This window comes from Falco punctatus, assembly GCF_963210335.1.
Source record: "Falco punctatus genome assembly, chromosome: 13".
NCBI lineage: Eukaryota > Metazoa > Chordata > Aves > Falconiformes > Falconidae > Falco > Falco punctatus.
Genome location: NC_137593.1, coordinates 40,083 through 283,875, shown reverse-complemented (window position 1 = coordinate 283,875; position 243,793 = coordinate 40,083). Strand labels below are relative to the sequence as shown.

Genomic DNA, 243,793 nt, shown 5'->3' with positions numbered 1-243,793 from the left:
CTTTTTAGTTCAAGTCCTAGAAATGGTCTAATTATAGTAGCATGGACTATCGTACTGGTTAATTTATTCTGCAGTATACATAAGTTTCTCCTCACTTTGGTATTCCCATCTGTAATTGGAAGTCATATTCTTTCTTACTTCAGAGTTGCAATATTTTAAGATCTTGTGTGCTTCTCAGGTGGAAAGTGTTATGAAGGCAGAGTATAATCTTTTAGGGGCTGATGCTGGGTAAGAGAGGAACTGTTGGCAGGACACTGAAAATTGCTAAGGTAAATCAAATCATCAGCTGAGCAGAGGTCCTGAGCAGGGGTCAAAATTGGCAAAGGACAGAAGGAATTCAGATGAATGACTGAAATCTGGAAGAGCTGGGTGAGTTGGCAACTGAGAAGGGCAGTTAGTTTCTGAACTGTTTGGGGTTTAGGATGTTTGGGGTTGGTGTTTGGTTTTGGTTTTTTTTTTTTTGCTTTGATTCAGCTTCTGGTTACACCAACCAGAAACTGGTTTAATCTGAAATAAAGACTCTTTAATTATTGTTCAGCAGTACCAGTGAATAGCCTAGCCTGAGTGAAGTAGAGGGTAGATTTAGATGCGATATTAGGAAGAAATTCTGTGCTGTGGGAGTGGGAGGCGCTGGCCTAGGCTGCCCAGAGCAGCTGTGGGTGCCCCGTCCCTGGCAGGGCTCAAGGCCAGGCTGGACGGGGCTCTGGGCAACCTGGGCTGGGGGGAGGTGGCCCTGCCCGGGGCAGGGGGCTGGAGCTAGGTGGGCTTTAAGGGCCCTGCCAACCCAAACTGTTCTGTGATTCTCTGAGTAATACTTTTCCAAGTTCAGGTAGAGGCACCAAGTGAAGAATACAAAAATCTATGTTGTAGCTTGGAAACAATATGACAAGGACTGTCTGCAGAATGCACAGGTTAGATATATAGAAGGACTTGACAAGGTTATTTGGATGAGCTCATGAGAAACTTTGCTGCTTTGGGGGTGAACATCTGCTGGAAGGTCATGCTTGAAATCAAAAAACTAGAAACAAAAATCTGCAATCCTAGTACACCACCAGAAGTTGTTTGAATTTGTGAGGATGACTAAGAAATTACATTCCCTTCACACTGATTCACAATCATTACCTCAGCTTTCTCCTTTATGATTTTAAGAAGTAATGTCAAGCTATCCACTAAAATCTTCAAAGAACACGTGCTGAAGTATTACATTTAATATGTCAGTCTCTGATACCTGTGCGTGTAATATTGGACTTGCTCCTGGAAAGCATTGGAGCTGAGTAAGGAAATGGTTGGGAATGAATCCATAGTATATTTTCAGATCTTTCCATAGCAGTAGGTCTTGGTCCTGAGATCTATTGAGCATCATTAAGTAGAGCACTCAGCAGCATGGGTGAATGTTTAAAGCAGGGTGGGGTGGAGGGGGAATGGAAATGCTGGACAAACTTAGCGAGACCAGACTATTTTAGGTTGTTAGCTTCTCATGAGAAACTCATGGTAAGAACCCTGGCCCCAGTGACCTTGCAGAAACTTGTACCATACCCATTTCCCAGCCATAAAATTGCAAAAATTTCCTGTAGATGCAACTGTGGTCATGTATGAGTTTAGAAATTGGACATATAATGGCACCGGAACGTGCCTATTGGCAGGTGCATTTCGTCTAGATACGTGGGATAGCTGGGAAGAACTCCTGACCGCCCTTCCCGTGGAAGAGCACAGCGTGACCTGAGGAAAGGCCGGTGCTGCCGTCTGGTAACCCAGTACGGTAAAACATTCTTCCATGCACGTTTTCCAAACGCTATTCTGTCCTAATACAAAGCCTTCAAAAAATGACCTGCCTTCTTTTTTAACAAAACGAACTATACCCTGAAAGAGAAAAAAGATTCACGAGAAGTTACTTATGTTTTCAGTAATTCAGAACCTTGTCCTTTTGTCTTGGCGGGGCTCTGTTTAGCGTGGTAGGGGTGCGGCCTTCAGCGGGGGGACAGCACCGCCGTGGCTAGAGGCGCTGTCGCCGCGGCGGTGTCCGTTTGCTGCAGGCGGGCCGGGCCGGGCGGAGCGGTCTGTAGCGGGGCAATGCCGTGGCCGGTGCCTTAGAGGCGCGTTGCCCGCTGCGGGCGCCCCCCGCGACGCGGCTTCCCGAGCCGGTAGCGTACCCGCTTCCGACAGAGCGGCGGCTCCTGCGCGGCAGCTGCCCGCCCCGCCCCCTGCGCCGCCCCGCCCCCTGCGCCGCCCCGCCCCCTGCGCCGCCCCGCCCCCTGCACCGCCCCGCCCCCTGCACCGCCCCGCCCCCTGCACCGCCTCCGAGCCGGCAGGGGGCGCGCCTCGCTCCGGCCCCCGGCGGGAGCGCGCAGGCGCGGCGCGGCGCTGTCGGTGCGGGGATGCTGCTGGTGCTGTCGGCGGAGCAGCGGGCGCACCTGGGCTGTTTGCCGCGGGCGGGCGCCGCAGGTTCGGCGGCCGCGAGTCTGGCCCGCCCGGGGCCCTCGGGGGCGGGGGGGCCGGGCCGGGCGGTGGTGCGGTGCGGGGCCGGGCCGGGCCTGGCCTGGCCTGGCCTGGCCTGGCCTGGCCTGCAGCGCTCTCCTCTCCTCTCGTTTCAGCCGTCGGCGAGCTGGGGCGCCTGGCGGTGGAGCTTCTGCGGCGGGGCGCGGCGCCGCGGGCCTGCGAGGCAGCCGCCAGTAAGAGCCGCGGGCGCCGTGCGGAGCGGGGGGCGTCGCCCCGCCGGGGGCCCGGGGCGCGGCCTCGGCCGTGCGGGGCTGCCGCGGGAGCAGGAGGGGTGGCCGCGGGGTTCGCCAGCGGCTGCCGCCCGCACCCGTGTCCCGGGGCGCCAACGCGCGGGTCGCTCTGTACCGGCGGCGAGGAGCGGGTTTGGGGCTTCGCGGGATCTGTTGTTTCGGTTGTTTGTTTCGGGTAGGGGAGCTAACTTGCTGTTTGATCCCCTGGCGCTATTTGAAGGGTGCACAACCCTCGACTTTTTTTTTGTTTGTTTTTTCCTTTTCGGTGCGTATTTTGCAAGTTAGCTTTTGTTCAATCTGCAGGTTTGAGTATTGTTGCCATGGTGGCTTCATAGGGAAATAAAAGGTATTTTGTGCTTTTTTTAAAGGAAAACTGAACGTTGGAGTTGACACTGTTCAGCGTGTGGTAGAGGGACTAACATATCTTCTTACTGAAAGCTGCAAGCTCATGGTGAGGATGCTTTTGTGTAATGAGAATTCCGCGATGCGCTCAAGAGATGTCTTTTAAACACTTAATAGCTCTGAAAATACTGATGAGTAGGGAAAACCTAGTTCAAAGGTGTGATGATGTGTACTCTTTTCATTTTAAAGAGAGGTGTCTCTTACACTGTTCTCTGATTGAAACACTGCATCTGTGTGAATGGTTCTGGAATTTGTATTCAGTGTCTGGAGCTAAAACTCGACATTTTAATGGCATGTTGCAAGAACATGTGTTAATTTAGTCTGTGTAGAGAAGCATACAGCAGGGTTAAGCTCCATCTAAATAACAAAACTTGAGTGAAGATCTTGTTGTTCAGCTGCTCTGCAGGGTGCATACTGTACTAACCCCCTGTTAAGTACTCCTTATGTTTGTCTGACACAGTAGGTTGGAGAGCTTTTTCAGCTCTGGACATCGGAAGTTTGGGCAGGTGTAAGCAGGTATTGAAAGGATAATAGATAATTACTGTTTCCATTGGGAAGACTTTTTACTGTTGCTATAGTGGAATATTTGCACAATGGAGAAGGGATACAGAGAGAAGTAATTCCAAGTTAAACACAAGCGGGTATTGTTTTGAAGAGCAGGTGGGGAAGGGACTGAAATACTGCAGAATCTTCCATTGAGGTAAGGTGGCTTGACTGACAGATAAATTACAGTGTATTGTGGTAGAGTATTGTTGATCAGAGAATGTGTTACAGTATGAATGCATTGTAAATTGTAATTGTATTATAAGGCCTTAATTGTTATGTCTAGATTTCGGAGATAGACTTCCAAGATTCCATTCACGTGCTGGGATTCTCCGATGAATTGAATAAATCACTGCTGCAGCTGTACCTTGACAACAGGAGAGAGATCAGAAGCATTCTTGGTGAGCTGGCCCCAAAGCTCCCCAGCTACCACAGTCTTGAATGGAGACTGGATGTGCAGGTAACTTCTGCTGTTTTCAGTGTTCTGTATTTTACTTTATATTTTTTTAGCATCATAAACAACTACTAAACAATGAATTTATGTTCTTTCAAAGTCATTGAGTCAGCAGTTTTTCACGTATTTCAAACTGACATAGTTCTGTTACCGCATCAAAGATAGCTAGCTATGAGATGAACAGAGTATGTGAAGATGCAAAGTATTTGTTGCTTTATAAAAATGGAATTCATAGCTCCACGTTGTTTTAAAAATGTTAGTGTATACTAAATATATCCAGTCTTAATTACCACCTAATTTTTCAGAAATATTAAGAAAACATCGATTAAAGTGGATTAGTGTTGCTTAATGATAAAGCTAATAGACTATGTATGTCTTTAATGTAGGTGAAGAGAATTTTTAAAACAGTCCTCCAAGCAGGTCCTGCAAACCTGTTGTGAATTGTAAATACGAAAGCTGATAACTATCTCTTTCTTTGTTTCCTGATTCCTGTTTCATCTGACCTGTTCTTGCAGCTTGCAAGCAGAAGTTTGAGACAACAGATTAAGCCTGCTGTGACTCTAAAGCTGCATCTTAATCAGAATGAAGATTACACTGCCCAGGTGTTGCAAACTGACCCTTCTACCCTCCTCCACCTAATTCAGCAGCTGGAACAAGCATTGGGGGAAATGAAGACAAACCATTGCAGGAGAATAGTGCGCAACATGAAATAGTATTGATTCGTGGCTGTTGTGAAGCAGCTAAAAACAATGTTCACAAACACGTTTTGAGGAAAAATAAACATCTGGATCAGATGAGATACTCTCCTGTGCCAGGATCTCAAGCTAGTAATTGATTACAGGCTGAATGTCCTGTGATGCTACTTATGCACCTGCCTGATATGGTAGTTGGTTTTGATTTGCTTGCAAATGCAGACATTCACCATGCTATGCTGAGAATTTCTTTAGCTCCAAGTTAGAATAGTTCTACTTGAAGAGCTTTCCTACATTAAGTAGAGCTGTCTCAATATTGTATGGTGCTGCATATTTATTTTTATGTTTATCAAGTAGTTTCTTCCCTTGGTTTTGCTTCTCTTTTGAAAATAAAAAAAAAAAAACCACTAAAACCAACCTATACTGGTGGGAATGATACTTTACAGGAATGTTTCTTCCATTCATACTTCTGTATGTGTAAGGGCACATGTCAGGCTGCTGCCCTCTTCCTCCAAAGGATTCGGTCAGTGCAGAGGCTGGGTGTTGTGGTGCTTTTCTACCGTTGTTATGCAGTGAAAGAAAGTATAATGAAGCTAACACTGCCATTTTAGTGCAGCTAGCTATAACCCCCACGAGGCAGTCTTCTGCTTTCTGCAGGGAGCAGTCGCTGTGGAAAACCCAGTGGCCTAAGCCTGAGTTAGCATACTGATTATATGTAAAGGTGATCTGAAAAATTGCAGAAGTAAAACCATGGGCTAGGAGGAAGATTAAGAACAGTGCTAACTTCTGCTAAATCTGATCTTGATGTTGTGATGCAACAATTTTTATTCCCATTCAGATGATGTGCTCATAAAGGAAAGACTAGCCAAGTGTTGCAACATAAATGATGCTTTTCTGTTGTCTTACAAAGGTTATGTCAAAAGTCTCTTCCCGATTGTATTCTAATGCAATATTTTGTAGCTTTCATGACTAAGGTTAAATAGTTTTACTAATGTTCTACCATCACTAGTGGAGGGGGTATGTTGTAAAGCCCTTGAAGTGTATTGGAGAGGCAAGAGAGAACCATAACACCTACAGATCTGGCAGTAACTGTATTAGCTGTTTTTCACGGCAGCACCATAAATTTTGGTATTAGTTGGGTCTCTACATTCACAAATGCATTATTTTCTTACTGTTATGAATCTTTGTATCTTTGAGAAGGTACCATTTTGAATGAAACCTGCATGGAAGAAGTGCTTTAATCAGTAACGCTTAATACCACTTTTAAAAAGTTAGTTTTCTGGAATGTGGAGTTGCTTATTCTGTAATTGGTCTATGTAGTGTGGTAATGGTGTGAATAAACTTGATTTCTTCTTCCATCTATGAATCGGCAGTGTGTTTCATGGACCACCAATATGTGGTGACTTTTTTTTCCCCCATAAAATCATAGCATTTTTTTTCACATACAGTATGTGGTAATTAAATGTGGTCAAATGTTACTACTTGGGATGTCTGATTAATATTTTTTTTATGTAATTGGCCAATGTTTTCAGGTGAAACACAAGAACAGCCTATATGTAGGCCAATTTTTTTCTCTTCATTCCATCTCCTGCCTGTAGCCATAGTCTAGAACTCATGGCAGCAAACTAGAAGTTTTTGCTACAAGTCCTAGAAGCTTTTTGTGTCTCATCTCACTGCTGCCCTGTGAATCTGAATTTAAGCTTTCTCTTAAACTTTTTCAAAAAAGAAAACCAGCTGCTGTAGAGGTAGTTGATATGGTGGTCAGTGCTAGCAACTTAAGTGTGTCACACCCTGAAGTGTGTGCTAGAAGAGAAGGAGGGGGCTTCCCTCAGTGATCATGAGTAAAATGGACAGTTCAAAGCAGATTTTGTGAATGCAGAATGTCATTAGAAAGCCTGCATATTCCTGCCCTGCTCCTCCCGCCCCTTTTCTTTTAAGCTTACTACAGTAGTGTAGAAGTAAAAATTGCAGCACTGAATGGTCTTGTTTCATCTAACAAAAATGACCTGAATGGGGCAGGGTTAAACTCTGAAGCTGGGTGAAATTTATAGAGAAATGCAAACTGCGGTAGTGATCCATGAACAGACTTGAGGAGAAAGGTAAGGAGAGAGGTCCTTTACACCAAGCATGTTGCTTTTGAATGGTACCTTTCGGTTTGTTCTGGGGAGGAGTACTGAGCCTGGAAGGGCAGCTTCTCAGCAGCTGGGGCTTTTAGCTTAATCATCAGAAAGGTGGATTTGCCTGTATGTGAGGTTGGAACAGGTCTTTCTACAGCTCTGCAAATACCCCTGGCCGCACAGCACATGCGACAGCTGCCACAACAGGAGTACTGATGTGCAGACAGAGCAGAACTACATCTAAACCGTGGTGATCAGCGTGAGTGCACAGCAAATGACGCTTGATGATGATGCAGCCATGCTGTGGTGAGTTACCAGTGTTGGAATTGCCTGTTTTGCAGGGCAGTTGAAGGTGCACAGTGAAAAAGCATCTACTTCCATAACCCATAGATAGCGGTGAAATAATTCAATTGTGGATCTGGATTTTTTCAGTTTTAATATAAATTCTGTCCAAAAAATAAAGGTGATACAAAGTTGTCTTTTCTTTTTTTACTTGTTTACTCTTGTGAACTTGCAATTGCTTTATAGAAACCCTTGAACAAGATACAGCAAGTACAAAGCATTATTCACAAGCTATTAAAAAAAAAAGAAATACGTAATATTGCTACTTGTAAACCATTTTCTTTTTAATAGGCTTTTTAAAATTTGTTCTGGTATCTAGCCTTTAAAAGCAAAGTTGAATTTGAGGCTATTTCTGTACTTTTTGGTTTGGTTTTGATTGATTTGTTTTTTTTTCTTGCAAGTCTAGAAGAACTGATGATTTTATAACACAAAAAAGTAACTCTCAATTTACCTCTTAAAAAGTTCAGTAACTTACTTTTCAAAGTGACCAATCAAATTCGATTTGTAGGCAGTGCAACATATTAATCTTTTACAGACCTCAATTCTGAATAATCTGTGAGGAACTTGAATGTGTTACTATTTCATCTTTAGAGATCTATTAAGTGTGGAACATGATCTGTTACCCTCTGTGCAGAACTTCCATATGTTTTGTGTTACTGCAAATTTAACTTTGTTTTGCAGAACTGCCCTTCCTGTATGTGTCAAGTAACTTCTGGTTTTATGGAGCAAGCAACTTGTGAATGGCTCCTTGGCACCTTTCTGATAGACCACTAAATCCAGGCACACTTCATGCCAGTGCAGAGTGCAAGTGCATAGAACAATCCAATTCATTTAAGCATAAACTAGATTATTTTCTTAAAAGCAGTTAGGCTCAGCCCTTCGCTATATGCTTCTCAACAGATAGGTATCCTGGTTTATTTTTTCCTGGTCTAAACAGCAGAGGGCAGAGAGTTTTATTTTTATAATCTACAAAGCCTAAGTTTTGCTATACCATTATTTTCACTGTTTGTCTTCCGATAAGAATTGTTCATAGTCTCATGATAGCCTGGAATGTGTTTCGCCTTGTATTTTCCAAATTTGTGATCAATTTTAAACTGAAAACAACAAAATTTCCAGTTTTCAACCACTGTAAACCATTGCTTATTGATTCTGCTAATGACTTTACTAAGCCACTTAGCAAAGAACGCAATATAACCCAATTCTTAAAACTTCTAAAACTCATAAAACAGGATAATGTCATTGGTTTGGTGGTGTAAAATGATAATATTTTAAGTACTGAGTAAACTCAAGAAGCAATGCTTTTCTTCCTCCTGTTTTGTTTTGGGTTTTAAATGAACTCCATATGATCACTGTCCATTTTGTAATATCGATTGTTAAAGTTTCTGATCCAAGTTTTAATCAATTTAATCAGTCCCTGAAGCATATTTACTCTCCTACAAGCTTTATTTTCTTGTACTTTTGCTTGTGCCTGCTATGCTTTCTTGCAAGCCTTGAATGTACTAGACTAAATACTTTCTCACCTTTTAACTGGCTAATTAATTCTGTTTCTTGAATTACATGGAGAAAAATGTGTTTAAACAGCTATGGAATTTACATATACACATATATAAATAAAATCAGTATCTGAACTTTGGATTAGGCCTACAATTCTCATGTAACAGAAAACCCACTGAACCAAGATTTTTGTCTTAACATTGCATTTTTAATTTCATGTTAAATGCATTAGACCTGTTTTAGTGCTGTTTACAAAATGTGTCCATGTATAGACTCAAAGGTATGAATGGTGATCTTGTTTCAGTTCCAGTTTTTATAAGAATGGCTGTTTCCTATACTGTGACTTTGTAATATTAACAATAGTGTGTAGGGAAGGAAGTCCAAGATGAGGAATAACCTGGCAAAGCTCCATGAGTAAAGCTCTGCTGTTTCTTCCTTACCTGAATGAAGGGAAGGAAGTCTCCTGTCACTCTATGCTTAGCTTTGTGGTCAGGGTTGGGTATATTAGAGCACAGTTTCTCCCCCCCCCTGCCCCCCCCCCCCAATATTCTTGCTGATTTTTTATTTTCAGGATAAATATAAATTGTGGCAGTCCGATTACTGCAGTTGTACCTTGAAATCTGAAATTTCACTCACCTATCAAATAATTTGTATCAATAGAAAACAGTATCATTCCATTTAGGAATAATACTGTAGGAATAATACTGACCAAGTATGCTGCAGAACATATGAGATACACTTATTACCCCCCCCCCAACGTTAAAAATGTGATGAGCTTCTACTGATCTTACTGTTTTCCTTTCCCTATCTATTCCTCTGTCAAAGTGTTGGTTTTTGGCAAAAGGAAAACTTATGTAAATAGATTAAAACTGAATTTCACTTTATGGAATCTGTCTTGCTCTGTAGCGTGCTTGTGTGTGTGTGTGAACATTCACAGTGCTACTCCTAGTGCTCCCAACAGATATTTAAAATACCAGAACTGCAGAAGTCGAGAAGCTTCTCTACCAGGCCTTTCAAGCATTCTGTGATCGTAGATCTACTTTAAGATAACAGAAAATTTTCTTTTTAGGTTAGGTTTGTCTTTAGCAGAAGCCCTAAGTAAGGCCTAATTTTAGAGAAATCCCTCAGTACTTACGTTATTACTGAAACAAAACCTGTTGTAAACGCTTTTGTTCTGCATTTCAGAAATTGGTTAGTAATTTCACATGGGTGGCCTTTAAAATCACCATTGTCTGTGCTTTTCTGCATCCTAATCTATCTTCCAATTTCCAATCTAAGAATTCCCCAGTTTCCCAAATACTTCCCTGTCCTCGCTGGGGATTGCAGGTTTGGATTTTGCTGACAGACCGGTACTGGTCTGAAGGGGAAAGCATGAGTGTGCCTTACCCATGTCAGTCACTGGGCAGCCACCTTGGCCCGTAGTGCAGGCAAAGTTGGCTAACTTTGCATGAACCCAGACCAAGCACAGTGTTCAGATGTTCCCTTCTGCCAGCTGAGCCCTCTGGTTACAGCAGCATCCAGGGAGCAGATGGCTGCAAAGCAGCGTGAGGGATGAGTGCAACTGGAACTGCTCCAAGCATATCTGAAGCAAAATAGTCGGTGCTTTGAGAACCGAGAATTCAAGCCCCAACAAAGCTAACGTGGAATCTTTTGAGCAACTTTGTTAGGTAAAAAAGGTGAGACTTCATTGTTTGTCTTGATTTATTAATTATTAGAGGTTGTGTCAGTTCTTAAAAAAGGTTTTCTTTGGCGATCTTTGCTGCTTCATATGATCTGAATGTTGAGGGAATTTCCTCCTAACTGTGGCTAATCTAGGGATGTGTTACAAAATCTCTTATTGCAAAGCAGTCTAGCATACAGTCTCATAGCAGATGAAGTGAAGAATTCACAAGAAAACAAGATGCATGCCTTTTATAAATCAGTCAACAAATATCCCTAACAAGGATGCATGCATTTTGAGTACTTTTCATGTAGGTTGTTTTTATCATACCAAGTTTTCTTACTCATCAAAAAGAGTAAGTTCTATAAGCACGCCTTTTAATTTTTTAATACCTTGCTGCACCAGGTCCAGTTTTTCAGGTCTTCCTCATAAAAATCATGAAACCAAGAGAAGAAAAGCAGTGCTGTGTCTTCCACTCTTCCCAGGTATTGCCATTAGAAAAAATGTGCCGTTTTACCTCTGTCAGACTACATCTTCACATCATGGTCTCTCAGCTAAAGGATGGAGATGTTTGCTTACTTCTGCCCACCCGAAGAACAAAGGTTCTCAGTGGTCTGCATGCCAGCACCTGCACCCTGGCTTGTCCCCATGCAGCTACACAAAAAGGGACGTGGATGAGGAAAGGTACTTTTTTTTTTCTGCTTCGCTAGGTTTTTCTTCTGTCATGTTCCATGGCAGCACCACATCTTAAGTGACTGGTTTTAGACTGGTCAGCTTTTAACATCTCCTAGAACAACTTGCCTCTTATCCCTGCTAGTTCTCCCACAAAGGTTAAAAGTTAGTATCAAGGATGATTTTCCAGGCAAAAAGAAAACACAGGATGAAAACAGGGAATACTGATCATGAATGTTCTTGTCACTTGGGGAAATAGAGGATCCTGCAATTCAAAAATACACAGAACAAATCACATGGGCCTTATCTTCTGCAGAGAAGGGAAAAGGTGAAATACATAGCACTGAGCAACAAGTACAACCAACAACGTGTGATCAAGCTGCATTAAGAAATACATGACGCTGGCTTCTCAGGTGTTTCAATATATATACACACACTTAATATATATACACAATATAAAACACACCAGTGACAACTGTTATGTTTTACACTAACAGCAGCAGCAGGATGTTGGAATAATTAGGCTGTGTTTCAAATTGCCCCGCTGAGCTCGAGCAAGTCCTATACCCTCTGTATGAGACACAGGAAATTCAAACTGGAAGACTCACCTAAAATACTAAATCTGATTGTAATTAGACTATTAGCTTTGTTTCCTAGCAAAATCTGTCAGAGAACCATCTCTGTGTACATGCAGCTTTTATTAACAAAAAAGAAAACTGTATCTTACTGTATCTTTCTGCAAGTTAAATTAGTTATGCTAGGAAAAGTACTTTTCATGCTGGTATGAGTCTCAGCACTGTTCTGAACTACCCTGTTGCTAAAGTTTGCAAAGATATTCCGGAATGCTTTTTCTTCTGCAGCTACTCCTTTAATTTAGTCTTGTTAGCTGGGTAATTATTCTGGTATTGTCAGCAGTGTTCACACAGGGAGCCTACCAACATAACTATTCCAGAACAACTCTTGCCAGTAAGATCACACTGTGTTAAGCAATTTCTTTTTTGCTTTTTGCAATTCTGGACTTTTATCCTGAAGCACCAGAGCAGATCAGATCCCAGTTTATTTTCATATCTATTTTAGGACTTATTTACCCCACCGAATTTGGCCAAAAATCAGATTTCAAATCTGTCTTGAGTAACTGAAAGTCTTAAAAGACTAGTTGTTTTTCTGTCCTGTAAGCATTACCACCACGTTCACGAAGGTGAATTTGTCTCCTAATTAATTTATGTGCATAATACATCAGCAAGCCTCATTTTCATCAGCATTAAGCTACCTGGAACAAACTGATTACGGTGTGCCTGGGTTTTTTGTTCCACTGTCTTCTTGGGAGGGGTAATCTCGGTAAAGAAGCTGAAACAAGTGGCTGTACTGTAGTGACTTCTGATGCGGCTTCAGCTGTTTGCAAACCAGACACTGCAGCTTTTCCCAAATCACTGTTGCAAACTGTTTAAGTGTAATCTGACTTATGTATTGACGTGGATGAGCAGTGTTTGTATATCCCATTCCGCTGGCTTTGCTGTAAGGGGAATAACCTCTGAGACACAAACATTGGTGCAATTTTTTTGGTTAGCACAGCTGTTTGTGAAATGAATGTCTGAGCAGTCATCTACTATAGATGTTCACATAGCCTTCTTGCCAGTAAAATTACATCAACTTATAAAACAACATGAACTCCGCTGACAGCAGTTGTGGGGTTTTTTTTGGTTTTGTTTTTTTTTTTTGCTAGCAGACTGTGTCCATGTTACAGGTTTTGCTGGCTTGGAGATGTTGGCTGCAGAGGTATGCTTACACAGCTATTTTGGTGAAACTTTGTAATACGCACCAGGTCTTTGTATTAAATAAAACGTATCACCATTGTCTCCAGGATATGCTTTGCGTGCATTCTGAGGTGCCAACCAGAGTGTAAAAGCTCTTAGCTACCTGAGTAACAAATAGCTGTAAAATGCACACAGGTAAAAACAGAATCTTAGGCATTGGCCCCTTTGTTAAAAACCAATACGTTTACTGAAGTATGCCTTCTCAGAAGTCTCTTGAAAATCAGATTAACACAGAACAATTAGCGAGATCATAACATACAAAAAAGTCTTATCAGACAATACCCAATTGCCACAAGTGCAAATAAAACTTATTAATTTGTGTTACAGACTCTATTTTTTTAAGTGTAAATGTGTATGATGCACATGTATACCTTTCAATAATGAAACTTCATGTAACATGTTTACCGTTGCATCATATTCTTTGTTCTCCATTATTTGTTTTAGAGGAATAGAAGCTTTCTTTTTATATATGGCTTTTCTTCACTGAAGTATATGCAAGCAACTAGATGTAGTTAATGAGTGCTTAAAGTCTCTTTGCATAGTGCATACCCAAACAGAAATTGTGCGTGCTTTTACTGGTCTACACTGTGTAATTGTTACTCAGTTACTCAGAAGGCATGAGATTTTTCCAGGGAATCTAAAACGTTTTATTTTATAACAGATATCACACATGCATCTTCATCTATGTAGCCTTTCTCAGAAAAAAATTAATGTATGCAGGGCTTTGATACAAAGCAATGGATGGATCTAGATTAAAAATCACAACCAGTGGTATTGTGTCTTTAAACCATTAGATGCTCATTATCTAAGGGTACATTTGAAAGTGCGCTTATTTCTTCCGATCTGTGCTCAGCTTCCACTGAAGTATAGACTGATTTTGCTGCTAGAAAATGTATGACAAAGATGCATACTCAAAGTACTGTACTTTTGTAAATCCTTCAGCTGAAAGAAAAAAAAAAGTCTGCGCTATTAGAAAACATTTGAACAGCAGGTGAAATTGAGATAATGTTATTGTCTTGTTTTTTATAACATATGATCTTGTAATTAGTAGAAAGAAGTAATGATAAGGAGGTTTTCTATGTCACATTTGTGGTTGTTTCCTTTATCACTTAATCCAATCCCATTGTGATGGAAGTGTCATTGTCTTCTGAGGACTTGAACACACCGAATAGTTTTCTGTAAAAGCTGGTGGTCATATCCTATTTTTGCATGCAAAGAAGGAAGTTTCTATTTTCTAAACAAAGAATAATAACAACAATACTATGAAAATTTATTCTCACAGTGTTAATCACTTTCAGATTGGTGGGGAAAGATGCTTAAGCTTACACCAAGTGGTACAACAGCAGCTAATTATATTACTCAGTAGAAAGTGCAGCTGAAATGCTAACATCTTGCTGAAGAAGACAATTCTAGCTGTAATAAATACTACTTAAGTTTAGAACCAATGTGCACTTACTTATGAAATGCCACACTGTCTCATGGAAGTGGTCAAATTAATGTATATGGCACCATGAGTGAAATTATCAGAACCTTCCCTTGAATAGGCACGTAATCGGGAAAGGAATGTAATAGGTAGATGGGTGTGTCTTTACCCAAGGATGCGGAGGCCTGGAGGAAGCAAAAAAGCCCTTGTAAAGGCTGTATCAAAAATCCCTCATACTCACATCATTATCTGTACAAGAACCACGTGTGTGTGCATGCACACACACAATCATCTAACACCCAGAGGTTTTAAGCAAGGAAATTTTAGAACAAAATGATATCCAATATCTGCATAACCCTGGAGCAGATGATGCAATTAGCACAGCTGTGTGAACTATTAAAAATGTTAGCAAGTGAGCCAGTAAGGAAGCAGTAGAAGAACAGTACAAAAGGATGTAATGGAAAATTCTTAGGGAAGGGAAGCATAAACAAGTCTCCGGAGCACTGGTTTCCTGACCAGAAATATAGCAGATGTAGCAAAAAAAAACCCACAAACCAACAAAAAAACTCAAGGAGATCTGCCTAGCCAATGGAAACATGAACAGGAAATGTAAGGAAAAATAAATGACAGGGAATGTTTGTTAAAACAAGGAAACGAGGAAATGCACAAGCAAGATTTGTTCCATAGAGCTAGCTGATCCTTGTCCAGTATTCATGTACAGGCTTGAACTGTCAATCTCAGAATCTGCATTACCATCATTAAATGTAACACCGATCAAGGGGAAAAGGTTGTTCAAGAGTCGGGTCCAAGTTCCAAGCTGAAGAAGCTAAATGAAGTTCAGAGTAGTCCATGCTTCTTAAGAAGGAAGTTCAGAAAAAGAGTACTTACCTAAGACTTTTCTAATGTAGATTCTGATTAGTGAGGAGGATGTGTTCTTATCAATCAGCATAGCCTGGAGTCTGTCCAAAATGCAGAAAATGAAGAAATGCATTACTAAGATAAAGTGGTGTGTTTGTATAGACCATGTGTGATGTCTGTATGTGTGCAGTCATAAAAACACCGTATGCTTCCTATCGCAAAACCAACACTAAAGCTGGAAAGTGAAGAATATTATTTTTTATAGGTGCAGCTACTGAAATTAAGCAAATTCTGGTCACATCACCGTTCAAAAGTTGTTCTAACTGCACCAAAAAAAGAGAGGCAAGATTTAAAAGAACTGTATATATTACGTTCGCTTTATGGAAAGCCTCAGGAATGCATTTTGATGACAGCTCTGTCTTCCAGGACAGACTAGCAAGAGGACAAGTGACTGGGAATGCGTGGTCAGGATAGATCCACGAAGCATCACAGCTGCATTTGAAATACCACCTCCGGCTAGTGAGTTGGGAAGCTTTCTGATACACCTCTGCGCGGAGTTCGCCCCTGTCAGCCAAGGGCTAACCCTGGCCCTGCCCCGCAGCGCGGCGCAGCCCCCCGCCTGCACCCCCGCTGTCACCGCTCCGCGGCGGAGCTCGGACGCCAGCTAACTCAGGAGTCGCGTTGCTTCCAGCAGCTGGTATCACCCGCGAGCTTCCTGCACAGTGGTCTTCCAGCAGAGCCAGTCAGGCTGGCAGAAATGAGGTTACATCAGGAGAGAAAACGCTCCCGGTTCCCCTGGGCACTGAAATCAGCGCTGCGCGGCGGGAGGGTGCAGCCGCTCCGCCTGCTGCCGGCCGGGCCGGTGCAGCGGCGGCCGCCGCAAAACCACGGGGGCGCGCGGCGGCCAGCGGGGCCGTCGCATTCATCCGGAACGCCCCGCCCGGCCCCCACTAACTTCGTGCGGGACGCGGAGAGCGGCGGCCTGGGCGGCGGGGTGGGAGGACAGGCCCCGGCGGGCTCTGAAGGACGCCCCGGCCCGCGGCGGCTGCAAGCACGCGAAGCTTCCGCGGCAGTTGCATAACGGCCGGCGGGCGGGCGGGCCGGGGGCCGGGCGGGAGGGGCCGGCGCGTCCCCTCGTCCCGCCGCGGCCCGGCCTGGGGGAGGGCGCCGCGCTGCCCGAGGGGCTGACCCGCCCGCCCCTCTGCCGGCCGCCTGGGACACCGACGCTGCCGGCGGGGGCGCAGAGGCACTCCCCGCGCCGCCGCGCCGCCCGCCCGCTCCGGCAGAGCGGCGCCGCGCCCGGAGAGCCGCCTGGCCGGCTCCGAAGGGCACGTCCTCGGCGGCGGCCTGCGCCGGGGCCGGCCTCGACGACTGCCTGCCCCCGGGGCCGCCCGCGCCCGCTGCCGAGTGGAAAATGAACCCCGCTCCCGCGCCTCCGCCGCCGGGGCAGCAGGTGATCCACGTCACGCAGGACCTGGACACGGAGCTGGAGGCGCTTTTCAACGCGGTGATGAACCCCAAGCCCAGCTCCTGGAGGAAGAAGATCCTGCCCGAGTCCTTCTTCAAGGAGCCGGACTCGGGCTCGCACTCGCGGCAGTCGAGCACGGACTCGGGCGGCCCCCCGCCGCGGCCCCCCGCCGCGCAGCACGTCCGCTCCCACTCCTCGCCCGCCTCGCTCGTGGGCTCGGTCGCGGCGCAGCAGCACGCGCACCTCCGCCAGCGCTCCTACGACGTGACGGACGAGCTGCCGCTGCCGCTCGGCTGGGAGATGGCGCTCACGCACACGGGACAGCGGTACTTCCTCAAGTGAGTGCGGCGGCGCTGGGGAGCGCGGCTGGAGCGGCTGCGCTCGGCGGTGGCCGCGGCCCCGGGGCGAGCGGGCGCGGGGTCTTGGGCCGGAGGGCGGTTGCCGCGGCCTGGGCCGCGCCGGGGAGGGCTGTCGGCCAAGCGTCGCGCCGGGCGGCCACGGCTGGCGTAGAGGAGCGCGGGGTTGGTGGCCGGGCCGGCCGCGAGCTGCGCCGTGAGGCGAGGGCGACGGGGAGCCCGGGGCGGGCGGCAGCGCCGTGAGGCGAGGGCGCCGACGCGCTCCAAGCTTGCGGTGGCTGTCAGAGCCCGGGGAGGGAACTCACGGGCGGGCAGGGGCAGACGAGCGGGGCGCGGCGGCCGGCCGGCGAGGGCCGCAGGGCTGCTTCCAGAATCGGGGGTAGAAGCCCTGCCTGTCGGCTGTCTGTTCCTTGTTTCCCTGTTGGCCACACGTCCGAGAAACTAACTTTTAAAAAGTAAGTTTAGTAGCAGTCGTTCCAGGGCGTTTTCTACACTGAGGGAAAATAGGACGCTGTGTGTCTCGCAACCCGTTGGAAGCAAAATAGGCCGTGGATGGGGGGAAATGTGTAACCCGGGCCGCCGGCTCTCCGATGTTCCTGTCGTAGGCGCCTTTTCCCAGCCGGGCCGCGCTGCTGCAGTACAAGTGGTGTGGGTTATATTTATAGCATCCATATCTTCAGGGACTTGGGAGTAGGCTTCCTTATTTTGGTGACAGGTTTTTGAGAAGTGTGGTAACATAACTGCCTATCCTTTCTAGTCAATTATTTTGGTCAGGGTGTTTTATTTATGACATTCAGAATTTAATTCAAAGCAGTTTAATAAGCCTGAAAATAGGTGATAATTGTAACATGTGGTAAGGCCACAGTGCCTTATTTTGGTAGGTTCTGTATCTCTGCTCCAGGTTCATTGCAAATCAAGTGGCACTATTAGCCCGGTAGATACACGGTGGCAGAATGTTTATGAATGAAAGAAAACATTTATTGATGAAGCATCTGCCTAAGGATATTGAGGAAGTTAAACTGCTAGGGCTACAGGAGATCATTTACTTGTGTACCCCACAGCCCTCTCAGTCAGAAGAGCAGTGTCTCGAGTTCATACTCTGTGTGCGTGTGTGTGTACTCAGCTATGATAAATGGCATATAGACAATGCATGAAGGGAAAGATAGAGGATGTTAGCTGTTTAGAAAAACTAATAAATGCATAATTTCCACGATTCTACAATGACTTCTTTGCATTGTGTCTTTGGAATCTACAAAGGAGTAATCAAGAGCCCAGCTTTTGAATTACTCAGCACACGGGTGTTCTGCCTGTTGTCACACTCTGAGCTACTAGGAAAGCACAAAAACATGTTTTGGGGGTTTTTTGCCATTCTGTATGTTACTGTATCAGTTTATAATGCTGAGTGGACATGTACCAGAGTCCAAACTGAGGAGTTTTTCATTAATTTGATTTATCACTTGAATAAGAAGATCTTGTTGCTCTGCACTTCGCATGTGTGTTTCTCAGTAGAACAGGGCAGAGAAGAAGCAGCCGACTAGTAGGAGCACAGTAAGAGATAATTTTAAAATAAATACTTTACACAAATTCTTGCTAGGGCTCGGCCAGCAGGTGCTTTCAGATAGCTCTGGCTAAAAATTGCGTAATGTAATCTTTTTCTGCTGTTTGGGTTTTGAGTAATACCAAAATGAGCTCATGTGGTTTCACCTTCCTGTCACACATATCTGACACAGAGGCAGAGTTTTCCAAGTTGATGGAATCTTGTTACTTAGGCAAAAAAATGCCACTCCTTTATTGAAAAGAAGCATGGATAAACCCCCAAAGTGACATCAGTGTTTTTCCAAATCCTGTCAACAGTAGTAGTCTGATTATCAACATCCTTTTTTAATATAAAATGAATTTTTCACTATGTAATTTGTTACCTATGTTAGTCTTTATTTTATTTCCCCAGTTCTATTTATCCAACAGAACTTTTCTCAATTCTGTGAAAAATAATTGGAATAATGTATTTTTCTATATCTATAGCGTATTTCTTTACACCTCGATGCTTTGGGGAGTAACAGCTATAAAATGATCACATGTAAAATATTGCAATTCATAAGTGTTGTAATGCTTTTCAGATGAAAATAGAATTGTCTGCAGAAATTTTAAGAGCACTTACGGAAGCAGCATTTAAAACTATGTGCAATAATAAATAATAGGGTTCAAGTCAGATGATACACTTGAAAATCACTATTTGGCTAAACCAGGCTTACAAGCTTACATTTTCCTGTATTTGAGGCAAAAAAAAAACCACCCCACCCCCCTCCCTTCCCCTTCCAGCTTAATGAGAAATACTTGTTTATAGTTATTAGCAAAAAAAAACCCCAAGAAATTGAGAAGCAAATTAAGAGTAAATAGCCAAATGGGGTCTTGTTAAAGCCTTTATTATCTCTTGAAGTTTGCAATACAATTTGTTGTATTTAAACATATTGTCAAGAATTATTAAGCAAAAGTAGTGGTGCAGTTTCAGTGAACAGTGAGCTAACCTTGTTGACAGGGAACCAGCTATAACTTGAAGCAGTCGCACTCCCTGCATGTCAGTTCCTGCAGAAATTTTCTGGCTGTGACTGGAAGAAACACAAGTACCCTTGGGGACCACTCCACCCTGTAATTAAATACCAAACTGCAGAAGTGGGGGATGGAAAACAGACTAACTAATGAACACAACAGCAGTGTTATCTGAAGCATTTTTCTGTGTGTGCGTGTGTGGAAAAAAATTTAAGTGTGATTTATTTCTGATAAAAAGGGTTTCTGGAGAGACAGGCAATCTGCTTTGCGTAGCTCTTATGTAGGTGAGTGGGAATATCAGTTGTGTATTGATCCACATGCTGAGCTGTGTACACATGTTCTGTAAGAAGAATTTTTCAAGTACTACTTTCCACTGATTTGTTTTTAGGTGGTACAGCCTCATATTTCAAATGAAGACTAAGGTTTTAATGTTTTCTCAGTGTGTGTACGGTGCTGCTTGGTCAGACTCTTTGATTTAATTCCAGAAGGTAAACTGAATATAGAGAGTTTGGGGTTTGCATGGAACAGATTTGTGAGAGTGTTGCCTCTGTTATCTTTATCACACTGGTTTTTAAAGCGTTACAGTGAACATTTGCCATACCAGCACATATTTGCCAGTAAATCCTGCTCAAGGGGAAAGGCGGCAAATTGCTTTCGATATTTGATTTACTCAACATGTTCAAATTTTTTCCTACTGGTTCCTGTTGGTGGAGAAGCTTGCTTGATCTAGGACATGATCAGTTTTATATTGCTAAGCATGTTCAGCAGGACAACAGGAGAAGAAAAGCAATGTAAATACTATGAATAAACTTTTTCTGAGAATGGCAAAACAAATAATACTAATACAGTTGAGGTACTCAAATGACTTCCAAATATAGCCTTTCCCTGAAAGCCATTTGTGTTAATTCTATAGTGATTGTTATTATATTGATGTTGTGCTTGGTGCTGTACAATGTTAATAACAGAGATACTTTTCTGCCTCAGGCATGTAGTTACACAACTAGGGATGGGGAGGAGGTGGACAATGCATGAGAAAGTTACTCTGTCCTGATAAAAATGTGGAAAACGCACCTTTTGCAGTATTCCTCAGTTATGACTGCAGTTACTCATGAACATGATGCATGTCCTCTAAGGTGGGGCTTACATTGATGTAGCTTTCTTTGGTCCTTGTGGAAAAACGGTGCAAAGCAAGAGGCTGTGCATCCTTGCTGTTTTTGGTGTCATGTGTTAGAAAGAGACATATAGCTTTTGGAAGCATTTAATCCACACCTGAAGGGATTTGTTTTGTTCCCTGTCTCTGGTGGTTGTTCATGTGGGACTTAAGTGCCTGAACTGCTCCCCTCACCAGTGTCCCTTTATGAAAAATAAGTTATAATGTGAGAAACAGTACTGAGATGTGTAATTATGATGATTTTTCTCTGGAATTAGTGAGTGTATTAAATAGTTCCAAACATAGGGAAACTGTGATATAATGCCAAAATTTCATCGATTGGAGTTCAACTATAACTCACCTTTGTAACTCTTCTTAGAGATGCTTGGGATGTTCTGAGGTTGGAATTTACACATCAGGGCTAAATTTGCAAGCTGTGATTGACAGCATTAGGGGTCTGTCTGGTTGCTGCTTTAATTGGAGTCTAGTTCAAATGCTGTTTTAATGATGATGTTATAAATCCAGAGAACTTCCTTAACTTTTGTGCAAATGAGAGTTGGTTTTTTTATCTTCCTAGTTTCTGGAATCAACATGATGTGAATGGTGTAATTTTATCTTCTTGATTCTGAGATTGTGCCAGATCTCTTTTGGGCAAAACTTGACTGATTGGGCTTTGTCTGAGGGACCTGTAGTGTAATCAAGTAGGTGAGGGGGTCTGCATGTGAACTTCTGAGACATATGCAGTTAGGTAATTTAATTCCTGCAAATAAAAATATTTTATTTGTAGGAAAAAAAATAGGAAGAATAATTTTAGGATTGGAAGTAAATTGTTATATTTCCTTGATTTCTGTAACCTCTAGTAATATGTACAAGTAAGAAAAAAAATGGAATTTCGAAGTTGTCTCTCCAAACAGAGTTAGTTCAGTTTGCTAGTTAGTTTATTGCCAGTATCCGGCCTTGATAGAATTTTTGTGTATTTGTGGACAGAATTAAGAATCTCAGAAACTGACCTTATATGTTGCTCAGTTATTTCAGTACAAAAACTTGTCTAAATTTGTGATAAGGGGGTTATCTATATAAACTTGATTATGGTCCCAAAATTCGGTGTGAGTTTTTGAAGTATAGTAGCAACAATAGAATTTATAATCACAAGAGTCTTTAATAAGTTTTATTAAAGAACTGTCGATACTGAAGGTTACTTTTGGGACATACTAATAAAAGGCACAGACACTAGGTTATCTATATTCTTGCGGTTATGTACTTTGTAAGCTGTTCTGCTTTGTTGCATGCCTATGACTGTGGTCGGAACTTGCATTTCAGTCACCACAGCTTTATAAGTTTCTCAGTTTATTATGTAGGTACAGAATGCCAACCGTATTTCAGATACATCTGTATAAGCTTAATTTAATTACTGTATTTGACAAATATATTCAATAAACAACAAACTTTGTAATGTAATGCTAATTCTTTCGTAATAATCTGCATACAAAGTTAAAAATATTTTTTTTTAATACTACATGCAGGAAATGCTGTTTCCTGGTAGTTTTGGGGTACCTTTGATTTATAATAATGTTTTCTTATCAATATGTCCTAATAAATAATGAGCAAGTTCTCATGATTGTATTTAGCTTGATATAAACATGTAACTTGATAGGAATGTTCAGACAGAGCAAACAATGAAGTTCATGTAATAACTGGAAAGCCTACACTGATTGTTTTTGAAGATGTTTGTTAATTTTGTATTTTAGATGGCTTTTCTGCAAGTGCAATTAAACAGAGTGTATGTACTGCCTAAGAAGATTACATATGGTTAGCTTTTAAGTACAGCTGTGCCATTTTCCCATTTATTTATTTTTATTTCTTTTGCTGATTGTAAAGGTTTAATAGATTAACTTCCCTATTTAGTATTACATTAGAAGTAGTGAATTGAACTACAACCAGATGTTAATGGTCTCCACTGTCGCGGGGGGAGGGAGGGGAATTTGACTATAGTAATGTTATTTCTTTGTGCTTCTGTCAATGCAAAGGAGTACATGGAAGTAAAATAATGAGAAATAAAAGGCAATTAAAATGGAATGCAAAATGAATGGACAATAAATGTGATCACACTTGGATAGGTTTCAGTACTGTAAGTTACATAGTTGATAGTGAAAGAGATGTAATTATTTTTTTCCCTTACAGTGGATTGTCTGGCTGAACTGTTTCGTGGGTTAAAATTTATGTCTTTGAAGTTCAGTTGCTTTTAATTGACGATACTTGCTAACCTATTTTTCAGGAGAAGTGGGACAGAACCATTTTTATTTTTTGGTGTTGCTGATTAAGCCAAAATTAATGTTTTGTATATGAAAAAGGTTTTACCTATATTCTATGTTGTGTGTCCTTAACTTAGTAAGGACTTATAATCATGTCTTTGGTAAAACTTACACAGCTTTGAATATAGACAACATCTTCATTCATAGCAGAATGGAGCTTATGAAGTGCTGTATGCTTTTAATTTTCACTGACTTTCTACTGAATTTGGTGAACTGAATGTCCTTCCATTTAACAGGAGGTTTCAAGCTCTGTCATACAACATCTGATCCCGTGATCAAATTTTTAATTGGAAAACTTGTCTCAGGACATTATATGTGCCATACGTGTTAGATTATCTGTTCTTTGTGTTTCTCTGTAGCTTACATTTTAATAGTTGTCAGACTATGATAATTATTTATCCACTTTGTATTTCTTAATATGGAAGTTAAGAGCAAGTTTATGCATTCATTTTCTGAACTATAGTTTACAAATAACATCTTCAGATTGATTTCCATAGAATCACGGAATGGTTTAGATCAGAAGAAGCCTTTAAAGCCCATCTAGTTGAACCCCCCAGCTGTGGGCAGGAACACCTTCCACTCAAGCAGATTGCCTGGAGCCCCATCCAGCCTGGCCTGGAACACTTCCAAGGATGGGACATCTACAACCTGGGCAACCTGTTCCAGTGTTCTAAAACTTCATGCTTTGAAACTAAATGCTGAAATACTAGGTGGCCTAGTAGTTTATGGAAAGAGCTTTGTCATTGAATACACTGATTTTTAAAAATCAGAATGTCAGAAATATTTTTAATTTAGCATTATAATGGACCACATTTTGGTTCATGGGTTTAAAATTTTGGTTTTGGATTAACACACCTATTTTTAGAAGTAACTGCATTTGTTGCCAAGGGCACTTGAATGTGTTAAGCATGCAGATTTACTTAAAACAGCAGCAGCCTTGTAGGAGAAGTCCAGTGATATGTTAAAACCTATTTCTAGGGTCTTTGGATGGTCCTGTTCAGGGCTGGGTCACATCTTACTGACTGAGTGGTGTCTATATTGGATCTTGACTGAAGAGAGCAGAATGTGGTGTTTTGTTATTGTATTGTAGACTGATGCTGCAGGCACAAGAGGGATTGTGCCTATTGACACTGGGTGTAAATGAGCTGTTTAACGAGGGCTGCTTTGAGTGCTAGCAGTAAGATCTGTCAGGCTTAAGCTTACAATTTACAGTGATTGAAACAAAGTTATTCATAAGTTTATTTAACTTTGTGGAAATTAAGGTTTTTCCTCCCATTGACAATTGTAAATATTTGGAATAGATTACTTCAAAATCAGACCGATTCACTGGAGGAGATTTTAGCCTGGATAGACAAGGAACTTTTAACATAAATTTGTAAAGCATAGCTGAAAGGAAAAATAAAGATAATTTCTGAGTTGATGGTAGAGTCCCTCTTAAAAATCCATCAAGGGTCTATGAGCTACTTTTTTTCTTCTGGATTTGTAGTAGGAATGGCTACAGAGTTTCTGTTGAAACATATTAATTAGTCATTTTCTGGTCCAAGACGAGATCAACAGACTGTTTTCTCAGAATCTAAAATCATGTCATCTGTGGTCCTTAATAAAATTTGGGGCTTAATATGGTGCTTAAAATGTGGTGCTTATTAAAATCTGAGGATGAAAGCTGATCTGGAACAAAATTGCTTTGAGGACACATTTGATTTACAGGATGTGATCCAGTTCCCTCTCTCATTGGATTTTCTGAGTTAGGATACAAGCTACGTTTTTTACTTACATGTGAAGTATCAGTGAAGAAAGCTTTTAAGCAAGACTACGCTTGACCCTAGAAGTGTTACCAGGAAGGATTTCCTTTGAGAAAATACATAAGAAACTTAATATAGAGGGCTGTCTGGACACAAAAATTGCACTACGTTTAGGTGTATGTGCTTATAAATGGTTTAAGGAAATCAATGACAATGCTGTTATAGGCACTACTGTGTGATATAAAATGTGATATATTGGACTGATGTACACTTCTAAGCTAGTAAATGATTAATGTGCATGCAGAATTGCATTGGTTTAATGAAATCTGTCTGCAGTTAATACTTTAGTCATAGTGTTAAACCTAAAGTTCAGGAGTATTTGTGCATTAATGGATGATAACCGTTGTGCATCCATCTCATGGTATGAACTGAAAATACAATTGCTTTATGCATTAATCATTACAAAGGAGTATCAGTTAGCATATTTTTAGAAAGTTTTGTATAGAATAGATACAGGCATTACGAATGCTACCATGAAAACCGGATAGTTTTTTCTGGAACCATCTGAAAGGGTATTTGCTTTACTAATGGTTTGGGTTGCTCAAAGAAAGAAAAATGAACGTAGCTTTATTTTTGTAATTTTTGTGAGCTGCTGTAGTCAACATCTAAAAGATGGTCTGCCTGGCCATCTTCACTCCACAATTGGTAAATGACATTATGCAGAGCTATCTGCTCCTTAAATTGGTGAATGTGTCCAACTTTGAACAGGTTTGACAATGTAGGATCTGTAAAATCTGACCTTTCCAGATTTTTACTATCTGCTCATTAATCACGTTGGAAGAGTCAGTGGCCAGGCTTTGATTTGTTTCCTGTTGGGGTGCTTGGGATGAAGTTGAAAATTGTTTTTACCCATAATTCCGTCTCTGTTATTAAGGAGGTTATTACAGGACAAGAGCTTCTTTGTAACAGCATGTTTAGTGCTCTCGGGTCTAGCGTGACTAGCAGATACAAATTGTATGGAAGCAATTAAATCCAAAGGAAATGTCATGTGGACTGAATTTCAACATACAAACTTGTGGCATTTCCCCCCTTCATTTTAGTGAGAGCAAGAGAGAAGTGGGTGGGGTGTGGGTGGTTTTTTTTTTTTAGTTTGGGATTTTTTTGACGTTGATTAAATCAAAGCCCATTAGAGTGAATGCTAATGCCTGTGACTGTTGCATGAACTCTTCAAGAATGTAGAACTTGGGAATGTTGCGCTGTACTGCAGTATTCCTTACTTATGAGTATTTTTAAGGCACATGTGACTGAAGCTACAGTGAAGAGAGATACATGCTTGCTTAGAGAACTGAACAGAATGTATTGTGTTGAAACTGAAATAATGAGTGTCACTACAGATCACTACAATATAAGGGGAGGTGTGAAGGAGGCGATAATCGACCTTGCACTTATGACCGTGGGGCTAATAGCATGCATGTAGGCAGTTACAGTGTAAGCACAGCAGTAGTAGAGCTTGTAGGTCCAGACACAGCTTTTCTTGCAGGAACTTGTTTCTCAGCCCATACTGTAACAACATCTGCTGGACCCTCACTATTTTCTTGGTCAGAATGCTCGTTTTTGTTCATTGGGTGTGTATCTGTCCCTAATCCTTTTTGGGTTCAATATTCTGACAGTCTTTCAGGCTTGTGAATGGAAGGACACTTCCATGGTACATTTGAGTTTTTCCCTGTACCACAAGTAATCGGTTTTTTTCTGCCTGTGATCGGTTTTCCTAATCTGTCTACTGTTGGTGGTTTTATTAAATGTTTTATGTTCTTATTTTTCAATGACTGATTGGTGAGAAATAACGTAAGCATCACAAAATGAAGTAAGTCTTCCGTCAAGAAATTCCTAAAGGTTGTATTGAAGTGTATTGTGTTTCTGAAAGCAAAAATTGTATTTGGACTGCGTCTGAAATTCAATGTGGGTTTTGGTTTTTGTGTTCGTTTTTTGTTTTGGTGTTCTTGTTTTTTTTAAAGAAGCTCTCAAAACTTCTTGATTGACATGTTTTTCTTAGGCTTCACCTTCACTGTGAAGCCCCTAAATACAGCAGCATCAGAGAAGGAAGTATGAGTCATTAGGAAGCAGACCTAGGTTGAAGGAAACAGTAGTGCGGTTCCTGTTGTGCTGCAGTGTGACTCTTAGGATATTGTGTAATCTCTGTGCCTTCATTTGTGGTATGTAGAACTGGAAGAATATGTTTTCCCACTTTCTAGTAGCTCACGTGAAATAGTGTGTTAAAGATTGAGATACTAGCACAAAACTCAGAAAGGGCATACACATTAAGAACTAATGTGTCTGTTCTTGTCCATGAAAAGCTTCTGTGTAATGAAGCACATAGCATACAGGAATAAACACTAAATATTTGCTAGGTGGAAGTTGCAATGTTAAGCTTACCTCCTTTTCACTGTTAGTATTCTATGTGGTTACAAAGATTGCGTTCCCATGGGGTGGCTCAGACTTTAACCACCAGAATATTGTAGTGAAGTCATTGGTGATTCTTGACTGTTCCACCAGCAGCAGTTCAAAACTGCTGGAGAGCAGCACTAAAGAGCAGGTTGCTCTTTAATACCCTTATCCTGCAGGCTTGTTTACAAAATGTATCTACAGCAACACCCCAAACACAATTTGAAAAACAACATTTTTCATAGGAGCAGACTTCACAGATGTAAGAGGACACCTTGCCCAGCTGGAGTTTGTTAGATTTACAGACCATATTTTCAGAGATCTCTTTGCCTCATAAATTGTTTGCTGGATGTGACTTTGGAGTCTCCTTTTTTAAAAAGCAAGAAAGAAAAAGAACAAACTTTTATGTCATTTGTTTGCCTAAGCAGCCTTTTGTACACATTAAGGTAGAAATGTGAATGTTGTTTTCAGAATTTTCTCAAAATACAGTGTTTTCAAAAGCTTCAGGAGTAAAAGTAATTACCACTTGAGAGAGGCTTTGGATTATTTGCTTAATTAGACAGTTTGGAGAAAAGTAGCTTTTCTAATGTTAACATCCATTCTGTGTGATTTCCACCCCCCCCAGCGACGTGGGAAATTACACTGTGTGGATGCACTTCTTTGCAGCCTGTTGCCAGTGCTGTTATTCACCGAGGTTAGATATCTGGGGACTCAGACAAAGCAGACTTTGCATCAGTAAATAACTACAGCCTGCACCGTGTGGTCATCACTGTACAGCTTTGTGGGGACTGTAGTAAAAGGTCAACATTTTTGGGCTTACAAGAGCACAGCTTAGTGTGGGAGTTCTTCACAAAAGGTGGTTTTTATTTCACATTTGCTTTTGACACTACATTTTCTTAGTCATGTTTGCAATTTTATTCATTCTACTGCATATATTTAAACAAATGTGAATGCTCTTGCTTTGAGAGGTTAGGAAATATATTATTTTTTTTTACAATGTGTATGGCTTAATTATGTAGGCGCATGTCAAAAAAGAGGATTTGATGTGATGTGAAAATTGTGGACCAGATTTTAATGTGGAATAAATGTGTGTATATGTAATCTATAACTCTTCTAACTGACATGGCAGCCTTGCTAGCAGGAGGGGTATAGTGGTGCTGCAAGTGATTCTCACCATCCCTTCATACTGCAGAGGATACACCTACTATAATTTTTTGATAGCTATTCCTTTAAATGAAGATTTTCCCAGTCATGGGATGATCATTTTACAGATGCTGCCACCACTTTCTCTCAGCCCTGACATCACCCAAATGGTAGATCATAATTTTAGATAAAAGTAATTTTTATTAGAGGTAGCAGAGGGTTCTGCTTCTTTATTCACATTCAATATTTGGCATTTTGATTTTTATGTATTACTGGAAGGCTTTATGGCAGTGGTGAATCAATGAAATTATGCCACTGCAAGTGAGTGGACAAGGTAAAATTGAATAGGGTGAAAGACTTCTAGTTAGACTATTTAAAATTACTGAAAGTGGGACATTAAATGGTTGGTATTTAGGAGAAATTTAGTGCTGAATCTTTAGCAAAAGCTTAGACAAGTCGGTAAAAGTATGTATATGGTAAAAGATACTTTGTCAAAGCTAAGAAAGATCCTGGCTTGAGATTTGTGACATTCTCAGGATTAAAAACCCATCCTTTCAAAATTCTGCCAGACTTGAAAGCAGAGAGGTGTTGAATTGGTCAGGCAGTAGCTGAAGATCACAGCACGCAATGGTGCTCAGCATGCAGTCATGTTGTAGAGATGCTTCTGACTGCAGTGTAAAAGTTCAGCTACCTGTTTCTGTCTCTTGGGTCCCACAATGGCAAAGGTCTGGTCGGTTGGGCAGCCTGGCTGCCTGTGCCCTGTATGCAGGGGTCCCAGAATGAGAGGGCACAGTGCTGTGCAGGTGCCTCAGCTGATGGTGGCAGTGGGGCCTGTGTCAGGACTCTTCTGGTGTGTTGCAGTTTGTGCTTGGACAGTAAGAGTCAGTGAGAATATGTCTTTCAATGGAAGTTCAATTGAAAGAATTCCATCTCTCATCTTCCCAAACAGAAAAGAGAGTCCCAGAACTTGAAATTTGGAATTGATGGGTTTGTTATTCTCTTGTGTCCTTACCCAAGAAGGTCTGTACGACTCATGCCTCAAACCAAGCAGTTCCTGAATGACAAGGAAAACACTAGTGACTCAGTTGTGGGATTGTGTTCAAACAGTTCCCTTCTGCACTCTGAACGGAATGGTTTGCCTCTTAGTAGTAGCCAGTGACTGTGATTTGCATTTTGGTCCCCTCTCCAAGTAGGGAGAAGACAGCATGAAAGTCAGAAATGCCCCTAGAGAATTTGCATTCCTCATTATAGTCTTTTGGTTCCCTAACAAAAGGCTGACATGATCTAGGATGGGAGACGCCACCCACAATGCATTTTATGCATTGCTTTGTCACTGGCTTGCAGGAAGTTTCTTTTGCAATCTGTGGCATCTTCTGTCTGTGTAAATGGTTTATCAGTTTTACAGATCATGTGGAAATTTTTCTCCATTAGCTACAGAGGATTTATAAATGTATTTCTTATCTTTCTTTTTAACAGTCCGAATATCGTTCCAAACTTTTATTTAAATTTCTTACTATCTGATATTGCCAGTATTCCTTACTTATCCAAATGAGGCTCCCAACATCCTAACATGGATGGTTTTCTAATTTAGATTGTTCTTAATGTTCTGAGAGGTGTCAAACTCTCCATACCTTCTGTAGGCAAATTTGTTTTAAATGCTTAACACTTACCAAGATAAGGCAGAAGTTTACTTTTCAGGGGTTTTCCCTTTGGAATTTCTGTTTTTAGTAGCGAAAGTAATGATTATTTTTTCCTGTAGACAGTTGAAGTAAGTGGATCTGTGTACTGACGTGTTCCGTAGCTGTCCCAGTGTGGAGACCTCTTAGCTAGGACTTTCACCAGATGTGCTTGGCTTTTGATGTTAATTAAAATAATCCTGTTGATGTGATGAGTAAGCTGATACTGTTCACTGATGTGTCCCTTTGTCCCACACAGCCACAGCATATTGGTAGGTAACTCCTTTTCAACAATGACTAGAATGCAGGGCTTTCTCCCCTGCCCCCCCACTGGATTCTATCTTGTTATGAGAAAAAATAATTCTCTTATGCATGCTGTAATAGTTCCTGCCTCAAAATTTGACTTTTATGGGGTTTCTTATTCCTCAGGTTTCCAGTGGAGGTTTGTTGTTTTGGTGGTTTTTTTTCCTCAGAAATGGAATGCAAACACAGAAAGTATGCACAAAAGCAACAAGTATACAAGTGACAAATGCATAGTTTAGTCTTTGGAGTATCTCTCTGTGAGAACAGCATTCTTATTTTAGGACGTGCAAAATACTTGATACGATGGAACTTTTAAAATTAATATAGTTATTTTAGGCTATTGAAAGGGGACTTTCAAAAATGCTTGGTAATTTTCCTAAATTTATTAAGTAAATAAAAATCTTGTTAAGTGGTACACTGTTGGAAAACATGCTCTTAATTCTACCAGTTTTTGCTTTAAATAGAGTTAATTATTTTGAACTTCTTAGAATGTAAGATAAAGCATAAAGAAAGAATAAAAACAGAAGGAGAAGGAGCTAAAATACGTGTAGAAGTTTTAAGTTTCAGGTTCCAGAGCAACTATCAATCTACTGCTGATAAGTAGTGTACGGAGTGTGGGCTCCTGCCAGCCATGTCTTGAAACAGTACAGGAATGTAGAGGGGTTTATAGCTGACGATAGACTTGGAGCATGCATCTCCTTGGAAGTGCATTGGCAGGTTTTATGGGGCCAATCATCATGCTGCTGTTGGGTGAAGAAAAAATTTAAATCCTCAAAATATAGGCTGCTGTATTACTTTAATGAAAAATAATAAGAAGCAAAATGTTTCAGTAGCTAGTTACTCTGAGTAACTTGAATTGCTGGCTCCAAGATAAAATAGTCCACACTGTGACCATGTACGTATCTTAATGCTTCAAATGCTGTGTTATAAAATTACTGAACTGTAAGGGCTTTTTAGTTTAAATTCCTTTGACTAGAAAGACAACTGCTTTTGAAACAGAAATAATGAAGATGAAAAAAGCATGTAAATAGTCCATCTTTCAAATTAGCACTGTATCGTCAGAAATGATGATGTACAGCTGCATGTTGTGTTTTGGGTTTTTTTTTGGGAGAGAGATTCCACCAGGCACTGAAGGCAGTGACAGGACAAGAAGAGATTTAAAGCTGACTTTACATTAATGAGATGGAAAATATCATGCAACTTTGAGTAGTTGGGGCCCTTATAGCTTCCCCCCAAAAAGAAAGTTTAGACCAAAAGTTTGCAAAAGTGTTGGGAGATAAGTTTTTTCATGTAAGAAAATTACAGGAGAGTTTTGTCAACATTGTTTGTTTGTGAGAATATTTAAAAAACCCTCGCATTCTTGAGAATGGGAAATCTGAGCTATTGAAACAGTAACAATTTTGGAAAAAATTTTTTGCCATGGGACAATGTAAATTTTGGTTTACAGTGACTATTTTGTAGAAATGTAATATGTAGTAGGAATCTAGTCCAGTCCCCTTCTATTAGAGACAGCTCTTTCATATAATCCACTTTAAATGTTTTAAAAATTTCTTAAGGTTTTTTGACCCTGCTCTTCTGTTAACACAGTTGCAGAAACTTCTCTAATAAGCAAGAATCGTGGTTTAATATCCTGCCTTTTTATGGTGTTTAATGAATGTTGTTATGTGTGTGTTAACGAGAACATTACAATAGGAATGTAATTTTTTAGGCTTCTATATCCATTTGTCTACTGTAATTCAGCGTACAACTTCACAAATAACTGTGCAATTCTAGTCCATAAATTGTGAAGAAGAGGATAGCTCTTGGTGTTAACCATACCAATGCTTACCCAAATCTATGGGGAAACATTATTTTAGGCAGTTGTCTGCAGTGACTGAATGATTAACATTATTATGTTTATGGTTTTTTCCATGGTAGGCTTGCTCTGAGGACAGAGACATGATCAAACTTTGATTCCTTAAATTCTGTTTAATTGTATCAACAGCTAGGTCTACCATCTCTTGCGAATTATTTAATGGAGACAGTCTTGCCAAGACATTCCATTGCCAAACATACGGATGAAGTTTCATGCTGCTGTGGCAGGTCTGTGTTTTGTGTTGCAGCATGGAAATGCAAGAACAGTCTATGGCACCAGAAGTGGTTTTAGGTGCTGTGTGTTCCAGAAGGCAACTTTTGCATGCTCTCCAATTGTACTAGATAAAAGGAGTAATCCTATTAATGTCTGATGATCTGCTTTTTAAAAAATGACTCAGATTTAAGAGACTTGCTAGATTATTACATGGAGACTCGTGTGTTGATTTTCTTGTCAAATAATTGCAAAAATTTAGGCATTGTAATTGATTGCAGTATTTGGTGCAGTACATTTATAGTCAAAATACTTCTCGATACATCTGTTAAATTTTGAGGCTTTGACATGCTGTTTTTTAGCAATAATCATAGATCTTGTAACAGGGTCATAAGTTAAAAGGTGAAAGAGAAGAATAAGCTTGCATATAAGACAAATGAGGATGCAATTAAGACACAGAAGCACTCTCAGTTTCCATTTTCTGGTAACTTTTCCTGTAGATACAAACATATGTTTGCATTTATTCGAGTAGCTTTGGGGTATGGTCTGGTTTGCTTTACTAAAAGTATGCATTTTGCTGAGGATATTGTCTCATGAACATTTCCTTTTTCTGTCAGGATGGCCTCTACTAGAACAATATTTTCAGTAGTCTTTTTTTTTTTTTTTTTTTTTTTTTTTTATCTTGGAGAAACAAATGTCTGATTCCTTCTTCCTTTACAGGAAACTGTAAAGAAGGCAGACTGAAAAAGAAATGCATACTATTACTTCATTTTGTAAGGGTATAAAGCAGGTCGGAAGTAACTCTTTGTTAGATACTGAGGGGATATTACTGTTTTACTGTTTATCTTGTATTACTTGAACCTCATGTGAAGAACAATTTAAGATGAACTTGTTAAATAACAAAAAAACCCACCTAACAACAACGACAAAAACACCTATGGAGCTGGAAACCTCAAATTAAAGCAGCTTCAGCACAACATAATGTATTTTGAAAACGTCCAGTCTGCACCTTGTGACAGGTAACACAGCTCACAAATGTTCAGTACTGTTGCTGCAGTGTGGATGGTACTGATTCTGTCTATAACAAAGTGCTTTTCAAAGCAAGAGAAAAGACCAAATGGGGACATTTAAGTTGAAAGTTTTCTGGCCTGTATGAGTTTGAGATTTTTTTTTTTTTTTTTTTTGGACAGGGAATTACATGATTAATGGATAAAATGTTGCAGTTTATTTTAGTAGACTAAAATACCCCTGGATATTAATAATGATATTACTAAGCATGGCTGTTTTTGCTGTAGAAATAATTACTCCTAAAGCAGATTTTTCTCAGATTTCTGTACAGATCTGTTATTCTGGCCTTTCTGTATGCTGGAAACACCCACAGACAGAATGACTGCATGCTGAAAGACAAGTGGAGTATTAAAAAACCACATACCACAGTAACCACTGCAGTAGGATGATGGTTTGAAGTATATGCAATCCCCAGCAATAACTACATGATGAGGTGTTGATGCTTTGGTGTACCACTGGTACTAGTCTTGTACTTGCTTACCTTGCTGCGCATAATCTGGTCCTACATTCTAGTACCTTTGCTACTATTCTTTTTCCATGGGGGAAGTGAGCTTTACTGATGCAGTGTAAGTTGGCGAAAAATTACCCACTTACTACAAGCATTGTTAAAGATAAGGCCTTCATGTTTTAATACCTATGACAGTGGAAGGAAGCTTAGAAATCTAACCAGAATGCATCCCAAGAAAAAGAAGAGGTGTTAAAAAAAATTTGTTATTCTCTTGCTTTCAGCCTCTGACAGATAAGAGCTGTACTCCCTAAGAACTAATGAAATAACTGTATTGAAAATACGTGAAGTTTGGTTTTCTCTTCTGCAGATAAATGAAATTGTGGGAGGATTATCTTGGCTGTATTTAAAGAGCACTTGCAAAGTGCAGAACCATCAGAAATTAATTTGACCCTGTGTAGCTGAAGTCTCTGCCTTGGAGGTAATGCTGGGAGAAACTGTAGATTTACATCCAAATGAGGAGCAGGGCCACTTGATTCACAGCCTTTGTAGATTTGTTGTACAAACCAATTTGAATATATTTGATAGTATGTAAGTGCCAACAATCTGCTTGATTGGTATCGGTTCAACTCTCAGGCATCTTGACCCCAAGATCCAAAATTGCTTTTAGGCTTTTGATTGCATAACGCAGATTTTCTCATAGTAAATAAATGTGGCTATTTCGAAGTGGTATTTTTTTCTTGATGACTGTACTAGGAACAGCAGGGAAGAAAAAAGGCTTAACTGAAGTCCTCTTGGGGCCATATAGAAAGAGCATATCGCTGCAAAAATTCCACCTGATACAAACATGACACTAGTCCTGACTTTGTGCATGTCAGTGTTGCAGCTTGCTTTTTTAGATAGCATTTGAGATATCAGCAGGAGGGAAATACTTGCTAGTTGGTCAGTGTCCAGCCTTTCAACAAAAAAGCGAAGTTGCAAAGACTGCTTTTGGTGTTTTACCTTAGGGTCTTTGAGACAGAGCTATGCCAGTCTTTAAAATTTTAATTGATACATGTAATTTGACATAAACCACAGCTTAAAAAAAAAAAAAAAGTTAACAATTGCGAGATTGCAGCTTACAAATGACTCGTTCCTTTGAGTCCTTTGAATGAGTATTCCTTTGAAAGTGTAATTCCACATGGGATATGGAAGAGTCTTGACCTGCCAGATCATATCTGCTAGACCTAAATAAATCCTGCAAACTCTTCCTTTATACTGAAATTTCATTTTAAAAAAATATTTTATTTCAAGTTAAGATCCTAGTGAGATCACCTCAGTGTAAAGCATTTAAATATAGGTATTTCAAAATAAAGATAAAAAACTTACTGATTTGGCTTAATTCTAAGACAACTTGGATTTTACAGGGCAAAGTTTTGCTTTGTGAATATTAAAGAAACACACAATGCAACTGTATGTGGATTTGTTGTATGGTGAGTTGCTTTGAAAGGAAGATCTACGCATGAGTTTTATTCCAAAAGAGGGCTTTTATGAAAAAAGTGCCTGTGTGTTTTAATGTAGGCAATAGAAGTACCATTTTTCAGTATCTGATAGATACAAAGACTTTTGTCTTTAATTCATGTGTTGCAATTAAAAAAAATGGTGAGTTGTAATGAAGCTTTAATAGCAAACATTTTAAATAAACTTAAGGAGTTGACGACAAGACTGTTTTAATATATTTTGTAATGGATTGTTAGTCCAATGTGGAAAAATTCCAAATACATTTTAGGATATTGGTTTCCAGTGGTTGAAATGGGACTGAGATCTAGCTGATCAGTGTTCCATCCCAGTTCATCCCTGCATGATGATTGAATACGTTTGGTCTCTATTTCCATACATTTTTTGCTCTTGGTAAGCCAGGAAATTTTTATACTAACTGGGGTCTGGAGATAGTTGAATGTGGCTGAGTCCCAGAGGTATTTAATTGGAAAGTGCTAGGTGAGTGGAATATTATTTATTGTTATAACAGACTTACAGGATCTTTGTAGAACTGTGACTGAAATGGGTGTATATTATCCATTCTTTTTCTTTTGTAATTTTGAGAACCACCTTTAACTGATTCCATTTTTTTTTGTATTGCATGTCATCGTGGTGAGATCAAAATAGCAGCTTTTTTTGTTGATGTGACAGTTGTAGTTGGTGTAATGACTAGACTGTATTGTAGTCCTTAATCTGTTAGCTTTATTAAGCTAATTCTACCTTCATTTAATGCTTATCTGCTTAAAATAGTCTAAAGCAAGATGATGATCATTTTAAACATAAGCAAGACATAGACGCTTGTTCTCCAGTTGACACACAGCTGGTTTGGCCTTTCTTTTCTGTATGAGGTCAAACCTCAGCTATCAGGGCTAATTATACCACAAAAAGGAATACAAATATAGATCCAGAGTTGATAAATTACATACCTTCTGACATGATCATATGCATGTGAAGCCCAGGTTCTTCTTGCTGTAGAATAATACCATTGTTCTAAAAATCTTCAGAATACTCTTCTTGAGGTTAGTAAAAGATGGAACTGCTAAAATACAAATAATTTCTTTTTCTGTGTCAGTGAGAAAGATTTATCCATGAAGAATATTTTAGTTTAAATGCCTTAAATGAGAGTGAGTGAAAGAAGATATCTTTTTAAAGACATCTATCCATCTATTATAAAAATTACTACTTGTGACCTGAATGCTTTACACTACAGAGTGTTTGAATAGTTTACTCATTTCTGGCTTATATTTGTAGGAGGGCTGATTCTCAGGCCTCATTAAATGCATCTCTACTGAAATACAACGTGGTGTTTTGTAATTCTTGCAGTGTTAGAGGCTGTGCTAGTGATGTAAATGAATACAAATCCTGTAAAGACTTTTCCTGAAGAGCGAGAATGTGAGATTTTTCTCATTTGAAACACTTCTTACATTTTTAGAATACCTTATGTATATCTTTACAAGAAAATTCTGAAGAGCTCACTAAACTTGAAACCTAGAAGATTTTTGTTGGATTGCTCATGAATGCAGTATTTAGCCATTAAACTTTTTGTTTAACTCATCTGTTGATCTTATTGTTAGGAGTCACATTACTGTTAACTAGTAGTTTTCTTTAGTGAAAGAACTGTTACTGAAGACTTAGGAAACATTTATTGAAAACTGAAAAATAATAGCCATCCTTTTAAGACTATGTAATCTAGCAGTGCACTCTCAGTGTTTTTTTAGCTATTGAGAATTGCAATACGTCTTCAGAGCTGCAGCTCCAAGTGCACTTTGAGAAGGTAGAAGCGTTAGTTCCCCAGAAGAAGAAAGTACCATCTTGGATATGCTCTGCTTTATCTTGCTGCAGATGACCACTTCTTATTGTCCTGAGGTCAGTGGATGTTTTGTCGTTCACTTAAGTAGAAATATGAAAGGCAAGTTCAGTAGAATAACCATGACTAGATTATGTCTTTAACAAAAATATTAGGCGTTTGTTTAGTGGGTTAATTAGAGTTGTTGGATTTGGCTCTCACTAAGCAAAATACTGGCAGAAGTCAGTTGTAGTGTTGGAATAAAGTCTACAATATCTGGCACCTGAGAGGAGACAGCTGAACCCTGTCTGGAGGGATTTCTGCTTTGTAGAAGGATGGAAGAGGGAGTGTTAAGTATTCATCAGAAGTTGTTCATATAGCTGCTTGCAGACAGACAAAAGTAAGCCAGTGTTATATAATATAGGGGGGTAACTGATTTCCATGACTGCTGGAGAATACTCTTCAGCTCTTGCTCTGGGGAAAGTTCTTTTTGTCGCAGGAGTTTGGCCTGGCTCCTCCTCTCCTTCCCCCTTTCTGCTGATGCCAGGTGGGTCTGTGGAAGTGAGTTTAGTCTTGATGAATTGAACAGGCATATGTTAGTATGTATGGCACAGTCTTGTTCTTAGGTACACCACAGTCACCAGAAAGAAAGGGACCTCTGTTGTACAAGATGCAGAGAGAACATCATGTGTTGTGACAGCTATGTCCCTTAGGAATATCTGTGAAAGTCACCTGTTCTGGTAATAACCATTATTTCTCTGACCACAGAGCTGTAAGTGCATGGTTGGACGGAAATTCAAAGTGTATTTCTTTCTGTGAAAGATGCCATTCTCTTGCTGGGGTTTTGTAGTTGGATGCCTCTTCCAGAATCAGCCCTTGAAGCTGATGAACCTCAGCAGGGCATATGGAGATTCCTGTCCACTTAGTGCTTCGTGCTCTGTGGATTTAGCAAGCTAACCACCTGCTGTGAAATACAGCAGTAAATGAGTTATGCAGTCATGGCCATGTAGAACTCATTGAAAGTTAATTTTCCTTGCTGCAAGGTGTAGTGAATAACTCTTCCTGATCTTTAGCTGATTACACTGTGAAGGTGCTTGCTGGCCTTTTTTACAGGCTGGATGGCTAGCAACTCACCACTTCAGGAACAGAAGCTAGACATGCATTCTACATGAAAAAAGATCGAGGGACTTGAAAGGTGTATAGCTTGCAAGCAGTTTAGTGCCTCAACAATTACGACTTCTCAACCCATCTTTCCCCCGTCCTCCTTTGTCATGCATGTTTATAGTAGCCATGCCCATAAACCTAATTTTCTTTTATATGAAATGTGCTGCTTTATTAGGTCCAGTTTTTATTTCCCTGTGCAATCTTCATTTTGACAGCTGAAGCTGGTTTTAGTCATGCTCTTGCATATGATTTCACTGGCTTGTTGACTCCTTCACTACACAGGTTGAAAAGTTCACAGTTAATAAACATGTAACTGCTTTACTAGTGCTTTACTTCATCTCCTTTTGTGTGTTCTCATACTGTACTTATAGCACACTACTGAACTTGTTCTGAAGACAGAAATATTATCTTCTCATTGGAGTTTCTGTGGTGCCCTTTGGTGAGCTGTGCCAGTCTTATGGATAGCCTTGTAAACTTTTTGGTCTGTTCAGCCTTTTTCCTACGTATGAGAAATTGCCTGTGAAACAATGATTGGATCTGTAGTTTTCCTCCAGCTTTGAGGTTCCAAATATGTCTCTAGTACAATAAAAAAGGAATTAATAATCTGGCTGTCCAATTTGTGGGTGCAGTCAGGCAACTGTGTACTTAAATGTTACCTTAAATTAGGAATTTTTAATTGTGAGTGACAAAACTGTCTTGGAAATTACAGGTACAAAATAGTGAGTCTTTCAAAGCCAAGCGCTGTAACTGTGTGACCTCCAGAATGTTCATTAAGTCTAGGGGTTCCCAGCAGAAACTGTTACATGTAATGTTCGTTTCACGTTGAATGTGAAAAAAAGTCTGTTTTGGGTTGTTTTTTCTTTATATGTTCAGCTTTGGTAGAAAAACATGCATTTGTCTAGTTTGAAGATGTCCCTCAGAAACAATTCGGAGTGGCGGTTTTGTCTGTGTCTAGTATGTTCATACGTTCGGAGTACTGTTGCAGTGTTTCCAGAGTATACAGAAAAGTTTTGGGGGGCAATAATCATGCAGAAATATTAAGCTGTTACTTGTAGCAGGTTATTATCGACCTTCATGTCTTATGAATCTGGAAGGTCCGGAGAAGACTGATAGCTTCACGCTTGCCCTGGATCAGGAGTTTGTGGCAGCAGAAAGCAATTAGTTGCCATGAGGAAAAAAACCAGCAATTATGGTTCCTCTCCTGTGCTTGCCTGTATTTATGTGCTTTATGTCAACAAGTAAGTACATAAGATTGTATTATATGATGCAGTCTGTCTAACAGGAGTTAGCCTAAGTACTGACTTCAATGGAAATATCAGCACAATAATATTCTCAGTAGTGGAAGATACTGTGACATTGGAAAATAAAAAAGAAGCATGTATGGCCAGTTGAACCCAGTAGATGAGTGGAACAAGAGTAGATTGTAAAAGTGAAGTGTTGAAAACATTTTTTCCCCTCCTTGTTGGTGGTGTAGTTGGCAGTCGCCTGCAGGCTGCCCCTCAAGTTACTTATATTCTGCCTGTTGTTCAGCAAGAGAGCTGCTCTTCTGTTAGGTTGTCATTCCTGCTGCTGGTTTCACTAATGGAGGTAGTGGCCAGACATTGAAGTGGCCTCCTGCTCCTCTTGGTCTGATATGACCCCTGATGCAGAGGCTGGTTGATGAGACAAAGAAATAGCTCCATTTGATTCCCTGCCCTACCTTCATTATATACAAGAACAAAGATGACTTAACAAAGCTGTCTATGTGAAGGACAGTAATGTCAGTGCCCTCCGACTTCAGTGTTGTAATTGTGACTTTAGGGGCACATAGCTGATGTGTACATCTGGTCACAATTCAGTTGTACCCACAGAAAAAAGACACTGTGATTTTGTTTTGGCTGATAGAAGCTGAACTGAAAACAAAAATGCAGGATTATTGCTCTTACCTCAGTCAGGTAATTGTAAATTATGGAAGTGTCAACATATGGTTAAATTTTACCAGATAAATTTTTAAATAGGACTGTTTTATTCCTGTCCTGTGAACTCAGTATGCCAATCAAACATCACAAATCTTCATTAAGATGACAGAGCTCCTTGCAGGTCATTCTTCTGTAAGATTTTTTTTTTATATAAGAATGTCCATTCTTACGAAGTTTCTTTTGCCTTCTAGTAGTTTATTCTTGGTCAAGGGTTTATTTTAATTTACTATTTAATTGAATTTGGATATTCCAAATTATTTGCCTTTCTTTTAAAGACCATAAAGGACTTTAAGGCTTTAAACTCAATAAAATATAGTCTATCAATATTTACAATGTGAAATTGTACGGGAGGGCAACAAAGGTGGTAGGAGTAGAAGGCATGACTTCTGGGGAGCATCTAAGGTACTAGGTTTGTGCAGCCTGAAGATGAGGAGACTGAGGGGTGATCCCATTGCTATCCTCAGCTTCCTCGTGTGTCGGGAGCAGAGAGGGAGGTGCGGATCCCTTCTCCCTTGTGTCTGGTGATAGGACACAAGGGGGTGGCTTAAAGCTGTGTCAGGGGAGGTTCAGACTGGGTACTAGGAAAAAGCTCTTCACTGAGATAGTGTTCATACACTGGAATAAGCTTCCCAGGGAAGCAGTCATGGCCCCAAGACCCTTGTTGTTCAAGAAGCGTTTGGGCGACTCTCAGATACCTGGTTTAACTTTTAGGTTGCCCTGTGTGGAGTCAAGAGTTGGACTTGATGATCCCCATAGGTTCATTCCAACTCAAGATATTCTATGTTTCTATGAAATAATTCTGCATTTATTTAATAAGAAGTCCAACTAAAATACAGGGAGACTGTTTTCCAGGTAAGAAGCTGATCTAAAATACTTAATTCCTGCTAGATTTGAAAGACCAGAATTTAGATACCAGATTTAAAATGGTTTATTAGAAAAGTTTACAGCATTCTGTGACACTGCCTTTTACATGTTTTTCCAATCAGCGTCAGCACTTCTCATAACTATGGTGCAGCATTCTGATATTTAAAAAAGTCACATCTTTTCTGAGGATAGCAAGCCTCTTCCCCTCACCCTAAAATCATATTTGTTAGCCAGGTTTAATGCATAGGGTAAACATTACCTAATCAGTTGCTCTCTTCTTCATTACTAAATAAGTTTAGGGTCTGCATCTAAACTGCTAATAATGTGGTTAATATGTGCTGCTTCAATGTAACTTGAATTATTCCTTTTAAATATATGTTTATTCCTTTTAAATACAGCATAGTATATTTCTTTGAAACGTACACAACTTCTCATACTTGTACCAGTAATCCTCAAAAAAGCATGCACTTTTACTTCTAATTGAACAGTGCACCCTGTTGCAAATATGTGACATGCACCTATGTTGTTACAAGTCTGATGTTTTTATACATTATTCTCAGCTTAAGGGAAGTGTTGCTTGTCCACATTTGTACTTAAATTTTAAAAAGGCATATTTCCTTTCAAATGGACTAAGTTTGACTGATGTATTACTACAGTGTCAGAATTAACAACAATTCCTTATGTTCAGCTAAGTATTTTTTGAAATTCTGGCCTCAATTTAAAGTTCTCAAATTACGTACAGTGAGCACCAATGTAAAACTGTCACACTTTCTCAACTGAGGTCAACTGTCAGCTACCAGACATTGTTTCTTTATTTTGGAAAGGTTTTGTTTGAGCAAAGGCTTGGTCTTTTAACCAGATCCTGCTTTTCATCTGTTTTTCATGGCAAATGATCACATTTCCCAACCATTTGCAAACAGTGACTGTCTGGCAGGATTTCCTGGGTACACAGTAGTTCAAGATTGTAGAAGGCCAACTTTCTGAACTCTAGCAATTAGAATGGTTATTTGTATTGCCTTTTCTTCCATGGGAACTAATCAGCTTATCATATGGAAGGTAGAAATAGGGTCCAAGAAAAATTCATATGCTAGCTAATCACCTCTACCATGAATAATGAAGAAAAAAAAATATGATTGAAATAGGACACCTCCTGACCTTTGTGTACTAAAACTTTCTGAAGGACCCTAACCAGAGTTTTGGGAGTGAAAGCTTTTTAAGAAGCTCCTTAAAAAGTTATTTATAACCTGATCCCATTTTTGTCTAGTGGAGTGAGATACTGGGGACCTCACAGCACAAAACCCATGAGTTGTGTGAGCAGAAGGCAGGGGATAACCAGTGATGACTGTGAAAAGAACTATATTTTATTAAACCTTTTTTTTAATATATTGTAAGGTGACCTTCAAAATCAAAAGCAAGGTGATAATAAAAACATGTAAACTCACGGATGCTATAAGAAATTTGACCAGTTTTAATTTGCTTCCTGTGAGTGAATTCACTGGAAGAAGTGCTGGGATTTTTCTTGTCTGTGCATATACCTCATAAGAGATTGAACCCTTTGAAATTTTCCAGTGTTCTGAGGGAGCCCTCTAAATGAGTTACATGGAATACTAGAGAAGATGTTACTGAGAGACAGGTTTTTGTAATGATTTTCATAGAGTCCATGAGATGCTTCTTCAGGTCCTGAGAGTGTTTTGAATATGAGGAATCCTAATGGATTTCTTCTTAATCTGAGGGAAAAGAGCTATGCTCCATTTTCTTTAGCATACATCACTTGATTTTGGTTGTTTGCTTTCGTTTTCCTCACCTTATGAGGACTTACAAAGAGGGCAATATTATGTTCTACCTTCTGTCTGTTAAAAATTATGTTTGTCCTGAATTGTCTTTTGTCCTTACTGTGTTCTCAGTAGTGATAAAAATGGTCCAAATAGAAGTAGTAAGATGAAGTCCTGATCCATTCCAAGTTTACGGGTGTCTCTGTATTAGTTTAAATGGAGCAGATTTTCTCCCATTGAATTTATTTTACAGAGGAAACGTCAAAGGCATCCTAATACCCTCTTTCTCTACCCATATCATCCAGACTCTTAACTTTTTTCCACTTTCTGATAGAGATCTAAAAGTTTTGGGGTTGTAGGGTTGGGGTTGGGGCAAGCTGGTTAGTTGGTTGTTTTTCAACTATGTATGGATCCTCCACCCATTTGGCTATGATTGTCTGCAAGAATGTCATCTGTATGTAGTTACTACTCACTAGCGGGCTAGGTGGTGCAGGCACGAGTGCGGGAGAGCAGTTTTCTCAAACTTTGCGAAAATGCTTGGGCAACTCTGTCCAGTAACCATGTGTCCATCTCCTTACATACATATTGCACATTATAAAAGAAATTTAGAAGTGTTTGTGTATCTTCAGACACATAAATCTGAAAGAATGCTTCTTACTCTGTGCCATATAACACTGAAAGGAGAGCAGGGACCAAAAACTGGAGTTTGGTGGTTAGATAAGCAGTGTGTAGCACAGATTCTTATCCCTTTAAGGGTTTCCGTACTCCTTGCAGAAGCATCGCTCCCAGTGAAATCAATATAAGATTTGCTTCCACTGGCAGCAAACGATCTTTTAATGCAACTGTGAGTTGCTCTTTTTTCAGTGTGTGCTTCTTTCATTAAATAAATCTGCAAAATAAGTGTGGTGCATTGCATCGCTGGCAAGTTAATAAAATTTCAGCATTTACAGTGAACAGTCACAAAGTTGTTCCTGACAATTTTCCAGTAACAAAACATACATTGTAAAACACTGAGAGATTTGAGGGACTTGAAATTTAAAATAATTCTGGCTACCTCAGAGCTGCTATTGTGGTGGATAAATATACATCCAAAGTAATTTTATTCACCTGAATAGTTAAATTTGTGATACAATGAATGAAGCTTTGTTTTTAAACATGATTTTTGCAGAAAATGCTTTTGCTGAAGTGACTTTGGCAAGCTAGTTAGTATTATTGACGAGATGTAAATTTTGACCTGAAGAATTAAGGATTTGGGGCTTTGAGGATAAACAAAAAATATATTTTAGTGTTTAGTTTGGCTATGCATGTTTGTTGTGCTGTAGCCATTGTCATTCATATTAAAATACAAAGATTTCTGCCTGTAAAGTTCAGAGAGCAGAAGCTATTTTTGGCTTTTTTTGGAGCTTAGTAAATGTACTGACCTGAAAGCTGAGGTTGTGAGAGTGATCTCTGAATTAGAGTTGCAGTACCAGGAACTGCTTTGCACAAATGTGCGTATTTTGAGCCAGAGTGCTTGGCTTGCAGTGAAGGAGAATCGGCTGTTTGGGAAATATATTGCTCAAGGCGATTCACGTTATTGTTTGGAAACTCTGACCAAGCAGAACTGGAAAAAGAGAGCTTGTCATAGGAAAAAGAACAACTGCTGTGCGTTTGTGGAAAGAAATTCTAGAGGCTGTGGTAACACCATTCTGTTTTCTTTTTACAAAATGCTGGTCCCTGTATCTTATCAAAACCAGAAGGTAGACAGGATTGCAGATATGTCTACTTTTGGAGTAGAAAATAATTTATTTCTGCAGCAAAAACCTTTTAAAAAAAAGTGTTTGCATATATTGCAGTGATCTGAAGCTCTTGACAGTTATTCTTCAAATTACAAAGAGAAACACAAACAGAGATTTAAATTGGTATTATGATAATGAGTTCAACCCTATTAATTCTCTGATCAAAAGGGCACTGGTACTAGAAAAATACCCCATTTTTTTATGCACATGTACAATGTACAATACTCTGGAGACATTAATGGTGATTTTTCTGTCAGACTCAGAAAGCAAAACATGAAATAAAAATATAGACTACAGAAGAGAATTCTGGGACCATATTCTTCAGCGTCATACATATCTCTGCCTCTGGCCAGTGCAGTGGGATGCAACTTTAAAAGAGAATTTTTCTATAACTTTATAGGGATTTTATGTCCTGTTTTGTTCTGGGTTGCTTGTCTGTCCTACTCTCTGTTCTTGCCTGGGGAAGATTTTTATTATTTCCCTGTAAGGGGATTCTGCTTAGTTGAAAGGTGTGTGTGTGTCTTGTTTATTCATTTATTTTTACTGGAATGCAGAATGTGTGACAATAATATCAGCTTGTCTAGAAATGACAGCTTGGTAGTAAAAGAATATGTATTAGATTTGTCTGCTGCTCCCTTTCTTGTTACAAGACAGCATAATTTTATATTTTATGTATGTAAACCCTGATTGTTCATAAATATGGGCACTGTTGACATGGCATTTATATTAGTAAATAGAGGCATTCACAACAAAACCTGATTACAGCCCCCTAGCTCAGTTGAGGGACAGTTAATTTTATTTTTCATTCTGTAACCTATTTAAGAATTTCTGTAACTTCATGAATCTGAAAATGTCTTGTGCCTCTCACAAAGGAATACTTTGTCTTCAGATTATTACATTTCCCCGCCCAAATAAAATAAAAGTGGTTTTAATAGAATCATTAATATGCCTCGTTAAATGAGTACTAGAGGCACTCATCCAGTAAACAAATGCATTAATGCAGTTATTTATTGTATACATTAAAAAATCCCCTAAGAATTCTCTATACACTAGTTTCATTTAGTACCTTTTTTTCCTTTCAAGAATTGGGATTTCATCCAAATTCTAAAGGTTAAGTTATCAATAGAACTCAAAGGGTGTTTTGTTTCCATTTGTATAACTAGTTTAATGTTTTTTGAGTCCTCAGTGTATACCAACAATGGAATCAGTCAGTTACAGGGAAGCTTAGCAGGACATTCTTAAAGTTCTCTTCACAGTAGCAAATAATGCTGAAACTAATTCAGCAAAAGGGCAACCGTTTTTACCAAGGAAGTTATTTTAATTAGTACTTAGGATAATAAATATTCAAATACTTCTGTAATGTTCCAGCTTCAAGATTAGAAATTTTGATGAACATGCAGTAGGAGAACAAAGTCTGTGGTTCAATCACTTTAATAATTACATTGTGTCTCCTTGTTACAGCTTCATGAAATTTTCATGAAACATCATCGGCATTTGAAAAAAGCAAGTGCCATGAATTTTATTAGCTAAACCTGCAGGTTGAAATACTGTAGATGGTCACTTGAACCTACTACAGTAATGAATAGTTGAGCTATTGAATGTTAGTTATTAATTTCTGGGCTTCCAAGGGAGAAGTGATGGAGAGATACTGGGTTTTATGTTTGTCCACTTCTAGTGATATAATGAGTGATAAAATCTTATTCCTTCCAGCTGCTGAACAGTGTAAATGACATCAATAGCATGCAGCTTTAAGCTCTTGCACCTCGTAAATATTTTCTCTTCATATGTATATACTGTGCACATGACCTTTTGCAAAATATTACTAACATTTTGCTTTTGAGTAAGGCAAACTTTTTTGCTTTCCTGACTAGCAGTGAATAATGTCAGCAGATAATTAAAATGCTGAAGCTAGAAAATAGTGTTAAGCAGCTGTTCTGGCTGCCTACCACCAGTTGTTTCAAGGATATCAATAGGGGCCACCCACAGTGCTTTGCAGCAGCTGTAAGCGTGGACTAGCTACACTCTTGACTGCCAGTGAGTGCTTTGAGAGTGCCCTAAGAATAGGCAAATATCTTCCATTTAAAAGAGGAAAGCTGTAAAAGTTCTTCATACTAAAAATGAAGTAAAGCATGTGTTTGTCTATTTTTGGTATAAAATGAAAATATCACTGTAGATTTCCATTCATCTTTCCCATTCTTCCCGCGTCTGTCAGGAATCACTAGACCACAACTGAGTATGAAATAGACTGAAGCTAACCCAGCCATCACACAATTTAAGCAGTTCTGGCTGCAGGGCACTGCTGCAAGGAGTGGCCTGGCCCTGCCTTTGTATTTCCAACCCTTTTTCTTGATTTTGTGTTGACTAGCAGTCATGGGGCTGGCAAGGTCAGTCAGATCATTCTGTTAATATAACTGAAATAGTCAGCAAGGTTTATTTCTATAGGTTCAACAAGTTGACCAGCATTCATTCATTTCACCTTGCCACCACATGGCTCTCGGAACTGACACAAAGGAGGTGATGCGAGTGCCATGCCTGGTAGACCACCCCCTTCTGCAGTGCTGTGGCCATGAAACCACAGGGATACTGTTAGCCAAGTGTAGGCTACCTGCTTATGTTTGTTTTTTTTAAATGCAATCTACCGAGAAGGGATTGTGACCTTAAAACTGCCTTATGTGTTATTTGTAATTTAGAACCACAGAAAAAATAGAACAGACTTTAAATCTATATGTTGTTTTAGTTGCAACAGCCCAAGTGTCCCAGAGGCTTGGAAACATCAAGGAGCATCAATATGTTAGTCAAGTCACCTGTGCTAAATAGCAGGAAACACACTGTAACTATCTGACTCTCCTACCTCAAAGTATTGTGCCATGAAAGGAGAATCTTAACCTATTTGTCAAGTTTACCAGCACTCTGTACCATATGCCTGCAGTGTGACCCTGGATGCAGGCCAGTGCCAGACAGATACTCTGTGTCTGTACTTAGCCAGTCATAATACACCAGTAGTCTTAACTCATCCTGTCTAGGTTCTTGTGTAGTACCATCACTGTGTTTTTTTTAAAAGAACTTGTTCTTTCTCACATATCTTCTTAGAGGAGATGATACTCATCTAAAAATAAATCCACATTCCACTTGTGTATATGGGAAAGAAGGTAAAAGCATTCTCCTTTGAGTACCTGAAAGAGAACCAGACCTATCTACTTTTCATCATATGATGTTGGAAAATGTCAGGCTAATGGAGAAATGCTTGTTCTGCACAAAGTATTCACTTTTCATGTGGTTGTTACAGGTGATAAAGCTGCAAGAGAAGGATGTGATAAATGTTGTCTGTGGGGAATGCCATTTTTACCCAGTATTTGCTGAAAATATTTTTGTAAATTACTGTATCTTTACAAGATAGCCTAAAGAAAGGCTCTACTTTATCTTGTGTTCATCTGTTTTAGTGCTCACTTTATGAAAATGGATTTTTGTCTCCATTTAACTGCATGAAAGGGTGTATGTGTTTGAAAGAAAGAACCCCCCCAACAACCTACACTAATTCTGCCCCCCCCACTCTGTGATTTCTGAATAAGCCAGGCACAGTGATAGCTGAAGTCACCGGAGGCTGTGCTTTGAACACAAGAGCGATACCCGTTTTGTGAGGTGAGGGCTTAGATGTTTCAATGTGCTACCTGAAATTACTGGATACTTCAAAGTATGTTGAACTCCTGATCTGTAAAATGGGGAGAGCCTTGCAAAACTGAATGGAAATCTCTGAAGTTGCACTGTGATGATTTACTTGTTATTTTTCAAAGATAGGTTATTACATCTGTCATAAACTGGAGTTTCAGAATTTTGCAGTAAATACAGGATGAAGCTGCGTGCTACATAAAGAAAATGCATAATAGCACATCAGTGACTTCACCTTTGAATAGTCAAATACACTTAGTAGGTAAAGCAGGCCCTCTCTGGAAAAATAGTATGTGAGTATATAATTAACAACAGTATCACAATATACAACCATGAGAGGACCAAAAGAAGCTAATACAGAGTGTGTTATTTTGGTTCACTGTATTAAACTTTTCACATTCCTTTTTGTGTGTGTGTAATGTAAACATAAGCTGAAAGAAAAGACTAAGACAACTGCAAACCTAATGAAATTGATGCTTTGTCTGCACAGTCTGGCATGTAAACTGTCTATGTCAATCAAGATTTTTCTCCAAACATGTTCTGTGTGGGCTCATGCCAGACTGAAGCTCATTGTCTTTAACAGGATGTGATTCAGATCATAATTTAACTCAGTCCCATTTCCACTTAAGTTTGCCTTTAGCAGAGCTGTAAAGTGACATGCCATAAAAATTGGGCTGTTGTACTGAATTTATTGTATGAACTCCAAGCTTTACGTTTTTAAGAGAAGAAACAAGACAGTCTCTTACATGTTGGGAAGATAGTTCCCATGTTGTGAGGACTGTTGCAGTCTACTTAATGAGTTATCAAATGCATGAGTGGGTGCATGATATTAGGACATGGTACTGTAGTTTCTATAAAGCCTAATCATGTTGTGATGAGGAGCAGAACTTGGTTCTTGAAATTTTCCAGTCCATGGTGAGAGAAGGGGTAAGGAAGCATGGCAAAGGAAGAGGAATCCAACTGTTTGCTACAGATGGAACAGTGTATTCTCATCCAGGTACTGAACTGTGTTCTGCCCTTCTTTTGTGTGTATAACGACCATGGAGAAGACAGAATAGACTTTTTCCAAAGAAATATAGATTATTTTTATAGTATCAATTACAATAAATTCAAGGTCAGGCTGAACAGACTGTGGGCAACATGATGTGCTTGAAGAGGTCCCCACTCACTGCAGAGTGGTTGAACTAGATTGTCTTTAAAAAGGTCCCTTTCAACCCAAACCATTTTGTGATTCTATATCCAATACTAAAGGTTCATCTTATAAAACTAAAGCTACTTGAGATTGAGAATTAATTACCCCATCAGTATTTTCTTAAAAATTAAGAGTGCTTAATGGAGGATTCTTACAAAGAAGCATTCACAAATTCCTTTTTAATTTCCAAGGAAGCACATAGTATATGTACAGTTTTATTACTGATACGATCCAAAATGTTTCTTACTTTTCAAAATGAGCAGTTAATTCTTCCTCCTTTCAGTATGAGAAAGATGACGGCAATAAGTGAAGTGTGTCCCCAGGTCTGTAGAACCAACAGTTGTTAGTATGAGGTGACCTGGGTAAGACGTGGGGCAGGGACAGTGCTGAGGGTGACAGGCGGCGTATGGTCTGGTGAGGAAGAATTTTGCTAGCTGTTGTGGCACCCCCCAGGCAGTCCTCCCACCAGTTCCAACAGCTGCCATAAGCTGCTGTAAAATATCGCTTACTTATAGAACTTCCTTAATCCTCTTCACCCCCTTCAGAGATTCCTGGCCCAACCCTTGATCAAACTAACCACCTTAAGGCAAGGCATTCATGGTGGTATTATAGCAGGCCTGCTGCTGCGATCCTTAGGGAGCTGTTGGTGTTTCTGTAGTGAACAGTGGGTTTGGAGGTTTCTAAACACACTGATAATGTAACTGCTGTTGGTAAGCATTTAAAAATACTGATTTGTGAGTTAATTTTTTACCCAAAACAATATTTTAATTTTTCCGTTAACAGTGCATCTCACCCTTTTCCTTTTGAAGCTTCCTAGGAACAGACTAGGCCTGGAAAGCATTTTGAAGTGTGTGAGGGAAATGAGATCAAAAGTTCATAAGGAAAAAAAATATACTTCCATATGCACAGTAATTTTTTTCATCCTAATTGTTACATGGGACTCAGTATTTGTGTACTTTTTTTTTCCATTTACCTTGGAGGGTTAAAATCGTACTTCTGAAAGTCACTTCATATGTGTTTTTGGGGGTGAATTGGAATCCTGTAACTTACTGTTTTTTTCATAAATCTACTTAGTACAGTCTTAATTTTATTTCTTCAAATTCTGGTGATGGTTTCTGAATTCTCTGTTTAATGACAAAGGATATTGGTTCTTTGATATTTGCTTCAGTGCTTATTATTCACTTGCATGATGTCAAAATCCAGTATAGTGAAAGCCCTTTATGCTATTATTTTTTTTAGCACAGTACGATAAGTATATTGTGTATATATACACATAAATTCCATTAATTTCTGTGGGAATTGGACATGTGCACATAGGGTAATTGTTTCTAAAGCTAAAAATAATTTCCATTTGATTCATGTCTTAAGTTTTTCTCACCTGTGACTGCAAGACATGAAGGCCACAAAGAACAGAGCTAAGATTTTTAAGTTGTTGATGATACTAGCCTTTTACAAATTAACAAGATTGTGAGGCTAGTGAAGCAGTTCTCGAGAAATACATTTTAAAAAATCATGACTTCATACTCCAGCTGAATTAATTTAACATTTGAAAATCTCAAAGTACTATGTAGTTTTAACTGGTAGAATGAGTAGATCGGCTTTTCAAAATGTTGATTCCTGATTCTGTCTACATTACCGTGAGAAATGAGTGAGTTAATTTGGGTACCTTTACACTTTCTTTTTTATTACTACATAACTCCACCTGGCAAGGAGTAACTGAAGTGAAAAAATGGCATGGCTAAAAACAAATTTCACTTGGACTGTAGGTTGAAAACAAACTTTTACAGTATGTTTAACAGCACCGTATTTAGAAAAAAAGGCTCTAAAATTTACGCTGCATGAAGCCTGGAAGAAGTATTTTTTGAAATACTCAACGTTTAGTAAAACCCAGGGAGCAGAAAGAAAATTTCTTGTAAATCGCTTTTATGTCAAAACAGTTTTGGAACTAGAAACGTACTTATGTATCTGATGTTCTCTAACAGTAAGTGAAAACCAAACGAGACTCTTCCAAACTCATTATCTGTGAACAACCTGGATCAGCTGTTCCCCAACTCGCTCAAATATAACAACGGTTGTGAAAAGCTACCCAGAGTTTATAGTCCAAGAAAAAGGATCTTCATTCTGACCACTGAGAATACAAGAGATGCTGCTTTTTTTTTTAACCTTTTTGAAGTAAATTATCAAGAAGCTGAGATTTTTGTTTGTTTGTTTATTTCTGCTTCTTGGTAAGGCTGTTTCCTTTCCCTCCAGTCTACCGCACAGCTCACCAAACTCCCTCATCTGTTTGACTGTTTCCCTTTTAGTAGGCAGGATCTTTAAAACAATCTGCACTAAATGCCATCTAAAGCTGATTTGGTGCAGTTGTGAAGTCAAACCCTAGTGAAAGGGACTAGAGTGTGAAATAAGTTTAAAAGTAGAGCAAAGGAGAAAACATTTAAGAACATTTAAGAATTCTGAGGGAACTCACAAGGCAGAGCCGTAGAGAATGTAAAACCAGTGACCTGTTTGCAGATGCAGCTGATGTGGTAAAAGATACTGTTGTATAAAAGGTACTGGGAAGGATAAAAGCAAGTTACTCTATTTGAATACTCTTCCATAGGAGAGGAAATGAGGGACTGTCTTCGTGGTGGGTTACTGTCTACCTTCCGGGAGTTGACAAGTTTTTTTAGAGCTACATGAACCATGGCTGATGAGTACAGTAAACAATTGGCATTTATTGTTTGGTGCAAGTGAAGGTGTGGCTAGTAGGTACCGCTGTAATTAATGAGTATGATAATGCACGTTACTTCTCAGTTGGTGTATGCAAGATGAAGTCTTGATTTGCTCTTGATACTATTTATTTTTTTTAATGTGAATGTACCGTATGAATCTTTTCCCAGACCATCAGTTGTTGAATATTTGAATTAGACTGAAGTTTTAAAATAAATTTAATTTATAAAATAATTGGAAATAGTTTACTCTTGATTCCTTTTTACACAGAAACAGGTTTATGTGAATTCAGGAGTAAATACAAATGCAGTTCTATTTAGCAATTGCCTGTTGTGTTGTGAGGTTAGTCCTCTAAGCTCCTTTTGGGCAACAAGCAAGTGCCTGAAGGTATGAGGGGTTGCAGTATACTGAACAGGCCATGGCTCGTCTTGTAAAGGAAACAACAGTAATGGTAATAGTACAGGTTTCTTTCATCTCTGCTCTAAGTCACCCTATTAGATTATAAAAGATGGTTGCTGAAAAGTAGGTGAGGGGACTTCGTGTGTGTAAAGGGTAGCAAATGCAACTGCTTGAGCTTACAGTTACCTCCTTATACAGGGTTCTTTCTAACCCACTTGACTTTGTGATCCTGGATTATAGTGCAGCTCCACAAAACTGTAGCACAGCTGAAGGGTGGAAGCAGCAAATGGCATTGGAAGTGTGGGGATGACTCTCCAGGGATAGCGAGCTCTGCAGTCAGAATAGCTGTTGGGGAGGAAGTGGCATGCAGGTCTCTGCTGAAGGTCTTTATCTCTGGAAAGCTGATATTTTATCTAGCCCAGCGTGACAGCCCACAGGGAAATGTGTGAAGAGTTCCTGCCTTGACCAGTTACTCACTGTAATTTTTGTAGCAGCCCTTAATTTGTGCTAAGTTGATCCATTTTATTAATAATTATTAGGTCTCTTTTCAGTCTGGATGGCTTTGCTGATTTGAGTTGCTGTCCATGGCCTAAACCAGTGGTACCAGCTGAACTGAGGAGGTAGCAGAAGGTGGGAATGAGCAAGGTGCGGAACTGACTGTGATGTTGTGTTTGGTCCCATGAAGTGTATCGCAAGGCAGGCAATAACTTTAAACTCTGTCGAACCTTTTATGTTTTGAAGGGCTGAATGCTTAGCACCCTTGTGGGTGGTGCTCCTACACAGAGGAAGGTGTTGATGAAAATGAATGTGAATTTTATTTCGTAATTTCCACTGTCTTCAGGCTGTGCTGGGGCCATGCTGAACTGGTGGTGACAGTGAAGGTTGGCTGCTCATGTGGGTTGTGGTGTCTCGGGAATCCTGGGTCACCTGACTTGTACCAATGGTGGTTTCCATCAGGATCAGAGAGGGGGGCCAAAATTACTAGCCCCTGCTCAGGGGAGAAAACCCGCTTTGCCCTGTGATAGGGAGCCCTGTCTGAGTGTGTGGCTGAAGCCAGCGGCAGGGCAGGAGGGGGAAGCTCTTCCTGTCGTTACTGGGAGCATCTCTGGTGTATGTGTCAATAGATTTTTTAGGTTTTATAGCAGCATGTTTTAAAGTAAGTTTCTAAGGCACTGAAAGCTTACACACAGTTTCTCTTTCGCTGCTAGATCCTGTGTAATGGTTACTGTAATACTGTGTGGCTTGGCTCTGGCTGTAGTTTTACCAGAAATTACGCTGCAGTACCATGACCAAGCTTACACAATAGACTGGGATGTTGTGGGCCCAAGGGAATTTTCTTAAATTTAAAAGATTTTCCATCTGTATAAAAGTGTATCTGCCACATCACACAGTGTCACAGCGCTGCGAGTGGACTCTTACTTGAGACAAGCTTCCTTTTTGTCCCTTTTTTGTTTACAAGGAACAGAGAGACAGAGAGAAGAGGTTGGGCAATGACTTTGCTCTGCTTGCAGAGAGGTAAACAGATTTCCCAATGTTGAGCAATGGTTGGGTAGCCGGAAGCGGATGGCTGGCCGTGCTCCAGCAGCCTGAGCCATGGGCCTGTTTGGAGCCGTTCATGAGTCAGAGCATGAGGGCTGGTGGTGCTGATGAGTCATCAGTTTCCCACTTCCCCTGAAGCAGCTTTACTTTGATGTGGCTCAGTTACAAAATCCAGTCTCTCAGTCAGTGTGACAAAGCCCTGACAAAGGGACCCGTATGAATACTACAGCATTAGCCAAACTCTTAAGTTTGTGTTATTTCAGGTGAGAGCTTGCTTACAGAATAATGTACTTCGAATCAGTCCTTTCTCCTCAATTCCCCTTCAACCTTTTTAGATTAGTAGGTCTGAATTTCCTAATACAAGAAAAAAAAAAGTCTGAAAATAGAACCCGCTGAGATATGTTTGTTGTTGGAGTTAATAAAGCAGAAAGAATTAGTACGCTTCATGTTGCTGCTTGCTAGTTTAAGCTAACTGAGCTGTGTTGGCAAGGGTGCAGTGGAAGTCGGGGATTAGAGCCTGGCAGTTAAAAAGTGCAGTATCCTGCAGTAGCACGAATTCTGAAGAATGTTGGTATTTCAGAGTGGGAAGCAGAGATCCAAACAGGAACCATTTCACATAAGCCTGAGGTAGAACAGTTGGAGCACAATGAAAAAGTCCTAGTAAAATACTGAGTTGTTTAGATCCGAGCTTTGCTTTAATCCCCCTCTGATGAGGGGCCACTGTTATGATACAGTTTACCACGTACTGATAGGACTTACTGGATGTGAATGCCATGATTGGGGTGGTGTTTGTAGTGGCATGTTCTGTGTCGTGTTTGACAGAAACTTGGGTGTATCTCATTTGAGTTGGAACTACTTAACTTTCCCTGATTTCAGTGGGAACACTGAAACTTCTTGTTTGTCTGTGAAGACCCCCCCCCCCCCCGTCAGTCTCATCTGTGATGCAGGAATAGGACTTAAAATTAATGTCTCTTTCCTACCCTGCTTATTTGCAAATGAAGACCTTGTTGAGAAAAGGCCTGCTTTGGTACTGGGATTTACAATAATAAAAAATGCAAAGATTGTTTCTGAAAAACTTGAAAGTAAGAATTTGAACATGTATTTTGGAGCTACTTTATCATGTGTTTGAATATTCCTGAAATAAGAATCTTATAAAAACCAGTCTTAACAGTTCGTTACATTCTGTCATAGCAGTTTCTACTTCATAGTGAATCTTCAATATTATAGATTAGGCAAGGTATCTTTTAAGTTTGAGGGTCCTCCTCTTTGGATTCATACACATGTAATGGAGGCAGTTATCTTCAAAATCTACAGCTAAGAACTGTTTCACTAATTCTCTCCCAAACTCTTCTTAGACTGTCTCTTTAGATAATGTGTGTAGATGATGAACAGAAAATGTCATGCAGTAAGAGGTAATAAAAATATATATAATAATAGTAAAATATTAATAATAAAAGAGCAAATAATTAGCGATTTAGAGCACTCACAAAGTTAGCATTTATCAGAATTGCTCGACATTGAGTTTCAGCTTCATTTTTGGTTGAGCAATCAGTATAGTAATACTTGTTACAGAAAGTATATTTAAATGTGATCAGCGCTTTTTATTTGTATACATTTATAAAGAAAAACCATGTTACTGTTCCATCTATTTTCTTCTCCCCCTTTTAGGGGAAAAAGAAAAGCAAAAATTATAAGTGAAATTAAATAACATTATTTGCATAACTTTTGAGCTATTTTATGAAAGACTTTTGAAAATGTTATCATTTGCAGGGAACTGCAAAAATTAAAAGCATAAACTGGTGGTAATAGAAAGATGCTTTTTTCTTAAGGGAAGTGGAAACTTCTTACCACTTAAAGAAACAGAATATAACTGTTAGGACTGAGTGAAGACATTTTTGTGGTATTTATTAAGTATTAATTTAGATAGATGTAGTGTAATGGGTTATCTTTCTGTATAGATGCTGCTACACCAGAATTACGTGTGTGAAGTGATTTATAACCATATAATTCCATTGATAAAGCAGGTAAAACTAGTGTACAAGTCAGTGCCTTAGGCAGCAGTTAGACCAGGGGTGTAACACAGTGATAACCTCGTTATCTCTGTGATCCTGGAAATTAAATGCTTAGTCTTTGTCCAGTACCAGTGTAAAGCTCAGATGTTGAGAGAAGTAAAAATTTTACTGTCTTCCAAGTGGGTCGCCCATGTAGTACAGTTTAACAATGCAGGCAAGATTTCTCACCCGTGTTACTTTTTGTCTGAAGCTTTGTTTTCTGTCTCGTTGTAGGCTGTGATGTATGCCAAGAAGAAAATCCTTCTGGGGGGGGGGGGGGGGGAAAGTAGTTCTGGAAATAATAAAACAAGGAACAGATGGATTGATACAATCCCAGACAAGGATATTTAAAAGTGGATTTCTCCATAGTGTTTTTCTTCCTTCTGTACAGATACACATTTCAGAGCTGAATAAATAGTCTGCATTACAATGAAACTTGACACATATGAGCAAAATTATTTTTTCCTGGGGTTGAAAGAAACAGTGGTAAAAGGGTGTGGTTTCACAATCAGAACTGCTGCTGTTCTACCACTAAGGCTCCAAATCGACTTTTCCTTCCTCATGCAACTGTACAGCTGGTTGGATGATAGTGCAGCAACAACAGAATCAGCAAAACAGAAAAAATAAGAAATTAGTATTAGCCACAAGGGCTTGCTTAGCCTGATCTGGTGGACAGCACAACTGCAGGATTACTGCTGTCAGTCCAAGAGAAGGGATGAGAACGTGTGGGCTAGGGATATGAGACTTCCCCTCTCAGCAGCAGCATGGACTTGGCTTGTCCTCAGCCAGTCATGAAAGCACAGCTTCAGTGCAACTTACTGTATCACTGGACTGTATTGTAATTTGCTTTTTAAAAATCCTAGTCCTATGGACAGTCCAGAGCTAAATCCTGCTCCTGGTGACTGACTCTGATCTGGCTGCTCAATACCCTATGCATTACCAAACGTAATGGGGTCAGGGATGGGAGCCCACCTGCCTGCCATTTGGTTGTAGACCGGTAAATGCCATTTAATTGGTTTTAATGATGAAGGTCATGAATTTTAGGACAGTATTCTGTATTTTAGTGTTTGAAATCCACCTGTAATGTTTAATGTTTTACCTGTTGGCCTTTAAGAAAAAAAGAGGCTGTTCTGAATTGAACTTTGTCAGTTCTGATGCCCAGGAGGCTGTAAGAATCTAAAAAAGGCTAATTTCTGACACTGCTACATTTTCTTTTATTCTCCTGTATAAATAAAAAGATACTGGGCCAAAATCTGTTATCCCAATATAAATCCAGTACATTCCAAGTGGAATGAACCAGTACTGCGTTCTGCAAAGGTTTAACGTAACCTTTTCAATACCTATGCAGAAATAAAGGTGTAAAGGGAGTGGGGGCGTAGGGTTTTACATAAACAGTGGAAACGGGTTGGGGAGAGGCTTCTCTGGCCTGAAACCAAGCCCTTTATTTTAGAGTCTGTCTGATTTTAGGGAATTGTTGGGGTTTCAATTCCACTATATTAAGTTGTTAAATAAGCTTTGTCTAATGTTTAACAGTCTTTTCTTTAATAACTGGATAAAACCAAATCAGTTTAGTGGTCATAGTAATAAATTCTAGTAACAACCAACTATCACTTGATCTTGAATCACAGTGTTAATGCCATGTTCGAGGGTTCTGTTTCAGACGCTCTGTCAGCACGTTTTTTAATGAAGAAGGTATGTTTGTATGCTGCCAGGATGACACCAAGAAGGGTAAGCAAGGCCACTCGTGAATCCTGGCTGTGGCTGCTGAGAAGTTACCAGGCTTACAAGGAAAATTCCAGTGTGTTGGTTTTTTTTTAATTTATTTTGGTGTGATTTGTTTTTTGTTTTGTTTTAACTGCAGTTGGATTCTTTAAGATCTGTGATCCTTAGGCTTTTTGGTCATTTTTTCAGTTCTGTAAGTTAAAAAGCATTGCTGAGTGGTTATCGTTGCCCTGCTTCTCACATGTATAATTGAAGTATGGATTGTTTTCTCAATAAAAAGGATAAAAGAGGTTTTGAACAAAAGCAGTATTAGTTTTCAGGTACGGTTTCTTGACTGGTTGCTTTGCATAGCAATTTGCAAAACATATTTATCTTTTCTTACAAGCAGTTTTATGTGAGAAGAAGCTTTATGAATTTATTAAAACTTGATTGAATATTTTAAATTTACAGGTCTTATTTCAAATGAAATAGGAGGAAATCTGCAAGGCAGTAAAGTTACATCCTAGAAAGATGCTAATTTACACAATACACCTTCATTTATTGATTCTGGATTATGTGTTTCTTCATGTTTTGTGCTGACTTAATGCTCACTGCCTTGGATTAGTGCTGACTGCCTCACTATGTCAGTAATGAAGAAAAGACATGTAACTCCAAGGAGAATAAATGGCACAGCTCTTCTTTGTAAACCTTTGTAGGCAGGACATTTTAAGCAGGCATATTTTAAAACAAGAAAGGGATGGAGAATTATCGCATGGTACAATGTGGAAAGAAGCTTCTTTACAGAACTACAGCTCATTTCATCCTAATTCAGTGATCAGGAATCAAGTGTTTCAACAGGAAGTGTTTATGCCAAATGTGTTTCTGAAAGAGTAATTACTGTTTGACTCTGGCTTTTAAAATATATTGAGGATAATTTTAACATAGTACTGTTCTTAAGAAGTTTTTTTCAAAGTCATTAATTGGACAAAAATTTTGCTGGGCTGATGATAATGTTAACTGTCAGCACTATATAAACTCTATTACTGAAGAATATTTTTAATGACTTCTCTTACCTAAGCCCGATATGATTTGAAATTTTTTACAGTTTCAGTAAACCCAATGATGCTGTATTAAAAGTGCAAGACAAAAAAAGTCATAGTTACTGTCATAGACTGCTACCAAGCATTCCTGCTATTGTGTTCTTTCCTAAATATCTACAATGCTGTGAATCTGTGCGCAAGACCCACATATAGCAAGTCATGTTATTTTTGCCAATACCAGAGACTTACTGTAAAGAGTTTGGACGTCGTAACATCACAAGAGATGGAAGCTTGCTTGTGAAATAGTACTGGTGATCAGCTGAGTCTGAAAGTGTGGAGTAGTCACAGCAGTAATGGCAATGCTAATAATGTAGGTGAAAGTTACAATGATGAGTTGATGAGTTCAGTAAATGAACTCAATGATGAGTTCAGTAAAAATGATGTTAGACTGTGCTTTTATGAAAGGTGTATTGGAATGATTTTCCAGACAGAATATTTAAATTTTTATCCTTCTTAAAATGTTCTTCTTAAAATCTTACCTCTTGTAAAGTTTTCTAACAAAAAACTAGTAGAGGAAAACCCATGCAAGTCCAGCCAGTAATCAAGAGCCTAGTTAGTCATTTGGGTGAAAGCTGGACACAGAACCAGGTAATCCTTAGATACATACCAGACAATAGATTGCTTTAAGATAGTTCCTTTTTCTTTTCTTGTTTCAAAATAGAATTACATGCTGATGCTTTTAAAATCCTTGTCCTGGTAAGTTTCTTTCAAAACTGATACATTCAGTGAAAACCTTCAGTTGCAACAAAATCACAGTTCCTTCACCACTGTATTCTATGGCAAAAATATTGTACAGAGGCCACACTTTATAGTTACCTCACTGCAAAATCTGACGCAGATTTGTGCACTACTCCATTGTTTTCAGGGTAATACAGGTACATGAGTGTTTACATACTAGAGCAGTAGATACGTCGTTAACCTACATTGCAATAAAAACTGGTAGTGCCTTTACAGAGAAATTGGTGATGACACGTAAGTCAGGAGGACATAATCTGTCCCTTTTTGTAATGAGAATATATTCTGATATCCTTGGAGGCATACAGACAGACTAGTTTCCATGGTGTGGTAAGGAACAAAGCAGCTGGATTTGGCAAGACAAACACTTGTCTTTTCAGAACTCAGCAGAATGACCTTACATTGCTGAGTGAAGAACAGTCATATATTTGAGTGTGTAGAAAAAGACTGGTAGGATAAGAGTAAATAACTTTTGTAAAATTAAATAATTTGGAAGATGTGTATGTATTACAGATTTTCAATATCGTAATAGAATTCACCAGTTGTTCAAGTAAAAGTAATTATTCAGCAGTGTTGCATAAAAGTTAGAATAGCAGGGGCAGAAGATCAAGAAAAAATAAATGACAAGATGATAGATAATTTCAAATGCGTTAGGGTGAGATGAGGAGGGTAGAAAAATGTGGGATGAGAAAAGCAAATGGAATTTTGATGACATTATTGCTAACCATGTGTATAATATACTCGGATATTTTGTGTTAATATTGTGTTTTATCTTTTCTTTCTCAGTCACATAGAAAAAATTACAACATGGCAAGATCCTCGAAAAACTATGAACCAACCACTGAATCACATGAGCCAACATCCTGCAGCTGCTTCCACACCAGTACCACAGAGATCTATGGCAATGTCTCAGCCAAATCTCGGTGAGTACTGGATGCCATCTCTCTGATGAAAATACAAAGGAGAGAGGAGAGTCACCTTTGACTAATCTGTTTGCCACAGTAATTTTTGCTTCAAGATGGGTACCTCTATTCTGCTATCAGGCCTAATGTTCTCCACTTCCTTTTCTTGTTTTTCCCTTTGTAGAGTTTGCAGCAAGTGAATTTGTACTGTTTGAGGTGAAGTTCTAACATCTCATGCGTTTTATTTTAGAGCTTCTGTGACAAAATTTTGATGTAGTATTGAACATAGAAAAATAAGGTCTTTCTGTGCTTTTTCATTCAGAGGTAGTGTAAATCTCTACAAGCCTACCATATAATTTCCAAAGCTTACTATGCAAAGTGCTGTTAAGTGATCAGTCTGCAGTCTTTGCTGTGTTTCCTCAGGTCAGAGATTGTACCTAGTTTGCTTATTTGTTTGTTTATGGTGTGGGGTGGTGGTTTGCATAGCTAGGTTCTGCACTGGAAATTACTTGCAAAATACTAAGAAGCCTGTTTTGCAGTATGAATTACCTAAAGACTTTCTATAAATGGTGTGGTTTCATTGCTGGTCCTCCTTAGCAGTTCAGGCTTAAGTTTAAGCATGATCTACATTCCTCTGATTTTGCCAGATAGGAGCCTTAGTGAAAATAAAGCAGTGAAAACTCTGAAAATTTTAAAGAGAAAATGTAAATGGAAGAAAACATTTTCATGTGTAATTGAGAATTACAAATAATCCCTAATATTTCCCTGCTGCAGCTTTAACTTTTCTACCACTCAAGAAACTGAGGAACAGATAGGTCAGCTTACAGGCTAAAGATCACAAAACTGTGTCAAACAGGTAATCTTAAAAACACAGACCAGATTCTTGTTCAGGTTAATTTTTGATAAGTTGATCTCATGATTTCATGATTATTCATTTGCAGTGTGGTTCATCAGGGCTGTGTCTTTACCATTTTCTTGGAACGTGAACATTTGACTGCCAGTAGTCACCAACAGCAGTAATGCAATATACAATATTTTTGTCTTCAATTGCTAATAAACACCTTAGGCTGTCCCCTGAGGTAACAAACTTCATTTCTTTCTGATACCTTTCTCTCAACAACTGTCCTGCTTGAATATATTCAGTAAAAGGTGTGGGCTATGCTGTGTGGTTTAGCAGACAGTAGCAAATTGTATCAGGAGAGCATATATGTGAAGAAGGAACCTGAGTAAAATCTGGAAGGTTAGGGTGTGCTGCAGTGTGTCATACTACATTGTAAAGCTAACAACTGCTTTGCACGTGTTGCTTCAAACCACAGCTGCGTTTAGGTCAATCTGTTTATAGCAATTCCAAAATGGCCAAGAGGTAAGAATAGGACAGTGGGGGTTTTTGTTCATACCAGCTCCTCAGCTTGTGTTGACATCTGTTACATTCTCTCCAATTAAAAAACAAAGGAGGTACCATAAATCAGGACAGTGTACAGCAAGCTTTTTCCCTCAGTGTGTCAGTGGAAGTGAATCAAAACCAAATCCTGTACTGAAATACGTGTATACTGAATTTTAGAGAATGGTCTTTCCTGGGATACAAAGGATTAAAATAAAAGCATACTCAATTAACAGTCTGTTCTTGAAGGGACTTCAGGTGCCCCACAGGGGCATTTCCACAAACTTCAAAATCTGTCATATCAAACACAGACTATTTCATTCAGTGCCCTTCACATTTATAGATGAGCTTCTACTTTTGGTAGGTATTTATACAATGCTTGGCTTAATGGTTCAGATCTGTGATTGAATTTCCTAAACTTTAGCCCACTAGAAGCAGTGTGTAAAAATTTCCACAATGTCCGTACTTATTTAATCAAGAAAATATTTTGTCAGCGTGTTTTGGTGTCCTTTTTCACATTCTGGTGGCTTTCAAAAGACATGCTGTGACACTTTGAGAGCAAGCAAATCTGTTCGCACAGCTGAGTAGCACTTTCAGCACTTACTACTAAATTCAGCATCACAGTCCCTGATTTCCCAATCCACCTGTTTGAACACATCATGTGACACTATTTTGTTTAAAAATGCATTTTAAAAGATTTAATGTAGAAACTCTGTGTATGTGTGTAGATATATATATCCACACACACAAACTGCGAGATAGCAATAATCTGAACAGAATACAGTAGCCTCTGAATATTCGTGTGACAGTTTAAAATACCTGTGAGTGCAGTTTCCAGTACTGAAGTAAACCATCTCTTGTTTTGAAATTACCTTGGCCAAAAGGGAGGTCTTCCTGCTCTTTTGTGATGCTAGCAGTGCTACTGCTAAAGCTGCTTTCTGGAGTCTTGCTCAGACATAGAAGCGTGCAATTTGTTGGTCTGTCAGTCAGACCTCTAAGCCAGAACTGATTGTGCCAACATCTTAACAGACATCAGAGGAGAAATGGAAATTGTATTCCAAGTTAAGATACTCTTCTGGCCATAATTTTGTAACTTTTTAGCAAATTAAGTCTATGCATCTGTCTTTTGCCTTAGCATTTTTTGGTACTGTAGGAATTAACAGAAAGTTTTCTTTTGAAGACGTGCCACTTGAAAGAAAAGGATCTAAGTGTTCCAGGTCTACGTACTGGTCTGCACTTCTGTTTACTAACACGTGTTTTCCTTGCTGTCCTGCTTATGAAGAAAAGGAAAATATGGTGGTCTCTTCTGTACAGCTTGTTACTTCGGTTTTATGAACTCCTTTCAGCAATATGTGCTTGGAAGCGTACAAAGGCAGTTGTAAACATTCTGTCAAAAGCATAGTGTGACTATGTGATACCAAATCATAGTATGCCTATGCCTGAGACACAGAGAAACGTATAGTGAAAACTGATTGAAATTAGTAGACATACTGCTGTATTTTTGAACCTTTTTTCTGGCTGTGGTTTTTATGTTGTCTGTTTATGAGCTACATTTACTGGTTTTCTTTAACTTTAGCAGTGTTAGTTTTCTCACTAATGTTTAAAGTATTGCTTTTAAAATGTTACATAACAAAGGCATTTGAAGATATTTCTTCCTTTGATACACCTTAAATTTATGGAAGACTTACACATGCTAGGCTCATTTCTAGGCTCATTTACACGCCACCACTAAATTCAGCGAAGCTTTATGAATGAAGAGAGGAACTTGCCCCAGAGACTAAAAGCTTGTTATTGCAGGTTAGTGTATATTCAAATTTGTTCAGTTTTCTTTTTCTAATTATTTTACCTTTGTTGTTCTTCTAAGACAGTCTGTGGATGGATGACATTGACAGGAATCTTGTAACTATGTATTAACTGTCTATTGCCAATCAACTCCGTTACTATGGTAGAATCAAAGACTGTATGTGGAAGGAGAGGTATCTGTACACCCTTATTTTAGGCATCTAACCTAGGTCCCTCAATTAGGAGATGGAGCTCCATGGTCTTACTGTGAATGAAAGGAAGGAGAGAGCAGTTGCAGTGCACCTAAGCTAATGGTCAAACTACTGCCTGACTTAACTAAATTGTTTTCTGGAAGTGCCTAAGTCCAAGCTAGGGAAGCTGTTCTGCCTTAATGGAAGTCACTGGTGTAAGAGGATTGGGGAGGATAGTTTTTCCCTATGTGTAGCAAGTTCTAGGGGGAAAAACCCAGATCCTTATAAAAGTTTCTTTTGCAACAATTTTTAATGAAATGCTACTTGTTTTGTAATCCTTCTCTATTTTACATTATGCAACACTCAAACCCATTGTTATTTTCATCCTGCTTGCTTTGAACTCTTTAAAAAGAGATTTCTTTTGTGGTTGTACTCTTCATCCAGTTGGTGAGCACAATCTGGTCTTCATTTAAATGTTTCTCAAGTTTAACAGTTTGCAACTTATTGTGACATAAAATAATAAACCCCTCTGATAGTGTTTATGTTTTCTCTATAAATTAGCTTGAATTTATATGTGCGAGTTCTTTTCCTACAAGCTTTTTAAGGAACAGACTCTATCTGCAGAAAAACCTCAGAAGATCTTCTGGCCAAAGTGGCATTATGGTACAGTTGGTTGTAGAATTTAGGCCTCACAACAAATAACAGCTGTAGACTGCAAGGCACAGTTATTCTAGGTCCTGTGTGAGTGATTAAGCTGTATGTTAAGTAGTGCCCAGAGTTTGGTGGTTTGAGAGTTTTGGGCACGCTGTCACTTCACAAAATGCCTTTGAGTTTATTTGGGCATGGTTAGGGGCTTTCAATTTCTCTAACTAGAAACTGTGGTTAAAAAGTGTGTTTGGTCTAACTAAACTCACCAAAGTCCTGGCTGGATGTCCCTGATGCTCCCTGGTGCCAGGCTACCACTGTCATCTCTCTGTCTCGCTTCACAGTGGACCATCCAGCATCAGCAATAACAGAAGTGCATGCCTGGTTTTACCACTTTGCATTTTCCACTTCTGGTATACAAGAGAACTTGTGTGACTCATCACACTTTTTACAGAGATAGGACTGATGGGTAGAAAGGCTTTTAAAAGCTGCAATCATGTATCAGCTGGCTCAGGGAAGAAGTGACAAGGACTGAAGCAAAGAGACGAGCAGAGCTATCTTATGTTTGTGTAGAACCCTTAGGCATTAGAGCTGAACCATCTTCCCTTACCCTGTCTGTTTTTTCCCCTTAATCTATTATTTTCCATGTAAGCGTGGACAAGATAATTTTTCAAGGTCCCTTCCAACCTGGGCTATTCTATGATGATGATTGATAATGTGATAATTTCATGACTTGTAAAGTATCATCTTGATGCATAGTGTCTATTGGCCCAGCTAACCCTGCCTTCACAAAATGTACCCAGATCACTCTTAATTCTGAACTCTTACATAATACCTCATAACTATATGTTCTCTCAGATTCTGTCAAGGTGAATTCATTAATGTGTAAATACGCAGGAGAAAAGATAATAAAGATGTGAGCATGTTAATGTTATGTCATTATGTTACGGTTCCTGAGGTTTCCAGTGTTACCATGCTGTGTATGTATCAGGAGCAGATTGTTTTAATTTATCTCTGTACTGCTGTTTTTTTATCAGTTGTCTGCTAGTGGCATCCTCAAAGGGGTATTATAAGAAACTGTACTCATTCAGATGTCCTGAATTGAGGGACAGCTGCTGGAAGATAATTAATGATGTTATGAACTTGCAACAGTAAGGATGCCTATTCTGAAGTAAGGAAAGAAGCTGGATAAGTTTCCACATGTGGCTGAGTGTCGGGGCTTTGCAAAATTTAAGGTTGTAGCCATCACAGAATAATTCAGGTGGGAAGGGGCCTTGGGAGGTCTCTAACCCAACCTCCTGCTCAAAGCAGTCTACTATGAGATCAAACCAGGTGCTGAGGGCTTTATGCAGTCAGCTTTCAAAAACCTTTGCGGCAAATCAGAGTCTCCCGGTGCAGTTCTCATGCTTTTGTGAGGTGAGAAGAGGCTGGCACCATAAACAGAACTGTTACTGTGTGGTCAGCACCAAGTGGTGGAGTTTCAGCACGTGTAGTAACACACTTAAGAGTAGCAAATAATTTCTGGCAGAGGGAGCAGGGTACTACATAGACTTTCATTTGCACTCAACACCTGCACTTTCACCTGATCAGATCATGTGTAGATATAGAGTACAAGAAAAAGAAAACAGCATATCACATCTGTGGTAGAAGCTGGTAATATTTATCTCCATTTTATACATGAAGCATTTCAGGCATAAAACAGTGGAAAGCCCAACGTTAATTTGTTTACGGTCAGTGTATGCACTGATCCTGTGAGTTCAACCATATGAACTTACTGTGTCAAACTCTAGATGAAGAACTATTTGATTATTCCCCACCACTGAAAAAGAGAAAGCTCCATACCTTAGAAACTTAATTTATCAAGATCCAACAGCAGACGTGACCCAACTGATGCAAGCAGGATGGTTTTAACTGTTAAATATACTGGTTGTCTAAGGTGAAAGACATTATGTATTATGCAGTAGAATTTAACATGAAGAGCCTCTTGCATTGACAACTGTTTGTTACAGAAATTCATCTGTGGATCTAAAAAGTTTAACTTTCAGCTGTATTGCTAAGGGTAATTTAATTGGGTCTGGATATAACTGGGAGTTATGGCACTTTGCCCTCTGCTTTCATTTTTTTTTTTTTTTAATCAGCCAGGAAATCCAACCAATAAAATAATGCAATAATCCTGTCAAAGAGTAATAAACACATGAACCAAAGTTTCCATATCCTGCCACGATAAAAGAGGTGTAGCTACTATTGTTTGAGGATGATAAAATGCTGTTTTGGTTACTGTGTCAAAGTGAGCCTCTGGAGATAATAAAACAGAAACTCCCAAAGTGTTTAAGAACAGGTGGTACGTGTTTTAGTGATAACTAACACGTTAAATGGTCTATATTTTGCAAGACTTGGTTTGCATTGGCTGGAAGTTTGGCTGCAAATATGTAACACTGAGAGGAACCTGTTTTTCCCTCTGTGTAGCCCATACCCTCACACCACCTGCACAGTGGAAAGGCTTCCTGTTCCAGGTCATTTTTAATTACTGGATATCCTGAAATAAGTGGACACAATTCATTTGTGGTCAGTGTGAATAATTTTGGCATCTGCTTTTGGTTAATGAAATAATACATACAGGAGAGCTGAAAGCATTGTAGAGGACCTGTATGTTCTGTGGAAATGAGAGTTTTATGACACAGCTCTGGAAAAGAATGTTTGGGTTTTTTTTTTGTTATTTGCAATTAAAAACTCTGAGAAGTAATTTATCAGGCATATTTCAAATGGAGTAATTTATTTATGTTTTAAGGACAATGGCTAATGGTTCCAGAGACTAATGAGAATCAACTTCAGTGTCAAATAGATTAAATCCAAGTATCTCAAAGGACACATGCCTTTAAAGCGGCAGCTGACTATCTAGTAAATCTGATATTTATGTTATGTTAAAGGTTGATGTGTTCAAATGAGATGTTGGTATTGTTTCAAAATCCAGTAATTTTTACTTTATTTTAACAAAGAAGTTCCTGTTGTTGTAAGCATTTCCCTTCGATGCAAGCAGTAATCCAAATGTGCCACTACAGGAGTGGAGTGTCATTTTCATACTTCCAAAGTGAATGAAATGCAAAAGCTGAAGATTGCATGAAACAAAAGTAAAAATAATTTAATAAATACTTTAAATAATAGTAGTCATCAGTAATTGATCATTAGCATTAAAGCTGTCTCTCCAGTCAAGCAGCGCCTGCCTTACTTGTTGTTATTGATGTATTGTTAGAAGTGCTTACAGAGTAAATCTCTAATCTTTTAAATAACTTCCTGCTAGATCATAGCTTTGATGCTGCACCTGCAGGTGGTTTGTTTGGTGTTTTTTTTAAGCTTGAATCATCGAAGACAGGAAAGATCAGTTAAACATGAATATCACAGAACTTAACAGTTGAAACTGTTGAGAAATTTCTGTATAGCTATTTTCAGCCCAGAAATCTGAATAAAGGAGTCTCTGTGCACTGGGATAGTACAACTTCTTGGTTTAATACTTTACAGATTTTTGGAACAAAATGCACCAGAACTGAAAAGCAGTATTTTTTGCTGACCTTGTTGGAAGGCTAATGCTGTTTCTGGGAAATAAGTGAAACAAGCAGTTCTTTGTTGGCAGAAGCAGAGAGAGAAAAGGAGGGGAGCCTAGTCTTTTTTTTCTTCACAGTGTCGTGACTAAAGTCAAAACTGTAATATGGCTGGGTTCATACTTTTTTTAAAAAACAAACAAACAAACAAACCTCTGTAGACATTTTTTTTTCATCAGAGTGTGTTGCGTGACACCTGATGTTGGCCAGTTCATATGAATTAGTCTCTGGGCTGCCTGTAAAGGGCGTAGAGAAAAAAGATCCACAGTTGCATCCAGACACTTCTGACAGTAAAATAATAAAAATTGGTACAATCAGTTCAACGCATATGTCAGAAGCAATTTATGCTTGCATGTTTTGGCTTCTGCAACTTGCAGAGTCTCTTGCCCACAAAGTATGTAAGCCCTTGCTTAGTATGTATCCAATAAAGTCACGAACAAAAAGGTCTCCTACGATGTCATAAGACCTAATTCACTAGAATATCATTATTAATTTAGAAGTAAAAAAAAGCAATAAAAGGGTATTTTTTTCTATTTTTCATTAACTGGAAAAAGAAAATTACATAGGTCTGACTTGAGATGTGAACTAAATAGCTGTAATTCCATGGACTGCAATTAAACTGTGGCCACATAGTCCAGGTTTGGAACTTAGCTCCATATTTTTTCTTGTTCTTATCTGAGCTGGTGAATTGTGTAATAGCTGTTTATTGAAGAGACTTACTTCATTTTGTGCAAAATAAGTTTGTTTTTCCCCAAGAGAACTGAATTCAAGGCCATCCTGAGTGCGTCTGCTAGAATGGTGAATACTTTTCACCTGCTGTATTATATGCAGTCTCCTTTATCATAGAGTGTAGATTTGAGCTTTTTATATTTTTCCTTTGTTTGCAGAACTGTAGAAATGTTAATGCTGTTAGTGCCAAACTCTGCCTAGTGAATTTAAGCTTACTGAAGACCAGTTGATTTTTCCATAGTTACCTTTTGACCTCTCAAAAGAGGTCCTAAAGCTCCCCAGACCACAGGCTGAAAAGAGTTGTTAAAGTGTCAATGATGTGTTAGATGAGTGTCATTGTACTGAAATCAGTATTCATATTGAGTAGTCTAGTTGGAGCATGAACTGCAATGTTTTCTTTTTTGAACCCAAACCCCATTATGTTCCTATAGCATTCAAATACAAATTCAGAACTCAAATGTAAATAATAGCAGGCATTTATAAAATTGCATAAATATCATAACAAATGTGCCATATAGTTATTTCATAAGGAACAAAGATTTGTAGATTGTCATATTCTTAAGTTGCTCACTGGAGTTGACACAAGACTTTCCTTTGGCTTTCACTGGGCTCATTCAGACCTTTAGTGACAAAGAGTTATCAGCTATATTCAAAAGGGATGTTACTGAACTATTCAGTACAGGAGTTCAGCTCTGGTTTGGTTGACTAGTTCCAGGAAAAGAAGTTAGGTAGAAGACTTCCCTCAAACTAAGCTTATGTAGATACTTGTCATGGTTTAACCCTGGCTGGTGACTAAGCCCTAGGCAGCTGCTGGCTCACTTCCCTCACAGAGGGATTAGAAGAGTAAAAGTGAGAAAACTCATGGGCTGGGCTGAAGACAGTTCAGTAGGTAAAGCAAAACCCACATGTGCAAGCAAAGCAAAGCAAGACATTCAATCACCATTCTATGGGCAGGCAAGTGCTCAGCCATCCCGAGGACAAGGACGGCAGGGCTCCATCCCACATAACAGTGACTTGGGAAGACAAAGGCCATAATGCGACCGTCCCCTTCTTCCTTCTTCTTCCTCCGGTTTATATACTCAGCATGATGTCATATGGTATGGGATATACCTCTAGCCTGTTCGGGTCAGCTGTCCCGGTTGTGTCGCCCCAGTTTCCCATGCCTCTCCAGCCCTCTCGCTGGCAGGGCCTGAGAAACCAAAAAATCCTTGACTTAGTACAAACATCACCCAGCAAAACCCAAAACCATCCCAGTGCCATCAGCATTGTTCTCCCACCAAATCCAAACACAGCACTGTACCAGCTGCTGAGAAGAAAATTGACTCGCTCCCAGCGGAAACTGGGAGTAGATACCATAGGGATCGTTTTTACATTGTTAGGATTCTTTTCATTCCAACTAGTATATTTAAGATTCACGATTAATTGAAATCTAGGCAATATCAGATGTGCTTAAAGGTGTTCCAAGTACTATATTTTTCTCTTTTCCCCATGCGTATCATTGTAGAAAAGCAAATTACTGTTTATTCCAGGTTTTTTTCTTGTTGTTTGAAGAACTCACACAGTGGACAATACAAAAGCAGTGAAAAGTCTTGGTCCTGTAATAACTATATCCTTCAGTATATCATAGTTTTCCACAGTTCTTTTGAAGAGACTGGAGTTCTGCCTGGATGCTGATTTTTGCCCAAGTGGATAGCATTGCAGGATAAAACCTACCTGACATTACGCATAGCATGCTGCATAGAAAATACACAGTGGGGAAGGAAATAGAGAAAAAAGAGGAAAATTGTTCGTTTGCTGTGTTTTGGACTTGTGATTAAACCAGTGTTGATAACACACCAGTGTTTTGACTATGCCTGAGCAGAGCTTGCAGAGTGTTGAGGCTTTCTGTTTTTCCCACTGGTTCCCCTCCAGACTGCCTGTAGGCTGAAGATTCACAAGAAATGGGGAGGTAACACTGCTGAGACAGCTGATCTGAATTGCCTAAGGGGATATTCCATACCATATGATGCTATGCTCAGCAATAAAAGGCTGAGGAAAGGAGGGGCAGGGGGACATGTTTGTGGATACAGCATTTGCTTTCCCAAGTAACCCTTACATGTGCTGAGTACCTGCTTTCTAGAAAGCGGCCAACATCTGCCTACTGATGGGAGTTCATGATTAAATTATTTTATTTTACTTGTGTGCATAGCTTTGCCTCACTTGCTAAACTGTCTTTACCTCAGTCCACAAGTTTTTCTCACTTTTGCTTTTCCAGTTCTCTCCCCGATCCTGCTAGTGGGGGGAGGAATTGAGTGACTGCTGCTGTGGGGGCCCAATCCACCATAGCAGGGCAACTGCAGTTTTCAAAAACTGTGGATGGACTTACTGCACATTTGCACTATATTGAACCACTTGTGGCCAGTAAGTCCCAAATTGTTGGATTTGCTTTGTGTACTTGCGCACACTGTACAGCACGTGCAGATTTCTGCTAAACATCTCAAAGTCTTGTAGCTAGCTGTTTTCCTAGTGGAATTGTTCTGTTCACCAAGTCCCTTTCCCCCGACCGTCAGAACTCCAATGGCAAATGCTTTTGGTTGCAGCTTGTGCAGCACTACTGCAGTAGGTTTTCTGAAGCATCATTCAGTAGCTTTAACTGCTCTGCCAAACTGCAGGATTTTTGGGCCGATAGTTTGTTTAGGAGGATTACGGATGCTGTGCATTTTGTGTTACTACCGCCAGTGCCTGTCTTTGTGCCTCTGGCTTTGTGTGTAGCATCAACACATTTCCTTCTTGTGTGTCATTTCTCTCAAGTTCCAGCTGCCACTAGGTTTGCAGGGAACATGGAAAGATCATTTATCATTGATAGACTTTATGTTCTTTGACCTGGAGAGTTCTGTAGGTCTTCTGATTTTCTTGGGTCAGAATTCCTCAGAATAGCTGTTGATGTAGGAAGCTGTAGTTTTCAGTATAAGCCTGTCTGCATTCTGGTAGTATAGTCATCTTTCTTTTGAGAGCATTATGCAGAGAATCCCAGATCTGAAATTGTACGAAGACCTAGCCCAGGTCTGACAGTGAGCCTCTCGAGGCTGGTGGATACACTTCCATAAAATGAAGTGGGTGCCTCTGCACTGCACTCTGTGGCTTCCAGGAGACTTGATTTGGGAATAGAATGACATCTGTGTGCCTCTGGAGAAGTCACATTGGATGACATGCTAGCATCTCTGTACTATGCTCTCCAGAACACCCGAGTCTGGAAGCATGTTGCAAAGATGGTTGTAGGTATGCCTGCACAGCTTTCCACGAGGTCCGGAATGATTTATCAGTGTGGGCTTTGCACCACCTACAGGTAGTAAAGCTGCCTTTAGACCCAGGCTCGCCCAGGATACAGTGCAGCACTAACCTGTTCCTGATCAGAGCATCTAGTACTGATCTGCATTAAGTCATAAAACTAATCTGCACTCTGACCAAACCATTTTGTTAATTCTTTGAAAATGTACTGTTTCACTCCTTTCACTGGAGGATATCAACGCTGGATGCTATTCCTGGCATCGTGATCAGGAAGAACTTTTGTCTTGGATAGATCAGGAGCCCATACAGTGTCTTTGAATTGCTGAATATCAGAAGAACTGGACTTGCTTTGTGCAATTGCAGACTTCTCCACGGAAAACGACTGACACCGACAATCACTGTGTTTACACAACAGTATGGGATGCCCAAGGGTATCTCTGGCACCAAAAATTTTAAAGTGGTTCTGTTCCTCACAGTCTTCTGACTGTTGTGTACAATCTGGGAATTTTCATCACTATCTTCTTGTGCTTAGCAGACTACTGTCTCAGCCTGTCTCTTAATGATAGCTCCTTTAGCTGGAACTGATATACTTGTTTACCACTCCTGGCTGTTATTGTTTTCTTTGTTTTCCTGGATATTTCAGCTGGGTTTTCCCTGGAACTTGAAGACATTTTGCCATCAGTTATATTCTTTTCCTGAGAGCCACAGTCATACTTTCTATGAACACTTCCTGTCTTGGATCAAGAACTTCTAATTTATGTAAGATTACCCATAAGTAACCATTTCTATATTACTTTTGGGGATTATTCCTGGTAATACTGTCCATTTTGTTCTTTTACACTTTCCCCAGTGAGATTATAAAATCTTTCCACCATTTTCTCATCTTTATCTTCCATGATCAGTTCTGTATAGAAAGTGAGATCTTTATATTGCTGATTCTGCATTTGCAGAGTATTGTCTAGCACAGCTGCAGCAGCAGTGCTCTTCTGCAGGTGTGCTAGACGGTACTCTGCAAACACAGAATCAGCAATATGAAGATAAAGCTTTTTGAACTTTTCTCTTGTACTCTGCCTACTCGGGAGTACATCCTGTACCCCTCTCTTGTCCTGGAAAATGTGTTGCTCAATGTGACACCCCAGTTGCAAGCGTGTGTGCATGTTCACACACAGCTTCAAGCTCAAGAATTTCTGTTAGTATGGAGCCAGTGAGTCAGATGGTTTCCTGCACAAGCATGAGGATGACAGGGAACTGAGCAAGCAGGGAAACATGACACATATGAAGGATTTATGTGCTGCCTATGGGTATTTGCTAGTGCACAAACTGTGGAGTTTTCTAGTGCCCAGATCACCTAATATAGGCCAAGAACTGCTGAGGAAAGTGGCAGTGGCAGCTGTTGTCTGAGGGGAAAATGAATAAGCACTTCATCTTCCATGCACAGCATGTCTTGGGCCTTGTGGTTTAGCCTGTGGGAGTGTTTCAAACTGGAGTTTATATGCTGCATTTCAGATGGCCCAGGCTATGGTAGCCCCCAGGAAGGTGACGGGCAGTGCTTGCCAAAAGTCTGGAGGACCATTTGGACAGGCTGTTTTGCAAAGGACACATTCCATGTGCCTTCACATGTGAATGGCTGGTATAGACCCTAAACGTTAATACATTAACTGAAGGCTTGCTCATGATGATTTCAGGGCCTTTCAGTGGAACCAATGCAAAAGAGTACTTGCAAATCTGCCGTGATTTAATTACTTTTCAGCCAGTTCCCGGAATCAGCTGTTTTATTACTGTACATGTAACATTTTGACCCTTAGGGTATATTTTTAGGGCAGCTGAATGATGCAGTTGTTGTGGGAAGTGCTACAGAATGTCCCCATTTTTGGTTTCATTTTGTTTTCTGTAATAGATGTAAAAAAGGAATTGCCTAACAGTCTTGTGTTTTATAGTGTTTTTATTTCCAGTTAGTATTTGTTTTAGATTAAGCTAATCTAAATTAACTTAATCTTAATTTCTAGTGACTATTTGGTTAGATTAACTTTATGTGCATTACATGTATGCATGCACATGCCCAAAATCTGGATTTGACGTCACAAAAGTAGACCACATATGTCCTAGATTTGCTTATGGGACATTATTGTGATTGCACTCAAGGATAATTCAAGTGGAACAATGCTGTTATGCAGTTGGTAGGATCAAAACCTGGGCCTTAGCATCTGTGTATTCATGAACAGGTTTTGAATGATATTAAAAAAACAAAATTGATTTTATCACCATATCAATTTAATGCTCCATTTTAAGTTAGACTTTATCATAAACATCCTCTATGCAGATACCTTGACAAAACTATCTGTACTTGTTTGAAAGCACAGGTTCATGACTCCTCTACACTTAATGTTTCTGAGTCAATCCAGTTTGGGCTGCTATGAAGATAGGTGTCTGGTGTTCAAGCAGAATGGAGAGTTACCTGAATCCCATTTTTTCTTGAAGCAGTTTATGCTGGAGAAAAATGTGGTGGTCAGCAGGTTCAAATGACCTTCATAAGTTTCTCACTATGACCCAAAGCAAGGGTTCTTTAAAAGCCATTCCAGTGAGTGGTAATTTTGAACAGATCTGTTTTTTTGTGGACCATTGTCCAGAGGTTTAGACCCAAGAACCTCTCAGGGGAAAGGCACTGGCTGAAAGAGAAGCAGAGCCAAATAATGCAGGTGGTGAAATTGGCTGAGGATGGCTCCTACCTACTCCTTTGCCTGTGCTGAAACTTGTAAAACCTTGCCATAGCTATAGCTTTATCAGACTTAGACGATGTAAATAAATTTTCGGAAGTAGAATGGATTTTTGTTGTTTCTTAGAAATATGATCACATACTTGTGGCATAATTGACTTGTGGAAGATTCATTGTGATGTAATTTCTGTACTCTTAATGTCAAGGTGTGGGAATGCTTACTTCATTTGTTGTACTGAGCTTCCTATAGTTTCTTGATAGTATGTAACAATGGATAGTATTACTTGAAAAAAATGTACTCCAAGAAACACTAGAATATTTTGTCTGTCCCCATGAGAAGAAATGACTTGGAGGGTTATTGGGGACCGTAGCTCAGGGAGAAGTATTCCTCAGCATTTTCATGCTGTCTTGTTCTTTGCCTTCTTGCATGTATAATTTCAGCTGTGATGCAACGTGGGTACAGATCAGCTGAGGGAGAAGGGAGTATTTTATATAGCAAAGGCAACAAATAGCCATTACAAATAGTACTACAACTCATGCCCTACCCCTGAGCATATCCCAGACACACCGTACAGGCTATTAATCTTTACTTAACTTTGCCTGGTTCTATCATTTGCATGTGCTGCTTAGATGAAAGCAATTTTCATATGGAGAACTTGGTATGTTGTGATAATCCTTCAGCCAGCCTGCATTCTTGGCCTGGTTGTTCTCTTCACTCTACCATCAACAAGCCAAAAATGTAAGCACATGCTTACGCATATGAGAAGAGTTAAATTCCTGCCTAAGTGCTTATGGTCCTGCAATTTAACAGCAGGTTTACACTGGTATAATTTGTATAATTGTACTTACAATATTTCTTACTTATTTTAATGTGAATAAGGTTAGATTCACTGCATCTTAAAATGTGGTTTCAGATATTGTTTTCCCATTAGGAAAGTGGTTTGATTTCAGCACCCAGCTCCCATCCTGCCTTTCCCCTCTCAGCACTGCAGCTTGCTAGCCTTTTTGTTTTTTTACCACTGAAACATTACTGTTCAGTGCTGGCTTTAGTCCACCTTTCCTGCAACTAGCTTGTTTTTCCCGCCTGGGCTCCTACATTGGTCGCACATAAGCAGTTTCATGGCTACCCAGTTACTTTTGCTGGGAACTGACCTAGACGGGAAATACCCTCTTTTTATCCTCAGGCAATTTTTAGTTTGTTGTGTGGCCACAAAAATGCTTTTGCCAGCTTAGTGAAGGGGTAGCATGTGGGCAGGAACAAGCAGCTGGGTATGGAAGAAGTGATAAACAGAAACACTCTGGTTTCATGTGGAAGCATGATGTCATTTGTGTGGATACAGCTGTTTGTCCGTGAAAAGGTTATATTGCTGCAGGACTGTTTTGAACCTGAATTATTGCTTGAGCTGGATTTGCCACTGAAGCTAAAATACCATGCAGCTGCACTCTTAAATGGTTCCACACTCTACATGCTGGACCTGTGTGATATGGGATCACCCAGAAGGAAAAATTTGATTCAGATTTGATGTGTAAATATTTCTGTCAAATGAAGCAGGGCAAAGTTTATGTTGCCTTAATGCCTGTGTACCTGCGTTATTCCAGTTGAAGAATGACAAGACAAGACCTGATTTGGCAGAGAGGTGGCTAGCGTAAAGTCAACTTTTCAAAATTTTTTTTAACTTGGAACTGGCAGAGTGAGTTAAATTCAGCATTTTGCATTGTATCTGTATCATACATTTGATTCAGGCCGTGAAATCATCAGCCCATTTCGTTCAATGCACACTTCTAACAGTGGCTGCTCTACTGTATCCTTCAAGGTCAGACACATGGCACAGCATAAATACGTTCAGGTCTGAGAAGTGTAGAACTGAGTTGAGATTTCTGTTCTTATGGTAAGAACAAGGAGTGAAAGATAAAAAGGAAGGTAAAAATCATAGTCCTTTGGACAGAAAAATGTTGTAGATCTGTCAATAAAGAAAATGTTAAGATTGAAAATAATTTTACTACCTTACTGCATGTTACAAGCACACATTTGTAGACAAATTTTCAGTTTAAAAAATTACATGTCATTTACTACATATTATTAGGTAAATAGTTGAACATACTAGAATGACAATAAATACTTGCTGTATTATAAGTATTCATGTTTTATACACGTATGAAATATTAAACATAATTTATCAAGCAGTTACTAGTACCAAATCTTGCCAGATCGAGTAGTTCTCAGTCATTTGAAATACAGTAATTCTAATAACTCTATACTGTAAGCAAGCAACAGTGTCCTAGGCCCTCTGTTATCTTAAAGTATGATTCTCTTTAACCAGCCATGATTTGTTTTCTTTCCCACAGTCATGAATCACCAGCACCAAATAACACCCAATACAGCCATGTCGCAGCAGAGTCGTCCTCCCCAGACTCCACAGCCAGGGCTGTTGAATTTGCCCAGTGCGCTGACCACACAGCAACAGCAGCAGCAGAAGCTGAGGCTCCAGAGAATCCAGATGGAGAGGGAGCGAATTAGGATGCGTCAGGAGGAGTTACTGAGACAGGTAACACCAAGGATACTCTTGCTTTGTTCAAGAGCCTTTAGTTCAATGCATCCAAATTTTTACCAGGTGCAGTTAAGTAGCTCTGTTACTTTATGTCAAGATTAACAATTGTTTTACGTGAGGGCAACCAAAATGCTAATATAAATAGAGTATTTAATTTTGTTCTCTAAACTAGCATTGAACAGAACACAAAATGGCCATCTGTCAGGAGTTACAGATTTGGTGTTTTCCTTACCAGCTATAATAGTAGCGTAAGGACCATATTTTGTTCTGTGTCTGTTTATGAATCTAGAATAACTGTCATTGATGTATTCTCAGTTTAATTTGGCTTGCATAGTTGACCATGTTCATGCTTCACTTAAGATAAAGACAGAACATATGGAGTTGTCCTTGACTCTAATTCTGACTCTGTAATTTGCACCCTTTTGCCTCTGAGTTAAAATAAAATCACATTCATGTCTTACATGAATAACTCTGATTTGAAGACTTCCCAGAGACGGTTCTTTGTGGATGTTCTGTTTACTGTTCTATTTCTTAAGTTTCAGCTCTTTATAATGACTTATATTGGATAAAATACTTACGTAACTTCCTTTACATACCTTAAGGAAATAAGTTTTAACAACTGTGTTTTTTCTATTATGGACCATGCCACTGGTGATACTGTGTTTTGCTTGGCATATTAATCAGCTTCCTTAGAGAAAACAAATAACCTGTTTCTCTCAGGAACAGAGTGAACAAAATACATTTTATCAAGAATAACACCATTATTGGTGGCCTTGTAAATGCTGCAGTTACAGTTCTAAGTACCTTTAAAAATGGTAACTTTCACAAAGCCACAGAATCACAGACTGGCTGAGGTTGGAAGGGAGCTCTGGAGGTCATCATCTCCAGCCCCCTGCTCACCCAGGACCACGTCCAGATGGCTTCTGAATGCCTCCAAGGAGGGAGACTCCATCCCCTCCCCGGGCAGCCCGTGCCAGGGCTCGGGCACCCGCACAGTGATGACGACAAAGTGTTCCCTGATGTTCGCAGGGAACCTCGTGTGTGTCAGTTTGTGCCCGTCGCCTCTGGTCCTGGCACTGGGTGCTGCTGGGAAGAGCCTGGCCCCGTCTTCTGTGCACCCTCCCTGCAGGTGGTTATATACAGGGATGAGATCCCCCCGAGCCTTTTCTTCCCCGGGCTGAACAGTCCCAGCTCTCTCAGCCTTTCCTTATAGGAAAAGCAGTGGGCCCACACTTTCCCTAGCCTTCCTGTGGTTGCCCAGGTACTTACAGAAGCCCTTCTTGTTGTCTTTGACTCCTCTGGCCAGATGCAATTCCAGCTGGCCTTTAGCTTTCCTAACCTCATCCCTGTGTGCTCGGACAATGTCTCTGCTGGGTTACCATCCTTGCTTCCATCTTCTGTGGAAATAATAATTTTGTGGAATTATTATTTCATGCCTTCGGTCCTTTTGCCTTTGAGATTGGACCATAATTTGCAGTTATTTTAGGGTGACATTTGTTTATACTGTATTTAGAAATACACTATGACATTTCTTTGCAGTGGGTAGAAGCGTGGTTGTTACTGGGCTAATGACACCAATTGGCTGGACTTTTCTGATGATTTATTAGAGAACCATAACTTGCTGTAAAGTTTCAAAATGTTAGTGACTTGGGTAATATGCAAAAATAAGCCTAAGAAAAATCCTCACACACCTCCCTGTGAGGAGGAGTAGCAGAGTACGTGTCATAGGTTGACTAGCCGAAAGTAAGTGAGGAGTGATGCACGTTTTCTTCCAAGTCTGGAGGAGAATGACTGAGAGAACACATTAGTGATGAAACCAGACTGGAGCACCCCAACGACCTCTGGAAGACTTTGTAGGTAGTAAAGAAAGGGACACATAAATCTTTAAAACCTTTAGGTCTGAAATAGAGATCTGGATGGTCACAGCAGATTTACCAGAAGGGAGATGTGCTCACAAAGGATTTTTCATCTTTAAGAGGCAGCAGTCATGCATGAAAACCTAAAATTGATGGCCAGCTTTTTGGTTTTCTCTCTGCAGCCTTTGAATGATGGTTTGGCTAAATATGTTGGGTTTTGGCTTTTTTTTTTTTTTAAACATACTACGTCAGTAAAATTAATGGAAGAAGAGGTCTTTAATGTCTGTAATGATTGAGAATGTGAGGTGTTCTTTTCCCATGCTTTTATTTCAGAACAAACAACTTTTAGTTGCATTTTACAGAAACATCACTTTTCAAAAAGTAGTAACAGACATTATTACAATCAGTCATCAAATTAAAGGTTATTAGAATTTTCTTCAGAGTGATTTTTTTTCTTCATATACAGAAAATGCAGTTTGATATGGGGCTTTGTACTAATACAGACTTCTAACAACAAGAATATGATTGTACTTTTCTTCCCATGTACAGACTATATGTAAGTCAAATTTCTCTTCAGTTACACGCTTGGAACCTTAGTAACATCATCTTGTGCAGACTGAAAGACAAAATGTAAGATGAATGTGCACAGTATCATATAGTAGGCTTTTGTAAAAGAGAGATTGATAACAAAATGAAGATGGATGTCTGGCAAGTAGAATCACAAAAACATTACTGAGAATATTTGTAAAAACACTCTACAATATATTTGCTTAATTTATATTTTTTACTCTTTTCCCTCCTTCCTCTAAATATATAAGAACTTTAAAAAAATTACTTAACAAAAGTAATGACAAAAAATTCATTAATACATTTTGAAACCGTACAGCACCGTCTAGCTGCATTTGGAGAAAAATAAAAGAGCATTAAAATTACGTGCTTTTATAGTTCCTGCAACAACACTTGGCTATCTTTGCATGTGATTATTCCTGTCATCTTTAGTGCATATATATACATGTTCAAAGTTAGGCAAATGCTCAGTGTTCTTGCTGAAGAAGGGTGAAAGGCAGGTACAATTTCACTGAGGTTTCTGAATTTTTTTACCTGCTTCTATCAGGATGGAATTGAACTTCCATAGTTCAGACCTGAGTCTGGAAACCGTACAGGCACCAACATCTTGTGCCCATGTTCAATTTCCATTACCCTTAGGTTTTGGGAGTTACATTATACATTACCTGTACGTGCAGAACTGTGTTCAGGGTGGTGCTCTTTGACATGAGCAGTGATCTCAAGTCTTTTGAATTCTCCTTTACCATCAAGATGTCAGAACATAATAGAGATGACTGTGGGAAAAGAGTGGGGATATCTGATATGAGCTTGGTTATAATTGTCATTGTGCTAATATAATGTGTTTAGCTATTTTTACTCTCTTTGGCTCTGTTCTTCCTTCAGGACAAGAGCAAATGAAGCTTCAAAACAGTTGTGCCATTAACACAAGGGCTGGTTTCACTACTCTGCTGACTGTGTTTTACTTTGAAACTAACACACACACTGCAGCTGTGTCATACTTAATCAAGACTCCAACTTACTATGCCCAGTACCACCCTGCATCTATCGTGTTTATTGTGTTTGTTTGAGCTCCACATTATATAAAGCAGGACAGTATCACTTTGCATTACTGAAGTTTTCAAAACTGGTGTAGCTCTTGGGGAACAACATATTCCCCACCGAAGGAAAGTGAGATGCAAAATGCATCCATCCTAACAGAACTTTGTGAACTTCCTGCCAGTCACCTGAGCGCCTCTCAACCCTGGCAGCTGAGAAGAGTGTGACAAATCCCTCTGGACTCCTCAGTGTTAACATAGATACTCCTGCCCTGACCCTTCACTGCTGCTTGTGCTTTTCTAGTGTAACGTATCTAAGGGAAGAATGCTGACTAAGTGTGCATGCTGCTGCTAGCAACTGTGAGGAGTTGAGTGAGAGGGGAGGAATTCTTGTGGAGGGTCACAAACCTCCCTTCAGCCTGGAAGCAGCTGCTGCCTCCCCACAGACATTCTGGGCTGCAGCTGCTCGGGTGGAGCAGCACACCCAGCTGGGAGGAATACACAGTTCTGGAAGCTCTGCTTGAGGAATTTGTTTCCTTCTTTGTCCTCCTCTTCATTTAGTTGGTAAAGCCTCTAGAACTGGAGACTTGAGTACATGCAAAAATGGCAGCATTTCAGAAAACCAGTATGACAGCTTCTATTTAAATGTTTCCTTACTCAGGTTTGTCATTCTGGAAAGAGTTAATTCCCTTTCTTACTGATTTGTTTTTGTCATCTTTCCAAAGGAAAAGGGAGAATCTGCTTGCTGCTCAAGAGCTTCTTGGAAATGGAAGTAGTTAGAGGCGATGTCAAAAAGAAATCTCTGCAAGGGTCTTGCAGGGAAGATGCGCCAGCACTTCTCTGTGTGCACAAGTGCCATCTTCCACCTTATTGTGAAGGTTACAGTCACAAAAAGGCAAGACTTCTCACAGGTTCCTTTCTTATCCCTGATCCCGTTCCTTAAATTTGTGCATAGAAAGATAGAGGACCTCAAAAGAGGCTGTAGAAGGAGCAGCGTATGGGAATGCAGAGGAACATTTATCATTGCTTTGTCCTTGCAGAGTAGAACCATACTGGCCTGCTGCAACCTGAACAGCGAAGTGCCCTGCTGTGCTCTTCCACCTGTGCAGACTGGCCCACAGTCATGTTTACTGATGGCATGGGCAATGTCTAGATGTCTTACTTGCCACGCTAAGTATGACTGGCAGAAAAGGAATTGCACTGACTAGCAATGTAAACTCACCATAAAAATGCCCTTGCTCATCTCCCCCAGCTGGAAATGACCGTTTGGCCACTAAGCATGGAACTCAGTTCAGTTCTGCCAAGGAGGGTTCCAGGAAATGTGACAACAAATTTCTGGATTTATCTGGCATACAGCTAAAAAGGACTCCACATCAGAATTGTGTTCGGAGGCAGTGAATAATTCAGCTCACTGCAATGCTTTGAAGCTTTTAAATATTTTTTATATTCAGCAAATAACCACTGCTGAAGCTTTTTGACATGCCTTTGTGATAATCAGAGTACTGTGGTTTTTTTTTTTAAATTTATTTTGTTTTGTTACTGATTTTGAGAATCCGTTTGAGTTTTTAAAATCACATATGCTGCAGTGCCAAGCGGATCATCACAGGCATTTTGTCCTTTTTGAACTAAATGCTAAGGGTTGTATCTACTGGCCAACAGAAGCCACGCCTGCATTTGAGAGCTGCCAGCTAAGAGCTAATTAGAATAGCTAAGGCTATTCTTGTAGCTTCCAACTATAATATTGCCATTCGCAGGGCTGCAAGAGGTCTCTGGCATTTTTTGCTGCACTTTTTAACCTAGGGTAGGAGATTCTTGAATATTCTTCTTAAGAACCTTGTAGTCACAGTTACAGTAGAGAACAGGACATTAAGAGGCTGCCACACAGCTTTTGTGATTGTGTAATTCCTCTGTTACTTTTGACCACTGCTGTAATAATATCAAAGAAGCAAAGAAGTCTAACATTTGTAGCAGTATGAAGATTGTAATGTGACTTCTGAACCAGTATCTGCATCAGGCAGCATCAGAGGAGAAGCATACTTCAATGTATGGTAGAGCCAGTACTCTGCTTCCCAGTATGCAGGAGTCTATTGTTCAGTATTATAAAGTACTATTGAGTTAATATTACAAGCAATGCGCAGTATGTTGAAATAAAGACAGGGGAGATGCCACACCATTCCCCAAACGAGAGCAGATGAAGTAACTGTATAATAAATGCAGTGTTTCTTGCAACAAAGAAGAGACGGGAACTTAGATTTTGTAGATGCCAGTGTGAGTCTTCCTGTAGAGTGCTGGAGGCTTTTCAGCTCACAAATTGTCCTGCTTTGTAAGGTCTGTCTAAATCATGTAGTAGATTAAACATTCCTGGAATTAATTGTTGGCCCTGCTGCACTTAGCAGTTAGGAGAGCCAATTACTCTATCTGGGGACATGATTAATAAATCTGGGTATGAATTTCTCCTTGTGGGACCAACCAGCAGTTGGCACTGGGTTTTCCAAAGAGACCACTATCTGAATTCCCTGATTGCATAGGTCAGCTGCAGGATGGAAAATAGCCAGCCAGCACTTTGTGCAGGACCAGTAAGTCCAGTGCCATGGAAAGAATGGACATTTTGCAATGCTTTCGTATTTGTGGAAGGCAGTTCAATGAAAAAGCTTCAAGTTTAACAAAAATCCTTCTCAAATGGCTGACTCTTCATCTTACCGGCCATAGGATAAGCAGCCTGATGTGTAGAAGTAATGTAGTCTCTGAGCCCTTGTTCTTACTTTGTTAGTAGTCTATTCTGAGCTTCTTTTGGAAATTAAATTACCATGGAAATGGGGTAAGTTACAGAAGCTAACCAGTGATTTAAGTTTTTCTCCTTTACAACATGATACAGAAAAATCTTTGTGTCTTTCTGGAGGAAGGCAGTGCCTGTGTCTATTCTGTAAAAAGCTGTGGCTGGAGGAAGTATAGGCTAACCTGAGTCTAGCAGCTTGGTAGCAGTGACATTTCAGCTGGGCCTATGCAGGCTTGCCTGTGGCACTTGCTTGGGCATCTAGCCCACAATAAAACCTGTTCTGTTGTCACTTTGCACCTGTTAGCTACAATTAGTCGTTTCAAGTACAGTTATAGCTCTTTATTGGAGTGGCACAGACATTGCATTATCAGAAAATTGTTCTTCTAGCATAACATGAAACAACCAGAGCTTCAAACCAGACTTGCTAAGTGTGCTCAGAGCAGTTATACTGTGTATGCAATTAAAAAGTTAACACATTGTGCCCAGGGCTTTCAGCATGCAAAAAACCATACTGACCTATGATAAACCTCATCTTGGAACTTGAGCTGTTTTGGTAGGAGTGTCCTTAAACACAGCCTGTGTATCTGTATTAACCTAAATTAAGGTAATACAGGTGCAGCTTTTGGTTGGTTGCTTTTGCCAGACAGAACAAGCCAGCAGTGGTAGATGTAAGAAATTATCTTCTCCTTTCAGCGTTGTTTATTTGGTGGACATTTTTTGTGTCAGTCTGTAAGGGAAATAAAAAAAACTGTAAGGGAATACTTGCCTATTTCTGTGCAGTTCAGTGTGAGAGGAATAATACGTATTTCATGGAGATTTAAACATATAAAACTCCCTTTGTGAACAACACTTCTTTTGCAATGTACTTTTTGTGTGCAACTGAGTTTTTTAAGTATTTGGAGATTCAGAGATCTCTACTAGTTCTTTGTGTTTTGCTGTTTTGGAAAGCTATGGGAGGAATCATAGATTTAACAGAGGAAAGAGGTGTGTTTGTGCTCAAAGGAGGAAGGCACGACATGAAGAATGAGAAAAGCCTTATGTTACCTTTTTCCAGCTACTGTTTTCAATAAAAGTCTTTTAAAGTGATGGAATTTACTAGTCTCAGAAATAATTATGCCATCTTTGCCTGTATATGAGAACAATTATGTAAAAGTAATTACTCAGATAGAACTTTAGGCTGTCGATACATCATTACCTGTTGTAGAAACACAAGGCACTAGAATATTATCCCTGCTAGGCATCTGGCATTTTTTATCAGAAGAGTTTCAAAACTCTTGCTGTGAATCCACCTACTAATTGTCAACAAATACACCCTTAAATAATGGCCTTTCTTCTCTATAGGTGCATGTCTTTACCTCCATAGTTTTTCTTCAGCAGTGCTTTCTGGTAGAAGTGGGTTGTTAGCCTTTGTCATCTCTGGTTAATTGCTGCTACCAACTTTTCAGCTTTAGTATTTTTTCTCTTTCATGAGCAGGAAGCTTGTCAAGCTGTCCCCTACCCACCCAACACGCACAGACACAGTCCCCAACAAGTTGAGACACTGGTTTGTACTATATGATCCATTGAGAAGTTGCAGGATACAGAAAACATTTTCCATCGCTTCCACATTTTCAGCCGTATGTTTGATACAGTGCAATTGTATTGAGCAATACAATTGAATTTCTGTCTGATAGTTGAAAAAAAAAAATGGCATGACAACTGGCAAGAAATTATTAAGAAGATTGTCCCAAACAGAAAAGCAAAATGTTGTACAGGAAATTGTATGTATGCATATGGTCATTCTTTGATTCATGGAGCCACAAGATAGTTGAGGTTGGAAGGGACCTCTAGAGGTTGTCCAGTCCAGCTGTCCAGCTCAAAGCAAGGTCAGCTACAGCAGGTTGCTCAGAGCTTCATCCGGTCAGGTTTCAAATATCTGCAAGGATGGAGACTCTGTAGCCTCTCTGGGAAACCTGTTACAATGTCTGTCACCCTTAAAGTAAAAAAGAGTGGTATTGGGGCAGTATTTTCTGTGCACTAACGTGTTAGCAAGGTAGCAAAGAGAAGTAATTTCCATCGAATTAGGACTTAGTCACAATATTCTGAAAGAGGCAAATACTTGGATCTTGAACAGGATATTTTCAGTTATTTTATTTTTAGTATTTGATTTTTAGAATGATGGCAACCAGAACATGATTTGAATGACATGAACATGAACCAGAATGACAGCAAAATGTATTTTACATGTTAGCAAACTAGGGGAAAGGCTTTTTTTTTTCTCTCCTTTTTTTTTTTCTTTCTCTTTTTTTCCCCTTCTTTAATTTTTCTGTTCTGATCTTACCTTTATTAGTGTGAAAAAATGTCCAGTGAGATTTGAAAATGCACAGCCTAAGTATCAAAGACGTGAACTTCATTACTGGATTGTACTTTAATTAAAAAAACATCCTAGCTAAGTATATCCAGCCTCATTTTATCTCTTCCTTTTCTTCTCTTTATCTTTCTGTTAGTTCTTTCTTGCTGTTTTTCTAGTACTAGCCTTTCTTGTGTTGCTGCACTTGCTATTATATTTTAAAAAAACACTTTCAGTACCTTCTTGTAGACAGTTAAAAAAGATGGTCTGCCTGTCTTCTGAAGTTCGCACATTTTCACAGACTCCAGCTGATTTATTCATAAACAGAAACATCACCATTAGAATTGTCACTTGACAAACGTACCGACATACATAAGCTGTTAAGGCTCTTCAGACTGTTTATTCTCAACACTTACGAACTAACCAAATATTACTAAATCTAATCAATCTAATCTTACTAAATCTAATGCAAATTATTACTTATCAGTGAATATATTGATAATTTGGGTATAAAGGAAATACTGCATTCATGGGCACCAGTATATGTTAATTCCCAATGAATAATTGTTACATTATTCGTGAAGAGCCCACACCGGTCCTTCTCAATGAAGAAATCGATTGAAAACATAGTAAAACATATTACAAGCTCAAAAACATGTTAATCTCTGTACTTGGGAGAATGAATGACTGATTAAGTGGAAAAAATTCTCTACTGTGATTTAAATGAAATGCTGCCTCTGCTTATTCCATATTTTAAAAAAAGGTGAGTAAACTAGGGAAAAAACAGGTACAGCTTTCTTATTTTAAGGTCTTAGGACATTTGTTTGGAACATCCCCGTGGAGCCAAACAACCTTTGTCTAAACCTTTGTACCACTAGATGTCATGGTGGTTTTGCAGAGATAATGCTAGAAGAATTTATTCTTTCTGAAGGAATTTTGAAACAAGTTTCCTGTGGCTCTAATTGCTAATTTTTCATCCTAAAGACAGTGTGCATGAGACAGGTCATTAGTCATATGCTTATCGTTAGGCAGAGGTTCATTCTAAAGATTATTGGGTCAAAGTCTTGGTTCTAGTGGTTTTCTTCTAACATGTTAAGTACTGTATGGTTGCAAGTGATATTCTTTGTAATTTGGTATATAGCAAATTATGTCATCTAGTAGCAACTCACATAGTTTCAGTGCCTCTCTTTTGCACCAGTTTAAACTGAGGGCAATTTCACTTAAGGTAAGCTGTTAGAAACAAATACGTGGGAGGTTAAATTTGAATCTGTAGGTTTTAAACTAGTCTATTATTTCTACTTCAGCTCTCAAAGAACTTGGTCTCACTGAACAGTAAAATGAAAATGTGATTTGAGTATAGCACAGTTCAAGTATGCATGTAAAAACTCTCAAGTGGAATTAGCTGGCCCATGAAGCATGGGTTAGGCTGTCAATAATCAGTTGTAATGTGCAGGTTTATGATGAGGCGATGCACAAGGTGTCTGAGGTTATAACATAGGTAATTTATTTTGTAGGGATTCTCTCTGCAGGCAGCAGGGCCATAGAAGTGCAGTCATTCTACAGGTAGTTGCGCTTGTTCAAGGTTTGACTCGACCTGGCTGTCTGCCACTACCCCTCATGAGAGGCTGTCAGTGTGACAGCTCTGCCAGTAAAGCCATTTATATGAGCATTTCATGATCTGCAACATGCAAAATGAGAGAGGGTAGTTTAAACAGGCAAACGGGCTCCCTGGTTTAGTGGGAAGCTGATTAGAAAGTCCTCAAACACACCTGTCTCGTGACTGAACTATGGGACTGGCATCCAGCCGAGCTAGGAACTGAAGGGTAGGTTCTGCTGTGTTTAAGCCAGCACAGGTGGGTATGGAAAACACTCTCTGTCTACCTTATGATTTTCTTCACATCAGTGTAAACCAACAGTCATCAGTTACATTGTCTAGAATTACTTTCCTGAATATATGTGTATATGAAAAAATAGCCATCTATATATAATGTGTATATATTACATTTTCACTTGTTACAAGACTGCAGTACTTCTGAGCTGTTGGAATAACCCTCCCCTTGTATTTATTTGCTTTTTCAGGAAGCTGCTCTGTGCAGACAACTTCCCATGGACTCAGAGAACATGGTCCCAGTTCAGACAGCTGTGAATACGCCTGCCATGACACAAGACATGAGGCCTATTACAAGTAATGGATCTGATCCTTTCTTGAACAGGCAAGTTCATGTCCTCTTCATTAGGCAATTGGTTCTGTTGCCTTCTCTACACTTTTAAAGCTGTATCTCTGAAGTAGTTTCCTTTATCATCTTCCGTACTTACTGTGAACAGGGAGTATGGCTGAGTGGCTGACCTGAAATCTTTCAGTTTGTACTTCAAGAAGTAATCTTAGCGAAATCAAACAAATGGTAACAGGTGGATTTAATTGCACTGTAGGTGTATGTAGAAGACTCTAGGTAGAATAGGTACATTACCTAAGCATAAATAAACTCAATTCTTTTAGGCTGTCAGAACTGTTTTTGTCTAGAGAGTCATATATGCATGTGTGTATTTTAGAATTTTAAGAGTGGCCTCACTTCAGTTGCTTTATATTTGGGCTGATGTAACATGACCACATTAATGGCCAACGGTTCAGAATGAGGCTTATTTAGTGTTTAACTTGAATATCTAACCTACTTCTTTCTAATATCTTTTTTTTTATATCTATCTTTTTTTCTAATATCTAATCTAACTTTTTTCAAACACTATGATCAGGGACTATGTCTACCTGAACATCTTTACTGAGGCTTTTTCACGTTTCAATTTATAGTGGGCCATACCATTCCAGGGAGCAGAGTACAGACAGTGGCTTGGGATTAGGATGCTACAGTATACCAACAACACCTGAAGATTTCCTCAGCAACGTAGATGAGATGGATACAGGTAGAATACTCTAATTTAGCTTACAGTATAATGATACTAATAACTTTGTGTTATACCCAGTAATGTTTTATAATTGTGTAACAACGATAACTTCTCACTTCCCTATGCAGGAGAACAGGCTGAGACTGGGGTGTGTGTGGAAATGCCTACAAGGTACTTAGCGCCTAGAAAAGCTACTTAGTGCGTAGAAGGCTCTCATCTTCAACTTAGGTCCAGATTCTACCCTTTTACCTTAGACTGATACTAAACAAGTCAAAGTTGGAAAATGTGAGCCTTGATTTGTGTTTTCATACATGGTAAAAATGTGGTCTTGGGTTACAATCTTGGGACAAATCACTGCATTTTCTAACTTTGGGAAATCAGTCTCATTAATAAGTCTCTTACAATGGCAAAGCTGGATTTCTCTTCAGACAGAATGTAGTTACCTAGTTTAGGTTTTGCTATGTATTTATTTTTATATGAGTGTCCTCATGCTGTTTAAAATACTGAAATAAGTTACTAGGAAATCCGTTTTTTTTCAGACAGTGAAATTCTCAGCCCTTCCTCACCTAAACTTCCTTCTGAAGTCATCAGAGGTTGTAGATGATGCAAAGAGTGAATGGTTTCTCTATTAAATATTATAATGCTTGTTATTACTAATTGATGAAAAAATAATATATTACTGCAGAGCTGCATTGCTGTAAAACACTTTCTTCAGTTGTGCCCTATGGACAGAATTCAGCCTTGTGCAGAGAGCATGATAGAGGGTTTATGTAAAACTCGATTGTATGGCTCGCTGTGCAGACAGTAAACTTTGAACTGTTGTGCTTCCCAAGTGGAAGGTCAGAGAATGATTACTTTGAACACTGCTGGAAGGGGCCTTTTGTGCTTTTGAGAACAAAGCAAGGGCATGACATTAACTCTTAGAAGAATATGCATTCTGCAAGCAAATACGGTTTTGAGGTAACTTTTGTAGAGGATAGGAATGCTGACAAGTGCTTACTGGAAAGGAGGAATATAATTTTTGTATCAATTGTGTTGTGTTAAATTACCCACAATAACAGTTTGGTATTTCAAAAGTTCTTCTTTACTTTTCCTAGGAGATACCATAGCACAGACAACAATGAACATAAATCCACAACAAACACGTTTCCCTGATTTCCTCGACTGCCTTCCAGGAACAAATGTTGATCTTGGGACTCTAGAGTCAGAAGACTTCATCCCCATTCTCAACGATGTGGAGTCAGTACTTAACAAAAATGAGCCCTTCCTTACTTGGCTGTAATCATTCAGTGCTGATTTGGCCTACGATGCAATTCAACATTTCTTTTTCCTCTCGAGGTAGAGGTAGAATATCTGAAAATCCTCAAGCGATACAACTTACTGCCTTAATGACTTTTATTACATCATCTTTATGATCAATTTATTCTCTGCCTGGGTTTGATTGACACTAATTTAAATACAGAATACATATATATATATATATATAAAAATACATATATGCATATATATTTTTTCCTCTTAAAAATGAAAGCACACTTCTTCACATATCTATATACTTCTTTACCTTTTCAGACCAGGCAGAAATGTTTGACTTTTAAGGACAGAAAGTGGGTGGTGTTTGTGCATGTCCTTGACTGATCTCCTAGGTATTGATTAACATCACAAACCCTTCATGAATCACAAAAGCTAACTACTAGGTCACTTGATTCAAAAAAATGTGCACAGCATCAGACCACGAGGGCAGTTTTATTACTATGTTTATGACAATAATACCAGACGCTTTTTTTATCAAGTTACTTAAGCTTTAAAAATCTTTTTTTTTCATTCTTTGTAACTAACTGTACTATATGGAATACAGATTAAATCTGATCCATATCAGCCATAATAATTCTCCTTATATATTTCTAAAGGCACAAACAGTACTGTTGCAGTTTCTTTTTTCAGTATATTACTGTATAGTTTTCAGAAAATAAATACTTCCAATCTGAAAGTACCAGAACTGTTTAGCAACAATTTTACACTACAATATTGTTGCAAAATAAACCAGACTGGTACTGACTGCGGCCTTAGAAAAACAAAACAATGTATTATAAACAAACATCTTTTTAAAAGGTCTTAGATTTTGATGTTTATTATATTAAGCACTACAATTTTGTAACTTAACATATGAACAAACAATTTTTTATATAGATAAAATCTGTGGCAAATAAATGCAAAACCATGCTTTTAAAATGAGGTCTGAAAAATGTGGCACAACTCATTAGTGTTGTATGTAGTGGGAAAAAAACCCTTGCTCATACAGTTTTTGGTAATATTTTTAACTGACAATGTCAAAATTACATGTAGTTGTATACATGAAAAAAGATGGTAACTTTATCAAGGCAGTGGTAAAGCAGTATTGCAACCTGTCTGGTAAAGTTGCTTAGTTCTTAGGTCTTTCACTTACTGTAATTGTTGTACAGGACACAAGGCATGTTCTGTGTATTTCTACTTATTGTATATCATACAAATACTTCTTTATCAGAGGTTTGGGACTGAGAAGGCATCAAGGACACTAAGCTTGCAGTTCCCCTGAAATGCAAATGAAGTCCTAAAATTCTTAAATATTTTGAAATTGTATTATTTATAATCTATGAATTTAAGCTTTTTATATTGAGAAATATGTCTTTTAATGAAAGGCATTAAAACTTTTCTCTCAGCTTGATCCAGGCTGTGTAGAGAGAGGAAGAGATGTAGCACTCAGTGTAAATGTGCATTTGCCAGGTCTGTTAACACTTAACACAAGGTCTTACTGATGCACCACAATATTGGTCACTAAAGATGTTTTTCCCTCAGGTTGGGTGAAGGTAGGTGAAAAGTTCAGAGATGAAGTGATGGGAACATGGAGTAGGTGTGGAAGACAAATGATTGTGTAACAAACCTAGATCCTTGCCAGGAAGGGTGGCCGCGGATAGGGATGCACAGAAAACAAATCACCAGTGTTAAGTAAAGAACATAAAGAAGAACTTGATATGATAAATTGTCATGTTGATGATGAACTTGTGGGTGTATGTGATATCAGAAGATGGAAAACAAAAAGCACACACACCAAAATTTTGAAAAAAAAGAGATGGAAGGCAAAGACTTTCAGTCATGAAGTTTTATTACATAGAGAAAAGTAGCTTTTTTTATGTTGTGGGGTCTTTTTAGTAGAAAATGAGATGTGACAGCAGAGTTGTGTCTGCACAGAATTTAATTGCTGTATGGGCATTGTGTTTCTTTTATTCTTTTAGAGGAGCTATTGGGTTTTTTGGTGTTTTTTTTTTTAATTATTATTTTTGCTAGTGCTAACTGTTGAGATAACAGAAATTTCTTTCAACAAACAGGGGACCGGGCAGGGCTGACCAATGTTACTGTAATTATGATCAGTCTCTCTCTTTTAAGGATTTCTTCAGGTTTTCAGCCTAAATGAAAACCAGATGGTCCTAAGGCTTTGTTCTTTAGTGAAGTGACTGACTTTGGTAAAAGACTTGGAGATTTTTGTGGTGTCTGGTTGTGATGCCAGTTTGTAAGGCCAACTCATCAGCACTGCATAATTGGCCTAACAAACTGAAACCCATTGGTGCTAGAACCATTTACAGTAGCTGCAGATCTGAGCTCTAGTATGATTCAGTTGATATTGCTCATCATTAGATGATGTTTAGAAAATGCAGTTTGTTCACTTGCTAGTAAGTCTGTACTATTGTAAATTTAAATTTTGTCATAATAAAAGATTTTCCAAGCAAATCAGGTTCTCAGCTGGTATGAATTAGCTAACCTGTGTTGACTTCAGTTTGGCTACACTGATTTTCATTGGCTGAAGGTTGTACTTCTTACAGTGGTTTCCTAGTAAAGGCACCCAAAATGTTTATCTGAATGGTGGAACTACAAAATTGATTTCTCTTTCATTGGTGTTTCAGGTGTTTAAAGTGTCTTGGTCCAAAGACCTTAAAAAGGTAACACACACCCCCCTCAACTATATTTCCATATTACTTCCATAACAAACCAACAGCATGTGAAACAGTACTTAAGTGTAAAAGAACTGCCAAGATCTTTGATCAGATTTTTACTGTCATGAACCAAATTGTGGTTAAAAGTGATGCTTTATGCTGTGAGCTTTTAATTTTTGTGATGGAGAGAATTATCAAATGAAGTACAGCAACAACAAAATCTTACTTTTTAAAGTTCTCTTTTTTTTAAAGTTTCTGGCTTTAAACAGGCTTATGGCAGAACTTTTAAAGTATGCAAAACGTATGTAATTCTTACAAAACTAGATTTATTGGTGACAGTGTTTCACTGTACTATATCAGGTTTTGAACATTTATTTTACTAAACGTACACTGCCTACTTGTAGTATAAATACAATAAATGTTCCAGCTGGACGGTTTTATTGTTGACCATCGGTGAGGGTGGCAGACCTAAGTCTTGGTGATACAGAAGTAACGGGATGCTGTTAATTACAGTTTGTATTCTGGTATTACTGTTAAAATGTAACCTGGGGAGGGATTGGGTTTGACTTTTTGACAACAAATGCTCTTTAGGGGAAGGGAAGGATTCAAATGTCTGTTTTAAATACAGAAAAATGTGGGTGTTCAGATAAACTTGTTTCCTAATACATCCATGTACATGCTAGTACTTTAGCTTTTCTATTTACTTTTTTTTTATTATATGGCATGTGTGAGCATTTGTTTTTAATTTTGAGTTCCTTGCAACAGATTCTATGTATCTAAAGCAATCAGATCAAACTGTTGTATCCAGGGTTTGATTCTGTTTTTTGGGGTTTTTTTTATTTCTTCCATCTTGTATGTGAAAAACAAATATAAATGAACTTAAAAGATTTTGGATGCATATTGGCTTATTATATTCTTTTTTTTTTTTCTCTGGAGGATTTTAGTACGTGCTTCCTAGGGAGCTGTGTAACACTGCTTGGAATAAAGGTACAGATGTACTATTCTGTGCAAAAGGCATACATTTTGAATTAATTAATTAGCACTTAGCAAGTGAAATGGGTTATTTTACCATTACGTTTCGGTTTCATTAGTAGTTGCCATGGCCGTTAGTGGCGGTTACAGCGTGCGCCCCGGTGCCATCGTTTTTTCTTTTAGTGGCACCCGGTAACTCATACCGCGCACACGCAGGCGGGGCGCCCCGCCTGACCGCCGCCGCCGGGGAGCTGGAGGCCGCGGGGGGCGAGCGGCTCTGTCCGCTCCCCGGGCTGCAACAGCCGGTGCAACTAGTACTGTGGATTTTAATAGTCTTCCTTGAGTCATGCCCTTACAGAATTATTCTAATTAATTGTTAGAATGCTGCTGCCAGGATCTCGCGTTTACCCGAAGAGGCGCGCCGGCGTGCGGCGGCGCGTGGGCTCGGTTCGCTCAGGTTTGGTTCGGCGGGGACGCCGAGCGCGTGCCGACGGGGGTCGCCCGGTATGCGGCTGATGCAGCCCCCCACGGCTTGCGGGCTCTCCGCGCCCCACGTTACCGGGGGGCCGACAGCGGGCCGTTTCAGTGGGGGAGAGGGAGAGGGGGACTTTCCCGGGGCCGCGGTGCGCCGAGACCCCCGCTCGTTTGGAGGAGGCATTTCGATGGCCTGGCTTTCCCACCCGACAAGGCAACGGAGCAGCCGCGCCGGCGGACCCCCCGCCCGCCCTACTGGGCCCGGGGCTCCGCTCAGGCCGCGCTAGCCGGGGCGCTCCGCGGGCGGGGATGGCGGGACGGCTCCAGGCAGCGCCGCTGCCGGCGAGCAACCGCCCTGGGGCGGCCCGCGGCGCCCACCGCTAGCACCTCGTCTTCCAGTGCGCCGGCCGGAGCCGCGTGCAGTGTTGCAGACAGGCTGCCGCTTGTGTTGGGGCGGGGGTTGTGCCGCGCTGCTCCGCTACCGCAGCTGTGCCGCCGCACTGCTCTCCTTTCCGAAACCACGACCCTTGCAAGCCGGCGCGCGGAGCGAGGGCGCGCGCATCACGCGCGAAGGCGGGAAGCGGCGGCGCTGAGGTGAGGAGCGGGCGCCCCGCCGCGCCCAGCCCGCTCCGCCCGCGCGTTCGGGGCCCCGCCGCCGCCTCAGGGGGCCGCTCCCGCGGCGCCTCTGGCCACGGCCCCCGGCGGAGGGTGAGACGAACTGGGGCCCGGGGGCCGTCGATCTCCGCCCGGAGCCGCGCAAGGGGCTGCGGCTCCCGCCGTCCCAGGAGCGAGTCGGCCCGGCGGAGGCGGCGGGAGCGAGGCCGGCAGCAGGTCGGAGGGGGCGGCAGGGGGCAGCCGGGACGCGGCCCCGGCCTGTGCGGCCGGCCCGAAGGCGCGGACCGCGGCTCGGCCGGCGGGAGCTGCTGCGCTACGGTCGTGCCGGGCGGCGCGGGGCCGGCGCTCAGCGCTCGCCTCGGCGAGCTGGGCCGAGGGGGGGGGGGTGCTCTCCCGCCAGCCGCGGCCGCGGGCGGGCCCCAGAGGCAACGCTGGAGGCCGGGACAGCGGGCGCTGGCGCCGGGCCTGCGCCTTGGGCCGGCCGAGAGCTGTGGCGGCAGGAAGCGCTTGCACGCTCAGGGGCCGTGGAGACCTTCCACTGGGCGGTTTTGTGTACGTACCGTTCTCGAAATAATGCCGAAAGCCACTCTTACCTAGCACGGTTCGGTAGCTCGATTGCGTATTTTTCAGTGCCCACCGGTGACTTTTTTTCGGTTTGGAGTCTTTGGATCCGCAGCTGGGAGCAGTTTCTATTTCAGCAAAGGGTCCCGCAGCGAATTAGCAGTGACAGGTGGAGGTTGTCAGTGATGCTTCTCAGGTGAAGATGTCTGTAAGAAAGCCCCTTTGTATTGGGAGAGCTTTTGTGCTTTCTGTTAAACAGTGTGCCCTGTCCTAGTGAAAAAGTAATTTGGCAAGAAAAAAAACTTTAGGTGTTCTATCTGGGTTTTTATTCACATCCATCACTGTGGTACCACGTCTGTTCTCTGGGGTAAAGACTCCCCATATACATGTCACAGAACAAGTTGTTCTCCCCATCTCCTCAGGTGGCAGACGTTCTGGAGTTTGCCGTCATTTACCTTGTCGCTGGTTACACCACCAGCAGTGTAGGAGCTGCAAAGGAGGAGCTGAAGTTGAACTGTGGACAGGCAATGAACACAGAACGATGTTAGCAGACATTTGCTTAGCCGAGAGCAAAAGATGTCTTTTAACTTTTTGTGTATGTTACTTCCTAATTTTAGAAACAATTTTTTTTGCAAAGAGTTGCCAGGTAAATAATGCATTGTTTCCTGACAGGTGACACTGTACGGTGTTTAATGTATCATCCTGTTGCAATCTGTTTATTGGAGACAGGTGAGAGCGCTCCCAACTTCGTGTAGTTTAGGTGTGCAGGGGCACCAGTTTTGTCAGGCTAAGTTGAAATGTGTAGGCTCAAATCACATGCACACACTCCACATGTTGTAAGCTGAGTTGTTAAATAACCTGTGTATTTCTTTTTATGTAAATGCTTAGCTGAAACAATGCAACGCAATGTCAAAATTGCCATGCTTTCAGCACCCGAGTCAATCAGTCACTGAGCAGCCAGTTTATGTGAGTGAATAATGAAGCTTCAGATAACATGTGCATCTCTGAGATTTTGCAAACCATACTAATGTTTTTTTCTTTAGGCTACTAGGATTTCCGCATCTGTGTAAGCGTATATATGTTAACATTTGTTAACACTAAAATTGAGTGTGGTGTTCCAAGTTGGTCAGGGCTACTGTGATCTGTTCTAACACTTTCAGATCTCCCAGTTTGTGGTTTCTCTCTTGCCATCATCTTTCTGTCCCTGTCCAGCATTGTACTTTCTTTACCTGTGATTTCTCTCCTGGGAGTACCACGGGCCCATTGTACCTTCTTCCTCTGTTACAACCATCTACGATCGGTCCTTCTCCTTGACGTTACTGAACGCCTTGTTCAGTAAAAACAGAGAGCAATCTTCAGTTACTCCAGAACAATGGAGGAAAGCATGATTCCCTTTAAATTAAATGCTAGTGGAGAGCCCCAGATATTAACCATAACTGAACAGATTTAGGAACGCTGTTGTTGGCGCTTTAAAATGCTAGGTCAGCTGAGCTGCTGGTTCCAGTTCATTGATACTTGTTCAATACACCTCAAGGCCGAGGTGCAAATGCAGTCCAGATCGCAAGATGAAACGTGTGTGCCTTGTCTTGGTGTCTGCAGTGTATTATTTCATGTTAGAAAACCAGCATGTATTTGGGCATCTCAGAAGCACTTACTCATAAAGCACCTATTGCTTTTGGTTTTAGGTATCATAGCTTCCTATCTGTGATTATCCCAAGTGTCCCAAAAAGATTTATGTATTCTGTTTATTAATACATCAAAATTGTACACTATGCAGCTTCCTGTCCTTTTGATGAATGCTGACGAGAAGCATTCCATGTTCCTAAAGGTGTCGCATAAATAAGACAAATGGGAGATGAGGTGCAGGACAGCTGCTAACCACAGATTAAAGAATAGATAGATGTAAGATGGTTGCATCAGTGGGTGGTGATATAAAGAGTACTCTCAAGTTCCCTAGCAATGCAGTGGAACAGGTGGGAGACACAGCTTTTTCTAAAGAGATTTTTTATAATTTCTGTTATTATCTTGCATGATGTATCACTGAGGCTGCTTTACTTTTATTAATGTAACTCATAGTACCTGAATCTAGCTATTTAACATTTTTGTATATTGCTCACCAGCTTTTGGTGCTTCTGAATACTTTTAAGTTCTTCACATATCTCTAGAGTAGGTGCAGAGTACATAAGTTTTCTGAAAGCACAGGCCATGGAATCGTTATTTCAGGAGGAAAATTCTAGGGAAGAGATGAGGCAAATACATTGATGAACTAGAAGACTTGAGACATCCAGTCTGGCAAGCTGGTTTGTGAAAGTTTGTTTTAGGAATTTCTTAAGAAGCGTATCTGTTGATCTGAATCCCTCAAACTTCTTGTTTCATCCTTGATTTCTTTGGGAAATAGTTTATTCTTTTTAACTTTTAAAAGACTAGTTGTTTCTAAAAAGTATTTTTGCGTTTCAGCTCTCTTTTGCCTTTCCTGTCTCTGGCAGGCACAGCTAAATTGAACTTCTACAAAAAGATGAATAAATAACATTTGCACTCATGTATAGATTGGAAGCTTTAAGAAGAGGAGTTATGAGCTACTCAACTCAGCTGAATGGAAATTGTGACTTCAACACAAGTCCAGCGTTCAGCTTCTAGAAAAGTTGCAAAATGAGCTTGCAGGAGCACAACATGAATACTGAATTGTGAAGGAACATCAGTTGTGATGAAAGAGTGACCATTTTTTGTTTTGTCACAGGTGAGGATCCAAAACATGGTAGGACTCTCCAAATATGTAAAGATTTTCTGTGAAGAGGAAGACTTTTCCATAAGCCCATCAGGAAGATAACAGCTTTGTACCAGCAGGTTGCATGTTCACGTATGAAGAAAGTCTTTCTAACTTCCAGAACAGTGTCACAAAATGCTGAAGGTGTGTGTAGAACAGGTTACACAGATGTCTTGGAAATTCTTTAAGTGTCGTTTGCACTGTCTTTGCATACAAGGTAGGCCCCAAAGATGCCTCCCAGACCTGTTTATCTGTGACTCTTAAGCCACTGCATAGCCTTTGTTAGACAAGGGATTGCGGTTAGTTAGTGCCACGAATAGGGGGTTAAAAGCCTTTCACAAATAGAAATAGGTTTGGTTACTTACTGTGAATATTTCTACATTATTAGATTACACAGGCTGTGCAGTTTCTGTACAGGAGAGATTCAAGACAAGGAATACATGTATTTTAGCATGTAAATAGATAGATGTGTTGAAGTTTTAACGGGGCTTTCTCATTACGTACCTGGGTTTAAATAGGGTATGTTCCTGTCCTTTCCATGGGTACTGATTTTATATTGTGTCAGAGATGTGGAAAGTTACTTGATTTTCTAGAAATGAGGCTTCATTTACCATTTGTTTGGAGCCAGTGTTTGAAGTTGATGTTCCGCATGAGAAATTGGCTTGTCTTCTAACAAGACAGGACCTGTGGGATTCGCAGCAGTAACCGATCAGGTTGTGGTTCACCCTTGTCTTTGTGGCTAATGAACTTTGCTGTTGGAGTAAGTCGCTAGGGCAGTGTTCCTGTACTGTGGAACACTGCTACTGTGTCCCTCTCATCTGAGAGTGTAGTGGGGAAGGTTGAAAACTTCAAATAAAGGTGAAACAACTACTGCATGAGGAATGGCTAAATATACTAATGCTCTTTGTGGCTAAAAAAAGAGACAACTGAGAGGAAATGTGAGAGAACCTATGAAATGAAGTATCGTGGGGAAGAGGGGAGAGGACTGTCTGTGTACACCTTCTTGGGGGCAAGAACTAAGAGACATCGAATGGAAGGAACAGGTGTCAGGGTCAGAACAAAGGAGGTCTTCCCACAGCATGAAGTTAGATTATGGAAGAGATATTGTGATCCAAGAAACAGCTGGACAGCTTTCTGGAGAAGGAATCTCTCAAGAAGAGTAAAACGCAGAGATGGAACCTTTGTCTTGGGAGGTCCCTGGCATAATTGTAGGCTGGGAAGGTCTCTCTACAAGCCTCCTGTATTCTTATACTTTCTGTTTTCAGTTTCACCTTCTTCAGCCATATTGTGTTGTCACGTTCCCTCTGGTAAGGCTGACTGGAGGAAAATCAATTACAGATTAGTGAAGATCCCCATCATGCTGAGAAATGGCTGTGAATTGGCCTTTCTCACAATGTTCCTGGGATGAAGCAGGGTATTGTGGTGTTGAAGATGACTTGTAACACCTCAGACTAGCACTCTTCTTTTGCCTGTTACTTTGACCCTACATTTACCTGCACAGCAGTGCTGCTGCTTGCAGCCATGTGTCAGTCACAGTCAAGAAAAGAGACCTCATCATGAGATTCACGAATCTCTTTTGTAACAACAGACCCTCTTTATAGAGAGCATTTTAACATAGCAGGTCTGGAAGAGAGAAGTACTTGCCCTTCTGTGTAACATAAACATACTCAAGAAAAGGTAAGACATAGGATATTTCCATCTGATAAACCTGAAAAGAAAATAAGAGACGACTGCATTACAACTGAGCTCTTGTACCAGCAGCATTTGGTTGCCCAGTTGGAAAGCTGACTCTGGAGAGGAAACATTTTGCCTGAGGATACCCTATTTTTTAAATGGAAGCTGTTTTATGAAAATAAATATGAATGCGAGAGCTGAATTTCACATATTTTATTCCATGGTGAGGGGTTTCAGGAAGGCTGGAAAGGGAGTCAGGGCTTCATAATTTTAGTGGGGGGAAGTGCCCTTCATTCTCATCTTCTTATTCATCTTCCATGCATCTGAGGGCTGCTTTATGGAATGGTTGCAAAAGGGAGTCTCCCAAGATAAGGAGGGTTGTCTGCAATATTCATATTCTTTAGACAGTTCCATCTCCCTGGAAGAATAAAAACGAGGAGGTGATTTAGCGGCCTCTATTCCTGTGACTTTCAAAGGTTTTTATTATTTCCTAGCGGTTATGGGAAACTGTCAGATGAACATGTAAGTGTGGACTGACATCATGTTTTCAGCACCTGGCAACACTGTAGGGTTTCAGCTGGACTTCAGGAAACACGATCATGGCCCTGAATGAAGGCTTGTTTAGTTTTTCAGATTGTCCGCTAGCCAGGCGTCTACATGTAACTATTATCAGTGCACAAAATAATGTTAGAAAACCGTCAGTTGCTTACCCCACAACATCCGCAACATTTGCAGTCCCCACAGATTGTCCCAAGCAGGCCATTCACCACCTGAATGCCACAGAGCACTGCCTGGATCCCGCTCATGACAAGCAACAAGGAGAAGAGGGTCAGGTTCCATGGAACGATGTTTTCGGGTGACTGACACGCATTCCACAATGTCTGGTTAGAGAGGTAATTCCTTGGAGGAGGGAACAAAACATTATGAAGAAGGTGATGTTAGCTCACAGAGGGGGCTCTGTCACAGCCAAGTTGCCACTGTTGGGATATGGCTGAAGTTCTGTGAGCTTCAGTACTGCCAGAAAGAATTTCCATTATCACACTGGTGCTGTGCTGGCTATCTAGAACACGATTTTGTTTTGGTTTCTAGATCAATTGCAGTAATTCATTTGAAAAGGCAAGGCATCAGATGGGAGCAATCAGAGACAAGTTATGTGTTTGCTACAATCAAATTGTTTCTGGTGTTTTGGGAAGCAGAGATCTTAGCCAGGCATGTGTCAAAGGGGTGTTTGTCTGCCAGTGTCTTCGCCAAAGGCGGTTTTGCTGCGGGTGTTGCAGTTCCAGGCAGGATGAGGCAGTGCCAACAGCTGGCACTACATAATACACCTGGGAAGCGTGCCCCCAGGGGTGTGGGACTTGCAGGGTCTCCTTGGGAGTATGGCACCTTTTGTAACTCCTCCTTGGCAGAAACCCCAGGCCTTTATTTGATTACAGTATTAGATATTTTGTTTGTGTGTGTCTAAGGTGTGATGCTGGGTCAGGGCATTCAATCCAGTACCCCAAAATACAGTTAGGAACAAGGAAGCAATGTTGCATTCTACACCTAAATGTTTGTCGTTATTTACTGTATTACATTGTAATAAAAACAAAAAAAGTGAATTATCAAAATGATATGATAAAAAATGAATAAACTCAGTTTTCCTATCAAAACATCAAATGCTACAAGACCAGTTGCCTCTTGCCCACTCAGCAGAAAACAACAACCTTTGCTGTTCTAGATGCCTTAAGAACTGCAGTATTAGGTGAAAGTATTTTCTGTATTTTTTACCTCATATTTTGATTTAATTGTGAACTGCTTAACCACTTCCTATATTCTAAATGCTGTGTTGTTTCCTGTGTTCTTGTCAAGTGATTCCTTGACTTGCAACCAAAGTTATGTTTGAAATAGAGCATATTTTTCCAGAGACTCCCAGAATTAGACCAAGACAGTTGGTTTCCAGCCCTCACTGACCCATGAACAAATAATGGGTAACATACAACTTCCTTTTTTCTTTTAAACTTGAACTGTAATTTTGTGGTGTATCATGCAGGAAAAGCTGCTAGGTCTTTCTTGACTTAGGAAGTTTGCATTACAAATTCTCAGGTGATGAGTGGTTTACTGCACCCCTCGTTGATCTGTTCTGATTGCACCTGCTCTCCTTGGTAACACACTGTACCCTTGGACCTTTGCTGACTTCAGCCCTGAGCAGCTGGATCTCTAGGGTTTCATGTTCTTCACTACACCTTTCTGAAAGTGGTAAATGTCCATGACAGCAAACATGCTTGAGTTGCAAAGTATGAGGAATGGACAGCTTCCAAATTCCGTAACCAAGGTAAAATGACATACAGATTCTAATTATTTGAGTGCCATTGGATTTCAATATAAGATGTCGCTGCTATTCATGTAGATGGAATTTAGCAATGTGTACTGCTTATCATCCCAAGGATAACCTAAAAGGCTGTGCATTTCTCTTTTATGGGCTCCTTTGAAACTCAGTGGTTTTGATTGTACTTGCTATTCTTTACATCTGTGCTCTTGAACCTTATGTAGTATTGCTGTGCATTGCTGGCTCTTCTATGAGCTTCTGTGTTTTAGACAAACAGTATAATTCCCATTTTCATACAAGGGATTTGGAAGTTAAATCATATCACAAACTTAAACACGTATAACTTCTGATTGTCTTGTCTTACCCATCCTGGAAAGGATAGGTCCACTCTGTTCCAGTGAAACATTTAGGGCCTCTGTTTAGGGCTACTGCTGACAAAACAAAGCAGTATCCAGCTCCCAGAACTCCAACTGTAGCAAATATTATAGAAGAAAACATCTGATGAAGAGAAAAATAATGTTATTCTTGTTCTTATTCAAACAATGAAATGTACCCTATTCATGGGAATGTACATTCCCTAAATTCATCTCTTAACGGTCAAAATAGTCAACTCCTGAACAGCTAAAATATACTGGTTTGCAGTTACATAGTGAATGTGTAATGTGTACCTGCAATTCTATTCAAAAGCTTTAAAAGAATTAGCAGCGTTTGCCTGAAGACAGCAGGGCGTGGGTACTGACACAATAGATGGCACTCCTCCCCTTTCCACAGCGCTTTTCCAGCGGGCCTACTTCTTCAAGGTCCTGTGTTCACCGAAGCAGGTGACTTTCTCAAGAGATTATAAGCAAAACTGAAGTCTTGGACCACTCAAGGCATTAAGAAAAAACAAATCTACAGTACCCTTTACAAGCTAGCTTTGGTATTTGTTCATATTTGGATGAAGTAATTCTGGTTTTCCTTCCTGAGTCTTCCCTTCGGGTTTCGTATTAGTATACTTTACCTCCTCGCAGGTACTTGTCATCGTTAGCCCTAACAGTGCAATTGGAATGGATTGGGAGGGATGTCTTTATTTTTCCTGGATTTCCATTACAGCATTTTCATATATACTAATATGTAAGTAAATTATGGAAAAACTAATGCCCTGCTTCATTTCTGAAGCACTTGCAACCATAAGAGTTTGTAGGTAGAAGTAGTGTCTTTTACTGGATCAAAGTGATATAGGTGGAGCAAAAAAAGAAATGTGCTTTCAGGTCTGTGAGCTTTTATTCAGACCTCATCAGGAGGCCCTCGCCTTGGGTGTTGGCATGCATTTTTATGTTGATGTATATGATGGGGCTAACTTAAACATTATGTTTATGTGGTAGACATGATAGTGGTGTTTGTGCTAACATACAGGAACAAACTAAGTTCTCAGTCATGCTGTGGTAAGACCACCAGGACTCTTTTAGCATGGGGTACTTAGTACTTGTGACTGTATTAATAGTCACAGTTTCTCGGTCAGCTGCACTCTAACATGTGTTGTCAACAAGGCGCTGCACTGCATAACATTGGTTGCTGTAAGGCAGCACCATGTGTGCAGGGTTCAGCTGACCCTGAGGCAGTGGGAGCACAGGCAGCAAGGGCTCCCAGCTCGTCACCCCTATGTACGACCGTACACCCTGCTCAGCTGCATGGCAGAGGTGCGACTGGCAGCCGGGCAGCACGGCCTTAGGAGTTTGGTAGTTGCCAAGTTGTATGTGGCCTTCAGAGCTGAACTAAGGTATGTTCACTGCTAGCAGAAAATTGGTAGTGCAGTGTGGTGAAGAGAGATACGTAGCTCCAATTCTCTCTCCCCCTACCCCAGAAGTTCCACCTGCTTTGTTGGGATTGCATGAAGACAGTGTCGAAGATGGGATTTATGGAAGGCTCCTTGTTAACCTTGCAGTCATGATTCTTTTCCTACTTGTTTTTTCCTCACCACCACCCCACCACTCCGTCCCCAACTGAAACCCTGGTGCATTATCAAAAAAAAAAAGTGTAATGATCTTCTTGAGCCAAACAATTTATTTCAAAAAAACAGATTTTCCTAGTAAAAATACATGCATTTGTTCTCTAATCTTACTTCTAAACTAAAATGCTTGAAATGTTTACTAGTGTCTGAAGGTGTCCATTTGAAAGTTTTCATTTCTAGTGCGAAAGGAAGCTATAAGTTCAAAGCAGAGCCTGGTCTACCCAGCTTTAAACAGGAGGTTGAATTAGATGACCTCCCGAGGTCTCTTCCAACCTTAAGTTTGCTATGAACCTAATGAGGTACTTGCAGCCTGTTGCTGGGTCTGCAGTGAGTTGGGAATGTAGTGCCCAGCTGTCAGAATAATTTTTAAAACCACCCACAAAAATTGACTAAAATGAGAACTGTTATGCTCTGCAAATCAGAGTGCATGTCTTTCAGAAATTAGTTTTAATTGTAACAGCAACTCTAAGTATCTTGTGATAGCAAAATACAACAAGTCTAGAGTTGTGGTACCTGTGGCACAACAACACACTAAACAACAACAACTAAAGGTATAATACAATTTTTGAGAGGCTGCTGTTTCTACTTTCAAGCATGCAAACAAATGACAGGGATTTGTGTCTCACACTGGACAGCATGTGTCTAGTCTCTCAATGACTGTGAGCAGCAGAAGATACATATATTGTATCAGTTACAATTTAGCTTTTACTTTTTTGCCATGTTTCCTCTCACTTACCGCAAACCTCTTTCCACAGCTCTCGTTACCACAGCACCCACAGCAATCATTATTCTTAAGGCCCAAAAATACCAAGGCAGGAAAGATCATCTACCAATAACAGAAATACAGTTTGAATTGGTATGAATTCAAGTGACATTTGCCTTTAAATATAATAATCCTATGTCTTTTTCTTCTTAACACTAAATTATTTATTGCAAAACTTGGTTGACTTGTAACTTGTTTATCACAGAAGAATTTGCAGTGTTGTAGTCTGCATTTGAGGTACTGAGGAAATCCAACGATGCAAAGTCATGGTGTGGGTGGGGGAAGAAAGATGGGAATGTCTAAATTTATATACTCACCAACACACCAGATCCCAAGATCCCTCCGAAGTACCAGACCTCGATTGTAATGTGTAGATTATTTTCAACCACTTTTCCTCCAGGGAAAAACAACAAAATGTTTGCGAGGGTACACAGCACAGCCAGGGGGATGAGAGTGGTCCCCAGACACTTAGCACAACTTCCCATGCACATGATTTTTTTAAAGAAATGGCAGACACAAAGGCAGAGGAAAAATCTCTCGGATGTTCTTACAACTGTTTTATAAATGGAGCTTCTTGGTGTACTTTACAAAATCCAGTTTCTGCTGTGCCTTTAGGGGAGCTGAGCCTGTAGAATGCTCCTTTCAGAGATGTTGCTGCAGTCGATCAGAAATGTAGCATGCTGGTTATTTATATGTTCTTGCAGCTGTGATGTCAATTTTCTGAACGTCTGTAGATGAAATTACGTTCAGTGTAGCCTCTCATTTTACTATGACAACCAATAACCTCTGTTAATATTTTACTTATATGGATGAAACACTTCATTATCTGGGCTCAGGTCATTGGTAGATTTCCTTCTTAGTTCTGGATCATAATTTTTACAACACACGGACCTTCTTCACACACAAAATACTTCTATGTAAACACTGACATGAAAACACATAATGCATCAGCTGATGTTAGTAACAGCTCTGCAATGGAAAAAGTTCTAGTGACGTTTCTTTGGGAAAGCTGAGCTAGTCATTTGTCATTTTGAAGCACTCGGATTTGCAATAGGTAATCCATTATTATGGAGGCAGTGCTTTGCAGCTGGTATCTCAGAATAAAGGCTAATGATCAAAAAGTGTTTCTGTGAAATTGCTCCTTACATTGTGTTGTGTTCTCTAAGGGTAATGTGTTCCCTCAAAGCCCAGCATTTCATCTGTGCTCAGGCAAAATTTCCACTTAAAATTACGTTGCATGTGGCAGGCAGTCTGCTGAGGTAAAGCAGAGCCTCATGGCTTAGCATGCAGTATTTGATTCAAACAAGCATCTCTCTTAAAGCAGGCTCTGCGGCTCTTTAACATATACGGGGTACCTTTTCTTTCATATTTAGACTTTGTATATTTTCCTGTAGAACTTGTGTTAGGATGATTTTCCCACCGATCTTCATTCCTAGCAAACAGTGTTAGATGCACTTCGATTGCTATTTCTATGTGGACACAGGAATTCCATGTATTTTGAGATGGACAACAGTTTCCACTTTGCTCAGAGGGTATAAAGCTCAGGAAATTTTCATTCAAATTTGAAAAGCCTTCTCTTAAAGGTATTTGAGGGTTTGTTTTGATCCATGTAGTGGATCTCCGCTGAATCTTCAAAGACAGGCAACCCAGAAACATCTAAGATTTTACCTTGTACGACCACAAAATCCCAAGAAGTACATGATAGTGAACTGTCCAAAGCTTGTCTTGAACACTCCAGAGCTATTGCTTCAGGTTAAGTAGCAGTGCTGAGTAAGCTGGTTTTCACAGCACCATCCTTATACAGATGACAGCTGAAAGAAACCCAAGTCACTGTTGATCTAGACTAATTCCCTCATCTGGTTCATCACAAGCCACACCGATAATTGTGCAGATACAAGGAAGCTGGGAGAGCCGGCACAAGGGATGTCTTGAGCCACCGCTGATGCTGAAGAAATGTATTTGCAATCAGAGCCTGCTGGGCCTGTCAGCTTTAGGCTTCTTTGCAGAAACAAAAGGGTATAAAGCAGTTTTATCAGCTGGGAGGGCCAGACCTGTAGTGTCGTCAATGCTTCACCTGATATGGTTAACAGACTGCCCTGATTTCAGCTGGGATGGAGTTTATCTTCTTAGTAGCTAGTACGGTGCTGTATTTTGGCTTTGATGTGAGACTTATGAGGTCCTCAGGCCTTGCTAGCAAAAAGGCTGGAGGAATTGGGCACAAGAGATTGGCAGGGGACACAGCCAGACCAACTGACCCAAACTAGCTAAAGAGGTATTCCATACCATGGGTTGTCATGCCTGGGGGGCTGGCTGGGGCGGGCAGGTCATTGCTCAGGGACTGACTGGGCATTGATCAGCAGGTGGTGAGCAGTTACATTGTGCGCCACATGCTCCTTTCTTCCCTCTGGATGTTATTCTTTCCCTTCCCCTTTTCATTGTAACTGTTATTGTCATCATTGTTATTATTGTTCTTTCATTTTTATTTTGTTTCAACTATTAAATTGGTCTTATCTCAACCCTTGCTTTACATTCCTTTCCAACTCTCCTCCCCATCCCTCTGAGTGAGTGGGGAGTGAGCAAGTGGCTGCGTGGTACTTAATTACCAGCCAGGGTTAAACCACAACATAGACTTTCATGATATACCCAGTGTGTAGAGAGCATCTGTAATTTGGCTCCCAGTTGTAGTATAGTGACTCCATAACAGGCATAGAGAAAATATTTGCTGTAGCTTAAACACAAATCTTACTTTGGTTTTTTTTCCTTCGTTCTCTCTCAGACTAGAATGTGACTTTCTTGCAGTTGCAAATTGGCTTGCAGTACGGGGGGAAAGGTTTAAATTGTAGTGCATTCAGCACCCTGCCATCCTGTTTTACTGCAGGTGGCTCAAATGCAGATGCTTCTTGCCCTTGCCGGGCTTTCAAGCTGAGTTTCACAACAGTCCTGCTCTTTCCTTCTTACTCCACTTACCAACATTGTCAGTACCACTGAAGGTTAGCCAGACTCCCCTGTTCAGCTGTATTTTTATTTATGCATGGTCTTTTTAAACTACTGCCAACCTTTATGTGAGGGTTTAAGTTACACTTACTTGTCAACAGGGATGGCTTAAGGGGCAGTGGCATCCAGCCTGAGCTGGAAAACAAAACTCAGATTGACTCAAGTCTTTTTCCAGGGAGAAACTGAGTGACCTGCATGCTCAGTTCCTCTCAAAGGGTTTCTTCCCTTACGTTCTAGCCCACATTTTCCAACTCCAGCCATCTATCTGGGAGGAGGACCAGTGAGCCCATTGTCAAGTATTAGCCAGAACTGCTGGTCCTGGAATAAATACTCCATTGTGGAGACTCTGAGGGCTGGTAACTGTGGTGGAGCTGGTCTTTGAATATTGTGTCATCCTGTCCACACTAGTGTTTTCCTAGCAATTGTGGAGTCAATGGAAGGCACTCCTTTCTGGTATGCTATGAGGGTGTTTCCTCCTCTCCCCACCTCCTGAGTCATGCAGAGTCCATGCTGTGCAAAGAAAGATGAAATGACATGTTTTCCTATGGAAAAATAGTCAGAATGGAAGGCCACTTGGGTAGTTTTGGTAGTTTCAGGAGGATGTAAGCAGTGATGATACCTTATCAGTTCTTCACCCGGTTTCTTAAAACGCAGACAGGCAATGATCTGCAAACTATGTGGAGACTGAGGAATGACAGGAACAGGTAATTTGATAGATATAAATAATAAATACAAATACAGCTACATGCCCTGTGGCTACATATAAACCTGTAGAGTGCATGGTAGCTGGTAGCTGCAAATGAGAAAATTCAATAATTGGAAACGGTGATCCTGAAACAGAACCAGATGTAGCATAGATGGTAACCTGAAAAGTAGAGCAAATTAGCCTGGATGAAGCACACACTATAGTTAACCATCCTTTTCTCAGTACCTGGGCTGGGCCCCTGAGATATCACTAGTACTATCATCACAAGAAATTCCATTTTTTTTGTTGGCCAGATTTCTAGGTAATCTGGGTAATCAGATTTTGATCTTGTTCAGATAGATGAATGCGGCTTAACATGTATTTTGATGTATCTATTAATTTTTAATTGTAGATAGGTGTCTCTTGATCAGTTCTTGTGTCAGTGACTGAACTCATTAGGCAGTTATGACCCAAGGTCATGAGTTCTTGCTCTTGTGATTGCAGCTGCTTCCATGCTCTAAATGTAGTTTGGATATCTGGAGCTTCATAAGCTTCTGTGAGAAGTACTGATCCTGCCTCCCATTAAGCCAGGGAGGATTTTACTATGAATTTATGGGTAGGATTGGATTTAGAGTAGCATAGCTGAAACCATGTCGGTTCAAGCCTCTGCTGCAGCAAGTAAATTTGCTGCATGTGTGTTTATATATATCTTTTGTATATGTGTATGGTGGCACACTGATCTCAAGCAAGAAATACAGAAGGAAGTTCCTACATAAAGTCACTCTGAACCCACAACATGGTGTTGTATATGCTTTTGTGTTGTGCCATTCCATTGATGGACTGGAAACAGGCTAGTCGTCTGTGGACCAAGCTGCTTTTCTTTAAAGAGAGAACAAAGAAGAGTGAATTGATAAATCTCTCCCTTCATGTTACCCCAGGCTTCACTGCAGTGAAGGATGGCATTAGTACAGGCTCTCCTTTCCAGAACACAGGAAAGCCACCCAGCTGTGACACCAGTGTAATGAACCCAGGTAGACATACAGAGGAGACAGACCCTACGCCCTTTTGCTAGCAGTTCAGACAAGCCACTCCTCTCTGAAATGCATGGATACAGCATGTGTATCAGTGAGATGCTGGAAGAGCAGGGCTGCGTGAATGGAGCTGTGTTATGTGCAAAGTAAAAGCCATCATCGCACCCTTTTTCACAGCTTTGACGCAGGAGACATTCATTCCCTTTTCTGTTCACAGACTCCTCTGTCAAACCTGGGGGATAGCTGCCTGATGAGGCATGCAAAAGCAGAAAAGGGAAAAATGTCTGAGAAAACTTGGTATTGTGGGCTTTCCTATGATGGTGTTTTCCTGTCCCAGCTGGACTTCCCCTGGGTTCTGAGGACAGACTGGTGAAATGCAGTTTCCTTTGTATCTTGTTTGACCTTTGTTCTCTTCCTGACGTTTTTGTTCAGATAAGAGCCTTTGACAAATGCAGCTTGACCTGGGTGGTACTTTAAGTTGCACGTAGTCATCATTGTGAATACAGAAAAGCAAAGTATGCTAATGAAGAGTATTTAAGAGAAGTGGGCTGGAAGGCGTGTTAGAACTAAAACAAACCTGGATTCATGTCCTGTGTTGGCAGGTCTGCTATCAATAGTCAGAATTTAGATACAATTTCAGCTTCCAAGGAAGATCAAATTAGTTAGGTCCTAGGCTATCTACTATAGGTGGATAATGGCCAGCTCAGAGTGGGAGATTCCTCTGCCTCTCTTGAGAATGGAAATAGGTCAGATGAGTTTTTATGTCCTATTCCAAGTAAAGTTTTTACTCCATGACATCACTCTTGATATCTGATAGTCTAGTCCTTTCTGTTAGCGAAAAATATTTGAAAATAATTTTTATTTCCATTGGTGTCAGTCATATGTTTAAGTTACTGACTTTTTCATTTAAAGTGAAATTACATACAAAATTATTTTACTGATTGGACTTTTCCAGCTTTATGGTTAACTCAGCTTTATACTTCCTTGCTCTTTTACTGTTCTGTAGTCATGTTCTGTCACTTCCCATTTTATCCACCTTTGCTGCCCGTTTAACTTAATCACAAATGCCCTTTTCTGTGTGGAACATCTTCTGTGAAGGTTTTAATAATCCCATTCCCTCATTCTCCTCAAGGCATACTCGTAACCATGGGGCCAAAAGTAACTGACAACCAGTAACAAATAAACATGTGGCCCCTTAAGCAACCTCTGACACATCTCTGATTTATATTACTTTCAAGTAAGCAAAAATTAGGTAACTTTGTGTATGTAATGCCTCTCTTTGCTGCTGTTGTGTTTGTTGAGTCTTCTGATATTTATTTTTTTTCCTTTTGCAGAGAAGGTGTTTTGTTACATATTAATCAACATTGCTTTTTTGTAAATAACAATGCCTGTAGCAGAAAACAAAGAAACAAAGGGCCATCTAAGCACCACTGAAAGACTTTTAATAGTTAGCATTGAAAACTGAAATTGCACCTGAGGGTGTTTTCCAAAATGGGAGAACAAAAGAACCATTTCTTTTAGAGTTATCTGTTAATTATTTCGTGGGGTGGTGGTGGTGTTTTTTATAGTTTTGCTATGATTTTTTGTCACGTCCCACAAATTATAAAGATCAGAATTATTTACAGAGGTTATGCAGAGTTTAGTTACATGTTCTTCCTATCACTATGAGTGCTGAAGAGCATAACTGTCTATCAGGCAGTCATTCTCTTGCTGAGTATAATTTAGGTTTTCTTCTTACTCTTGACCTTACAGAAGTAGGCAGACGGGCAAGAGATGCCTGGGGAACCATGCCAGTTTCTTCAAGTTTGAGAAAGAGATGAATCTGCCTCATGTTCTTAGCAGATGCTTTTGTTCTTCCAGTGGATGAACTAGTTCTCCTGCCTTGCAGGGGAGGCATCACTGGATGCTGTCACTGCTCATGGCTTTCCTTAATTTCTTTCTCAGAGTGACTATTCGTCACTCATCATATGTCTTCAGAGCCCAGCAGCATTCATCCTGACTTGGTAAGTTTCTGAAGAATGGAGTGATACACTGTGCCTCCATGTGTGTTACCCCCAAAAAGTTGTGTTTTTTAATGCTTTGATGTGCTTCTGGGTTTTTTTTTCTAGCAGTCAGTGCACCTGATGTTTTGCAAGAAAATTTCAGTTGTAAAGTAACATTTGTAGAAGTTCTGTAAAGCTTTGAAAACAGGAGAATTTGAAATTACTGTTGCTTGAGTGAAATCTTGGCTAAAACATGAAGTACATAGTTCCCACCAGTTTCAGTGAGGGCAGATTTTAATCCCTGTATTGTTGTTTCTGACAGGTTTAATGTCTGCCTCTTCAAATTATCATACTTCCGTGTGCTCTGCAACAGCAAATATCTTTTAAATAAGTTTTCACATCTTACGTCTCTGAACCTGTAATTTCCTTCTTTGCATCTGTAAGCGCTCAGATCCTTATTATCTGGTCAGGTAGTGGCTGGACAGTTTTGCTGGGTTTTTTTCTTTCCCACCCTCCTTTTAAGTGGACTTTCAGACTGCTGAGATTTTGATTGGCTTCTCTGGTGCCGATAACTGAAAGAATGGTAGCAATGCTATTACGGGTGCTGCAGTGGCTGCAGCTGCTGCCCCAGCCAGTGCTGCACCTGTCAGTGCTGATGCAGTGGGGATTGCTTCTGTCTTTACTGGGATGCAAACATCAAGTGCATGCATAGTCTTAAAGGAAGGTAGGTTCCAGAGATAAAGTCTGGGCTTTCTTATCCCTCACTAGATACCAGTGCAATTGAGAGGAAAATACGCCTGTGAATTCATTAATTCATCTTACCTAGGAACAAATTGTGGCCTAAGTGGCCCCAAGTGTAAAGCAGGAACAATCCAGCAAATTTATGTGGAGTTGCTTTGCTTTTACCCTGGAAGAGAATACCTGCCTCTCTTTCCCATCATTCTTTCTGGACTTGGAGGAAATAGGAGCAAAGGAGAACTAGCTCTTAATTTCTGCTGCTTGTTTGTGTTGCTAATAAACAACATTGCCCATATGCTCTTCAACACCATGTGGGCTCCTGTGGTAGAGAGGAGGTGTGTGAGCTGCACATTAGGTGAACTGATGTTATCTCTCCCCAATTGCATCCCTGCTGCTTGGCTTTGTATCCTCCATTTGTGTTGTCCAGGTGAATTGTTCCCATCCTCCACAGAAATGGCACAATTGTGGCCCATTGGCTCCTTTCATTCTCCCACCCATCTTTCTGTAAGAGATGTGTCTGCTTTAAAGACATCTTTGGTCTAAAATCCCTTATGTAGAAATGGTTCATATGTCACAGAGGAAAATAATGGACCCTGGTTTGCAGGAAAGAATTTCTATGATGTAAAAGATGTTAATCTTATGTTACGATATTGATACTTAGAATGTCTGATTGGTATAGGTAGGTTCAGTTTTACTTCCAGATCACCTGTCTGAAATGAGGGCACTTCTCATTACAGATCATAAATTGCTGATTGAGTAGGGAGGCAGACTGAAGAAAGGCAGGAAGGCTGTCTTTTCTGTGGAACTGGATAATTCCCATTTCCATTTTGGATCAAATTTGAAAGACTGTTATGGTTTTGCATTTGTTCATATTTAAGAATTGCCATGGATCCCATCTCCCAAGCTGTATCTCCCATGTACTTGGATGCAATTCTGTACAGCTTTTGATTGATGATAAGAATGCTATTATGCACTGCATTCTTTTTAATCCATTTGGTGTGAAACTGGCATGCTTTATGTCTCTCATTTATCTTACTCATAACTACAAACATGCTTCCAGCTGGCTAGTCCTTCTCCCCTGCTGATTTCACTGGGGACATTTGATAAGAATGGGGTCAGAGTCCATGTTTACACTTCATTTCCTCTTCAGTTGTTTGTTTTAACTATCCTCTGCTTGAATCCTGTTCAAAAGAGAGATTTTCATGACCAAATAGTATTTTCTTCCACACTGAGCTCCTCTGCTAGCAAGAATCAAGAAGTTTTTAAAGGAAGCAGCCGGCTGGGTTTTTAGCTTTGAGGTGCCTAGTACTCACAATTGTGACTTTTTTCTTTGTTTTTCCAGAACAAATAAAATGTTTGAATTTTGGTTATACATTAAGGGTCTAGTTACATACCCTGTATGTATCCATGGTTCCCACTGATGTCCATGGGAAGCCTTGTTGGAGAAGAAATGCAGAACTGGGTTGTCTTACCAAAATCTTTCTTCAAACAGCACAATTAAGACAGTGCATCATTTTACCCAACTTGTCTCAAATTGCTGGTGGCTTGACCTTGCAGTCTCTGTACTTCCTATTGTCAGCATTAGGCTCCACAGACTCTTGGAGCACTCATCCTTGTGGGCAACATATGACATGTTAGTGGCCTTACCTGCAGTGGATTTATCCCGTAGTTGCTGCTGTAGTGGAGAGCAGAACCTGAGCAGTTTGCCTTTGCACTGTTACAGTTGCTCATCAATTTCTCAGTTAACAAATAAATTTAAAAATGACAGAGATCATGCAATGGCAAGTCTTAATTTCTCACCCATTCTCTGAAAGTTTGTATTCTTCCTTTTATGAACCAGTTGAAAAAGTATAAAATCTTGAGTGTTTTGCAAATTGTATGCTGTTTGTTGACAGGCCCATGCCACCCAGAGAAGAGCCCATGGAGGCAAGGACATGACATGCTATCGCTGTTACTAGTCTATTACTACTTTTTTTTAGCTTGGATTTCTCGAATAGAGCTTTGGAGGGAGGGTGGGAGATCCTCTACACCTTCACCCGATGTCTTCACCCCTTCAGTTCTTCCTTTGCTGTTGCAGCTTTGAGAAGCTTACCCTGTTCCTCCTTTCAGAACATTCACATGAGGGGTAGTGTGTTTTTCATACTCCACTTTCACCCTCCACCAAATCACCTTGCAATCATGAAATTTGCATTAGGTACAGCAACAAATTGGTTGCTCTGTAAATAGACATCCAGATGGTCTAAGGTGCATGAACTGTTTTGTATTATGTACTGTTCGTGGTTAGTGATTATTGATTTGTTGTTACCAAATTTGCCAGGCTAGGGGTAGAATGATACTGCTGGTAAAAACATCCACATTAAACTTCAAATGATCCTTGGCACTAAAAATTTGGCCTCTGGATATGCTCTGTCCTTCCTTAGAGCATAGTTCTTGTCATTATCACTATGCAGTATCTGTTTAGACAGGGCTCTGTTGCTGAATTGTTGCTAACCAGAAGGATATTCGAGCTGTTCCTTCATTTAGTTCTACCTTCCTGTTTTTTGTAGGCAAAGTTTGTCCCAGCTTGAAACTGAATTAGCTGTTACCCCCTCATTGAAAGCCCATATGGTTTTCAGGTATAGTGTACTAGTATCCTGTCAAGAGTAGAGTTGGAATATGTTAACTATTTCAAAGATCTATCTTTTATTATACTTTAAACTTTGAAGTTTCTTTTTATTTCCTGAGATTTGACATGGACCATTTCATTTTGTCAACATAGTTATTGAAAACATTGAAACATGTATTGAATACATTTTTCTGAAAGAATTTGATAGTTTGGATTTCAGAAATAAAAACTATTTTTAAACTTATATTCTAAATCAAATTTTTTTGTTTCAAAACAAGCAAGACAAGTTTTTACTGCTTTTTTCAGGAGCAAATTATATGCAGTTTTATAGATGGACCTTCACACATGTGCTCAAAGTCAACACAAATCGTGAATTCCTTTTCACCACTTCAGTTTAAACACTATGATGAAGTATAAAAAAATGGTGCAAGACTGTGTGCTGATGCATTTCTCACTAAAGGATGGAATATACAAGAAGTGACGAGCTGCTGTGGTTTTGTTGTTGTGTCATTGAAATGATACCAACTACGTTTAATGAGAGGACAAATGGCTTTACCATAAATTGGTTAATTAATGGAGGTTTTGCAGCAATCTCTGTTAAATCGGTTTTATTTCCATGACAACTCTTTCTGCTTCCTGGGTAACTTTGTTTCAGTAAATGTAAGACTGAAGTGAGTGGAAGAAAGGTTTTTCTGTGTAGTAATAAGTGGGCAACTACAATAAATTTCCATATCATGAACAGATAAATATTGGCACTTAACCATGTTGTGTAGGGAATGTAATGTTACACGTTGCTGAGAACCAAATGTCAGCAAAAATAAATAGGTAATTGAGAGTAAGAGCCTATTGATAGTGCTAGTTCATCCATACTAAAAGCACGTACAGGATCTCAGCTGTAGGAAACATAATGCTTTTTTGTTTTCTTTCTTTCTGCCGTGAAATTTTATTGTGTTTACTAGTGTGACTAGAGCTAGGTAACTGTTAATCTATTCTATAAAAAACCCTCTTGCTCCTGTTTCTGCTTCAAGTTTGAAGTCAGCTACCATGCAATTAGAAGGCCTAGAGAGAAGTTTACCAGGACACTGTTTATTTCAGAGGTATATCACGTATGGGTTTAGGGTTTTGTTTTGTTTTTCTGAAAGCATGGAAGTAATCCGGTTTGAATGCAAAAGACTGGGTCTTTCCATAAAACTGTTAGGACTGCAAGCTCAGGGATGGTTGTAAAACACCTGTTGGTGGTTTTTTTTCCCAACAGCAAAATAACGTTCTGATCTTTTTCAGATGCATCTTTGCTCTCAAAACTATAATGTAGCATGGCCTTACAATAATTTATGTGCTTAGACTTGATTTGTTAAACTTCCTTTTTTGCAAATAGTTAAAACTGTGGTCAGAGTTGACTCACCTTGAGTAGATCAGTTATCACTTGTGTTAATATTTAATGATATGGTACCAGGCTGTACCCTGTTACCTTCAGAACACTCATATTGTTTTGAGAGATAATGCATCTCCTGTTTTAATACCAAGTATCTGGGACAGAGCATGCTGTGTGGCCTCAAAGGCTCAATGCTTCTGTTGCATTTGTCTTTATGTGAAGGCTGTGGTGGATCCTAACAGTGCAAACATGATGATGCTGGGAGCCTATTTCTGGTCTTGTTCATAGTGATTAGAAAAAAATGTTAGAAATAAATTAGAAATAATTCTAGTTAGTTATCTGTATGTCATGGTGAAAAATATGCTGACCCTTGTGAAGCTGGCCTGAGGTCAAGGGACTAGCAGCCCTTAGATTTAATATTTCAATTTTTTTCATGTCTGTCTCTCTTAAGCTGTCTTTTTCCTACATCTCATTCTGTCACAAGTGCCTGAGATCAGCTATGCCTCTGAGATGGGCTGCTTCCTGCTGCTGCTTGCCCACCTCTGGTCACTGCTCTGCCTCATGGGCCACTTCCCTGGCTGTCACCAATGTCTGTACTTGCTCAACACACCATCATCTTTTTATGAGTGAGAGACATTGATAAGAGAAACACTCAAGAGGGCACCTCTGCTGCAGAAACAGGTATCTGAAAAAATACCACAATAGTTTATAGACTCTTATCCTCTTTGACAGTTAGATAAGCTTCTTTGATTTTTTCTCCCTTCTCCCTTTGTTACGTTTTTAATACTTTAAGAAGAGGACAGAACATGCATTCCCTGTTGAGAGGAGTGCCACGGCTGCTGCAGCTGAATGCCAGCCTCCAGGGCTGGCATTGTGGTGGCCTGGGCAGCAGAGCTCAACCTCCTTGCTGTGCCTGGGACCACAGCATGGCAGCTGGCTCCTGTTCATCTGGGCTTCCACCACCACCAAGACCAAGATACATGGCACTGGCTGGCTTCTGGCAGCAATGCTCATTCATCTGTACAGATGAACTCATCTGAACAGATGAGGGACTGGTCTGGCTGAAAATAAGCTGTTTGTTCACTGTTTTTTAATTTCCACCACAGAGCTAGTTTTCATCCAGGTTAGTTCTCTGATCTGGTCCAAGCAAGGCTGCAGTGATGCCAGGACCAGTATTGGAGACTAAGCAGGAATATATAGCTGCAAGTAGAGAACGGGACTGAATCTCCAGTAACAATTTGCAGTTAGATCAGGTTAAGTCAGCTGTTAAATTGCGCCTTGAGACTGTAAAGCTAACTGTTGTGGTATTGGGCCTCTCCAGGCAGTAACATTAGTCAGTAGTCAGTAACACTGAACTTTTATGGATGGCTATTTTCATTAAGATAACTGTCTCCAATCATATTCACTTAGTCCCTGTGAGTTTAAGATAAAATGAGGCTGTGCTGGGTGCAGCTTGTTCTGCACAGGAGGTCTGAATTTGCCCTAATTAACAAGATACTTCCTCAGGAGGATGTGGCTGATCTTGGAGAAATTCAGCTCCTTTAAAATGAGTGTGAGTGAGAGCTGGCTGGATGTATGATGTTTACTGTTGGTCTGTGTGCTGAGGTGCTCCTCCTACCTGCATGCAGGACCTGGTACTTGGCCTTGGGCCTTGTTGAACTTCATGAGATTTGCATGAGCCCACCTCTTGAGCCTGCCCAGGCTCCTCTATACCAGGTAGAGGTGTTGGGGGCGGGGGCGGGGGGCGTGGTTTGTTTGTTTTTTTTTTTTTAAGTATGTTTCTGTTTTCCCTTTTGCACTGCTGGCAGTCTGGGGTGATTTTTAGGCACCAAGAATAGACTTAATGTATATGCTACTAAGGGTTTCTTTTAATAGTTTCAAGTTCGATGTGTGTGAATTGATTTCATTGTTGTATGTTTATAAACTTGTTTGCAGCTAATTTTTACATCATTTGGAGCATCTGGGAATAACTGTTTTCAGAATTTAACCAGTATCTTACTCCTTTTTTCTTTAGGGGGGAGGGAATTATTTTTTATTTTTTTTTAAACGGTGATTATATTTTAAAACCTCAGTAAATCTTATGGCTTGGTTGTAGCAAAGTAGGTTCTTCTAGATCATCACCAGTATGTGTCATAATACCATGCCAAGTTGTGTTTCATTGACCTGACAGGGGATTCTGCTCAGCTCCTCTGACTGTCATTACTGTATGACCTCATGCAAGTGCTTCAGCTGTTGTCACACCCTTGCCTGTTTGAGCAAAAGTTTTGTATACTTCTTGCAATATAATTATCTATAGTAACTCAAAGCTACATGACATGTCATCTTATTCCAGTGAGGTCTTTATACTCACCTGCACCTTTGTATTCTGATGTTTTTACTGTCTTACCAGTCTCTTTAATTTGAGTACAGAGCTCATCCTGTAAATTTGACAACAGCATTGAAATGTGCTAAGCCATTTTGTATGTACATGGAATGAAATTGCGCTTTCTCCAGAATTTGAGAGCAGGAGAAGCTCTCGTTGTATAGAAGTTTCATCTTTTGCTCACATGCTCAGAGCCACACTTACACTTGCAGGTAGAATGGGTGCTTCCAGGCACAGCAGATCTGCACTTTGTCAAAACTCTTGCTTTATAACAGCATGCTTTTCTTAGCTTTTTGTCTGTCTTTAAATGGAAGTAACTAATATGTATGATATTTTCCTTAAGTGTTTTAATAAACCATTCCACTTCATTTGTCAAAGCATCACAGACTAGTGTCAATGTGTCGTGGTTTAACCCCGGCCAGCAACCAAGCACCACGCAGCTGCTTGCTCACTCCCCCTCAGCCAGAGGGCTGGGGGGGAGGATCGGAAAGGAGTGTAAAACTTGAGGGTTGAGAGAAGAACAATTTAATAGGTAAAGCAAAAGCTGCGCATGCAAGCAAAGCAAGGAATTCATTCACTGCTTTACATAGGCAGGCAGGTGTTCGGCCATCCCCAGGAAAGGAGGTCTCCATCACATTTAGCGGTTACTCATGAAGACAAATGCCATAACGCCAAATCTTCCTCCTTCTTCCCCCAGTTCATACACTCAGCATGCGTATATATATGGTATGGAATACCTCTTTGGCTAGTTTAGGTCAGCGGTTCTGGCTGTGTCCCCTTCCAATTTCCTGTGCCACTCCAGCCTCTCACTGGCAGGGCCCAGGAACCGAAAAGTCCTTTATTTAGTATAAACATCAGTGTCATATCAACATTGTTCTCACACCAAATCCAAAACACAGTGCTGCACCAGCTACTAAGATGAAAATTAACTCTAATCCAGCTGAAACCAGGACAAAATGTTGAATCTCCTCAGCTTTCTGTGATATAGATTGCATTTCTTCTTTATGACCAGGTACAATTTAAGGACAATGCTGTCAAACTTGGATTTCTAAACTTAGTCACCTATAATTTCTATTTAGGCAACAGAGTAAGTGACCTAAATTTCAAGGTGCTTAATATCCCAGTACGCCAGTTGAAATCTTTGGGGTTTAGTATGTGAACTGCAACCAACTTTCAGTATGAACAGCAGCTGGATTAGTTGCACGTTTTTCAAGAAACACTTGTAGCCCTCATGCAGAAATCTTTGTTGTGTCTCAGCTATCTCTGCCATTAGGTATGTTGGTAACTTCTTGGTACTTAGTCTGGCTCCATATCCCTCCGCTATACTGTGCTGCTCACACAAGAGTGTTCTGTTTCCTTCTGAAAACACTGCTGTTTTCACCTGATTAAAACACTGTCATTTTCACCTGATGGTGAAGAGCCACCTTCCTCAAAGCTAAGTGAGAATTTATGTGCAGCTCATCTGAGGAAGCCTACTGCTCTTTAGAGCAAGCTCCCTTGATGACTTCCTGTCTGAACCTGTAGCATGCCAGATGATGTTGCATATCTGCCCTGACTTTTGCATTGTGGAGGCCAGAGAATTCACCAAAGGGGTTCACATGCTTGTTCCACCACGTTATGCTGAAAGCAGTCATTAAGAATGTAGTGGGGTTTGGTTTATAGATTCAAATGATGAGAAATCTGCTGCCAGTCTTGATGCTCTGTACTCAGTGGTTATTTTCCCCCTGTGCCACTTGAAAATGAGATCTTTTTAATACTGCTGATAGACCCTAGAAATGATACTTCCTTAGTGGTGGCACATTTTGGTGATATCTGTGATGATGTGGAGACAGATGTTTTCAGAACTGTTGTTAGTCTTTAAAAAGTAACAAATACGAAAGATTTAAGACAAAGACTTCTTTAAAAGTGATCTCTTTTTTCTTGACTGTCCCAGTTGTTATCCCTGACAACATGCATTGCTGTCACATGTACAGCAAGTGTTACAATGTAGTAACAATAATGGAAAATAGCCCCAAAATAAGACAATAATATGTTCAGTTCTACATAATTTTCTAGGGCATATGATACAAAGGGTTTGCTTCTAAGTTATTTTTCAGTTGAAGTGCCCCTTCACAAAAGTGTAGATACAATCATATGTATTGGTATACCTTGTAAGTATTATGCATAGAAAAACAAAGTAGCATTTTTAATTTCTTGCTGATTAGTTATTTGAGCTTTGCCTAGTTGTACTTCCTAATATTCCTCATAGTTCCGAAAACTTGCGTAGTTCTGTTTTATACTGTGGCTATGTAACTAAATGATAGCTGGCTTGAAAAATATGTGGAAAAAGGGAAGGTTTGTATTTTTGTCATAGAAGAAGTTACTGCTTTCATTGTCTTGGCAGGTAGGTCGGCACACTCTGCACACCCACCTGTTAGATGCAGTATCTTGTAATACCATAATGCTTCTTGTTTCCAAGAGCAAGCATTCCCTCTAATCCTTATTAGGGCTTATAGGAAAAAGTTATTAGTCATTCATTCAGTGGCACACCCACTGTCTATTGAGACATATTTTTAGAAAGAAGCAGAAGTCCACAGCATGGCTCACAGAGGCTATTTTGAAATACTCAGCTGCATGCACACCCATGCTTGTAGCCTTTAATCGAGGAAACTTTTGAATTACATCAGTGGGAGTAGTGTCCAAGTTGAGCAACAGAGGACAGACTCTTAGGACTAATGGGCTACCTGTTGGGCTGGTGGATTTCCTATTTTCAAAGCAGGAAAATCTGTGTGCTGAGTAATACTGAAACCAAAACATCCAGATACACAGCAGCTTTGAAAGCAGACATAAACCTGTACATTTTTGTAGGCTTAGAAAGATAATTTAGGTTAGTTCAGTGTTAAAGGTGTTTGCTTTAATGCTCAGCAGGTGTGTGTAGCATCTGAAACTTTGGATGTGTTTGTATGTGTGCTGTGTGGAGCCAGGGCATGGCTTGCTGGGATGACATACACTGAAAGAGGAACGGGGAGTGCTTGATCTGTCTTGACATGGTCTATGGCTAGACCTGCAAAGGCACCTCAGAACTGGCACTGACTTCCGATGGGTGTTAGGAAGCCTGGGCTGGAGCTGTGGCTGCCTAGCGGTAGGGGGAGAGGGAATTCCTTCCGTGGGGCTAGATTTTGCAGTAGCAGGTGGCTGCAAAGCTGGCTGCTGGAATACATTGTTGGTCAGGAGGAGGAGGAGTGGGTCATGCCTTGGTCCTGTCAAAGGGAAGAGGGAATTTTGGAGGTTGTGGCAAATCAGTGTGCAGAAGCACATTTTAAAATGAGCAAAAATTGCTGTGTTTGGAGCAGAGCTGTAGAAGTTGGGGTGCCCAGTTCTTAACAACAGATCATTAAAATGCTTCCCCAGCATGAGGGAAGTCACAGGCCTTCCTCAGCCTGAGGACACCGTATGTCCCCGTATGAGTAGGCTGGTCTTGCTTGGAGTGCCATCTTCTTCGGTGCAACCTCAAGTAACAGTAGTGTTGGCGAGATGCAAGGCAGCAGCGGAGCAGTAGCTAGCCCAGGGAGCAGTGTCTGGTGATCATGACTGTGGTAACAGTTGTCTGACAAAGAAGTTTAGCGACATGCGTATTTGGCAGGATTTACAGGGCATCTTACTTCTACTGATGTCCTCCTATGAGCACGCAGACTTACAGTCAAAGCTTTTATTCTTTGACAGGTAGTTTACAGAGCCTGCGCTGAAGGCAGAAGAAGGATTTTTGTAATTTTATGTGCTTCTCAGAAACAGTTTTGACTGATGGGTTTCTGCTGCAGACAGGTTCTGAGTTTTTTCAGCTCTAGGGAATATTAGGCAAAAAAAAAAAGGCCACAATATGACCCTTTATGAGTCATATTGTGTCAAATGAATATTTATGAGTCATGTTGTGTCAAATGAGTATTAGGTAACCTTCAAGTGCATTATGAAAAACGCTTATCTGTAACTAATCTGCAGTTGAAAATCTATTCTGTGTGAAGGCTCAAGATTTCCCCCCATGTAGCAATAATGATAGTGTTACCACTTTCTTATGCTGGATTGGACAGAAGATTGGGTTACTGCTATAGAACACTGTGCTAATTTATAACGCTTATATCTTGTTCTACAAAACTGAGTTGAAGAAGTGGGGAAAGCCACTTGCTCTTGTCAGTTTGTGTTATGAAGAAATAGCTTTACGCTGGTTTTAGTATAATTTTTAATAATGCTCTTTTTTTGTTTTTTAAAGTGGGGTGGTGGGGGTGGCGTTGGGGGAGGGAGAGCTTTTTTTCTCCTTGTAGTGTGTGAATGTTTGGGAAGTACTTCCAAGTGGAGAAGGAAAACAGCTTTGACCCTAAACATTTTGGAGAATTCTGATGTTAAAGGTATGGCTTTTATATCCAATAAGAGATTTGAGAGGCATGCGTTTGTTTTTCAAGTCTGGCCAACTCTGAAAGTGTGATTCAGCCACAGAAGAATGATTCTGCAAAAGTTTTTAGCCATTTACAGTTCAAGGAAAGTCTCCATTGAAGCCCAGTCAGAAGGCATGATTTCAAGTAAACTGTACGATGAATAGTCTTCTACTACTAAATAAAATGTAATTTTATGGGAGAGAGGTTCTTAGTATGAAAGTGTTTCATTTTTGTGTTGAAAATACTGTTTTGCAAGCTACAATATAAAGTTCAAAGAAAATCTCCAGTATGATTTAACTGATTTTTCTAAACAATTTTATACCATTTCAGAATTCCTCAATTGCGAACTACTGTGCAATGCTGTGAACAATATAATTAAATTAATAATACCTTAAATAAATTATGTGAATAATATCTGAATACACAGTGCTTTTTATTATGCAGTAACAATGGACATTTTAAAATGTGTGGTAAATCTAATGTGATTGTACTTTTTTTGTTGCCACTTTCAGTTATGGGTCACAATACAGTTGACTGTGCATGTGCTGACTGAGGTCATGAAACTCTGCTTCACTGATGCATTCTCAGTCTGTGCTGACCCCAACAAAGTTCTGGTACTTAGAAAAAAAAGCCTGTCCAGAGCCAATGCTGAGGAGCGTTCTCAACTAATTACCTTTAAAAAGTATTTTTTCTTCTCATGCGTTTGGATTAGGCAAGTACAAGAATACTCTGTAGTATGAGGAGAAACTCTCTTACTGGAGATTTTAATCTGCTTCTGGTCATAAGACTTCCCTCAGAATTACTTAGTTTGAAGTATGTCTGTCTCCGTTAAATAATTTGGCTCAGAAAATTCTTTGGTTTTAGAACATTGGTTCATGTATACCATTGTACTGCTTAAAACGTGAAAGGAGTAGGAAAAGAGTAAATAACAATTGATAAATTGCAGTAAAGACTTACTAGAAACAATTAGTCTGCAGATTTTAAATAAACTAAAAAGTATAGAAGAGGTGCACTGATCAGAGAACCAAATACTACAGCACGCCCCAGAGTTTTGAAGTCTTAGTGTATCTATAGGTGTCTGTCCCTCTTGACAACTGGTTTCTTCAGTACTGACTGTCGCACAAGGCAGTAAATGCAGTGTCAGCAGCATCCTTCCGTTAGGCAGAGGAGAGGGGAGAGCACCTACCTTCAGTCAGAGGTGACTGCAGCTCTCGTAAGAGCTTTGCTGCTTTCTGTGGCAAGTGTTCAGGCCCTGAATTTCTGCCCCCAACCAAGCATTCAGCATGGCAGGAACTGCACCCACATGCGCAGAGCAGAACGTGGAAGAACACTGCAGCAGAGCTCTCCAAACATGCTCCATGTGGCTCTGCTTCCCTACCAGCCAGCCTTCAGCACTATCCTTTCTATTTAATGATTTTGCTCCATTAGTGTTTTTGAAGGGCAGAAATAAAATACTGGAGGCTGATGGGGATTGCCGTCTGGTCAAATTCAGTAAGGTGTGTGCTTAGCAAGATCTTGTAGCTGAAAATCATAATCTTTTGTACAATGCCAGCCTTACTGAAGGAAAATGAAGAAAGTCCGATGAGCACAATGGTTACTCTTGTACAGGTGGAAATTCCCATGTGTTTAAGTACCAGGCTGTGTTAGTCTGTTTTTGTGTACTTTAGATAGGTCTGTTTACTTTAATTTATTGGCAGGATTGTGTTTGAACTTAACCAAATATTAGTTATAAAGTTGAAATGCCTTATTGATATAGGCATTGCATGGCTATGAGAGGACTTTGGCTCCGTCCAGTACTTTGTCTTTCATATGATAACATCTGTCTTTTCGAAGTGTCTGTCTGAAACTTGGTGTGTCACGTTTGTTTCAGATTATCTTTTATATTACCAGTTTGGAGTTATTCTCCTTAAACTTTCTCCAGTTCTGTACTAACGTGAGGAGTCTAGACTATCCAGCTAATCCAGCCCTTTGCTTTAATAAGGCAAGTATGGGTTAAGATTGTATTTTTGTCATTTACCTGTATTAATATGTCCTCTGGTTCCAGTAGGACAGTTCACAAGATGGGGCGAGTTATGTCTTGTAGCTATACAGTGGTTTATTTTTAGCTGAGCCAGAATTTTTATTTATGTTAAACTTCATTGTTTTCTGCATTTCAGAGTAGAAATATAGTTCTGAATATGTCTTGACATTAGAACTGAGTCAGTTTACTTCCCTGTGGTGGTTCAAGGCAATGCCTGCTCTTTCATCAAGTGCAACTGCATGGGCTTTGGCACAGGGGTTGTTCCAGGTGGCTGAGAACTTATGCTGCAAGTGAGAAGATCTTTCCCAATATAACAGGTTCTAGTGTGTGTGAAGACTCTCTGAGAGGATAATCTGAGTCCAAACTGTACTATTCTTACAGGACAGGACAGCTAATATTCAGATGTTTTAAATACGTATTTCCTGTTCTTGTTAAGTTCTGTCTGACTGATTTTTGGTTTATGCCAAGCCACCTTTGTGCAACTGGAGAACAGGGGCGGAGTTTCAGCCTTTTCTGCCTGTGTTCTCATTCTGCATTGCAGATGTGAAATTCCAGGAGAGGACTGACTGACGTGTGTTGGCCAAGTCCAGGAGGTGAAGTTGTCTCACTCCTTCACTAGCCTCAGCAGGTCAGCCTTGTTTCCATGCAGAGCTATGCAAATACAGTCTTGATGAAGTTACGTTTGGGGTGCTGTGGCCACAGTTAAACCTTTTTATATTTAAGGCAAAGAAAGATAGAAATGTTCTCCATGACTTATAAGATACTTGAAAGTGATTCCTTTAGTGCTGCAAGATTATACTGCCCCAACAACTTGTGTACCCTGTAACCCGTATGTATAGAACTCTTGTTTTTACCAGTGGCAATAATTTCTTTTTTTCTTTTTTCTTTTGTTTTCTTTTTGTAAACATAATTTAGAAGGTTAAGGAAGTTTTTATGAGTTCTTTGCAACATGTGCTTGTAAATTCTAGATCTTCATTTTATTTTGAGAGAAAAGTAGAAATGTCGTATGTTTCTTGGATTACTGTTTTATAGTCTTTGCACCAGTTAAGCACCCAGATGGGAGCGGGATTTGCTCCGTTACTTGTTTTTCACAATGGGGAAATTCTTGTACTTGCTCTGTTTCTGTGCATATTTCTTTGGATGGATTCTGTTGCTATATGTATTTCCACACTCCCCACACACCCCTTTTCTTTCCTTGTTTGCTCCCCTTTTACTCAGCTAAAGGGGTGGCCCAAAAACTTTAAGTGTAGCAGGTTGTATGATTCTCTCTTCATCAGATATAGTTAAGTAGTAGAGTTTATTTTTAAATATCAAATGCAGCAGAAATTTAATCATTGTTAAAGATCAATAACAATATAGGTTTGGCATAGACAGTAAGTTCTCAAACTTTGTACTTGAGGGGAAAAAGTAAGTAATCCAAATTCTGCCTTGGCAACATTTATTCATTCAGAATCCTGAAATGCCAAGACTGACGTACTAATGATAAACTTTAATAGCATCATATCGTGCATGTTACTTAGCAATATACTGTTTAGGCATTTGTCATAGTTTAACCCCAGCCAGTAACTAAGCACCACTCAGCTGCTTGTTCACATCCCAGTGCGGTAGGGGAGAGAATTGAAAGAGTAGAAGTGAGAAAACTCATGGAATGAGGTAAGAACAGTTTAATAATGGAAATAAAATAATAATAATAAATTGTAATGAAAAGGGAAATAACAAAAAGAGAACGAAATAAACCCCAAGAAAAACCAGTGATGCAAATGATAAACCATACCTCATCACCAACTGACCAATGCCCAGCTTGTTCCCAAGCAGCAGGCAGCCACCCCCTGGCCAAATACCACTGCCTCCCACCCCTCCTCCCCATTTATATGCTGAGCATGATGACTTATGGTGTGGAATATCCCCTGGTCAGCTGTCCCAGTGGTTTTCCCTCCCGGCTTCTTGTGCCCCCCAGGATGCTCACTGGCAGGGCATGAGAAGCTGAAAAGCCCTTGACTTAGCGTAAGCACTGCTCAGCAATGACTAAAACATCAGTGTGTTAGCAACATCGTTCTCATCCTAAATCCAAACCACAGCACTGTACCAGCTGTGAGGAAGGAAATTAACTCTGTGGCAGCTAAAACCAAAACAGCATTTTTGTTTGCATCAGTGTAATTTTTTTAAACTGAATTAATGGGTCTCATTCTGTGGCAAAATTGTGTCCTTTTGTAAAGAAAACTGCTTCCTGCCAAAAGGAAAATGGCAATATGTAGTTCTTTGGTTTTGTCTGTTAGCTAGCTAATTTCCATTGATATTTGTAAAAGCCATCATATCTTGTGGACCATACAATTGTTCTTATTTCCCAAAGAATTTCTGCACAGTTTATGTATTACACATACATTTTCATTTAAACTTTGACATTTACTAATCACAAATATGCACATCTGTATTTGGGAGACTTAACACTGACACAGGTCTGCATTTTTTTAACTCTACTTGTACAGTTAAATAGTATAAATAGTACTAAATGTTTGGGGTTTTTTAAATAGCTAAAATTGCTTTTACCACTCAATAAATATAATGTATCTGATGTTGTGTAGGAGAGAGCATATAGGACAGCAATCCACAAGGATTTACATGTATACCTACTGTCCAATGGCAGGATATTTCACTCCAGATTTATGTTGACTGTGACATTTCTGTTATGTAACTTTGAGAAGGAGCAGAAAGCATCAGCTTTTGATTCTCTATGAAAAATTTAACTTGTGTCTTAGCCAAAGAAATTACAGATGCTACACATCTGAAAGTCATGGTTTATTGTATGATGAAGAAATCTTGAGGCAGTTCATTTAGCAGCTTGCAAGTCAGTTTCTATGAATGTTTTTACACTGGTAGCCTATGGCAGGTAAAAAAGATAGGCATAGCTATTCAGATCAGAAGGCTGAAAGTAACCACTCTGAAGAATTCCTCTATGCTTATTGGAATGCTAGAATTGTAGCTTCCTCAGATCAAAAAAATGTTTAAGACTATTCCTGACTACTGCACTGTAGTTGAGGGACCTAGATTCTAGTGTGCACAGTGTTTCCTCGGCATAGGTCTGCCATGTTTTTGTGCATGCAGCAGTTGCCATACACACTGACAAGGTATTTTTCTGTATGTCTGAACTCAGGCAGCAGCTGAGAGAGAGAAACTCCTGAATGCACATTTCAGTAATGCCACAATAGGCTGTAAGTGGCAGGCTTAGAAACAGCATCATGCAGAGGCGTTCAGGGGCTGGTACATTCCTGATGCTCACTATGCTGAGCAGACAGGCTGGCTTCTCCACTCCCAAATATTTTGCAGATGTTAAAATGGCAATATATGTGTTACAGAAATCCCTCAGTGGGGCTGCTGTCTGCTTTTCATTGTTTTCCCCTTCCATCTTCAGCTGAATACATAAGTGACTATTACAAGGGCAAAACTGACAGCATATGAAGTTAAGACTTTTTAACATCAGTTACTTTATTTTGGCCACAGCTGTATTTTATATAGGTGTTTATTCTGTGTGTCACTTTGTAGAAAACATCAAACTGTATAAATACTGTGAGTGTGATGTCATTTTCTGGGATTTCTTTTTTTTCCTGCTGATGTTAACAGAGACATGCAGCTGAAAGTGGACTCCTGCAGAGATACAAGTGGCTACAGTTAGTCATTGGCATGTCTGCCTTGATAGTCTCCTTTTAACCATTGGTACCTACTGATGTGTATGCTGAGCATCCTCTGGTGAATGTTTCACAGGCTGCCACCAGTCCTGCCCACTTCTCTACAGTCAGGGTCACTACGTACCCTCTCAGATGTTATAATCACAGGCTTGCTGATCAGATCGGTTTTAGTGGCTGACATGCACAATTACTGTGACTTGGTTGTTCTTTCAATGATGTTGTCAGGTATAATCTATCTTTAGTTTGCTTATATAAGGTATATTATGTTTATGCTCTTTCAGACTAGAGGAGGTAACCTCTCCCTCTCTAGCAGCTGCTGAAAATGCCTCATGGCAGGGACACGTTCATGTCACATCATCAGTCCCACCCTAGCAACTGCTGCAGACAGTCATGAATGTCTGAGCTCTGTCAGAGTGATGGAAGAATTCATGCAGACACAAGGGCAGGTGCAGGTAACACTTGCTTTTTGGTGGTGTACTGACAGATGGAAGGCTTCACTGCTTTTTGCTCGGGAGAGGCAGGATGTAGAAACCCACAGTCACACGAAGCCCTCCTACCTTGATGTTTGTATGTTATCGCTTAGCCTGCTGACCTGTGTTTGTAGGTTTATTTACTTATTTTCTGTTGTTATAAAAGAGCTTCTGAATCTCCTAATTGGAAAATGCTACAAAGAAGATGCAAAATACTTGTGAAAGCAGCTTTCACATTCAGAGATCTAATAGTTGTGCTCTCCCAAAGAGAAATATGAGGACAAAAGTCCTTTCTAGTGATCTGTGCATGTTTTTATTCTGTTTGTTCACTGCTGTGGAATGTGCTAGAGATAAATGGAAAGTGTAAGTGAGAGGATGATGAGCCAGAGCTTCCTCAAAAACTGTATTCCTTCCTCAGATTGCAAGATGGAGTCTATAACCACTTCTGTCACTGGTTTTATGCTTTCCTTAGATGTTGCATGTCTCTATTTAGTTTAGTAAGCCTATTGGTTGTCCCTGGTGATGGAGGATGAGAGCTAACACAGGCTTGCAAACACATTTAAAAAAATGTGTAGCCAAAGCAGATATGGCGAAGAGCTGGATTAAACTTAGTCTGCTTTGTATACATCTGTTTTATTCACTACAGTTATCCTCTTCCTGTTTCCTCCCTTTGTGATGCTCCTAAGAGCTGCAGGTACACCCTTTTTCTTCTGTAGCTCTTGTGTCACACATGAGCCCATACCTTTCTTGTAGAGTCTAGAGCTATGTTTTCATTAGAACACAGAGGCCCAAGAATAGGGCAATATAGGACATGCGAGTGAATTTCTGCTTCTTCAGCCTCTGTTCCCAGTTATCAGTAAGCCCTTGACTTTGTTAGCATGAGGTGTCTGCATTAAACTTCCACAAGGACAAATATCAGACTTCTGAATTTAAAATATTTTTTGCAAAGGCAGCTTCTGGGCAAAAGAGCAGTCTTTCTGTGAAGTGTCAGAAGATGTTTTGTGAGATTTATTGCATTGTGTACGCTCTACCTCATTGTAGAACTTTGCTTAATCTTTTTAAAGGTGCTACTAAATATCCTAGAGTGTGGGATGAATCCTCAACAAGCCTTAGCTGCTGCCTGGCTTTGCTTGAACTCGTCCGAAAGAGGTATGATCTCAATTCAGTGCTTGAAAAGTGAACAGTTAGGCCAGGAACCTCCAATTGTACCACAGACACAGTAGCCGAAGCAACTGCAAGGACCATGTTGCCAGCAGTTCTCACCATTTTCTATACGTAGCAGAGAAGGGGTGATGTAGTACTGTCGCACTTGCTGTTCTCAGGCCTGTTGGTAAAGGAGTATTTTGCTTGCTTAGCGCATAATCAGAAATAAAATAAACTTCTTGCTATGAGGTGGCATGGAAACATCCTTGTTATGATAGTCTTTTTGAATTTCTTGTGGATTAATCAGCGACCCACTTACAAAGTCTGCATATGAAGAACTGTGTAATGGCTTTAAAACTGTAGTGGTTCCATAGGACACATCGTAATTTTCTTTCAGCGTTTTGTATGCCCCTGATTTGCACTCAGTTAGTAAGCCCTATGACTTCAACTTAGGGCAGAGTGTAATTGATCAAAATCTTGGAAGTTGATGGAGTATAACACAAAAATACCTCAAGGTGTTTTGCTGACAGGCAGGTGCTATTGTTGACAGGGCTGCAGTTTCCTCAAAGACAGTGCCTGCCTTTCTGGATGAAAGTGTTACTTGACGCAGCTCAGATACTAGGGAAGGACTGTGATATTTAATTTTTTTTTTTTTTGTCCTCAACTTTAGTGGAGACTTCCAGTATTTTTGTTTTGTTTCCCTTGTCTTTGTGCTTCTGGAGAGCTATAAGTGGGACTACTTGTCTGCTGTGTGAAGATCTGTAAAAGAAAAAATATGGTTTACTTCCTTTTTTAACTTAACATATAGTAGTAGTGCTCTTCCTGGAAGAGGTCTCATTTGGAACTGGCTGATGAACCACATCTGGTGCTACTGAAGCCTTCAGGATTTGACTTAGTGGGTATGATGCCTTAGTTCAGTTCCTGTTATTTCAGAGTGCATTGTGCCTGACTCCTGTGCCACCAGTAGCTGTTACTGAGCATTGTCATCTTACACAGAAGGCAGATGGTGTCTGTAACTTGAAGATGGTATTTCATGAGCTGTTGTAGAAGACTTGAGAGCCAGAGGTCACTGGAGCTGGTGGCCCATGAGTTGGTGCAAGAGAGCCTGTGTGGTCATGGCCTGATTATCACTAGAGGGAGCTGGTGGAAGTAGTGGGGCTTTCTGTCTTCCAAGCACTTGCAGAAAGTCCTGTGGGCAGGATCTGACCACTGAGGAGATGGCTATGGAATGGATGTGTGTGTAATTCTGCGGCATTAACTTCCGTGTTTAGGTGCACTGGTGGCATGAATACTTTTAGCTGTAATTATAGTTCAAAGGAATATAAAACTCCTAATTCAGGAACTTAGGTCTTGCCCCACCCTGCAAACCAAGCTTCAGTTCATGAGAATGGCAACCACATACATGATTTAGAAGGACCTTGCAAAAGCAGCAGCCACAGAAAAGCATTGTATGTCATACAGGCACCATCTGGCAGACAGTTATCTTGTATGTCTACACAGAATACGGTCTCAGTTGTATTGTTCCAGTGCGTTTCCTTAAAAAAAGGCTAACAATTAACTAGAACGTGATCAGTGTTAAATGATATTTTTCTCCTGCTTTTCTCTATTAAATGTTGCTCAGATTAAAAGGGATCTTCTGTAGTCTGATTTATTCTTTAACTGTAGTTTTTAATTTTTTTTTTTTGTAATTAACATTCTGCTATTAAAAACATGTGCCACATTTATATAACATTTTTGAGGTCTTGATGTGCCTGGTGGAGGAACATGACCATGAAATAGTTGGCTATATGATTGACAGCCATGTTAAGGACCAAATGGTAGCAAAATTTCAGTGCACTGAGTGTATATTGTTAAATGAATTTCAGAGTTCCAATTTAAATGATGATAACAGAGGTTGATGGAAGGGTGGGAGTGTGGTTTAGGAAATTGTCTTTCAAGACTTTTGTGGTCATGTCTGATTTTCTCTTCGGATTGTGATATATGTGAAACAGTTACTACTGATACTGAAAGATTTGCAAGCAAATACAGTGTGCTGCAATATCAGTCATGATGGCACAGAAGACACATTTTAATTTTAAACACTAAATTTCACATTTTACTGCTATGGAATCAATACATGGACTGTTCCTAGCCAAGTAGTAGTTGTGAAATCATTCAGCAAGAATGATTTAGAAAGTTTTTAACTGGCATGAACTTACTAATGGCTAATTCCAGAGACAAGACTGCATGAACAATGCATGAGGCATATGCTAGTGAAACAAAATGGGCAATGAAATTTGTTCCTTTCCTTTTCTTTTCTTTCCTTTTTCTTGACCCTACAGATCTAAAATATATATGGTATGATAGAGGTATTTTTTTTTCCCCCTCTAGATTAGAGGTAAGTAGAAAACTACTCACAGGATCACTATATGAGAAACACAAAGAGGTATGATGGTTGGCTTTTGCTGCACAAGAGCCGAAGACATAACCGTGATAATTTTTATTGCATGTTTTGTTCTCTGAAGTGTCAGAATTAGATGTCTTCTACTGAATGTCTGTTTTATGCATATTGCTACAGGGGAGAGGAGCCACAAGAGTGGCATTTCAAGCCTCAAGACAGTCTGTTCATCATACAGTGCTACACAGAGATAGATATGCTAAGCTAATCCTGATCCTCTGATTCATACAGCCATTACATATGCACAGTATAAAACAAGAGTATGCTTATAGTACAGTGATAGTAATACTTCATGCTTGTTTAACTTTTGCAAGGATGTCACGGTTTTGGAGTTAAACTAGAAATACAGAATGCAAAGCTGTGTGTAAATACTACAGTCCAAGAGAAACAAACTTTTGTTGGCCATTTTCCGTGACCCGGGTTTCACCCACAGGCTGTGGCAGGGGCAGAGGTAGAATTTGTTTGTCTTGTGTCCTACTTTTATTGTAATAACATTGTTGCAAGAAGTGATGAATGCAGCTACATCATGGTTTTTAGATGTCACCAGAAAACAGGTTTTTTTGAAGTGGTTAATTTGATTGTGGAATGATGTTACAGTAGCATTGCAAGTCTAGGGTCAGTAATAGTTGTTCTTAAGTTGGATTTATGGGTTCCCCTTTTAAAGAGGGGAATTTCTGTCTGCTTGTTTAGTGGTAGCTCTGCCCTGCTTGTAAGCTTTTGAATCTCCAAGCTGGTTGGTCAAGTGTCAAAACTACTTTAGTTGCATCATTGCTGACTCCTCCTTAGGTCAGCAATATTGCTAATACATTAAATCTTCTCTGTATGTGTCAGTGTGTGTTGTTGCATTAAAGTGTGAGTGCTCAGTTCAAGCTGACTTCTGCTACAGTTCAGATCAGTCTTCTGTCTCAAAGTGATGGCAGAGATAGCAAGTGAGCATATGCATGTGTGCTATAGCTGGGTAAGGAGTGATTGCTTTTATGTTCAGTGATAGGTCTCATGGCAACAGGTGGTTGCTGCTTCTCAGAAGAAGCTCATTAGTTCATCCAAGGAACTGTCATATAATTAATAAAGGTCACCCAGAAACTTCCTTCTGGCAGTGGCCAGGAGACCATAGACCCCAAGGACTTCAAGGGAGCAGTTTCCTTTCTTGACTGTCCATGTGGGGTTTGCCAATTGATGCGCACTTGTGAGGTGGCGTGCCTGAGAACAATTATAGCTATGGCATAGTGGTTTTGTGGACAGTGGCTAGAAAACATGAGTAATGCATCATTTGGACATTGAGAAATGGATGGTCGCATGGATGGCTGTTTCTCCATTTGATTAAAGGGAAGTCCTAGGTGTTCCTGAGGTCACTGGGAGCTCTGTCTGGACAGCTGGCCAAGGGGCTTCCCTTAGTTTATATACCAGGTGACTGCATATTCATCACACATTCCCAGCAGCTGTCTGAGCTAGTGTTTGCCTCTGTGAGCAGTAACCTACTAGGCAGTAAGAGAAGAACAAATGAGGATATCTTATAAGGGAATATGAGTGTGAATTCATAACCTGTGTCAATACAAATATGCTGGGTTGTCCAGTCTTTTCTTGCTATTGTTTCCTAGGCTGTGTCTCACCAAAGATGTCATGCAGTTACCACACCCTGCTAGTGCTTCCATAAGAGGTACTCCCTCCCATTAACCTTTTTTCAATGGTAGATAGACCAGCAGTTTTGCAGGAAAAGTTACAGTGAGAAACTCCCTGGTAAAAGTTGTAGTGTAGGGTGTCCAAATGGCAATGATGTTATAGTAAAGCTCCCTCAATTCACATCTGACCAGTTATAAAGTAAAAAATGTTTATTTGTTTCAAGGCCCTTTGTTATTTTTTTCTTTAGAAAAAATAAGTCAGGGTAATTGGAAGAGGTGTCGTTTCGGCTGTGTCTCTTGATCACTGTTGTGTCTTTTAGCAAGCCATGTCTAGGGGTGGCTATAAGGCAGCGTAAAGCAGTAAGACTGACCGTTTGGAGTATTACAAGAAACTATTGGGAAGAAGCACCTTATGTTTTTCAGTAGAGCAACATCTTTCTTTCCATTTTTCTGGCATCTTTAAATAAATATAATTGCTTCTATTTGCTCAGAAGTCACTGATGGCAGAAATGTTTATTGCAGGTGTTTCATTATTTGGTTATACGGCATGAGAAAGTCTTTAGTTGCTAAAATAGTTTGGGGAAAAAAAGAAAAAAAAAAGGCAACATTCAGTGGGAGGATTAGCAAGATTAACACTGGGGATTTGGGATAGCTGAGCTATGAAAATCTTATGTCCATGAAGGGAATAGCAGCCAGACTGCCCTGACCATGTGCCAGAGAGGTAAGGAAAAAGGGATTTGGTTTTGTATGGCAATTCTCTTTGCTGTTTCTTCTGTTGATCATGATGAATCACTTTGGGAATCCAGCTTAAGGCAGAGATGCTAGATGTGGTTGTAGTTGAAGTAATTTGCTTTTTTTAGGAGAAATGTGATACTTCATGGTTTTCTTTTTCTTGATAGAATCCTGTGGTTTGGGAGGTTTAGGGTTTGGGTTTTTTCCGCTCTCTGCAGGCATTTGTTAACTTCACAAATTGTGGTAACTTTGACAGTCTTTGATAAACTGCTCCTCTCTACAATAGATAAACTTAGGACTTGTCAAAAAATATAGTAAGGGTTTCCAATACACCACTGAGCCTGAGAAAGTAATTTCTGTTACTCATATTGTACTGGTTGAGGAGCAGGTACAGAAGGCTGGAGAATGCTCTGCTTTTCAGAGCTTGAATGTGGAGAGCTCTTCTACTGTTTATGAGATCACTCACTTTTTGGCATCAGGAAAAACTAGTCCCTTTCTAACATCTTTATTTTGTGAAAGAAGCAGGCTTTTGTCCTTCTGCCACAATAGAAGAACCAAACCAACAGTGACTATTAAGGTAGGGTTTTTTTGTTTTATAGAGGGGCTGCTGGATCCTTGGACTGCATGTGAAATTAGTCTTGGTATTAGATATCTCGGTAATTGGAGAAGGCATCTAATTTTAGCCACTTCTCTGGCATGTGTCCTGCCCCGTGTAAGCACTGTTCTGCTGACAAACTTTATTCTGCAGAACTGGTGATAAGGGGATACAAGCCAGTGCCAGTTGCAGTAGTTGTTTATAAACCAGCCCCCTTCTGCCAGGAGAGGATATAGAAGTCTTTCACAATGGTTGTACCTGCGGGACCTTAGAGTCTGTGATCAAAATTGCTTCACTGCCCCTTTGATTGCCTTATCCTTCCTATACCACACTGCAGTAGGTGCTCCTCAGCCAGAGCTCAGGACTAGACCTACAGTCTAAAGTTAGGCTTTAGCCTAGAATTAGACTTTTTTTGTCTCTAATAACACTGGGTGATTGAGCGCGTTCTAATATCTATTCTTTGTCCGTGACAGGCATCAGAGCTACAGGAACAGTCGTGTGAGAGAGAAATAGTGAAGTTTCCCATGGGTGATGGGAAAGCACCTGTGAGCGAGTAAGCAATTATCTTACAATTTTAAGTGCAAGCACTGTGGTTCTTGTATAAGAGACTCAAAACCTGATTCTGGTTTTGTTTACGCTAGTGTAAACTCTGCCATCTCATGGTGCTGGAGCATGTCACAAGCTGCAGGTTGGGCCCTGCTGTTCCTTGGGTTGTTGAGAAGCTCATGTTTGGCTACTGCTCGTGTGTGGGTCAGCTTCATCATTTAAAACTCAACCTGCCCACAATGCATTCCAAAAATCCACTGCTGCTCACTTTGTCAAGCAGTAAAATGAAGATTTATGAAACAAACAGACACAAGAAGTAAATAAGGTTTCTGTAACCTATATGATAATATAAAAGAATGGTCTGAACTACTATTGTATTGTTTGGGGGATGAGACAGGGGGTTAATAGTAACTGTAGACTGCAATGCTTGTGCGATGCCCACATGTTTGATAATGCACAGAATTTATTTTAAATATAGGAAGTTCTTGATTATGCAAATTTTTTTTTCAGATCAAGTGTTTAGAAAAAAAATTATACAGGTTACAAATAGAACAGATTTTAAATCTGCTTCCCGTTGGTCATGTGTATGGTGTGGTGTTTTTCTTGGGGGAGTTGTTTGGTTTTTTTAGCATAAACACAATAAAGGGAGTCTTCAGCTGAGCAGCTGTCTCCCTTCTGCAGAGGAAACTTGCAGGATGATGATAATGCTTGTTTTAGTCATCAGAGGTGAAGGGCACAATAATGGCAAGTCTATGTTTCCACAATTGGAGGATATTTCTCATAATGAAGGAAGTCTCTAAGGTCAACAGCCACAATACCCTGAGAAGTTACATCACAAAACCACATTTGCACAAGACAGCTGTCTGCCCCGCACCCCCTTTTTCTGTGTGCGCTCTCTCTCTCTCTCTCTCAGCTTCAGTGTTGCTCACATCTCTTGCAAGAATACCATGGATTTGGTTTGGACTTCTGTTCACAGTGTTATTTAGCTGTTAAAAAAAATAATACAACACCCACACCCCTTCCAAAAAAAAACACCACCAAATAACACGACCCACACTGAATATTTCTCCCCCTAAATAACTGAAAAAGTCTCACTATAGTCTTCTTATGTCCGGTACATTCCCAAACTCAGTTTGTCTAGCTGCTGGTTTTTGCAATGAGAATTACATAGTGTGATGATAATGGCAGCAGCAGCACCACCACCTCCCAGATCTAGTCTGGGCCTCTGCATTTCTTAGTTATCTTCTGTCATGTGATGGTAGTGGACATGGCAGCTTATGCCTCTGTGCTGTACTGTATGTATGTGAAGAAGAAAGCTTTTGGCTATTTCAGCAAAATTTGCATGAGGGAAAAGAGCGAAGGCTAGATCTTAATTTTTTGGGATCACTTTGTATCACCATTTACTATGCAAATTGATGTTACTGGTACATGTAACTCAGTTTGGAAACCCCTGATATAACACATTTCTCTTTGTTAGGGTTTTTTCTTTTTTTTGTGCTTCTATACATGAAATTTCAATACAAGGCCTATTTTATAATCTTCCTTTTGAAGCAGGTTTTCTCACCAGTGTTTGCTTGTTCTAGCTTTACAAATGGCTGTTAATCTAAATTCAGCTTGCCTTGTAATGGTGAGAATAAGGACACGCTTTAGAAGGCTACCTGTCCATTTTATTTGTTTTCCAGCCTCCTGATGAGGTTTGCTCTTATTCCGTCAGCAGGATAGAAAAGCAAGAGGTTGCTCTACATACTCCTCATTGCTGTAGACTTTATTCTATTTATACCCAAATCTCTGACTCAATACTGTTGAAGTCAGCTGAGTCTTTCCTTGGCTTCGGGTTGTTCTGAATCAGTCCATAAACCTAAAAGTCAAAGCTGCTTCTAACAAAGTAAGCAAAACCTTTTTCCTTTAGTTCCTAACAGAACTTGTGTTGTGGTTTAAGCCTGTTGTTCATGTCTAATCATGTTCACTGGTGATCATTCCAAGCACCATATATTAGAGTGAAATTACCCAGTATTCAGTATTTCCTTGATTGCATTTGGTTTGTCAACAATTATTGCATTTTAAAAGGGTGGTGTTTTTCTGCCATCCTTCACTCTGCAGCTGGGAATGGTAGTTATGAAGAGCAGTAAACGTCATCCAGGTCGCTAGGTAACCCTGAGTATTTAAGGAGGTGAGAATAAAGGCTGATCTTCTTTTAGGCGTGGACAGGTATGAGATAGGTTGGACTGGACTAGTTGAAGAAGGATTTGCAAAGCTGAGGACATGAGTTTTGTGAAGTGTGCTAGGTGTATTGGTTATAAGTTGCTCATCCTTGCATTGCTCAGCATTGTAGCCAACATCTTACTTTATTTTCCCAATGGCGAAACAAGATTTGCTTCAGAGCATCATCTCGGCAAATATGTGGAGTGCCTTCATGGCATTCTAGGTGGAGGCTTTTTGGTAAGTAATGAGCCAGTGTTTTTTTCAAGTTTATTTTGGAGCTACTTGGTATTACTGTTTCTTTACCAGTTACATTAATTTATTGATCAAATACCTCATCAACAGGTATGTCTGGAGTTGTATCAAAAGAAATTAAGTATATTACCCCATAGGTATTATTAGTTACTACTTGTTATCTTATCTGCAACATTATGTCACTGTAATGCTGAGAAAATCATAGGGTCTAGGTTGTGGAATCCAAATGCAAAACTGGAACCGAGCCTCTCAGTGGGTCATGGTTTGGATAAAGGGTTAAATCTCAGGTTTTTTTGTTATATTATTGAACTATTCTCCTTTTAAATGTCCCTAGATAACTAGCATTTAGTTACAGATCATTAATTTCTGTTGTCTGAGATGTTGACAGTTATTTCTCTGCCTTAGCTCTTTATTCAGAGGAATTGAGTGGCAGTTATCAAAGCTTTGCATCTGAGTAACAGCAAAGCATGAAGAACTGAGTATGTTTATTACAGGACATTGTTAATCTGAAGATGCTGTTTTCTGCCTTTTCAGTTTTGTGGGCTACATTGTAGCATATTTAAGTTCCCTGACTCCAGGCTTCCTTTTTTCATTTGCTTTTAAAAGTTCTCTTAGGAATGTGCTACAGATCTCAAGGTGTCTACAAAGCACAAGCTGAAAAAGAGGGCGTTATCGTGCAGTCGATCTTGTGAGAGGCTGTGTTACAGCCCCGTTGGAACCTAGACTGGGATTTGCAAAGAACTGGCCTTTACACACAGAATAATACAAGTGAAATCAATGGAACTGCTCCTGGAACACACTTGTACAACTTCTTTCAGACCTACAGCACTGGGGCTCAGCAATAGGTTTAAGTAAGGGCTGACAAGTATGTGACTGTTTAACTGGATAGTTTTTATGTTAGTGTCTTGTTAAATAAATCTGTGCAGTTTGCAGGTAATGCTTTGCTCCTTCTTTATGGTTTTTCAAGGTACTCCTGGGTGTAGAGTCTGTAAGTGCACACTATTATTCAGTCCTGTTAGTGCTGGTGAGGAGGATGCTCTGTCTAATCAGCTCTGCTCCTTGATTTTATGCTAAAAGCTCTGGAGTATGGATGATTTATGTTTCTTACAGATAGTTTCTGCTTTATTACTTTGCATTTCTGTCACTGGAAACTGGTTGTGAAAACCTAGAGAAAGCTATATTTCTGTAATGAGGTGTTTGCCTCAACTGGGCAAAATATTCCTAGGCTTTCTACTCTAGTCAGACTGATATGTCACACAGACAGTGACGACTACTCTTCAGTAACTCACATGTTGGTAGTAGTTGGATTTTTTTTTTTAACAAATAATTGTGAGAGGCTTATCTTGAAGTCCTCATTTGACAGGAAGTGAATGTATTTTTTTGCAAAGCTTGTATTTGCAGGATATAGCCTTTAATGTCAAACAAAAACTTTTAAAGTTGAAGTACTTTACAATGCAGCAATACCATGACCACGACAGGCTGTTCACACTCTTAAGTGCTGTGTATACACAGGGTGGAAACAGAAATATACCTTTCCTGGTATTGGTACTACTGATGTTAACAGGAGATGCCCAGTGTGTTAAATAGGAGTAAAACTGAATAATCTATACAGACTGCCCCTCCCAACCCCTGCCAAGAAGCAATACAAATGAATGCAGTGGGAGGACTGTGTTTTATCTGCCCTGTCTGTGCAACAAAATAGAACAGTGTGGTTGATTTGCTCTGTACCTAGGTGCTCATTCCAGCTGCAGTATTCATTGGGCTTCACAACGACAACTGCTGTGGGTGCTTTGGCCATGAGGACCGCGGGAAAAGCTGTGTGGTGAGTGAGCCTTTATGCTTCAGTCCCAGATAACGCCAAAGACAAAGTGGTGGATGTGTTAAAAGTTCATGTCTATGTTTGGTGTGCAGATGCTCTCCTCAGTTTTGGCAGCCTTTGTTGGGATCCTTGGTTCTGGATACTGCATAATCATTTCAGCACTGGGATTGTCTCATGGACCATATTGTTTTACTCACCTAGAAAGAAACTGGATCTATCCTTTCACTGAGTCTTCTGGAGGGTAAGTTGTCTGTTCATGAGGATGTTATATCTTCCCCCATGTACACATGGGCATTATTGCAGTACCTTTCAGCAATATCCGGTAACCATATACCAAGATCCATTCATAAATGTATGCTTCTTGCTCACTAAGAAGTGAACAGATATCATCAGTTACCCACACTGCTGTAGTTTAAAACCAAAGCAATATACCGTCCTACAAAAAGGCATCTGACCATATATGTATGTACTGTTCATGTCCATGAACATCTATCTCTAACATAAAGTTTTAGGGCTTTGAGGGATTTACAAACTATGAATAGCAGTTGTTATGAAATTTTTCTTATCATTTGTGAGGTTTGCTTCTGAAGTTGCTTCGCCTCAGTGTAAACTGGCATAATACCTTCATTAAAGACAATGGCATAGAAACTTTGTAAATGAAACTAGAAAAGGTTTATAAGAAACTTAGTACACCGCAGCGTGGAGAGGGTCAGAAGCACTTAATTATCCCTAATTAGGGTTCTCCAGGAAAACAAGCCTATGCAGCTGAGTTGTATGCTATTTGCCATTAATCCCCACAAATCCTGTAGGTTGGAAGAGGATTTGGTTTGCATCATGACATCCTGACATGCTTTTATAGTATCTGCGTGGTTAGCAACCTTGGGGCTGTTTCTAGTAAGTTTGTGGCTGATGGCACCCTAGAAACAGTACTAAGAAGCCACATAAAGCTCCTTTGCAGCAGAGTTTAAATTTTACGTTTCAGTTGCATCTCTCCCAAGAGAGGGCATTCTTCCTCCCCTACCCCCCACAACTATGGCTGAATATAGAACTGAGTTAAGTCTTTGCTGAAGGCTCATCAGTGCTGATGTTCTGAAGACATGGGTGAGCAGTAACACCTGGAATACTGCAGTACCCATCTGAATTTGCTGTTTGGCTCTTCCAGAGTGGGCATGAGCAGGCCCAAAGACAGCAGCAGCACAAGAGAGGAAGTGACACATTTGCTTCAGATCAGTAATTGCTGCTTTTAGAACAAAGGCCCAGTCCTGAAAAACTCTGTAGCTGTTTTGAGAAACAGCTTAACTCTTTCAGCTTTCTTGAGCATATGTCTTCCTTTAATCAGTAACAGAAGATTCTGCCTCTATAGCTTAGATTATTTTTTTAAAAAGAAATTAAGACTCAACAAAAATGTATTGTTATTATTTCAACATGTACTTAAACAGAGCAAACATTGCATGGAATAAACCATTGCATTTTCTGTTCCTACTTAGAGTGATTATCCTCGATGCAGTTACAAACTAGATGTAATTTGTTTCTGGTGTATGGTAAGCATCCTACTCTGTCACAATGTTAATATGCTTTTAATTGCTGTCTACAGGTACTTGTTTGAGTATAAGAAGTGGGCTGACTGTCTAGAACCTCAAAACATTGTGCAGTGGAACGTCACCCTCTTTTCCATTCTTCTTGTCTTGGGAGGAATAGAGTTCATTCTGTGCTTCATACAGATTATCAATGCCATTCTTGGAGGACTATGTGGGTTGTGCTGCAGTCATGAGGAGGTAAGCCATTAGTAATGATAACAATGCTTCTCAGATGAACATGAAACACTTCTTACTGATGCTGATGTGGACTCTTACTCAGCAGCTATTTTTTTAGGTGTTCTTAAGCAACAGTTCAGTGTAAAACTTTTTTTTTATTGCTCTGTTGTGTGTAGCATTTTCATGGAAGTATGTGACCACATGCTTTCAGCTGATTCCTCAGCTGTCACAGTGAAGTTAGTCTGTATAGGAGCTGGAAGGCTTTTTCCCCCTCCATGGCACATGTGGTCATGAACACTGTATAGGTGATATAGCTGAAATACCAATCTCCTAGTGGTCGTCGTCTTTGCCATAGCCTAAACCATTGTTGTGTGGTGCAGTTTTGTGCTTGTTGTGACTATATTGCTTTAGCTTTGTATTTTGCTTGCAGCAGCTGGTGGAGGATGTGCCATATGTAATGAAAACTGCAGCATCCTGGCCTTACTTAGTAGAAGTAAGATAGGAGAAGGAATTAAATTGAGCATAGCTAACAAAACCTGCAGATAGATCTGAAGGGTTTTTTGAAGGAAGGGTTTTTTTCAGTGAAGAAGGGGAATTTCCTCCAAATTTCTTTAGAAATTTGAGTTTGATTCAAAGAGTTTGAGCATGTTGTTAACATCAGTATCGTAGTCGTAGTGTTGGGATTGCAATGGTTTAAGATACAAACCAGATGTCATTTGTATCACACACACACATTATGGCTAAGAATGTGTTTTACATTTTTAATTGCCATAGTTGAATGTTGGGTCTCTTTCAAAGCTATTACTGTCTTCTCATTCCTGTCTTCTATGCTGTAACTGCAGTATAAGAGAGCCATGCAGGTTAATTTTAGCTGTTATAGTTGGATCCAATATTAGTGTTCTTCCCCTTAATATGCGTTTCTTTTTGTTCCCCCTACAGACATACGTTTGCTAGAAACCTGACAATTCATTGACATCGGTGCATGTGTGGTATATTGATTATTCTGTGGTTGGTTGGTTTCTGGTTGGTTTTCTATTATAATTATTATTATTCCATGCATACTAAAACGCACAGTTTGCTGTCAAACTGTGCTGTTGACATCAATTTAACTGACTTGGGGCCAGCCTTTGTTGTCTCAGTCATACACAGGTTTTCTACTAACCTGCCTGTATCTAAAGGTAAAATGTATCCTGAATTTCTTTGGTTCATCTTAGTATAGGCAACTGCCTAAACACATCACTAAAGATGCTTTTTTTTTTTTTTTTTTTTTTTTAACTTTCTACTGACACAACACATTACAGCTCGGTATTTTATGCTGCTTTCCCTATGAAGTTGCACTTTCATTCTGATGTTGGAATGAGCACAAACCCATTCTAATCTGGCCCTGATATAAATGAATACTCTGCTACAGCAAAAACAAAGCAGCAGTAAAATGTGGATGATCAAGGGCAGATACATGTACTTCACCTTTTCAGGATTTTTCTGAGCTTCTCCTGTATTTCACAAATAAAGATTTGTATTAAAAATACCCAGCAGATGTCGGTGATTCCTTCCCTGCCTCGTTGAGACACTGCTTTCCTGGTTTTAGAGTAAAGGACAGTGGTGGCATGAGAACATGAATATAAAGGAGTCGGGTTATAACCTGCTTTTCCTCTCCAGCAGGCTCTGCCAAAGTGGGAACTGCTTCACTGTTTGGTTTAGATCATTTAGCTGAACCAGGCAATGGTGCATCAACAAGGGTATGATAGTTCAATGACAGCTTTGTGACAGATACAACTGTGTACATGGAGCCTTAGTTCTGGGTATGGGCTGGCAGTTCATTGCTGATGGCCATTCCAAGGACTGGAGGGGAGGTTGCACACAGTTGAGCCACAGCTCTGTGTCCCTTCTGCTACTCTCCCAAGGAGGGCTTACCTCCCCTGGCTGCTTAGAGTCTAGAGACAAAACAAAATGTGGGTCTGGGTCCTGTTTTTTACATTATTCAGCAGCTCCCCAGGCACAGCAGTGTTTGGAAAATACAGTGCAAATTCAGGTCAGCACTGATAGATTATTCTGAAATACTTGACTTCACCAGTAAGCAGCCTGGAGGCAGCATTCTGAGATCCTGTGCAAGAACCTCTGAAGCGTAGTTTGTAGCATATTACAGTGAATGTTTTATCAGAAGGTAAGGTAAATCTGAATTATATGCTTCCAACAGCATTGCTGGCAAGGTCACTATGCTACTGGCAATGGCATTTTTTAAGTGAAAAACAAAATGTGACATGTCATTTATCTCAAAGAAATGAGGTGCATTACTGTTATTGCTCAGTTTTGGAATCTAGCAGTTAATGTCATCTTTGAAAATGAGCAAGTTAGTTTCTGCTTGTGGGAGAAAAAGAATTTCCCACAGGTGTCAGTGTGTACTTAGTACTCTTTGTAACTAGGAGGATGGTCTTTAAAGGTAGCCAGAAACTTGAGGCTATCCCCTCAGGCTGTCCTCGAAGCCAAGTACAAATACATATCTGAAAAAAAGAAATTAACTGTGAAAATGAAATGGTATGCGCACATCCACTGTAGCAAAAGAACTCACAGATGGGAAGAGTTTGTGTTTAGAATCTCAGGATATCTGCTTCTTGCAATACCATGTATCCATACATAAATACATAGGAGTAGTTGATAGCAGTCTTTAGTACTGTTTCTGCTTGCTTTGTTTATCCCTGTCATGCTGTGCTGTGGGAGGGAGGAGAATATGTGTGTGCATGTGTGTATACAGACAGCAAATTCCTTGCAGCTGGTGTCTTTGTATGTGAAGAAACAATCCGCAAGTTTAAATTGTGTGGAGTGAGAGGCAGAAAAGAGGGTCTCAATGGAATAAGGTATAATTCCCACTCAACTTACAGAGTTTTTGCCTTTATGCTTGCATACTTATTACTTGTCTTTCTGGTGCAAAACAACTAATTAAAGAACTGAAACAATTTTAGAAATTCTAATTGAAAGAATGATTAGGCTAGGGTTTAGAATTAAAACTTTAGCTCACATCTATGTAGCACTAATGCATAGCATTATTGCTCAGTGTTTACGTTGTCATTTTAAAAAGGCCAGTTCAATTCCTTTGTTGCCTGATGCATAAGACAATGTTTTGGCACTTTTATCAGTTACAGTGTGGAGAAGCGGTTCTTTTAGGTTATATTCATTTCAGTTAGCAGAGAAATCATTCATCCAGAGTAAATGTGGCTTTTTGCTAATGGGCTCGGCATCAACTCATGGATATTGACAGGAACGGGAAAGCAGTTCTTGCAACACTTGGTGAGATATCTGAGAAACTGGTTTCCAGGTTTGCTTAATACTTAGGTTGCTTCCTGTTCTAGTATAGCATGCCAGCAAAAAAACCCACACATTGATTTGGTATTTGCACGGCTCAGTTTAAATACAAACTAAGTCATGATGTAGACTGCTATATTGCAAAATGCTGTTTCGGGTGTCATTTTCCAAGTGAGTTTCTCCTAATCGGAACAGATTACGGTGGGAAGTAGCAGCAAATTTTATGATAAACTAAGCTGCTTTCAATAGTAATTTTGGCCTTTGCTTTTAGGAGAAAAATATTTCAGCCTATTACGTGATCTCTGAGTTTTGGAATAAAAAAATCAATCCTAGGGATGTGATGTGCCTGCTTTTATTTCAGCTGTTTACTCTCATCTGTAAAGTGCAGTGTTGATGATATGAGTTCTGTCCATGTCTGTGAGCCTGCAAAGGGAAATTTGTCACTAATTTTGATGAGATGGAGGCCTGAAAAAAGTGTACTGATTAGGGAGTAATACAGGTAATGCAGGAAGATTCTCAGAGTAAAGTCTGAGGACTTCAAAATGAAACCTCCTAGAATAAGAAGGGGAGAGGGAAAAGGGAGTGTCACAGCAGAGAATGGGTAGAAAAATGGTGTAATTGCATGAGTACCACCATGCCCATTTCCTTAGATGATCTCATTTGAAGCAATAGGAAGGAATTAGTTAGAACATGCAATGAAAAGAGGTTTTATGAGATCATGAGAGAAGCCTCATGTGTGCAGAGCCTAAAACAGCTCATGAGGAAACAGGAGGAAAATATGCCATAATGTCACTGCTTCTAAAATCAGCCTTCTTGCTTTTGATAGAGCCCTGATTTTTTTGTTCTCTGACTATGACTTTCCTATAGAGTAAACCCTAAGCTTGTTGTGGAGCTACTTTTCTGATGGCTGACAAGGGGCATAGAAAGAAGGCTTGGGCTGTGCTGTGAGCATTCAAACTGCTCTGACTCTGGGTTACTAGCATGGATGTTTAGTTGCTTGGGGCTTAGGGAATGATGACACATGAAAATGGGGAAGCTGTCCGGCTTTGGCTTTGCACAGTGCAAAACGGCAGGCATTTCAAAAAACAGCCAGACCTTTTATCCTGCACAAGGAGTCACATGTACCTGGGTCAGGTTGGTAGCTATGCATACTCAGCTGTAAGTACAGAATAGAACAACTGGAGAAACAGCAGGATTTAATTCGTAAAGAGCTGAGCCACATAATGCTGTGGAAGAGCATAATCAAAGTGTTGATCATAAATGCCTGGCAGTTTCTAGCCAGTGTTATATGGGTTCTGTTCTCTCTGCCAAGTGGCCAAGACTCAGCTTGGTGTTTTTGTGAGGCTGCCCCAAGTTAGCAGCAAGTGTTGGTTCACCCTTAGGGGGCTGTATCTGGCAAGCTCTGGCATTAATTCTCTGTAGCGTGAGGCAGTGCCCCTCTGTACAGAGACTGGATTTGTCATTTGGCAGCTCCGTTCCCCTTCTGAGGTAGAAAAGACTCTGAGTGGCAGTAAGGCTGAGCAACCTGCCTCATGTCACAGAATATCTGCATCATAATCCTTGTTCTCGGGAGGAGTGCATTTCTAAGCAGTCACCAGGAAATGAGATTTTTTTATTTTTTTTTTTAAGTTCCTTCCTGAGTCTGACTAGTTTTAGGCATACTTCATTTGGAAGATCACAAAGGAGGATCTTACAGAAGGGGAACTGCCCCTCAAAGACATGTGCTTAGAAAGGATAATGAGTTTGGACAGCAATATTAATCTATTATTCTGCTAACTGTTAAGCACTTCTCTATCTCTGGAATCATACCCCATCTACCCAGTTCCTGTGAATATGAAGTGACTGAATCAAGCTGAGGAGGTCAAAACGCTTTTGATATTTAAAACCTTGTCATCTTTTTTTTTAGCTTAGAAGAGCAAAACGTCTGAAGTTCATGAGAGATGGCTTTAGAGACATGTGGAAGCTGTCTGAGTTGTCTGCTGATACCTCTTGCACTTTGGAGTATTGTTGTTAACATACTATTATACTTCCCTAATGGGAAAGCTTCACATGCTGCCAGTTACCAGCTTCCCAACTATGTGTGGTATTTTGAAGGGATCTGTTTCTCAGGTGTGATGGTAAGTGTGGATTATATGGATTTTTAATGAATTACATTCTATTGCAAATAATACTGGGTTACTGTGCAGCAATGTAATTGTGCTTTTAAAGAGAATATGGATTACTTTGCCAAAAAACACTGCAGGCAGAAAAATGCGGTCAAGCTGAAAGAAATGTGAATATACTGAATTACATGCTATGTATACTATTTTAATTTCATGTAAGTGATTTTGCAGGGTTGACTGTTTTTTTTTCTGCTGGCTTTTTATTTATGTGTCATTTATGCTTGTTTTATGGAGGCAGGCACTATGCTGATTTTATCCTCTATGGAAATTGAATTGCAGCTCTTTTACCAAAACAAAACCAAACCTTGATCTAGTGATGGACTTAGCAGTCTGGGGATAACAGTTGGACCTGATGATCTCAATGGTCTTTTCCAACTTAAATGATTCTATGATTCTAAAAAAGCTTCTTATGACTGTTGAGATGTTTTTAAGAGCTGTATACAGCCCAGTATTTAGAAGGCAGTTTGCTGTGCATCAAGTGACACTGTCACTGGGCTAAATACAGAAGATTGTCTCACTGTGATTGGCATGTTAGGATTTTCTCCATTACATTTGTAATATGTTCATCTGTAGTAATGAACTTAACACAGAGTTCCCCACAGCTCATACTATTTGCTATGTTCATAAAGGACTGTAGCCTCAGGGACAGAAAAGAGTCATGTAGTAAAAGTACATGCACGCAATCAGTACTTTAAAAGGTCTCATCTGCGTAAGTAAGGGGGGTTTATGAAGGTGCTGAAGTGGGAGAGTTACTAAAACATGAGACATTCTTTTCAAAAGTGTTTTTAGCCTGAGGATTATTACCAATTTATTAAAAATGTATATATTATTACCCTGTTACAAACAGGGCAGCAGCATGTGAGAGAATAGTGTTGTGACTCAGAAACATTCCTTTTTCATGTTTCCCCTTTGAAACCAGTGCCTGTCTGAGTGGCACTTCGTGGTTCTGGTCATTTATTGAAATGATTCTAGTATCAGGTTTGCATCATCCAATAATCTAAGAAAAACAGTATGGATACTTGACAGGGAAATTAAATGAATGTCCAGGTGAATTTAATGAAAGGCTTGTAGGTACTGACTTTTTCTAGCTTAACTGTGTTAGTAAGGAAAGTGATATCCTGATATGTGTAGCTGTGTCAGCAAGAAGCGGTTGAACTAATGTGGTTGTACCAATCAAATATCCTTCCTTTCATTGTTACTGATTCTTTTACTTGTGAGCTTGATTTTTATTCTTTCAGCTTCACTGGTATAGCTTTGTCCATGCTAGTAACACTTTACTGTGGTAGGAGACATTGTACTCTTGTCTTTGAGGTATAAGAAACAAGCACAGTGACAGCCTAACAAAAACGGTCCAGTTCCATGGTGTGCCTTGAGAAATTGTGCTTTCCTACTGAGCAGCTTTAAAATCCCAGCAGAACATAACAGGTGCAGTCCCTGCCTTCCACAGGCAAAGGAGACTTTGGCTTAATATCTGCAGCCATTTCACTGACCTTATGGTGTCCCCTTATAGATCCTTCTACTGGCAGTAATTCTAATAACACTGGAGTGCAGCGTGTTCTATCGGTGCTGCCAGAGTGAGAGCTGTAACAAAACCTACAGGGTGAGTTTGTGTTTTATTTTTGTGTGTATCTCTAGCATTTGTTCTGAGTGCCTTCCTGCTCCTGTGATTCTAGCACAGGGGTCCTCAAACTACGGCCCGCGGGCTGGATACAGTCCCCCAGCCAGGGTCCTCAATCCGGCCCCTGGTATTTACAGACCCCCCCCCCATCCCCCCCACCCGGGGTTGGGGGGGGAAACCAAGCAGCCGCAGATGACTGCCTGCCACTTCATCCACGCCGGCCCCCTGGTTAAAAAGTTCGAGGACCCCTATATCTAGCACATCCTTCTGCCCTCTCCTCTGCTGTTTCCACTTCCTTTCACAGAGAAGGATTCTAAGTCAGGTTGAGAGGTCACAGAATTCATAGCTCCTTCCTTCTCATGCATAAACAGGATGAAAGAAAATTAAACAAACAACAACACACCCACCCCACCTCACCCCCCCAAAAAAATCCTTGTAAAATAGAATAAGAACCTAGAAGGCCTGGGAGTTTCAATGAAGTGCCCCAACTACATAGCTTCATCCCCTTGCTTGTATTATTTGGAAGTTATTTTTTCCAGTAATGACTCAATGTACACTACTTGGGATGCAAACATGTTTAATGGGTGGTTTTGTTCCTCTAGCATTTTGGGAAACAATTTCGCAAAAATGCAAGTTTAAAGAAAAATAATCCCCAAACAGTATTTAACTGAGAATTATGAAACAGTCTTAAACTCTGTCTTAATCTTTATTTGCATGTGTGTGCTTACTATTCTTTACCTGGTATTTTTCTTTCTAAATTTTGAAGATTGTCCCAATCAAATGTGAAATTCAACCCCAAGGAAGTAGCTAGGTAGGCTGAATGACTGTATTTGCTGTGAACAATGTCCCCACACAGTAATATTATTTTTCTCTCTTTACTTCAGAGTTTTATTTCAATTGTGCTAGCTCTTCTTGGAGTTGCTTTCTCTGGATACAGTTGCATCATTTTTACCTTGGGATTGATCCAAGGCCCCTTCTGCAATTCATCAGGTGGATGGGATTATATCTTCAAAGACACTGCTGGAGGGTAAGAAACATCAATGTGACTGTTCTGGAGGAAACTGTTCATTAAAACAACAGTCAGACAAATTCTCTCAGAGTTTTAACACAAAATGGCCCAGTCTTTTGAGCATCAGAATCCTCAAAGAAGGTATTTGCCTCCTTGTAAGGAAAGGCTAAGTGTAAGATTCTTTGTAATGATCAGACCTGGAGATCATCTAGCTAAGTATCCTTTTTCAGGTGGTGGTCACAGTCATGTGTAATAAAGAATAAAATTAGAGTGAGTGTAGATGGATACTTTCTCAGAATATTCTCTAAAATTATTCAAGTTTTTTGTTCAAAGGTTATAGATGGCATTTTTATATTTAGTGATGCAGTAGGTTTCTTTTTAACTCCTGTAGATCAATGGAGTCTGTGGTTTGATACAGCTGCTCTGTCTCATAAAACATTTAAGTGGGCTAGACAAAGTGTTGTCCATGTCCCAGCCTCCTAGAGGCGTGAAAGATTTGATTCAGATCTGTAACCTGAGGCTGCTTTTGCAATATTTTATATTCTCCCTTTAAAAGACCAAAGTTTTGTAAGATTTTAATATTCCAAGGTGTATAATGCCAAGCTGTTCCAGCTGCATTTGAATGCACTGAGGATTAAATTTGTCAGAGGATTACAAAAAAGTTCCTTCAGCATCCAACAGTGGTTCCTAAACTGTGGCCCTGTGGCCTTCTCCAACTTTAGTCAGCTTTACTTTAAAACACTGAAGTGCATCCTGCAATCTCTGCTGCGTATCACCAGTATTACCATCCCACTTGAAAATAAGAATGGGAGTTTTGAGTTCAGCGTAAAGGGCCAGATGCTGAACAATGCACTCCAGTTTTGCTTCAGAGCATTTCAGTTATGAATGTTGAAGGAAAAAAAGTGACCGACACTGAGCAAGTGAGTCTAACTGACGTGCCGGAATTAGACTCTATAACTCGAAAGTTATAAAGTAGGTATGTTTATTGCACGCAGATGCACGGGGGATCGCTCCTCCACAAGCGTGCATGCCCGAAGTGACGAACCATCTCACATTTATACAATAAAACAAATGAATATTCAATTAACGCCTATACATATTTGTTACCTAAACCCACTTCGTATGTTAACTAGCTTATCAGTCCTTTGCCTGGAATGTGGTGGTCTTGCAGGTTTGTAGGTGATTCATGTTCTTGTGACCATCCAATCTTCTCCAGCAAGGAGACTTAGCACTCCCTCCCTCTAGATGGCATTGGAATATCTCTCATCCTTTTCTCGTTCTTTTTTAAATAGCCCCTTTGTTAGAGGAAGAAGTCTCCTCAAAACTGTAGGCGTCTCCTCAAGGCTGTGTGCCTATGTGACCAGACACCGCACCCATGACTAGTCACCATACCCACATTCCTTGAGCAGACATATACAATCACAATCGATGTCCACTGTCCCCATTTCACACTATTTCTCCATATCATAACAAAGCTTCTTGCAATTGACTTCCAGGCTGTAGCATGTCTCGCAGTTAAAAGGGCACACATGAGCTGTGCACATCATGATCCTCAAGGATGCAAAGCATGGCTCTAGAATAACTGGAAATTGCACGTGGTGACTCTTAGCTCTGCCATTTAGGCTGTATGCACTGGTTAGAATGATGGTGTTGGGGTGTTCCTGCTCTCTGCAAGGTACTGATGTCAGCTGGACTTAACCTACAGCTGAAATTAAATCAATGAAAGGAAAATTCTTGTTTTAAACTTGTCTTCTGCCATTTAAAAAAATGGCAGTGTCTTTCTAACACTTGGGTGTCTAACAGGGAAACTAATGAAGCAGATGTGTTTGAGAAAAGTAATTTTTGACTCAGCTGCGTTTGACAAGCCCATGCAGGATTTATGCTGGTATAAAGAAAGACTAGAGTCTGGCTCCTAAACTTGAAGCATATAAAACCCAATATGCTTTTTCTATATATTACAGGTAAAATAATGTGTATTTTATTTTATTGTGCCCACTGCATTTAATTTACTTCACATTGCTGTTTCTCTAATAGGTACCTCACAGATTACCCTGCTTGGTCTCGGTGCACTGAACCCGCTAACATAGTAGAGTGGAACATCATTTTACTCTCTATTCTGATAGCTCTTAGTGGACTCCAGCTGGTCATCTGTTTCCTCAAAGTGGCTGCTGAGTTGAGACGGACACTCTGTGGAACATACTCTGTTTTTGTCCAGGTAACAAAATATCTGAGGTAATTTCTTCAGCATCTCCAAGTCAGTTTAGCTTCAGCAATTTCTCTCAGTTGAGGACCTACCCTTTTGGTTTATGCATTCTCTATGCTACTGCATTTTTATTATCAGAGGATATGTATCAATAATATATCTATTGTGTTTGATTCATCCACTAATTCCTTGTGGTACAGAGGTTGATGAGTGTTAACTCTGACCGTTAAGGTTAGGATTGAGAAGAAAAAAAAGTGTGGCTGAGAATTCAGCACCAGTGCTCGGTTCGTTACTTCTATGTCAGCAGAGGCTTCTGTGCGCCTTTCTTCTAGCATTAAATTTAGTTATTCTTATCAGCGTGTGGGTTTTGCAGCAAACAGAAGAAGGTGTAAGAGGTGATAAGTAGCAGTCATGATCTAGGCATCAATTTTACTATGTTTTCAGTAGGTTACTGAAACAATAACTGAGAGGGCTCTGCTTTGGACAGAAGAATTAGTTGGAACCTGAGCTCAAGTGAATCATGCTGCTAACCTGCACACTGATGTGAAGTGGTGCTGTTTAGGATGGCATTCAGTTTCCCCAGCTTTGGAGTTAGGGTGAAATTAGACATGCTTACCCCTCCCTGTCCATCTGCACTGGAATCGAGGAGCCCTCAGGGTTTTTATGTAGCCAACAATTTCAGTGACAGCAGATTCGAGAAAGACTCTAATTAGGAAAAGCAGCAACCCCCAAAAGCGTGTGTGCACAGGTATATATGTACATCTGTGCACACACACATGCATGGTGGGGAATGTTGGGAGGGCAGAGCAGGTAAGATGGCAGTGCCTCTGCAGCACTAAGTCTCCAGACCAGTGCTGGTCAGTCAGGGTAGGGGAACTGCAGGTGCCCGCAGAGGGCCTTGGGCAAGCAGGCAAGGAAGCATTTCTTGGAGGAATTTACTGTAAAAGCAACCTACAATAAGGTCAAGGCCTGAGGCAGTGTCTCTCAAAAACCATTTTGCCTGCCAGTGAAAGAGCCTTATCCAGCTGGGACCCAGCCCAGCTTTCAGTGAAGCCAAAAGCAGTACTGCCAGCTTGTCCCGGGGCGCAGAGCAGGGTCACCTCTGGAGCTCTGAGGGGGTGTCAGGTTTAGATTGGATGTAGATGTTGAACAATTTCCATATTAAATTCAGTTGGAAGAAAGAGGGCAATTACTTCCTTCCTCTTTTATTTGCAGCCTGGGATTCTCTGAAAACGGCAAGGAAATCTTCACTGCTTTTCCCCCACCCCCCAGAAGAAGAGAGAAATGGCTTCTCCAGTGTTTACAGTGGTAGATTTGCATGCTGCAAAGACAAATGAAACCCTTGTCTTAAATCTTTTTCTCTCAAGCCTCTCTATTTTGGATGAAGTTTTTTGAACTCTTTGACATCTACATTTTTCTAGTTGTTCTCTAACCTGTCTGGTTGTCCTTGGCCATGACTTCATTTTTTTACCCTCCAGCTTGTTCTGACAATAGGAAGGTTTGAATACCATGAAACTGCTTTTATATTGAAATCACCTTTTTTTGAATAAACTGCTATAGAACTGCTTTTACGGTCACCTCTCTTTGTTTAGAACATAGGAATGTTTGTTGTTCTGAAAGGGCCTGATTAAAAGCCCAGTATGTCAGGAGAGTTTGTTCCCTTGAGAATCAGTGCACTGGATGAAGCCATGATTTCTAAATGAATAAACGTTAGTTACAGACAGACCATGATAGTCACAAAGGGTGGCAGCCTATTCTGCTCGTTGGATCCCGGGAGTTCTTAACTGCACAAAGCAATTACTGGAAAAAAGCCATCCTGCAGTAAGGCTTTTAGAAAGGCATCTGGGCCTGATTGAAAGATTAGATACACAGCTCTGAAGTCAGCCATGCTAATTAGTGCACATTAATAGCTGCACTGGCTTTCTTTTTATGTTATACTCATAGGTAAACTTTGTTGTTGTTGTTGCCGAAGTATTAAGTGATTTGAGAGGATATAGGAGGGAACGTTGTGAGCAGCCAGTGCTAGCCTGTTATACTCTTCTAAATACCCTGGCCTTGCTGCAATGGAAAGCTAACATTCTTGACAATAATAATGAGAAGAAAAAGAATAATCTGTTTTACATTAGCAGTCTTTTTAATTTCTAAAAGAATTATTTTTTCATTCCCAGTGGAAATTCAGGGATCCACAGTAAAGTGGGCGTATGGCTCGTTTGCAGCTGTATGGGCAACATTTGGCTGTATTCAGCACTCTGGTTTTGAGAGAATGAACACCCAGAGAAAAGCAAACTATGTACTTCAGACTGGCAGTAATGCACATAACCCTGTTACATCAGAACCATTAGGATTCAGCTATATCAACATCTAACATTAGACACTGTTAGAAATGCAAACCATACAATAAGTGGCAGCTTTGGGTAAGATATTTAGAAACAATAGAGTATATCATTCATTAAATTCTGTTTCAAGACAACACTGAGATTTTACATTGATACTCCTTTATCAGATTGTTTTGAAAAGCTGATTTCTTCTTGTAGGATTTGAACAATCTATCTGAAATTTTAATTGCTTAGTTCCTATTAAGTTACAAGAAGTAACAAAGAAATTAATGATGTTTAAGAATGGGGCTAGTCTTTTGGGAAGCAGTTCAAGGTGGCATGGATGTTCAGAGATGCATGATAAAAAGGCATGATTATAAAATGGAGACACTGGCAACTGTGCATTTGTTCTTCCCTAGGCTTAAATATACATCATGTTGTGTATCTACTTAAATGATAATCCCGCATCCTTACAGATTTGTGGGTATTGTTTGCAGACAGAAGGAGAAGAAAGGAAACTTTAAAACTGACCCATACTCCTACCAGACATCTTGGGGAATCTTGCTGATTTCATTCCTGCAAACCATGGAGCTGTTGATTTTGAAAATGTTAGAAGTGTTTGAAAAAAGGTTTTGGTTATTTCGATGGAAAATGGTATGTGTGGGGTAGACATTCAAAGCAGGAAAACCCCTAGAACTGCTAAATATTCCTGAAGTGAATGGCTGCCATTTCACTGACAAAAGCAAACAGAGTATTCTATGTAGACTGCAGCTCAGCCATGGGGAAAATACAGGCTTATCTTTAGGCAAACACAGCCTATTGAGATAGATTTGGCTATGCTGGATGAGAGCAATGAAATACCTTAAAGTTACACCTGGAAACTCTTAACCCTTTATTTTGCTCCTCTATGTGTCCTTTCCAATTTTCAGTAACTTCTGCTTGTGGAAAGTCTTTGAGCTTGGTAGACAGGAGGCACAAAATATTATCTCGTTTGACAGCTTTTTCCATAGTAGTAGTATTAGTGACTGTAACTAACCACTGGCAAGAATTGGCCAACCTTAATTCATCATGGGTTGATTTGGGTTTTTTTTTATGATTGTGTCTTGTGAATTTACATTTCTCCCCTACCACAGGCTTGTATCTCCTATTTTAGTGTCTTAAATCAAAGAAAGAGATGCGTAATTTCCTTCTTGTTGGCCATACTAACTCTGCAGTCCTCTTTATCCATAATCCAAATATTGGCACCTCTGTTGGCATAGCCAGAATCAACTGTGTCTTGACATCTCAGCTTTTAAATGGGAAGTTTATTAATTTTAATATGGTGGTAAGAATACTACAGATGCATTTACAAATTTAACAGCTTGTTTCATATAGGGATTTTGGATGTAAGGTGAAGTTAAACTTGATGCAATCAATTTAAGTCCTGATTCAATCCTAAATGTGGTGTCTCTTGTTAAAGAGATGCTATGAACTGTACCTGGTAGCAAAACCAAGGTTCCTGTAAGGAATATTAACTGACTGGAAATCTTGACATAACCAGCAACTCTGATGGTGGTGTTTGCGGCAGAGTGACGGTCTGGCTCTCCAGCTGCAGAATACAGACCTCACCCCGACAGCAGCAGAGAGGAGTGGGCCACAGAGCCAGGACAAAGCTCACACCATGCCAGCAGATGAGAAACCATTTTTTGAAGAAGTGTTCCTGAACCTGAAGTGCATGTGCTGACTGCTGAAATCCATGGATAAAATACCTGGGACACACCTGGAAAGCAGCTGCAGATTTGAGTTAGTAAACTACTGTAAGTGAGCAGTTCATGCTGAAATCTGAAGCTAAGAGTTCCAGCATTATTTGTTCCTCACAGCCAATGCATTTTGCCAGAGTATTATGATGCTGTGTCTAGAACAGAAGTGTCATTTGTTTTAGTTTAAAATGCTGCAGCTGGAAGTAGCTGTAGAGACTCTGTTTTGACCACAAATAATTGTGGGCAGAGATTTGTAGTAAAGCACTCTGGAGCCCCATACACACCTTTGCATTTTGGGGCATATTATTCCTCCTGTATGTAAAAGTGAGTCTCACTGAAATACAATTTCCTGACTGCTAATTCTTCACAAGTTGGATGGAGGCTTTTTCCCACATTAAAGTAGAATATAGTGGCAGAGGCCAAATGAAGCTCCCCTGAACTTTAAAGCATATTTACCTGCAGAGTTTTGCAGGAGGTCAGAACAACAGCATAAGCAGCAGGCCATAGACACATCATTCAGATTAGGGTATTATGAAATGGTGGGGATTCAGTTCAGTCTCACTGGGAGCTTTTGTTGGGGCTTTTTTGTCAGAATATTCTGTTTTGGTTTTTTCTTTCCTCAGGGAAAATTTTTCAAGTAAAAGATCAGCTTTATATTTTCAATGACATTTTGAGGACTCTCAGAACAGTCAGCATTTCAGCATACTCAGTATGAGAAGTGTTGTGTTGCAAAACAGTAAGGGGATATTCATGACACCAAACTGCAGACTCATAATTTAACCAATTAAATTAGGTGCTCAGTCTTTGTAGGCCCTGTCTACCAGAGAAAGAGGTTCCTGCCCTTCAGACACCCTCTGAAAATAATAATACAGGCTTGGGAAGCTAAATCGCCTCTAGCTTTTTGAGTTCCTTAAGAGAAAGATAATAGGAGTGTGCTTAGCCATGCAAATATCTTCAAGTTTTGGTGAGGTGTGATTAAAAATAGTAATGGAAAAATCTTGACTGTCAGAAGTTTTTGTTTTGTCTTTAAATAAAAACATCATGCAGTTCTTTCACAAATCAAGAAGGAGTAATTTTAGAGGAGTCAAGGGACTAAGGCAAAGAAATACTCTTGTTTTTATCCTCACATAAATGTGGAAATTTTAAGGATACTGCTTGTGTGGGTTTTTTTCCTCTTCCTCAGTCTGATGGGAATTTGAACAAAAATAAACCAAATAACCCACCTATACATGAACATCTCTGTTAGCTGTGTACTAAGGAATGACTTTGAATTTAATGAATTTGAATTTAAGTAGTATAAGAGAAGGTAAACATTTTCTCATTTTTACCTTCGTAAATGTACAGATGGGGCATATGCAACTTGTACAAGCTGATCTTTCCACTGAACCACTCACTGGCCTTCATCCATGCAAAGGAAAAAAATACAAACCTACAAAAATAATTTTAAGCATGTGATGCCAACCTTGGAAACTCCAGAATTTCATCATAGATTTGGTCAGATTTCAAAAACTTGGCTTTGGCCACAGTCATTTGGACAGAAGCAGAATCCTCCATTTAATGCAGATGTGTAGAAGATTCCAAAAGGTGAGATTATGAACTTCAGTATTCTGACAGTGCCTGGAATTTTTTATATGACTAGTGATTAAAATTGGTAATTTATCCTTATACCACAGTCCTGGTAAATAAGTTTTTGATTTGTATGTCATTAAAGGAAACCTGTTGTACTTTAGTTATATTCTGAAGCTTAGTCTTCTATACAAAATAATCATGATTTTTCTAATCATTAAGAAAATAGCTTCAAAGAAGATTGTGGTTATTACAGATACTTTTAAGTTGCCATACAATGAAAAATGTCATTTAGAATGACTGTGACTGTGTCAGTGCTCATAGTGCAGAAGAGATCTTTTTTTAAGAATTCCCAAGTGACTGAAGGTACATATTTGTCAATAGCAGCCTTTATAATTTGCAAGTTTACAGGTGGCTTTGCATGTCTAAAGCTTCAGACACAACCATGGTGCAATGGATATATGCTTGGGAAAAAAAAGCAATTACAAACTTAGGTGGTTTTTAAATGTCCTATGTTTAAGGTGCAATTTTGTTCTTATTTTTCAATCAGACTAACATATAAATTGTTTACAGAACTTGAATAAAGCAAAATATAGCCTTCTGCACTGGGTGGTATATTTAGGTAATGATAACATTTAAGATTATCTGAAGCTTTATACATCTGTTGTGCTTTTAATCATTGCAGAATGTGACCTATCCTGTCTGGTGATAGACTAGGAGGAAGATAACATAAGTAGTTCGTTTTGTTGAATTTCTGAGCCTCATTTCCATTTGGGCAACACTGAAACTGCTTGAGAATGAGATGCTAACATCCCCTGCCTCCATGCATGGACAGCCAGGCCTTTTCATCTCTAGCTATATATGCCATACTTTGTGCTGAAAATATTTTTCCAAGGGAACTGTGGCGGGTTAGCAGAGCTTATCCACATATACATCAGTGTGTAAGCTCTGCTCCAATACTAGTGACCTGAGTCATCCCTTAACTGGCTGTCTTGCACCAGTTTAGTGATTGCCGTGCAGAGGGGAAGCAGCAGCTATCTGTAGATTCAGAAGGAGCAAGGGGAATAGGCGGCCGAAAGTCTGCAGCTGCGGGACCTGCCTTGCATTCAGTGATATCAGCCCAAAAGCAGATACTCCGAGGAAGATGGGTGGTGTTTAGAGCTTTTCGTAGTGAACTTAAAAAGCTGTGTTCTTGTGCCACACATCACAGAAATTATTTTCTCGGCAGTATACAAGCTAGAGAGAGAACAATACAGCAAGGAATGTAATTAAGCTTAAGTCTATAGATCCATTTAAACGATTCAGCGACAGGATTTACAATCCAGTAACAGTCTATATGGTAATTTGCGTGATAGTAGGTTGGCAGAAATGGGAAAACTTTGTGTGAAGATTATTTGAACTGACTAGGTTTACCAGAATCTCTTGTTTACTCCTGGCACAGGGAGACATTGTGCAACATTTCATTGTGTTCCCCAAAGCAAACAGGAGTGGGGAGGGGTGGGTGAGGAGCGTTGGAGGCAGGAGGGACAAGAACATATAAAGCTGTCCTGTGGCTTTATTTCACGATTTCCACAAGGTTCATGAATGCAAAATGAAGCTCTTCCTAAGTTGCTTCCTGGTTTCTTGCTGTTGCCTAGTCGGGGCAGTGAACAGGGAGTACTACATCGGTATTACAGAGACCAAGTGGAACTATGCACCTGGCAGCACCAATATTGTGTCTGGACAGCTTTTTGCAGAAGAAGAGTAAGTAAAACAGTTTGCACTGGTTGAGTTTGATTCTTACAACATTGTTCACTGTAGACACCAGGGCAGGACTGATAACACCTGGTGAAGGCAGTGGAATGAAATCATTTTGGTGTCAGTAGATTTTTCTGTCAGACATACAAGGGAATTTTGATTTTTTTTCCTGGCTTGCTTGAGAATTCCATTCCAATGCTCTGCTAATTAAAAGCATTGAAGTGTGTAGAGGTTTTCTGAATTTGTTGTAATTAAATGTTTACTAAGTAGTGACTAGAAAAAGACCTTGAATGTTTAATGATGTTTAATTTTGAATTAAACTGAATGGCCTGAATGGCTAAGATGCCAGTACTGAAGAGAAGACTTTGGCTGTTATGTTTTAAACTGCAGAAGTTTGACAAATTGAAAGCTTTCCTATTGGGCACAGGTTTCTTTTTTAGATCTTCATTGTTGGCAGCGGTCATTTTCCCTGGTGCAGCAGCACAGCCGGGTCCTTCCATCGACAGTGGAGGAGCTGGGTTGCTTGTTACAAGGCAATGAGGGTCCTGTACAGAATGAGAACAATAAGTAGGATGAGGATAAGCAGGGAGAGGAGGAAGAGAACACCCTAAAGATATGAATAAACAATAAAGAAAACTCAGATAGAAAAGGCATCGGAGATATACTTGAAGGAGAAAAAAGTATTCCTCCTTTGTGTTTTTTTCAGTACCTTTAAAATGAAATAGGACTATATTAAAATAAAAACAATTGTGTGAGAAACCAGATATTAGAAAAATCTTGAAAATACAGTTCTCATTTAGTCTGTACATGAGGGATTAGGAGATTTCCTGTGGTTTGTTTTCTTTACTGAGAGCCAACAATATCTCAGCCACAATCTGCCACTTCATCAACTTTCTTTTTTTTTTAAAAACTCATAAACTAAGTGACATGTAAGACACTGCCAGTGATCCAGCAGGCTAGTAATTCTGATAAATGGTGGAAGCAGGGCATGTTGTCTGAAAATTGCAGGGCAGTGTTGTAGTACAACAAGCCGCCACCATTCACTGCACTTTCATGGCTTTTCTCTGCTCTGTGACAATCTGAAGCATGCTAAATGAATTCCAGTTTTTCAGTGGTTGTATGCCTGCAGTGGAGCTGGTGTCTTTTATTGTACTTTTCACTTTCATCTTCTCCAGTTCTCCCCCTCCTCCTGAATCCTTCGACTATGAGTCTGCCCTTGCACAGAGATTGGTATTTGTAGAGGCAGGGAAGAGGAGGAGGGAAGAGTGCAGTATACCCATGAGAAGGAATACTCTACAATGAAATGGTAGCTGTTTAAACAATCCAGGAAGAGCCATAATGTATTTGTTTGATTTGATTTGGGGCTAAAAAGCTTCATGCACTCAGAGTTCCAGTAGCTGAGCCTTTGCAACTAAGTTTATACTCTTCAAGTTTCGTGGAGCTCTGAACTGGCATTTTAATGACACTTCAGATCTGTGCTTGCCAAGGTACAAGCAATTCCCCACATGTTCAAAAAGTGCTCAGCCTTGTGGGAAATACTTTACTGCATTTTTGGGCAGTATTAATCTGCATCACAATATGGCTTTCTGGGAATATGAAACCGAGTTGACTTGGTTTCTCATCATGTAAAAGACAACAAATCAGGAGGCTGCTGAACTTCAGGTAGTGTTACCCAGTCTCCCAGGATTGCTGCCTCCTGGAGTGGGCTTACTTTCAGTCCTTTCTTCCAGCTAGTCCTCCTGAAACATGCAGGGAAGTGCAGGAGGATTTGTTGTTAGAAGTTTGGACTAACAGCATCAGCTAATAGTAGCACTACTGGTTTGAACAGCCAGCATGGGCAGATTCTCTTTCCATTGTAGTTAGCAAATATAAGCACTTTTTCCACAAAGATAACTCTTCTTAGAGACTAAAACACTTAATGAAGGGTACCTGACCCTCAGCACAGGCAAAGGTTGACTCCAAAGCCATTCCCAGCTGAGAGTTGTCAGAGACACATGGTGACCCCTTGCCAGTGGCTGGTGGTGCTTGGGCAGCATAGTGGTTCAGAGGTACTGATGCCACCATGGGTAGGCAATACCATCTGCATCAGTCTCATTTCATCCTCGCTAACCAAGCTCTCATTTTTAATATGAGTGTTTCATTAATTGAGAAGAGCCATGGTCCAGTAGTTAAGGCACTTAGTGACTGAGGAGGTCATTGCTAATTCCCTGTTCTTATGTAACTTGTTCGTATATTCTTAGGCTGAATCTGTAAAAATGAGACTTTGTTAGGGTAAATCCGTATTAGGCTCTGAGGCTGCAGTTCTTCTTCATATGTGACTGATGAGCAAGCTGAGGGCTTGGTCTCACTCATTTCAGCACTCTGCATGCTCACACTCCCCCCGTGCATGCACTGGGCATTAGCAGCACCTTGTAGTTTTGCTTATATCCAGACATCTTAAATGTATATTACAGCTGGAAAGCCTGCTTCTCATTGCAATGGAGAAGGGCTATGCAGCTAACAAAACAGCATGATGAGGGAAATTCTTATTTCCCACAGCCTGTTAAAAATTATACAACAATTTAAGCATACAAGTAACAAACTTTGGAGCAATAACTGTTATTTGCCTTGTGCACATGGTTTGAAATTTGTCTGAAATTATATCAAATACTCCTATCTTCAGTCTAGAAAATAGGTGGAAAAAAATTTAGGTTGGTGCACAATATTTGATCTCTATATGGATGCCTAACTTTTTACAGTAAGAGATGTATTTGCTCCTAAACACAGATACAGTTGTGCACAGTGCAATGAGGGGCTGGTCTTTATTTGAGATACTACCAATTAACACCATTCAAGTATAAAATGAGTATCTGCCACTACAGATGTGTTTGTGTGTTTTCTTTGCAGGCAGGCTGGAGTCTTTCTCAAAAGAGGACCGCATAGGATAGGAAGCACTTACAAGAAGGCTGTCTACACCCAGTACACCAATCATTTATATGATGTGACAGTTGACAAACCTTCCTGGCTGGGTTTTTTAGGCCCTATCATTAAGGGAGAAGTTGGAGATTCCATTATTATTCACTTGAAAAACTTTGCTTCCAGAAGCTACACGCTGCATCCACACGGTGTAAGATACACAAAGGAAAATGAAGGTAAGCTTGAGTCCATTCTGTGCCAGAATTTATCAAAAGTTAATATTTCCCCTGAGTGTGAGAAATGTTCTCTCATCAAACAGAAGACTGGTCAAATAAATAAAGATTTAAAGCAGCACACAATCAAGTTAAAATAGGAACTAAGAAGTTTGATAAGTTTTTCAAGAGCGAAATACAAAGCCAAAAGTGGAATTCATAAAGGCAGCAGTTTTAGATCAACATTTTACCTGAAATAAAGAGTACTTATGTATCGCCTGGAATAACAGTATAAAGGTGTGTAAGAGATGCATGTGGCTATGGAGAATATTTAAAGGAAGAATCAATGCTGTTGTGAAGAAGATATTCTTAACAGTGATAAGTTATAGTTACAAATTTTGAACACTAAATTTTTATATATTTGTATAAGGTATGTAAGAATTCCTTAAAATGGAGAAAGAGCTCCTGATTAATTATAAAGTAACGAGGTAAAAGTCTGACCCACTTCAAGAGGTATTGTAGGGGTGCTATTGGGATTAGTGATGATTTGCCCTTGCAATAGCTGGTCTTGCCACACTCAGGTGATAGGGGATTTTCTGCACCAGACATCACCAGAATATGGCTCTTGAAAGTTTGATTAGTGGGCCTTAAAAGCAGTGTGTGGATTTTTGAGAATATGATGTCTTTAAAAATGTTTCATTAGGAGGATTTGTGAAATATCAGTCTCACCTGTAATATTCCATGAAGTTTTTCATGCAGCTAGTATGTGACTTGATACAGACCCATTCTGTGGGAGCAGAACAGTGTGTTATGTAGTAGTACATGTGCTTTTTGAAACAATGTTTAATTTTTTTTTAATGTTGCTCTCATTCCAGCTACACCTATATTCCTTGAGGACATACACAATATTTCAGAACAGTTTCCAAGATTAATATTGAACAGATGTTTTACAAATATTTGATTTTTTTATCTTTTTAGCAGAAGTACATAGTGCCCTCCTAACATATTAAGGACTGAATTTAATGTGCCATTAATTGAAGCACTCCAATGGACTTTGAAGGTAACTGAAGAGACTCATAAGGAGAAGAAAAAGATCTACTCACCTAATTATAAAGATTATTTTTCTTTAACATATATTCAGTCCATTTTACTGCAACCTTTAAAACATGATAGGTGCTATCCTGAGGCCAGACTGTGAATGTGTTGTGTTAATGGTGGCTGCCTGTTATTCTTTAGGTGCTTTTTATCCTGATAACACCAAAGATTTGCAAAAGAGAGATGACGCTGTGGAGCCTGGAGGCCAGTACACTTACACATGGCATGTGACAGAAGATCAAGGTCCAGCTAAGGGAGATGCAGACTGCATAACCAGGGTTTACCACTCCCACATAGATGCTCCAAGAGATGTTGCCTCAGGGCTTGTTGGGCCTTTGATAATTTGCAGGAAAGGTAAACCCATAAGTAAATAAGTGTGTACATAAATACATATGCAAGGTGATTGATAATGGTTATTGATAAATATCAGTAAAATAATTTACTGGAGGAGGAGAAGATTACAGTTAATTCTGAAATAGCAGCTTTTGGTCATCTCAATTAGCTGCCTTTGAGTGGTATGGGAAGTAGCCTGATTTTGTGTGTGGCAGCAAATATAATTTGCAGAATACTTTGTCCACAAATCCATGTGAGTGAGATGTGTTCATACTAGCAATGCAAAAGGATATGTAAATACTGATATGAGAAACAGATTTACTGTAATCTTAATCACACATAATATTTATTCTTAGTAAAGTTATTTTATAGTATCTATCAAAACTGATTTTTGTTTTCTAAACGTGTCTCTTAAGTTTATGTGTACACTCACACTCAAGAAATAGCAAAATATGAAGTAAACAGTGACCAGCCCTACCTATACTACACTTAAAACTGATAGGAAGATAATGACAGTTGCCAAAGACTTTGAATACACCACTTTCTTTTTCAGGTACAATGAATAATGGGAGTGATAAACAATTTGGTGCTGAATTTATCCTCATGTTTTCTGTAATGGATGAAAATCTCAGCTGGTATCTAGAGGATAACATCAGGACATACTGTTCTGAGCCTTCCAAAGTTGACAAAGATGATGAGGACTTCCAGGAGAGCAATAAAATGCACTGTGAGAGAACATATTAATGTCACATGTCATTGATATGGTGAAGTAATGTTTTTATGTGTTGTCGTTTAAAGATGAACTGTAGATAATTTCTTTGCTTATTTTTAAGCAGGGCTTTTTCTTGAAGGATTAAGAAAGATCCTTTTAAATTTAAAAAAAAATAATAAAATTAAAGGGAATGGCAAATATTGTGCAATCAAACCTTTAGAGCTGTGATATAAAAATCTTAAGGGCCAAGAACCTCTTTGCCAATATAACTTCCCAGGCACTCTAAACAGAGTTGTGTTACTTTGTTCTGTTTCTTAGTCATGAGCTCTGTACTATAATACCACAGTTTAGAAAAACAGTTTCTACTGGTAGTGTCAACAAAGAAGAGACCTTTGGCTCTGACATGGATTCCAGAATCATAGCAGGAACTGCTGGTCATGCAGGTGGTTGCACAGATAAGTGTGTGTCTGATACTGGCTCACTTTCAGAGCAGAGTTTTGTTTTGACCCTCTTTCTATTTTGAAGAATAGAGCAATCATTGTATGACACCTGTTTTTGAAAAAAGATCTGTGAAGGTAACTGTAATAAATAACATTTCTTTTAGCAATCAATGGGTACATGTATGGATACCTCCCAAACCTCACAATGTGTGTGGAAGACAAGGTAAAATGGCATCTTTTTGGCATGGGTAATGAAGCTGATATCCATTCAGCCTACTTTCATGGACAGACCTTAATAGAAAGGCATCATCGAGTTGACACCATCAACCTCTTTCCCGCCACATTTATTGATGCTGTCATGATACCGAGGAGCCCTGGGGAATGGCTGCTCAGCTGCCAAGTGAACGACCATATTGAAGGTACAGAATAAGTTCCAGTGATAAGAATATTTTTTTAGCTTGCACTAAGAGTTTATTGAGTCACTTTAGCAGTACTCCTGACCTGGTTCTATGCCATATATTCTCCTCTAGGTGACAAAACGTTTGCAGTAATTAAAATGCAATGTAAATGTAAATGTGAGTGTATTAGATGGGCTTGAGTATGTAGCCACAGAAATCAAGGAAATTCTTGTCTGTAATGGAAATTGTTATCAGTTGGCAGCAATTGGCACAGCTACACTTTTGCAAGCTTCAACTTTAGACAAAAAATAGCATGATGTTTGCCTCGTATTGAAGGTAATTAATCAAAATTTTCTGTTTGCCAACGGAAAAGTTGGGGCTCATTCCGTGTTTGGGCAAGGGGCACAGGATAGGCAGGCTAACTGTCCTGCTGACAAAGACATGTTCTGGGACGTGCATTGGCTAATAGGTGGAGATGATTGCATTTCTCTTCCCTGTGTCTTTCAGGATCAGGTGTTTGATAACCATATGAAATACTTAGAAGATAATTCCATACCTTTCCATGATCTATATCCCCATAAGTGAGTTAGAGAAATAATTTGTCACAAAAGTGGAAAGGAACACAGAATTCAAAATCATTCTCTAAGATTTGAAAATTCTGTTATAAAAAGGAGTATGTTTAACCCACAGATTCAACTACACAGAAGTTGTAAGTTTTGAAATAGCTATCACATCAAGCAGCATCCTGAGGTGGTTGAAGCATCCTGGCAGACTTAAATCCTGCAAATCGGCCTAATCCCTTGCTGTTAAAGGGCTCTATTATATTATTTGTATCTCCAGCAAGCAGTATTGGTAGCAGACCCTCCTCCTAGGGTGCAGAGACCCAGGAGTTTCACAAGCAAACTGTTGGTTACATTTAGAGGGAAGATGGTCTGTCTGGTAGCACCTGCCCTTGACTGAAGTGCTAACTGACACTATTGCTTCCACTCGACCCTAACCTTCCTTCTCTGCAACTGCTGTGTCCGTTGCACCTCTACAAGCAGAATGCACTTTACCCCACCTGTCTGCCTACTGTAAATACCACGGTTGTGTTTCTGCATCCTAGCTCAGCTGGTGTGCATTCTTTTTTATCATTCATCTTCCTTTTAATTTCTGATTTGCATATCCATCAACGGTATGGGAGTTCTCCAGGGAAGAGGAGAGCTCTGTTGGAAGCGAGGAAAGAGAAAACGAAGTGCAGATCCTTCTCCCTGTTTTTCTCTACCTCCTCATTATTTTTTTTCAGGTGGCATGCAGGCCCTTTTTGAGGTGAAAGATTGTAGGAAATCCACAAAAGATCACAATGAAAGTACGAGGATAAGACAGTATTTCATTGCTGCTGAAGAAATCATCTGGAATTATGGCCCATCTGCAGTGAACCATTTTACAGGCCAAGAGTTAATCACTGACAGGTAAATACTCCTAATTAAAGAAGTTTTACTTTCCAAGCAGAATTGATATAAACGTGCCAAATAAGGTAAGCCATATGGTAAAACTGACTTGTAAACAGAATTTCTCGTTGTCCTCACCTCTGCTTAAAGATTATCACTAGGATAAATATCAGACCAAATTAGGTCTATTGTTTTCCTTGTAATCTTGCTATAAATTTTGCTGTAATGTTAGTAATTTCACTGAGATGAATTGTAATGTCAGATGTAGGCAGTGACCTCTGATGATTCAAGATGGTTGGTTTTTCTGAGTTAGAGAACAAAGCTAGGAATTCATGACCATCTCCTTAGCTGATGAAAATCACATTAACAGCATCTCAGCTAGCAAACAACTTGCATGAGGTAGCTTTGCCCTTTGCTCTGCATTTACAATTTAAGACCTGGATCAATTCACTGAATACAGAGATTTCTCAGCTTTTTCATCTGTGAGTTAAAGAATACTTAACCTGCTCCACAAGGGATGAGGCATAGTTCACTGTTTGAACAGCGCTTGTAAAACACTGAAAGGTCATTTTTGAAGAGTACGAGTGTAGACTAAATCTATTTACTTTCTATTTAGATGTTACACTTGGTGTTTATATCTACTGCTGAATTATTTGTAACTTTCAAGAAAAGAAGAGTAAATTTCAGGTTACGAAATGTTGACTAGAAATCCTTGTTGATGAGTCTCTGAGCATGCTGGCTTTATAAGGGCAACGCAGCACAGCATCTTGTTCTTTAAGAGACATTAGTGAAGGATAATGAGACAGCCTTATATGAGGCTGCACAAAGTGTGGGGCCAGAACACTGAAAGCAGACCCAAAAGACAAACTCAGCACGTCATTAGCACCTCAGAAAATAGGGCTGTGGTCCTGACTGCCTTTGTAAAGTTTAGCATTGTCGCTTGACCTGTTTACATCTATTGTGATATCTTTTACACAGCGAATCTCGCATTTTTTTTGAACAAAGTGAGACAAGAATTGGCGGCTCTTATAAAAAAGCTGTTTACAAAGAATACACTGATGGTTCTTTCACTGAACATAAAAAAAGTCTCACAGAGGAAGCACATCTTGGACTCTTAGGTAAGATATCTAAAATTGTTTCATGTCAGAGATTTATGAGAGTAAACTATCACTTCCCCTGGCTGGCCAGCAGTGCCCCTCCACCTCCAAGGGGAGGGGTTGTCAGCTCTCCCTGCCTCCTGCAGATGCTGGTGCTGTGGCTTCCTCCAAGAGATGCCCCAGGAAGTACGGAAGCTCTTGAAGGCAGTGCTGTAGTGGTCCCCAGCTATCCTATGGGAATATGCCATGGTCTCCAAAGGTTAGGCTCTGAATTACAAGGACAGGCTAGGCAGGTCTGGCCCTATTTATGACCTGACTGCCTCTGTTGTGGCTCTGAACTGAGTTTGAGGTTCATGCTCATGTCTGTAGGTCCCTTTCCAAAGGGAAGAACACTCCTGCATGTCACTGGGCCTCCATGAGGAATTGGGAATGGAGTGATCCAGTTGCTGCTGGGCTGCCCTGTGATTCAGGCCATGCACCAGGGACCTGGTCCATGGCCCCATAGGCCCAAGGACAGTTCCCCATGCAACAGGAAAAGCAGCTAGCCACTGATAGCTATAAGCTTGTGGTGATATGTACATCGCTTGATAGGACCGTCTTGTAATTAGACCGTGGCCTCTTTTCTAGGACCTGTTATCAAGGCTGAAGTGGGTGAGAGCATCAGGGTGACATTCCGAAACAATGCCAGCCGCCCGTTTAGCATTCAGCCCCATGGTGTGAGTTACCGCAAGAGCGACGAGGGTGCATTGTACGGTGCTGCCTCCAGAGGTGCGCCCATGGACAGGGAACCTACAAGCGCTGGAGAAGAAGCTGTCTTATATGTTGATGTTTTAAAGGTGGTAAAATGAACAATGTTCATTAGACATAATTCCCAATGTTGATTTCTATAACAGGTACTGGATCTCCAGCCTCTCATGTGAGTCCTGGTGCTACATTTGTGTATGAGTGGAATGTGCCAGAAGATGTTGGCCCCACAGACCAAGATCCAGACTGTTTAACCTGGCTTTATTACTCAGCTGTGGATGCAGTCAGAGACACCAGTTCTGGCCTTGTGGGTCCTCTTCTGGTGTGCAGGAAAGGAGCTTTGCTTCCTTCTGGGAAACAGGTCAGTCAAAAAATCCAAATGGAAGCATTTACATCATTAGTACTTAGGGATGTGGTTCAGCGGTGGACTTGGCAGTGCTGGGTTAATGGTTGGACCTGATGATCTTAAAGGTCTTTTCCAACCTAAACGAGTCTATGATTTTATGATTGTAGTTGAATCTGCTTTCTCCTCCTGAACTGTGTCCTCAGGGCCTGCCATGTTAACAACCATTGAGCACTACCTCCTTTCCACATCACAGCCTCACCTCTGTGCTGAGGGGAATAAATAAAATGAAGAAAGTGGGTTTGTTTTTTGTTTTGGTTTTGTGTGTGTGTGGTTGTTTTTTTTTTTTTTAAAGGCAAAATCGGTCTGGCTCCAGATAGACAGACACTGTACTGTGAAACCACCATTGCAGTGAGTGACCACTGGCATTCAGGTCTCAGCTAGGATGAGAATGACTAGAAAAAATGTAGAGACTTTAAAGACCAAAACACACATTCATTTCCAGAGGTGGCTTCTGCTGGTAGAAAGAGTATTACCAGCAGATATCTAGTCACCAGATACAGCAATTAGAGAGCTTTGCCATTGTCAGAATGAAGTATGAATGTATGCATCTAGCCTACTTTATGTATTATACTCATAAATTATTATGCACACAGAATATTTCCTGACATTTTCTGTTCACTCATATGTGTTTTCCTCTCTGCTGTTCTTCTCAACAGAAAAATGTGAACCTGGAGTTTTTTCTACTTGCCACAGTATTTGATGAGAATCTGAGCTGGTACTTGGATGACAATATTTTGATGTTTACACTAAATCCCAATAAAATTGACAAAGACGATGAGGACTTCCAAGAGTCTAACAAAATGCACTGTAAGAAAATTATTAGTTAGCCAAATATTAATTTCTGCAATAAGGATTCTACTTTTGTGATCTCATGTTGGAGACTGGGAGACTGTATAGTGTCAGAGACATTTCATTCCTTTCCATTGGAAACAAAACCATGTTTGAATGCAATTCAATTTCAGCTAAATGTGGTAGTTAAAAATATAATGCCAATTGTTCAGTGTCTTGCATGACAGTTGAGCATTTAGCACTGTAATGTACCAATGTGCCACTCTGAGCAGACAGAAGGAGGAATTAGGCCTGTAGCCTATGTGCAACCCCTGTGAGTGCAACCAGGCACCAAGAGAAAAATCAGCCTCTGCCCTACAGATGATGTAGCTGAAAGGAAGGTTTTCACAGAATTGCTGACTGCTGAGCTTGGAAGGGAGCTCTGGAGGTCATCATCTCCAGCCCCCTGCTCACCCAGGACCACGTCCAGATGGCTTCTGAATGCCTCCAAGGAGGGAGACTCCATCCCCTCCCCGGGCAGCCCGTGCCAGGGCTCGGGCACCCGCACAGTGATGACGACAAAGTGTTCCCTGATGTTCGCAGGGAACCTCGTGTGTGTCAGTTTGTGCCTGTCGCCTCTGGTCCTGGCACTGGGTGCTGCTGGGAAGAGCCTGGCCCCGTCTTCTGTGCACCCTCCCTGCAGGTGGTTATATACAGGGATGAGATCCCCCCGAGCCTTTTCTTCCCCGGGCTGAACAGTCCCAGCTCTCTCAGCCTTTCCTTGCAGGAGCGAAGCCGCCTTGTCCCTTTGTCATCATCCTTGTGGCCCTTTGTTGGACTCTTTCCAGTATGCCCCCGTCTCTCTTGCGCTGGGGAGCGCAGCACTGGACACAGTCCTCCAGGTGTGTCCTCACGAGTGCTGGGCAGGCGGGAAGGATCCCTCCCTCGGCCTGCTGGCAATGCTTTGCTTAATGCAGCCCAGCGCGCCAGGATGCCATTCTCCTTCTTTGCGGCAAGGGCACGTTTGGCTCATGTTCAACTTGGTGTGCCCCAGGACCTATAGGTCCTGCTGCAATCTGACCTTCATCATCTGACCTGCTGGCAACACCCCTCCTCATGCAGCCCAAGATACCATTATCCTTTGCAGCAAGGGCATATTGTTGGCTCATTTTGTGTCTGCAACTGAGTCTGGATTCTTTGACCAGCACTGTGGCCCCATTAGGATGAAAATCTTTACTGCTTTAGTAGGGCAGATCTGAGTTTCATACTGATCTTATTTTGGTACTGTAGAAAAAGTGAAAGAACACTTTTAGTTTTGGAACCTAATCCTGCAAATAAGTCCTAATGTTTAAAGATATTTGCTTGTACTCTTTCTTAAATTTTACCCTCAGGGGTGTTCCTACTATTTACAGAGTCTTGATACTGAGCATTCAGTGAGGCCCAGGCTTTGAAAGTTTTGCACAGGAGCAGCTAGAAAGGAGTAGTAACTCAAACTAAAAAACACCTCAGATTGTCTGCACTGTGTGGCTGGAGGGTCTTGCAGGGCATACGGCACGATGCTTTATACATCCTGCATACTTGGTGGGTATAAAGCAGTGGAAGTTCCAGTTGGTCAAGTCAGCTACCTGTGCTCCAGACATAGAAAAGAACAGTTAGAAATTGTTTCGAAACACTGGGTTTTAAAAGTTGTTTTGTTTGAATTGACTCTCTAGTTTCACTGATGTGATAAAGCATTTTCTTACTGATATTTCTGTCAGTCTAAGGCATCATGTTACATCTAAAGTGGGTATTATTTAATTTGTATTGCAGAATTACGTAATGCTAATCAAGGTGGGTTTTGCTTCCTCAAATCTTCTACAGCCATTAATGGTTATATGTATGGAAATCAACCTGGTCTTGAGATGTGTAAAGGAAGTGTGGTTTCCTGGCATTTGATGGGCTTGGGGTCAGAAGTCGATGTCCATGGGATATACTTTTCAGAAAACACATTTATAACTAAAGGAACAAGAAGGGATACAGCAAATCTGTTTCCACATACATTTCTCACAGCTATTATGAAGCCTGATTCTGAAGGTAAATGTCTTGCTTAAAAATCCTATTACTAGCTTAGAAACTTTACCTACGAACATTTTATGCTTAGAGACAAGCTTCAAATAGCTGATATTTTAATCCTTTGGGTGCTCACACTGTACAGCTGTGTTTGGAGACAGCAAACTTGCATTCATAGGATATAAGCTCTTAATGCTAAAGCCTGTATTTTTATACCTTCTACGTTTGCTGAATTTGATTACTGCAGGTAGCCATAGGACACAATGAATTTGGATCTTACATGAGCAATAGGCTGTGTCTTAGTCTCTAAACAGTAAATCGACATAGGCAATGCAATCTGCAGATCTGCTAATGACAGGTTTTTGTCCTCAAGTCTTTGTTTCTTGTATGGCCTCTAGGAGTTTTTGAAGTGTCCTGTCTGACAACAGATCACTACACAGGGGGCATGAAACAGAACTACAAAGTGAAACAATGCCATTGGTGGAATGTGGACCTATCTATGTATTTGCATGAAAAGACTTACTATATTGCTGCAGTGGAGGTTGAGTGGGACTATGCTCCTAACAGGACATGGGAATTTGAGAGGCATCAATACCATGAGGAAAGGTACTTTGGAATATACAGAAGGGAAAAAATGCAAAAAAGCAAAAGAGCAACTCACTTCTCTGAACTTTTTCTTCCTCATCCAGGCCTTTCTAGACACGCTTTCTTTGCATATGTATTTTTGGTCTCACTTGAATCTGTGGTTGTTCTCCAGTACTGTTGCCCTGTAACTGTGAGCCAGACGGCATGATGTTCATGAAATGGTCCATGAAATCATCTTGGGGGGATGCTGCATATTTTCTTGAATCCTGGATAGTACATATGCATTTACTGATCTTGGTACAGTCCTTGACGTGAAACGCTTAAAATGTTCATTAAGTTGTAGATATGATGACTACTTTGTCCTGGTATTTGATTACTTACAGTAGGTAACATGTGTTTATCTTGTGTTTATCTGTACTCCAAATAAGGTTTTTACTCCTCTCAGTTTCATTAGCTTACATGAGATAAGCCCATGACTGAATCCATTCACTATGAAGCTTGTCACCTTGTTGTTTTATTCCCAGTATTTCAATCTCCATGAGAGGGAACTGATTGGATCAAATAATTCATGCCAATTAGCAGAAGAGGCTAAACAATGATGAATTTCTATGTGTTCCACCTGTACAATTTCATTTGAGGTTAAAGTAGTAGATTGTAACTGCCTGTATTTTTTTATTGATTTAATTGTGTTTTCTTCTTTTTCTTCAGCTTGATAGCACATTTCCTTGCCCTGCAAACCACAGTGGACTCTGTCATAGTTACAAGCACAATTAATGCTGCTATCAGACATTTTTTTCCCCACTGTCTCCAGCCCCTGTGATCTCAGGAGAGAATGGGTCCCTCATATTTTTCAGCAAGGCACTTAAGCTTTACAAGTTCTAGGCTTCACTTCAGATCTGCAGAAGTCACTGAAGGCTCTGTTTTTTGCTGTGCAAGTTGCTGAATGACCTTTTGCAATTTGAAATGTCTGCCAGGCTGAGCACTCAGCATTCTCTCTAATTCTATATAGACTTGTCTATTTATAGTGGGTTTTTAACCTTCCAGGTTAAGAGAAGCCTCCCAGCTTCACCAGAATGTTTTCATGTTGAAGATAGCTGTGGTCAATGAGATTACTGTTTCACTGAGCTGGATTTTTGTTTGATGGTTAATTGACATACCTGCAAAAGATGTTTTAAGTTATGCAAAGAAATGTACAACATATTCTTATCTGTATTTTCTTTATTTTTTGCAGCCCTGGCAATCCGTTTTTAAATAAAGACAACAAATTCATTGGCTCAAAATACAGAAAAGTTGTTTATCGTGAGTACACTGATCAGACATTCAATACTCCCAAAAACAGAGCAGAAGAGCAGCAGCACCTGGAAATTCAAGGTATAGTAATCAGTTTGAAACTGGGAAAAATGCAGTGAAACAAAACAAGAAGATACTAATTGAATAATACTGAGTAAAGTCCTACCCACACCAAGTGCCTAAACCTATGTAGAATTGCTACTTTTAATAGGGTGCTTTTCTTGCAAGATGATGTTCCTTGCTTTACAAGAAAAAAAACCCTTCTGTTTTGCTGCCTGATCAAGGTTAGTATTTTTAAAGTCAGCATAAAACTGGGCAGCAACATCCAAACTGACTTCAAATATACAGTAGGTGCTGAGAGCTTTTGAGACTTAGGCCTCTGCTTAGAGTAGCTGGCATATCATAGTGAATATAAGCCAGTATTGTTGTGTATTTGAACACAACAAATTCTCTCTCCTTCTCTCTCTCTCTGCTCTGATCTTTTGTAAAACCAAGTAAATCTTTCTTTTCAATCCAACAGGGCCACTGCTTATGTCAAATATTGGAGATAAAATTTTAATAGTTTTTAAGAACTTGGCATCAAGACCTTTTTCTATACATGCCCATGGAGTAAAAATAGACAGTTCTGTGGTTGCTGTAACTAACCCAGGTATCAAAGCATCCTTGTTTATTTCTAGCGGGTAACCTCAAGCCTTCTAGTAAAGTTTATCAAGCTTTTGGTTTTGGATAGCACAAAAGACTATGGTTTTGTTTGTTCAATTGTTTTTACCCCAGGTTCTTAAGTGTTTGATGCTGATTATAGCAAGTATTTCTACAATTAAAATGGCCCTGCTAACTGTTGCTACGTATTCTAGCCCTTGAGAGATCAGTAATTATTTTATGCAGTGTGGATGCACCTTTCATGAAAGCAAACAGGTTTGGCTACATAGGGAGAGGATAGCTTATGCTAGCTACTATTTCAGAAGTTCTTTTGTGATCTTTAAAAAAGATACAATTGTTTTTATTAAGTCTGTTAAACTGGCAGTGCAGCCACACAAAAATATCATTGGCAAGAAATGATGGAAGGAGAGGAAACAGCCTCAAGTTGTGCCAGGTGGCTGGGGGTGGGGTGGGGTGTGTTAGATTGGCTATCAGGAAAAATTTCTTCACCAAAAGGGCTGTCAAGCATTGGAACAGGTGGCCCAGGGACGACATGGTGGAGTCACCGTCCCTGCAGGTATTTAACAGACATGTAGACATGGCACTTAGGGATATGGTTTAGCAGTGGGCTTGGCAGTGCTGGTTTAACAGTTGGACTCAATGATCTTAAAGGTCTTTTCCAGCCCAAATGATTCCATGATTCTACGAGTTGGGGATCTGCAGAAGGGAAATAACTATAAGTTAGCCAGTGCAGTAACTGGGAAGATGAAGTTTAAGACAAATACAATCTGTTTCAAGATGACCTTTTATAGGTCAGCACACAGAAAACTTCTAAAATCCATCGATACATATTTAATTCAGGTGAAACAAAAATGTATGTCTGGAAGATCCCAGAGAGATCTAGTTCTGAGAGAGGAGACCCACATTGTATTGCATGGGCATACCATTCAACGGTGGACATTATTAAGGTAAACTATTAATAGAAATCTAAAGGGTTTTGTTTGTGACTTCAACACAGATATACCTCCAGCAGAAGGGAGGTGAGTTAGAAACTCTGCTTTCTCTGTCAAGCTATTCCCCCCATCACCATACCTTTGAATTTAAATGTCTCTTGAATAATGCAAGAAAGTCAGGGCAGAATTTGAGAGTCACAGCCCTTCATGTTCTTGCTCTCCGGTTCTTCTGCTCTTGGCATAGGTAACTCAGATTTCATTCTTAAAGATAAACACTTCATAGCTTGCTGAATATCTAATAAGTTATGTTGGAAATCTAACATGTAACTGTGGAACGTAAGTCTGCCAATTTTGTACAAGCATCCATTAACTTGACATGACTAATAATTTTTAATGGAAATTCATGTATTCTTTCCTTCACGACTCAGCAAACACATATAAAAAGTGTCAAGAAGTACATTTGAATAGAAACCAAGCTCGAAATACTAAAACCTAAACTTTATTCTATTTTACTTTCTTGCTTATTTCTAGCAAGAGATAAAAAAGATGCAGTTACTCTTCATAGTCCATTGAATTTGATCCATCGGTAGAATGTAACAATGAAGAAGTAACCTTGTTTGTCTGACACTGGCTGCCTTTATTCCCAGATAGTGCAGCTGTAAAAATAATAGAGCATTTGTGTCTGGCATTAAAAGTGCTTCTGCTTAGTCACATCTTGTAATTATATGACTTTTCATTTGTAATTTCAGGACACTTACAGTGGATTAATAGGCACACTTGTTGTGTGTCATAGACATTATTTGCCATCATTTCATACTGAAAAGAAAGTGCAATTTGCTCTTCTTTTTATGGTTTTTGATGAAAATGAGTCATGGTACTTGGATGAAAACATTAAAAGGTATTCTGCCAACCCACACCTTATTGACAAAGAGGATGAGGAGTTCCTTGAAAGTAATAAAATGCATGGTATGTTTTCTAATTTAGTTAATGCAACTCTGGAAACTATAAAATTCTGTATTTGAAAGTACTGCATATAAATTTGACTTCAAGGTGGAAGACCTGAAAAATTTCACTTAAACTACTTGAAAATGCTGTTAATGCCACTGAATGGCCTTTTTTTTAAAAAAAAAAAAAAAACAAAACCCAAACCTGTGAAAAAATAATCCCACACTGACATTTTGAGGAAAGAGAATTTTTTTGATGAAAGAAAAATTAAATTGGAGCTTTTGATTTGATGTCAGCAAACAACTGTTCTGGATAAGTTGGAAAGGTGATATGCATCCTGAAAGCATGTCCTGGTAAAGCTTACCCTTTACAAAAAGCTGCAGGAAATGCAGATCTTTAAGAACCACAGTATTAGCCATGGTGTACAGCACTTTTTCTTTAACTACAATTTACCTTCTATTTAAATATGGACTGTAGTCAGTGCCATTTATAATATGCTGACCGATTGTTTAGGTTTTATATACCATTCAAAGCTGTTACGTTTGCCTGGCATTGGCTTTCAGATCTTGTATTCTATTAAAGTTTAGAGAATAAAAATACACAAAATCTTACTTGTTTTCTCTGTCATGCTCTTTCCCTCTTTTTAGCCATTAATGGAAGGGTGTTTGGAAATTTACATGGTCTGACTATGCATGTTGGAGATAAAGTAAGCTGGTATTTGATGGGAATGGGCAATGAAATAGACATTCACACAGCACACTTCCATGGCCACAGCTTTGACTATAAGGTAACAGGTCCTTTCCACTCATTTTTTGCTCTGTTAAGAATGAGAGGTAGATCAAATACCAAGGACTGCAATCTCTGGTGAAAAGTTGGGTGTTACAATATTAAGCCAGACTTGTAATTTGACCATAAAATTTTTATGCTCCAAACCTGTGTTTGATCAATGTACAAGAGACAGAGAATATCTGCCAGTAGCATTTGCTGATGAGTAACCTCACGAGCTGTTTCAACAAGGTAGCTGTTATTTTCATGGCTGTGGTAAGACAACAGCTGTGATCTTCCTTCATTTCCACTGAGTTGGTAGTTTATTAATCTTTGAAGCATGAAATGGATGTTGGAAGTGATGCTTCTGTAGAAATGACATATAGTAGATGTCTTTTCACTTAACTCTGATTAAAGAGTTTGGTGGGAATAGGCATAAAAGGTAGCTTAAATTACTGCCATCTGAAAATGCCACACTGTTTAACCGTTGTTTCTTTTTGTCCTGAAGCAAACAGAGGTTTACCGGGCAGATGTCTTTGATCTGTTCCCTGGGACATTTCAGACTGTGGAAATGACCCCACAGAACCCTGGAACCTGGCTATTACACTGTCATGTTACTGACCACATTCATGCAGGCATGGAAGCAACTTACACTGTGCTCCCAAAGGAAGGTAGGAGCTTATCTATCTCAATAATGTTCACTGTGTTTAGAGATGCAGAATGGGGCTCACTGACAGGCCAGGATACTGGGAACCAGTTCAGGCATCCAGCAGTATTCTGTGGCTTAATATTGATGTCTGGAGGCCAGAACACTGCAAACCGCCTGATCATACTTGCCTCAGCACTCCTGCTCAGAAAACAGGAATAGCTAAAAGACTGGATGTTAACTGACTATTGCTTCAGCTTCACAGCAATGAAATCAAATGTGCAGATTTTTTATTTTAAAATAATTCTTAATGAGACAGAGTATTTCTGTACCCAGGAAGTGCCACTAGTGTCAGACTCCCTCTCAATCTTCATTTAAAACAAAAAGAACAGTTGGTAAATAAATCTGAAGTCATCATCCCTAATAGTTAAAAGTACTGAAAAACTAAGAGTATTTTCTTTCTAAAGGAGTATGTTTTAGCTTTACAGACACTATTACCTTGCTTTAGCAATATTGACTGTGAAAAACATGAATAATTTTGGAAGTTCTTGTTTCTACAAATTTAATATGATATTAAAAGCAAGACTCCTCTGTACTCAAGAGACAGAGCATAACAGATACACATCATAACTGACAGAGAACAGCAGGAATATTTCAAAACATGTGTAGGTATATGCATATATAGATAGACAACTATGTAATGTACATGTGTATCTATACTAAAAACATAGGCTGGAATGTTAAACAGTCTAATTCTATTTTATAAACCATTCTGATGTACAGAATACATTGTGCCAAACTTGTGCAGATAATAAAATGGTTGACTTAAAGAGTACACAGAAAGAGATGTAGAAACAGACTTTAACTTGTAGAAGCACTATGTTGGACTTTTCATAACCAGCCATCTAAAGTGCATTAAAAATATACCCTGCGGTGCGTTTTAAAGTTGGTTTTAAGCCTAACTCACAATATCTAGAAAGTATTGCCACTGCTCTCATTTTGGAGTCTGTTGTCCCTATGTATAGACTATTCTTTTGATGAAGCGCATGGCATGTAACCAAAGCTATTTTCCCTCTTACAGACAAAGTCTTTGTTCCCAAGATTATTCAATCAGTTCAAGTGTAAAGATATGGCAGGCACACTAGAATGATGAAAGCATTTTACATCACTGACTCTCCAAGGTCTACCTTCAGGGAAGCGTTTCTTGAGAAATACTATTTCCTGGACAATTCATCTCCACGTGTGTTTTGGAAGACTTCGTTTTGTGGCCAGAAGTGCCATAGACTAAGACAGCTGAATGGATATAACAGCTCATGAGTATCTTTTCCTGTAAATAAAAATAGTATCTTCCAAGCTAAGCACATTCTAGGTCGTGCCTTAATGCGTATTATTTAACTGCTGAGGAACATGGTGGAAGAGCCAAATGAAATGTACATTCCTTTTTTTTCTTTTCTCTTTAAGTTTGTAAATAACCCTGTGTAACAGCAAAATTTATTTTAGGTATGTCAGATATGTTAGTAGTCACTGCTTGGAAAATAGGGATTTGGTTATTATTTAACCATAGGTTCACACTTAAAATACATATACTATCACATACTTGAACAGCTAACAAAGTTCTATTATTTCTGTTGAATTACTTTATAATTTTTATCCAGTAACACCTTCAACATAATGGATTTAAAAGATGCAGTGGCTGAGGGATCATGGTTGCACAAGATGTTTTTGGTTGTCTGTTACGAAAATAATTAGAAGACAGACAAAGTTAGGCTGAAATAAGCCTGATGAAATTCAGACAGTGAAGGGCAAAATTTGGTGACTACTATATAGAGAGTGAATCTTAAACAACTCATGCAGTGGAATCATTGTGCTGTTAGTTATGCAGCGCAGACCTAGGCAAACTAAGCATTTCTTGACAGATGGAAGCACCAGTATTAGTGCATGACTGATCCTGGTCAAAAATGAAAGCAGTAAGAAGAGCAAGTATCGTCATGCCATGCAGTTGTGTTATAACAGCCCAGCTCCATGTATGTTAGACCTGTGTCAAACAAGAGGGAAGGCTGTATGGAACAGGCAGGCAAAGCAAAACATTTGGGATTTATGGCTACACCAGAACAAAGGAAGTTGCTTCTCTGTAATAAGCCTAAATTGCTTTGGCCTTTTTAAAAGTAGAAAAATTATACTGAAACCAGCATAATCGCTCCTAGTAAATTAGATAATTGAGTTTTGGCTGTAGCAGGAATGTTACATAGGTAAGTTAAAGAAAAAAACAGCTTCTCTTTTTTTTTTTTTTTTTTAAATGTATTTTATTTGCAGTGTAAGTAACTTTACAGCTTTAGTGAAAATGGATTTGAGAGTCATTGTCAGCTAATTAGGCCTTTAGATGGTTATGGGATCATGAAGTCATTGTTTTATTTGTGGTAATTCTCAAACTGCAGTCATAAAAGGTCATAAACGTTGTGACAGTTTATTATGACTGAATTCCAGCTGAGTCCAAAATGAAGACAAGCATCAGTACATACACACACAAGTACCTGAGACACTTACCAAAAACCTAAGAGAAAGAAGATTTTTTTAAAACTGTATTTACTGCAAATGCTTGTCTACTGAGTACAACAGGAGAAGAAAGAAAACAAAAACCAGCAAGCAAGCGATAACCTGTATCTTACGCTTCCCTTGGGAACACTTCCATTTCTCTTTCATTTATGGCCTTTTTTTGTGAATTGCTAAATGAAAATAGCTATTTAGCTATGAAATATATGTTCTTACCAGTCCAACCACCATTCAGCTCTGCCAGACAGGAATTCTCGTTTGCTGACCTTTGTCAGAGTGTAATAGTATTAGCTTCAAAACAGACGCATTGCCTCAGACAGTAGGTGTCATTCAATAGTTGCTGTAAGGTCTCAGCTGAGAAATAAGGTGATTTATATGAGGGGAGTCCCCCAGGACCTTATATGCAGTTCTACTGTTTGTTTAATTTACTTTTTTATTCCAGCACATTGTTTGTATTGTATACATAGTAGACTTTTACTGTTTTAGGTCAGCAACTTCCTCTGGCTGCAGTGAAGAAGATGTGGCAGGAAAAATGCTGCAGTTCCATCCTCTGGTAGAAGACTGAGGAAATCACTTAGTTCCAGTTCCACTGCAACAACTGATAAAGTTTCTGCTCAGAGCAGGGGAGAAACTCTTGTTTAGGTATTTCAGTTTTAAAACAAAGAAACAAAAAAACATTAACAAGGTAATTGCTAACTGAAGTCATCAAATTATCTACATGCCGCAACTAGAATGACATTTGAGATGCACCTACGTGGGAGCAAATACAGCTCTAGGAAATTCCAAAAGTACACTGAAATTATGTCTTACATTAAAACCATTCCTCTATCTTGACTCATCAGGTCTACATGTGGTAGTAATACTTACAGAAGTCTGATCTAGTACTTCACGTTTTGTATCAGATGCAAAGCAAGCGCTAGAAATCTATACTAGTACCCTAACTCAGCACTAGCTCTAAAATGAAATGTTCTGCAAGCAGCTTCTCAGACCAAGCTGTTTAACATGATGTTCTGAAGTGATTACAGCACAGTTACTGCATGAAAGCAGTGTTTCAAAAGAAAAACCACTAGCACTAGAAACTAGAACTTTATGATAGAGCACAGCAACCTGTGCTGCAGAACGCAACCCTGTGATGCTGGTTTTCTTTACTCAGACATCACACTGGTATTAAAAAAAAAATATGCTTTACTCAATCTTCTTATTCTGTCAAATCAAACACTGGCCCCTCAGCTATACACAATATTATTGGCTTCCTGCAAACATATAACAATAGGACTACCTCAGCTACCGGGGTTGGCTTCTCTGCTTGTAGTAGTAACACACTGTATTTTTTTCAGTCTATGATGTAATCATCAATACACACTGTGAAAGACCCACAGGGTTATCAATAGTAGCCTGTTAGCTGTCATTGCTTAGAAACATACAATCACCTAGCTTAGGAAAAAAAAACAATTAGTATCTATTAGTTCTATTTACTAAGGTTTTTTTAAGTGTCTATTCTTGACCTGTATAGAAACAGTATGATTCCAACAATTTCACTGTTCTCAATACAAAATGAATGCCAATATTTTTATATGAGGCAACACAGTGTACGTGGCAGAATCCTGTGCTAATGCCTAGAAAGCTTGCTGAGCTGTATTACCTTTAACTGCAGAAAAAAGTTCCCCTTTTTCCCCAAATAATCACATCAGTAGTCCCTAGCCCAAACAGTATCCAGTATGTCAGATGATGTACAGTCTTCTGGACTTCAGTTGTAATCAATTGATTTACCTTTCAGTGATGAAATAAGAACAGGGCAGTCATTTCCAGTAAGTCTGGTTCTCTTGAAGAGTTCAGGAAGCAGCTTGTTCCACCACACAGCCTAATTCACAAAAAAACACAGTAGAAGTATTAACAAGGACTGCAATGAAGAGTATGAAAGACCTGCTACACATACTGAAGTAAGCTCAGATGTGTACAAGTACAGGTAGGTTATGATGAACTCAATTATTAATATATATAATGCTTTGAAATGCAAGTTTTTGGTACATGTATTTTTCAGTTTCCAGGGCAATTTTTTCAACTCAGAAAATTTTAGACAGTGAGCCCTAGCACCTCTATAGATAGAAAGTTCGTAAGAGAAAAAAGTCACATGATTGACAAGACTGATGCAGTCAGAAAAAGTTTTCCCCTCTAAGCAGCTCCATGCAAAGTGGTGAACAGCATTACTCCAAGAACACTGCTCTGTCTACTTCCAACAGCTGTGGCAGTGATTTATGTTTTGTGTGTGATTTTGTTGATGACAGTGGAGAGATGGGAAGGCATTTCTTCTTTTTAAAACGTGGTATCTCTTTTCTTCCACCTGTGTTCAGATGCAGTACTGCAACTTCACATTCAATTATAACTAATGTGGAAACAATCATATAATCTATTTTCAGATCTGAATAAAAAGCACAAATCTGGTTTTGACAGATTTCTAGTACATCCATCTGTTAGAGGATCACCTTTGCTGACTTTGGCCAGCAAAACTACATACAATTAATTGAGTAGCTATGATGGGCAATGAAAGTGAACTCCGGTACTCCTGGAACACTGGAATAAAATCCATTCAAAAATTAAAGCTGTATAGATCAGCCATAAAGAACATAATCTCTCCACTAGTGCAGCAGTACCATTCTAATGTTACAAGGTCAGAAGATGTCACTAGAACACAGGAAGAACATAAATTTAAGTATAATTTTAACTGAAGGACCGTGTTCTCAGTTGGCTTATCATTAAAATTTCACATTATGCAACACTGTGAAACAATTTAGAACACTGACTAGTGAGAAACTAGCTAAAAAAAGAGAGCATATTAGTCTCCCTTTTCTGAGGCACTCTGCCATCTGAAAAGACTAAGCTTTAAATTTACTAGAATGCATACAAGAAGTCACAGAAGAAACTGGGGGGAAAAATCCATTAAAATTAGTGGGGACTGGGTTACAGAATTTAAATACCAAGCAAGAGGTTCAAAGCAAGCTAAGCAATTTACTTTGTCTGAAAGCTGGTGGGCTACTTGATCCATCCAGAGTCAGTCTGTACACAACAGCATTTCAGTTAGAAAAAAAATCCCAAAATACTGAACAACATTAGCAAAAGTAGCTTACCCGATTGTTGTCTTTCAGCTCATGCTGAGCATATAATACAACTGCATCAGGACACCTTTTGAGAAGCTGGTCAATGGCTTCTTCATACTTGCCTAGACGGGTATTGCAGATAACGTGGATGGTAAGGCCAACATTGCCAGCCTCTGTCAGAGGCTCCAAAACAGGTAGAGCTGAAGCTATATTAATTGACTGACTACATAAAAGAGACTGAAAATGAGAAGAAAAAGTTTTGTTTGGATTTAAGCCAAACTTTGCAAAACAAATGCTAACCTTGCTTATCACAATGATTTTGAAATACTTCTTCATTTAATAAATGTTACTGAAAACTGACAAAGCAAGTTTAGAGTGGACTGCAAATGTAAGTATCACTGTCATCGATGTATCTCTTCAGTATTTTTTTTCTTCCATCATTTCAATGGGCCTTTTAGTTCAACTCTGATAACCTGGGGGTGGGGGGGTGGGCGGGGAGTCTGCTAGAGAAAGTTGTTCATACATACATAAACTTTTGCAGAATGAATCTAAGATGTAAACAGTAATATTTAAGGGTTTCATACCTGTAGTTTTGAGATATCCTCATGGTAACTTTTATCAGATGGAGATTCCACTGACATTATGGAAGTTACCCATGGGAAAATCAACCCGAAATGATTACAGGAGTTTATCTATACAAGAAAGAATCAAATTGCAATGAAAGAAATATTTCTGTTAGTGACAGTTCCATGTGGAATCCATCAAGAGTGAAGAAAATTTTACTCTCAAATAGCATAATTCAGAATAGCAGCTACTCTTTCTTCTGGTTCATACCATTTAGTAACAATCAAACTGGAAACTTATATTTAATTCTGTATTTCAGATTTCCCATTCAGTATCCTTTAAAATTCATAATTCACACATTTTTCTCATCTAGTCAGCTTTATAAATCTGCAAACACTCCACCTGAAAAACTCTCATTGTTACATTTTAGCCCTTATTTCTGTCCAGAGCTGAGCTTCCTGTTGGAAGTATGTTTCTGGATGTCCCCAAATGGCAGGACTCCCCAGAGCCAGCAATACCTATTTGGTAATGGCACACTACCTTATTTGCTTTCAGTCTCCCTTCTTTTAAGAGACAAACTGTCCAGAATTAAAATCCTAAGGGTAGTATTTGGATAGATTTTGGAGGGACAATGCAGTCCTAAAACTTCCTCGGAGTGGTATACTTACCAGATCCTCTGTTGTTCTCAATGGCTTAGTCTCGGGAAATTGCTGCTTTGATATTCTCCAAACATACTGAGAAGTAAGTCTCAGTAAAAGCTCCTGAAGGGTTTCTTCCTGAGAGCACACTACAAGGAGAGCTTCCCAGAAATCCACCAAGAGCTGAGGAACAGCATGTTCACTGTTACTACACAAAATCTAAGAACAAAAATGTTAGAAGACAGCAAGTTAGCACAGACAGTGGTAATTATTATTAGCAGAAGTTTGAGAAGAGAGGAGACAGCTTTTCACTTTCACTAGAAGCAGAATTTTAGTTCCTGCTTTATCTTGATGTATTTCTAAGGGATGTGATACTACATAATACAGTGCTAGGCAAAGTAAAAGTTCATGGAGTGATTTGAAAGTAATCAATTTTAAACAATAGATTTTAATTACTCTGCAAGGTTTACTCCACTACTAGAAGTGTCAGCGCCCTGTCAGCAAGTATTTACAGCCCAGTTAATTTGGAGGATTTTTGTATATGCCAATAGCCAATTCTTCCTCGGAAGAAGATTCTAAAGATGGTAAGAGAAGCTGTGTAGCTCAGCTGGGTATAATGGTAGGACCCACAAGGGAGATGATTTAAGGTCTGGTGTGTCAGCAAAAAGGACTAGCACTTGGTTTCCAGCTGGCTTTAAACACCACTTGTTCTAATTTGAGTTTCGTGACTTGGTATTTCTGATACAGGTCTTTCACAGTAACAGATATAAGACTGCAACATACCTACAGTGAAGAATACATGGGTTTAATCCAGTATTATTCATTGTAGAGAAAAGAAAAAAGGTTTGTCTATTCACAATCTAAATGAAGAAAACCTCAGTGTCAACAGAAAAGCTATTTTATTTAGCTTTCTTATAAACTGCCTGGACCCACTCTTCCTTCAGAAATTTATGCAGAACATCAGAACATTATATACCTTCCTATTTAAGTCTGATTCTTTGAAGTATGTTTCAGGCCTAATGATTTCTTCAGCTGGAGCTTATAGAAGTGATATACCTAAATTCTTCTAAATTTCAGTAGCCTTAGGAAGCCCACTGAAAGATCTCTGAGATCAGAGTATTCTCCGTTCAAATGACAGGGTCAAAGCAAAGAACTTAATGGATTTTTTTTGTTTGACTTAACCAGTATTTCTTTCCAAAAGGTCAAGTTTGTGACTGTAGTCATCTATGAAGACTGGAATATATCTGACCCTCATCTCCCTCTTTCTGAAGAAATGCTGAAATGTGAGTGAAGGAGCAACCAAGGCTGCGTTGTGTACTAATAACAACATCACTATGAGAGAAATAGAAGCAAAAAATTATCAGAGGCCAACCTTGAAAAAGGTATCTGCTTCTTCCAGTTCCATTTTACTGTTCTCATGTAAAGCCACAGTGGCAGCCACCAGTAAACCAGGCTGCATCTCCTTCAGGTGAACGGCAAACTCAGTCGGCACAACAATTTCCTCCTTATAGTGTCTCAAGAGTTTTGGTTGCCCAATGAAACCACAAGCCAGTACCGTCTACAAACACAGTCAGATATAGAGAGGTAAAGAATTCAATCATATGATTCAACTCAGCAAACTTAGTGTTTCCTCAGGCAGTGAGGTTTAAACAGATGAAATGAAGGGAAGTCAGGGGAAGGAAATAAATCCTTTCTACAATGCATAGAATAGCTCTCCAGAGGCTGAGCTCCAAACCACGTGCCAGTGCTGTGAGTCCTGAGCAACAGGCCATTTGCCTGAACACTGAAAGTAACATGCTGTTGAAATCAGGAGTTACTGTGCACATAAGAAAGATAGATTTCACTATGAAATCCAAGACATTCAATACACATGGTGTTTTTAAGAATCACTGGCTGAAACGTCAATAACTACTCTGGTAAATTTCAGTAGACTACCTTGCTCAGCTATGATTTTTATTTTGAAAATACCCCTGAAACAGTGATCAAAATGTGCCGCACTATGTGAGACAGTAAGTTGATCTGGATATTTGAGTTCTTTTGAAGGTAAGCATGACAAGATATGATTTCCACTTCAAAGACAGTGGGGAAATGGTGCCTAAGAAGATTAAATTCATTACATAGGAATTATAAGGCAAACATAAGAGGAAAATTCAGGTTTCACCCTGATATGCATGCAAACTATCTTTCTTAAAGTGGTATTTTTTCTACTTTGCAACACAATGCTTTTTAAAGGGTGAGGTGCAACAGAACATTTTTTTAATAGGTCAGATTAAAAAGAAAAAAAAAAAATCAACAGCCCAAACACCTAAACCCCAGCCACCTTATTCTCTAAGTAACGTCCATGCAGTAGAATGTGTGTGTTTGCTCATAACATGGCAATTTCACATGCTTGTGCTGCAAATGGTTATAAAGCAGGTGGGGCTGAATATCATTGTTGAAACAACTCTGCATAGTTCCCACCTTGCAATTCAAAAATCATAACTTTGAAATCTCTCCAGAACTTCCCCTACCAAAGCATGATATCTAACTTTGGAACAGCTGTCAGTTTAATTTTAAAAGTTTCTAGACCTGCAGTATTTCACTCTCAGGAGTCATCTGTATTTCAAGCTCTGTCACTTTTGAATGTTCTACAGACCTGATCAACCTTAACAAGAAGTAACTAACAGATGGGTCTCAGTCTAAAACCACATGTGAATATCTATGGCAGAGACTGCTTCACTAACATTTTTTTCCCATTGATGTGGAAATCTTATTTTGATAGCACTGAAGTAGATTCTGATCTGATCTTTATAAGGGTCAAGTGCTTTGACTCCAAGTAAGAAGGATGGGAAATTGTATACAGAAACTTTCATTTGTGTGCACCACGGACATTCTGCTTCAAAAGCAATTTTATAAGTGCTGTTTGCATACAGATGGTGTTTTCACGGGCATATTGTATACTAATTACAGGTGAAGGGGTGTAAAAATGCTACTATATAACCCTGCCATACTGCTGAAGAGCACTGGCTCTGCAGAGCTTCTTATAACCCTGTAAATAGCATTTAATTCATCAGGAATTAACAGCTTCAAAACTTTTGCTTATTTGGTAAGACTTGACCCTACCTGCAGGGTAAATAGTGCAGTCCCAGTGTATGCCAGCCCGCAACTCTACTGTTATTGTAGCCATTCAGTCAGTGGAGCCTGTGCTATAGGAAGAGGAGTGACTGAAAGATTCTTCTATTGTAAAATACAGCCACAAGCCAAACCCACTGACTTGGGCTTTGCAAAGTGTTAATAGCCCATGCTTTCAGCATACTTTACCTCCTTATAGGAGTCCATCTCATGTTCATACATCGCCAGGTCCCCTGTTTTGAGAGCCATGAAAGCCTTAGTAAGTGTCAGGACCACTGATGGCATAATCTTTTCTACTTTCTGAAGATACTTCACAGCTCTCAAAGGACATACATTTCTCATACAGGGGCTGCAGAGGATATGAGGCAGCTGCGCAGGGTCAGCAAGATAGAATATCTGGAGAACTTGATTTGCCGATTCCTGTTGAAATAAAAGCCATTTGACAGTTTAGACCTTTCCAGATACAGTCTTCTGTGGCATATGAAAGTTTTACAGTTTGGGTTTTATTTTTTAAGTAAAATAGACAAGTACAGCTTAGCTATCAAATCACAGTGCCTTCCCTGCCTCTTTCCTCCCTCCTGGTGAAAGTAAAGGATCTCTAACCAGCAGTGATTCAATCCCTGTTCTGGGGTGCTAAGAGAACATCCACCACCGCACTGAATTGGTTTGACTAACCTGTACTTTGGCAACATTCAAAGAAACAGTTTGGGGTTTTTTTGTTACAGAATGGGGAGGTGAAAGAAATTTGAGGCAAACCTTTCCTAAAACAGAAGTGTGTCTGTGTGCAAGTGGGAACCAGATCATTACCAACACGCACTACGATAGCAAAACCTGTAATATGTTGCTTGAAAGGAGCCCAAAGCATCACAGGTGCTGCTTGCTATTTTTGTCAACAAAAAATGGGAAAATAAAAGCCATGTGAAAAAGAACAACTGTAAAACTAAATAAGCAGCTCAGCATTTTCAAAGGGAATTTAATTAAAATTTGATATACAGTTCTCAAAATCAGAACTAAATAATTAAGAAAAAACCCCACAAACTAGTTTCTACCTTACTTAATTCTTCATTTACATCTTCATTAAGACAGTGAGTTAAGTAAAATAGAAATCCTCTCTCATATGTCTGTATTTCATCACCTTCTGAAACCAGTCTCTTTAACACTTCAGCCATGGATAAACCTGACATTCTGTAGTATGGCAAAGCAAGGTGGTAATCCTCTGTGTCAAACCTGAAGGCAATAGAGAGGAGAGAAAAAAGAACAAAACAACTACGGGCAAGCTTTTGCCATCACTGTTTCTGAGAACTAAAATAATACATCAAAGTTGCAGACACACCCGTATCTGCAAATGCATAGCTCATATTCAACATAATGTTGTATTCTGTGTTCAGTGACAATAGACAACCAGATACTGAAGAGGTGACTAGATTAAGCTGTTTGCACAGAACGGAAAGATTTATGTTATATATGCAATACTAACATAAAAGCAAAGAATGATGGATTTTCATTTTAAGGTCACATTATTAGAAACAAAAGCTCCCCTATATCACTATGACATCTAAAACATACCTGCTGTAGCAGTCTCCTAAGGCAGCACAACTTTCTCTGAATACTCTTAGAAGTTCTTCTTTCTCATCTGAGTTAAGGAAATGAGGGTCCATTATAGCTGCTCTGACCAGTAAGTGAGCTTCACTTAGAAGATGGATGCAGCTCTCTGTTTTCACATTTTCATAAGTTCTGCTATAATCTACCTAGAACAGACACAGGATATACTCAGGCCGCTGGCAAAAATTAAGGATATACAGGAACAATTCTGATGAGGGCAGCAGCCATGTCAAATAGGATTATGGGCTATTCATGAGAATACATTATATTATACTCAGCAGTGACATGCATCAAAGATTAATTAACAGTACTTATTTTTAGTCACCAAACAACAAAAGCAAGAGTTGGATAATACCATTTCTCTGTAAAGCTGAATGGTTGAAACAGTGTTTATAATATATAAATTCCAGCCAGGCTCTGACTCAGAATTTGCTCTGGATTTGATGCAGTCATCCTTTCTGGAACTAGAGAGAAGAAAAAGACTTGAGTTGTCAGTGTCCAAATAAACACTACACAGCCAAAAAAACCCTACTCACTTGGTAATTTAAATGCATAAATAGGTACATTTGCAGGCTAGTAAATGCTTGAGAGTTAAGCTGTAAATTTGAGTTGTAACACCTAACAAAACAGAATAGTCATGTTCATACACCAGGAACATTATTAGAACTATCTACTACATCTTCTCTCAGGCTTAACACCAGGTAGTATCAGACACTTACATGACATTAGATAATTCAAATTAGCTAAGATGTTTACTTACTTTCTGTAAGGACTTAATGCACATTTGTCCCTGTAGTTCTATTAAAGTGTTTGCCAAGACATGGCATAAAAAATATTTGAATGCTTTTACTCTGACACATTGGCTAGGTCTGTAATGCCCTAACATTAAAACACCGTAGGAAAACAGAATCTTTCTGTTCTGTTTTTTGGGGGGTTTTGATTTTGTTTAAAGTGTTCTGGGATATTTACACCTTTATTTTCAAACGATGCTGTTAAGTAGACTAGCATTTGTTCAACTTCTGTTCTTTGCAGAAGGCAGAAAGCTTATCTTCCTCACATGCCAACGATCTTTGAAACAACACAATTGGCAGAAGAAACTGTCCTTTATACACAGAAAATTATGGTATTTTGAATTACCGTTCTCCTTGATGGGCTTATCCTCATCTTCTCCTGAATAATGCCTGTTCTAGGCTTTAAGACATACTAGTTCAAGTAACTTCAACAGCTGTCCCACTTCTGTCAATGAACTTGAACTGCCTTTCATAAATCTCACTTCTGAATAGCTGTTCTATGAAAAGCCTTCAAAAAAGAATGGGAATAGCAGCTCTCTCAGAAATGGATAAAAAGTCACAAATGGCTCTGGCTACATATATGCTACAAAAGTATCTTGGGCCAAAGTCCGATCCTTCTTTTGTCAGGGATCACTATAGTGATGTTCATAACTTTTCTTGGAAGGAATCCTTAGCTAAATGTAAGACATTTCATTTTGTGCTTAAACACATTTTGTTAGCCTGTAGCTTTGGTACTCCTATGTATTTGTGTTTCTCAAGATGAAATATTTTTTCTTCTCAGTAGCAGATACATTCTTAGAAATTTTATTTTAATATTACTTATCAAAGCTAATTTTTTTACAATCCTGAGCAACTTAATTGTTTTCAAGCATTTGTGACCCACCCTCATTTTTCCATGTCAGTTAATACAGTAGAATTGAAAAAAATTAATGCTTGATTTCTGTTCTCATACACTACCTAAGAAATCATTTCCAGTTTTTCCAGAGGAACCTTTCTTCAACTACAACACCCACAAATTCAGCACTGTACACAGAGCTATAAATACCATCTCCCCCAAAAGACACAAATGCTTACAGCATCCTTCTTGTAGGCTTTCTTCTTTCAGTAATATCTTCCATGTCTGCCTTAGTCAAAAGAATTATATGGTTTTTGAAATGACAGATAGCTCTTGGTCCTATAAAAAGCTGCATTCTTAATGCGCAGACATCCAGTGCAATGGGTGGACAAGCCTATAAATGAAAATAATTGTTCTGTAATTTCAGTTACCATGTACTTGGAGTCTTTAAAAAGAAAGAAGAAAAAAAATGTAACTTTATTCCAATGGCCTAACATTAAAAACATTCACTGGCTTTCCTAACTTTGACTGCTTCACTTAAGCAAGAATAAAAATACTCATAAAACTATTAAATAAATCATTTAACAATGGGTTAAAATAAAAAATAAAAATCATTTCACTTTTCAAAGCATCTACAATTTTACTCAAATATAAAATCTCAAAATAAAAAAATCTCAAAACAACTGAGCCCGAGGGCGATGCCTAGCATGGAAAATTTAATCCCAAGTAGTTTAAATTTGGCCAAGTTGTAAAAGATTGCCTGACGTGGTTATAAAAGACTTGATTTCAGTTGTTTATAACACTCAGTTATAGATAGAAGTATTATATTTGTTTGCCTATTGTTACATTACATACACAGTATTACATCCCTGATTTGTTCAATATGCACCTTTCGGGTCATACTTACTGTGTCGTCTACGCTGGACTAAAAATGGAAAAATGCTGCCTCATTTGCCCAGAAAAAAAATCTAAATTTACAGCTCTAAGAAGATAAAATACCATATTAACAAGTTAAAGTACACAGTGAAGCAAGGCAACTTGCTGAAATATGCATTATATGTTTACCCTACTTTTGAAGAAACCTCAACATTTCTTGTGAAGAGGCAGAGGCTGCAGTGGCAACCAGGAGGCTCTAATCTGCCCTGAGCTAGTCAGAACCAGAACCAGCCAGCTCTGAAACCAATGTAAAAAAACAGCAGGAAAAATAACAACAACAAATAATAACAATCATCATCACACTTCAAACTCCACACTGGGGCAGGAACACCCCTGAAGGAATATAGCCTGTGGGCAATGCACACCAGAGCATGGGCACCCCAGAGGGACTGCAGCCCATGGAGGACCCTTGCCAGAGCAGGTCTGCAGCCTGTGAGGGCAAGCTGCAGAATGCACATCCACGAGGGACTGCAGCCTGCAGCCTACCATTAACATGCACACCTCAAACCTGCTGAGGCAGGAGGCAGCTTGGAGGAGTTACTATGGACTGAGTGCAACCTAACGTGAAAACACAGAAAGCTGCAACTGGAAAAGGGACAGGATAGATTGTGTCATGTGTTTGCATCTCAGTACCTCTTTGGAGAGCAGAGAATACGTGTTTGGCTCTTGAAAATTTTATAATACTTATACTGTCCTGTGGTTTCTTTACGTCTGTTGTCAACAGGCTCAAAAGAAATCCTTAAATGCCAACTTAAAATACATTTCAGTCTATCTTTCCTGGTATTTTTATTAACATATATCCTGATCTTTACAATTCAATAGATTTTTACTGATAAGCAATCTAAGGAAGGGGAAAAGTCTAGATGTCCAAGGATCAAAAGCCCTCGACTTAAAAAACATGCACTAAGTATCTGGTAGCAGACTTGTTCAAGTGTCTACACTCCTCTTACAAAAACTTGTTTTTCAAGGACACCGGAAGGATAGAAACATCATCAGCTGCAATAAAGGAAAAGTCTGCACCCTTCATTCAGATTTATACAGGAAAGCATGGAATTTAATTTAAAATATAAGTGATTTTATAGCTTTTGATGGTTTTAAAAACATTTTACTAATGGTCTAGAATCTTGAAAGGCAATAATGGATTGTTTTGTTGAGACATTTGTAGACCATTAAAATACAATATGCCATAGACTGAAGTAAAATATTAATTTTGCATATTATTTTATTGGTTCAGCCAACAGAAACTAACAGGACTTCAGAAGGAAACATAAGGAACCTAAATGCCATACTACTACCCCCATTCTTTTTGCAAGGTAACAAGAGGTGCACCTTTATGGTTGTATCAATATATGGATCCTCATCACGAGCTGCTGCTGCACTGCACCGCACTGTAAAACACTGCAGGTTCTCACTAGAGGGAAAGAAGAAACCACAACGATGAAGAAAAAAAAATGACAAGACTTCCAAAAATCAAGCAGCCGAGACAACAGAGAATCAGATCTTTTCCCTTCATAGAAACGGGCCTTGAAGTCTAAGCAGCAGGGCATGCTGCACTACCACATGAACCTACCCAGAGAGTTCCAGGAGGCTATGAAGTACATATCAGAAGGAACAAAACAAAATAAAAAAAAAAAAGAAAAAAAAAAGAAAATCATAAACACAGTACCTGGTAATGACGTGCAGGAACTGTGGTGTGAGAACTGCCTGCTCTGACTTCTCTGAATATTGGTAAGTAGAAATCAGTTCTACTAACTTCCCAACAGAGTAGACATATCCAACATGAGGTAAAGAGAAAAAGCAAAAGAGACTCAGAAGTTCTCTCTTGTTCTCAGTTTCCTCGTGGTCTGTCACAGAACTTCCTAGATATAACAATAAGAAAGGCATTTTATATACCTTATAAATCAAAACTTGGCAATTCCTTTGCAAGCCTGATGCCTAAAAGATACTAACAAACCTGCCCGGGTCACAGAATGTTTTTTTAGTAGCTAGTAAAGAGAGAAAGAACTATATAAAGATCAGTGCACAGGTTGCATCAGTGCACAGGTCACAAGTTTGTATGTCATGTCACTTGGAGGCATTTCTAACAGAAGTGCAGATTTCTTCACCACTGAGTGAAGAAATTCTATAGATGCAACAGCACCCGAGAGTCTTGGCCGGTTCATCACAACTAAGCATCCATGGGTTGAATTATCAGCCTCATCTTAAGACAACTACTTGTGAGCTGTGACGACTGCTCAGCCAGAGCTGCAGCTGCAGCGCACCAAAATACAGGTCCTCACTTAAGGGAAAGAAAGGCTGGGAATGGCCAGGTCCCTTCCAACCCAAACCATTTTATGATAATAATACATCACAATAAAGGTTATCTTGAGCTAGTGTATCTTAGTGAACTCCTAAAATCTGCATTTATCCCTTGCAATTTTAATTAAAGCCTGGCAGAAAGGTAAACCTGTATCTTAGCGATTGCTACTCCGATTTCACATGTTGACTAATGAGAGGTAGCCTAGTATCTTATTTATAACACTGAGGGTAATTTTATTAATGCAATGTAAACAGTGACTGTTTTGTGATGTAAAATTAATCAGCAGAGAACTGAAAAAAGCTGATTTAGTCTTCCTATTTTGGTGTGGTGAATTGATATTTTAGTTCAAGGTTTATTCAGAACTTGGAGAAACTTATAGAAGCTCAGTTTAAATCACTGGAAAGGGAGGAAAGACCTTAATTTAAAGACAAATCATACAGAAACAGTGTACAAAACAGAATATACAAAGAAGCTTCTTCCTTTCCCAGGTCTCCTGGGAGGCAGGCCATAATGCATATTCATATACCTGTCTGGTATACAGGAAGCAGCTGAACCGAGTGCAACTTTGTCTCTTCACAAAACCCAAAAGGCGACTGGTCAGGTGTAAAACGTCTAGAGAAAAAAAGTCCAAAACAACCACATGGGACTTCAATGAGAAATTATGAGCTACTTTGGAAAAGTAAACAGCATATATATACAGCATATAATAGGTATAGCTGATGTTTTAGTACTCAACAACAATGTGCGCTCCTACCACTAATATAATTAGCACGGCAATGTCAAGAAGCACGTGACAGAGCTAGAGATAACTATCTTGAGTTCTCACAACCATAATCCTCTTTCTTTGCTTGACTACAAGATGTGTGTCGAAGTCTGGGATCACTGGAAGACATGTTGCAATTGATTTGAACCTCAATTTAACCTCCCCCCCCCCCTTTTCAGTCAACTGAGCTATAAGTAACATGGTGCCATCTCCAATCCTACTTTTCTTTCCTATTATCTGTCACCCTTTATCCTGCTTTGCTCTGGAATTCACTGCTGGACTGTGATATCAATTCTTCGTCAGTTTTGGATAAAAGTTTAATGGCTTTGATGACTAAGAAAAAGGATAGTTTCTTAGTGCTTAAGATACTTGGCAATCTCCCTTTGCTAGCTGGAGAAACAGGGAATATATATTTTTTCACAGGTACTCAAATAAGTATCACTTCAGCTGGAGCTGATGAAAGCTGCAGAATAAACAAACAGAAGACAGTACCTTGGTTAAGGTCACACAGACATGACTGCTGATCAGTCTGGTGTGTAATCCTTTAAAGTAGGCTTCTCTAAACAATAACAATTTCACATAAGCTGCTTCAGAATAAGCAAGTAAAACTTGGTTTTGCCAGTTCAGCATTAAAGTATGAAAACTGCGGGTAGTCAGACACTGCAACAGGTTGCCCAGAGAGGTTGTGGAGTGGTCTGTATCTGTGGAGATATTCAAAACCTGACTAGACAGGGTCCTGGAGAGCCTGTTCCAGCTGACCCTGCTTGAAAAGAGAGCAGGTGTGGTATTGGACTAGATGGTCTCAGGAGGTCCCTTCTAACCTAAGTGATTCTGTCATTCTGTATGCTGATGAAAGATACATCACAAGGGAAGCTGCCATGCATGCCTTTCACAGCGTACAAGGATGTTATGATAAAAGCAGACATTAAACATCGCTAGAACTGCAAAATCACCAAAGTTCCATTATTTTAATTGTATCAACTAGCCACATTCCCCAAATAAAACAAAACTTAGGATTTGCAAGGCCAAAAGTTGCCCAACTGTAAGATGAGCAGGTTCATGGTGTGCTGGGTAAAGAACTGGCTGCACGGCAGAGCTCAAAGGGCTGTAGTGAATGGGGCCACATCTGGCTGGCAACTGGTCATCAGCAGTGTTCCCCAGGGCTCAATCCTAGGGCCAGCGCTGTTCAGTATTTTAATTGATCTGGATGCAGGAGCTGAATGCATCATTAGCAAGTTTGCCGACAATACCAGACTGGGAGGTGCTGTTGACTCTCTTGAGGGACAGGAGACCTTGCAGAGGGATCTAGATAGACCGAAGCACTGGGAAATCATCAATGGCATGAAATGGAACAAGTCCAACTGCCAGACTCTGCACCTGGGACAAAGCAATGCCAGGCATGAGTATAAACTGGGAGAGGACTGGCTGGAGCACACAGCCCTGCAGAAAGGGACCTGGGGGTGCTGGTTGACAGCAGACTCAACAGGAGCCAGCAGTGTGCCCTGGCACCAAGAGGGCAAACTGCATCCTGGGGCGTATCAAGCACAGCAAAACCAGCTGGTCAAAAGAGGCATTGTCACACTGCGTGCAGCATTGGTGCAGCCTCACCTCGAGTACTGTGTGACATTCTGGGCCCCACAATTCAAGAAGAATGTGAGGGTCCCTGAACGCATCCAGAGGCCTCCAAAGCTGGTGAAGGGGCTGGAAGGCATCTCCCATGAAGAGCAGCTGAGGACTCTGGGTTTGTCTGCTTTGGAGAGAAGGAGGTGAGCAGCGACCTCATCGCTCTCTACAGCTTCCTGAGGAGGGGATGTGGAGAGGGACGTGCTGAGCTCTTCTCCCTGGGATCCAGGGACACATCTGGCAATGGTTCCAAGCTGCGTCCATCAGGGGAGGTTCAGACTGGACGTGAAGAAGCATTTCTTTACCGAGCGGGTGGTCAAACCCTGGAACGGGCTTCCTGGAGAGGTGGTTGATGCCCCACACCTGTCAGTGTTTCAGAGGCATTTGGACAATGCCCTTAATAATGCACTTTAACATTGGGTCAGCCCTGAAGTGGTCAAGCAGCTGGACTAGATGACTGTTGCAGGTCCCTTCCAACTGAACTATTCTATTCTATTAAAAAACAAAGTTTCTTTTATATCACATTATTTCCTCAATGCAAAAAAAAACCCAAACCAAAAACCCTTATAAAAATTCCCAGAAGTAAAAATCCCAGAATTTTTCTTTCAACGAGACAGAGCCACAGCTCATTTTGGTTTGCTGTAGTAAATTCACCCGTAACAGGGAAAATATATTTGTAATACCTGAAAAGCAGATACCGCACTTGGAAGCACTTTGTGTCTTCTGTAGGTAAGTCTGTGGATTCCAGTGTGATGGGTATCTCACATAGTTTGCTTTCTTCCCCAAGCAGTTCCACTGGCTTCTGACATACAACGAACTCATCTAATTCAAGCTGTAAAGTACGTGTTGAAGGGCCTTCATCTTTTACACCTTAATAATGAAAATACTATTAACAATTGTTCATTCCATTTGGCAGTAAGAAAATTATATGACAATATCAATTAAATACTTCAGTTACAGCTACCCAGCTAGCATTGGTTCCCTCAAACCATGAGATGCTGAAAACAGCTATGCTAGAAGATGAGAACAATTTTTGTTTACGCCTCAACAGTCTAAATAATTAAGAGTCATGATTTCTGAAAGAACAAGCAAGCTGTTCATTATAAGGCAAGTCCAAGGCAACCTGTGCTGCAAATGGCTGGCCGTCAAAAAATGTTGCCATTTGGCTAGAGAGGTTTTAATGAAAAGAAAGCTATGACAGAAAGTTGTGTTACCCTAAACTCGCTTAAGTTCTGGAAAGCAAATCCTAACAGCACTGAGAAAGTAATTTAACTTTTCTGCTTAGATTTAAATAATGAAAACAACTAGAAGCAGGATGCCATTATCTGAGTTAAGATCCACATTCACTCAGTGAAGAACATACCCGTTTATATTTTCCCTATCTGACAAGTCTTATTTACCTTTATATTTTTTCTAGATACAGTTTCCATTTTTAAAAGACCATCCTTTTATGTTTCTTCAATTACCAAGGAAGGATATTCCTAAGGTTTGTTGGTGTTCATCTGATACTTTTGGAAAGGTGGAAATTCATTATACATGAGTTGATTTCTTGCAATACACTGGAACGAAACCTACTGACTAAATCTGTCTCCAGGATGTCTAGGATTCTAAGGCATAATAATGCCCTGAATAAGATAAAGGACTGAAAAAGGAGAATTTGCTGACACCTTGTGTATGCATGTTCTGGGCCTAACAGTTAGAAAAATACATATGCATCACCACAGATGCATTTTTAAATGTATAAGCCGCCAGCAAGCATGGTCCATTTCAAGGTTCATGAGATGTTTCTTCCATTTGGCCTCCCACCTGTCCCTTAGAAGAGACAGTTATTTGGACAGAGGCACTGACAGAATTATTTTTCTGAACATAGCACGCTGAACTACCACCGCTTTGATTTAGCCCATGGTGGCTAATTCTAGGTCTGTAAAAATTGCACAATCCTGAAAACTGTCTGCAGAATGATGGCATATTTAAGTGTTACCTCCATCTGCAGGTGGTACAACTTTTTGTGCACTAGAATATTCAGCTGACAGTCCTAAGATGATCTGAAAATATTTTCTGAAGGGCAACGACCTTGTCTGAGTCTACTTTGAGAACAACAGGAATCAGTTAGCAGAGTCTTGGAAGCAAAAAATAAATAAAATACTCATTTCTGCACTTACCTCCATCCACAGGCTTTTCTAGTGTACTGACTCTACGGGCACACTCTGTGACGTCTGTGCTTTGCTGGACCAGTTCCAATTTCAGGATCAGAACGTCCAGCTCTGTTGTTACGGCTATATGTCTGGCACAAAATGCAACTTCAGTAGGAATGACGTTATCAAAGTGCAAAATTAAGGAGCGTTCAAAGTCTAACACAGTCAAATTCTGGTTTATGAACAGATACTTCAAACAGAACATGACTAGTTTATTTTTGCAGCCCACAAGAAGATCTCCATTTACAGGGCAACATGAAACACACAGCGGAGGATCTGAAAGTGGCATTTCCACAACTGACATCTGTTCTTTTAAGGTTTCGCTGTATGACTCTTCCATCTTGTGACCAACCATTCGAACGCAAACACGAGAACTCCCTGCAGACATGCATCTCCAGTTCATATATGCTCTTAGGTAAGTCGCTTTGCTTTTTTCTTCAATTGTCACCAGATAGTCTCCTTAAAAGAAAGCACCAGTACTGATATATCATTTTAGGCGCAGTTTGTGAGCTCTTGATGTACTGCAGTACATTACAAAGAACATCTTAAATCGTCAACCCAAAATTCCAAAATCGGTTTTCACCAGTTTGTCTCTAATGAAAGCCAACGTGCACATTTCTTTGCTGGGTGGAACACGCTTTAGTGGGTAGTACCAGTAAAAACCGAAAAAAGCACTTGCAACTCTAGGGCCAGATTAAATCCTAAGTGGATCCGCTTTCTGAGGTGCGACCGCAGGCAGGACGCGTTTTCTCCTCTGAAGGCCAGGGCGAGCCGCGGACCCACGGAGAGCCGCGATCGCCGGGCACGGCCGCCGTCCCCGCCCGTCCCGGGGCCGCGGAAAGGCCAGGGCCGGAGCGGGCTCCCGCCAGGGCGGAGGACGACGGCGGCGCCCCGCCAGCCCGAGCGCCGCCGGCCCAGCCCCGCCCCGCAGCCGCCGGGGAGAGCGGGGAGCGGCACGGGGCCCTGCCCCCGCGGCGCCGCCGGCCCGGCCCAGCTCGCCCCCGCCCGGCGGAGCCCGCAGGCCTCTCCCCGCGCTACAGCCGGGCGCGCCGCAGCCTCCCTGGCCGAGCAGCCCCCGCCCGGTGGAGCGGCACTGACCTGCCTGGCTGTGCGCCATGCGCAGCACCGGACCCAGCGTGGCGAAGGAGCCCAGGGCGTCGCAGCGGCCCTGCTCGCGCAGCGCGAACACCTCTACCCTGCAGCTGGCCGCCGTGCCGGCCACGAACAGCACGTCGCGGCCGCAGCAGAAGCGCGCCGGCTCCTGCCTGCAGGGCACTACCCGCTGCGACCCGAACGGGTGCAGGTTGTAAAGCTGCACCATGACTGCCGAAAGCTCCTGCTGCCCCCGCCTGCACTTCCGCAGCCCGGGCCGGCGGGGCGGAGCGCGCAGCGCCGGAGCTGCCTTCCGCCTGCGGGCCTGCCGGGCCGGGCCGGGCCGCTCCCGCCGCCGGTGCCGGACGTGGTTTTTTTCACTAGGCCGATGTAGGAATGTAAAGAATTGCAGTGCTTTTTTAAATCAGTTAACAGATCTGTTCCTTTGTTTTCCTGTTCTCTGAATCGAAGGCAGGCGGCGGGTGCGGGTTGGAGACCTGTACTTTTTCCTCCACGATGTCACCTCTGCCTTTTTTTTCCTTTTTTTAAGTAGCAAATTTTATGTTGTTAGCAAGTAAGCAGGTAGTACGTGCTAGTTCTGTCCAAAAGTATAATGGCATCTCCCATAACTAGTCGGGTGAATTACTAGAGGTACAGCATTACTCATTTAACTAACTCTGGAGACTTTAACCCAAGTCTTCTGTGAAGCCAGCCTGACTGGGAAAAGGCCTTTAGGAGCCATTAGGGTTCTTTTGTATTGTGTAGACTGGATTGGAAGAGTAAGTGTTATTAGTACTGTAACAACCTGAAGTGGAAGCCCTTTCCTGCTTGTGAGAAACTAAAAAAAATCAAGAGTATGGGATCACAGGGAAGTACACACATCTTCCTGATTTCTCTGGTAATTTTCACATGACTAGATGCCACACAACCTGCAAACTCAAATCGTCCTTACTTAGTGACTATACACATAATAGTAAAGAAAAAAACAGAAGGTAGAACCTTTAAAACTTTATTTGAAAGCAATCAAACAAGTGAACAGAGTCCTGCAATAGTGTTTTGTGTTTTTTAGTATTTTTTTCCAGACTTCAGCATAATAGTAAAGAAAAAAACAGAAGGTAGAACCTTTAAAACTTTATTTGAGAGCAATCAAACAAGTGAACAGAGTCCTGCAATAGTGTTTTGGGTTTTTTAAAAAATAATTTTTTCCAGACTTCAGCATTCTTAATATTCATCTCCTTCTTCAGCCTCTTCTTCTACTGAGTCTATGCCAACTTCTTCATAATCTTTCTCAAGAGCAGCTAGATCTTCCCGGGCTTCAGAAAATTCTCCTTCTTCCATTCCTTCCCCAACATACCAATGCACAAAGGCACGCTTAGCATACATGAGATCAAATTTGTGGTCGAGGCGAGCCCATGCTTCAGCAATAGCAGTTGTGTTACTCAGCATGCACACAGCCCGCTGCACCTTTGCAAGGTCACCACCAGGCACCACAGTTGGAGGCTGGTAGTTAATGCCCACCTTCAAGAAAACAAATGAAAACTTTCCTTATGAGTGCTAAGGCTTAAGGACTTAGTTCTGTTAACAATCAAAAATCACCATGGTTACGAGCAAATAAAATAGTTGACAGTTATTATTTTGCACTTCATCAAAATATTTAGCAGGGACATGAAAACATTGTAGTATGACAATTGCCTCTGAACACTATACACTTCCTAGTAATTCAAACATCAAGCACTTAAAAAGCTGCTTAAATTACCTTGAATCCAGTTGGGCACCAATCCACAAATTGAATGGTACGTTTAGTCTTGATAGTAGCAATAGCGGCATTGACATCTTTGGGAACAACATCACCTCTATATAACATACAGCAGGCCATGTATTTGCCATGGCGAGGGTCACATTTTACCATCTGGTTGGCTGGTTCAAAACAAGCATTGGTGATTTCAGCCACAGATAACTGCTCATGATATGCTTTTTCAGCGGAGATTACAGGGGCATATGTCACCAGGGGGAAATGGATTCGTGGGTATGGAACAAGGTTAGTTTGAAATTCTGTCAGATCTACATTGAGGGCTCCATCAAAACGCAGCGAAGCTGTGATGGATGAAACAATCTGCCCAATTAATCGGTTTAAATTGGTGTAAGTAGGACGTTCAATGTCAAGGTTCCGACGACATATATCGTAAATGGCTTCATTATCTACCATAAAGGCGCAGTCGGAATGCTCTAATGTTGTGTGGGTAGTTAGAATTGAGTTGTAGGGTTCCACTACGGCAGTGGACACTTGTGGTGCTGGATAAATTGCAAACTCTAGTTTAGATTTTTTGCCATAGTCAACAGAGAGCCTTTCCATGAGCAGAGATGCAAACCCTGAACCAGTGCCTCCTCCAAAACTATGAAAGATAAGGAAACCTTGCAGTCCTGTGCACAGATCAGCCTATAATGCGGTGGAAAAAAAGTGGGAGGGGAAAAAAAAAAAAAAAGTTATTGATGATTCAGGAGAAAGCAGTATTAAAATAATCATTCAAAAGCATTTCATAAAAAACCTAACATTCTCGAAAGTTGGTCTTCTTTCTTGCATGTCTTTTACTGAAAGGTACAAGTGCCTCTGCATAACTTTTTCCCAATACAATTATTTTAGTGTTTAAAACCTGCTTAATTGTCTTTGATGCCTTTTTAATACTACCGTAAGCAAGAGCAGCTGTGCGGCACTGACAAGTTATTATAAATTACAGCTGAGTTACAGCTTTACAATCTGTTTATGTTCCCATTCCAGCTTTGAGCAAGTACCAATCAGATGTTGAAAACAACTGTTATTATTTTTGTAATTTTTAATAGACAATTGCTATTTCACTTTGACTCATATCATCCTACATGAGTTTCTCACAATGCAACATCAAGATAAATAAAACAATTAAGAGAATTAAAATTTCTAAGCATTCAATGAAAACCTGAGGTTCAGGGTATTAGAAATACTTCATGTGACATGCAATAGCATGATTCAAACTGAAAATAACAAACAAACAAAAAAGCAAAACCCCCACAATGTTGTTACATTTGTTTAAGGCTTTTATAATATGTTTCTGAGGTATCCTTAAAATACTTTCAAATAATGGTATTTCAGAGCCTAAAAACTTCCAAGTTTTACTGACTGAATTTTTATTTAACTGGGGGGGGGGAGGGGCGGGGAGGAGGTAAAAGTTTTGTTTTAAGCAATCAACTATGCAGAAAATTCTTTGGGCAAAAAGCAGCAAACCATCTCATTATAGATAGCTATAGAGCTGTATCAATTATTTTAAATACTGACTTGCAGTACTTAAAAGTTTTCTTACCAGTTTGCGAATGCGATCTAGCACTAAATCAACAATCTCTTTTCCAATGGTATAATGGCCTCTGGCATAATTATTGGCTGCATCTTCTTTCCCAGTAATGAGCTGCTCAGGATGGAATAACTGCCTATATGTGCCTGTACGCACTTCATCTACAAAAAACCAAAATACCATAAACATACATTTGATCTATTCAGCTCTCTGTGTACTACCTAGCAACTACACACTAAGTGCACATGTTCAAAAGAGTACAGACAGCATCCCTGCCTATACACAGCTTGTCTGACTAGGCTAAAAGATGGGCACAACTTCACCCCCTTTGTTTAGGGGAAAACATTTGGAACTCACAAAACAGTATTTGTACCTGAGAACACAGAGGTCGCTCAGAAAACTACCTTACAGTTACAGACAAGATTCTGGATCGCAATTAACCAAAACTGGATGCAGTGCAGCAGTCTAGAAAGACTGTCCAGACCGTAAAAAGTTCTATTGTTTTCCAAATGTTGTTACCTATAGACCATTATTTCCTTCCAAAGCGCATACGTTTCTTTCAAATAACAATAACCTCAAATGTCAAAATGGCATGCAGACACACAACTTTTAAAACCTATAGCAGTCTGAACAAACTAAAAAGACTGTAGGACATCTTTACTTTTACACTGAAGATCTTTAATGTTGGGTACATACCAACTACAGTTGGCTCTAGGTCCACAAACACTGCTCTGGGAACATGTTTACCAGCTCCTGTCTCACTGAAGAAAGTGTTAAATGAATCATCTCCACCTCCGAAAGTTTTATCACTAGGCATTTGACCATCAGGCTGGATCCCATGTTCAAGACAATACAATTCCCAACATGCATTGCCAATCTGAACACCAGCCTGACCAACATGGACAGATAGGCATTCACGCTGCAAATTGAAAACAGAACAAGGATAAAGAGATATGGAACTACTCTGTCTTCTACATTTTATTTTCACAATAACTATCTGTGGCTCATATCTTTCCATGATCTTTTGCTGCTGCAGTATTCCCTGGTTGCTCGAGTAACAGTCAAACTGATCAAATTGTCTGCTGCTGCAAGACTACTCACCTTAGTTGACCTGGGCTGACTGAGAATATTGCAAGACCTTAAAGACAACATAGCTTCTATCCACACGTAGGCTGAATACAGATTATTCATCATACCTTACCATACTGCACATATACTCTTACCGTTAATAATCTGCCCAAACCTTCCTTTAGTTCTGGAACACTTCTTTATATAATACCCCCAAATTTCCTTGATTTGTTGCCAAATCATGTACCAGGTAACTGTTGCAAGAATCTTTCCTGCACAGGACCACTTAGTATGTTTCCCTTTATAAGCACAGAGATATCCAGCCCCTGGCAATTCATACATTTTTGAGTTCCTCTGTGAAATCATCTGAGAGTCCCATTCAAATGTCATCTGCTCACTTTTAGCCAGCACCTTTGATTCTATGCAACCGTGCCATGAATGTTTAACTTCTCCAATACCTTAGTTTTCTCTTACACCCAAGATGCAAATAATCTGTTTTTCTAGCTTACTGTTACAGCGTATCTAGGAAAAAGCAGGGGTAGAAAAGAAGTAGTAGGGTGTCTGGGCTGCTCTTCCCTGTTTCCTTGATAGCTCCATCAGAACTGGTGCCCTTGATTCCATGTTGTAGCTCTCACCCTCGCGGTAATGTCAGAAGCCCTTCGCCAGCGACACTGTGTACTTACTGCTGCTCAGCTGGCACCCGGTTTCCAAAGCTCTCCCGCCGGCCCCTGTTCCCGCGCCCTGGCCGTACCGCTCCGCCCCTCCCATCGGCCGCGCCGCACACCCGGGGCAACACAGCCCGGCGGAAGAATCCGGTTGTCCGCCGTTACCGCTCCGCCGACTGCGGCAGGTATCAGTCCGCCCCTCACGGCTCCGCGCGCGCGGCGCCTGCTGCGGACAGACGTTCGTTGCTTTTCAGCGATCACGCCTTTCAAGTTTCTGTGCCTCGCCTCTCTGAACCATTAACTTTTACGCCAGTTTCCCTCCTCCCCAGCCCTTCTGCCTTGCTGCCACCGCGGGGACTTCACGCAGAGACTGTCCGCGAGCCGTGCCGAGGCACAGGCGCTCCCAAACACCCTTCCCCTCCTCGCCACGGGGATCCGCTCCCAAAAGCCCCTCCCTGCCCCGGCCGCGACGACCCCGCTCCCCACCATGGCTGCTGGCTAAGCGAAGGTGCTCAAACCGCGCCACGGCCACCGCCGCCGGACCTACAGCCCCAACTGTCGACGGCTAATCGCCTCGAGCCCCGCGCTCTCGCGTGCTGGCTTCTCATTGGCTGTTCCCGGGCCGGCCTGGAGGCGAGCGGAGAGTGCTGATTAGCCGAGGGCACTCTTCTCCCCACGTGGGGTGATGGTTGCCGCCTGCTCCGGTAAAGCGCGGAGGCGGCGGGAAGGCGGCTGTCCGGGCGGGAGGGGTGGCCTCGGCCAGCCTGAAAATGTCTTCGCGAGAAAAAGGCTGGTAGCCGGTAGGTGCAGCTAGATGTTCGAAGCTGAAGTGAGCACCCTTATCTGCTTTCAGGAGCAGCCATGCCACAGGCAAGGTTCTTTCCCCTTTGCCTTCCTGTCAAAACTTACATCTTTTCCAGTGGTCAGCGTGCCTCCTGCGGTGCTCCCCGTGCAGCATTCCTGCATGGAGGATTTTCCTGCTGGGTACATGAAGCTGGAGCAGGAGATTGGATCCACAAAATGCAGCAAAAGCTCTATGAATTTTTTTTGACTAGCAGCAGAGATTATTTCCTGTAACATTAGTTCTGCCACAGGCAGTTAACATGGTGACAGAAATTGCACAGAAAGAAATGTAGCTAGAAGCCTTCATTTTTTTCCGTGTACTTCTGGACAAGATTGGACAGGAAGATACTACAATCAAATAGTCCTTTTTTTACACCCACCCACCCCCTTTTTTCTTTTTTCTTGAGCATAGCTTATTAATGACTTTGTACAATAGAAATACTCAGTCAAGATTATTATCTTTATGACAGAGTGAATGAAAGTTGGAAAGAAAACTTCATTTTAAAGAGAGCTGCCTCAAATTTGAAATGGGGGAAATAAATTATATGTGTTATAAATGTCGGCCTTATCACGTTCTATTCCTGTAAATTGTATCCTTGCTCTGTGTGTAAAAAAAACAGCTGTGCTGAGCAGAAGACATTCTCTGTTTCAGGTCTGCCCACAAGGCTTGATTTTTGGGTTACTGGGAGTAGTTAAGTTCTGTTTTTCTGCAAAATAGAAGGTATGTATCTGTAGTTTCGGGAGAAAATAAAACCTTTCAAGAGAAACTACAAAACTCGGTAGTGTTGTGTTGTTGGTGTTTTATTTAAGATTAAAGCTAGAGTATTTTTCTATGAGATTTCAGTTGTTCCAATGCAAGTTTTATGCAATTTGTATACAAGGCTTTCCATAGTTTACAACCAATTGCATTTAAAGCTACATCTGAGGGAGTGAAGCAACTTAACACCAAGGTTAATGGCCAGTTCCTGCTATTGTTCTGATTTTTTTTTTTAACCTTTTTAGAAATGCAGTTTATACCCAGGAGCTGGTGCAAATATGGCCATATTCTTACTAAATAGATTCCTTCCCAGCTGTACTCAAGAATCCAACAATAGCATTTTTACCATTTTAAATTTCTGTTTTATGGGGTCAATACCACTATGGAATATTGAATTGGAGACCTATGACCTAGTTATATGGTTGAAATTTGGCTTTAGCCTTACAGTTAGCTTAAAGCCCAGAACAGCAGAGTTTTAAGAGATAGGTGTACAGGTTGATTATTCTGAAAGGCCTAGGCCTGTAATGAAGATTGCCATAATCAAAGAGAATTTGGTTCTGTGAGTGATGTTGGTGTTTCTTGGTTGGTGAAGCTTATCTTTAGGACTGAAGTGACTAAGGAGTCTGTTTAAGATGCAGTTTGAGAAACAAACACCAAAGTAATTTGAAAATTGGCCCATTTTGGTTTGGGGGTTTTGTTTATTTGTTTATTTTTACTTATTGTCCTCATTTTTAAAGGTGCCAGGCTCATTATTGTGCCTACTTCTTTATGCTGATTTACATTCACATGACCATTGCTTTTTCTTGTGTGACTTGTAACTCCATTTTGAAGTACATAAGTTGCTATATTTCTCTTGAGAGTGGAAAAAACCTGCATCTGTGCTCGAACTATTTTACAGAAGCATTTCATTAGAAGGGCAAGCTTTACGTGTTGGTGCTTTCTTGCACAAATTCCTAGCTTAAGTCATTTAAAGCCTGGAAAACCATAGGAGAATCAGCTGTTGGGCAGAAGCCCTTTCTGAGACAAAGACAGCACCACTCAGCAGCAACAGCAGTTGTGTCTTTCCTTTGGGGCAACTAGCCTGAGTCTTCTAGGCTTATCACCATCACTTTTTGTCCCTGCTCCATCCCTTTCCTTTTTCTGGAAGGGACACAATGAAAATGATAGGTTGCCTACAGTGCTGGGAAGTCTTGAAACAATCCTTGAGCTGAATGCAATCCTGTATTTAGTTTGTAACACAAAAAAAGATGGGGGGGACATATTTGCCTATGAACAGTTCATACTTCTTATCTTTGGGGTCTTCTTTTTATGAATAACCTACTAAAATTAAGGTTTCTTTATATTCTGCTTTTCATATACTTGATTTAATAGTATAAGGATACTTAATAATTTAAGTTTTAATACTTTTCATATACTGATATAAAAATGTACCCCTATAAAATTGCATTGGATTATATGAAAACAATCAAGTATCATCTTGCAGATCTCTCTGAGAATAGCTTTTCTGAAGAAGTTATGGAGGTGACTTTAAAAGATGGTGGTTTTCAGTATATATAACAGATAGATAATACTTCAAAGGTAGCCACTTTTGGACTGGCCCCTCAGTGCCTGCAGGATAGCAAACAAGCTTTGAAGGGACAATACCTTGAGGTTTTTTAGACAGCATTGTCTTTGTATAATCAAAATATAGCAAGTCGATACGTACACATTTCTGAAAGTGATAGTGCCCTTAACTTCAGTGTTCCTGTTTTTCTTTTGATGCTTACATCTGAGAGAGATGTGCTCAGTGTGCATTTGCATCTGAATTCTACGTGTGTGTGTGTTTGAATCCTGAAATAGTAGGATTTCAGGAGTAGTACTATTTCCTGGAGTAGTAAAGGATGACAGACTTTGTATTAGAATAAAACTTTATGCCCTTATTATATTGGGTCTCTGCCGTGGTTTAACCCCAGCCAGCACTCATGCACCATGCAGCCACAAGCTCACTCCCCCCTCCCCCAGAGGGATGGGGAGGAGGATCGGAAAGGAATGTAAAATTCAAGGGTTGAGAGAAGAACAATTTAATAGGTAAAGCAAAAGCCTCGCATGCAAGCAAAGCAAAGCAAGGAATTCATTCGCTGCTTTCCATAGGCAGGCAGGTGCTCAGCCATCCCCAGGAAAGCAAGAGCTCCATCATCAAACTGCAGGGATTTACTAATTGTTGGGAGAAGGGTTCACCGGAGTCAAGAAGACGCTCAATATGAGTTATGAATCTTGCTCAACTTTATTAGTTACTAACATTACTTATATAGAATCGATACACATGCATATTCATAAAGCAAAAATATAATTGGTTATTAGTCTCTAAGCGCACGCGGTTCTCACACCCTTAATTATCATGACTAAAATAAGCATTCTATCCACGTAGCTAATTGTGTTGTTATGCTTCAGCCTTGTAGTTTGTTACTCCCTATATTCCCATACTGCTCCCTATCTTTCTTGGCCCTGCACCTGCTTTCCCAGCAGCTGTAGCTTGCTACAGCCACGGGCTGTTGGCACAACATAATTACTTGGTCTCAGGATTCAAGAATAGCTCAAGGCTACCTTTCTTGTTAACTTCAGCACAGCAACTTCAGCACAATTCTGATTACAGGCCTATTCTAATACCAGGCCTGGATTGTGCAGATCTTCAGAGATTCTAAGGCCATGCTTCTGCAGCCATTCTTCTACAACTAATTTTCTTACATTTACTGGTATGTCACTGATGTGGACTTTTTGAGCACAGTTCCCTGCTGACAGAGGAAGCTATGCAACAGAATTGCTATTATAAATTGATCTCTTTGATAACCTTTTATTTTGGTCTCATTTGTTCTGGAAGGGTTATCTAGAACCCAGCTATTCATGTTGGTATCTTTTCTATTTTTTTCTGGTCTGTATGTATTCTGGTATGTATGAGTATCCACAACAACCATCTGTGCTTGTGAACAATTTTGGTTGGGTTATAATCCTTTCCCTCTCTGTGGTTTGCTTTGTTATGTATAAAAGTCAATCATGCCCAATTTCTCAATCTTTGTCTTAGTATGTTAGGTAAGCCAAGCTCTCAGGCTTTTCATAAGTCACATTTTTTGTGCCTGTAACTGCCTAACTAAAGCTGATCAAACTTCATTCTCATGAACTTTGGTGTTTAGAATTCTGCACAAAGCTATGTTCCACATTTCACTTGCAAAACTTCTGTGGGGCCATTAATTCTATTCTCTGCTGGAAATAGTTGTGCAGATATATGCCGAGATAACACTTAAATTTAACTCTATAATTATCTATTTACCACTAACTGATGTGACTGTTCAACTCTTCCTACTGTGCTTTTATACATCCCAAACTGCTTTATATACTCTTAGTTACAGAATTTCTTGTACATCTTTACTACTCTAGTCTGACAGGTCAGGAAGGTCTTTGACCTTGACTCTTCGTGGATATAAACCTTTATTAAAAGGCAGTTATTCCACTCATAATAGCAATGACTGGCACAGAAGAGAAAAAAAATCGGCCTATGCAGCATTGCCATCTAATGGTAATGATGGAAAAAATGCTGAGCGTAGGACGCATCATTGTAGACCACTCCTTTCACTTTAGGAAACGAGTCTGAGAAAGTAAATTCTCCAAAATAGCGGCTGTAGTGTAGAGCCTCTAAGAGGGACTGTGTATTCAGCATTTTTCATCTATTCTTCAAGAGTCCCTTAGAAAAAAAATCTGAAAGGACTTGATAATGCCATCGCTGCCAGATGTTTTTGTCTGGAGATACTGAACTCCTGATGCAGAAAATACAGATCATGTGAAAACATAGGCAGGATATAAGCTGCTATACCTAACCTTTTATAGGGTATGGTGTGTGCTGATCTTTGTGTCCTCAGCTGTATTAACCATATCAGATTGGAAAATAATCACACTAAAATATGCTATTTATAGATGACCAAGTCTGTGTTTCTGGTGTCTTCAAGAGAAGATTACAAAAATCTCACAGGCTTTGTATGGAAGAAGAAAAATGAGAGGGGGTGGGGAGTATAAAGAAACAGTATGGGGATAGTAAACAGTATAAATGAGTAAAGAAAAGTATTTGTTTCTGGAAGGCTTTTGATACTTAAAATTGTTCCCGTTCAAATGTGTAGCAATCGTAAATATCCGTTATGTGTGAAAGAGAGAGAGCAGTGAACTGCAAGTCTTAGGACTGCAAAACATTCTCTGTTGTAGGTTTTCATGAACCTGTGGATGTTGGAATCTCAGTGTTGGACTACTTCCTAGGTCTCCTGGCTTGCTCAAGAGTAGGATTCCCTCCAGTCTGCCATATGCATTGCTTGAGTTAGGAACCAGTACAGTTTGCAAAGAGCTTCTTTTCAAAAATTACTGTGAATGGCCTCAGTTTGTCACTTCTGGGTTTAATGAATGTGCAGATCCTTATGGGAGAATGTTTTATCGTAATTTTTCTCAGAAGCCTAATTATTAATAGTTTCCTAGAATCCTGTGTGATTATAATTTTCCTTGTAAAAATATAGCTTTAATTGTAAAAGCTATAGTAGAAGTTTTATTTCAGTCTTTGTGACTTGCAAAATTTGCACTGACCAGAACAGGTACACGGACAGATTTTAAGCTCCCATCTTGAACCACTGCGTCTGTGAGAATGTGTCAGTAATTTAATGAAAAACAGGGTCTTGCCTAGAAAACTACACTTCTGTTTGAAAGATATCTGTAGACGGAAGTTCAAATTGGCTTCTAAAAGATATAAGAAGTCAGTTTTAAAACTATCTAGGAGTTATGGCAATATCTGTAGAAATGTAAAGTGGAGAAATGACCTGTTCACGTAGAAGAAAATTCTGTCAAAAATCAATCTAACAATTTGGGTTTTCTTTTACTGCCTTTGTCTCCAACAGTTAGTCTGGCAAGTCTATTATAAGCCAGTGAATTTATACAGCAGATACGTCAGATTGTAATGCTGGGACAGCTTGCTCTGATGATCATCTCTATCCTTGGCTGGCAAAGTTTTAGGGTTAAGTAATTGAAAAGCAGGGATTTGGTTTCCTTTTGTTGTGTTTTTTTGGTTTGTGGGTGGTGGTTTTTTTCTTTTTTTTTTTTGTTTGCTTTTTTTTTTAATTAACTTGCACCTTTGGATAAAAAGGTATCATTTTCTTTCGTCTAGTATCCAGAATTATCTAGGAACTGGTAGGTCCCTTTGGCAAAACATTTCTTTCAATGGGTAACAGTGGCTGCCTCGGTGACTTTTCAGTTAATGGAGTGAAAGCATTCAGTTTATAGCAAAGGAAGCTTTTAAAAGTTATTATTATTATTATGAATAGTAGACCTATGAAGAAGAAAACATCTTATTTTCCTCACCTGTTGTTGGTTACAGCAAGTATGTGACTTAAATTATAGGACATTTGGTTGCAGTTTTTGAGAAGCTGTAGGAAACTTGAGTGCTTTCACTTAAGTGACGTGAAAGTATTTGGCAAAAAAGGCTGTCCTGCAAAAGGCTTTTATTAAATGCTTAATAATTATCACTGACCTCGGCAGTGATGGATGAGTCCACATGTAGGTACTTCAGCGATTCTCAACAACATATAATTTCTGCTTGAGGTGGTGTACCACCCGCGTTACCTTGTTCAGCGTGCCAGACACTACTTCCCTAGTCAGGTTCTTCTGACGAGACACACTTCCCGGAAATGACCCCCGACACCCTCCCGCGCTGCCTTTTGTGCCTTCTTTCGCCTTCTTGGCGTCTTTGCAAGCTCGTAAACACGGCATTGTCTGTAACTTGCGGTTAACGGTTCTCTACCGCTCTAAACGGACTGTTTTAACGCTACCACTTGTCTGAGGAAGGCTGCGCGCGGTGCCGGCAGGGCCGGGAGCCCGCGGCGGGTCACTGCGGCGGAGGATGGGGCTGTCGGCCGGGGAGGGGCGAGGCAGAAGCGGTCTCTTCCTGGCGCCCCGCGTCTTCATTGGCCAGCGCCTACGGCGTCCCTGGCAGGGATTGGCGGTCGCCGGTGCGGGCTGCGGAGCGCGGGTTCGCGGCCCGGAAGCGCTCGCTGCGCCTTGCGGGCCGCGGGGGCTCAGCTGCCGCCATGTCGCGGAGGCTGCTCAAGTGAGACGGTGGGGGGTGTGGCGGCGGCGGCAGGCGGGAGGCGCCCGTCCCGCTCTGCATCGCGGCGGGTCCCGCCTGCGCTCGGCCGGCTCGCGGCGGGACCCGCGGGCGGCGAGGTGCTGGCGGGCGGCGGGCCCAACTGGGGTGGTTGTCATAGAGACTCGGGGCCGCCGCCGTCCTGGCCTTGTCCTCGCCTCTGTGGGTGCCAAAGCTGTTCGCGCATGTGGCCTGTAGCAGGGCTCCCGGAGAGCTCTTCCGCGGGGCAGTACCAAAATGGCTTCTGGTGGGCCCCTGGGCAGTCGGCCCGGCGGGGCGCCTCTCGGGCAGGCGGCTGCCCTGTCCCGCCGGGGCGCGGGGCGGCGAGTGGGCCCTAGCTTCAGATATCGCTCGCGAAGGAAACCAGAGCTTACTGTGCCAAGCTTTGAGCAACTAGTCAATGGAAACTAATTATTTAATTGGCAGTACTCTCGCATTAATCCAGCAAGACAGTAAGGTAGTTTTGGGATTCACCAAAGGACATGGTAATTATGTATCAGTTGAAACTCTATTGAGATTTTACTGTTAAAACAACTGCCAGTATGTCAATCTTCACTCCAGCACGCATTAAATGCATGGCCAGAGATGTTTCCATCTGCTAGTGTGCAATAATAATGTGGGTTACTGGGCACATGCCTTCACCAAACAGGAGCCTGGCCTAGGGAAGTTCGCATTAGAGATATATGGTGTCGTTACCTGGGTTGAGCTGGAGTTACTGATTATGTCTGAAGTTCATTGTAACTACTAATAATAGAGGTGAGGATGTGAAGTCAGGCTTAATAAACATGTAGGGAACAGCTTATTTTAGCCTTTCAACCTTTGTGGGCATAGGCAGGAAGTTACAGAGAGTTAATAATTTACAGAATATTTTTTTTAACTGTCTTCTTAGATGAGGAAAATTGGTTTTGAGAAAATACATTGAGTTTTTCTGTGCCAGCTATAATTTGAGATATAACTACATCTGGAGAATTCTTACGGTTGTTGACAAATATAATCCTGTGAGGGAAGGTAGGGTGGAATGCACAAATACCATAGTTTAGTCCCTTAAGTTGTCAACTCTGCTGTAATTGGCTTAAACTAATTCATTTGGGGTTAAAAAGTGGCAAAGTTTTCTCCTGTGGTTCTTTGTTTCAATGTTTCCAGGTAAATATTACCTGAATAAAATTGTAAAACTGCTGTTTATAGGTAGTCTTATGTAAAGGGGTAAAATAGATTACAAGGAAATAATAATTCAGTGATTATGATTATTATTGTATTAAATATTTCACAATTTGCGTTTCTGCAGAGATTATCCAAGAGGAGTCTCTCAGTATAACATCTGCAGAGGAGAGAGAAAATATTCCCTTTCTTCCTCTTCGGACTTCTACTCCAGTCTTGGATTGGAAGACTTCCTCTCTGTAGGCGACACTTATGGAACAGAGGAGGACACAGACATGGCTATCCTTTATGGAACTTTGCGAGGAAGTGTTGTTGGGTTACGATACTACACAGGGATTGTAAGTGCATGATAAGTTATAAAGCAGGAGAAAAAGTTGTTGTCAACTTCAGAAAAAATACATTTAATTAAATTGCAAAAGTTCCTAGAACTTTTGACCGAGTACAGTTTTAATAATCTGCCCTGCCTCCCCCCACTGTATTCAGCATCCTTCATGGGTAATACTTAATGTAAAACTTTAAATCAAAATTTGATTAAAGTAGCAAGCTTTCAAATCTGGGTTACTTATTTGGTAGCTGCTCACCCACATAAGGCAAGTGAAAGTGACTGAAAACAAGAAATTAGATAGGTCTTAGAACTCTTTACATTGACAAAAAGGGATGTCTGTTCCCTTACAAAATGTGTTAGTTGAAGGTAGTTCTTGCTCTCAGGAATTGTTTTGCAATCGTTGACATCTGTCAGGTAGCCTTTCTGTAACACTTTAGGTATTTTGAATAAACACTAGGCTATTTGACTGATCAGAATGCTGTACTAAATTAAGCTTCACAATACTTAAGTAAATGGCACATTAAATATTTCTGCAAATAATTTGCAACTAAATGAATGTGTTTTGACATTTGTTTGGTTTACTTTGTTAGGTTAATAACAATGAAATGGTTGCACTTCAGAGGGAGCCCAATAATCCTTATGATAAAAATGCAGTGAAAGTAAATAATGTGAATGGAGACCAAGTAGGCCATATAAAAAAAGAACTAGCAGCAGCATTGGCAGGCATTATGGACAACAAACTAGCAGTAGTTGAAGGGTAAGTGTGAAGATTATGCTTTTGGTTCTATGAATATAAATAATGGAAACATTTTTTGTTGCTATGCTTGCAGATTCTGAGAACTATTTGTAAGTGTTCTCTTTTGACAGAAGTGACAGCTCTTAGTAATATGATTAAAGCTTCATGTTTTCAGACTCTTCTATTCTTCTGTTGAATTACTTGCGTATAGTTCATTCTTTCCCATTTAAGATAAAATGTAGAGACAACAGTAAGACCAAATTCCTTAAAGATTGTAGTGGAACTCTTAGATTAACTGCATGTGGTGGTTTGTATAAAAGGTTTATGCAGTATGAGTACTAACACCTATCTGGAACCTTCTGGGTTTTGATGAAAATAAGCACTTTGGGACACTTTTTGCTGAATGAATACCAAGGCTTATTATAAAAAAATCAAGTGATTAGAAGATTACTGCTGTGTGGTGTTTTCCTGCCTTTTATCAGGGTTGTCCCTTATGGAGCAAAAAATGCCTTTACCATGCCTGTACAAATGAGCTTTTGGGGAAGAGAAGAAAACAAGGAAATAGTGCTAGATCAGCTGAAAAGGCACGGATTTAAATTGGCTCTCCCCCTGAAAGGTAAGTCTTGAAGTTTTGGTTTTTTTTCCTTTTTAAAATATTCAGATTCAAGTTGCCATTAGTTGCAAGAAACATTTAAGGGCTTAATCCTTGTCATAATCTTGTCATTCACAAAGTGATTTTTTTAGTCATTTTTTTAACTTAGTTGGGGAAAAATGCAGAGGCCACAGCTATTAATTTTAAACTGCATAAGAAGTATACTTTTGTGTCCTATCTTTTATGTTACCTCCCACCAACTGGAGAAGCATTTGAGCAACCTCAGAGATACAGTGTGAACTGTAAGTTCCCTAAATCTCTAATGATGCCCTGCATTTCTCCAGACATGAAAAAAAGGGTTTTTTTTAACAAAACAGGTTAAATCCTTTCATAGGGTGAAGGTTTCAGAGACAGTGCTGCCTTTTAGGAGATCCTAAGATGTGTCTCTGACTAGTGAGGTGTGAGCAAATAAAGATGAGATGTCTCTGAACAAATAAGCTCAGCAGACCTGATACTTTGCAGAACCAGCCTCACAAAAAAAGCATCTGTGCTCCTGGAACCAGGCTTTGTTGAAGCAGTGGTAGTTGGGTGTAAGGATGCATACAGAAATAAATGCTTGGCAAGGGATAGATCTGTTGTACACATAGCAAGATTTCAGCTTTTATCTTAGAGGTTCTATTGCACATAGTTGACAGAAGATGAGTTTGGAGTAAAAAAACATTTTGTGTAACCAGTCATCATACTGTTACCAATTCAAATTTCATATAACACAAAAATTTTTAAGAAACATAGTTGCCATCTCGAAGGATCCCAACCCACAGCTCATTGCCTGTGAGCCTTGCAAAGCTTTGTGGAAAGCCTTTGTGGCCCATTCAAAGTAAAGGATAAATCGAGGCTGAAAGACAAATGATGAAAGAGACTGTCTTATAGCCCACAATCTGGTCATTATGGCTACTCATGAGCCAGTGAAGGCTGAGATTGGGAAGTTGTTATACTGCAGTGTTTCAAAATACTGTCTTTTTAATGGCAAGTAGGTTCAGAATGTGGTTTTGGATCAAAGTGGATTTCTGGGAGAGCTGGTCCAAGTTACAGTGCTCCGGTTCATGCTGCTGTGCAGTTGACGACTAACCAGGTTTGCATTTCATACTAAAAACACCTGGAAGTTGGAATTTTATTAGTGGGCACCTTTAACTTTTCCATTAATGAAAGAGTGCTTGTGAAGTGGAAGTCCCTTGCTTTTATTTTTTCCTTTCAAAATGACAGATTCACTTTGAATTGATCTTCAACTTTTGAACTTTTTCATTTTTTTATCTGTAAGCAGGTGGTTTAGCTGTGACAGCCTTGGGTCCTGTGTAATTTTGGGAGATTTTGATTGGTCAGTGATTTATTTTTTTTTACGTTGTTGTGGTGGTGTGTTTTCTTTTTTCTGTCCCAGTGCTTTACCAGGTAACAAGTATGTTAAGTTCTCAAATGAAAGTAAAGTCAGACTTCCAGTCTTTTATCTTCAGATTTGGCCCAGGGTGATATGCGAAGGCTTGGGTGGTGATTTGGTTTTGGTTTTGCTTTTTGTTTGCTTGTTCAAATTAGAGTGAAATAGTTACTTCAGTGAGTGTTGCACAAGGATGTGAATATATGTAGCCATCCCTTCTCAAGCCTCTGCTTGTATTGGCCTGTGTTTGTCTTGGAAAAACTGAACTTAATTTTTATATAGCGGTAGCTAACAAACATATTCCAGTAAATCAAGTCTAAAGTGGAAGACCTATCTATACTGATTACCATATGACAGGTAGTTGTGATTTAATAGGGTCATTGATTATTTAGCGAGGTTATTTTTAATTGCAATCATTTTAATTTTTTGTGTTCATTTATGCAGCTTAAAAGTGAATTTGACAAATTGTTTGAGGATCTGAAGGAAGATGATAAAACTTGTGAAATGGAAGGAGCAGAGGTATTTCTTAAGCTAGAAACCATTTTCTTTAAAAATACAAATACTTAAACATCTAGATGCATATTCAGCTTTGTCTGGGCACAAGGGATGCTTGAATTGAAAAAACTTCAGTAGATATAAAGGACTTTATAAAAAAAATCTTGCAAAAATGGAACATCATATTTAATATGAGAATAGTGTATAACATAGCTCTTTAATTTGCAGGCTGTTGGCACGCCCTTGCTTCCCCACCAGAAGCAGGCTTTAGCCTGGATGGTTTCACGTGAGAACAGTAATGATTTGCCACCGTTTTGGGAAAAGAGAAGTAACTTCTATTACAATATACTTACAAATTTTGCAGAAAAGCAGCGACCTGAAAATGTTCTTGGAGGAATACTGGCTGATGATATGGGACTGGTAATAATACTTCCCAAGCTTTAATGTTTTGGTGTTTGGTTTTTTTGTAAATAACGTGTGTGTGGTTCTTGGTTGGTTGGTCATTTGGTTCATTTTAACCTGTGGAAAATACGGGATTCTTTTCTGTTACACAGGGGAAAACGCTCACTACTATTGCATTGATTCTCACAAATTTTCAAGATGGCAAGCCTCTTCCTGTTGAAAAGATCACAAGTGATAAGTTTTATGAGGTGAGATGAAAGAAAAAGATTGTTTTAACAGAGTTAATAGAGTGGTTCATCAAAAAACCTGTGGCTAGTAACTTTCTTTATGGTGAACTTTCTGTACGTTTTGTAGAAAAATGTACCGTCCTGGTTTCAGCTGGGATAGAATTAATTTTCTTCTTAGTAGCTGATGCAGTCCTGTGGTTTGCATTTGGTGTGAGAACAATGTTGATAGGACACTGATGTTTTTAGTTGTTGCTGGGTGATGTTTATACTAAATCAAGGATTTGTAGGTTCCTGGGCCCTGCCAGTGAGAGGCTGGAGGGGCACGGGAAGCTGGAAGGGGACACAGCCAGGACAGCTGACCCAAACCAGCCAAAGAGGTATTCCATACCATGGGATGTCATGCTGAGTGTATAAACTGGGGGAAGAAGGAGGAGGAAGGGAGGGACGTTTGGCGTTATGGTGTTTGTCTTCCTGAGTAACCGTTACGCGTGATGGAGCCCTGCTTTCCTGGGGATGGCTGAGCACCTGCCTGCCTATGGAAAGCAGTGAATGAATTCCTTGCTTTGCTTTGCTTGTGTGTGCGGCTTTTGCTTTACGTATTAAATTGTTCTTCTCTCAACCCCTGAATTTCACATTCCTTTCTGATCTTCCTCCCCATCCCTCTGGGGGAGGGGGGGCTGAGTGAGCGGCTACATGGTGCTTGAGTGCCAGCCGGGTTAAACCATGACACTTACTCAAGTACACCAAATAATAGGAAGAATGGGGTAGGTTAGTTGAAGGTAGGTGAACTGTGTTACTTCAGAGTATATAACTGAGCTGTAGAGACTGTTATCTTAGGAGTGTATACTTAGGTATACTCCCAAGGAAGAATTTATGAAGGCATAAAGTTATTATAAATTTCTCCTATAGGCAAATTGTGACTGCACAAATAGAAGTGGTGTTTTTTTCTGGGGGTGTGCATACATAGTTCCTGTGTGGTTTGAAGGAAGTGCCTGAAACAACCAAAATAGCAAGCAGAGCACCTTGGTATGAAGTACATAAATAAATCTCAGTTTGTATTGTTGCCAAATACTTGAAATGGAGAGGAGGGGAAACTGCAACTAGTGAACTAATACCAATGTGCAAACTCTTCTTGTGTGGTGTAGTTGAAGTGCTTTTTGCTTTTGTAATGACATGTTTTTCAAGATGATGAAATAAACTAAATAGTGATAGGATTAAGTGATTTATTATGTAAGTATTCCCTGACAGTATTAATGCTGGAGGTTTTGTTTCGTTTTACCATTCTTGTTTAAATTTACCAAAACAATGCTGTGTGTTTGACCTCAGAATGTCAGCTGGGGAATGTTATTTGTCTGTTTTCTTTCTAGGGCAGCTGTGTAGACTGAGTTTCCTTCTGCCTCTTGACGGTTTCATTTGAACTGTGTATGTGGCTACTGAAAAAAAAGTATAGCTTTTTGTATAGATTTTTAAGCACCTTTAAGTGCCTGTCTGACTTGCCACTGAACAAGTCTGTCATGTTTCAGAGCAGTAATTAATCACTGGTCAGATTTGTGTAATAATGTTATTGGCATTTTTTTCCAGTTACTACATTAAAGTACAAAAGTTTCCATTCCTCAATAGGTATCTGGTACTAACACCATGAACAACACTGGACGCAGACTATGTAAAGGTAAAGCGAACTATGAAAAGTCCAGTAATATTTGTGTGATAGTTAATGTTATTCCCTGGGGTACTCTTAGTCTGTGTTCAGTGCTAGTCTTCACAAACTCTTGACAGTTTAAACTAAGTATCTCAGAGAAGAATTTGAAGCGTACCTTTATAAAGATGTTTCAGTTGACAGATGAGAAGTTTAAGTGCCTTGTGAGAAAGCTACATCCTGCCAGGAAAGTTACTGCATCCAGGAAGTGGGATTCTGCCTTGATTGTGCTTGCCCTTTTCCTTCCTTGTAGGTAAACCAGGAGCACTTATGCTTCTGTTAGAATCTTGTTTAAACAGTAAACGTTAGTAGTTAAATTGTAATTAGGTTTTGTATTAAGTTTTGGGATTTTTTTAAAATACTTTTAAGTAATGAGCAGATACCAAGCATTTAGAAGGATTTTTTCACACCTGCAGTTTTCAGGTTGTATCAGGGGAATTTACAGATGTATATGAAAAATTATACTTGCTGTTTCTAAGTCTTGTAACTAACTCATGCTCTTGAAAATGACCAAAGAAATGGATGGGGCTTGAAGTTTTCTTGCAGTAACTTTCCCTTGCTGTCCTCCCATGCAAGGAATTTTAATACAGATGGCCTGACTAATAGCACAAAAGACACGAAAGGGACTGATACAGGGAGAACACATTAGTATGAACTGCCTCTGGTGACAGTTATTATTATTAGTACTCTGGAAGGGAGAAAATGCAGACTTCCATGGGGGTCAATATGAGTGTTACCAGAAAAGCTGAAATGCCTAGCAGCATCCAAGATTTTTGTATTATTATTTTTTTTCCCAGAGTGTCAAGCATTTTCTTTCTGCATCAAGCAAACTCTGCAAGTGCTGTTGCTTTCAGCTTTGATATCTGTTGTACTAATTTGTTTTCTTTTTCGCATTTGCCTCTGATATGCTATTATTGGCAGAGCACAGAGGTGATGTTTTGTTCACTACTTGATAGAAGACCTTAACAAAACCCAACAAAACTGTCCCCCATGACTCCCCCAGCCCTCCATCTGTGATGTTACCACATTTTTTCTGTGAATGTTGCTGTTATTTATTTTTAGTTTATGCAGAAATCATTAATAAGTAAGGTTTGACTTGTAAAAAACCCCAACCCTTTACCATTTAGCATTATTTAAAACTAATTTATAGAACTTTACCCTTACTGTTAACAGTACAATGCTTACATCAGTTTTTCTTCTTTTCCTGACAGTTTGGTTTTGACTACCTGCAGTCTCAGTACACATTTTATGACTTTGTAAATATTCAGGATTGTTTTAAGAGTATTTTCATTTGTGGCTGCAGTATCAGTAGTACTTGTCCTATGCAGAACTAAAGTTGTTGTAAAGAAGGTTTGTACATGATCAAATTGCCCATGTTCAATAACCAAGTTGAAGACAATGCATGTTTTTCATAAATACTGATTTCTTCTTTATGAAGACTCTAGCAATGTGATGGAGCCTGGAGTTTCTAAAGTAAAGAAGCTTGAAACTACTCTGTTGGAATACTCAAATTGTCTTCCAAAAAGGTAGATAGCTGGAATAATCTTTTTTGTATGGTTGGTTTGCTACATAGATTTTGAGTAAAAATAATGGCATTTGGTTATGATTAACCATAGCCTAAAAAGTGTTCCTGCTCTCTTCTCACCTTTCAGTATGCTGTACTTCTGCTTAGATTTATCATGTGTTCTCTATCTGTGTTGCACTTTGGAATATATTGAAAAAGCATTGACTTATTCTATGTTGCTTGCATGACTACATTCTTAGGTGTCCCCTTCAGTAGTAAAGGTGTCTAGTACCATCTGTGTGTGGCATCTAAGAACCTGGCTGTGAAGTAATCTTTATTGTAGTAGCAGCTGGGTTTTGAAGTGGTTAAGAAATACTTTGCAGCCATGCTTCGGACAGACAGCTTTGAGCTGTTGAAGTTGTGAAGCTTACTAATGTGTTTGAACCTTTTCAGTACACACTAGCCGCCTCTTATAATTGGGTGTGAACTTCAGTGATAATCTGTACCAAGTTTTATGAGTTGTCATTCACCCTGCATCTCTGTGTTCTGTGTTTTCCCTTTCTCTAACCCTTCTAAGGAGAAGATTTTCAAATCACAGTAGTATCTTATTTGCAATATGAAGTTTATTTGCTTTATGCTATTGAGATTTAATATGTAAATTCAAGCAGTGGTGGTGTTGTGCATTGCTTTTGTTTTGTTTTTTTTTTTTTCTTAATGATAATATCTTAGAGATAAAGCCAAGAAACGCAGATATTCAGGAAGCAGTGACTTGGGAGAGTCCGAAGAATGGCTACTGCAACAAACAGAAAGTAAGCTGCAAGGAATATTTTTTTTTATTATTATTTGGTTACTGTGACACCTGGTGTCTTCCTTTCTGAAGCCAAACTGGAAAGAATTTCTAATTAACTGGAAAAGTAATTAACTAAATTCCTTGGGGTTTTATTGTTGGTGGTTTGAGGTTTTGGGGTTTTTTTGTTTGTCTGTTTGGGTTTTTTTTGTTTGTTTTTTTTTTTGTTTGTTTGGGTTTTTTTTGGGTTTTTTTTTGTTTGTTTGTTTGGGGTTTTTTTGGGGGTTTTTTTTTTTGTTTGTTTGGGTTTTTTTTGGTTTTTTTGTTTTTTTTATTGAACCAAAACTATAAGCAGAAAACTTTAGAAATTACTGAATGGAAAAGCAGTATTTTAGGTGTTAGTGTTTGTGGTTTGTTTCCTTAGCAGAATGAGTGGTGGTGTAACAAGCTATGAGTAGGTCAAATGGATGGTGAAAAACAGAATTGCTAAGTTTTTTAGAATTTGACATAGACTTGTTGTCAGGACACTAGGGTTGGAAAAACAAATTCAAAAGAACAAGTCCATCTTTTGTGGTAAATACCTGAAATGTGATCGTGAAGAGGCAAGAATGCACGTCACTTACTGAACTAAGTATTTTGCATGGGAAAAAAATGAAGGGCTACAGGTACTCCGGAGTAAGCAGTTTTTAGGTTTAAAGTACTTGGCGTGAAACCGGTGCTAAACTTTTTTTTTTTTTTAAATGACTGGTAAACTACATTCCTCTGAAGGTTCATAACCTGCAATAGATGTATAAGATACTATATTTCTGCACACATGCCTGTCAGAGTTCAAGGAGTGTCTGGACAATTCTTCTAGCCATCTGGTTTAGTTTTAGGTAGTCCTGTGAGGAGCAGGGAGTTGGCCTTGATGCTCCTTATGGGTCCCTTCCAGCTTGATATACTCTACTTCTGCTCTCCATTACAATAATGTAATCTGATTAACAGGTTTGACTTCTATGAAACATGTCATAAAAATAAATGCACACACATATTCTGCATGGTGTGAAAAATCTGTTTGTCTGGCTTTTTGCAGCAGCTTCCTGTGTTATGCAAGAAGACACAGGCTTTGCATCTGTTCTTCTACCTTCATCTACTTGTTTAAAAAGACAAACAAAGAGAAAAGGTAATGAAGGGTTAAACAGGTAATATTAATTTCGGAGTTTTTTGAAGTTGAAGCATTATACGTATTTGACTTAAGCTGAAATCTTTGTAAATTGCTTTGATGCTGTGCAGGTGAAGAAATTCAGAAAGGACTTCAGGGAACCACAAGTTTCTTAAGCTTCTACTTTGCTTTGAAGTGAACTGTTACACCACTAAATATGACTTCCGTTTTCTCAGGTATCGCTAGCTTTCAGTCAGTTAAGAAGAAATACTCTGATGATGGCCCCAGAGCAACACTGATCGTATGCCCGCTGTCTGTTTTAAGCAGTTGGATTGTAAGTGCTAAGCTGATTTAGTGTGTAAATGTGATACATGTTGATTATGATGCTGTAGAAATAGTATTCTCTGTAGTCTGTCATGGTAGTAAAAGGCCTTTTTCATGAAACAAAGCTGTTTTCACAAGGGAGGGTAATTTGATAGACCTTTAGAAACTGGAGTAGTATTATAATGAGAACGTGGTTCCATGAACAGTGAGTTCACCACTGTCAGATGGAGTGAGTTCACTTTCCATTCCCAGCTTTTGACTAAGCAGATTTGGCACTTTCGGAACTTGTGTGATTTAACTCTTTTTAAACCATTTGAGGAAGGTGGAGGAGACAGGTCCTTCTTACTGCATGCTCAGATTAAAATACTGTACTCTAGTGATAATGCATGTGACATTGCATTTAGTAGAGGTGTTCAGTATTTTGGCAATCCTGTTGGTGATTCGTGGGAGTAGGTCTGCTAGGGTGAACAGACTGAAGGGCCCTTCTAGCTCTGTCTCTGCATCAGTTAAATTTGTTTGGTTTTAATGACACTTTGAACACAAATGTTAAGGGGATATCTTTAACTTTCAAGTTGTGTTTTATTTGGAAGTTTTTGCTGTCTTGTGGTTAGAATATTAGAAAGAAAAGGAAACAATCTTAGACTGTTGGTAAAACATTATAATCATGTAACTGGGAAACTTCAAATGGTGTTAAAAAAAAGTACTTTATCAATTCAAAACCAAATTAAGTAAGTAAAAAAAATTTGAGCCTGGTGCTTCAGAAATCAAATTGTTGATTTATTTTTTTTTTTTTTAATCTCAACAGCTGTTGAGATTACTGTATGCTGAGTGCTTCGCAGAACAAATGTGGGGAATATAAACACTGGTTTTAAAATTAATACTTTGATAATTGTCATGTCATTTATGTTAAAACTTAGGTAGTTAGCCCAGTAAGGGGAAGAAGCTGTGAATAAACAATGAAAGAATAAACAAAGAGAAGATGAACGTAGAAAGTGAAAAAACAAAAGCTCTTCCATTATAGTTTGGGAGGAACAGTGAATTTTGAAGTGCATATATCATCCAGATGTGAATTAATACTGTGCAAGAAGTAGAGCTAGAGTCATCAGAATGTGATACTGTGTCTGTTACTAATGACTGAGGTGACTGCTTCTGGTCCCTCTTCTCACCTGGCTGGAGAGGTAAAAAGAAACCCCAATTCAAATTGCTTTTGTTGTGTAAGTGGATGTAGAATGTCACAGAGCTAGAGGAAGTGGTTTTTAGTTAAGGCAATTTACAGGAACGTTATTCTGACAACCATGTAACACTACCTTTTGGATGACTTTTGACAACTTTTCTTTCAGGACCAATTTGAACAACATATCCATCAAGATTTTCATGTAAATATTTATGTTCATTATGGTTCTGACCGTAGCAAAGACCCATCAGTTCTTTCAGAACAAGACATTGTACTGACAACATATAACACCTTAGCTACTGATTATGGAGTAAGTAAATTATATGTTCAAGACTCCCGGTGTTTGGGCTAATGATGACAGTATATTCAAGTGCTATTCTGGTAGGCAATAAAAAGGTTATAGCTGTAGTTTTGCTTTACACACTTTCTTACAGGTTCACTGTGGTAACAAAGGGAGTTTTTTATTGAGAAAATTTCTCCTGTAGAGAAAATTATTTGGCTGCCATTATGACAGCTTAAGGAAGAACCTTTTAAGGATAGAAGAGGATGGCAAGTATGTAAATCTCCCCAAATCTCAAGTGGCATGAGGCTCCCATTTCTGCCTTGCCCTAGCTAATTCAAAGAATGTGTTGTATATAAAACCACAATTCCATAGTTCCTGTTGCATGTGGGCTGCAACCAAGTGGCTCATTGCATGAGATGTATTTGTGAAGTGATGTTTTCATAGAAAGTCCAGCCATTTTAAAAGCCTGAAGATAAATCTTTAAATACAGTATAAACTTCTAATATGCTCTCTTATCCATTTTCCATATCTCTTGTCTTTGAAGCCTTTCTTCTTCTCAAGCTTAGCTTATTTTTGCTGTAGTTCAGTCCTCATACTCAAGTATGAGAAGACTAGTAATATAAGGAGGACATGGACCTGTTGGAGCAAGTCCAGAGGAGGGCATGAAGATGATCAGAGGGCTGGAGCACCTCTCCTGTGTAGACAGGTTGAGAGGGTTGGGGTTGTTCACCTGGAGAAGTCTCTGGGGAGACCTTAGAGCGGCTTTTCAGTACTTAAAGGGGGCTTGGAAGAGAGATGGGGACAGAGTTTTTGTTAGGGTCTGTGGCAATAGGACAAGGGCTAATGGTTTTGAACTAAAGAAGGTACATTTAGATTAGATATAAGGAAGAAATTCTTTGTCTGAGGGTGGGAGGCGCTGGCCCAGGCTGCCCAGAGCAGCTGTGGGTGCCCCGTCCCTGGCAATGCTCAAGGCCAGGCTGGAAGGGGCTGGGAGCAGCCTGGGCTGGGGGGAGGTGGCCCTGCCCAGGGCAGGGGATTGAAACCAGATGACCTTTAAGGTCCCTTCCAACCCAAACATTTTTGTGATTTTCCAGGAATAATGAAATCTAAAAGAAGGAATGCCTTATTCTTAGTTGTATTTTTCTGTGCTGATAAATAAATAAGATGTGAATAAATACTATCCATTATTAGTTGTGGCATTGTTAATAGCTTACTTAATCCAAATTGCATAAAAGTATTTTAATTTGAGTCAAAGGTTTAAAAATCACTGTGTTTCAGATCAGAGGTGACAGCCCTTTACACAAAGTCAAGTGGCTGAGAATTGTGTTGGATGAGGGGCACACTATACGAAATCCAAATGCTCAGCAGACTAAAGCTGCCTTAAATCTGGAGGCACACAGAAGATGGGTACTTACAGGTAAAAAAATTGACACCAGAGGATATGCAGTGCATATCATCTTAGTATAATGCCATCTTGTGTTTCCCACTTGGTGTTTCCACTTCGGCTTTTTCTGGGAGATGGTTAATGTCTTGCCTGCATCACATGCATTTGGAATGTTTTTAAACTTGTCTTTGAGCAGTGATGAAGGGTTTTTTTTCCCCTTTAGTTGTTTCTTATTTTGTTTTCTTGAGTGATTTTTTTGTTTGTTTGTTTTTATTATTCAGTTTGTAGACACAAATTTTAAAATAAGTTTTGATACACAGGTTTGGTGGAAGTGCAAGTAAAAAGGGACCTGCCTATGAACTGGCATGTTATGTCTGGTTAGAAGCTCACACTCTTACATACTTATCCGAACCTCAGCAGCTTTTTGAAATATAATAGTCATCCTAAAAACTGCCAGAAACCTTGCAAGTATATGATCCTTAACTGTAATTTAAAGATGATCATGATGTAACCACTGCTGGTGAAGCTGAAATGGAAGGATTAATATCCAAGACTTCCTGGCACTGAAAGCTGCAGTTTTCTCATATATTTAAATGTTTTGTAATATTTTAATTTTAAAAAGTATCTATATTATACTTAATGATATGTTAATCTACTTCTGAGAGACCTTGTCCATTGTGTATGGTTTGGAGAAAGCACAGAACTTTACCTTTGACTAAAAAATTGTATTTTTTTGTTTCTTTGAGGTTTTACAGTCTTTGTTTGTTTTCTGTTTAGGCACTCCTATCCAGAATTCTGTAAAGGATTTGTGGTCTCTTATTTCCTTCTTAAAACTGAAACCTTTCACTGATCGAGAGTGGTGGCACAGAACAATTCAGCGTCCAGTCACAATGGGAGCTCCAGGAGGACTTGGGTATGGAGTGCTCCTAGAGTGTCTGTAAATAAGTATGACTGGCAGTGATTGGGCAGTGTGACAAATCAGTGTTTCACATATGAAATTGAAATGCTTGTGTCATCAGTGCTTATCTCAATTTTTTACTTCAAATTAATAAATATTAAATAATTAAAATTATTTAATGTTTCTGATTGATAAATTATATTGTACTACTGTGCGTGGATTTTATATAGAACATGTATTTATGCAATAAAGTGTGGAGGGTGGGGGGCAGGGGGCAGGGCAGCCAACAACAAACCAACCCAACCCCAGCTGGGTAATATGTTTTCTGTATATATACTTTAGGCGTTTGCAGTCTCTGATTAGGAGTATTACCCTTAGAAGAACTAAAACAACTAAAGTTAAAGGAAAACCCATTTTGGAGTTACCAGAACGTAGAGTACTTATTCAATATGTTACGCTGACAGAGGAAGAGAGACAAATTTATCAGTCTGTGAAGAAGGAAGGCAAAGCTGCTATTAGCGGGTGAGTAGAAGCCTTTCTTAATCCTGAAGGCTGAAGTTTCATACAAAAAACTTGTGTTTTGGAAGTTTTGATTATGTTAGCTTGAGTAGCCAGGCATGTCAGTTTGTATACTGTTAGCTAATAATTGCAGATTAGCATAGCATTTCTTCAGTTCTGAAGAGTGGAGTGTAGAGACTACTGTAGAACTATATATTAGAAGTTCTGCCTTACGAGAAACACAAAGGAATACCAGATATATAAAGAACGGCCTTAATTTTTGTCACCACGTTAGCATTTCTTCTACTGGTATAATTTTGTACCTTGTTTCAGAAAAGTATTTGAGAAAATATATTCGGACAGGAAAGTGAAAAATCAGAACATCATTCAAACAGCTAAACTTGATCACTTGATGTCATCTGTTACTTCAGGGTGTAGTGTTTCACACTATCAAACTCTTTTTCAGATTTTTCAGTGAAGGGACTGTACTAACTCACTATGCTGACATCCTTGGTGTCCTGCTCAGATTGAGGCAGCTTTGTTGTCATCCTCGTCTTTGTATAAATACATCTTCTAGTTTTTCAGCTGGTGAGTGAATGCTTTTGGTTTCTGTGTTTCCAAAAACAGGACTTGCACTTTGTATTCAAGAACAGAAACAAATTTGTGTTTTCCAAGCTTTTTATCTTCCACTTCCCTCTTTTCAGTTTGGATTATTGAACTTTTAGCTTTGTTACCTTGTGGGGTTTTTTTGTACCAAAATATATTTGAATATGTTTGAGAAGTGGATAATTGAGCACATACTCAAATAAGAATAAAAGCGATGAAGTATGAGTAGTTATGAAAGCTAGAAGTAGGAGTTAATAAGCTTTGACAACCCATACAGAAATGACCAAAAGAGGACCTCAGCAGAGCCAAAATCAAGAAGCTTGTTAAAAAGCAGTGTATCTGTTGTTGTAATAATTTGCGGAAGTGCTTTTACAGCAAATCTTTTTCTTTGCCTCAGGAGACAAGATGTAGAGGAGCTTTGGGGAATGGCTGGAAATTGGTAGCCATGTCAGCAGAACCATTGCCTCTTCAGCAGAATAGGGACCTGTTGACTTTGTTATGGCTGTAAGGGAGGGTGGACACAGAGGACTGAAAGGAGGGTGAAATTTTATTTTTGACAAGCCAGAACTGTACAGCCACATAGTGTTAAAAATTATATGCATCTCTTTCAGAAGAAAGTATAGTCTGTTTGAAATACTCTAAACTTGAGAATTCTCAAATTGAATATTTTGAAAAATCCTATTTTGAGATGCCATTGGTATAGGTGTGACTTTTCAGGAAACTGAAAGATGGATAAGATATGGTCAGAACCTTTTTTAGAAGATTTTCATTTATTTTCCTGAAAAATACAGGATGGAGAAATGTTGGATAGTCGTTCAGTAGTTATTTAGAAATTAATTAGTAACTAGTAAGTATGTCTTTAATTTCTTTACTTAAAAAATAAAGCAATCTTAACTATAAATAGTGTCATCTCTGTAGTGTTACTACTGAACAGCTGTTATATGAAAATTGCTTGTTCCCGTTAGGCATTGTGCTGCACATGTGTATTCAAGGAGAAATCCACACAGACGTGGGGACCACTGGGCTTGCTTCAATCACAACTCAGAGCCGGGCCACCACCCCAGTGAGTGGCAGAGAACCATGCAGCTCAGCTTATATACGCTTACCAAACCATTAGTCAATGTCTGAAGTTTTTAGGAGTTTCCTTTGGTCCTGTCAGTTCTGCGAATGCATCACCTGACTGTCCCAGGTGATTCATCTCCTCTCTTCCAGCTCTGCCTCGGTTCCAGGCTCCTCAGATCTTGATCTTCTTTCTGCCAGCTTTAACTCACATACTCCTTCAAGCACGCTTAGTCTTTGAACAAGCAGTTCCTATTCACATCTACTAATTTTTCTAGAAACGCCTGTGTTTCTGAGAGCAGCTATGTACACAAATTGATCATCTGTTGTTCTCCCACTGACTAACTGGACTGGGTTTTAAACCAGCCTTGGATTAGGGCTACGCTAGGGATGAGGCCTGGTTCTGTCACTTAGCAGCTTCAGCACTTTAAATTTCTTAATTCAAAATACATTTTCTTTAACAGTGTACTTATCACTGAGTATGTAGTCAAGATTCTTTGAGTTCTAATTACCATTTTTCCAAGTAAGATTATTCTTAATAAGCTTTGAAATACTACAGAAAATTCTGACCTACTATTTGGCAGGTTGTTTCTTTATACATTGTAGGCTATGTCCTCATTGTGTATAAGCTGTCCTAATTGCATTTTGAACAATGGAACTCTCATGTGTGTCAGCTCAAGAGTGTTTCCCGTATGGAAATCTCTGTTTTTAAGTTCCTTTCTCTATTTGCAGATAATAAAATTCCTGAAGAACTGCATGAGACATTAGTGAGGAAAATGAAGTTGGTGCTGAGCTCTGGTTCAGATGAAGAATGTGCAGTTTGCTTGGAATCGCTGACTCTTCCTGTGATAACACAGTGTGCGCATGTGTTCTGTAAACCATGTATTTTTGAAGTCATCAGAAGAGAACAGGTTGGTTGTTCTATGGTTACATTTAATTATAACAGGTATTCAAAACCAACAAACTGGTATCACTAGAAGGCCATCTAGCTATGTTCTTTTACACTGTTCACCATTTATGATTTAAACCTTGTTATCAGCTGGGCTATAAATGCTATTGGCCTGAAGTGAAACTGTGGAGAGAGTAGCTGTCAAACTGAACATGTTAAGGTTCATCAGTATTTTCAAAGGCCTCTTCCCTAGTTCTCACCTTACTTCGTCCCTACGGTAAAAGTGTGGCATTCAGTGCAGCATTGTATACCTACATACGGCTGGATGCCCCTTCACTGATTGTATGTGATGTGATGCGTGTATATATTGTTGTGCTTAAAAGAGATCAAAGCTGTGTACTGGAGGTTGACTCTTGAACTAAAGTCATGTTTACTTATTCCAAGCTGATAACCTTCTACGGTGAAATAGCTGCTCCGCTAGAGGGCCATCTTTATGGCCCTTTGTCTGGACTCTCCAGAATAAACTTGAGGAAATCTTTAGATTTTTAAAAAAAACATAGTCTTTTTTTTTTTTTTTTTCATGTGCATGTCTAAGCTATACTTTTCCTTCTTGTTTGCCCTTTCCTTTCTATGGTAATCTGAAAGTGTGGTAGGCTAACCAGCTGTATCCAGTGCTGCTGCACTTTCACTCTGGAATTGTTCTGCCTCCTTAGCCACAATTGAGCAGCAAGTAGCTAAACCTAGGTGGTGTTATTAATAGGAGGCAGCAAGGGACAAACTAGTTCCTGCTTGTGCATAGTCAACCTAACAAGGCAAAGGTAGGAAGCGTTGTCTGTCTGGCATGTAGATCGACTTTGTTTCATTGCCAGACACGCAAGGTTCTGATGCAGATATCCCAGTCCAGAGTTTGTGCAAATTTTGAGGGGAAACTAGTGATGTGAAATTACTCTTTGAGGAAAGAGTGCTTGCAGAGGCCTTTTTCCAGTGCAGAGGTTCTTGATGTGTCTATAGCAGAGTCGATGTCCCTGCTCAACCTTCAGGTGTTTTTAGGCATGCAGAGAAATAAATCGGGTATCATATGATGGAACCTGTGTTGCTTGAGTGTACAATCAGATGATCTACTATGCTTTGCCTAGAAAGGACCTTGGAATCTGCAGAATTAGGGCCTTTGTCCAATCCCACATTGTTCCATAGATTGTTTTCATGGTGGTAAAGTCTCAACAGAGGCGGGTGTAGATTCTGCTCTTTTGAAGTTGAACTGTTGTGAGTTTCCAAAGCAGTGAGTGAGCAAGCCTTTCTTACATTCAGAATTATTCCTGATTTAAATCAATTCCCAAGGAAGGTTTTGCAGGTTCCAGCCAAAACACTGACAGACATCTACAGCTTGGGTTCAAACAGGATTCTTCCAGACAAGATGTCTGTGGTTTTCATTATTAATACAAGTGAGAGCATTAAGCCATCGGTGAGGAATGGGATGTGAAGCTGCCAACACAAAACTGCTGAGTGAAAAGTTTGGCCTTTCATTGTATTACAAGCTTGGAGACCATTTTATCTTTCTAATGTTAACCTGAAAGGTTTAACTGAAATTGGAAAAACTTCTTAGTAGTTAACAGCTTGAGAATTAACACCAGCTTTGTTTCAGTCTTTCACTGAGGCTAGCTTCATAGTTATGCAAGTAAGTAAAGGTCCCGTGCAGAAGTCACAATAAAACTATAAAATCTCTACAGTACTTTAATGTCTTTGTGTATTAACTGCGTTCTTGTAAAAGCTTGTCAGATATGCATGAAAACTTTTTTTTTTCCATCTAGCTGTTGACTGTAAGACACGTTTTGTCACTTTCATATGCTTTCACAGCAAGTCTTCAGTATCTGTGTTGGTATTGTTCAGCTGTGGTTTGGATTTTCTGTTGTTTTTAATTACAGTACTAAATTGAAGAAGAGATGCAGAAAGATGTGAGCCTTTTATTGTATTTTTTTTTTAAGTCTTTATGAGCACTGTTAGGAATTTTTTTTCCAGAAAACTTTTTCAGATTTATTAGAATTAATTTATTTTGTCTCATCTCTAAAGGATTTTTGGATTGCTACCAAATCAGGAATAGAAATGAATTTTTTTTACAGTTTATTTGTAACTATGTTTTGGAGACTTATTATAGATTTGTTTGTGTTGAGGTTCTGTCTCTTGAAAGGGTATCTTTAGTGCTGCAGCAAATTTGTGTATGCAGACCATGACTGCCAGCCTTTTTAATTGGCCAGAAGTTCATTCCAGATTAGCAGCCCCCAGTATTCACATGCTTTGTGAGATGTGGTTTGCAGCCTGTCTAACGATGCCTTGGTTCTGTGGCCAGATTGCTATATAAACAAAGTTAGCTAATTTTAAAGGGTTGCTCTGTTAGGCAGAATTTTTTCATGTCTGTCATTTTTGCTTCATGAAGTTGTACATTTGTATAGTGCACGCAGTCTTTTGTTACATTTTGTGAGTAGTTCTATGGAAGTGCTATTGTATAAATGCTAAACTTTGCCTTATCTAGAGTACGCTTCAGAGAAAAAGCCTTTTGGTGTTAAGTTATGTCTCATTTCTCATGTCTGTGGGGGGAAAAAGAGAAGATACCCTGTGTCTGGCCCTGACAAAGCATATTTCATCAGACTGCTATTATTTCTGTGCAGGCTTTGAAGAAAAAGGGTAAAAGGTCATTCTTTGTTTGTAACTAAGAAGATCTTGTCTCTGGATGTTTATTTTTCTGATTTTTAAATAGTCTTCTCCCCATAGCCCAAGTATTTGCTTGCTTTTGAATCTTGAACTGCTCATTTCCAGTATAAATATGCTCAGAAAGAAGACTACTTTTAAGGAAGGCAGAGTGTTTTTAAAACATGTAGCATTTATGTGATCTTAATGTTCTCCCAAATAAAATAGTTCAGTCGTTATGTCAGAAATGACAAAGGCAGTGTGTTAGAAGAATATAATAATTTCCTAAAAGATGCTTTGTAAAGGTGAACTTTAGTACCTGCTACAAGTAATTTGGCCTAGTATGTTTCTCTAATGTTATCTGGGCTTTTTTGTAGCCAAATGCCAAATGCCCGTTCTGTAGGAATGAGCTTCGAGTGGAGCACTTGGTGGAATGTCCCCTAGAAGAGGAAATAGACTCCAGTAATCGAAAGAAGTTGGATCAAGAGTGGATATCCAGTTCAAAGGTACATTTTGTTGTGTTTTAACATGGTGTTCATGATGGTTTTGTAGAGCAGTCTCTAGAATTTTTATGTAAATATGCTGAACATACTTTACATATGCATAACATACTTAATTTAAAGTATTTATTTAAGGTCTGTACAGCATGTCTAGCCAGCATAGGAGAAAATGCGTAATAAACTCATCACAGACAAATTTTGCAGCAGGGAAACAAGACAAAAGGAGTACCAGTTGTAATTTGATGCTGGTCATTGTGCAATACATACACATATATTAACTAAATAAAACTTTTGATAAAAGAGCTGTTGCTTTTGGCTTTTGTTTCTGTTTCTGAAGATAGAGTAGTTCTATAACCACTGAAACTGTTCTGCTCTTAAATAAATCCTTCTTTCTTAAAAGTTGTCTAAAGATTATATATTCTGCTCTAAAGGGGAAAACTGAATGGGCATCATATGTTTAGTATAACATTTGTCAGATAAGCTAGTGAGATATTTTTATTGTACTTTGCAGACCTATTTCTCAAGGTCTGCCACATCATTTTTTGCCTCACCTTTGTTGTGCATTTGCTGCCAGATATTAAATCTTCCTGCTTGCTGCTTGTACTTTGGCCTTTTTTTTTTTTGACATTGCTTTTCTGAAACATTACATTTTATAAAATAAAATTTAATGAAGTTACTGTTTCAAACGTTGGTTATAAATTTTATTCCCTAAAAATCTTTCTGTGGAGACCTAAGCAATAATTCAGGACACTGTGCTCTAGACTAAATTAATTTTTTTTCCCCTTTTTCTTTTTTACCTGGTGCAGTTACTTGCATTCTCCAGCTAGTGGTTCTTTACCTCATCATACCTAAACCTTACATGAGAAAACTGGCAATGTTCTGCCTCAGATCCAATTCCTTGCTCCTTTTGTTCTCTTGTTGGTTCCAGGAATGTTTCTGGTGGCTCCTCATCCTCTGTCATACCTAGCCAGGAAGCTTGCACAGCTTATTTGCCTGAATATTCCTGGTGGAAGCCTTTCTTGCTTCTTGAAGCGAGTATTGCTACAGTAGAGCATTTGCCTTGTGGCTGTCCCTTGCTTAAGTCTTACTTTTCAAGAGTTCCAGTACTCTGTTCCTTTTTTTCCATATAAGAGGCTCTGGAGTTACAGGACGTGCTGACTCCTGATAGTGGGAACTATGTCTGGAAGAACAGGTTTGTGAATCCTCTTCCCAAAGCACTGTCAATCTCCCTAGAGTTTGTGACCATTAAAAGTGTTCAACCTATAATTCCCTTTGCAAATGGAAAGAAACCCTACCTGCAGAATTTAAGATCAGTTTGTTTAAAAAGTATTACTGAACAGTGATTTCTCAACTGATGTGAGATTTATTAAAGCACCTGTAAGAGCAGAATCTAACCAAATCAGAATAAGCTGTGTAAGTCTTCATTTGGTTTCAGATAAATGCTCTCATGCATGCTTTGATAGAACTACGGAGGGATAATCCAACTGCTAAATGTCTGGTTGTTTCTCAGTTCACAACTTTCCTATCACTGATGGAAAATCCCTTGAAGTAAGTAAAGTTACTGTCATTTTTTATAAACATGCTTTTATGGTGTTTTAAAAAGATCTCACAAAGAATATAGTATCCTTTTGATTTTTAGAACTTCAGAAGAGGAACAAATTACTGAAATACTTTGGTTAGTGGAATGAAGCCATGAAGCTCATTTGTGTTATTTTTAACGTTTCGCATGTTAAATGCAGAACTTAAAATACACATTTCAGAGTCAAAGAGGTCATAATTTTTATATATTTATTTCTTGCTGTCACAGAAAATTTACTGTTAAATAGAACATTTTTACTTTCTCTTCAGAGAATCGGGGTTTGCCTTTACTCGTTTGGATGGGTCAATGGCACAGAAGAAAAGAGTAGAAGCAATTCGGTGTTTCCAAAGCAGCCAAGCAGGATCCCCAACTGTAATGCTTTTGTCTCTGAAAGCAGGTGGAGTTGGATTAAATCTGACAGCAGCTTCCCGAGTGTTTTTAATGGATCCTGTGAGTAACTGGTTGTTCATACTGATATGGCTTAATCTAGGGGAAGCTCCTTTTGTGTTTTCCCAAGAGGTAGAAGGAAAGCCCCTCTGAGAATGAACAACACTGCTGAGTATGTAAAAGGGCAAATGGGGCTTTTCTTCACTTGTTTCCATGGCATGTTTTTGTTTTAACACAGTATTTTTTGTATTGTCCAGTTACTTGCTGTGAATGGAAAGAATGCTAGTAGTAGTTAGCATGGTGGTGTGACACCTTACAGTGTAGCATTTGATACTTGTTCCTTCATTGTTTCTTTCTCTTTGTTTCTGATAATTTTGAATGTGGTTTTCTGTTTGTTCTGTTTAGTAACTTCAAAAGCCATAAACTGGAATTTCAGGAACAGTGAATTTTCTTTCTGTCTTATAATGCAGTACTTCCCTGCTGTAGTCACTTCCATTATTTTTTGTGTGACTTTATTTATAAAGAAAGACATTAATCTGAAGTTACTTTTTTGTGGTAACATACCACAAAAACTTAGTGATTTAGGAGACTAAGATAGATGGTGAGTGATATCTAAGTTTAGGAAGTTTTTCATTAAAGCACTCAGGAATGCAAAAGTATTTGTAAGGAATAAAAATGGAAATTACATTTATTGATAGCAAGATGGCATTCTTAACAGAATTGGTTCATGTCTAGTGTCATTGTACAAAATCAAAGTTTTTTTCTGTTCACTTCCTCTCTTCCCCACTATTTACTCCTCTGCTCTGATGCCTTAGTCTTCTGGCAGTTGGAAACTGAGACAAATTACACAGATTGTGCACTTGAAAACAAAACCAAAGTAAATGAAAATGATAGTGTAACTTTGGACTTGGGCATCTGGTAACACTAATAGTAAAGAAAACAGTACTAGCTTGGATATCAGATTAGTGATAATAACAGCATGATGAAAAAAGCTATTTACTTAATAAACTAAAGGAGTAAAATAAGAACGAGTATGGAGAAGGTGCCTTGGAAAAAGGTTTTTCATGAACCGTGATACATCTTCACAAGCATTGTTTCTGTGTGTGTTGCATTGAATAGTTCCATTGGAACAGGTTTTTTTGGCTTCGGTTTGGTTTTTAAACAATTCTCTGAATAAGAAAGCTTGCAGAAGGTCCAAGAGAATTTTCATTTTCTGTGAAGATAATTAACGAGGTACAATGCATACACTGTCCTGTGGCAAGCAGTTGTAAGAAAATAAGCTAAGCATTGTTAAGAGTCATCTGCACTATATAGTTATACCTCACAAACCAGGGCCAAATATAATTGCAGCCTTTATACACCACTGAACAACTTCTCATCCTGCTGGTAACCATCCTGTGATGGTAACCATTCCAAGTGGCACTGGTTGACTACATGTATGTGGTGAAGCATCAGTGGGACCACATGATCCTTTATGATCATGCTTTTGAGAGTTCAGTGCTGAATGAGATTCGGTCATGCATTAGCATTCCTTGAAGTGAATTAGCAGCAATAAAGGATTTAAGAAGCAGAAATACCTCTGGAACCAGTGGAGTAACCAGGTTTTCTACTCAAATTTGTTGTAGAACTGTAGCTTGGAGGTCTGCATTTTTTCTGAGAGCTGCTGTACCACAGTGCAAGGGAGGAACATTTATCCAGCCATAGACTATTTTCTCCCCCACCCCCTCCTTTTTTCTTTTTAATTATTTGTTTGTTTAAATACATTCATATCTGCTGAATTCTCACCTTTAGGAAGAAGTACAAACCTTTAATGTGGGAGTATCACAAGTATCCAGATGTTTCTCTGAGGCTCAAGTTTCTTCATATTTTCCTATGTATAATATAGTATCCTTTGTATGAGATACTGCAGAAAGGCATAGAGGTATTGCAATTCAGTTTTCCTTTGCTGGACTGATGAGAGAAGAAGAGTGAAAGTAGTACACTTTGGTCCTACTGGACTACAGCAAAGATAGAATGGAGCATGTGCATGTTTGGGCTAGGTCTTTCCTCAAAACATCATCCTGTTTGTACAGTCATGTTAGTATTAGAACGGTTTGCCATACATAGCTTGCCAGCAATGTTCATCTTGCAGTGACAGATACATCATTTGTTGCACTTCTTCTCACTGCCTTAGACTGGAGACACAAGACTTGGCTTTTATCTTGCAGCTTGATGTCTTAAGCGTGTTTAGGCATCAAAGATTCTTGGAATGTAAAATGAATTTTTTGTGCTAGCCTAGTGTTGTTTTTTCCCCTTCCTACAGAAAGAGTCATTAAGAAGAGTTCCTAGATAACTTTCAGTATGTGGGTGACATAGCAAGGCAAGCCCATTGCACAAGACTTGCTTATCACAGGCAGAACATTATTACATTTTAGGTAGGCTTAAGTATCTGTTCTGTGAGAACTAGTAGTACTATACCTTTAGATAGAAAAAATGTGCTGGAAAAATGTAGAGCACAGACTTGGCATTTCACAATCCTTATGTTTAGCGTTATATCCTAAGCCTAAGTAGGAACAGTTACACTACCTTTTTGTATTCAGCAAGTTTCTTGTTTACCTAACTTGGTAATTATTGCATATACTAATGGAAGTATACATGGGCTTTCTTAACAATCAGAGACTTGGTCTACTGATAAATAACTGCCTGTGTTCAGCTGGTTTAGATTTTGCTGTCGGGAAAAGGGTGCTGAGGCAGTTAGCGTATGCAGTGATTATTTCAGAATTAAAATGATAATGAGATTGTTCTGATGTTTCCTAAAGTCCTGACAACTTTAATGAGTTTAAAAATTTGCCTGTGATAAGCAAAAATCTCCTCGTTTTTAAAGCATTTACCTAAAGTTCCTGCTTGTTATGAATATACAACCAAAAGTTCTCAAAGCTTTCTTTATATCTGGATACTTAAAAGAGTGAGACATTGTTGGAACTAATTAACGTGCAAGCAGTATTTGTTCAAGAGGTGATGGTACAGTAATTTCTTTGATTCCATGTGCATCTTGCTATGTATTTGGAAGGGAGCTTATTTAACTTGTTCGTTGCTGATACTGTTAGGCTTGGAATCCTGCCGCAGAAGACCAGTGTTTTGATAGGTGTCACAGGCTGGGTCAGAAGCATAATGTTGTTATTACTAAGGTGAGTGGAAACATGATCTGTTTGAACAGTTTTCTGGTTAGGAAATAATAAATAATTTTCAAAAAAGATTCACTGTATTTTTAAAAGAATTGTGACATCATATGTCTTGCCAGTAAATTTTTTGAAGTGTGGACTTTGGACTGTAAGATTTTATTAAATGTAACCTATTTCCCATGAAATAATTATTTTTGAAATTAATGTCGCTATTAAGCTATTTGACATGACTAAGATGGGGTAGCATTGCTGTTGCCTAGCCTGGCTATTACTGTTTATTGTTTTGAAGGTATGTAGAATGCTTTTGCTTTTGTCATAGCGGCTTGTTTAGCTGCAGAAGAGCAGCTGGCCTGCTGCACTAATACCCAGTCACAAAAATATTGCTTGTGAATATTTCTTGGGGAAAAAATTGCTTGGAAACTTGGGAAACTGAAGACAGGTTCTCTTCTAACATAAGTAGCAAAGAAGAGACAGTTACTCTTCTAATAAGTGGGTTTAGAAAGAAAAAAAGGGGCAAAAAAATTGAAATGCCAAGCCTTTTTTTCCAGCTGCTTTTATAACTCTTCCTTTACAAAGTAATAATGCAATATTGTAACTGTGCTTTAGGCTACTCAGCTATTTAACTTTTTTTTCCAAAGCACCTGCATTTCTCATCCTAAACTTCTAATTAAAAAAACCCAAACAAACCACAAAGAATTTAATTTGGGCTTCTTTTGTATTTCAGTTCATTGTGAAGAATTCAGTGGAAGAAAATATGCTGAAAATTCAGAACAAGAAGAGGGAACTTGCAGCAGGAGCCTTTGCTACCAAAAAGCCTTCAGCAACTGAAGTAAAACAAACCAAAATCAATGAAATTAAGGCTCTAATTGATTTATAGCTTGAAACTGTGGTATTTGAGTAAATAATATATTTCATAATTTAGTTAATATTGCTCTTCAAGTTACATTGTCTCATGCTTTTAGTTTTGTCGTCTTTGTGGTCAAAACATAAATGCTTGAAATAAATTATAAAAACCAATTTGCTTCTAAATTTCTTAACTTAAAAATGCACAAACTTGTTTTGAATTCCTGAAATCTTTCCAGTGGTCTGCAAAATATTGCTTACTATGTACAATGCTTAAGAATACGTAAAAATCCCTCAGAACAGAAATGTGTAGAACTCACAGTTCTATCTTGTGAGAATTTAATCTCTTTTTAGAGGTGAAAAGGTAACAAAGGGTAAATAACAAGAGTAAGAAATTATGTAGCTTCATGTTTCAATCTCTCCTGATAGCCAAACAGATCATTTGGATTGTTTCAGAGTAGGTAATCAGTGATCACTTTATAAGGAATGCTTATTTTCGCAGACTATGTTCAGAGATAGTATCTAAATAAAAATTTTAAAATATTTTTTTACTATTTCTGAATAATGCACAAGTGTGGCAGGGAGTTCCTCTGATTACTTCTCAGGAGCTCGTAAAAATCTAGTACTTAAAATATTTTTAAAAAGTGTTTTATAAATTTACTTCCTTTAAACAGAATTCCACTGATTTTTGTAAAAGTAAAGGCTTTGTGGTTTGGATGAAATGCTAGAATCATAGGCTTGTATTGGTAACATGCTTTCTGGTAACTTCTGTAGACACTTTGAACAATGAAGCTGTGCTGTATGCAAAGTACAATATGACCCACTCACTTGTCAGTGAATCAGTTAGTCCTTGTGAAGTAAATTAAACAAAACAAATTATTTTAATAGCTGCCAGCTTTCTAACCGTTTTCTTACACTGCTAAGTAAGTGCTTTTCCAATCCTGTATGTGTGTCTTAATGGATTGCTGATCTGCATGCATCTTGATTTATAGAGGAAGAATCTGGTAAACATATTCATGTACTGCAAAGTAGTAAGTAGCATTGAAGAATCTCAGTTGAATATTAGTTGAATATTCTTGTCTGTTCCTTCTATCTCTTTCCATTTGATTCTGGTCTTCTCTTCTGTGTTTTCTTACTACTACACTGCCTTCCCTGTAACACTTAAGACTTCAAGTTGGAGGCAGAGATTGCTATGTTTAGGTTCTGTTTAGATACTATGTTTAGATTCAGGAAGCGTATTTGGCAGCAGAGAAATGGAATCTGATTTGCTTCTAATGCCTTTCACCTTTTCTTAAGACTACCAGCCAGCTGATTATAAGATGAATTGCAAACACAGGAAATGGAAAAAGGACTGAGAAATAAAGGGAAGATGTCTGATACTTGGAAAAACAGTGAGCTAATGGAAGGAACAAGAAGGGAATTCAAAATAGGTAACCTAACAAGCTGATGCAGTTTTTGAGGAGCTAGCATCTTAACTGTGGAGAAAAGTGTGTTTTAAGTCTGTTAGAGAAAGAATTCAAAAGAAATGAATGACAGAAGACAGTGTGAACCCCAGTGACTGGTCATCACTACAAATTTGACGAAGAAGAAATGGAGCTATACCCAACTGAAAAGTTTTGTGTGTGTCTAAGTTAAAACTTTGTTTTGGTTTTTGTGGTTCAGATTCTGATGCTTACAGATAAGCTGGAGAAATAATTCCTGACTATGCATGAGAGATTTGCCTTTGTGTTGTTCTTTCCATTTTCCAAGTTAAAATTCCATGAGAAAGAGACCCATTTCAATGGCTAGTCAAGCTGTGTCATTACTTGTGTTTAAAATATGCTGACGTTTCGCAGAGTGGCTGAGTTAGGATTTTGAAAACAATTACTAGTATAATTTTTCCTCTACTAGATGATGGTTTCCATGTTCTAAAGCCAAATAAAAACTTCCTGCAGTTAGTGCTAAGCTGTATGGCTAGTTAAGGTATCTCCCCAAAAAGCCATTAACATAACCAAGAGAACAGCTGAAGGTCAAAGCTGAGCGCAGACAAGTCCTGTCTGATTTGATGGAGCTGTTCAGTTACTCAGGTGGTTAAAACCCATGGTGTTCTGGTTGTTTGGGGTAGTCTTTGGCTGTTGGTATTCTTTCTTGGAGTTCTAATGGTATGTCCTGTAGCATGTTCTAGAAATGAGCTTTTGGAATGATGAACTTTACTAACATTTTAATTCCAAAGACTGAGTTGTCTTAATGTTCTTGGTGGCTTTTTACCCCCTACATAAAATAAAGATGTAAATTAAAAAAAAAATATTCTGAACTTTTAAGTCACCATCTAAGGAACACCTCAGATTATGTACTTTTTAAAGGCAAATGGAGTTCCAGTACTCAAGTCGTAATCTGAGCGGGGCTATGATTCTTTTGAATAGTGATGTTTTGAGTATAGAGCTTTAATTCAAGTACTGCTTTGAGCACCTACAGGTTAGAGCAGGAAATTGATGCATCAAGTGATACTATTGCAAAGGATAAAAAGGGATCTCTCTTCTTCTGCAAATGCTGCCTGCAGTAACTATGAAGGAAATAGTGGCAGATAATGACATAAAGGTCATTTTATTGAAAATAAGCTGCACAGAGTTTGGTATAGATGTCATACCTTTAGCTTTCCTGAGGCTGTGGGTAAACACTTGACCATAGTATGAGTCACAGAGGCTAGGACAGAATGGTTTTATAGGTTTTCTTTCTTTACTAACTATATTTGTTAACCCAAAACATGCAGGTTTTCATCTTAATCAGCATCTCTCCTTATCTTCTTGTATTAACGTAACAAAACTTAACATGCTAAACCAAATTTTCAGGCTGGTATAATCTCACGCTTTTACACTTTCAGTTCTCTCCAACTGAGCTTAAAAAGAAGTAATGCACCTACTCTCTAGTATGAATACAGACAAGGGGAGAAAAACTAAGACTCTTCAGCTGTCTTCAAAACAGTATTTTACCATTTTCAGTAAGTATTTTGTGAGCATGCAGAACTCCCGATATTTCTACTTGTTGGATGAAGTAATACTTTTGTCACTACAGATTGTAACTAGTAATCCCTCCTGCTTTCACACTTCAAATTTACCTGTTAAAGAAACCCAACACGGCAAAAGAAAAACCCATACAGGAAAAGGCTAGTTACAACCGGGAGTTCAGATGCTATGTAGTTCTAAATAGCTACAAGCTACTTTGGTTTGGACCTCATCTTTAGCATTTTTGCTAATTGCTCTAAGATTCCTTAGTCACCATTTAAGTAGTGAAAACAAGTTAAAACAAACTAACTCTCATACCCGGTTTACATCTTCTGCTTTACCAGCAAATGGCGAGAACTTGTTGATTATTTTATTTCTAGGCTAAAAGTTTAGCACCCTCACTCGCTTCCTGACAAAACCCTCATTTAACAGGAAATAATGAAATACTATTTTCGTAGTGTTTCTGACTAGTACAGAGTATAGCTGTCGAAGACAGAACACAAAGTCATACAGTTC

The 243,793-nt window shown here is 39.7% G+C and overlaps 9 protein-coding genes and 1 long non-coding RNA gene across 29 annotated transcripts; 6 read left to right on the top strand and 4 right to left on the bottom strand.

Moving 5' to 3' along the window:
* Positions 1–2,293: 2,293 nt before the first annotated feature.
* COMMD2 (COMM domain containing 2) lies at positions 2,294–6,175 on the top strand. The gene is made up of 5 exons (XM_080409473.1): positions 2,294–2,442; positions 2,592–2,669; positions 3,095–3,177; positions 3,958–4,131; positions 4,641–6,175. Exons 1-5 carry the CDS (start codon positions 2,376–2,378, stop codon positions 4,836–4,838), a joined length of 600 nt encoding a protein of 199 aa, XP_080265599.1. The 5' UTR covers positions 2,294–2,375; the 3' UTR covers positions 4,839–6,175.
* Positions 6,176–6,284: 109 nt separating this feature from the next.
* LOC308072499 lies at positions 6,285–15,968 on the bottom strand. The gene is made up of 3 exons (XR_013931678.1): positions 15,228–15,968; positions 14,373–14,524; positions 6,285–13,858 (listed from the first exon to the last, which is right to left on the bottom strand). It is a non-coding gene; the product is annotated as an uncharacterized lncRNA (long non-coding RNA).
* Positions 15,969–16,157: 189 nt separating this feature from the next.
* WWTR1 (WW domain containing transcription regulator 1) lies at positions 16,158–93,916 on the top strand. The gene is made up of 6 exons (XM_080409469.1): positions 16,158–17,003; positions 60,633–60,769; positions 77,399–77,598; positions 88,243–88,376; positions 88,967–89,079; positions 90,159–93,916. Exons 1-6 carry the CDS (start codon positions 16,612–16,614, stop codon positions 90,341–90,343), a joined length of 1,161 nt encoding a protein of 386 aa, XP_080265595.1. The 5' UTR covers positions 16,158–16,611; the 3' UTR covers positions 90,344–93,916.
* A 2,472-nt stretch (positions 93,917–96,388) lies between these two features.
* TM4SF4 (transmembrane 4 L six family member 4) lies at positions 96,389–122,339 on the bottom strand. Its single transcript, XM_080409477.1, has 5 exons — positions 105,465–122,339; positions 105,121–105,210; positions 102,759–102,892; positions 100,800–100,989; positions 96,389–100,507 (listed from the first exon to the last, which is right to left on the bottom strand). Exons 1-5 carry the CDS (start codon positions 105,636–105,638, stop codon positions 100,490–100,492), a joined length of 606 nt encoding a protein of 201 aa, XP_080265603.1. The 5' UTR covers positions 105,639–122,339; the 3' UTR covers positions 96,389–100,489.
* Positions 122,340–136,892: 14,553 nt separating this feature from the next.
* On the top strand, positions 136,893–147,849 carry TM4SF1 (transmembrane 4 L six family member 1). Of its 2 annotated transcripts, XM_080409471.1 has the most exons (6): positions 136,893–139,006; positions 140,754–140,843; positions 140,933–141,081; positions 142,435–142,615; positions 143,534–143,583; positions 147,801–147,849. In XM_080409471.1, the coding sequence occupies exons 1-5, from the start codon at positions 138,830–138,832 to the stop codon at positions 143,546–143,548; spliced, it is 612 nt and encodes a 203-aa protein (XP_080265597.1). In that variant the 5' UTR covers positions 136,893–138,829; the 3' UTR covers positions 143,549–143,583; positions 147,801–147,849. The 2 variants fall into 2 exon arrangements, with proteins under 2 accessions (XP_080265597.1, XP_080265596.1); XM_080409470.1 differs by lacking the exon at positions 147,801–147,849 and having other exon boundaries at positions 143,534–144,122.
* Positions 145,464–154,452, top strand: TM4SF18 (transmembrane 4 L six family member 18). The gene is made up of 5 exons (XM_080409472.1): positions 145,464–148,011; positions 149,567–149,656; positions 150,559–150,701; positions 152,718–152,898; positions 154,102–154,452. The coding sequence occupies exons 1-5, from the start codon at positions 147,835–147,837 to the stop codon at positions 154,114–154,116; spliced, it is 606 nt and encodes a 201-aa protein (XP_080265598.1). The 5' UTR covers positions 145,464–147,834; the 3' UTR covers positions 154,117–154,452.
* A 151-nt stretch (positions 154,453–154,603) lies between these two features.
* On the top strand, positions 154,604–180,930 carry CP (ceruloplasmin). 5 transcript variants are annotated; one of them, XM_080409449.1, is made up of 20 exons: positions 154,604–156,997; positions 158,285–158,524; positions 160,083–160,249; positions 163,130–163,374; positions 164,587–164,799; positions 165,332–165,505; positions 166,095–166,349; positions 167,614–167,779; positions 168,737–168,876; positions 169,483–169,623; positions 169,749–169,960; positions 170,662–170,812; positions 172,634–172,846; positions 173,221–173,428; positions 174,639–174,778; positions 175,218–175,346; positions 176,198–176,304; positions 177,039–177,255; positions 177,882–178,021; positions 178,508–180,930. In XM_080409449.1, the coding sequence occupies exons 2-20, from the start codon at positions 158,498–158,500 to the stop codon at positions 178,865–178,867; spliced, it is 3,405 nt and encodes a 1,134-aa protein (XP_080265575.1). In that variant the 5' UTR covers positions 154,604–156,997; positions 158,285–158,497; the 3' UTR covers positions 178,868–180,930. The 5 variants fall into 5 exon arrangements, with proteins under 5 accessions (XP_080265575.1, XP_080265576.1, XP_080265574.1 ...); XM_080409450.1 differs by having other exon boundaries at positions 154,604–158,524; positions 178,508–178,670; positions 179,727–180,930; XM_080409448.1 differs by having other exon boundaries at positions 154,604–158,524.
* Positions 180,931–181,095: 165 nt separating this feature from the next.
* Positions 181,096–201,797, bottom strand: HPS3 (HPS3 biogenesis of lysosomal organelles complex 2 subunit 1). Of its 3 annotated transcripts, none has more exons than XM_080409459.1 (17): positions 200,746–201,797; positions 199,615–200,106; positions 198,136–198,322; positions 195,593–195,678; positions 194,434–194,626; positions 194,097–194,178; positions 192,071–192,225; positions 190,561–190,669; positions 190,170–190,351; positions 189,653–189,830; positions 188,793–189,023; positions 186,865–187,050; positions 185,523–185,711; positions 184,875–184,982; positions 184,321–184,527; positions 182,966–183,056; positions 181,096–181,805 (listed from the first exon to the last, which is right to left on the bottom strand). In XM_080409459.1, the coding sequence occupies exons 1-17, from the start codon at positions 200,966–200,968 to the stop codon at positions 181,678–181,680; spliced, it is 3,027 nt and encodes a 1,008-aa protein (XP_080265585.1). In that variant the 5' UTR covers positions 200,969–201,797; the 3' UTR covers positions 181,096–181,677. The 3 variants fall into 3 exon arrangements, with proteins under 3 accessions (XP_080265585.1, XP_080265586.1, XP_080265587.1); XM_080409460.1 differs by having other exon boundaries at positions 181,096–181,793; XM_080409461.1 differs by having other exon boundaries at positions 185,523–185,675.
* Positions 201,798–201,933: 136 nt separating this feature from the next.
* Positions 201,934–213,067, bottom strand: LOC308072492 (tubulin alpha-3 chain). Of its 6 annotated transcripts, none has more exons than XM_080409465.1 (5): positions 212,926–213,067; positions 204,756–204,978; positions 204,072–204,220; positions 202,496–203,176; positions 201,934–202,257 (listed from the first exon to the last, which is right to left on the bottom strand). In XM_080409465.1, exons 2-5 carry the CDS (start codon positions 204,874–204,876, stop codon positions 201,961–201,963), a joined length of 1,248 nt encoding a protein of 415 aa, XP_080265591.1. In that variant the 5' UTR covers positions 204,877–204,978; positions 212,926–213,067; the 3' UTR covers positions 201,934–201,960. The 6 variants fall into 6 exon arrangements, with proteins under 6 accessions (XP_080265591.1, XP_080265590.1, XP_080265592.1 ...); XM_080409464.1 differs by lacking the exon at positions 212,926–213,067 and adding an exon at positions 206,279–209,224; XM_080409466.1 differs by lacking the exon at positions 212,926–213,067 and adding an exon at positions 205,763–206,248.
* A 217-nt stretch (positions 213,068–213,284) lies between these two features.
* Positions 213,285–242,010, top strand: HLTF (helicase like transcription factor). 8 transcript variants are annotated; one of them, XR_013931675.1, is made up of 24 exons: positions 213,285–213,509; positions 214,823–215,033; positions 215,611–215,777; positions 216,239–216,372; positions 217,380–217,480; positions 218,222–218,296; positions 218,501–218,692; positions 218,827–218,922; positions 220,522–220,570; positions 222,036–222,123; positions 222,831–222,910; positions 223,961–224,050; positions 224,266–224,363; positions 225,694–225,837; positions 227,089–227,227; positions 227,972–228,107; positions 228,435–228,614; positions 229,057–229,178; positions 230,988–231,166; positions 234,204–234,332; positions 235,762–235,874; positions 236,175–236,355; positions 238,084–239,459; positions 241,593–242,010. XR_013931675.1 is itself a non-coding variant. In XM_080409456.1 (24 exons), the coding sequence occupies exons 1-24, from the start codon at positions 213,295–213,297 to the stop codon at positions 241,617–241,619; spliced, it is 3,027 nt and encodes a 1,008-aa protein (XP_080265582.1). In that variant the 5' UTR covers positions 213,285–213,294; the 3' UTR covers positions 241,620–242,010. The 8 variants fall into 8 exon arrangements, 6 of the variants coding, with proteins under 6 accessions (XP_080265582.1, XP_080265581.1, XP_080265580.1 ...); XR_013931676.1 differs by lacking the exon at positions 241,593–242,010 and adding an exon at positions 240,178–240,242; XM_080409456.1 differs by having other exon boundaries at positions 239,379–239,459.
* The last annotated feature ends 1,783 nt before the right edge of the window (positions 242,011–243,793 follow it).

Bases quoted from the DNA above. Each gene is read 5' to 3' on its own strand.
- LOC308072492 (XM_080409463.1), bottom strand. From the start codon at position 205,077: ATGGAAAGATATGAGCCACAGATAGTTATTGTGAAAATAAAATGTAGA. The intron at 203,177-204,071 runs GTAAGAAAACTT...ACCGCATTATAG, and splicing joins TAGATCGCATTCGCAAACTG to GCTGATCTGTGCACAGGACT. The intron at 202,258-202,495 runs GTAATTTAAGCA...GTTTTCTTGAAG, and splicing joins GGTGCCCAACTGGATTCAAG to GTGGGCATTAACTACCAGCC.
- HPS3 (XM_080409459.1), bottom strand. From the start codon at position 200,968: ATGGTGCAGCTTTACAACCTGCACCCGTTCGGGTCGCAGCGGGTAGTG. The intron at 194,627-195,592 runs GTATATGAATAT...TGTTATATCTAG, and splicing joins GCTTCCTGTATACCAGACAG to GAAGTTCTGTGACAGACCAC. The intron at 190,670-192,070 runs GTAAGCATTTGT...TCTTCTCTCTAG, and splicing joins AAGCCTACAAGAAGGATGCT to TTCCAGAAAGGATGACTGCA.
- TM4SF1 (XM_080409471.1), top strand. From the start codon at position 138,830: ATGAGTTTTGTGAAGTGTGCTAGGTGTATTGGTTATAAGTTGCTCATC. The intron at 140,844-140,932 runs GTGAGTGAGCCT...TTTGGTGTGCAG, and splicing joins ACCGCGGGAAAAGCTGTGTG to ATGCTCTCCTCAGTTTTGGC. The intron at 141,082-142,434 runs GTAAGTTGTCTG...TGCTGTCTACAG, and splicing joins TTCACTGAGTCTTCTGGAGG to GTACTTGTTTGAGTATAAGA.
- CP (XM_080409449.1), top strand. From the start codon at position 158,498: ATGCAGATGTGTAGAAGATTCCAAAAG. The intron at 164,800-165,331 runs GTAAACCCATAA...TTTCTTTTTCAG, and splicing joins TTTGATAATTTGCAGGAAAG to GTACAATGAATAATGGGAGT. The intron at 174,779-175,217 runs GTATAGTAATCA...TCAATCCAACAG, and splicing joins GCAGCACCTGGAAATTCAAG to GGCCACTGCTTATGTCAAAT.
- WWTR1 (XM_080409469.1), top strand. From the start codon at position 16,612: ATGAACCCCGCTCCCGCGCCTCCGCCGCCGGGGCAGCAGGTGATCCAC. The intron at 17,004-60,632 runs GTGAGTGCGGCG...TTTCTTTCTCAG, and splicing joins GGACAGCGGTACTTCCTCAA to TCACATAGAAAAAATTACAA. The intron at 88,377-88,966 runs GCAAGTTCATGT...TTCAATTTATAG, and splicing joins TCTGATCCTTTCTTGAACAG to TGGGCCATACCATTCCAGGG.
- TM4SF18 (XM_080409472.1), top strand. From the start codon at position 147,835: ATGGCTTTAGAGACATGTGGAAGCTGTCTGAGTTGTCTGCTGATACCT. The intron at 149,657-150,558 runs GTGAGTTTGTGT...TCTTTACTTCAG, and splicing joins GCTGTAACAAAACCTACAGG to AGTTTTATTTCAATTGTGCT. The intron at 150,702-152,717 runs GTAAGAAACATC...TTTCTCTAATAG, and splicing joins TTCAAAGACACTGCTGGAGG to GTACCTCACAGATTACCCTG.
- COMMD2 (XM_080409473.1), top strand. From the start codon at position 2,376: ATGCTGCTGGTGCTGTCGGCGGAGCAGCGGGCGCACCTGGGCTGTTTG. The intron at 2,443-2,591 runs GTTCGGCGGCCG...CTCTCGTTTCAG, and splicing joins GCCGCGGGCGGGCGCCGCAG to CCGTCGGCGAGCTGGGGCGC. The intron at 3,178-3,957 runs GTGAGGATGCTT...TGTTATGTCTAG, and splicing joins CTGAAAGCTGCAAGCTCATG to ATTTCGGAGATAGACTTCCA.
- TM4SF4 (XM_080409477.1), bottom strand. From the start codon at position 105,638: ATGTGCATGGGAAGTTGTGCTAAGTGTCTGGGGACCACTCTCATCCCC. The intron at 102,893-105,120 runs GTAAGTGAGAGG...TCTCTTCATCAG, and splicing joins GCTGTGGAAAGAGGTTTGCG to ATGTTTTCTTCTATAATATT. The intron at 100,990-102,758 runs GTAAGACAAGAC...CCCTCCTCCAAG, and splicing joins ACCTATCCTTTCCAGGATGG to GAATTACCTCTCTAACCAGA.
- HLTF (XM_080409453.1), top strand. From the start codon at position 213,295: ATGGGGCTGTCGGCCGGGGAGGGGCGAGGCAGAAGCGGTCTCTTCCTG. The intron at 215,034-215,610 runs GTAAGTGCATGA...TTACTTTGTTAG, and splicing joins TACGATACTACACAGGGATT to GTTAATAACAATGAAATGGT. The intron at 224,051-224,265 runs GTAATGAAGGGT...CCGTTTTCTCAG, and splicing joins AAGACAAACAAAGAGAAAAG to GTATCGCTAGCTTTCAGTCA.